General features: G+C 42.7%; 4 protein-coding genes across 7 annotated transcripts; 2 read left to right on the top strand and 2 right to left on the bottom strand.

Annotated features, from left to right (window-relative positions):
• Window positions 1-50569: 50569 nt before the first annotated feature.
• Window positions 50570-87996, bottom strand: LOC116507965 (protein spinster homolog 3-like). The gene is made up of 12 exons (XM_032216395.1): window positions 87755-87996; window positions 83059-83124; window positions 78987-79123; window positions 77087-77238; window positions 75234-75300; window positions 72988-73124; window positions 69475-69627; window positions 67025-67214; window positions 66102-66167; window positions 63453-63551; window positions 62409-62607; window positions 50570-50941 (listed from the first exon to the last, which is right to left on the bottom strand). Exons 1-12 carry the CDS (start codon window positions 87939-87941, stop codon window positions 50910-50912), a joined length of 1485 nt encoding a protein of 494 aa, XP_032072286.1. The 5' UTR covers window positions 87942-87996; the 3' UTR covers window positions 50570-50909.
• Window positions 87997-134004: 46008 nt separating this feature from the next.
• On the top strand, window positions 134005-187561 carry UBE2G1 (ubiquitin conjugating enzyme E2 G1). The gene is made up of 6 exons (XM_032215868.1): window positions 134005-134432; window positions 174202-174304; window positions 181128-181225; window positions 182943-183121; window positions 183965-184086; window positions 186498-187561. Exons 1-5 carry the CDS (start codon window positions 134387-134389, stop codon window positions 184049-184051), a joined length of 513 nt encoding a protein of 170 aa, XP_032071759.1. The 5' UTR covers window positions 134005-134386; the 3' UTR covers window positions 184052-184086; window positions 186498-187561.
• A 19294-nt stretch (window positions 187562-206855) lies between these two features.
• ANKFY1 (ankyrin repeat and FYVE domain containing 1) lies at window positions 206856-269811 on the top strand. Of its 3 annotated transcripts, none has more exons than XM_032216561.1 (25): window positions 206856-206924; window positions 216734-216926; window positions 220044-220162; window positions 227585-227720; window positions 232632-232755; window positions 234365-234514; window positions 235480-235645; window positions 241384-241588; window positions 241761-241829; window positions 242928-243127; window positions 243243-243340; window positions 247126-247351; window positions 248551-248649; window positions 249499-249652; window positions 250853-251021; window positions 252053-252171; window positions 253682-253838; window positions 254693-254893; window positions 256882-257058; window positions 260158-260305; window positions 262059-262149; window positions 262754-262878; window positions 265036-265182; window positions 266034-266124; window positions 267304-269811. In XM_032216561.1, the coding sequence occupies exons 1-25, from the start codon at window positions 206915-206917 to the stop codon at window positions 267434-267436; spliced, it is 3507 nt and encodes a 1168-aa protein (XP_032072452.1). In that variant the 5' UTR covers window positions 206856-206914; the 3' UTR covers window positions 267437-269811. The 3 variants fall into 3 exon arrangements, with proteins under 3 accessions (XP_032072452.1, XP_032072454.1, XP_032072453.1); XM_032216562.1 differs by lacking the exon at window positions 206856-206924 and adding an exon at window positions 207010-207222; XM_032216563.1 differs by lacking the exon at window positions 265036-265182.
• Window positions 269812-273694: 3883 nt separating this feature from the next.
• Window positions 273695-282684, bottom strand: LOC116508002 (neuferricin). 2 transcript variants are annotated; one of them, XM_032216440.1, is made up of 5 exons: window positions 281781-282684; window positions 277623-277763; window positions 276560-276746; window positions 274347-274483; window positions 273695-274024 (listed from the first exon to the last, which is right to left on the bottom strand). In XM_032216440.1, exons 1-5 carry the CDS (start codon window positions 282031-282033, stop codon window positions 274017-274019), a joined length of 726 nt encoding a protein of 241 aa, XP_032072331.1. In that variant the 5' UTR covers window positions 282034-282684; the 3' UTR covers window positions 273695-274016. The 2 variants fall into 2 exon arrangements, with proteins under 2 accessions (XP_032072331.1, XP_032072330.1); XM_032216439.1 differs by having other exon boundaries at window positions 273695-274483; window positions 281781-282681.
• Between the last annotated feature and the right edge of the window lie 5674 nt (window positions 282685-288358).

Raw genomic sequence — 288358 nt, 5'->3', positions numbered from 1 at the left:
TATAAACCTGACAGGATTGTCACTCACTCAGTAAAGGAAATGGAATTTGGGTAATAATGGAATTGTGACTATACGAAGAAAGAGCTTTTTTTTTACAATACATTCCCATTTCTTCTTCAATGCAAGAATTCATTAAAACACCTCCACTTCACATCTACTGAAAAAGAGTCCACTCTTTGGCTCTTTCACCCCTGCATAATTGGTTCCATTGTCAACCAGCTCTTAGAAAAAATGTTCTAGCATACAATCAAAATCTTTATTTTTCTAATTCAAACCATTATTCAACATTCTGAACTTTGGAACAATAAAAAGCAATGCGAATCTTTTCTTTTGCGGAACCCTTTCTGACATTGAAACTCTTGTTTTTCTTGCCCTTGGAAAAATAATTGTCAAGAGAGGAATGCTTAACAGGTAGTCCTTGACTTATGAGCATTTATTTAGTGGCCTTTTGAAGTTATGAGGGTGAGGGGGAAAGTGACTATATATATATATATATATTTGGGTCTTTTCCCATGTAAGATTGAGATTGTCTTGGCAACGTTTCGGCGAGCTCTCACTCGCCATCTTCAGGCTGGAGTTTTTTGTTTTTTTAATCATTTTAATTTTATTTGTATGCCGCCCTTTTCCCTGAAAGGGACTCAGGGCGGCTCACAACTCAAAGGGAGGGAAAAAAACAAACAAAGTTACAAAAAACATAGAAACCATACATAGTTAAAAAAACACAACAATCATACCATTCGAAGTGGGGCAGCGAGTCTTTAGCCCCAGGCCTGTCGGAACAGCCAAGTTTTAAGGGCTGTGCGGAAGGCCTGGAGGGTGGTGAGGGTACGAATCTCCACGGGGAGTTCGTTCCACAGGGTCGGAGCAGCCACAGAGAAGGCCCTCCTCGGGTAGTCGCCAGTCGACACTGGCCGGCTGATGGAATTCGGAGGAGGCCTAGTCTGTGAGATCTTATTGGTCTAGTGGAGGTAATTGGCAGTAGGCGGTCTCTCAAGTACCCGAATACTCTTCAAGGGCAGCCCATGTAGAGCACGTTGCAGTATTCCAGTCTGGAGGTCACAAGGGCACGAGTGACTGTTGTGAGAGCCTCCCGGTTCAGGTAGGGACGCAACTGGTGCACCAGGCGAACCTGGGCAAATGCCCCCCTGGTCACAGCTGACAAATGGTGTTCAAAGTCAGCTGTGGGTCCAGGAGGACTCCCAAGTTGCGGACCTTATCTGAGGGGCGTACTATTTGACCCCCAGCCTGAGAGGTGGAACACTTGGCCAATTAGGAGGGAAGCACAGCAGCCACTCGGTCTTATCTGAATTGAGTACAAGCTTGTTAACCCCCATCCAGTCCCTAACAGCCTCGAGGCCCTGGCACATCATGTCCATCGCTTCATTGAGTTGGCACGGGGCGGACAGATACAGCTGTGTATTGTCCGCATACTGGTGGTATTTTATCCCGTGCCGTCGAATGATCTCACCCAGCGGTTTCATGTAGATATTAAAGAGGAGGGGGGACAGGACCGAACCCTGCGGCACCCCATACGTTAGGGGCCTAGGGGTCGATCTCTGCCCTCCGACCAACACCGACTGCAACCTGTCCGAGAGGTAAGAGGAGAACCACCGTAAAACAGTGCCTCCCACCCCCACCTCCCGCAGTCGTCGCAGAAGGATACCATGGTCGATGGTATCGAAAGCCGCCGAGAGGTCAAGGAGTACCAGGATGGAGGCATGACCTCCATCCCTGGCTCTCCAGAGATCATCGATCAATGCGACCAAAGCGGTTTCCGTGCTGTAGCCAGGCCTGAAACCCGACTGGAAGGGATCTAGATAACTGGTTTCCTCCAAGGACCGCTGGAGCTGAAAGGCCACCACCTTCTCAACAACCTTCCCACAAAGGGGAGGTTGGAGACTGGACGATAGTTGTTTAGGACGGCTGGATCCAAAGATGCTTTCTTCAGGAGGGGTCTCACCACCGCCGCCTTTAATGCGGGGGAAAGACCCCTCCCGAAGGGAGGCGGTAACAACCGCCTGGATCCAGCCCCGTGTCACTTCCCTGCTGTTAACAACCAGCCAGGAGGGGCACGGGTCCAGTACACATGTGGAGGCATTTACAGCTCTCATGGCCTTGTCCACGTCCTCAGGGTAACAGCTTGAAAATCAATCCAGTGATGGTTCGGCTTAAAGCATGTCGGAGCTGCCGTCTTTCTATAAATCTTGGTGGGTGTGTATGAGTGCTAACCTGGTCCCTCAGGTTAATCTCCAAAACTGAACACTTCAACAAGAGAATAATTATGGAAGCTATCGAAATAGAGAAACAACCCCACAGCATGAATAAACGTGATGATACCTCCCGCCTACCAGACATCTGGAACCAGCCCTAGTCAACAAACGAGCCCCATCCACCACCCAGGCCGTTACAACACGAAACAACAACAGACCCACAGCCAGCACCAATCAGCACCAATCTACCAATCATGATACAGCCACACATCCAGCACAAACCCAGCACTCTATACCCCCACCCCCCCCAAGATTTATAGAAGATGGCAGCTCCGACCACACTTTAAGCCCAAACCCAGCCTGTGTGAGACCTCGCCAAAACGTTGCCAAGACAATCTCAATCTTACACGGGAAAAGGCCAAATACAAGAAGACCAACATACCTACACCTGTGAAAATCTACGAAAACACACACACACACTATATATATATAGTAATATATATATATATATACTAGTCTCCCTTTATTTATTTATCAGCACAAATGCAACATATATATATGACCAGCCCACAACCATAGAGTGGGAAGCGCTCTCCCAGAGCAGCCACTGCTGGAAGACCCTCTGCCCCGGCTCCTGGAAGACTCGGCAGCAGACCTCCAGGGTTTGGAAGCTGCAGAAGAAGCCATCCTCGGTTCTGGGACTGCGGCGCTGGCGGCATGTCGTGGTGAGGCTGGGAGGTGCACCATCAGGGGACAGAACAGGTGCTTACACAATCCCCCTCTCCAGCTGGACAGACATGGTAAAACATGGTGGTGTGACTGAAGGATGCCGCAAACAGCTGTAAACATGGCCTTGTTGTTAAGCACCCAAAATGCGGTCAATATGTGAATATGATAGGATGTAACTTTGAATGGTCACTAATTAACCAGTTATAAGCAGGGGCGGGATTCAGCCGGTTCAGGTGAACTGGTAGTTCCGGTGATCAGTTGGCTCCACCCACCCGCTCCTGCTCTATTCCGTCCTATATTTCCTTTTTTTGAAGCCCAGCTGTTCGGCACGGCAGAACGGATTGCCGTGTCTCAGCTGTTTTACTCACCGGAGGTGCAGGAAAAGGCAAGATTTAGTGCCGATTTCAAATGTAATGCACATAGCGCACATTTGGCACATGTATGCATTTGGCACATGTATATGCGAACCGAACCGGTTGTTGCACCAGTTGAATCCCACCACTGGTTATAAGTCAAGGACTACTTTATGACAGAGAAGGAAAGTTAATCTTCTTGTCTGGCTCTGAAAGAAATTGAAGGTTGCCTGACTCATACGGTTTGGTCCTCTTCTGTTATGGTCCTCTTCTGGTTTCCAGTGAATTGTAGATGTCTATACAACCCTGGGGGAAACCACAATAGTTGGAGATGTAAACATGATGCTAAACTGCATTCCAGAAATATGGAATTTGACACGTTAGGAAGAACTTGGTTCTATTGAGGTTTAGGATTGGTTAAGAGGATTATTCTAAGCCCAATGATACTTTTGGAAAGAATTATGCCCAAAGCCGGAATGGCTTTGCTGCATGCCAACTCATTGTTTAATTTTCATTATAATTTGAGATTTTTTTAAAAAACCAGTTGGGCAGAGATCCTACCTGGCAACAAAAGAACTCTCCGCAGACATGCTAATTGCCCACTCATTGTATAAAGCCTATGAAAAGAGTCATTCTATTAGTGAACAACATCCCCCAAATCTGAACATAGCTCAGAAATTAATTGGGAGTGCTAACCTCGAAAGGAATGGTGTAATAGAACTCAAACCATTTATTCCCAATTAAAGCTCTCATTGCCTCTGGGAATAATAGCTTCCAGATCATTTGCAAAAGCCGTCCCCTGCATTTGGAAACCCACATCTAGGAATTGAATTGAATTGAATTTATTGCATTTATATGCCGCCCTTTTCCCCGAAGGGGACTCAGGGCGGCTCACAATCCAAGTCAGGGAAGGGGATACAGATAAGGGATAAAAAAGACGAACAAAACATACACAATTTAAAAGCACACAACACCATACCATTCGAGAGGGGGGGCAAAAGCTCTTTAGCCCCAGGCCTGTCAGAACAGCCAGTTTTAAGGGCTTTGCGGAAGGCCTGGAGGGTGGTGAGGATTCGAATCTCCACGGGGAGCTCGTTCCAGAGGGTCAGAGCAGCCACAGAGAAGGCTCTCCTCCGGGTAGTCGCCAGCCGGCATTGGCCGGCGGATGGAATTTGGAGGAGGCCTAATCTGTGGGATTTGATCAGTCTATTGGAGGTTAATTGGCAGCAGGCGGTTCTCAAGCACCCAGGTCCAATACCATGAAGGGCTTTATAGGAGGCGACTGGGGAGGAGCAGCTTCTGATGTAGTCACCATAGGCTTGGGGGAAAAGACACGGCTGCTTTAATGATTTGGAAAGAGGTGATTGATACAACCAGGGGTGGGATTCAGCCGGTTCGCACCAGTTTGGGCGAACAGGTTGTTATGATTTTGTGCAATTTGGAGAACCAGTAAAATCGATCACTGGCTAACCCCGCCCTACCCACCTCGCCCTGCCCTATATATTAATCTTCCCTTCGCCATATGGTCCAGCTAATCTCGTGCCTCACCTGATTTTCTCACCAAAGGTAAGCATGCCACCCGCTCGCCCTTCACCACAGGTTGGGGCCCAGGGACATGCCATTTCCTGGCTCCAGCCTTGGCCCGGAGCCACCACCCACTTGCCACCCCGCCTCAGCCAGGTTGGGGAATGCGCCATTACCCGGCTCCAGCCTTGCCATGGGCCTCCGCCCACATGCCACCCTCCGTGGCCTCAAACTACTGGACGGATCTTCTCACCTAAGTGATGCAGCGCAGATCTTGCAGCCGTCCCTTGCAAAGGCTTGCTAGCTCGCAGAGACGTTCCATGTGGTCTCTGGGTCATCAGCTGCTTCTCTCTGCTGCTGCTCTTGCTTGGGGAGAGAGCGTCTCTTGTGCAATTTAGCAGCTGTGAGCCGCTACTTTCCCGCAAGTCCCATCAACATGGCTGCTGCTTCTCTGTGCTGCTTTCCTGATGGGACTTAGAGGAAAGCGGCGGCTCACAGCTGCTAATTGCACAAGAGATGTACTCTCTCGCAGCAAGAGCACCCGCGGAGAGAAGCAGCCACTGCCCCAGAGGGCAGAGATGGAGCGGAGCAGGCCCTGAAAGGCTGCTCAGTCGACCCTCAACAGGTGGCAGAAGCCACGCATGCGTGGAAATCGTGCATGTGCGCATGTATACTTGCTCACATTTTTGGCGAACCGGTTATTGGTTGAATCTCATCACTGGGTACAACTGGTTGCAAAACACCTCTTTTGAAGACTCTGTAAACACACAAACACACACACACACGCATGCACGGACGCACACACACACACAAACATACAGAGGCAATTCGTATTAACATTGGTAGCCAGGATGTGACAGCTAAAAACAAACCTTGGGTAGGAAGCATATGAACAGAAATCATAACAAATAAACTTCCTAAACTGGGGAAAAAATGGAACTTTTTTCAGTTTTATTGATGCTTGTGATTCAGCCACACCTGTTTTGCAATTTTATTCCATCCATTATATCCATTTTCCCTACCAAAATGAATTAAATGTGACCCCAATGATGACACATTTATTCCCATCTCTGACTCTAAACAGAGAAAGAAATATTTCTTCCCCTTTTTTCTTTTTAAAATCAGTTTCTGACCACTATGGAAAGGAAGATCACATTTTCTGTTCTGTTCTGTTCTATTCTATTTCTCTTCTCTTCTATTCTATTATTTTTTTATTTTATTGGAAGGTGGATGATGTCATATAGTTGAGTAATAAAAGAGCCAGTTTGGTCCAGTGGTTAAGGCCATGGGGTAGAATGCAGGAGGCCATGAGTTCAAGTTCTACCTTAGGCATGAAAGCCAGCTGGGTGACTTTGGCCTAATCACTCTCTCTTAGTCCAACCCACCTCACAGGGTTGTTGTTGAATGGAAACTAGGAGGAGGAAGTGTGTTGGATATTTTAGCAGGCTTGTTACTTGTAAAAATAATAAATGTGGGATACAAATAAATAGATAGGCAAATACATAAAAATAAATGAGTATTGTTTTGTATATGTAAAGGTAAAGGTTCCCTCACACATATGTGCTAGTTGTACCCGACTCTAGGGGGCAGTGCTCATCTCCGTTTGAAGCTGAAGAGCCAGCGCTGTCCGAAGACATCTCCGTGGCCATGTGGCTGGCGCGCGGAACACAGTTACCTTCCCACCAAAGGTGGTTCCTATTTTTCTATTTGCATTTTTACAAGCTTTCAAACTGCTAGGTTGGCGGGAAGCTGAGACAAGTAACGGAACTCACTCCATTACGCGGCGCTAGGGATTCGAACTGCTGAACTGCCGACCTTTCTGATTGACAAGCTCAGCATCTTAGTCACTGAGCCACCACCATGTAGGGAATTTTAAAGTATGAGCAATCTTAGATCCAGGGCTCTTCCAAATGCATCTGTTGATCACTGAGGTTGGATAGTAGCAGAAACTCTGCATAATACATTTTAACTATAGAGCTCTTACTTGGAGTTTCAAGTTTGACATCCAAGTGACATAATTTATTTATTTTTAAAAAAGATTATTTATATATCAGTTACTCAGTGTCATTTCCTGGTGAGACACATCTATGTTGCAATAACAGGCCTGGCTAAATTCCCTGAGAGAGAAGCAATTTACACTTCTGCCAATGAGCTTTTAGCAACTAAATTAATTAAGCTAATGGAGGCACATTTGAAAATGTCTACTTGATTAAAAGGGGGAAAAAGGCACGCATAAATAATAAAAAAATGGGAAGCTGTAAAATGACAATGTAGAGGAATGGTCATTATTCATCAAGCACATTTTCCTCCATGAAGGAGACACACCTTCTCCAACATTAAAAACTGAAGAGCCCCTTGTTCGGTGTGAAGGGAACAATGGGGCCATCTGGGCAGCAAAAACAACCTGCCACACAGGTAGTTCTCAATTTATGACTATAGTTTAGCCGATGATATCAGTTTTAAGTCATGATAGCAGTTAAGTGAGTCATCAAATGACTGCACTTGATTTTATGACCTTTTTCTGCAGTGGAGCCGGCAGCAGAGTCGGAGAGTGAGGAAGTTGGGGAGGAACATGGGCCAGTCCTGGGGGCTGAGGAAAACTCAGACAAGGACTCTGCATCGGAGACAGAGAGGAAGTTAGACAGCAGTGAGGCAGAGGAACAACAGGAGCCTGTTCCCAGTGTGCACATGTGCAGAGCTACCAGAAGACAAGAACAACTAAGAAAGCAGGGTTGACATGGGAGTAAAGCCACACCTTGGAGGTGATTGGCCCCTCCCATAGGAAATAAAAAAGGAGCGAATGGGGAGGGGGCTTTTGCAGGAAACCATTCATTTGGTCACTTCAAAAGTAGAAAGTTCTGTTTGTGACTATAAAAGACTCTGTGCCAAGTTTTGCCTTGCCCTGCATTTGGAACCTAGTCATCTGACCGCTCACCAAGCAAGATAAGGTTTGTGTTGATAAATATTCCTTTGGAAGACTGTTTGCCAAGCGTTGCTGACTGTGAATGAAAGGAATTCACAGTTGTGTAAAAATAAAAGAGGTTTCGCTTGGGACCAAGACTCTTTTGTGCTTTTTAAGAAAGCCTAGGTCAGAACAGTTGGTAAATGAATGCAGCGGTCAGTAAATGAATGTCATGTCGTTAAGTGAACCCAGTTCACTGTGGGCATTCCCCCCGCCCCCAGAAACCAGGAGTGAATGGCAGTAGGAGCTGTGGTGGCGCAGTGGCTAGAATGCAGCATTGCAGGCTAATTCTGCTGACTGCCAGCAGTTCGATCCTGATGAGCTCAAGGTTGAGTCAGTCTTCCATCCTTCCGAGGTTGGTAAAATGATGCTGACATTGTAAACTGCTTAGAAGAGTGCTGTGAAGTATTATGAAGCAGTATAGAAGTTTAAAATGCTTATTGCTGTTCTGGCAAAATATTGCAAATCTCGGTGATGTGGCTCTGGGATGCTGCAAAGGGTTGTAAATATGGGCCAATTGCCAAGCGCCATAATAATCGGTCACATGAAAAGAAGAAAGCAAAACATAGAACATGGCCTTAGGGTTGGAAGGGACCTTGGAGGTCTCCTAGTCCAACCTGCTGCCTATGGCAGGAGATCCTCTCCCCCTGATGGCGAACCTATAGCACACATCAGTGGTGGGTTTCAAATTTTTTAGAACCTCTTCTGTAGGTGTGGACTGCTTGTGGGAGTGGCTTGCCGGCCATGTGACTGGGTGGGAGTGGCTTACGAGCCATGTGACCGAGTGGGCGTGGCCAACTTGTAAAATGTGGTGAAACTCACAACTCTCTTGCTTAGCAACCAAAATGTTGGCTCAGAAACTCTGGCATTTGAAGCATGCGAGTTTTAAAGCTGTCAAGTTACAAGACCCTTGCACCCCTAACCCTTTAGAAAAAAAAAAAACCCCAGAGGTGTTCAAACTTGACAGCTTTAAGACTTGTGGACTTCAACTCCCAGAATTCCTCCTCTTGCTCTTCATCTTGATGATGTGTGGACGGGTGGGGGGAGGGAGCTGGAACCGGTTCTAAACGGCACTTAGATTTGTGGAACCTCTTCTATAGGTTAGAACTGGCAGCAGCCCACCCCTGGCACACGTGCCACAGATGGCACGAGGAGCCATTTGATGGGGCACGCAAAGCGTTGCCCTGTCAGCTCCAGCATGCATGCGCATGCTGAGTTCGGCCTTCATTTTCAGCCTTTTTTCACCCTCTGGAGGCTTCGGAGAGATCCCTGAAGTCTCCGGAGGGCGAAAAACGGCTTTACAGGCACACCGGAAATCACTTCCAGGTTTTCACCCTCCCAGGCTCCTAGAAAGCCTCTGGAGCCTGGGACGGGCAAAAAATGGGTCCATCGTGAGCCAAAAGAGAGGGTGGGTGGGCGGGGTTGCACACGCATGTGTGCAAGGGGTCACACATATAGAATTATGGGTGTGGGCATGCCTGTGCACGACCCTCCCCCCCTGCACTCCCCCTACTTTTGGCAAAAGGTTAACTATCACTGTCCTAAACCTTTCTGGACAAATGGCCGCCCAGTCTCTTCTTGAAAACTTCCAAGAGCACTCACAACAGCAGGTGGTAAACCATTCCATGAATTAATCGTTCTCACTGTCAAGAAATTACTTCTCAGTTCTGAGGTTGTATCGCTCTTTAATAATCTTCTACCTATTCATTCTTGTCCTGTCATCAGGTACTGTTATGAGTGACCCAGGTGGACAAGGCAACATTTGTTGCTGTCAATAAATGTTCAGCCAAAGGCCCTCCCGTTGACTGGCAAGGCTCCACCCAATGCTACTTTGAAGGCAGCCACACTCAGTGTGAGGGTTGGAAATTCCGCCCTGTGTTTAAAAGGAGGTTGAATCGTGGTTTTTCCTTGGAGCATACTTTATGATTAAGTAAAGTAAACCTGAGGTAGATTCTAAGAAACATATTTTTATTGTAAAATAAATAACAAACAAACTTACTGGTTAATAACTACATTCTGGTAAAGTTCCTAGCCTACCTCCTCGTGGCAAGCAAAAGTAGTAGGCTTACAGAGAAGAATCAGTCTACCGTATGTCTTAGAATATAAGCACAGCTGGCAAAACAAAAAAAACATCGTGACACTCAGTCCCCCAAAACAACAGCCCATCCCAAAGGACGTCCACGGAGTAGGAGCATGTTCATAGGGCAAGTTCCAGGGTTCCAAGCCCAGTCCTCCCAACTAAGGAAATCCATGAGGCAAACGGTAGTCCACAGGGCGAAGTTCAGGCCCAAAAGACAAATGGCTCTCCTCAGGGCAACGGCAAAGCACAAAGCAAAGGCAGTTTTAAAGGCAAGGCGAAGCAAAGGGCAAACATCAGAGCCGAGGTGGCGCAGTGGTTAGGGGTGCAGTACTACAGACCCCTTCAGCTGACTGTTATCAGCAGTTCAGCGGTTCAAATCTCACCGGCTCAAGGTTGACTCAGCCTTCCATCCTTCCGAGGTGGGTGAAATGAGGACCCAGACTGTGGGGGCGATATGCTGACTCTGTAAACCGCTTAGAGAGGGCTGAAAGCCCTATGAAGCGGTATATAAGTCTAACTGCTATTGCTATTGCTATCAGTCCATGAGGCAAAGGCAAGGCCCAAGGCAGAAGGCAGAAGGCAGTCCTCACAGCTGGGCAAAGCAAAAGATGAAAGGCAGACTTCAAGGCAAGGCAAAAGGCAAGAGTTAAAGCTGGGGAGTGTAAGCCAAAAAAAAGGGGGGGGGATTCAGGCAAACACTGTCTCCCCATTGCCTCTCCTTAACTCACTCCGCTCTAGATGTTCCTTGTGAGGAGGGTGGGGTGACCTCAGGGGTGGGTTCCTGCCAGTTCTAACCTCTTCTGTAGAAGAGGTTCCACAATCTACAGTGCCATTTAGAACCGGTTCCAGCTCCCTTCCCCCGCCCGTCCGCACATCATCAAGATGAAGAGTGAGTGGAGGAATTCTGGGAGTTGAAGTTCACAAGTCTTAAAGCTGTCAAGTTTGAACACCCCTGGGGTTTTTTTTCTAAAGGGTTAGGGGTGCAAGGGTCTTGTAACTTGACAGCTTTAAGACTTGTGTGCTTCAAATGTCAACATTTTGGTTGCTAAGCAAGAGCGTTGTTAAATGAGTTTCACCACATTTTACAAGTTGGCCATGCCCACCCAGTCACATGGTTGCCAAGCCACTCCCACTCAGTCACATGGCTCACAAGCCACTCCCACCTGGTCACATGGACAGCAAACCACTCCCACAAAGCAGGCCACACCTACAGAAGAGGTTCTAAAAAAAATGTGAAACCCACCACTGGGCGACCTTCTCCTGAATAGCTTTGCAGCTCTTCTCTAGCTTGCCTGTGATCCGCTCTCCATGCCCTTGGATCAATGGGGGAGGCAGCTGTTCCTCATCAGAAGGAATCCGCTGCCTATTAGCACCACTGCCTGTCAGCAGCCGATCCTCCCCTGTGACTGTGAAGGCAGGCAGCTCTCTGTGTGGTTTGAACACTTCCCTCAATGCCTGAGGGGCCTGGGACAGTATTGTCCTCAGCCCCTGGCCTCCTCAAACATGCCAAGATAGACATGCCATCCCTGTCGGATGGTCTTGGTTCCAATTGCCAAGGTGGCGCAGTGGTTAAATGCAGCACTGCAGGCTACTGCTAGATCAGCAGTTCAGCGGTTCAAATCTCACCGGCTCAGGGTTGACTCAGCCTTCCATCCTTCCGAGGTGGGTAAAATGAGGACCCAGATTGTTGGGGGCAATATGCTGACTCTCTGTAAACCGCTTAGAGAGGGCTGAAAGCCCTATGAAGCGGTATATAAGTCTACTGCTATTGCTCCTCCACCAAACCGGGCCGTGGCAGGTCATTTGGAGAATAAATTGACTCCTCTTCTCTATGACAGGCCCTCAACTACTGGGAGACTCCTATCATGTCACCCCTAGTCCTTCTCTTCATTAGACTAGACAAGGAGCGTCAAAATCAAAATCAAGGCCCACGGGCTGGATTCGGCCCGCAGAGCCAGTCTGGAAATAGCAAAAGACCGGCCTGCGGTGCTTCTGCTAGCAAAAATGGGGCACGGGTGGGGCACGTTTCCCCCGCACAACCAATTTTGGCCTCTGGAGGCCTCCAGGAGGGCTTCCAGGCCCAAAACAGGGCCTCCAGAATGCTCCAGGAGGCCGTCCTGGACTCAGAAAGTTATAAAAGGGAGGAAAAATAAAATATTTTACCTTTCAGGCTTGCAGGATTCTTCTACTAGCCTATGCCAACAATTTTGTAGTGCTAGTCTTCCTTTGGAATTAGTTTCTTGATCTGGTCTTTCTCTCATAAGATGATAAAATAGATCAAATAAGTATTAAAAAAACAAAATCACCGAAATGTACGCCTCCCTATTTTTATACTTTTGCAAAACCATGTCTGCGGACGTGCGGTCCCGTGTCACGCCCACCAAGGCCATGCCCACGGCCCTCCAATGTCAAACCCAATCCTTGGATCCAGCCGTTTTTAAACAACTATCGTCCAGTCTCCAACCTCCCCTTTGTGGGGAAGGTTGTTGAGAAGGTGGTAGCCTTTCAGCTCCAGCGGTCCTTGGAGGAAGCTAGTTATCTTGATCCATTCCAGTCTGGCTTCAGGCCCGGCTACAGCACAGAAACCGCTTTGGTCGCATTGACCGATGATCTCTGGAGAGCCAGGGATGGAGGCCATGCCTCCATCCTGGTACTCCTGGACCTCTCGGCGGCTTTCGATACCATCGACCATGGTATCCTTCTGCGACGACTGCGGGAGGTGGGGGTGGGAGGCACTGTTCTACGGTGGTTCTCCTCTTACCTCTCAGACAGGTCGCAGTCGGTGTTAGTCGGAGGGCAGAGATCGACCCCTAGGCCCCTAACATATGGGGTGCCGCAGGGCTCTGTCCTGTCCCCCCTACTCTTTAATAACTACATGAAACCGCTGGGCGAGATCATTCGACGGCACGGGATAAAATACCACCAGTATGCGGACGATACCCAGTTGTATCTGTCCGCCCCGTGCCAACTCAATGAAGCGATGGACGTGATGAGTCAGGGCCTTGAGGCTGTTAGAGACTGGATGGGGGTTAACAAGCTTGTGCTCAATCCGGATAAGACCGAGTGGCTGCTGTGCTTCCCTCCCACTAATTGGCCAAGTGTTCCATCTCTCAGGCTGGGGGGTCAAATACTACGCCCCTCAGACAGGGTCCGCAACTTGGGAGTCCTCCTGGACCCACAGCTGACTTTTGAACACCATTTGTCAGCTGTGACCAGGGGGGCATTTGCCCAGGTTCGCCTGGTGCACCAGTTGCGTCCCTACCTGAACCGGGAGGCTCTCACAACAGTCACTCGTGCCCTTGTGACGTCTAGGCTGGAATACTGCAATGTGCTCTACATGGGGCTGCCCTTGAAGAGTATTCGGCGACTTCAGCTAGTCCAGAATGCGGCCGCGCGAGCGATTGTGGGTGCACCTCGTTTCACCCACATAACACCTATCCTCCGCGAGCTGCACTGGCTACCTGTTGATCTCTGGATACGCTTCAAGGTGCTAGTTGTCACCTATAAAGCCCTTCATGGTATTGGATCTGGGTACTTGAGAGACCGCCTACTGCCAATCACCTCCACTCGACCAATTAGATCCCACAGGTTAGGCCTCCTCCGAGTTCCATCAGCCAGTCAATGTCGACTGGCAACTACGCGGAGGAGAGCCTTCTCTGTGGCAGCTCCGACCCTATGGAACGAACTCCCCGTGGAGATTCGTACCCTCACCACCCTCCAGACCTTCCGCATAGCACTTAAAACCTGGCTGTCCCGACAGGCCTGGGGCTAAAGACCTTCACCGTACCCAAATTGTATGAATATTGTGCTTTTTATGATGTATTGTCCTATATGTAACTTGGTTTGTCTCCCCCTCCCCTTGAATTGTGAGCCGCCCTGAGTCCCCTTGGGGAAAAGGGCGGCATACAAATATTAATAAATACGATAAAAAAAAATGAAATCCTGATGTGGCCTTCAATGAAATTGACCTTGACACCCCTGGACTAGACATACCTATTGTCAGGGTTCCAAAGAGCATCCAAAATAAAATCAGAGTCCAAGGCTTAGGATTCATCAAAGTTCCAATTTATTAAAAGAGCCATGTTGGCACATCTGGGAAAACCCAAATCTGAAAGCCTCCAGGTTTTCCCACCCAGTTGAAAGTTCAAGATCCTGCCCCAACACCCACAAGTTCATCACATGGTCCAATCTTCCACTGCCTCAACGACAGATTCCACTCATCCAGTTCTGGCCAGGTGCAGAGACAAAGATGACCTTGGCTTTCTAAGAAAAATGTTATTATGGCTACGTATCACCCAACTCCGTATAGTCCCCCCTCCCATTTTACCACAATAGAGAGTAGACAGTAGAAAGTGGGGCAGGCCTGAAGTCCAAAAGAAAAGATGGCTTGCAGGCATCATGCAGTTCTCTCAGTCATTCGTCATATGGTTTAGCCTCCAAAGCCCTTATCATCATTGTTGCTCTTCTCTGCACTCATTCTAGGATCTCAACATCTTTTCTGTATCATGGTGACCAGAAGTGGATGCAGTATTAGTGGAGTGTAAAGCAAGGCTATCACTTCATGTGATTTTGAAACTATCCCTCTGTTGATGTCCCCTAGGACTGCATTAGCTTTTTTTTTTTTTTTTTTTTTTTTTGACAACTGCAGCAAAAAGAAACCAACCCAGTGTTCTCATTCAAATGACCACCTTCAAATCATCCTATTTCCGGCACGTTATGTGAAGATCTTGCTTTTTGTAATAGTCTCTAATGTGGGGAAGGTGGAAGGAGAGAGAAGAAAGTGGATGGCATCAGCCACGGTGGCAAGGAGCGTTGGGAGAACTGGAAAAAAAATACAGGTCAGGGACAGAATGTCATGGAGAACATCCATCTGTGTGGTTGCTAGGAGTCGAAAATGACTTAATGGCGCATCATCATCAATCATTACCAAACTATGGATTTTGCAACATGTTGCTCACTGCTAGCTGTGTCAGATTGTATCTCACTCAGATGTTGTTTCTTGTGAAAAAATTTCCATTTATAGAGCCTTATGGCACAACTCTTGAAGCACTAAGGTGGAAAGCTTGCTACAGGCAATGGAATTGCAGGCCGAAATATGTGTTGACTCAGGTCCCTCTTAAAGTTTCGGGAAGAGAAGCAGAAGCAGCAGCTGTGAAAGTTAATAGTAATGATCAGGATGATATTGGTGTAACATCTATTTCTGGGTATTCAATTCAAACCTTTATTGTCAGAGTACAACATGTGTACAATGAGATTGGCTGAGCCTCCCTTCTCCCCACCCAACACAATACAACTCACAGTGAAAGACACCCCCCCAAAAAATCCCTAGCTCAGTGAATCCTACTAACGCCCAGTCCTATTGCACCATGTGAATTTATTGCATGTCACGCTGGCCTTGCAAATCAATCATACTATGTTGTTGTAGAGTTATTTTTCAGTCGGGAGTCTGACAGCCCACGGATAAAAACTGTTCTTCAACCTGTCCTGCTTTCTGTGGTGGACAGCTCCCTGGCTGTTTTCACAGCACTGCTCCATCCTGAATCTTTGTCTGTTGGACAGCTGCTCCAAAAAGATTTGAGTAAGATCTGAGACTTTCCAAGAGAAAAAGAACACAGTGGCTCAGTAGCTAAGATGCTGAGCTTGTCGATCGGAAAGGTTGGCAGTTCGGTGGTTCGAATCCCTAGTGCCTCATAACGGAGTGAGCTCCCATTACTTGTCCCAGCTTCTATCAATCTAGCAGTTCGAAAGCACGTAAAAATGCAAGTAGAAAAATAGGAACCACCTTTGGTGGGAAGGTAACAGTGTTCCGTCTGCCTTTGGGGTTTAGTCATGCCAGCCACATGATTACGGAGATGTCTTCGGACAGTACTGGCTCTTGGGCTTTGAAATGGAGAGCACTGCCCCCTAGAGTTGGGAACAATTAGCACATAGGTGCGAGGGGAACCTTTATCTTTTAAGAGAACTCTAAATGATCAAACTCACCCTTTAGTACTGATACCAAAAGCCAAGAATAGATGACTCAGTCACCCACTTAGAAAAGATGGTGTTTTTTTTTCTTTAAATGAGTCACAATACAGATTGTACCTTTATTCCAGATTAAAGAAAATACTAAAGGGAGAACTGTATTCAGATTGGGAATATATAATCCCCAGATATTGCTGAACTCCAGCTTCTGGTAGTCCCAGTCAAGATGGTTAATAATATTGGGATGCGAGGTGAGAAAAGGGGGAAATTAGTTAAGCAATATGTGGAAGATCACAGGTTTTCTTGGCTGACTGGAAGCATCTAAAATTAGCAGATTGTTAAATAAGAAGATACTAGATAGGGCACTGTTCTGTCCCAAGCCTCTAACTTATACTGACGCTGGCTTGGCTGTCTGCCATGACTAAGGAGGGAGATAGGCATCCGCTTGGCTGGGAGCCCAGAAAATTATCTCTTAGGAAAACAAGGCCTGAACTTATGGATTTCTTCAAATGTTCGCTACACCTGGATAAATAACTGTTGTTTCCTGCAAAATTCCCCTCCCATCACCCCACCTGTAAGGTCTCTGGGAGGGGCCACTCAGTAGCCACCTGTTTCCTGTTTCCTTCTATGAGCCTGTTTCCAAAGCTGCTCCCTCCTCCTATCAGCTCTACTCATCGGCACATCAGGGACAACCTCCCTCTGTTCCTCCTCACTGCTCCCTGACTCAGAGGCCACCTGGTGGCCAACAGGCCTCTCTAGTCCCTGCTCTGACTCCAAACACCCCCCAGAGTCTTCCTCAGCCTCCAAGGCAGTCCCATAGTGTTCATCACTGTCAGATTCCACCAACAGCTCAGCCGGCCACTCCTGAGCCACAACAGGGCACATATAGCCAGGCTAAGAAACAGATGGAGAAGTCTGAACTAAGAGCATGGCATAATGCAATTGTTTGAAACAAGTTAAGCACTATTGATGCTATTTCAGAGTTTTAAAAAATCTTACCAGGTTCCTTGGCTTTACGATTTGTGGACTTCAATTCCCAAAATTCCCCCACCAGCGCTCTGGATGGCATATTCTGGGAATTGAACTCCACATGTCTTAAAGTTGCCAGGTCTGAAAAACACTGGGCTACCTTTATCCAGTTCTTCAAACTATTGTACCACTCATTGGATTCAGCTGTGGTGTATTCCCTAGTTTGGCACCAGAGGTGGGTTGCTGCCGGTTCGGCGGAACTGGTAGTAGAATTCAGACCTGGGTCGCAGAACTGGCAGCGATCCAGGCCTACCATGGCCCTGAACTGGTTCCCTCACTGCCGCTTGACCAACGCCATTTTGGATTTTAGTGACTGGGTCAGTGGTGGGTTCCAGATGCCGTTCCAATCGGTACGGTTGGAACAGGCCCGGCATCACCCACATGGACACGCGCATGCATCGTACCTGCCAGAGATGCCTCCACAAGCCTCCGCGACACTCTAGCTGTTCAGCGGAGCATCACTCAGGCGCTGTACACACCATGTGCATGCACGGAAACATCGAAGTCTTTAAAGGACAAGGAGCTCGGGCGGGTGGGTGGGCCCTCTGGAGCACAGTACCGGAACGGTACCCGGTGCTCCAGGCAGGCTCCGGTACGCGTACCGCCTGCAACCCACCACTGGACTGCATATGCACAGTTCACTGTAAATTGTTGTACGCATGTGCACAGAACAATTTATATTAAACAGCGCACACGTGCGCACATTGCAAACCGGCAGTGACACTGGCAGAAACCTAACCCTGTTTGGCACTCAGACCTTGGGGCTTCACTTAAGGCTCTAGGCCTAGGCCAATGTTTCTCAACATTGGTGTGAACTTCACTCCCCAGAATGTCTTAGCCAACACTCTGGTTGGAGAATTCTGGGAGCTGATGTCCACACATCTTAAATCTGTCACAACTGAGAAACACTGCTCTAGGCACTGGGAAAGTATGTTGGCAGAGCAGGGTTAAGATATGCAACTGAGTGTTGTTAGGTAAGCTCCCCATTGGGAGAGTGAGTACGTTCAGCGAAGCGTTGTGAGAGTTGTGTTGGAGAACACACAAACCAGCATACATAGACACTGCAGTTTAAATAGACTTTTACTTTTGTGGAAATAGAGGTATCAGAGTCCATCAAACCGTCCAAGTCATACACGGATAAGACAGTCAGTCATCAATGTCTTTCAGTTAAGGGATAATCCAAATAACATAGACCAGTATCATATAATCAATTCAATACTCAAAGTTTTCTAGCAATTGCAAAACTCACAATAGTTCACGGCACTCAGATCAGATCAGCCCAGCATCTAATGAACAGAGAGCTAACAGTCATTCTGGCTCCCTCTTATGGCCGATTGAGGAAACAGCACCCAATCACATTTATAGCATGATTTAAAGAAACAGGTATAGCATTGTTACATGATTTATATATTGCCAACCCAACCGTTAGATTATATTCCTAACAAGTGTCATCAACATATTGATGATACTTAACCCCCAAGCTGACAGTGTTGGCTGGAAAATTCTGGGAATCAAAGTCCACACATCTTAAAGCCACCAAGGTTGAGAACTACTGGCCTAGCGTATATCTCAGAGGAAAGCATCTGGAATGAGCTTAAGGCAAGAGCCTTAGGCATGCTGCATTTGCATGATGCCCCACTGAGATAACAAGGCTTCCTTTGGAGTAGGACAGCAAATGCAATAAACCAAAGCAACACATTTGACAAGAGCTAAGTCAAGTCATGCTAAAATATTTATATGCAGCCTAAATAATAGATGAGTGGAACAAAAACAATCAGTTTCATGTACATCTCCACTGTCAGCCTTCATTCTGAGCGTGTGGGAAGACACAGGGCCCTTTCCCTTATTTTCATGTCCTCTGGGGGGGGGGGGGAGAGAAGCATCCACATGCCGGAGGATTTTGCTATTTGTCAGCACAAATTGCTCCTTTCTGTCTTCTTCCAAGGAGGCAAATATTCAGGTAATTCAGCTGTCAGAATCGTTTACTTCTCTCAACAACGACCAGGCTTAGCCATGGAAAATTCTGGTCTCACTTGTAGTCATGAATTGAGGATCACCTGTATGTACAACTTAATATTAATATTAATAACTTTAAAATGGTAAAAAAAAAACCACAACTCGAGCAGAATAAAAAAGGATTAGGAGATTGGCAGGAACTATCTCAATAGTTCGGTTCCACCACAAATCCGCGAAGCCCTTATCTGCAGAGACATAAGCGTGAAGACTAATTTGCGCCGTTCTAAGCGCTAAGGAAAAATACGACCCTACCGCGATGACATAATCGCGGAGGGCAAATCCGCGCATTCCCAAACACTCAGTACCCTAAACCTAACCCTAAACCTAACCCTAAATCTAACCCTAACCCTAAACCTAACCCTAACCCTAACCCTAACCCTAAACCTAACGCTAAACCTAACGCTAAATCTAACCCTAAACCTAACCCTAAAACAAACCCCTAAACCTAATCCTAACCCTTACCTTAATTGAAATCGGCTTTCTGCCGAGGCGCCGTTTTAAAGCGCCCTTCTGTTGCCGCGCTGTTGTCGCAGCGGTGATGATGCGCGGTGATGACATCGCGGCTTTAGCGCCACGATTTTATCACCGCAATTTTGACGAGCGCGGTTTTGTCGTGCCACGCAATAGTTCACAATTGACTGTGGTCCCCAAGCCCTCTCACACCACCACAACGTGAGGAACCTCTGGAAAATGAAATGGGATTCAGATTAACAGAGTTGGAAGGGACATTGTAGGTCATCTAGTCCAACCCCCGATGAGCCTTACAGTTCCATAAAGTGGGGGCCACAGCAGAAAAAGCCAGTGACCTTGGACCCACCAAGTAAAGTGTTAGATCGGGTGAATGGATGAGGCAGACTCAGGCATAACATAACAACAGTTCTTTATTAGAATGAACTATGTACAACCCAGCGCTGTTCTGTTCGACAGCAGCCCTTTTATAGGGAGCTGTCAAACAGCTCGGCCAATCACCAATCAGTATTTTCCCGCCAGATCAGAGGACCTTGGTGGAACCTACCATACTGGCTGTCAGTAGGTAACATGAAGCTTCCTAGTCATCAGGAGCCGCAAAATCAGGTGCTCTAATTGTCCTTATTTCAATAACATAAACTGGTCACTTCTCTGCAAAACTATTGCCTTCTTAAAATAGGGGTGTGCAAAATATAGAGCAGCTTCCTGAAATTGCTGCAGAATTGAAAGTGTTCACAGGGCAGAATTAACGATTATTAATCATACAGGCTCTATGAAGAAGGTTGGCAGAAGCTGGGACAAGTAACGGGAGCTCACTCTGTTACGCGGCACTAGGGATTCAAACCGACGAACTGCCAACCTTTCTGATCAACAAGCTCAGCATCTTAGCCACTGGGCCATTGCATCCCTATAATGAATATGCTAGATATTGATAAATGTCTATGTACCACTAAAACTCTCGTGTCTGTTTGTAATCTTCAATTAGCCACAATAGGACAGGAAATTTTGAAACAAGATACTTCAAATCGGCTAACTTGCAAAATGTAGCCAAAATCTGGGACCCGTTATTCTCATGGGACTCAAATTCAGAAAAATTGCGATCTCTTCAGCACTGCAACACTACCATATTGCCACACAATTGCATGATCATATTTTCTAACGTGTACTGATCGTGGCTGAGAATTCAGTGGGGAAGCCAGTAGGAAGTCTAAACTTGATCGTGATTGCTGGCACTCCCTGCCAATTTCCCACAACAAAGTCAGTGGGAAAGCTAGCAAGAGATGCAAGTCCAAGGCCAGAACTCCGGTAAATAGGTACTGCAGGATAGATAAGGGAGTGAGAGGGGTCTGTGAGAGGTATAGTTAGGGTTGGGGAGTTTGTACGAGAATATGAGGAAGTGTCCAAGAGGTGCAGTGAGTGTGCATGGGGGTATGGCATAGGTTAGAAAGGATGTCCAGAAAGCAGCACAAGTTGAGGTGGGTGCATGGGGGTGAGTGGTCAGTGTAGCACGAGTGCAGAGGAATCAGCATGAGACCACCATTCAGTAACTTCCAACCTTCCCTGCTGGTTTCCCCATTGCTTTTCTCCCTGCCAGCTTCCAATAGGCAGTCAGAAGGCAAGCCAGAAGGCAAGCCAGCAGGAAGTCAGAAATTGCTCCCAGTTCTGTTGCTTTTTTGCCTGCCCATGATCATTCTATTCATCTGTTTATGCAAATAAATCAGAGGTGGTATTCTGCCGGTTCACCCCAGTTCAGGCAAACCGGAGGAGGCTCCGCCCATCTGCTCAGAAGTCCTCCTGGACTCTCTGTGCATGCACAGAAGCGCCGTGCGCGAGCGCTCGTGGTTCCAAACTGGCAGTGAAGATAAGAGGATTTCTTACCTGAAATAAATATCTCTCAAATGATGACACAGCTGAAACGATGACCCAGCAGGTCACCAATTGTCTAATAATCCCTCCAAGCCAAAGCTTTCTTGGAGTCTTCCATAGTTTTTAAAAGCCAGAAGAAGTCCTGAAAGGAATTTCTTTTAAAGAAACACAGCCTTAAGAGTCGTCATCAATCCCATTTCAGTTCATCCTTTCTGGGATTAAACCTGTAACTCAAGAGGGAAACCTGTCAAGGGATACCTGTGCATAAGTGTTAAGCCATGTCACCTGTACGAGGACCAGGAATGCCACATAGCAGGGAAGATTGATTGTTGAATGGGTGAGGAGAAAAGTGGGGGGGAACCAGAGAGAGGAAATGGAATGAGGTATCTTGATTCAAATTCTGATCGGTGGCTTTCAATCCAACCATCTTTTATTGCAGTTCCCCTTTATGGAGGTTCACGGCAGGGATGAGCAACAATCCAGGGTGTGCAAGTAGCATTCCCAATATGGCTGATGATGAAGATTGCTGGGAGTTGTAGTTCAATAACATCAGAAGTGCCACAGGTTGGCTTCCTGGGGGCGTGGCCTGTTGCCGAGGAGGGCTCCACCGAGCTCCTCAGAGATCTGGTCTGTATATCTAAATAACATCATAGATAGCACCCCTTTTTGGCTAAGAAAGGGGCAGGGAGGGTAGCTCCGTAGACTAGGGTCTATTCGTAAGCCACAGCCTTTTTCTTTTTTTGGCTGTGGAAGAGATTAGATCCAGCCGAAGCGGAGCTTTTATCTCCGGCCATTTCTTCTCAGCTGCCTTTTTTTTTTTTGGCAGCCCCAGACAGGCTAGCCCCCCCCAGGACAAAACAAAGTTTTTTTCAAGCTAGATTTGATACGGGAGGGTACCACCCCTGTGAGATTTATGCTTTTATTACTATCTTAAATACCAGCACCATTCGTCTTAAAGACTTCTTTGTTTAAATAGACTACAAAATGGCGATTTCTCTCCGTGGATGATTACTGGATGTACTTAGCCGGGCTTATCTTCCTGCAGACCGCTCCTTAACAAAATAAACTCTTTTTCTTTGGAAATAGAGGGGAGCGAAGCGCTGCTTACTTGTTTATTTATTATGGCACCCAGATCAAAGAAGCGTCTTGCTACAAATATATCTAAAGAATTTAAAGAATCTTTTCTGGAAACACAGCCTTTGTCTCCTACGCCCTCTACTGGAGAAGTTTTAACACAGGAATATCTCTTTAAAATCTTTGATGCCTTTAAGCAAGAACTTAAGGAATTTGTATTGCAACTTTATGATGATCTAAAATCTAAAGTTAATCAAATGAAGGCGAATACGTTTGCAGCCGTGTCTGCCCTGTCGGATTACTCTGCTGAAATAGAGAACAAATTGGAAAGTCTGGAGAAGGCTAATTTTGATTTGACTACCAATATTCAAATTTTACAAGAAAAAATTAGAAATAACGAAGAACAGCTTATGATGCTAAATTTTGATAGGAAGGCATTTTCAATAAGAGTCAGGGGATTCCGTGAAAAGGAGCAAGAGAATTTGAAACAGACCTTTGCTGAAGCCTTCAGCCATGCGCTGGGAAGCCCGGGACTTAACTTTGATTGGCAGATTCGGAAAATCTATCGCCAGAACTCATTGACAGCGGAACAGCGACAGCTCCCGAGGGATATAATTATACATTTCTCTACCAAAGAATCTAGAAACGCGATTGTGCAAAAGTTTCATAATAACAGTCTCCGAGTTGATGACCAGGACGTGATTGTCTTCAAAAATATACCTTCCCAGATGTTGAAAGCAAGAAGGGACTACACCTTTTTAACTAAAGAGCTTAGGAGTCAACAGATTCGATACAGATGGGAGGCCCCTGCCGGCATCACGGTTACATTTGAGAATCAAAGATTTCGTCTTAATTCTGTTTCAGAGGCTCAAGATTTCTATTGTAGGATTCTGAAGGCGGGATTTCCTGATGCGCTTGGAAGAGAGGAGAGACAAGCGGAAGGAGAAAGCAAACGGCTGGCCATGCGGCTGCAAGATGGAGGGGGTAGCCCCTCCTCCCTCGGAGAAGCAGAAGAACGCAGATCAAGAATTTAGATACTTCAAAAGACTTCCTAAAGTTGAGGACTGAATGGGGGTTTGAGACCTCTCTCCGGTAGAAAAAGTGGACTAATTTTTATCAGAAGGGAAAGCTGGGTGAAACTACTTTGAGCTAGATTCTAAAGTAACGTTAGCATAAATTTGATAGTGGTTAAAAGAATGCGGAATGATTTATGTTGTTTAAACTTTGTTAGATGGGACTATTTTAAAATAGAAGGTTAACTGACTCCTGCTGAAAGTATTATTTGAATATGATCCATGCTATTTAACTTTTATTTGAAGGGAAAGTTGGTTGTAATAGTTTTGAGTTACATTTCAAATAAACGCTAGTATAAATTTGATAGTGGTAAATATTAGACAAGCAAGAGATGAGGGTAAAATGCATGTGGAATGAACTACGTTATTTGAGGTAAATACCAGACAAGCAAGGGAAGAGGGCAAAATTTATGTTGTTTAAAGCTTATTAGAATAAGAAGCCGCTTGGGATTATGTTAAGATAACTGTAAAAAGAATGCGGAATGATTTATGTTGTTTAAACTTTGTTAGAAGCGACTACCTTAAAATAGAAGGTTAACTGATTCTTGCTGAAAGTATTATTGGAATATGTGGAATGATTTATGCTACAAATCGCTCTGAGTTATATTTTAAACAAATGGTAGTATAAATTTGATAGTGGTAAATATCAGACAAGTGGGGGATGAGGGTAAAATACATGTGGAATGAACTAAGTTATTTAAATTCTATTAGAAGGGGAAGTCGGTTGGAATTATCTTAAGATAGAAATTGATTCCTGTGTAAAGTAATATCTGATCTACGCTGCTTAACTTTACTAAGAAGGGGAAATCTGGTTAGATTATTTTGAATTACTGTTTGAAAAAGGGGTAAAGAAAGATCACTTACGTTGTTTAAATTTTACTAGAAGGGAAAGTTTGATTACTTGTCTGTAAAGTTATATTTGAATATATGGCATGAACCACGTTGCTTAAATCTTATTGGAAGGGATCATAAGGTTTAGGAAGGGAACGGGAGAGCCTACAGAAGGTCGGGGTAAATAGCAAAGAAGTAAGAGATGAGAATAAAATATAGATAGAATGATTTATACTATTTAAGCATAGATAAAGATGGGGGGCTGAGATCAACACAAAGAGTGGTTTCTTTTTCTCTTTTTTCTCTTTTCTCTTTTCTCTTTTCTTTTTTTCCCTTTTTTTTCTTTCTCTGCTTTTTTTTTTTTTTTGATATATTACTTTTATTTTTAATCCATATGTATACAAGATATTTTAGATAGAAGGTAGTGCCAGGTGTGGGCCCTGGGAAGTCGGGAGGATTAGGGATGGGGATTGTGGGGGGTGGGGTGGGGGGTGTTAATATAGTTTTAATAAGAACAAGAATGTATTTATATACGGTGGTTCTTTTTTTTATTATTATTATTATTATTATTTTCCTTGGTTCACTTTACTTTTATCAGATCAAACAACACTCGAATAAAGGCATACACCAAGGAGGGAGGTAGAGGGAAGGAAGAGGGAGGAGTAAGGAAGGAGTAAGGGGAATGTAAGGAGGGTGTCTGGGGAGTAAGGGGAGAAGGAAGGTTTGAGGGGAAAGGGAAGTAGGAGGGGAGTGTTAGAGGGAGAAAGGAAAGTTGGAGGGGGTAGATGGGGTGTATGGAGGATGGAAGGGTTAGGTGGGGTTGTGAATGATGAGTTGTGTTTCCTTTTTATTTGTTCGTTTTATTCCCTTTTTCTTTTTTTTTCTTTTCTTATAGTAAATACCCTGTATATAAATGATTGCAAATGGAATGTGAAAATTGAATAAAATATTTTATACACAGAAGTGCCACAGGTTGCCTATGTCATTATCTGCTGCAGGTATTTCTATTCTTGAATTCGGCCGGCAGCTTTTAGCTCATCCACTTGTCACCTGGATGCATTTCCTCTCCTTTACTTCCTTTTCCCTTTCTTAAAGGTTGGGGGGTGGGATGGAAATTACACGATGTGCAGTTGGGCCATTCTTTGATCAGGACTCCAGCAGTTCCCTAAATTTATTGCAGCAACCCTCTCAGGTTAATTGTTTGTCGAGACTTGCAAGTTTAATAAAAAGCATGCCGCTCGCTGTTCTGTTCTGCGGCCTCCTGGTGTTTTCTAATAGCTGGCTCCCCCCCCCCCCACTCCAGCATTGTTCCTTTGTCCTTCCTGACTGATTACTCTGCTAAAATGTTACAGCCAATTTAAAAAGCAGTTGTGATGCCTCCTGCAAAAAAAAAAAAAAAAAAAAAAAAATACTCCAGAACACAGAACGAGCACATTTCTGAACAGTCCTTGAAGTATTGAAGGAAGGAAAAAGATGCTGTTCTTTCCAAGCATGTAATTTTCTTTAGCGAAGTGTTCCCTTCCATTTGTTCAAAGTTCCACGTTGTTCACAGCTAATCACTGGGTGGGTTGCATTTTGAAATTTGAAAAGTTGGGGTGGGTGAAAGGGTGGAGATGGAGGCTAGTAGAAAGGCCTCCAACAAGGAGCAATTCAATTCATTTTCCTGCTACGGGGGTTGAGCAACCATCACTGCCTGTATAAGAAGATTATCTGTATTTAATACACAAGCTATGAAAACCTCTCAGCTGCATGTATTGACAAAGTGTCTTTTAATAACCCATGGAACAGTTGTCACTGCTGGGCCATTGAATTGAGCAAAAGCTTCTTTCCAAGACGTCAAAATTAAATACACTTTTTGTGGGGGGGGGGTTTCCTAGTTGAAAAGCAACTGTCATTCCGGAGTGAAAAACCAACATGGAAGGACTTTCTGTCCAGCCCACATACAATTTCTGGTTTAAAAAGAAAGTCCTGAACCCATCACAACTTGCTTTTGCTTCAGGCGAGGAGCAAGGACCACCTCTTCCTGATCCTCGAGCACGGAGAGTGGAGAGAAGGTGAGAGCAGCGCAGACTGACCTGACTACTCGGGAGGAGAGCACCCTGACCCTCTTCACAAGGCACACCTGGGACTGAGACTTAAGGAGATGCTGTGGGGAGGGGCATTTGTCGGGAACAAACGCTGAATTCCTGGAATGTTGAGTGCCAACCTATGAACTTTCCTGGATTCCTTGCATTCTTTCTGGATTTCTTGCTTTGCAGCTGTAATGCTCACAGCTTTGGGCTGGACTATTTACAGCCAGAGGCTGCTTGAGGTGTGTGTGTGTGTGTGTGTTTGTGTGTCTTTGCTCTGGGACTGGCCAGAAACGTGGGAGTGTTTGGGGACATTTGGAGCAATAAAAAGGCAGTTTGAACTGCCAGATACCTGGGTTCCTCTGTGCCATGCCCCAGGTCAACAAACTTTAATCTCTGCACCCCAGAAGTGGGTTGCTAATTTTTTTACTACCAGTTTGGACGCGCTCCTATGCGTGCTCGCGCAACACTTCTGCGCATGTGCAGAAGCTTCCGGGCGGGTGGGTGGAGTCTCCCGCCACCGCTACTACCGCTTTGGCCAAATCGGGCCAAACTGGCAGCAACTCATCTCTGCTGCACCCTGAGCTTTGGAAATCTGCCTATGATTTCAGGACCACAAATTGTGTCCCTGTGATTTATGGCTTAGTAGGAGTATTAGAAAGAGAGACAGTTTGGGATACTACAGTGGTTAAGGCATCCGGCTAGAAACTAGGAGACTGTGAATTCTAGTCCCACTTTAGACCCAAAGCCAACTGGGTAATCTTGAGCCAGTCACTTTCTCTCAGCCTTAGAAAGGAGGCAATGACGAACCACTTCTGAAAAACCTTGCCACAAAATTTGGCAGTCCCAAGAATTGGACATGACTGAGCAGGAAAAAAATAAATTTTGGCTGAGATATTGCAGTTCTTTCAACAAATCATGATTTGAACTCATGTTAATTTTGAAAACCAGGCCTTATTATCAGTAAGGACAACTTTCCCCACAAATCTAGTCAACCTGAAAAAAATAAGAGGTCTAGATGGTTGATATGTGAGGTGGAAAATGAGATGGGATGTCAATGCGATAATTACATTCAGCATCATTTTTAATACCTATCTCACCATATAATCCATCTTTTTCTCCAGCCAGTCATCTCTGGCTAATATCAATTCTTGCAAAATGCTTGTTGAAATGACAAAGCAAATAAAAACCTATTCTGATTTAAAGCAACAGTCAAGTTCACAGAATACACTAAGACACACACACACACACACACAAACATACATATTGTGTTCCTATAACACATTGAGCCACAGATGCCTTAAAATCTTTTCTAATATAAGTTCTAAGATGGGCTGGGTTACACAATGTGCTTGCTGGGTCTACTTTATTCATGGTTTATGAATCAATCCAATTTTCTGTATTTGCACAACATGCTGTACCATAAATCAGAGATGGGCTTCTGTCGGTTCGGACCGGTTAACCTGTACCAGTAATTCCGATCACCATCTGGGCCCCGTACATCCACCCCATTGCTATCCCATCCTATCTATCTCACTCTCTGGCTCGCTCGCCCGGCCCATGCAGCCCAGCTGATTTCCACATCTCACCTGCTCTAATCACCATGGCTGCCCGAGAAGGTGTGCTAGAAGCCACATGCATAAAATCACTGTGTGTTTGAAACCGCACGCAAGCGTGGAAGGCAAGCAAAGTGTTCACATTTTTGGTTCTGCACTAGGCGAATCCGTTGTTAACTTATGTGCAGCCCACTTCTGCCATAAATGAACCTACGTTCACACAAAGCATGAGACTAATTATAGTTACCCAGTTTGTGGTTCAGTACAACATACAAATACAGCTATTATGTTAAACCACCATGTAATTTGTTTACTTTGGAGCTTAGTCTGTTTTGTGAACCCCAACCAATTGCAGCTTATTTAAAAAAAAAAAAAAAACCTTAATAAATAAACCCTGGTTTAGCACAATCTGTTGATAAGGTCATTGCTACGAAAGCAGATATCCAGCTGCCTTAAGAGCTGGTTGAAAAGAGTTCATTCAAGTTCAGGGATGCTTCTAAGTGGCATAAAACAGCCGTTATTACTTTACTCTAACTTTCAAATTAGCACCTACATCTATTCAGGGAGAGAGAAAACCTTACCCAGAAGCAGGGTGCTAAATTGCTGAACTAAGTGTTCCTGGATTGTTAAAGAAAAAGAATGTTTTTCTTTTCCATTCATAATTTTTTTTTACAGTGATTGACGCTAAAAAGAGAATGTTGCTCTTAAAATCAGCCATAGCAGTCTGAATTAATCCATCTTTTTGAGTTGGTTTTAAGGATAAGCATGTACTCACTGTGGGAGTGGTGCATTGGTCAAGAAGTGGAGCTCTTCGATTTGGAAAGGAGGATTAGAAAAGTCTGTTATTAAATATTATGGATGTTTAGCTAGAATAGGACATAAGGATTCAGTGTTATTGGAGGATTTTAGAAATATTAAATGAAATGCCAGTATGTGGTTATGTATTAAATTTCGGTATATTTTATGATGAAGAATGTTTAAATAATTATAGTCAAACATAAATGGAGGTATAAGAGTAACATGTATAAATATTTGAGTTAAAATACTTGAGTAAATATGAATTATGCTTGATGACTGTGGAAGAGATGCATGAAAATCTTTTGTAACCAACTGATACACTTTCTACAGTATGTATGGATGAGAATTTTTATGTTGTTTTTTATGTTTAAAAATAAAAAAAAAATTGCAAAAAAAAAAAAAAAGAAGTGGAGCTCTCGCCCCGTGATCAGGAAGCCTTGAGTTCGATCTTAGGTAGCGGCAGATATTTCTTTCTCTGGGCACAATGAGTAATTATCTGCTGCAAACTCTGCATTGGTGACAGGAAGGGCATCCAGCCAGTAAACGCTCTGCTCCATTCAGTTGGCCTGACTCCATTCTGATGGAAGGGATTGCAGGGTCATTAAAGATTGTAATTCGTCCCCACCCGAATGATGGATGTTGTTTCTATTTTTAATTATGTATTGTTTTTATATGTCACTGTCTGTATTCCCTTCCCCACAAGTTGTAAGCCGCCCTGAGTCCCCTCAGGGAAAAGGGCGGCCTATAAATAAACTTACAAATTACAAATTACAAAAGACCAAAAAAAAAAAAAGGACCTTCATTGGGCATCCAGCCATTTTAACTATCCCACCCCATTTCTTGAATATCTATAAATTTAAGAAGCAAAAGATTATTCAAGACTATCCTTTTATCTCTCTAATTTAAGGAGGAACCATGGAAGACAATTCTAAATATGATGGTAAACATTTCAGCTGAAAAGCCTAAATTTGGGCTGTTCTCACACAACATTTTCAACTTGGCTGCTAAATCAGAGTTACCTTACCAGGTTTAGGACATTATAAAAGTAAAAAATAACAAAAACAGCTTCTTCCAACATGTTAAAAACAAGAAAAAGGTTAAGGAAACAATTGGTCCATTGCTGGGAGAAAGTGGCAAGAAGGTGACAAGCAACAGGGAGAAAGCAGAACTATTTAACTCATTTTTTTGCATCTGTCTTTACACAAAGGGATAAAACAGTCCAACCTATCAAAAACAGCACCACAAGAATCAGATTAGGATCACAAGTTGAAATAGGGAAGAAAATGGTAAGTGAGCACCTGTCTACCCTAGACGAGTTCAAATCACCAGGACTGGATGGATTACACCCCAGGGTTCTGAAGGAACTGGCAGACGAGATATCAGAACCACTGAACTATATCTTTCAGAGATCCTGGAGCACCGGGGAACTACCAGAGGACTGGAAAAAAGCTGATGTGGTTCCCATCTTTAAAAAAGGGGGAAAAAACAGATCCAGGAAACTACAGACCTATCAGCCTGATCTCAATACCAAGAAAGATTCTGGAAAAGATAATCAAGCAATGAACACCTAGAAGTAAACAAAGTAACAGCCAAAAGCCAACATAGGTTTGTCAAAAAGAGATCATGTCAGACTAATCTTATTGCATTCTTTGATAATGTGACAAAATTAGTGGACCAGAGGAATGCCGTCAATATAGTTTACTTGGACTTCAGTAAGGCATTTGATAAGGTAGACCATAACCTACTACTAGATAAAGTAGAAGAATGTGGGTTAGACAGCATCACCACCAGATGGATTTATAACTGGCTGACCAACCACACTCAATGTGTAGTCCTCAATGAAACTGCATCTTCATGGAGGGAAGTATGCAGTGGAGTACCCCAAGGCTCTGTTTTGAGCCCAGTACTCTTCAACATCTTCATCAATGATTTGGATGAGGGGATAAATAGGGAACTCATCAAATTTGCAGATGACACCAAGCTGGCAGGAATAGCCAACACTCCAGAAGATAGGCTTAAGATACAGAAGGATCTTGACAAACTTGAACATTGGGCACTATCTAATAAAATGAAATTCAATGGTGAAAAGAGTAAGGTTCTACATTTAGGCAAGAAAAACGAAACACACAGGTACAGGATAAGTGGTACCTTGCTCAATAGTAGTAACTGTGAGAGGGATCTTGGAATCCTAGTGGACAACCATTTAAACATGAGCCAGCAGTGTGCAGCAGCTGCCAAAAAAAAGCCAACACAGTTCTAGGCTGTATAAACAGAGGGATAGAATCAAGATCACGTGAAGTGTTAATACCACTTTATAATGCCTTGGTAAGGCCACACTTGGAATACTGCATTCAGTTTTGGTCACCACGATGTAGAAAAGATGTTGAGACTCTAGAAAGAGTGCAGAGAAGAGCAACAAAGATGATTAGGGGACTGGAGACTAAAATATATGAAGAACGGTTGCAGGAACTGGATATGTCTAGTTTAATAAAAAGGAGGACTAGGGGAGACATGATAACAGTGTTCCAATATCTCAGGGGCTGCCACAAAGAAGAGGGAGTCAAACTATTCTCCAAAGCACCTGAAAGCAGGACAATAGGTGGAAATTAATCAAGGAGAGAAGCAACTTAGAACTGAGGAGAAATTTCCTGACAGTTATCTCAGGGGTTGCCACAAAGAAGAGGGAGTCAAACTATTCTCCAAGGCACCTGAGGGTAGAACAAGAAGCAATGGTTGGAAACTAATCAAGGAGAGAAGCAACTTAGAACTGAGGAGAAATTTCCTGACAGTTAGAACAATTAATCAGTGGAACAGCTTGCCTCCAGAAGTTGTGAATGCCCAATACTGGAAGTCTTTAAGAAGATGTTGGATAGCCATTTGTCTGAAATGGTATAGGGTTTCCTGCCTAGGCAGGGGGTTGGACTAGAAGACCTCCAAGTTCCCTCCCAACTCTGCTATTGTATTATGCCAAATGCAGACAAGTTAAAGATGTTGTGTGAAATACAGCCTTTATCCTTTTTATTCTGTCTGCATAACACACAAACCATCAAGGGCATCCACAAGATATAATTTTAAAAAAAGTCAAGATGGCAGCCAGAATTGTGCAACTAAAATACTGTTGGAAGAAATGTCCATCTGGGTTCAGTTCCAAATGGGGAGGAAGACACTGGAAACATGGAGACTGCTTGGAAAGATGGTTTTAATGATGGACAGGATCACATGCCTTGAAGATGTTTGATGAAGAAGAAAAAAGGGAAGAGATGCTGAGAGTGCCTGAGTTTTATACCCTCTCTGGGCTTTTGAATTTGAGCTTGTATTCTGATTGGTTGTCAGACTCCCATGGGTCCATGCAGGGGCAACTCTGTAGGCTATCCTGAGTCCCAGACTTGGTTGAGCCTTGCTGGGTGATGTAATCTTCCCAGGTGCCATGTGGTGAGATGAGTAGAGGGCTAATCCTATCATGTCCTGAGGGATATCATCCTGAGCTGGGGGGGCAGGGAGCTGCAGGGAGCTGCTTTGTCTTTAAAACATGTTTCTCTTTTTCTCATCCAGCGAAACATAATATTCTGCCTTTTTAATATTTCCTAAAATATTTCATTCTCCTAGGAGAGGGGATGGGTGCTAACTTCCTACAATAACGACCTATTTTTTATGCATGATCACACCATAATGGCTACCATCTTGATTTTTTTTTGACTCCTGCAAACTACATTTTGTGATTACCTGGTTTTCAGAACAACTAATTAGGAGTACAGTTGCCCCCAATCCTGAATGGAATAGCTAATAGGACTGTACAAAGAATGGGAAGAAGTGCTTCAGGAATTATGTGTTTCTCATTAGGGAAGGAGTAACGGCTGTTGGCTATTGAAAGGAATCAGAGTGGTATGACTCCAAATAAACCAGTTTTGGGCCACCACTACAGTCCATTTCCAAAATACAGGAAGTAATAGTCCACTTTCATATATACCCTGACTTTTTTATAAACTTTAAGGGATCACTCTCTACTTCTGCTTTTTCTCCCCACAAGAGCAAACCTTTGTGATAGGTTGCTCCACAATTAGTCATCTTCCATGGTTGAGGGTGGACATTATCTTGAGTCTTCACCTTAACTAATGGATTCCTCAGGAGGGCATTGAATGAAATGGTCCTTTCCAATTTTATTTTAGAACATTCCTATTTCTCTGGAGATTTTAATACTGATTGAATTTTATTCTGCTTGGGTAGGGAATAAACCTAGTTGATGTATTTCCGTTCCTTAGTTTTATTTTTAAGGATTTATGTTTTGTGTTTTAGTTCTGCCGTATGTGTACACTTATGTTTAGTTACAGGCCTGAAATTCCATTTGCTGGGTGATCTATAAAGCTTTCAAATAAATGAAAATGTTTACTTGTTCAGGGGAATATCTGGAAGGGAATTCAAAGTCCATCACCATCCAACCTTCTGAGGGAAATTTACTACAGCAGTTTCATTGACTGGTGTCATATGAAACTTGACTTCAATTTCCCAAAAGCCTCTCTGAGTGAATATGGGACAATCTTGGCCATCGTAAGCTCCTGGAGGCAGGATACAGATCTAAACAGCAAATAAATGAGGCTCTCCCCTAACCAAGATGACTTGGCAGCATTATTGTACAATAACAAAGCAAGAGTGAATGGAGTTTACTGCCTTAGGCTTCTTGAGGCATCATAAAATATTTGTTGGCTAAAGGGAAATGGATTCAGAAGAACTTTCAAAGGAATGAAATCTATCATCTTCCAATGTAGGCCACTTATGATACTCCCAGTGTTTAGAGCAACAACAACAAAGAATCTATTAATCTCACTGATCATCACCCTTTTCTGACCATCCAGCTTGCTTTTAGGTAGCAGTTTGAGGAGTGGAAAGTGCTTTATTTATTAAATTCAGCACTAAAAGCATCAAAAACATAAAAGATAATTGTTTCTAAAACAATGAAAATGGAAATAAGTAGGACCACACCTAAAGTACTGTGTCCAATTTTGGTCACCACACTATAAAAAAGATGTTGAGACTCTAGAAAGGGTACAGAGAAGGGCAACCAGGATGATTAGGGGCCTGGAGACCAAAACATATGAACGGTTGCAAGAACTGGGCATGGCTAGTCTAGTGAAGAGAAGAACCAGGGAAGACATGATAACTGTGTTCTAATATTTGAGAGGCCACCACAGAGAGGAAAGGGTCAAACTATTTTCCAAGGCACCTGAAGGAAATTGATCAAGGAAATGTTCAACCTAGAAATATGGTGAATTTTTCTGACAGTGCGAGCAATCAACCAATGGAACAGAAGTTGCCTTCAGAAGTTGTAGGAGCTTCATCACTGGAGGCTTTCAAGAAGAGACTAGGCTGCCATCTGTCAAAAATGGTTTAGGGTCTGCTTGGGGTGTGTTTGTGTGTGTGTGTGTGTGGACTAGATGACCTACAAAGTCCCTTCCAACTCTGTTAATTTGTAAAAATGAAATGGAAATGGAAATTACAAGCAGAATTGTAAGTTAAAAGGGAAGGTTAGAGGGAGTTTTGTAACTGTTTACAACTGTTAGGTTCAATTACCTGAACCAATTACTTGTAGTTGAAGCTGGAATTAATATTACACTTACTAATAAAGCTCCTTGAGGGAATTTACCAGAGGTCTCCGAGTTCAAGTGATGAGAGGCATGAGCAGATGAAGCCTATCCCAAAACTTCTTGGAACTCCAGAGTAACAAATCACAAATCCACTAGAAGGTATTGTAATTGGCTTAGCGACGCTGTGGAAAGCCAGTGGGCCGTGCCCTATCAGCACATTTGCTGCCTGGGAATGGGCTCTTGAGGAACATCTTGAAGGACCTGTTAGTTTAGCATTGCTGGAAGATGACCTGACTCCCGCACAAAATTGCTACTATGGGAACACCACCTCTTTGCAAAGCACCAATTTGCTGGAATGTCACTTACTCACTGTCAAGTTAGGCAATAAATTATAGCTTTCCAGGTGCTTAGCATCTTATTCAGCACTTGGCCTTCTCCTGGGGTGGCAGAAAACTCACACACAATTCAGATGGGTTAGAATCTTTATTGCAAACAAGAATGAGGTTTTCAAGGTAACAGCTAACTACTCGCAGCAGCATACCTAAGCCATAAAGTTAATACATTTATTTCAATGCTCCAGAGTTCAGTTTTTTTCCCCCCACTTGCTTTCCTCAGTTAACAAATACTTGATGACTTCAAGAGGCTGCGGAGGTACATTTCTATAACAATTCCCTCTAGTCTGAAAACTGCTGGTTCCTTCTCCAGTAGTCTCGACTTTAAAATTATTATGTGTGTTGGAAGAAAGATTCAACTGGTTCAGTTCCAAGCTGGGAGAAAGGCCCTGGAGGCAAAATGGAGGCTGGAGGCTGATTGGAAAGAGGTTCCATTTGTTGATGAAGCAGAACCACCAAGCACATGGGATTCTGGACAGCTGACCACATGGAGTTGAGGGGGGAGGGGTTATAACTTCTCTTGGGCTTTGCACTTGAGCTTCCTGTTCCTGTGCAAGAAAATGTATCCTATTGGCTGTTGTCAGAGTCCCATGGTGCCATGTAGGGGTCATGTAGGGGTCATAGCTGGCTCTATAGGCAAAGTACAAATCCTAGGTGTTTGTCTGAGCTAAGTTTGGTTGAAGATTCTGAGGGTGATGCAATAATTCCTATTGTGGCTTTTGGCTCTTGGGTGAGGGCTAAACTGACTTTGCTGAATCCATTACTTGGGAGCAATTGATTACCAACTCTGCATTTCTAAAGCCACCCCAGGTCATTATCTGCTTGGGGGCAGGGAGCTGGGACTCTAAGTATCTGTCTTCCTTAAGATTTTTAATTTCTCTTTTAAGGGAAATATTTTATCCTACCTCTCCCAAGGATGGTCCTGATATTCCACCTCTTAGCCTGGGGGGTGAAATTATCCACCCCTCGGAGAGGGCTCGCAATCTGGGTGTCCTCCTGGACCCACAGCTGACGTTAGAACACCATTTGTCGGCTGTGACCAGGGGGGCCTTTGCCCAGGTTCGCCTGGTGCACCAGTTGCGGCCCTATCTGGACCGGGAGGCACTTCGAATGGTCACTCACGCCCTCGTCACCTCAAGACTGGATTACTGTAACGCGCTCTACATGGGACTGCCCCTCAAGAGTGTCCGAAGACTACAGTTGGTCCAGAATGCAGCCGCGTGAGCGATAATGGGTGTACCGAGGTACACCCATGTTACACCTATCCTCCGCGAGCTGCACTGGCTTCCTATCGGTCTCTGGACCTGCTTCAAGGTGCTAGTCGTTACTTTTAAAGCCCTACATGGTATTGGACCTGGCTACCTGAGAGACTGCCTTCTGCTATTTACCTCCCAACGACCAATAAGATCACACAGGTTGGGCCTCCTCCGGGTGCCGTCGACTGGACAATGCCGGTTGGCGGCTGCCTGAGGGAGGGCTTTCTCTGTAGCTGCACCGGCCTTGTGGAACGAGCCACCTGCTGAGATCCGGACCCTCACCACTCTCCCGGCCTTCCATAAAGCAACCAAGATCTGACTGTTCCGGCAGGCCTGGGGCTGTTGATTATTCCAGCCCCATTTGATGAAATGGATATTGTGTTGATTTTAATTCTGTAATTTTAAATGTTTTAAATGTTTTTATCTGTTTTGAGCTGCCCAGAGTCCCTAGGGCGTGGGCGGCATACAAATACCATTAAAGTTTGAAAGTTGAAAGTTTTCAATATATTCCTTAAAATATTCCATTCTTCTAGGAGAGGGGTGGGTGCTAACTTTCTACATGTCTTTTAACCACTCTTCCACAGGACCTTCCCTATTATTCTTAATTAGATTTATCCTTAGATTATAAAATCATTTCCTTCTTTCCATAGTCTACCTTTCTAATCACCAAACCCACAAATCCCAATTTCATTTTTTTCTTTTTTTCAGCAAAAAAACCCATCAGCGGTTTCCAATCACTAATAATACAATTATTGTTCTTTCTGTAATCCAACAAATCAATTTTGGCATCTCTGCCAATTCTGTCCTTTTCACCAGCCATCCCTCCATTGTGAGTATTTCAGTTGTCTTTCCATTTTTGTATTACAGGAAGTTAGCACCCACCCCTCTCCTAGAAGAATGAAATATCCTTGGAAATATTGAAAAGGCAGAATATTATATTTCCCTGGATCAGAAATGGAGAAACATGTTTTTAGGCAGGAAGCAGACTCACTCTTAATATCCCCCACCTTTGTCAATGGGCCATTAAAAGGCCTGAGCCAGTCTATTCTATATAACAAAGATCTCCCCCTTCAGCTCCATGGTGATGGGATTAAGGCACAAAAGTATTAGCCCTTTACCCATCTCACCACAGGGCACCTGGGAAAAAGCAACGCTCAGCCAAACTTGGACTCAAAGCACAACCTAAAGAGTTGCCCCTGCATGGCCCCATGGGAGTCGGACAACCAATCAGAATACATTTCTTACACAGGAACAGGAAACAGAGAGGTGGGGCCGAACAGAGAGTATGGAGCTCAAACCATGTTATCCTGTCCACCATTAAACCAACTTTCAAAGCAGCCTCTATGTTTCCAGTGTCTTTTTCCCCACTTGGAGCTGAACCCAGAAGGACATTTCCCCCAACAGTGTATATAATAATCTTATAGCAATTGTATAAATAAAAGCAATCTTCCATAACTTTTTAAAATTGTCGATCCATTCGTCCCGAGAAAAGCGCCATTTCAACTGAATATTATCTTTAAAATTCCTGTATATCACTATGTGTATTTTCTGTTGTTTTGCAAGTACACCAAACATGATAAAATGACCTCTTCTTTTTCCCCACCAATTTTCTAAAAAAATCTCATGGGGCCCATCTGGGGCTGGCAGATATTCTCTTTAGTTAAAAATAATGCTGCAGGCTGGCCATTTGCTTTGAAACATGGCAGCTTCATGTGTTGTAAATTAACTTTAAGGCAAAGGTAAAAAAATGAGATGGAAAAAGGTGAGGGAACAAGAGCCCACTAGGGTATTGTGTTGGCATTTGTATTTCTTTTACTTATTAATGCAGGCATGTTGATATTTGTGATATATTATTACAGATCTTTTATTCTAGTGCAGTGTTTCTCAACTTTAGCCAGTTTAAAATATGTGGACTTCAACTCCCAGAATTCCCCAGCTAGGTCTGGGAGTTGGGCCATATATCTTAAAATGGCTAAGGTTGAGAAACACTGCTCTAGAGGCTTCTTTCTTTATATTTTACAATATATTTCTTTATATTTTATAATATATTTTATATTGTATTGCAAGTCTGCTTCAATATTATTTTTATCGGATACTTATGCTGTACTTAATTACAAGCACATGATCTGTGATGAAACGAGACCAGAATAGTATATTTGGCAACTATTTAAATTCAGAGTGACATTCTAGTTATATTACAGTCTTCTATCCCTTTCCTGGATTTCAGGTTTTATTAACTGTAAGCAGTGGTGGGATTCAAATAATTTAACAACCGGTTGTCTGCCCTAATACCTGGCTGGGTAGGCGTGTCTGGGTGATCATGTGACTGGGTGGGTGTGGCCAACTCAACATCACTCATCAACTCCCGGCTACTCCCCTAAAATGCCTCAACAAGATACAATTTCCCTCTCTATTTGTTTACTATTACTGAACTTCAAAATGCCCCAAAATGGCTGAAAATGGCCCCCAAAATGGATGGGGGTAGGGCCAGCCAGTGGTGGGATTAGCCAGTTCGCCGAACTGGGCAGAATTTTAACAATTGGTTTGCACAAACCGTTTCGAACCGGCTGAATCCCACCTCTGACTGTAAGCAAATTGGAGTTGTGCTCTGTCACTTTATGAAGTAGTCTTCAAAGTGGATGCTACAAACTTCAACTTCCATAATTCTCAGCAATGACCATGCTGGCTGGGGAATTCTGGGAACTAAAGTCTAGACATTTGGAGGACTCTCAGGTTTGTAAAAATGGCTGTAAAGTATATGGCATATGACGATGTTGACATAGATAATAGATAAGAAAAGCTTATTTTATATGGAAAGAAGGAGAAGTGGGGAAAAAACACATCCGCTTTGGAATAACAACGTACCAGCAGTCTGTTGCAATTAATTGAATTGCTAATTAGGGGCTTTCAAAAGAGGAAGAGAAATATTCAGAACTGCCAAAAATATTTATGGATTCAATTGTTCAGTTTACTCTCTAGGTCTAGGATAAAAGTGGTAAATTATATATATTTATGCAGACATACAGACTTATAATGTAGAAATGTTTAAGGATTTAAAGTCAGTCATGACCAATTCATCCTAGCCACTTCCATTTAGACCACTCTTGCTAATGGAATGGGATGATGTGCCACAGCCAACGTGTGGCCAACACAACTCGCCATGGCCAACTCGCCACGGCCAACGTGCCGCAAAACAACTCGCCACAGGACGATTTAACAATTCATTTTAATGATGGGAAAGAAATTAAAAAACTGTTCTGTTCTGTCCTTCCTTTTGCATCCTTCCTTTAATGGTTCTATTCCCCCATTTCTTTGATATTAGTGTAACTCTTGTCCCACAGCGAATTGTCCCGTGGCAAGTTGCCTGCAGCAAGTTGGCTGTGGCGAGTTGGCTGTGGTGAATTGTCATAGACCCCTTGCTAATGTGTTGATTTGTATTTCAGCATGACTGAGGGCTGGAAGTTGAAGGGACTCAGGGAGACTAGGACAGTGGTGGTTTGCTAACTGGTTTACTACCGGTTTGCTCGTGCACGCCAGAGGTGGGTTCCTACCAGTTCGCACCAGTTCGGTAGAACCAGTTCGTCAAATCTACCGAACCGGTTAGAAGAGGTTCCACCAGTGGACCCGGAAAGCAGGCCACACCTACAGAAGAGGTTCCAAAAATTTTTGAAACCCACCACTGGTCCTTGGAGATGATTATTCTACACTATCGTGCTCATATTTATAAAACTCAGTGCCTCTGTGAAAGGTAAGGATGACTACTGTGTTTGTGGTGCAATCAGAACATTGCGTGTGTTGAAGTTGTTTTAACGCAAACCAAAGATGCCTTTTAAAAAACAAGTTTACATCATATTCTTATGCATGCCAGTGCTGTGTGTGAGGTAATTTAAGGTGGTTCTGACAAGTGTCGTCAGCATCTTCATATCCGGTCATATGGGCGGCAAGCCACTCCCATCCAGTCACATGGGCAGCAAGCCACTCCCACAAAGGAGGCCACACCCACAGAGTAGGTTCGAACAATTTTTGAAACCCACCACTGGTGCACGCATGCATGCATGCAACACTTCTGCACATGGGCAGAAGCTTCTGCGCATGCACAGAAGTGTCAGGGTGGGTGGGCGGAGCCTCCTGCCACCGGCACTACCAGTTTGGCCGAACCTGGCCAAACCAGCAGCAACCCACCTCTGGACTAGAACTAAAATATATTATTGAGATAGGGTACAGCAACAGAAACTGGCAAGTCTGATTATGCCCTCCCCCCCCCCCCACACACACCTTTCTTATACTCCAGGAAGTCAGGGAAGAGCCAGTCTGAATCCCTTCCTAATATTTTTCCCTTCTCCCTCATCTAAAAGCGTATTTCTGCACATTTTATTTTTGTAATGGTTTCTAAAAAGATAATCCTAATTCATTTCCACGGTTCTCTGCCTTGCTCCTGGGCACTCTATAGGTAGTCCTTTTGTAGTCCCTTAAACGACCATTTGTTTAGTGACCATTTGAAGATACAATGAAAAAAAATCTTATCACTCTTTTTCACATTTACCGCCGCTGAAGCATCCCCGTGGTCATGTGATCAAAATTCAGACGCTTGGCAATTAGCATGTATTTATGACGGTCACAGTGTTCTGGGATCACGGGATCACCTTTTGCGACCTTCTGACAATGGAGGAACCAGGTTCACTTAACAACCAGAGGTGGGTTGCTCCCGGTTCGGGAAAATTGGTAGTGGTAATTGGGCATGAATCACTGAACCGGTAGTGATAGCTGGCTGGCCATGCCCCCTAATCAGTACGCTCATACGCTCGCCCTGCCTCGTCTTCGCCACGTGCATCCACACAACTGCCTCCTAGTGCCTGCACACAGGTAAGCAGCATGGGCTGCTCAGGAAGCCCCGAGGCTTCACAACCACCACCTCCTAAGTGGGATCAAGCCTCCCTGCCTCTTTGATGCACGGAGGCAGGAGGCGGCAGTTTCATTTGCTGCCTGTGAGCTCGGGGGGGAGGGGGGGCAAGCGAGCATGCCAGGATCTGCCGGCTGCCTCTAATCTGCAGTTTACTCATGAGCCAGTTTACTCATGAGCATGGTGCTCGACAGACTGCAGATTGCTGGATTGCTCGCTGGGCTGCTACTCACCGGCAGCAAACAAAACGGACCCTCCAACTCTCCTGCGTTCAGCTCGGTGCAGCTCAGGTTGCTCCTTTCTTTGGCCTTTTTTTATTTATAAAGTTTTACAGCATATTTTATTTCCCATCTCCAATCTGAAACATAAATTTTCCAAGCCACGTCCACAAAATAAGCCACACCCACAGAATCGGTAGCAAAACAATTTGAAACCCATGCCTGTTAAGAACTTAGTGCAGTGTTTCTCAACCTTGGCGACTTTCAGTCCTATGGACTTCAACTCCCAGAATTGCCCCAGCCAGCTATGCTGGCTGGGGGATTCTGGGAGTTGAAGTCCAAAGGACTGAAAGTCACCAAGGTTGAGAAACACTGACTTAGTGTTACCCTGTGCTAAGATGGGTGGCCATTACATTTTATGAATCAATAAACTTAGTGTCACTTAATATCTGCCATGATTCACATAACAACCGTAACAAGAAAGGTTTAAAATGGGGCAAAACTCAAAAACTGTCTTGCTTAGCCACAAAAATGTTGGTCATAAATTAAGGACAATTGTGCTCAATTGTGGTCATAAGTCAAGGACTGTCTATGTTGTGGAACTCCCAAATAGATTCTAAAATATAAGTAGCCCTCAAGCTATGAATGGTGGCTTAGCAAGCATTCAAAGTTATGACAGACCTTGATAAAGGGTGTTACAACCCAGATACAAAGTTCTGACAACTGTTCCAGTGGCTGCAGTCCAGTGGTGGATTCCTAACTGGTTTATTATCGGCTCGCTGAGAGGGTGTTTTGCGTGCTACCTTCTGCATGCGCAGAAGTGTCTGGGTGGGTGGGCGGAGCCTTCCGCCGCTGCTGCTACTGGTTCGCCCGATCTGGGCCAAACTGGGAGCAACCCACCTCTGACTTAGGGGCTAATTACCAGGTAGAGGGAACACCTCAAACTGCAATTTTGTGGCTCACTGGCTCATGATGTGTAGCAACTTTGAAGAAAATTGAGGGACTCATAGTTTGAGCCCCAACAGCTTTTTTACTGTCAAAATGTGTGCCACATTTCTTTACTGCAGATCAAGAACTTCTGACCCATAGACCAGTGGTGGTATTCAGCAGGTTCAAACCAGTTCTGGAGAACCCGTAGCAGAAATTTTGAGTAGTTCAGAGAACAGCTAAATACCACCTCTGACTGGCCCCGCCCCCATCTATTCTCTGCCTCCCGAGTCCCAACTGACTGGGAGGAAATTGGGATTTTGCAGTATCCTTCCCCTGGAGTGGGAGGGAATGGAGATTTTACATATCCTTCCCCTGCCATGCCCACCAAGCCACACCCACCAAGCCCTGCCATGCCCACCAAGCTACGCCCACAGAACCGGTAGTAAAAAAAATTGAATGCCACCACTGCCATAGACCTAACCTGGCCTGCAGAGCTTCAGTGGAGACCTGTTAGATAACCAGTCAGTTCAAGACATTGAGTTCAAGAGCTTCCATTTCACGGAAAGCCGCCACCACCACAACATTCTAGTTAAAAGACAGGAAACACATCTAGATGAGCTACATCCATTTTATTATACAGTTACATTAACAGAACATTATAAAGTCTGAGAGTAAAAAATCTCTACCACTTTGCTTGGTCCATTAGTGTGAGTCTTTTCTAGGTTTCTTTCTCTGACCATTAAGCCAGTGGGGGCTCCTACCCCTCTTACAATAACAATTCAATACAATACAATAGCAGAGCTGGAAGGGACCTTGGAGGTCTTCTAGTCCAACCACCTGCTTACGCAGGAAACCCTATACCGTTTCAGACAAATGGCTATCCAACATCTTCTTAAAGATTTCCAGTGTTGGGGCATTCACAACTTCTCGAGGCAAGTTGTTCCACTGATTAATTGTTCTAACTGTCAGGAAATTTCTCCTCAGTTCTAAGTTGCTTCCTCCTTGATTAGTTTCCATCCATTGCTTCTCGTTCTACCCTCAGGTGCCTTGGAAAATCTTATCGGATTGTTTCCTAGGAGAAACCTTTCCCCCCATTCCTCAAGGTCAGTCGGGTGTTTCATTACAGGTATGTATTAAGGGGAAGGGATTCAGAAGAAGCTTCCTTCTCCGGGAAAAAAAAAACCTGCTGTTCCCTCCCTTTATCTCTGGCATCACCTGGTTTACCAAGGGCTTGGATAAATTAGGTTTTTTTCAATGGATTAGTTCCCAGGCTGTTTTAGTCTATATGAGTTTAAGATGCTGCACAGTAGATTCTGTGGCCCTGTTAATTATACAACATAAAAAGAGGAAAAGAAGAGAAGAAGATGTAGGTCACAATAATAGAGAAGTCGCTTTTTAAACCAAGAACCTGAGGCAAGTCAGGAATTAATTAAGTGCCAGAGGCACTGGGCTATATTGTTATGGGTAGCCTCCACAAGGAGAGACCAAAATGATATGTATCAGAGGACTTACTCATCCTCTTTGATAGATGCGTTCGGCCACGCTCACATATTGCTTAATGGGAGAATGTAGCTGTACTTTTTGATGAATGGGGAATGGCATCATGATTGTTACCTTGAGACCAATTCATCAACATGTACTCATTATAGGTCAGCCTACAAAATGACCTGTACTGTCCTTGATTTATGACCACAATTGCAGCTGGAAATTCCATTGCTAAGCAAGACAGTGGTTAAATGAGTTGTGCCTGGTTTTGCATGTTTTGACGTGGCTGTTAAGTAAATCTCTGTAGTTGTTAAGTGAATTGCATGGTTGTTAAATGAATCAGGCTTCCCGCATTGACCTTGCGTGCCAGAAGGTCGCAAGTCATGATCACATGATCTCGGGGCACTGCAACCATTCTAAATACATGTCGGTTGCCCAGCTCCAGGATTTTGATCATGTGACCATGGGGATGCTGCAAAGCTTGTAAGTGCAAACACCAGTTGTAAATCACTTTTGTCAACTTGTCAAAGTTTAGGATTGCATCAAACAACTTTGAAGAATTGGTGAGCTGTTGTAGATGGAAGAAGAAAGCAGTGCTGAAGTGGTAGTGAAAAGAAAAGAAATATTTTCAGAATACACTAATCAAGGAGAGAAGCAACCTAGAACGAAGGAGGAATTTCCTGACAGTTAGAACAATTAATCAGTGGAACAACTTCCCTCCAGAACTCATAAATGCTCCAGCACCGAAAGTTTTTAAGAAGAGATTGGACAACCATTTATCTGAAGCTATGTGGGGCTTTCCTGCTTGAGCAGAGGGTTGGACCAGAATATCTCCAAGGTTCTTTCCAACTCTGTTATTCTGTTACTTAACAAAATCAGTTCTAAACTTAGTGGATGTATTCACATGCAACATGCTAAACTTTTAACTTTGTTAGTTTTAAGGAGACTTACAAGCTGTGCAAAGCTATATGGTTTAAATATATTCAGTTCATTAGCCCAAATCATGGCTTGTTTAATCATATAGAAAAAGACACTATTTAAGTTCATCCATGCTGTTCAAAAGTATGACTTTCAAACTGCAATAATGGAGTTTACAAAATAAACCAGATAGGAATGTGTGATGCTGGATTCCTATTACTCTTAGCCATGTTTGTTTTAACCATGGTTTGATGAAAAAAGACACATTGGTTGAGTCCACAAATCATGGTTTTTAGATTCACAAGACACATGAAGCTGCAAAACAACCTTAGTTATTAGATACCATGATTCAACACCGCTTGTAAACTCTGCCATTGCGATCCTACTGAAAATTGGAGCTCAGCATGGCTTTCCTTAGGATAGGCCTTGTTGTCTAAGGGCTGTGCATGAATACCATCCAGCTTATCATTTGTAGGAAGAACAATGAAATATTCTAGGAAATATTAAAAAGGCAGAATATTATGTTTCCCTGCAGGAGAAAAGGAGAAACATGTTTTAAAGACAAAGCAGCTTCCTGCAGATCCCACAGACACACACACTTCACCTCCAGGGTGATGGGATTAAGGCATGGCCCTCAGGACATGATAGGATTAGCCCTCTACCCATCTCACCACATGGCACCTGGGAAGATTACATCACCTAGCAAACCTACAAAGTTACCTCTGCATGGTCCCATGGGAGTCTGACAACCAATCAGGATACATTTCTTACACAGGAACAGGAAGCTCTAAGACAAGGCCCAAGAGAGGGTATAAATCTATCTCCCTCTCTCACCCATATGCATTTTCGTTGCCCAGGACTCAAAAACACATGAGGTCCTGTCCACCATTAAAACATCTTTCCAAGCAGTCTCCATGTTTCCAGTGTCTTTCTCCCCACTTGGAACTGAACCCAGAAGGCCGTTTCTCCCAACACATTTTTCTTCATTTTTCTTTTTCATATCATTTCTCATTATATATTTTTCTCCCCCCCCCCAACCCCTCCCCTACAGCCTTTTGAATGAGCCAAGGCTCTCTGGTTTCACTGAAGTGACCCGTTTGGGTTATTTGGGGAAAAGGAACACTTGTGTAATTGAAATCTTCACTGTTCCGGCACAACTATTAACCAATTCCGCAGGGAGCTCCCTTAATTAACCCTTCTGCAGTATTTAATTCATTGGAGACTTCTCAAAGGCTTCTTAATTAGGTCTTTAAAAATAAGGCAGGGATGTGCAGAGTGTTCTTGGAGAGTAAGTGCCAGGCTTGTTCTGCAGAAGAGGGTGGGCCTTCTTCCACCATCACCCCCAGATTCTTTGTGGCCTATTGCCCCTGTGGTCCTTTCCTATTTCACTTTGCAAAAGAACATTTCATAAAAACAACAACGCTGGGGAATTTTACAATGCAGAGCAGTTTGACTAGGAAAGGGCAGCTGGATGGAGCAGGATTTTAATAAAACTAGCAACAACAAAGTAGAGGCTGGCATATCCAAATTGCCGGGTGCACCCATGGGTAGTAATAGAAAGGTTAATTTAATGCAATGGATCTGAAATTAAAATCTGAATGGAAAAGATATCAGAATTTATGAGAGAGTCATGCACACTTATGGAGGTGCTGCAGCCTTCAGCTGCTTGTCTCCTCTACCCAAAATGACCAGAAATGAAACTGGCTTAAGAAATGTTTTTCCAGGTTTTTTTTAACCTTTCCTATGTTTTGGTTGTGGTGATGGCAATGTGGCTCTGCCTATATTGCACTTAATGCAGCTCCCAATTGGTGGGTTCCCCTGATTACTGGAAGTTCTCAAGCTTCAAGGCAACTCAGTGCCCATTCGAAGTTACAATGGTATTGGGAAAAGTGGTTCACCGACAAAAGAACGAACGACAAAAGCGTGGCCGACTAAAACGTGGTGACAAAACCGCGAGTTCTAAAGCGCACCGACAAATGAGCACAGAAGCGCAGCGACAGAAGCGCGCTGTAAACCTAACCCTAACCCTAACCCTAACCCTAACCCTAAAGCAAACCCCTAAACCTAATCCTAACCCTAACCCTAAACCTAACCCTAAACCTAACTCTAAACCTAACCCTAACCCTAACCCTAAACCTAACCCTAAACCTAACTCTAAACCTAACCCTAACCCTAACCCTAAACCTAAACCTAACCCTTACCTTAACTTAAATCGCACTTCTGTCGGCGCGCTGCTGTCGCCGCGTTGATGACGCCGTGTTATGTCACGGTTTTAGCGCCACAGTTTTGTCGGCGCGCTTTTGTCTTGCGTGCATTTGTCAGGTCATGGGGGAAGGTGACTTATGACAGTTTTTCACAACCATTGCACACTACCATTGCAGCATCCCAATGGTCACATCATCAAAATTCAGATCAGAGGTGGTATTCAGTCAGTTCTCTCCGGTTTGGGTGAACCAGTAGTGGCAGCTGCCGGAGGTTCCGCCCACCCATCCCGACATAATGCGTGAGAACTGTGCATGTGCAGAAGGCAGTGTGCATGCGCAGATGAGCACGCTCACCTTTGCGAACCGGTAGAGAAGGTAAGTGAATCTCACCTCTGATTCAGATGCTTGGCAACTTGGTTTGGTTTGGTTTTATTGGACTTATATGCCGCCCTTCTCCCAAAGGACTCAGGGCGGCGTACAACATAAAAACACATACTTCCAATATTTGTCCTCAACATATGTGTTTTTATATGACAAAAGTTAAAAAAGATTAAATAGGAAATCCAATAACCTTCAATTGACAATTTGAATCAAATTTAGGGTTAAATTAAAATTAACAATTTACAATTAATAATTTAATTTATTCTAATCAGGCCAGGCCAGGTTGCTGAAAAAGCCAACTTTTTAGGGAGCGCCGGAAGGGGATTATGCGGGAGGCCATTTTCGCCCTCCTGGAGGCTCAAGGAAAACCTCTGGAGCCCAAGGAGGGGGAAAACGCCCCCCCCCGTGCTGTGGTGCAAGAGGCCGACTAGGCCACGCCCATCATGGCCACACCCACCCAGCAACCAGGCAGAGAACCCATTGCTAAATTTTTTGAAGCCCACCCCTGGTTTAGATGTTTCAGAAAGATGCCAGGATAGCTTAGCACTAGATTTAAAAAAAAATATGTTGAGGACAAATACTGGAAGTTAGTGAGAATCCCCATAAGAAGACCAACGCCCTTCACCGCTTCATGTCAAAAGCATCTTCTATCCATCTTCATGGAGTGTAACAATAATGCATCTGGATGGCTGTTGTTTTTCTGTATTGCCTTATGGACCACAAGATATAAAACAGATTTATGGAGCCCTACGTCTGAACATAAAACCTTGCTTGTGAGTCATCATCACTCTGCAAACGCTGGAAAGATAAAACCGTGGCCTGTTCTAGGGCTGGATTTCGAGCGCACCATTTGTCCACTGATTTATTTATCGTAAATGTTTTCATCCCGCCATTCTTCTACTGTAAGTCTGGATGATATAAATATTTCTGTGCAGCGCCCTTGTTCCTAGTTTCCAAGATGCAAAAGTGGTGTTCAAAAATAAAATTTAAAAACTGAATACAGTATAATTAAAAGGATAAGACATTAGACGTTAAAAGATTATCATTCAGGGTAACAAACATGAGCCAATTTGCTTGTACTGACCTAAAATTCCTGAAGAAACATTAGAGAAACATAGGTGCCAAATTTGCGGGGTTACGTTGCCATGGCGAGACGTTTCACGACTTTTTTCCCCTTTGCGGAGCTGGAGTGGGCGTGGCTTGTGTGTGACACATCCAGCCCATGAGCTGCCAGTTTGAAACCCTTCCTGTCAGGTCTGGAAGCTATATTTTGCATTGGGCCATCAGGCCTGCCATATTAATGCTGTGGGAATCAGGGAGGGGGGATTATATGGTGTATGGGTGGTATATAGTCAAAATAACGTTCTTTCTCAGAGAGTCAAGGACATCTTGCCCTGCACCTGGAGGGGTGTGACTGGGAGGCCTCTGCAGTTGTCATGGTGCTTGATTGGACCATGTGATGGACATATGGGTGATGAGCAGGGACTTGGGTAGGGAAAAGCCGAGGTGGCGCAGTGGTTAAATGCAGCACTGCAAGCTACTTCAGCTGACTGCAGTTCTGCAGTTCGGCTGTTCAAATCTCACCGGCTCAGGGTTGACTCAGCCTTCCATCCTTCCGAGGTGGGTAAAATGAGGACCCGGATTGTTGGGGGCAATATGCTGACTCTGTAAACCGCTTAGAGAGGGCTGAAAGCCCTATGAAGCGGTATATAAGTCTAACTGCTATTGCTATTGCTAAAACCTGGAAGCTTTCAGATTCGGGTTTTCCCAGATGAGCCTATATGACATCTCTAATAAAATGGAACTGTGGGGAAACTCAGGCCTCGCAGTCTTCTTTCATTAGGGGTGTTACTTGGAACCCTGACACCTGCATTAGATAATGATGTGACTTTGAAGAGAGGCTGAGATGACAAAATAACCCTTGCCCTGCTTGTAATAACAATGACAAAAGTCTACAGGTAGTCCTTAACTTACAGCCATTTGTTTAGCAACCATTCGAAGTCACAATGGCACTGAAAAAGGTGACTTACGACTGTCCCTCACACTTATGGCTGTTGCAGCTTCCTGTGGTCAAAATTTGGGCACTTGGCAACCAGCATGTATTTATAACAATTGCACCATCCCAGGGTCATGTGATCACCATTTGTGACCATTTGTGTACTACAGTTTCCTCTTTGGTCCGTTTGGCTAGGGGGGCGTGTCCTTGTTACTGATTGGTTACCTGTTTGACAGCTGGGGTATATAAAGAGCTGTCAAACAGGGCTCAGCTATTGCCAGTTAGCTAATACGCGCGAATTGTGAAGTGCCACGTTAGGCAACCTGTTAGAAATAAACTGTTAGCTGACTTGAAGTCCTGGCTCACCTCTGTTTGTCTGACCGTGTTCTCTCAGCTAGAACAGTGACCTTCCCAGCCGGCTTCCAACAAGTAAAGTCACTGGGGGAAACTGGATCTGCTTAATGACCACATGTTTCACTTAAAAGCTGTAATGATTTACTGAACAGCCGTTGCAAAAAAAAGGTTATGAAATTGAACATGACACTTAATAATTAATAATTAACGAGGGACATGGTGGCTAAGACGCTGAGCTTGTTCATCAGAAAAGTCGGCAGTTCGGTGGTTTGAATCCTTAGTGCCGCGTAACGGAATGAGCTCCAGTTACTTGTCCCAGCTTTTGCCCCCCCTAGCAATTTGAAAGGACGTAAAAAATGCAAGTAGAAAAATAGGAACCACCTTTAGTGGGAAGTTAACAGTGTTCCGTGCCCCTTCGCTGTTTAGTCCAGTGGTGGGATTCAAAATTCGTTATGTGGGCATGGCTTTGGGGGCGTGGCAGGGGAAGGATACTGCAAAATCCCCATTCCCTTCCCACTGTCAAAATTTCCGCTACTGGTTCTACAGAACCTGTCAGAACTGGCGGAATACCACCCCTGGTTTAGTCATGTTGGCCACATAACCACGGAGACATCTTTGGACAGTGCTGGCTCTTAGCTTTGAAATGGAGATGAGCACCACCCCCTAGAGTCAGGAACAACTAGCACATACCATATTTTTCAGAGAATAAGACACACCTTCCCCCCCCCCCCCCAAAATGTGAAAATCTGGGTGTGCCTTATAGACTGAATACAGCATTTTTGGCCTACCGAAATGCTGCCCCCTTCGCAAAAATGAATGTGCAGAGGGTTTGGGAGGCCTGCAAAGTGCGCCCTGGGGGCTGGGGATGGCAAAAACGAGCAAAAAACAGACTGTTTTTGCTCATTTTGCGCCCCCCCCCCCAGCCCCCAGGAGCACTCTACAAGCCTCCCAAAGCCTCTGCATGCCCTGTTTTTTTGTGTGTGGTTTTCTTTTTTCTTTTTGCAAAAAATGAGACTTGCAGAGGGTTTGGTAAGCCTGCAGAGTGCATTTTTTTAAAAAAAATTACCTCTTCAAAATCATGGTGCGTTTTATAATCTGAGAAATACGGTATGTGTGAGGGGAACCTTTACCTTTACCTTTTACACTTAATAAAACCCTTGCTTAGCAATGGAAATTCTGGTCCTAATTGTGGCCAAGGTCATAAATCAAGGACTACCTCAGTGCGTTATGTTTTTTGACAAGTAATAAGAAGGAAACATTTTGTTTGCAAAGATTGGGGAGGGGCCTGAGATGAAAGCCCAAAGGATCCATCACAAAATACACACACGTTCTCCTCTTAACTAGAGGCCCACCCAGTAAGAGGAACCTCCATTTTACTGCATTCCAAATTTCAACAGAGGAGAAATCGCCCTATTGTTTCAACTGGTTCACAATGATGGTGTGGCGTATGCAGAAAGAGCCCTTGCTTGATAGATTTGCCTTCTGCCCCCGCTAGATTCCTTAGCAGGCTCTTCCGGCGATTCTGACATGAGGAAATTGGAGCACATTTTCAATGTCAGGCTAAGGTGTTCAATCACGGAAGGGTTGCTGCTGTCACCATCGACTTAACATGGAGGATGTGTCAATTTCAGGCCTTTTCCTTCTTTGCAACAATGGAAACGGGAATAGAGGTAGAAATGTCGGATTGCCATTTCTCACTGAAAGTCGAAGCTTTTGTTCTCAATGCCTGAAACAAGAGGTTCCAAGAAGAGTGAAAAACAAGTGAAAAACAAAGAAAAGACGTAAACTGCCATTTCTTTACGTGTCTAATAGTCCCAAAAGTAGTCCAAACTTCATGGGGCCCGAAACCTCATTATAAACACAGTGACTAGAAAAGGGCTGCCATTGGAGTATGCCCAGTTTACTTTATTGTTTATATTTGTAAAAGTTTTTTTTTATTTTTCCATTTTCATAACATACAACCACATGTATATTATTACATAGCCAACATCGCATTATATTATTAAATGTTTACATCAATTCGTCTTGCCATCAACTCCCAAAATCAATTATTGGTTCTTCTGCTCTCCATACAACATATTTGTACCTTATCCATCACTTTCTTCTCCCTCTCTCCTCCTCCTCCCTACCTCCTTTCTTCTTTCTGTCGCCCTTCTCTTCTCTACTTCCCTTTCCTCTCTCCTACTCTCTCCACTTTATACCCCTTCTTTCTCTCCTCTTCTTCCCCCCCTCTCCTATCCCTCTCTTCTTCCCTTATCTCTCCGCTCTACTACACACTCTTCATCTCATTTACTTGGTGTATTTCAGCTTCTGAGTGAGCTCCATTTTATGTTGATGGTATTTATACAAGTGGAAAACAAAGAAAAGACTTAAACTGCCATTTCTTTACGTGTCTAATAGTCTCAAAAGTAGTCCCAACTTCATGGGGCCCAAAATCTCATTATAAACGTAGTCACTAGAAAAGGGCTGCCATTGGGGCATGCCCAGTTTACAAAATGGTTGCCACAGTAGAAGTGGTTGGTTACAGAAACCAACATACCGAAGAACAAATGAAGAAAGATGTTTATTATCGCTGCTCAGTAGCCAGCTTAGTATAGGTTTAGGTTTATTCAATTTATATGCTGCCCTTCTCCCAAGGACTCAGGGCGGCGTACAACATTAAAAGAAACACATAATACAAAAGTTAAAAAAAATTAAATAGAATATCCCAAACCCAATTAAAATTGACAATGCCAGTTTTTTAAAAAGAATTAAAATTAAAATTAACAGTAATCAATAATTTGTTTTGTTCAGGCCAGGCTGGCTTGCTGGAAAAGCCAACTTTTTAGGGCGCGTCGGAAGGACTGGAGGTCGGGGATTATACGAAGCTCCGAGGGCAGCTCATTCCAGAGGGAAGGCGCTCCCACAGAGAAGGCTCTCCCCCTGGGGGGTCACTAGCCGACACTGTCTGGCCGACGGCACCCTGAGGAGGCCAACTCTGTGGGATCGCACTGGACGATGGGAGGCTACCGGTGGCAGTAGGTGGTCTCGCAGGTACCCTGGGCCTAAGCCATGGAGTGCTTTAAAGGTCATAATTAGTACCTTGAATTGCACCCGGAAGACAACTGGCAACCAGTGCAGGCCGCCTAAAAGGGGTGTAACGTGGGAGTACCTGGGTGCCCTCATGACAACCCGCGCAGCCGCATTCTGGACCAGTTGAAGCTTCCGGGTGATCTTCAAGGGCAGCCCCATGTAAAGAGCATTACAGTAGTCCAGGCGAGAAAGGACGAGGGCATGAGTGACTGTGCACAGCGCATCCCGATCCAGGAAGGGGAGCAACTGACGTACCAGGTGAACCTGGTAAAAGGCTCTCCTGGTCACGGCTGTCAGGTGTTCTTCTAAACTAAGCCGCGTATCCAGGAGGACGCCCAGATTGAGGGCCCTCTCTGAGGGGGCTAAAATTTCTCCCCCTATCATCAAAGATGGAACAAGATGCACAAATCGGGATGACGGAAACCACAGCCACTCCGTCTTGGAGGGATTGAGCTTGAGCCTGTTCCTCCCCATCCAGATCCGCACAGCTTCCAGGCATCGGGACATCACGTCGAGGGCATCGTTTGGGTGGTTTGGGGTAGAGATGAAAAGTTGGGTATCATCAGCATATTGATGATACCATACCCCAAAACCACGGATGATCTCACCCAGTGGTTTCATATATATGTTGAACAGGAGGGGTGAGAGAACTGACCCCTGGGGCACCCCACAAGTGACGCGCCTCGGGGTTGATCCCTGTCCTCCAGTCAACACAAACTGCAACTGATCCGACAGGTAGGAAGAGAACCACCGTAAACGGTGCCCCCCACTCCCAACCCCTCGAGTTGTCGCAGTAGGATACCATGGTCGATGTTATCGAAAGCCGCTGAGAGGTCTAATAGGACCAGGACAGAGGAACAGCCCTTGTCCCGGGCCCGCCAGAGATCATCGACCAACGCGACCAATGCTGTCTCCGTGCTGTATCCGGGCCTGAAACCCGACTGAAATGGATCCAGGTAGACAGCTTCATCCAAGGACTGGGGGAGCTGACATACTACCGCATTCTCAACAATCTTCGCTACAAAGCGAAGGTTGGAGACTGGATGATAGTTGGCTAAAGAAGCTGGGTCCAGGGAAGGCTTCTTAAGGAGGGGCCTCACCACTGCCTCCTTCAAGGCGGTGGGAAAGAACCCCTCTCTCAACGAAGCGTTGGTAATCGCCTGGAACCAGCCTCGTGACACCTCCCGGGAAGCCGAGACCAGCCAAGAGGGACACGGGTCCAGCACACAAGTGGCAACACTGAGTCTCCCCATAATCCTATCCATGCCCTCGGGGGTCACAGGATCAAACTCATCCCAGATGGTCTCCATAAGATTCATCCCTGTCGACTAGCCCAAGTCAGAGTCCAAGCCTGTCCGGATCTGAGCGATTTTATCCTGCAGATACTGAACAAATTCTTCAGCCCTACCCTGCAAGGGGTCTTTCCCAGCTCCTTGGTTAAGTAAGGAGCGGGTCACCCTAAACAGGGCGGCTGGGCAGTTATCTGCGGACGCCCAGAGAGCGGAAAAATGTTGTCATTTTGCCGCTTTTATCGCCACTAAGTAGGATTTAATATGAATTCTTACTAGTGTTCGATCAGATTCGGACCGGCTGGCTCTCCAACTACTCTCTAGGTGCCTTTTCCGGCGTTTCATCTCCTGGAGCTCCTCGGTAAACCAGGGAGCTACCCGGGATCGACACCGGGTCAGAGGCCGCAAAGGCACAACACGATCCAAAGTCCCAGTGGCCGCCCTATCCCAGGCTTCCACTAGGGCTTCGGTACAGTTGTGAGCAAGGGATTCAGGAAAAGTCCCAAGCTCCATCAGGAACCTTTCAGGGTCCATCAGGCGCCTGGGGCGGAACCATCTAGTCAGTTCCACCTCCCTGCAGTGAGGGGTAGCAGTATGGAAGTCAAGCCTGATGAGGAAATGATCCGACCATGACAAGGGTTGGATAGAAATATCCCCTAAATCTAGATCATTCATCCACTGCCCAGAGACAAAAATCAGGTCGAGCATGTCCCCCACTATGAGTGGGGTCTTGAATTAACTGAGTTAGGCCCATAGCCGTCATGGAAGCCATGAACTCCCGAGCTGATTCAGATGTCTCGCCAATGGAAGGCAGATTGAAATCCCCCAGGATCATAAGCCTGGGGAAATCAATCAATCAAGTCTAGTGGTTAAAGCACCACCAGGCCAGTGGTGGGTTTCACATTTTGTTACCACTGGTTCGCCTTGCGCCGACCCAACCTTCCACGCATGAGCTTTGATCACACACATGCGCCCCGCTTAAAAAATGTGCCTAAAGAGGATGGCATAGAGCTGGGGCAGGTGGACGGCCCCACCTGCAATTTCCGCTACTGGTTTGGGTGAACCAGTCCAAACCGGCTGAATACCACCTCTGCACCAGGCTAGAAAGCAGGTGATCATGAGTTCAAGTCTCACCTTAGCCATGAAAGCCAGCTGGGTGACTTAGGGCCAGCCATTCTCTTTCAACCCAACTCACCTCATAGTGTTGTTGTTGTTGTTGTTGTTGTTGTTGGGAAAATAGGAGGAAGGAAGGTGTGTGGGATATGTTTGCGCCTTGAGTTATTTGGGGGGAAAAAGATGGAATACAATAATAAATAAATATCCCACAGCTTACTTTGGTTGTGTTTCTTTGGGGGAAGATGCCAAAAACTCACACATTTAATGACATCTCACAAAAGATATGGGTTATATTTTCTGCGTGATGTCATCATGGCTTGTAACAGATGCCTATAACTTCACTTTAGTCTTTTCCTTAAGTCAAGTACGCACATTTACAAAAAAACTGGACAGCATGGAATGCTCTACCTGACTCCATTGTTACATACTCAAACCCTCACAGCTTCAACCTTAAACTATCGACCGTGGACCCTACCCCATTCCTAAGAGGTCCGTAAAGGGGGCTTGCATAAGCACACCAGCATGCCTGCCATCCCTGTTCTACTATTCCCATTTATTTGTACTCATTTCCTTGTTCATGTCCATGTTCATACTTATACCTGCTATCTTGTACATGTTTGACAAACTAAATATTTAAAATAAATAAAGAGTAAGGTTTTACATTTAGGCAAGAAAAACGAAATGCACAGGTACAGTATAGGTGGTACCTTGCTTAACAGTAGTAACTGTGAAAGGGATCTTGGAGTCCTAGTGGACAACCATTTAAATATGAGCCAGCAGTGTGCAGCAGCTGCCAAAAAAGCCAACACAGTTCTAGGCTGCATAAATAGAAGGATAGAATCAAGATCACGTGAAGTGTTAATATCACTTTATAATGCCTTGGTAAGGCCACACTTGGATTACTGCATTCAGTTTTGGTCACCACGATGTCGAAAAGATGTGGAGACTCTAGAAAGAGTGCAGAGAAGAGCAACCAAGATGATTAGGGGACTGGAGACTAAAACATATAAAGAACGGTTACAGAAACTGGGTATGTCTAGTTTAATAGAAAGAAGGACGAGAGACGACATGATAGCAGTGTTCCAATATCTCAGGGGTTGCCACAAAGAAGAGGGAGTCAAACTAATCTCCAAGGCACCTGAGGGTAGAACAAGAAGCAATGGGTGGAAACTAATCAAGGAGAGAAGCAACTTCGAACTGAGGAGAAATTTCCTGACAGTTAGAGCAATTAATCAGTGAAACAGCTTGCCTCCAAGAAGTTGTGAATGCCCCAACACTGGAAGTCTTTAAGAAGAAGTTGGATAGCCATTTGTCTGAAACGGTATAGGGTTTCCTGCCTAGGCAGGGGGTTGGACTAGAAGACCTCCAAGGTCCCTTCCAACTCTGCTATTGTATTGTTAAATAAAGAAATAAATTTTCTAACAATTCTTATGGCAGTTATGTGAAATCCAAGGCCATTCTGAGAAATAAAGATGGTTTTTGGAAGGTGGTGGCTTGCAGCTTGCTGTGTAATTTGGTTTAAAGTTAAAATAAGCTTTAATTTGAAGAAGAAGAAGAAGAAAAAAGCAAACTGGAAAGAGACAGGCAGGGGGCTAGTATGTACCAATATAGACATGTGTGAGCACATGGGTGCCTCGTGGGTGCCACAATAGGGATCCCAATGGTTATTTATTTTTAAATTGTTTCTGGTTTTAATATAGTGCTAAACTAACATTCTCCATCATTTCCATTTAATAAAAGATTTGTACTCCCTCAAAATGGGGAGGGGTTTTTTCGCAGCTAATTTCTCTGAAGTGGTTTTGGAGGGCAGCTTGACTTCTTCATTTTATTTTAAATGTGGCAAGCAAAGATTTTGAAATTAATGCAATGCCCAAAATACTTTCCTACTGAAAATACCAACAATTATGACCCTTGGCAGGTCCTTCTGGCCTGTTTCCTGAGTGACAAGGCCCGTGGGAAACTATATAGCCTTAGACTCAGGGGTCTCGTTGTCTGGGAAACCTGCTGAATGTCGCACGAAGAAAGGCTTAAAACTCCTTGCCCATTTCATAAAAATAAAAGGAGCTGCAAGAAAACAGTCTCCATCCACAGCCTCCGGTACATTTGCTTCCACAGAAAAATCTGGACTGGAAAATCGGGCCTCTCTTTTGTCAGAAGACACAAAGCTGTTTATTGCTTGGGCGAAAGACCATTTCAGACACACAAAAGTGTTTTTCTACAATAGATTGCAAACAGAAGGGATTCCCTAAGCCACAGGGCATGGCTGTCCACGTCTGTGATCTTTTCCACCCAGAAACAAGAAGGGCTCCCCTGCCCATCTTCAGGTTTAACCTCTAGAGATTTTGAGGGAAGTTCAACCCAATACATTGTATTGTATTGTATTGTATTGTATTGTATTGTATTGTATTGTATTGTATTGTATTAGGTATAGTATAGTTTATATTATAATCTAGTCTAGTCTGTATCGTATTGTATTATTATGTTATGTTATGTTATAATTATATATCATATCATATCATATTATATTATGTTTTTCCATCCCTCGTTCACCTACTCTGCCATGAAGACAGCAATTTTAGCCTCAGGACTTGCCTCTGATCATGTTCTGGGAGCTTCAGACTTTTTTGACAAATGGACTGGGAGTTTGAATGCATGTTGGGGACTACAGCAATCATTCTAAAAATGCATGAAATGGAAGATTTCTAAGGAACATGAGATATGCAAATCTATTCATCCTCAAAGCAAAGTTATTATTTTCTAAATAATCTCCTTCGAGACACCCAAACAAGTTACATTTCAGGTCTTCAAATCCGCATAGTCTTTAATAGTTCCAACATCATCTGGAAGGTATCAAGATGACAGCTAAGATAGAAAAAATCCATGGGATAGTAAAATGTTAAGTCTATGATTCTCAACATTTTTGTCTTTCTTCCAGTATCTGAGATTTTATAGTTGCCATTTAATGTTTTATGAGAACTGGTTCTAGGATTGATAAGAAATCTAATATCTGCTTCCAAAACAATTAAAAAAGATAAAGGTTCTCCTCGCACATATGTGCTAGTCATTCCCAACTTATAGGGGGTGGTGCTCATCTCTGTTTCAAAGCCAAAGAGCCAGCGCTGTCCGAAGACGTCTCCATGGTCATGTGGCTGGCATGACTAAATGCCAAAGGAGCAACGAACACTGTTACCTTCCCATCAAAGTGGTTCCTATTTTTCTACTTGCATTTTTACATGTTTTTGAATTGCTAGGTTGACAGAAGCTGGGACAAGTAACGGGAGCTCACTACGTTATGTGGTGCTTGGGATTCGAACCGCCAAACTGCCAACCTTTCTGATCGACAAGCTCAGCATCTTAGTCACTGAGCCACCACGTCCCATTTCCAAATTAGCATGTAAGCTCCACAAAAAAGAGGCAACCCTCCTGTTTTTTACATGGAAAGTTGAAAGAAAATCAGAAATCTCCATTAATTTACCTACATGCAGATTTCTCAATTGAAATCAGAGTGGCCATCTCTCCATCTTTCCCAGTTTTATCCAGAGATGCTAAAAAGTGAATTTTAATCAATCTCCGGTGCATCCGAGCTACTGTATGATATTTCTCGGCCCAGATTTACGGAAAGAAATCTTGGAGTGTAGGATAAAAGTCTTTAGAGAGCAAGAGGTTCTGATTGCAGACCTTCCTCTGAAAAGCTCTGCAGATAATGTCATCAGCCCAACGGGCTCCAATCCACATCAACAACATTTTAAATGCCACAAGATACTTTATTGCATTCACTGCAGCAGCTGAATGCAGTCAGCCCTCCAGGAAAAAAAATAGCTGTGTTCAGAAAAGACAGAATCAGGTTATTGAGCTGACCTGTTTTCTGGACTCCCACAATACATTAAACAATAACTCGACCATAATGACAGTTTGCACAGGGCTCTAAACTCCCACACCAACCCAATATTAAATGCACATTGTAAAAATGTTGCGTCTATATCTATCTTGTTTAATTGTTGGTGAAAACAATAATAAGTGGAAGTTCTGATGCTGCCTCTCCTCCTGAATGTCAACAGATTAACAGAGTTGGAAGGACCTTGTAGGTCATCTAGTCCAACACACACACACCCCAAAAGCAGGAGACCCTACACTGTTTCTGACAAATGGCAGTCCAATCTTTTCTTGAAAGCCTCCAGTGATGAAGCTCCCACAACTTCTGAATGCAACTTCTGTTCCACTGGTTGATTGTTCTCACTGTCAGAAAATTTCTCCTTATTTCTAGGTTGAATCTCTCATTGATCAGTTTCCATCCATTATTCCTTGTCTGGCCTTCAAGTGCTTTGGAAAATAGCTTGACCCCCTCCTCTCTGTGGCAGCCCCTCAAATATTGGAACACTGCTATCATGTCTCCCCTGGTTCTTCACTTCACTAGACTAACCATGCCCAGTTCCTGTAACCATTGTTCATATGTTTAGCCTCCAGTCCTCTGATGATCTTGTTTGCTCTTCTCTACACTTTTTCTAGAGTCTCAACATCTTTTTTATAGTGTGGTGACCAAAGCTGCATGCAGTACTCAAGGTGTGGTCTTACTAGGGCTTTATAAAATAGTATTAGTACATTATTTGATCTTTATTGAATCCCTCTCTTAAAGCAATTTTGGATTGCATTGGCTTTTTTGGCTGCCACTGCACACTGTTGGCTCATATTTAGCTGGTTGTCCACTAAGACTCCAAGATCCCTCTCACAGGGACTGCTATTAAGCCTAGTTTCACACAGTTTATCTAAGACTATGCCTAGTAAGAGGAAGCATCAAAGTCATTTGAAAGTGGATTTATATGTTGTTTTAACTTTCCTGACTTTACTCCTGGAAAGTGCAAGGCAGCTAAACCATCTCAAAAGGTTTTGGCTGGATTGGACAAATGCAGTCCACTTTCTACTTTATCCAGTTTAAAGAATATTTTTAAGATGGTGGCAGGCTGACAGCTCCAAAGGTTTCTGGAGGAAGCAGATGATTTACAGTCAGGGTTCAGGCCAGGACATACCACTGAGACAGCAATGAACAATTGCAGGAACTGGGCATGGCTAGTCTAGTGAAGAGAAGGACCAGGGGAGACATGATAGCAATGTTCCAATATTTGAGGGGCTGCCACAGAGAGGAAGGGGTCAAGCTATTTTCCAAAGCACCCAAAGGCCAGACAAGGGATAATGGATGGAAACAGATCAAGGAGAGATTCAACCTAGAAATAAGGAGAAATTTTCTGACAGCGAGAACAATCAACCAATGGAACACAAATTGCCTTCAAGAAGTTGTGGGAGCTTCATCACTGGAAGCTTTCAAGAAACTGGACTGCCATCTGTCAGAAATGGTGTAGGGCCTGCTTGGGTGGGGAAGTTGGACTAGAGGACCTACAAGGTCCCTTCCAACTCTGTTAATCAGTATCTTTGGTAGGATTTCTGGTAGACTCAGGATGGGAGTGGTGCATCCATTCTAGTCCTACCTCATCTATTAATAGCTTTTGATAGAATTGATCATAGTATCTTTCTGGACCAGTGGAGAAGGTTGGGAGTGGGAGACAGGTACTCCTCTTCCCTACATTCCAGTTGGTGTTCAGTGAGGGGTGGGGAGAAAATTGGAGAGAGAAGATCTAGCTCTAGAGTTCTGCTATGTGGGGTTATGCAGAATCCGTTGGTGAGCTCTCTGGTCTTATTTAACATCAAACCTCTGAGTGAGATAATCTGTCAACACACAGGATTAAGTATCGTGAATATGCTGATGATATTCAGTTGGACATCTCAACCCCACACTGCCCAGATGCTTTCCTATGCCTAGGGCCGTGGTTCTCAACCGTGGCAACGTTAAGATGTGTGGACTTCAAATTCCAGAATGGGAAAAATTGCCAAGGTTGAGAAACAATGACCTGGATAGAGAAAAACTGACCAGCTCAACTCTGAAAAAGACTGAATGAATGTGAGTTATAGGGATCCTCAGATCTAGTAGCTTTCTACTGTTCAATCTGAATGAGTGATCAATCTGGAGGTTCTCTTGGACTCAAGACCAGGGGGGAAATTCAGCAGGTTCTGAAAGGTTCTAGAGAACCGGTAGCAGAAATTTTGAGTAGTTTGGAAAAACGGCAAATACCTCCTCTGGCTGGCCCCAGAGTAGGGTGGGAATGGAGATTTTGCAATATCCTTCCCGCTGGAGGGGGAGGGAATGGGGATTTTGCAGTATCCTTCCCCTGCCATGCCCACCAAGCCACACGCACAGAACCAGCAGTAAAAAAATTGAATTTCACCACCACTCAAGGCTCCTGCTCAAGGCAGCCATGGCCAGGAGAATTACTGTACAAATAGGTTTTGTCCTCCAGATCTGCCCATTCTTGGATCAGGAAGCTCTACTCGTGATCACTCGTGCCTTAGCAATCCCCCATTTGGATTGTTGCAATGCACTCTACATGGGGCAGCCCTTGAAGAATAGTCAGCTGGTCCAGAATGCAGTGGCCGCGCCATATAACTCGGGATGCTATCTGAGTTGCCCTGGTTTCCCAGCACAATTCAGGGTTCTAGTTGTCATCTTTAAAACTCTGCATGGCGTAGTACAAATTTACTTGCACGATGGTCTCTCCCCAGTGATTTTCACCTGCCCCATCAGTTCTGACAGACTGGGGGTGCTCCAGATGCCATCAATAAAATAAAGTCATCTGGCAGCTCCCAAAAGAACTGTATACTCTTTCTATTATGGCACTTGTCCTATGGAACAGCCCTCCCCATAAGTACAACCTTTACTCTATTGGTCTTTCCCAAGGACATGAAGATGTGGTTCTTTCTCCAGACATTGGGTCTGGATCAGTGGTGGGATTCAAATTATTTTACTACAGGTTCTCTATGGGCGTGGCTTGGTGGGTGTTGCATGGCTTGGTGGGTGTGGCAGGGGAAGGTTACTGCAAAATCCCCATTTCCTCCTGATCAGCTGGGACTCGGGAGGCAGAGAATAGATGGGGGTGGGGCCAGTCAGAGGTTGCATTTACCGATTTTTCAAACTACTCAAAATTTCTGCTACCGGTTCTCCAGAAATGGTCAAAACCTGCTCAATACCACCTCTGGTTTTGGCTGGCTGATTTAGCATGGAAGCTCTAGTATGGATGTATGGATGTATATGCTCTGTGATTTTGTGGAAGCTCTAGTATGGATGTATATGCCCAGTGGTTTTGTGCTTTTATTGAGCTTCAGTTATAGTTAGTTTTTGTTTTAATGAAAGTGTCTGTTTTTATTTTATTTATGGCCCCGAGTTTCTTGGATAGATGGGAGGCCATATAAACTGGATCAATGGAAGGAAGGAAGGAAGGAAGGAAGGAAGGATGATAGCTAGGTAGGTAGGTAGATATAGACAGACAGATAGATGATAGAAACAGACAGATAGACAGACAGACAGATAGATATACACAGATAGATGATAACAGACAGACAAGATAGATAATAGACAGACAGACAGTTAGATGGTAGATAGAAAATAGATAGATAGATAGATAGATAGATAGATAGATAGATAGATAGATAGATAGATAGATAGAGACAGACAGACAGACAGACAGACAGACAGACAGACAGACAGAGCAAAGTAGTGTTTATTTTTTTCATGGTATTCCTGGGGAGCCCCATTAGGTAAATTAAGGCAACAGCAACATCACATTCAAAACACCATGTTCTGATTCTAAGAATTAAAAGAAAAAGACTGACCTTGCACTGGTGTCACTGGTGCTGGTGTGGCTGGTGCTGCTGCTTTCTTCGAATCTTCTTCAATATGAACAGCAGTCAGGAGGAAACAGCCTCCTCCAATGACACCAATAAAAATGCAAACCACAAAACTGTATTTAAGACTCTGGAAATTCCAGAGACTGGAATCATCTCCTTGGTGCCTCTTGATTGTATTTGCAATCTATAGGTTGAAAGGGTTTATGTCACCATCAGGTACAAGCTGCAAGTGGTCTCATTCCAAGTCAGATCTCTGGAATATCTAAACAGGCAACCCATCCATGGCAGGAGTCACACTGACAATATTTTGGAAAATAAGGACTATATGCGACAGAGGATAATGCAGACTGGGCAGAGTTCGGTTATGAAAATAGACAGAAGCGGAAATGGGGGTAGAAATAGTCCTACGTTAAGGGTATCAGAGTTTGTGGCAGAAAAATCAAATCCAGAAAGCACACACAGATAACTGATTCAGCTGGATTCATTACCTCCTTTATATACATAATAACCGATGAAAAATGTACAGTGCCAATAGTAGATAATTTCAACGTGGTAGAAGTTGCAAGCAGAACACAAACAGGAGTACAGCAGAGAGGAGTTTTCAGTTCTGAGCAGACAGAGATCAGTTTCAGTTTTGATTCTCAGCACAGACTCTGATCTGTTTAAGCTCCCATTGGCTGACTTAGTTGCTATGCCTATTCATTGGCTGACCTTGTTACCATGGGTCTCCCAGTCATGAATATTCTAGCCCTGGGAAGCTTTCTTTCAATTATATGCCTCTATTTACATTCTCCAATTCTTCACGTTTTGAAATATTATATAGAATTATAGGAAACTGTACAGGCAAAATCCCAAAAACTCTATAGATTATTGCAAAGCTAATCCATCAATAGGAAGGGCCTCTAAAACCCAAACAAAATGAGTTTATGTTGCACTATTTCCAATTCATCCCATCAAAAAAAAATGCTTTCTTGTCACCCTTCCATCCAGCCCTGCCCCATCTAGGCCACCAATCCTGCCATAACTTACAATTCCAATGAAGTAGGGACTGCCAGCATCACCCAGCAAATGGCTCATAAAAATTTGAAGAGAAAGTGCAGTTGACTGACATGCAGGTTTCACTACATACTGGGGAAAAAAATCAAAGAAATTGTGTCAACATTTGGCAGAAATGCATTACAGGTAGTTCTCGACTTAACAACCACAATTCAACCTCTGTTGCTAAGCACAACAGTTGTTAAGTGGGCTTCAACTCATTTTACAACCTTTCTTGCTACGGTTGTTCAGCGAATTGCTCCAGGTATTAAGTTACCAGTTAAGTGAGCTTTCCCCATCGACTTTGCTTATCACAAGCTTGAAAAAGGTGATCACATGACCCTGGGACACTGCAAGCATCCAAATTTTCATCACACGGCCACGGGGATGCTGCAACGGTCATAAGTGTGAGGAACGGTCATAAGTCACTTTTTCAGTGCCATTGTAACTTTGAATAGTCGCTAAAGGAAAGGTTGTAAGTCGAGGATTACCTGCCTAAGGGAAGAACAGATATCACAGGTAGACTTGGTTGGCATTGTTACAAGTTGAGTGGCTAGGGGTATGCATATTGATGCTTTAACTTTGTAAATGGCAAAGTTTGTAAATAGCAAAGTTTCAAAAAAGATATGTACATAAAAGCTGGTCAGGATAAAGATTTAAGAGCTGGCCAGCTGCTACAATGATGCAATGCTGGCAATGAAACAGCAAGGTTTTGGGGCTGCTATCACTTTAAGAGCCTGTAATAAGAAGAGGCCCTGTTCGGGCATAACTTTCTCATTGTGTGTGTTTCCGTGCTGTAAATTTGCTGATTGCTGTTTGTTTGAGGTCTAACTAAAGAACATGTATATATTCTTTGTACATAAAACCACTATTTAAATACAAACTATTTTCATTATACCTGTAACCATTGGCATGAGAGCCGAAGTGGCGCAGTGGTTAAATGCAGCACTGCAGGCTACTTCAGCAGACTGCAGTTCTGCAGTTCGGCTGTTCAAATCTCACCGGCTCAGGGTTGACTCAGCCTTCCATCCTTCCGAGGTGGGTAAAATGAGGACCCGGATCGTTGTTGGGGGCAATATGCTGACTCTGTAAACCGCTTAGAGAGGGCTGAAAGCCCTATGAAGCGGTATATAAGTCTAACTGCTATTGCTATTGATTAAGAGATTATATTTATGCACACATGTCATTAGATCAGCAGATTTTGTGAACTCTTCTGCTTCAGAGAAGAGAATGATATTTTCTGAGGGGTACTCCATGATTGTGTGGTTATACTGCAATTTTGGACTTTGGGCTCCCTCCCCAGTGGCAGGGGTGGGTTCCTGCCAGTTCTAACATCTTCTATAGAAGAGGTTCCACAAATCTACCATGCCATTTAGAACTGGTTCCAGCTCCCTCCCCCTGCCCATCTGCACCACGCTTGCCCCGCCCGCTGCTCACTGATTGGCTGGCTCACCAATAGCCCCGCCCACCTCTAAGAGTCCTATTTAAACCTTAAAGTTTTAAAGCTATCAAGTTTGAACACCCTGGGGGTTTTTTTTCTAAAGGGTTAGGGTAACTTGACAGCTTTAAGACTTGCACACCTCAATGCCAGAGTTCCTGAGCCAACATGACTGGAGGAGGAATTCTGGGAGTTGAAGTCCACAAGTCTTAAAGCTGTCAAGTTTGAACACCCCTGGGTTTTTTTTTCCTAAGGGGTTAGGGGTGCAAAGGTCTTGTAACTTGACAGCTTTAAGACTTGCGTGCTTCAAATGTCAGAGTTCCTGAGCCAATATGACTGGAAGAGGAATTCTGGGAGTTGAAGTCCACAAGTCTTAAAGCTGTCAAGTTTGAAAACCCCTGGAGATTTTTTTTGCTAAAGGGTTAGGGGTGCAAGTGTCTTGTAACTTGACAGCTTTAAGACTTGCATGCATCAAATGCCAGAGTTTCTGAGCCAACATTTTGGTTGCTAAACGAGCGTCGTTAAGTGAGTTTCACCACATTTTACAAGTTGGCCACCCCCACCCAGTCACATGATTGCCAAGCCACTCCCACTTGGTCACATGGCCAGCAAGCCACTCCCACCCAGTCACATGGCCAGCAAGCCACTCCCACAAAGCAGGCCACACTTACAGAAGAGGTTCTAAAAATTTTTTGAAGCCCACCACTGCCCAGTGGGTACCCTGAACTTAAAGCCAGCTTAGCCAAACGTGTTATGCTGCTACAGATGTATTAATATGGTTTTTATAGTTCTTCTGTGTTTTCAATTTAACATCAAGGGACATTGAATGGGTTGTTCATATGTAAACCTACGTAAATGCAAAGAGCTTTTGTATGCCTGGTACACACCAGGTCAGTAGGGTGCTTTCTGTAACAACATGTAACAGAATTTCAGCAAATGGCTTAATTTAATGATGCAAATCAGTCCATGCTTCCCTCGGACTGATGCCCTGAGAGATCCATCAAGACTGCCTTTGAGTGAACACATATCAAAGTGCATGTTAGGCCATTCCATGCTCTTTCACCATGCCTCCCCCGCGCCCCCAAGTGCTTGCTGACGTGAAGCCTGATGGGAGGTGAAAACAGAGAGCATGGAGAACTAAGAATAGAAGTATTGGATTATCAACAAAATCAATATGACAGTAATGACAGTTGAACTGAACTCACCAAGAGGATGTCAGTCACAATGGCCCAGTTTAAAGATAAAAAAAATCCCGCAAGGGCAATAAAAATCTGAAATATTAAAGAAGACAGAGAAAGAGAGACTCAGAACATCATGAGTTGATTGGAAGGGCAATCCAATGCCCCACTAGAAGTATACACTGATACTACAGACAGATAATTGATGCCATATTTATCCGTTCCAAGCTGTCATATCCCCTGGCCATACTTTTACTGAATGTATACCAAATGAATGTATACTTTTAGCTGAATGCATAAGGGCTAAGGGTGGCTCAGTGGCTAAGACGCCAAGCTTGATGATCAGAAAGGGCGGCAGTTCGGTGGTTCGAATCCCTAGCGTCGTGTAACAGAGTGAGCTCCCGTTACTTGCCCAGCTTCTGCCAACCTAGCAGTTTGAAAGCACGGAAAAAATGCAAGTACAAAAATAGGGACCACCTTTGGTGGGAAGGTAACAGCATTCCGTGCGCCTTCGGAGTTTAGTCATGCCGGCCACATGACCACGGAGACATCTTTGGACAGTGCTGGCTCTTCGGCTTTGAAATGGAGATGAGCACCACGCCCTATGTGTGAGGGGAACCTTTACCTTATACCAATGCTGAAATCATAACATTTCATTTTTGTCTAGCAATCTTCCTGTCCTTTCCCTCACAACCTTGAGGGCTCAAATCATTAAATCCTAAATATTTCAAGGTGCCCATCACAGCACTAAATTCTCCATGGTCAATGACTGAAGTTTAACATGGTTTGTCAACTAGCTGACATACTCTAGAAGTGTGAGACTCTTGAGTCCATAATTCCCAGCCTTTCCTGGGGAGTAACATGAGTAGTAAATACAGTATATCAATTGGGGCTTCTTTAAAATGAAAACAAAAGTATCCATTAAATATATGAATTATTTGGTCACTTACATATGCAGCTACAATACTTTTCTCAGCCAGCATAATCGCCAAATACATACACGGAGATGCAGTGAGCAAGCCCACTGCACAGATAAGAGGGTCAGCCCTGGTGTTAACCTTCTTGTATCTTCGGGCAGCTTCTGCTCCAATGACGACCCCAAAAATGCCAGTTACTATGGTGATCCCTCCAAATATCAAACTGATGACCAAGCAAAAATGCAACATTTTTTATCAAAAGCATTCATTGAATAGTGCCTTTTGGCATAGAAATCTAATAAATTACTAAATGAGACCGGGGGAGAGGGAGGGAGGGAAAGAGAGAGAGAGGGAGGGAGTAGGAGAGGGAGAGAGAGGGAGGAAGAAGAAAAGAGAGAGATGATAGATAAATTTTAGGGTGCAACTCTTTTCAGCCCAGATAAATTGGAGGGAGGGAGAGAGAGAGGGAAGGAGGGAAGGAGAGAGAGGGAGGGAGGGAGAGAGAGATAGATAAAGCGTGACCCATCAAAACTGCGGTCCACTAAAGCGCGCCCGATTAAAGCACGTACGTGATGTCATCAGCAGCGCGACAAATATGACCACGGAGAAAAAAGGGCGCTTTAAAAAGCGCTTTTAAAGCAAGCCGATTCACGTAAAGGTAAGGGTTAGGTTTAGGGTTACGGTTAGGGTTAGGTTAAGGGTTAGGGTTAGGTTTAGGGTTACGTTAAGCATTAGGGTTAGGTTTAGGGTTAGATTAAGGTTTAGCGTTAGGTTTAGCGTTAGGTTAAGGGTTAGGTTTAGGGTTAGGTTAAGGGTTAGGTTTAGGGTTAGGTTTAGGGTTAGGTTTGGGGGGGTTAGGGTAAGGTTTTCACATTAATTTTAAGTTTACCGCTCACAGCGTGCTGTTTTCGTCGTGCTGTGATGACGTCACGTACGCGCTTTCGTCGAGCGCGCTTTAGTCTACCTCGTTTTTGTGGTGGAACCAGATAAATTTTAGGGTGCAACTCCCTTCAGCCCAGATAAATTGGAGAGAGGGAGAGAGAGAGGGAGGGAGGCAGAGAGAGGGAGGGAGGGAGAGAAAGAGAGATAGATAAATTTTAGGGTGCAACTCCCTTCAGCCCAGATAAATTGGAGGGAGGGAGAGAGTGAAGGAGGGAGGGAGGGAGGGAGAGAGGAAGAGAAAGAGAGGGAGAGATGATAGATAAATTTTAGGGTGCAATTCCCTTCAGCCCTGCCAGCTAGGGTGGTTGAGAACTGACATCCAAACTACATAAAGGCATGTCATATTTGGGAAGGCTGCCATAAAACAAGGAAGACCATATCATTTTTTTCAGGGCCTTATCGTAGCCATTCCTTTTTTTTCCTTTTCCTTCTTTTATTTGAAAGAAATCGTAGTGATTCATTCAGGGTTACGGTTTCTTTGCACCCCCTCCAGCCCCCATGCTAGACGAGTGTTGCAGAGGTAACATCTTGTCAATGGCAATATGCATACTAAAATGTACCCAGTTCCATTTTGCTCCTGCTGCAGAAGTTTCCTTGAGCAGGTTTCTGGTTTATTCTGTCATTTGAACTTGAAGCAGCAGCTTATTAGTTAATCTGAAGTCCACTATCCTAATCAACAATAAACTTATCAGTATTTAGCAGAGTAACAGGGTTGGAAGGGACTTTAGAGATCTTCTAGTCCATCCCCCTGCTCAAGCAGGAAACCCTATACCATTCCAGACAAACTATCCAGTCTCTTCTTAAAAGCCTTCCATGATGGAGCATCCACAACTTCTGAAGGCAAGTCATTCAACTGGTTAATAGTTCTCACTTAAATCAGCTCACTTAAAATACTCTAATCTGGCAACCATTTTTAGATTTGAACAATATGCTAAAGTTCTAATTTCATTTAAATACTGAAATTGATGAGGATAAAAAGGCTCAATGTATATTGCATTGACTAACCAAGATTTCTGGATAATTGTGCCCAGCAAACCCAGCCAATAATTTTAACAGAGAAAAATCTCAGCAGAATGTATCTGGAGCTATCCAAGGTCCTGTTTCTTGCCTCGTCTTGCATTCTCGTCACTTGGACTTTGCCAAAAAGTCTTGCTTTCCTTTGACTTCCTTGCTATGCTTAGGACTTTTTCTATCAGTCCAAAGAGCCAGCAGAACTAGAGAAATCCCACAAATCTTTCCAGGCATCTCCTACAATCTCCATTAGCTTTTCAAGGTTTTTCGAGAGGTGGGGTGTGGTGGCTAAAGGCTGGGATGGAAACTGAGAGACTGTGAATTCTAGTGTCCGTCTGCCCCTTAAGCATAACAACCCTCTGCATGACTTTGAGCCACTCCTCCTCTCCCAACCCAACTGACCTCACAAGGTGTTGCTATGGGGAAACAAGAAGAGGGAAACCTCATGTATGTGTGCCATCTTGTTGGCCAAAAATAAAGGCAGGATAAAAATCAAACAAGTAAGCATTTAAGACAAGTGTTTGCCTTACCTATTGTGGCTTTCACATGGTTCTTTGCTGCATGGTTGTCTAATACCCAAAACAACCTCAGCTCTGTAAAGGAACAGAGGCATCCAGAAACCGAGAGCGCCAGTGATGAAACCCATGCAAGTTACACCCAGCGAAGATCCTACAAAGCTCCAGCTGGGAGACAGAGAAAGGTTGGCATGGATGAAGAAGTGATGGAGATAGAAGAGGTACCATCTCAAGACTGGATTACTGTAATGCGCTCTACTTGGGGCTGCTCCTGAAAAGTGTTCGGAGACTACAGTTAGTCCAAAATGCAGCCGCGTGAGCGATATTGGGTGTACCAAGGTACACCCATACTACACCTATCCTCTGCGAGCTGCACTGGCTTCCCATTGGTCTCTGAGCACGATTCAAGGTGCTGGTTATCACCTTTAAAGCCCTACATGGCCTAGGACCCGGATACCTGCGACATACCTCCCTTAGACCAATAAGATCGCACAGGATGGGCCTTCTCCAGGTGCCTTCAGTGGGACAATGCCGGCTGGCGACGCCTAGGAGTAGGGCCTTCTCTGTTGCCGCTCCGGCCCTATGGAATGAGCTGCCCCCAGAGATCCGGGCCCTACCCACTCTCATGGCCTTCCACAAAGCTATTAAAACCTGGCTTTTCCGGCAAGCCTGGGGCTGTTGACCTCTTGACTGAGGTCCAGCCCCCCTCTGATTGGGTGTATGTTGTGCTTCTTCTTAACTTTGTTGTGTCTTATTGTTTTTAACTCTTTTTTAATATTTTCATTTCTGTAAGCCGCCCGGAATCCTTCGGGATTGGGCGGCCTAGAAATTCAATAAATGAAATGAAATGAAATGAATGAAATGAAGTTGGTCAAGATGTAAGAGGGTTGAGACAAAAAGTTATTCTATGTCTCCCCCAAGTGGCCACCTGTTAAAATATCTGCACAGGTACCCAGTATGCTTCTAGTTCAGATTTAAGCTATTGGTATGAAGGCCACCAAGAACTTGGGACAGGATTCCTGAGAGATGTTCATTTGTGACAATGAATCGCAGCATTTACTTTGGTTTTTTTTTTCTAAAGCTATAATTGGCTGGGTTCAATTTTAAATAAGAAAGAGGAAGGCCTTTCTTGGCCTCAGTGGAATAATTATTTTTCCAAAGTGTTTTGGCCTCCAGGACATGCAAGAAGATGTTTGTTGATGTAGTGGCATCACTAGGGGTTTAGGCTGAATATTTTCAGCCTTTGGATTGGTTTTCTTCGGGGGAGAATGGTTTACAATTTTGGCTTGCAGAGTCTTAATATTCTATTTCCCTCTTTTTTAGCAAAGTTTTTAGGAAAATCATATTGCCAAAACTTTGTCAAGTGTTGATCAGTCTTGCTGATACAAATTGTATGAATTGCAAATTGCCAATTGGGGGTACAGGGACTATATATTGCAAATGGGGGGGGGGCAGGGACTCCATACAGCGCAGTGACTGCACCATAAAAATGGTTTGCAAATCATAAATGCACATCATGCTAAGGAAATCATGTTAAGGCCTATCAAATCAGTTGCAGTCTTCTTTTACATAAATATAGCTACTGTTGTGGCCCACCAGCGGCCAGTGGGGGCTGGTATAAGACTCAGATAGTGAGGAGGTTGGGGAGGAACATGGGCCAGTCCTGGAGCCTGGGGAAGGCTCTGATGAGGGCTCTGCGTCGGAGGCAGAGAGGGGGCCAGGTCCGTCTGACACTTATCAGCTGGCTTGGAGTTCAGTGGGGCAGAAGAGCAGCTGGAGCCTGTTCCCGATGTGTGCATGCACAGAGGTGCCAGGAGAAGGGAACAGTTAAGGATCAAGGGCCGACTAGGGAATTAAAGGCACAGGTTGATGGTGAATGGCCCCTCCCATAGGGAATAAAGAGGAGTGAAAGGGGAGTGGAGTTTGTAGGAGACCATTTGTTCGTTTAATTAGTGTGAAGATTTGTTCGTGACTGTCACAGACTCCTGGCCAAGTATTTTCTTGTACAGTGTTATATTTGGAAGATATTGGCCTGGCAGCTCTCCAAGCCTGATAAGGTCTGTGGTTGTAAATTCGCCCTTGAAAGATTGTTTGCCTGGACTTTGCTGGATGTGAATGAGAGGAAATCACATTAGCTTAATAAAAAGAAGTTCTGTCGGGACAAGGAGTCTGCTTCGTGATTTTGCTCGGCTTCTATAGGGTAATGTGTGCTGTGCAGACTCGGCCTATTAGGAGTCTGGGAAAAGCATAGGGGGACGACTGATGTTGCCATGATGTGACTTACATATTTGTGCAACACATTGTGACACAAGTACTAAATTGTGGCCTTTGCATAATGATATCGTGATGGACATGACATTTTGAAGTCCCCGAAGCTGCTGCATTAAATTATCATCTGATAAATAGTGCAAGGTCAGAAAAATTAGTTAAATTAGTCATCATCTGAAGCGTGTTCCATGGATAAATTCAGTAAGGATTTTAGAGCATTTTGAGTTCAGACTTTCTGAAGATAACAATTTCAAACGTTAAATATCTGTGAAGCTGCAGAACAAATACTATAGACTTAAAGCACTATAACAGAATTGTGACGATAGGTTTACCTTTTCCAGAGCATTACCGTCTTTTCAGAGTATAAGGCACACCTTTTTCTCTCAAAAAAGAGGCTGAAAATCTGGGTGGGTCTTATGCACTGAATACAGAATTTTTTTTGCCTCCTGAACCCCCCACCCCACTTTTCACCAAAATGGCAGTGCGGACCTTTAGGAGCCTTGCAGAGTGCTCCTGGGGGCTGGGGAGGGCAGAAATTAGTGAAAACAGGGCCATTTTTGCTCAATTATGCCTCAGCCCCCAGGAGCACTCTATAAGCCTCCTAAAAGCTATGCATGAATTTTTTTGTCAAAAAATGGGCCCATTTTCATGAAAAACAGGCCATTTTTTGCTCATTTTTGCCTCCCCAGGAGCACTCTACAAGCCTCCTAAAGGCTATTCATGCCTCTTTTTGGGGGTGGGGGGGAAACGAGGCCATTTTCATGAAAAATGGACCGTTTTGGGGTCTGTTTTTTTCCAGAGTGCAAAAAAAATTTTTTTATTTGCCTTTTCAAAACCTTGGTGTGTTTTATACTCCAAAAAATATGGCATTTTTTTCAGATTTAGCTATTGCCTTGCTGGTTAAGAATCCTCAGAGTTGCAGTCCTAACATATTGGAAAGACCCCAATTGAGAAAAAGGTGTCTAAATATTTACTTGCAGGATAAAAGCATGCTTACAAGGAAAATAAAAAAAAAGATTTCTACAAGCCAACATCCCCCTCTAGTGTCTGCAAATATTTACTGGCCCTACTGTTGAAAAGACAGATTCGTGGTGCCTTAGTAATTAGCAGATATGTGCTACTGTACATGCATGCATGTTCTGCTACATAGGAGGAAATAAAAGTGTAAGCAATAGAGCCACAGGTACTGCAACGAACAATAACATAATGGCTAGAAACGTGAAGGGCTGTTATGCAAGAACAGGAAAAGAAATACCTTACTTTTTGCAAAGAGAAGAAATGTCTTTGAACCAGGCTGAGTTTCTGGTACGCCTGCCAGCTCTGAGCGTCTTGTTCGTTGGTTTAGGGACTAAAATAATGAGGAGAATCAAGCCTGTAATTCCCATAATAGGAGTAACCTGTGGAGACAGAAGCAACAGTGATGTCAGCAAGGACCATTACAAGAAGCTGAAGGATCATTACTTGTTTATTTAGCATATGATGGGCACATGACAAAGAGAAGCAAACATTTGCACAGAATCCACGTAATTCTATACAAAACTGGTATGGAGCTTTGGCAGTCACTTCATAGCTGGACGCCCCATTTAGCTATCCGGGCAAGCACTTCTGGTGTTGCTTCATGCAAATCTTCTAGGAAACCAGAGAACGCTTGCCGTGGACAATTTTGCACAGTATGTTTAATAGTTTGCACATCAGCATCACAGTCGCAACAAGGGGAATCTTTCTATTCCCACTGATACAGAATAAAGGCACTTCTTCCAGTATTGAATCTAATTCTGTTCCTAATGACAAGAAGCTTACGCAGTGAAGAAACTGCTTTATGTGGCATGCTGAACAGCATGGCAGACTGGGGCTGAACCTCACTTACTATATGTTCCCCTGACCTGTTCTCCAGAGAAATTCTCCATTCCGGCCATCATTCAAAGAAAGCCTTCAGATGCCATGCAGAGTGAAATGCTGGTGATAAAGCCTGCCCACAATTCTCTGTCATGGCCACTTCATTATTTTGAGGAGGGGGGGAGCGGGGACAGAGACAGAGAGACAGAGACAGAAAGACAGACAGACAGACACAGACAGACAGACAGACTTGATAAATAGGAGATGATAGAGATAAAAGATAGATAGATAGATAGATAGATAGATAGATAGATAGATAGATAGATAGATAGATAGATAGATAGATGGATGATATAAATAGATGATAGATAGATGGGAGAGAGAAATAAATAGAAGATAATAGGTAGGTCGATAGGCAGGAAGGAAGGAAGGCAGACAACAGACCTAGATGATAGATGATGGATGGATGGATGGATGGATGGATGGATGGATGGATGGATAGATAGAAGAGAGAGATGAATAGGAGAAGATAGGTAGGTAGGTAGGTAGGTAGGTAGGTAGGTAGGTAGGTAGGCAGGCAGGCAGGCAGGCAGGCAGGCAGGCAGGCAGGCAGGCAGGCAGGCAGGAAGGAAGGAAGGCAGGAAGGAAGGAAGGCAGACAACAGACATAGATGATGGATGGATGGATGGATGGATGGATGGATGGATGGGTGGGTGGGTGGGTGGGTGGGTGGGTGGGTGGGTGGGTAGGTAGATAGATAGATAGATAGATAGATAGATAGATAGATAGATAGATAGATAGATAGATAGATAGATAGATAGATAGATGAGAGAGAGATAAATAGAAGATGATAGGTAGGTCGATAGGCAGGAAGGCAGGAAGACAGACAACAGACCTAGATGATAGAGGATGGATGGATGGATGGATAGATAGATAAATAGGTAGATAGAAGAGAGAGAGATGAATAGGAGAAAATAGGTAGGCAGGCAGGCAGGAAGGAACAAAGGAAGGCAGACAACAGACATAGATGATGGATGGATGGATGGATGGATGGATGGATGGATGGATGGATGGATGGATGGATGGATAGATAGATAGATAGATAGATAGATAGATAGATAGATAGATAGATAGATAGATGAGAGAGAGATAAATAGAAGATGATAGGTAGGTCGATAGGCAGGAAGGCAGGAAGACAGACAACAGACCTAGATGATAGATGATGGATGGATGGATGGATGGATGGATGGATGGATGGATGGATGGATGGATGGATAGATAGATAAATAGGTAGATAGAAGAGAGAGAGATGAATAGGAAAAAATAGGTAGGCAGGCAGGCAGGAAGGAACAAAGGAAGGCAGACAACAGACATAGATGATGGATGGATGGATGGATGGATGGATGGATGGATGGATGGATGGATGGATAGATAGATAGATAGATATAAAAGAGAGATGAGAGAAAGAGGGAGAGATCACACACATAGACAAAAATTCTAACTTTGAAGAACTATGTCAGTGCCTTTCCGTACATGATTTCTTTTTCAACGTTGTCTTAAAACCAGCTGAAAGAGAAAGCAGAAGTTACACTACTAACAGATTGACAGAACCTCACCGTTTTAAACCAGGGGGATTCTCTTAAAGATAGACCTGACCAACCAAGACTCACCCTGAAGCCCCAGCCCCAAAAACCGCTTGCACGCGTCACTCCAGATGACAGGATATAACCGAGTCCACTGCAAGAGAGGGGAAAAATCCAAGTTGAAAGAGGCCCTTAAAGCCACAGAGTTCGGCCTCCTGCGTTGTGCAGGTATCTCCTTCCCATCCTTTCAACCCCTTATTCTTCACGCTACATTCTGGAGGGAGCTAGAAATGATTTTGACTGAGATCTCTGAACTGATACATACTGGTAGTTCTTGACTTATGGCCACAACCGAGCCCCATATTTCTGTTGTTAAAGAAGGTGATTGTTAAGTGAATTCCCCCACCCCCATGTTATCACAGTTGAATCCCTGCAGTGGTGAAGTTAGTAACACGGTCATTAAGTGAAATGGGCTTCCCCACCAACCTCATTTGTCAGAAGGTCGCAAAATATGATGACCCCAGGACAGTACAACCATCAGAAATACAGTACGAACCGGTTGCTAAGCATCTAAATTTTGATTACATGACCATGGAGATGCTGCAACGGTTGTAAGCGTGTGTTGGGGATGGGGGAATTCAGTGCCATTGTAACTTTGAATGGTCACTAAATGAATGGTTGTAACTTGAGGACTACCTGTATTGAGAGAAAGACTGCATATCCCTTAAGTCACCCCCACAAGATCCTTCCACCACAGGAATCAAGTTTCAATGATGGAGGACAGATTTTTAGCTCAATACCTAATGACAGCCTATCCATTTTCACCATCCCCTCCCCACCCCATCAATTTTGAACCCAAGAACCCATAATTCAACCCACTCCCCCAAGAAATCCTATTGTTCTGACTTAGGCTTCCCAAGATCATGAAGCAGATTCCTCGTCCTGATAAAAGTTATTTTATTTAGGTTAAAGGGAATTCCTCTCCAGCAAAGTCCCGGCAAATAGTCTTTCATGGGATTTCACAACTACAGACCTTTATCAGGCTTGGAGAGTTGCCAGGCCGATATCTTCCAAACACCACTCTGTAGCAGACAGTACTTGGCAAGAAGCCAGAAACTGATCTTCACCCTAATGAATTGAACTAATTGTCTCCTGCAAACTCCCCTCCCCTTTCGCTCCTCTTTATTCCCTATGGGAGGGGCCATTCATTGTCCACCTGTGGTTTTACTCCCGAGTTGGCCCTTGCTCCTTAGCTGTTCCCTTGGTCTGGCAGCTCTGGGCATGCGAACATCAGGAACAGGCTCCAGCTGTTCCTCTGCCCCACTGATTTCCAACTCTGAAGGCAGCTGATAACTGTCGGAGGTCCCTGGCCCCATCTCTGCCTCCGACGCAGGAGCACTCAGCAGAGCCTTCCCCAGACTCCAGGAATGGCCCATGTTCCTCCCCAACCTCCTCACTGTCTGAGTCTGCCACCAGCTCCGCTGGCGGGCCACAAGACCTATATAAGAAGAGACCATGGATATGGGATTAAACTAACTGGGTGACCTTAGACTAGTTGCTATCCCTTAGTTTAGGTTGCAATGAGATAAAATAAAAGTTTGAGTAGCAATAGCATTTAGACTTATACTTCACAGTGCTTTACAGCCCTCTCTAAGCGGTTTACAGAGTCAGCCTGGTGCCCCCAACAATCTGGGTTCTCATTTTACCCACCTCAGAAGGGTGGAAGGCTGAGTCAACCTCGAGCCTTCGAACTGCCAAATTGCAGGCAGCCGGCAGTCAGCAGAAGTAGCCTGCAGTACAGCACTCTAACCACTGCACCACTGTGACTCAGTGTTAAGAATGATACCTTGAACTCCTGCATGAGAAGCAGGATATGAATATGACTCATAGCAATATATCTAGTAACTGTAGGTTCAGTCTTTGAGCATGGTTAGATCTACCTTCCAACAGGTATGAAGATGTAGAAGACTGACAACATCCACGTTCGATAGTCTTTCTCAAACAAGTCAGCAATGATGGTGGGTGCTATGGTGGAGAAGCTGGAGGTACCAGCACCCACCAGTCCCCGTGAAATAAAAAACAGCCAGGGCATCTAGATGAGAATTTGGAAAGGGCACATTCAGTCATGCCCACCAATATCTAGAATAATTTTTAAAGGTTTTAATTGCAATCATTTACGTATGGATACACATTGGTCTGTATCTATTCTCTATGTCTTCTTTTCCTATTCTATTCAATCCTGCTTCTATATTAAACTCTGGTGAATAGGTGTGGGGAAGATTGCACAAAAATCCACATAATTTTTGCATCCATTAGATTAACTTTTCCTGAAAGAAAAGGGAGAGGTTAAGTAGTAAAATGTGGTTTTCAATTCTTTCACCCTAGGAAAATTGAGCCAAAAATGTTGACTGATCCCTTAAAAATGACTGTTCCCAGGCTGAAAAAAAGTTGCCTGTTTCTAAAAAGTTAGGAAAAAAATAGAAGAGATTGAAATTAGGCAATTTATAGAATAATGAGCGTGAATGTTCTGCAAAATAAGTGGCAGTTTTTTGTTGTGAAATTACTCTCTTTCAATCATTAAGTATGGTCAGTACAAAAAGAAATATATTTATATATATTAGACACTTTGGAAAACATATAATAAAAGTTTATAATCACTGTCATATGGCTAAAAAAGCTATTCAAAAGGTGGAACGCTAAACTCATATAATTTGGGCTTGTCCTACTATTCTGATCTGAAACTGAGGTTGTTAACATGACTTGAAGCAGTTCCTGTTTGTCAGAAACGTATATGTTCCTTCCTACTTCTGACATGAATACAGTAATTTAAACCAGAAATATGTTTTATTTCTAGAGACACATGCAATAATGCATTATTTAAAAAATCCAATAGAAAATAAAAATAGAAAATTATTAGCACACTAACACCAGAATACAAAAGAGATTTAGATCTTAAATACACAAACAATTCCTAGCACCACCAAATATTATGAAAACTTAAAGCAGTACTTAAGATCCAGCTATTATATCTGCTACAATCAATGGCCTAATGCAGACGTCTTCAAACTTGGCAACTTTAAGACTTGTGGACTTCAATTCCCAGAATTCTCTAGTCAGCTATTCTAGCTGGAGAATTCTGGGAGTTGAAGTACACAAGTCTTTAGGTACCAAGTTTGGGGACCCCTGGCGTAATGCAATGTGAGAATCCAATCTATATTTATAAATAAATGGAGAGATGATACTTTTGGAAATTTAAAACAAGAAAATATCCTTGGAAATGCATATTTTAAGACCCAGCATTTTAAAAAGAATATGCATTAGGTACTATTTACATGCCCATTTTCATGATCCAATTAATGGATTTGTGTGGAAATAAAAGATAGGTTTATGGATAAATATGTGCAAATGTGACAGGGCCAAGAAACAAGGACAAAGAAGGACTGGACAGCTTATTAACCTTACTTGAACCTTCCAAAAAAGCTGCTGTGTATTTCGAATCCCATCATAATTAATTATTAATTAAATTTTTGGGGAGCATGATATACGGCGCCTTGATTTCTGCAGGAAAGACAGAATAGAAATGTAATAAATGATTATCTTCATCACCAACACGCTTCACAAGATTTTGAAAATCTTAGAGGAAGACACTGAAATATTTAATGAGATGTTGTATTCCTGTACAGGATTGGGAATGTGGTAAGAGTTTTTCAGCCCTCATATTGCTGACCTTGATACATGCACGCTATAATCTCTAAATATTTAAACAGACTGGCTGTAGGACAAAGATTTGATCTGGAATGGAGCAGAGTGGAATACACCAAAGCAAATCATCTCTCTTACCGAGGCAGGGATGAAGGAGCTACAAAAGGTAGCCGCTGACCACAAGGATATTCCAATGCTGAGTGTGATTTTCTGATTGTATCGGTCCCCAAGATATCCAAAAACAGGAGCCGAGAACAAGAAACAGAGAATGAAAACTGCCATGAAAACAAAAGAGAGTAATGATGAACAACCTCACTTGACTTTCAACACAGCTCAACTATCTTTTAATTTATTTATTAAATAAATATATATATTGCCGCCTATTCTCATATGGCGACTCGAGGCAGCTTACAGGAATATAAAATCTTCATATATAAAACAATAAAATTAATAAAAGAGAATAATCACATAATAAAATAATATAATAACCCCCCACCCCAGTTAAACACATCACATGAGCCGTTTAATGGGCTCCATCCCACTCTGGGTTCCCCAGGCCCGCTGGCAGAACCAGGTCTTCAGTGCCTTCCAGAAGAGTGTTAGAATGGGAGCATTCTAAGGAAAAATGTCCTGACAGTGGGAACAATTACCAGTGGGATGACAAGGATGACAAGAAGTCCAAGACTGTTGAGATTTGACCCTCACCAATAGGTTATTGATAGTCATAACTTTGGGGATGTGTCATACGCAGCTTTTGGGAAGTCCAACATAACTTCAAATGGTCATTAAGTGGATTATCTGTATGCATGCATTCAGTTAAGCAAATATCCTTTTTATTTTAAATCCAGTTTATCGCCATTTAAAGTATTCCATGGTCATGTGATTGTGGGTTTTTTGACATTTTTTGCCTGTTTCTTCTGTTTCCAGCAAAAAAAAAAAAAGGTCCATTGAGGAACTTGTTTAATGACTGCCATGTTCACTTAACAACTGCTGCAAAAAACGTAATAAAGTTGGGCATGGTCACGCGATGATCCACTTAATGACTGTCATGACTTACAATTATAATTCTGGTGTCTATTATTGTTGTAAGTCGAGCAATCATAGCAATCCAATATGTCAAGTGAGTTATAATCCAAGCCGTTCGTTTTTAAATGTGGGAAATAGGGAAAGCAATTGCAAAATGAAAAATAATGTAAAAAATCATTCATAATCACAAAGGCCTTAAGTTCAGAAAAGTTAGCCACCACAACTTCTCTTGAAAAGCACAGGATATGAAATTATTTCCCAAATTCAGTTTCCTGTCAACATTCAGGTTTTTTTTTTAAATTTCCTTATTTTTTATTCATAAACATTTTGAATACAGTGCATTGTCAGTAGAGGTGGGTTCCTACCGGTTCGGTCCGGTTTGGCTGAACCGGTATTAACTTGGCGGCCTGAGTCACTGGAACCGGCAGCGACCCAGGCTTGCAACGCCCCTGAACTGGTTCTCCTATGGCGGCGCCATCTTGATTTTTAATTCTGCGTATGCGCAGATCAATTTTCACTGCAGAAATGTAATTTCCCCCCCTTTCCTAACATTTTGCGCATGCGCAGATCTTTTTTATTTGAAAATGCACATGCACGCCGAAGCGGCATAAATGCCGGCAGCAACCCACCCCTGGTTGTCAGAGTATATCATTTACAAGAGAAAAGTAAAGAAAAAATAGAGAGAAATATTAACACAAGTAAGAATAGTAAAAATGTAACAGAGTTGTTTTAGCTAAATTTCTCTTTACATTGGCTTATTTATACTTCTGTTGGTTATATTAGCATATTTATAAATATGAACCTGTTGTGGCCAAGCAGGTGCCGTTGGAGCTGCCACCAGACTCCGACAGCAAGGGGCCCTCTGAGTCGGCTCTGGAGGAAGTGGAGGACCCTGGACAGGGCTCCGACTCCGAACAGGGCACAGAGAGGCTGGTTGGCCACCAGGAGGCACCTGAGCCTTGGACCAGTGTGGAGGAGACAAGGGAGGGTGAGCCGGGGGCCATTAGTGAGTTGTTCCTGGATGCACGCCATCGAAGAGCTACTAGGCGTCAGGAACAATTACACAATTACAGGAGGTGATTGCACTCAGCTAGTGGTCATTAGGCTCCTCTCCAGACTATAAAAAGCTACTTGTGCACACGCCCCTCTTTGCAGAAGTCAACGCAGGATTGAATGTCGGAGGACATTACTGTGAGCTTGGCAGGCTGGATTGCTGCCAAGCCTTATCTGTTTGTTATGCTTGGCTTTCAGCCACCGAGGTTTTGGTTTCTTGCTATTAAAGGACATTCCAGTTAAGCTTGTCTCGGCATTCATTACTGGACGGAGGAGGGGGTCAGAACAGAACCTTTATATTTAATTCATGCATAGCAGCAATCCTTCTTTGTCTAATTTCTACCTCTTGTCTCTAACCATTCATAAAATCTATTCCATATCAAGTAATAGTCTGTGTCTTCTTTATCTTTTATTTTTAAAGTTAGTCTCTCCATCTTGGCACAATTTAACATTTTCCGAATTACATCCTTATCTGATGGGGTGTTCTCGTTTTTCCAAAATTTTTGCAAGTACAATCTTTGCTGCTGTCAATGCATGCAAAACTAGATATACTGAACAGTCCTTTTGTAATAACCCTCCAGCATTATACCCACCAGAAATATTTCTGGTTTCAGGTCTATACGTTGCTTAATCATCTTTTCCAGCCATATTTTCTTCTATCGTATTTTCTTCCAATATTTTCTCACTTTCCTACAAGTCCACCACATATGATAGTAAGTGCCTGGGGTCTGATTACAATTCCAGCATTTGGGAGACATATTACTAAACTGAATTTCCAAAAGCAGAGTGGATGGGAAATTGCATTATTTGTTTTAAATATATACAGAGAGCAGGGGTGGTTTCCTGCCAGTTCTAACCTCTTCTATAGAAGAGGTTCCACAAATCTACAGTGCCATTTAGAACCGGTTCCAGCTCCCTCCCCCTGCCCGTCCTCACATCATCAAGATGAAGAGCGAGAGGAGGAATTCTGGGAGTTGAAGTCCACAAGTCTTAAAGCTGTCATGTTTCAACACCCCTGGGGGTTGTTTTTTTCTAAAGGGTTAGGGGTGCAAGGGTCTTGTAACTTGACAGCTTTAAGACTTGCATACTTCAATGCCAGAGTTCCTGAGCCAACATTTTGGTTGCTAAGCAAGAGCGTTGTTTCACCACATTTTACAAGTTGGTCACGCCCACCCAGTCACATGACTTCTAAGCCACTCCCACACAGTCACATGCCAGCAAGCCACTCCCACAAAGCAGGCCACACCCACAGAAGAGGCTCTAAAAATTCTTGAAATCCACCACTGATAGAGAGCTTCCCTATATGAATCATACCATAGAACCAGTATAGAACTTTTCTCTCTAGCTATTGACCTAGCTTTGAATTGGAAGTTGCCCTGGGTTCAAAGCACAGGGATTATGTACCACAGCACAGTCTTTCTAGAGTTTCTAGAAAGACTGTTTCTAGAAAGACACAGGTTAGGTCTCCTCCGGATTCCATCTGCCAGCCAATGTCGGCTGGCGACTCCCCAGGGGAGATCCTTCTCTGTTGCAGCTCCAGCCCTCTGGAACGATCTCCCCATGGAGATCCAGACCCTTACTACCCTCCCAGCCTTCCGCAAAGCTGTTAAGTCCTGGCTGCTCCAGCAGGCCGTGGGGGGGGGCTCGATATATCCAGTCCCCCGGAGACTGTGATTGTTGTATATTTTAATGTTGTTTGTGTATTATTCCCCGCTCCCTTGTTTTATTGTAAGCCGCCCGGAGTCCTTCGGGAGTGGGCGGCATACAAATCAATAAAACTATAAACTATAAACTATAAACTAGTTTCAACTTCTTTTTTATATCGTGGTGATCAACACCTATTTTATAAATGGGTTGAGAATTCAACTCCCAGAATTCCCATGCAGAAAAAAACATGAATTCTGGGCTTTGTCATCCTAATACATTTAGAAGACCTGCCCGAAAAAACTGTTTTAACTATTGTGTTACATGAGCTTCCATTGCCCCTACATTTAAATGCCCCTGTTGGTTTTCCTCATTATTTTGCAAATTAAAAGCACAGTTAGTAAGTAATTTACTTTCAGAATGTATGTACCAACATAACCAAAAGATTAAGAGAGGTTATCAATCCTGGAAGAGAGAATTGTTTTACCAGTGTGTAACAGGCCCGTAGTCTCGTCCGTAAGATTAAAGTATTTCTGTATGTCCAGAAGCACTCCTAAAATAAAATGATATGGAATAGATTAATTCATGATGTTGTTATCCTATCCTGACCACAGGATTTTCACAGCAAACAAGCAGTAAGAACCTGATTCTTTTCTCAGACTCTGGGTTATGATGGCTTTTTCTGTGTGTTATACGCTTCTCTGTTGTTCACTAGATTCACCAAGTTGTTTACTGCTTTTATATACATTATATATTTTTAACCTTGTTCTTATACTTTGAGCTAGCCAGAGTCAGTTTGAAGCTGGGTTTCTGGTGCACAGGGGCACACTACAATCGGCTGGCCTTTGTGCATGCAGCAGTGCCGGAAACCGAAAGAGCTGATCTTTCGTTTTCCGGCATGACTATGTGCACCAGCCAGCTGATTGCCGTGTGTGCCTGCATGCCAGTAACCGGACGACTTGCTGGCTGACATGCATGTGCACACCAGAAACCAGAAATGCATTTTCCTGCGCGGGCATGCCCCCTGGACAACACCTCTTCCTTGTCATGGCCCAGACTAGCTCACCTATGAGCGCGAAGTGCTCCTTTTTCAGTACTCAGTGCCGAAAAGATTTGCCACCACTGCCATGGGGGCATTTCATAGTAGGAAGAATGAATAGAGAGGCCACAGAGAGATGGAAGTGCTTGTTACAGCAAGAACAGCCTCAATCCAAAAACATTCCGGAGAAATTCTCAGAGATTTGGAGAGTACAGTCAGAAAAACAGAATTTTGGACAGGAAAATTGTTGTTGTTGTTGATCATCGCACAGTCAGACAGCCAGATGTTCAGACTGGGTTTGGCATTTTTGTGTACCTATCGAGTCCTTACCAAGGACCTGGCATAGGCAGATTTGGATGCTTGATGGTGTTACAGATATCGTCGCAGGATGGAAGCTGTTCCAAATAAAGCCGCCTTCTGCAATTGACTGATGGCAAATTTGTCAATGCCGATGGTGTTCAAGTGGTGCTCCAGTTGTTTTGCAATTGCACCCAAGGCACCTATTACTAGTGGTACTACCCTTGCTTGCCTTTGCCACAGTCGTTCTATTTATGTATGTAGGTCTTTGTATTGTGTTACCTTCTCCAATTCTTTCTCTTCTCTTCTGCTGTCTCCAGGCACTGCCACATCCACTATCCAGACTTTTTTGTCTTTCTTATCAACAATTGTTAAGTCTGAGGCATTATGTTATATTATTAAATACTTTATTCATTAAACATGAAACTCAGCCAACTGAACATTCAAAAATGCATTACAAATACCAGTGACTGGTGCTAATGGTTGATACAGTTTGCTGCCAGAGTCCTAGATATCAACCAAGTACCTTCTTAAAATATAAGATGTTCCAAGTAGCGCAGTTTTGTTGCAGTTCCGCTGGTGTTATTGCAAGAAGCTGCAATTTGTAGATGTATCTTGTAAAATTCTTGGCCATGGTGCCAAGTGCCCCGATGACAATGGGTATCACTGTTACATGCTTCATCCATAGCCGTGTAGTTTCGATGGCCAGGTCGCGATATTTCATGATTTTTTCTAGTTCTTTTTCTTCGACTCTCGCATCTCCAGGAACAGCAATATCAATAAACTATACACTTTGGCCCTCTACAACTGTGATATCTGGCCTGTTGTGCTCCAAATGACAATCTGTTTGTATTCGAAAGTCCCACAAGATCTTCACCTTCTCATTTTCGAAAACTTTTTCCACTTTACTTTCCCATGACTTTCTGGATACAGATAAATCATATTTTTTACATAATGACCAGTGGATTAATTTAGCAACTCAGTTGTGTCTAGCTTTGTAATCAGTTTGTGCAATTTTGCTGCATTCACATATTAAATGTGAAACAGTTTCGACTTTGTTATTACAAAGTCAGCAGTTTGGGTTGTCAGTGGATTTTTATATCTTCGCTTTCATGGCATTAGTTTGTAGTGCTTGTTCTTCAGCAGCCAGTATTAAGCCTTCCATTTCTTTCTTGATAGTTCCCATCTTGAGCCATGTCCATGTCAAGTTGTCATCATATTTTTCTTCAATGTTTACAAGTGCTGTCCATGCAAAGCTTTGGGTTTCCATCTATTTAATCTGTTATCCAGCTGTTTTTCCTTATATTCTGCCTTTGTTTCTGTTTTTATGCTGTTCTCTGTTTTCACAGCCTGCAGCAATTTTTCTGTACTTTGGTTCACATAATCATTCAAACTTCATTTTTCTTCTTCTACAGTTGATGGATTTGCAACAGCCCCCTGCCCCCTATTTTTCTTGGTAGGTACAACCTGTCGATGTCACTTCATGGATGTAAAACGTGGTACATATTCAAAAGTTTGTGTGTTTTCCGGTCCAAGTTTTTTTAGCAACTCAGTCATGGCGTTGTAGGTAGTCGGTTTGTGAAATTTTGCTGCACCCACTGATCAAATGGTCAACAGTCTCATATTATTATTATTATGTGGTTAATCTTTGATGAGATTCACAGCCTTTGGGGCTGGTTGGTAGCTGAACAGCTCGAGTCCTAACCAAGGACCTAGGAACTGTTAAGGTAACGTTGGAGGATATAAGCTGTTCCAAGTAGGGTGGTTTTTTGTAGAATCAGAATGTTCAAGTCAGGTAAATTTAGAATTTTCAAATAGTGAGGTAGCCCTTTAGGTATTGCTTCAAGGGCTCCAATTACAATTGGGACAACACATGATTTCTTTTTCCACAGTCGCTCAACTTCAATTTGCAAGTCCCGGTATTTTGTGATTTTTTCTTGTTGTTTATCTTCAATTCGTGCATCACCAGGTATTGCAATGTCAATGAACCATACTTTCTTCTTTTCAATTATTGTTATGTCAGGTGTGTTGTAGGCCAAGTGCCTGTCAGTCTGGATTCTGAAGTCCCACAAGATCTTGCCTTTCGCATTCTCTAAAACCTTCTCAACCTGATGATCCCAGTGGTTTTTACTGTACTCAAATCCAAACTTTTGGCACAATTCCCAGTGAATAATCTTAGCATGGCATTGTCATGGCATTGTAGATAGTCAGTTTGTGAAATTTTGCTGCATACACTGATCAAGTGGTCGACTGTCTCATCTTTCTCATTACAGAGGCCACATTTGCTGTTGGTGTTACATGTTGAATTTTTGTCTTCATGCAGTTTGTGGCTAAGGCTTGTTCTTGGGCTGCCAAAATAAAGCCTTCTGTTTCTTTTTTCAATACTCCTGATCTTAACCAGTTCCAAGTTACTTTTTGGTCAGCTTTGCCTTCAATACTTTTCAAGTATTGGCCATGCATAGCTTTGCTTTTCCAATTTTCATCTCGCTTCTCAATTACTTCTTTCTTATATTCAGCTTTTGACTTAGTTGTCTTCAAAAGGCCTCCTTTATTTACTTCTTTAATCATTGGTTCTTCACTTTTCTGGATGTAATCATTCAAGCTGTGTCTTTCTTCTTCCACAGTCTGCTTTACTTGTAGGAGTCCTTGACCACCCTCTGCTCTTGGTAGATATAATTGGTCAACATCACTTTTAGGGTGCAAAGCATGATTCATTGTCATAAGCTTCCTTGTTTTTCTGTCCAAATTGTCCAACTCCATCTGGGTCCAGTCAATTATTCCTGCAGAGTATCGAATTACAGGTATAGCCCAGGTATTTATGGCTTTTATGATGTTTCCTACACTCAATTTGGACTTTAATATCTTGCGAACTTATTCAATGTACTTGGCTGAGGTTAATTCCTTGTTATGCATTAAATCAAAGGCCTCTAAAATCCCCAAGTACTTGTAGCCTTCTTCTGGTTTTACCGCCTTTATCATTTCTTCATTCTCAAGTTGTATTCCATCATCTTCTAGGACCTTGCCTGCCTTGGTTTTCATTGTTCCACATTTGTCAATTCCAAACTGCATACCAATGTCTTGGCTAAATTCTTTTGTGCTTTCAATTAATAAATTCAGTTCAGCTTTTGTTTTACCAAACAGCTTCAAATCATCCATGTGCACCAAGTGTGAAATTTTCAGTCCTTTCTTTGCAAGTTCGCATCCACAGTTCACCTTCTTCAAAATGGTTGTCAGTGGTAGCATTGAGAATATAAAAAGTAGGGGTGAAAGGGAATCACCCTGGAAAATGCTTCATTTAATTTCAACTTCACCCAGTACTTCTTCATTAACTATAAGCTTCATTTTCCAGAGGTTCATTGAAGTTTCCATGAATTTTTATATGTTGCTGCTAATGCCAAAGATTTTCAGGCATTTCTTGATCCAGCTGTGGGGAACCAAATCAAACGCTTTCTTATAGTCTATCCAAGCCATGAACAGCTTGGTTCGTCTTTTCTTTGAATTCTTTAGGATTAGCTAAAATTATTAAATTGTATTAATTTTTTATTAAATTATTAAAATGCATTATTATTATTATTATTATTAAGATATTATTAATAATAATAATAATATCTTTTATTCATTAAACTCAGTTAACTGAACATTTAAAAATCTATCCACAAATATCATTGACTGGTGCTGATGGTTGATACCAGTTGCTGCCAGCATCCTAGATATCAACCAAGTTGTTGTTGTTGTTGTTGTTGTTGTTGTTGTTGTTGCCACACTGCAAGAAAGTTTTCAGCCTGTCATTAATCCCACATTCTGGGTGCTATTGCCACAAAGTAGTTGTAAATAGGATCTAACCTACCTGCTACAAGAAACCAGTCCATGTAATTCACCAGGTTCAGGTGGCAAAGCGTAACAATAGCGATGTAAGCCCTTCTGGTGGGTCGCTGTGATGATCCTTGAGGTTGCTCAGCTGATTCCATGGTTCCATAAGCCTTGATAGAGGCAGGAGATTGAGGCGGCAGGTCTGGGATCCCTCCTTCAGCCATCTTCCTGGTCAATACTGCCGATTAGTTGCATAAACCCATACCTTGGTCCGGCACTTCTCTGTTGCTCTACAAGCAGCTTCAGCTTTGCTCTTGCCTCCAACAGGAGGAACTTAGCTTTGCTCAGTCATTTCCTGTAAAAAGCCGCCTGTCTACTGGCCACAGAATTTCCAAGGTTCCCCTCCATCCAACATGTTCACACCACCAGTGAGAAAAGCAGCCCATTTCTCTCAAATGGCTGAGAAGGCAAGGTGTCCATGGGCATCTCTATTGCAAAGCTAAGCTAAGTTAGGATTATAAACCTATGGAGACAAGCAGAAGACCCTATCTTTAGATGCTGAGCAGATTTGGGTGGGGAAAGAAACATATTAAGAGAGGAACTACTAATCGGAGCAAACTGAATCTTTACCTTGTGACTCCGGATGGAAGCTGTGTCTTCACAGCCCACTAAACCCACAAACCAGCTGCTCATATATTAACATCATCTTGTGCAAACCCAACCCAGCTGATTTGTTGGGTTGTGAGAACCTTGATAATTCAGTTGATCGAATGGGCTATTGGTCAATTAGCCATGACAAAGTGTACTATGTGAGCTCAGCCACAGTCATGCCATGCTGCTTACAAAAAAACGAAAAAAGGTATGTGAGCTACTGCAACCCTCATCCAGTGGGACAGTAGGTAAGATCAATTCAAAGTATGAACATAGGAGAGCGCGCTTGATCTAGTGGTTAAGACACCAGGATGACCAGTTCCTGTCCTACCTTAGCTACTGAAGCCAGTTGGATGACTTTTGGCTAATCACTCTCTCTTAACCCTACTCACCTTGCAGTGTTGTTGTTGTGAGGGAAATTGGAGGAGGAAGGTGTGTGGATATGTTCGCTGCCTTGAGTCGTTTGTAAAAATAATAAAGGCAGAAAATACCTACCTACCTACATACATACATACACACGTACATCAGGGGTGGGTTGCTGCCAGTGTTACTGTCGGTTCACTTCGCGTGTGCACCCACCACACATTGCTTGCGCATGCGCAGTTCAAATTCAAATTCAAATTTAATAAATTTATATGCCGCCCAATCACGAAGGACTCCGGGCGGCTTACAGAAATACATCACTAAAAGGATAAAAATTAAAAATAGAGAAAGAAAAACAGATTAAAAAATCACTTCATGCACTCAATCTAGGCGGGGCTAGACCTCATTCATTTACAGCCTGTAAACTGTTCTGTGCATGCGCAGCACATTAAAAAAAATGACTGAAATACATTCTGGCAAAGGCATGGGCGACCAGGGAACTGGTTCGGGGGCTGGACCAGCCTGCCATCCCTACCAGTTCAGTGACCCATGCCCAATTTCCACTACCAGTTTGCCTAAATCAGTGCGAACCGGTACCAACCCATACATGCATACATATATACATATATGGTATGAATCTTTCCTTGCCCTGGATCTCATAGTTCAGTAAGACTGGCTCTATATATTTTATTTATGTATTCAATTTCTATAGCCACCGAGCTTAACCAGGTAACAATGGGTGGCTTGCAATTCTAAAATTCTAAAGCAATTAATTCAAAGTACTAAATAATAAAAGCATCCACAAAATAAATGTATAAACAGCAACCATGAAGGTTAATCAACTAATCAGATAAAGGTAAAGGTTCCCCTCGTCCAAGCGTGCTAGTCATTCCTGACTCTAGGGGGCGGTGCTCATCTCCGTTTCAAAGCCAAAGAGTCAGCGCTGTCCAAAGGCATCTCCGTGGTCATGTGGGCGGCATGACTAAATGCCAAAGGAGCACAGAATGCAGTTACTTTCCCACCAAAGATAGTTCCTATTTTTTCTACTTGCATTTTTACATGCTTTTGAACTGCTAGGTTGGCAGAAGCTGGGACAAGTAATCAATTAATAGTAAAGCCAAATAATGAGGCCCTTAGCACATTCTGAGTCCCAGGCCTGAGTACAAAGCCAAGTTTTTAAAACTGCAAAAAACCAACAGGGTTGAGAGGCCATTCTTATCTCGGAGGGAGGAAATATTTCACAAGACAGGGACTACAACAGAAATTGCTGTTGCTAACTGGGTCTCCTATCAGTGTGGGGATCTGTCCTTCACTGCACACAAAAGCAGATTATTAATACAGGGAGTGCAGAGTAAGATTCATAGAGTTTCCTCTTAGCTGTCTATCTCCCAGCATCTGCCATTTGATGCAGATTTCTGTTAAAAGTTAATGCTGTCCCTATTTAGTGGTCTTCTTTGAGCCAGTCTCTGGAGAGGAATGAGAATTATCTGCTCAATATACTGTATTTTTCGGAGTATAAGATACACCTTTTTCCCTCAAAAAAGAGGCTGAAAATCTGGGTGCATCTGAATACAGCATTTTTTGCCTCCCGAAACCCCACCCCATTCACCAAAATGGCCGTGCATAGCCTTTAGGAGGCTTTCAGAGAGCTCCTGGGGGCTGGGGAGGGCAGAAGTTTCCCCTCCCAGCCCCCAGGAGCACTCTATAAGCCTCCTAAAGGCTATTTATTCCCCTTTCTGGAAAAAAAATGGGCCCATTTTCGTGAAAAACTGGCCGTTTTTGGGAGGTCTGCAGAGTGCAAAAACTTCTTTTTAAAAATTTCCTCTTCAAAATTTTGATGCATCTTATACTCCGGTATATCTTATACTCCGAAAAATGTGGTAGTTGTGAACAGAGGGTTCTTGCTTGAGTTTAGCTGTTGATCAACACGGTTCCTACTTCAGGTGGGAAAGAAGGAGAGGGAGACTCACCAGAGGCCTAAGCATTAAGCAAACTTCCTGAAGTGAAGGCCAAAAAGTTAGCTAATGGTGCTTAACCCTGAACGCTGCTTCCCCTGGGCTAAGGCGCCAAACAGGAAGTCAGAAGAGAATGCAGGCAAAAGAGACACATTAGTATAGTATTTCTCAAGCTCGGCTACTTGAAGATTTGTGCCGGGGAACTTGGGGAGTTGAATTGGTTCTTGCTTCTCAAACAGCACAAAATTATCCCCAGGTGCAAAGGACAGAGCAATGTTTCTCAGCTTTGGCTACTTGAGGATGTCTGGACCTCAATTCCCAGAATTCCCTAGAAAGCATATGCATGTCCAAATCTCAAGTAACAAATGCTCTGTCTTACAGATTGGCAACAAAAATCAGAACACCAAATACAAGCTGGTCAGATACGACCTCATAGATGACCCTCATAGAGGACTTGGAGTAGTCATCTCAAACAATCTAAGCCCCAGAGCTCACTGTAACAACATTGCCAAAAACGCATTAAGAGTTGTTAACCTAATTTTGCAAAGCTCCTTCTCCGATAACACTGTACTGCTAACTAGGACATACAAAACCTTTGCCACACCAATCTTCGAATACAGCTCGTCTGCCTGGAATCCACATTGTATATGGGACATTGATATAATTGAGCGAATCCAGAGGTATTTAAGGAGAAGAATACTCCAATCCTCAGCTCGCAATAGAATGCTTTATGCCACCAAGCTTGAAATTTTGGGCTTAGACAACCTTAAACTACGCCGCCTACGGTCTGACCTAAGCATAGTACAAAGAGGTGTCTGCTACAATGTCTTACCTGTCACGACTACTTCAGCTTCAACCTCAATAGTATACAGGCAAACAATAGATACAAACTCAAGGTAAACTGCTCCAAACTCGATGGCAGAAAATAAGACTTCAGCAACAGAGTGGTCAATGCCTGGAATGCACTACCCAACTCTTGTTGTTACTTCCTCAAACCCCCATAGCTTCAACCTTAAACTGTCTACTGTGGACTCACTCCTTTCCTAAGAGGTCCGTAAAGGGGGCATGCATAAGCGCACCAGCGTGCCTAGCGTCCCCTCCTACTATCCCCATTTATTCGTGCTCATTTCCTTTGTTCACGTCCAGGTTTATACTTGTTATCTCATACATGTTTGACAAATTAAATAAATACATAAAATAAAATAAATATGCTGATGGTGGAATTCTGGGAGTCCACACATCTTCAAGCAGCCAAGACGGAGAAACACAAAAATAGTACATCCGGCATTTGTCAATTCTGTCAGCATTTGCCAAGTTTTCTTGGATATCCAGACTGCGCCAATGAGCATCTTTGGTGCTCTCTGCACTTGGTTGTTTGGTTGTTTTCTTGCAGAAGTTTCATTACCCAAACCGGATATTGTCATCAATTCTAGGACTGATGATGTTACCTAGTTTGGATAATGAAACATCTGCAAGAAAACAAATGTACTCAGAGGACCTCAAGACCCCTCATTTCAATGCTGAGTTACAAATATTCTTCTTTATCAGAATCTTTCAGATTTCTGAACTACTAATTCAATTCATTTAGCACAGCTGTCCTTTGGGAGAAACAAGGGATCTATTGAGGTCAAATTTGATTTTATTGAGAGCTATGTCAGGGTTGTGTTTTACCTTGGGGGGGAGGGGGGCATGGCCAGGTGTGTGTGGCCAGCTCGACATCAATCGTGTCAGGGGTCCCTGCGGTGGCCCGAGTGCTTTGCCAGCAAAAACAGGCTCCCAAGCTCTGTTTTTGGCTGTGGCAGCCTCCTGCAACCCTCTGCCAGCAAAAATGGAACTCAAGAGGGCTGCGGGCCTAAGCTCAATTTTCACTGGCAAAGGCACGGTGGGCCGGTCCTTCGCTGTGTAGGAAGTTATCACCCAGCCCTCTCCTAGAAAAATGAAATATCCTAGGAAATATTGAAAAGGCAGAATATTACATTTCCCTGGATATGAAAAGGGAGAAACATGTTTTAAAGACAGAGTAGCTCCCTGCAGCTTCCTGCCCCCACCCTCTTTGTCAATGGGCCATTAAGATTCCCAAGCCAGTCCCTTTATATAATAAAGAGTTATCCCCTTCAGCTCCAGGGGGATGGGATTGAGGCATGATTAGCCTTTACCCACTCACCACATGGCATCTGAGAACTCAACCAAACCTGGATTCAAAACACAGCCTAGAGAGTTGCTCCTGCATTGCCCCATGGGAGTCCGACAACCAATCAGAATACATTTCTTACACAGGAACAGGAAACCGATAGGTGGGGCTGAACATATTATAAAAAACTCTGCAAGCCCCTTTTCCTTCTGTTCTTCTCCACCCAACATTGAAGATGTGATCACCTTTTCAGTTCAGGAGTCAAGGCATATGGTCATGTCCACCATTAAATCATCTTTCCAAGCAGCCTCCATGTATCCAGTGTCTTTTTCCCCACTTGGAGCCGAACCCAGAAGGACATTTCTTTCATCAGCTGTTTCCAGGGTGGTCCCACGGGCCAGATCTAAGCCCCCCAGGGGCTGGATCTGGCCCCTGGACCTTGAGTTTGACACCCGTAATTTAGGTGAATCAGGTTGAAGCTAAATTTTTTGTTTTATCTGCCAAATGGACAAAAGATAATACTGGGATTGGTCATTTAATCATTTCATTATCAGCTCAGAAAGGATATCCTCCACCTTCCTCTTTGTAGACTGGAATGCCTTTTTTAACCAAGCAGAGAATGGGGAAATAAAAGGGGGGGGGGGGGGAAACCACACCTGGAAGCTGCGAATAGGAAAAGGCTCTTAACTACTGCAAATTGCTCATATAATTTTACTTGAAAAAGTAAAGAGTAGATTTTACAGAACAACACCTTACACAGTGCAGAAGCCAATTGGCAGCTTATTTACTAACTCAGCAATGCATCGTCCACATGAGGCTAAAATCAACCCTGGATGGCCAAAAATATTTCATTACAATATATATTAATGTTGCCCAAATCTCTTGAATTTGAGCATTCTTGCAAAAACAAAAATCTCTAAAGATTTTCTGAAAAATTTTGAGAATGAATAAATGAATGAATAAATAGCCTCAAGACAGGTCAACAATTTTAAAAAATGAGATCACCATCATCTCATAAAACTTAATCCATTAAACTTAATCCATGAAAAGACCTCCTTGGAGTAAGAACACTACTAATCTCTAGTATCTATTAATACCCCCTTATTTCTTTTATATAAATAAGTAACTGCCGGCTGCCTGCAATTTGGCAGTTCGAATCTCACCAGGCTCAAGGTTGACTCAGCCTTCCATCCTTCCGAGGTGGGTAAAATGAGGACCCAGATTGTTGGGGTCAATATGTTGACTCTGTAAACCGCTTAGAGAGGGTTGTAAAAGCACTGTGAAACAGTATATAAGTCTAAGTGCTATTGCTATTACTATATGTTCTGACTCTTCATGAACCATGGTGGCACAATGGTTAGAGTGCAGTACTGCAGTCTATTTCTGCTGATGGCTGCCTGCCTGCAATTTGGCAGTTCAAATCTCACCAGGCTTATGGTTGACTCAACCTTCCGTCCTTCCGAGGTGGACCCAGATGGTTGGGGGCAATAGGCTAACTCTGTAAAATGCTTAGAGAGGGCTGTAAAGTCTATTTCTATCTCTAATTAAGGCCACGTAGTAGCTCGGTTAAGATGCTGGGCTTGTCAGCTGGAAAGCCAGCAGCCGAGGTTTGAGACCCAAGAGCCACATGATGGAGTGAGCTCCTGACCTCACCCCAGCTCCTGACAGCCTAGCACTATGATGGCAAACCTATGGCATGCGTGGCACATGGAGGCATATTCTGGAGGGCCGGGGGAGGCCATTTTCACCCTCCCCAGACTTCAGGAAATCCTCTGAAGGCTGGGGAAGGGTCGCACGTGCATGCGCAGGTAGGTAAGGAGGATTGAACTGGTGTGGGCATGTGTGCATGCGCTATAGTGTGCACGCACACAATTGTGGCACACCATGAAAAAAAGGTTCACCATCACAGGCCTAGCAGTTCAAAAGCATGAAAATGCGAGTAAATAAATAGGTATTTCTTCAGTGTGTCAGCATTCCAAATATCATGCAGAATTAAATCAGAGTCCAAGGCAAAAGTATCCTTAAAGTTCCAATTTAATAAATCAGACATGTTGGCATCGTACTGTGGAATCCCAATTCTGAAACACTTCCTGGGATTCCACCCAGTTGAAAGTTCATGATCTTGTCCCCACACGCACAAATCCATCACATGGTCCAATCTTCTTCCACGCTGGCATCTCCGCCCAGTTGGCTCCGTTCAGGTGCAGAGGTACGGAGAAAAAGAATAACCTTGAGCTTCTAGAAAATATTTTTTTTATTTTGAAAACAACACATTCTACCCCTTGCTATTCCCCCCCTTAATGAATATGCATTAAGCTGGAAGAGAGTGTGTGGCAGGCCAAAGATTCTTAAAGGAACCGCTGCAGGCCTAACACAGTGGGAATGCAACGGTGCTTCATGACATCATGCTGGGGAGATGACCATGGAACTATCTTTGGAGAATGCTGGCTCGATGAGCACCACCCCTATGGTTGGCAACAACTAGCAGAGTAAAATCAGGGGGGTGGGGGACCATCTCTAATTGAAGTCAATCAAACCAGGAAAAATTTCAGTTACTCTACTATGTTCAATGCCCAACCCACTATAAACATCTCCATAGTCACAAAGGTGTCCATAGAAGAGAGTAAAAAGTCAAGGTGGTTTATGTGTGTGTTTGTGTCTGTGTGATTAAGTCTCTGCCTTTTTACACACAAGAACTATACAACAGGAAAGGTTATTCTTTGGCCAATTCTAATGAAAGAATTGCTCAACTCCCCAGCTCACATGAGAGCTGATAATTCAATCAACCAGCAGATGTCACCAGAATTGTGGTGTTTATATTCATTTCTTGTGAACAATCCATCTCTTATAGGTGTAAATTAGGAATGCTCAAGATTTGAAAATATTAGGGCATGGTTTATGCCCATCTCCATCTCACACAGTCTAAATTAATTTCCCAATAGGATCAGAAGCCAAAATAATGAGGAAGTCTACTTGAACTCAGAAACTGCTGACATCCTGAAGACGTGAAGGATTAATAATCCACGGTAAATCATTGACTTCTTTGGAAAAAGCCAGCAGTAAAAAGCCAGCTCTTACTTCCAAATTCCAAAATGCTGGACATTCCTCAGCTGACCAATGCTGTGTCAATATTTCCATTATAGCTTCTACTTTGGATATCCACACTAGCATTTCACAGGGCTATGGGTATGAAGGAGAGACTATATATGCTGGTCTTGTTGTATTTGGGTCTTTTCCCGTGTAAGATTGAGATTGTCTTGGCAACATTTCGGCGAGGTCTCACTCGCCATCTTCAGGCTGGGTTTTGGGCTTAAAGCGTGGTCGGAGCTGCCATCTTTCTATAAATTTTGGTGGGGTGTGTGTGGAGTGCTGGCTTTGTTTCAGTAAGTGTAATGATTGGCCGTGTGGTTGTATTATGATTGGTAGATTGGTGCTGATTGGTGCTGGCTGTGTTTCCCTTATTGTTTTGTGTTGTAATGGCTGGGTGGTGGGTGGGGATCGTTTGTTGACTAGGGCTGGTTTTCAGATGTCTGGTAGGTGGGAGGTATCGTCATGTTTATTCATGTTGTGGGGGTATTTCTCTATTTCGATAGCTTTCATAATTATTCTCTTGTTGAAGTGTTCAGTTTTGGAGATTAACCTGGTTCCTTCAAAATTAATTTCATGTCCTGTAGCATTAAGGTGCTGGAAAAGGGAGGAAGTTTTTTCTTTTTTTCTTCCTGCGTTCTTGTGTTCTGCGATGCATGCATTTACTCTCCTGTTCGTTTGTCCTATGTATGTTGCAGGGCAGGTTTTGCATGGTATTTCGTAGACTCCTTGGTTTTCTACCAGGATTTTTTCTTTGGGGTTTCTTAAGATGTTGGCTATTTTTTGGTAAGTGTTGAAGGCTGTCTTGATATTGTCTTTGTGGAGAATATATAATGTAATATAATATAATATAGTATAGTATAGTATAGTATAGTATAATATAGTATAATATAATATAATATAATATAATATAATATAATATAATATAATATAATATAATATAATATAATATAATATAATATAATATAATAACAGAGTTCCTCCCCTAATCATCTTTGTTGCTCTTCTCTGCACTCTTTCTAGAGTCTCCACATCTTTTTAAAATCGTGGCAATACTAAATGTAGTATTCCAAGTGTGGCCTTATCAAGGCATTATAAAGTGGTATTAACACTTAAGGTGATCTTGATTCTATCCCTCTGTTTATGCAGCCTAGAACTGTGTTGGCTTTTTTGGCAGCTGCTGCACACTGCTGGCTCATATTTAAATGGTTGTCCACTAGGACTCCAAGATCCCTCTCACAGTTACTACTGTTGAGCAAGGTACCACATATACTATACCTATACATTTTGTTTTTCTTGCCTAAATATAGAACCTTAATTTTTCACCATTGAATTTCATTTTGTTAGATAGTGCCCAATGTTCAGATCTCTCAAGATCCTTCTGTATCTTAAGCCTATCTTCTGGAGTGTTGGCTATTCCTGCCAGCTTGGTGTCATCTGCAAATTTGATGAGTTGTGATAGTAAGTCATAGACTACCTGTATTAACTGAAAAATATAAAGTTAGGAAAATTCACACTGAAATAATCCATGAATGCCCTATCTCGTCTACCCTTAACTGGAGTTAGAGCTAGTCTTTAGATTCCTAGCAGTGTATTTAAACCATAAAAAGTGAATCCCAGTTTTTGGACAGGAAGGAAGACTGTATTTTCTTTTCAGCTGTTGCAGAAGCAAACAGTATTTGAGGGGAAATCTTACCATCATGAGTAGATTCCAGCTGTCTTCTTCAACTTGATACCCTCCAAAACTAAATATCATGCTGGGAGGAGATTATTGGAAATGTCCTACATATCTGGAGAGGAAGGCAGCAGTAGGTCTTCCCTTGGTTACATCTTTCCCTACAAAGTAAGCACCAATTCCATACTTGGTTTCACAAGTCTTCTTCCTATTCTCACACAGAGAATCACACACAAGCACCAAGACATATATTTTGTACATTTCCGTTGTATTCTGAAATGGGGAAGTTGCAAGGTAAGGAGATATCAGCTAGAAACTATCATCGCGAGGACAGAGTGATAAAATAAATGTTAGTCATTTAAAGCTACTATCACCAGTCCATTGTTGAGCAACATCACACTCCAAAGCTCTGAGAAATAACTTTGAATGGTTACTAAACAACCAGTGACAATTTGTGGCTACTTGTGCTGTCTCTTATTGATCCTGAATCTCCCACCATTCAGTTTCAATGGGGGAACTGGAGTCCTAATAATTTCTTTCTCCCAAACTCTCCAAATTAACCACCCTCGAAGTCTTTCTTAATAAACTATTCCTTTAGTAATAACAATTGCCTTGTCCTGTACCTTTTCCCCTCTACAATATCTTCTTATGATATTGTAAACTATAAGCATTGTTACAGCAACATAGTTGGCATTTTAAAGAATATGCACCTGCTTTTTTGGAGAACCCTTTTGGATAATTTGGCAATCTCTTTCCGTTCTTTAATCTGAATAATTTGGTAGTCCAAGGTCTATAAGCACCTCTATCCCCAACACTCCTCCAATCTCTGGCAGGGTGGAATATGGAATAACATTGCAATATGCTTTTGCGTAACCTTGCTTGTCTCACATATCCAAATGTACAGGCTGAGTATTGAGAAAAATAGGACAGCGGCCAGACTAAATTTATCTCTGATGTCCTGTCAATTACCACGAAAGCAAAACAGCTTGCTTGAACAGCGGACATTTTCCTCTTCCACGAAATCTGCTTCCTGTAAGTTAACTGAAATAGAACGTTGCTCTTACCTGAACGTGTCTTTTAAGAGGAAGGGAGGGAGTGGTCACATGTGGGTATTCTCAAAGCCTGATTGGTCCAAAGACTGAGAGCAAATTCTTAACTCCTGGCTCCTTCCAGTCCTATCCCAGTTTCCTCGAAGGCGAATGGTAGAACTGAAATGACAAACAACAACAACAACAACAACAAAAAACCCCGGGAACCACCCGGGCCCTCCCCTTGGCCCCAAAGGAAAAATCACTAGGGCGGGCTGTGACCACTCCCTCCCTTCCTCTTAAAAGACACGTTCAGATAAGACCAATGTTCTTTTTCCAGAGGAAGGGAGGGAGTGGTCACATGTGGGACATACCCAAGCTACAGTCCCAGGGAGGGAAAACAGGAAACCACTAAGGCCCAAGGGGAGCATCAGCCGCCACCCACTGCAAGACCCTCTGACCAAATGACGCGTCCGCTGAAGCGAAGGCGTCCAGATGATAACGTCAGGTGAAAGACGTCAGAGAAGCCTAAGTGGCCGCACGACAAACGTCAGCAGACGGGCCCTCGTGGCCCACACCGCCAAAGTTACGGCACTCCTAGTAAAATGGGTTGTGATGCCCAATGGGGCCGGACAACCAGCTGCTCCGTAGGCCCTGCAATGGCCTGCTACAGCCAACGGCCAATGGTGGCCGAGGACACCCCAGAACCAAACGTTCCCAGCTGGAACGAAACAAACAAACAAGGCCTCTGACCTACGGACCTCCACGGTCCACCGGAGGTAAATCCGCAGAGTGCGACGCATGTCCAACCGATGCTAGAGCCTCTCCCTATCATTGGAACGGGCCCAGGCAAAAGTCGGGCGGGACAATCTCCTGAGCCCTATGAAAGGGAGTGTTCACCTTTGGGATGAAGGCAAAGCACTTCCCTGTCCTGGAGAAGATGGCAAAGGTCGACCCCAGAAGACAGGGCGCCCAACTCCAAAATACGTCGGGTGGAGGCAACCGCCACCAGGAAAACCACTTCAAAGACCAGAACCGCAGATGAACAGACCGAAGAGGTTTGAACGGGACCGCCGTCAAAGCCCTGAGAACTAGGGGAAGATCTCACGTGGGGAACCCGTGGACGGAGGGAGGCCTGAGATCAGCCACCCCCTACAGAATCAGGGAAACCTGAGAGAAAGAAGAAGACCCCACACCCCCTAGGACTGAAGACAAAGCCGCCACCTGGCGACACAACGTCCGTGAAAGCCCGTCGTCAAGGCCCTTGTGCAGGAATCCAAGATGTTAGGAATAGTGGCCCTGTCGGGAGAAATGCCAAGAGGAGAACACCACCGGACAAAGGCCACCCAGGTGGAATTGTAGATGCGGGTCGTAGAAGGGTGCCGAGACTGCTGTCCAAGAGCCAGGCGGTCAGATGGACCCACCGGCCTCTGGGCGAAGCAGGACCCCCTGCTGCAAGACCACCCCCCCCCTGAGGAATCCTCCACGGAGGGGCCACCGACAGCTGAACCAGGCCTGCGAACCAGGGCCTACTGGGCCAATAAGGGACCACGGTGATGACCAGGGCCTTCTCCGCCACCACCTTCCCGACGGTCCCCAGGATGAGGGGAATGGGAGGGAATGCATAAAGAAGGCCCAAAGGCCACCGGCTCCTGAGGGCGTCTGTGCCCTACACAGACCTGGACTGGAAATGGGTGAAAAAAACGAGGAAGCTGAGAGTTCGCGGGTGAGGCGAACAGATCCACCAGAGGAGTCCCAAACCTCTGACAGATCGTCCGAACCATGATGGGTGGAGCTGCCACTCACCATTGTCCAGAGTTGCCCTACTCAGCCACTCCACCTGGATGTTGGAGAGCCTGGAGAGTGTTTCGAAACCAGGGCAACAGGCGCCTCCCCGCCCAGGCGCCCAGTTTCAGAGCCTCCAGCCAGAGAGCCCGAGAGTGGGTCTGCCCCTGATGATTGATGTGGCCTTGGCGGCCACCTTGGCCGTCAGGAGGAACACGTGACGCCCCTCTACCGAGGCCTGAAGTGCCACAGAGCCAGGTGGGCCGCCTTCAGCTCCAACCAAGTAATGTTGTGGCAGAGAGCCAAGATCGACCACCTACCCTGAGCCATCCGGGAACCCACCAGGGCCCCCCATCCGAACAGACTCGCGTCTGTGGTGATGGTCACCCTGCCTGGCCCCCAGAAACAGCAGCCCCGCTGAATGGCCAGGGACAGCCACCACCCCAGCAAGACCAGATTCCCACTGGGAGGCAGAGGGACCGAAGAGAATAGCTCAAATGCCCCCTCCGAAAGGGGATGAGTTCCCACTGGAGAGGCCGAAGATGAAGTCCGGCCCACAGGACAATCCCGATGCAAGAAACCAACTTGCCCAATAACAGAGATAGAGAGAGGATCGAAACTAACCGACTTCCGCGAACGCTTTCTGCCAGGTGACCCAGGCTGCTCTGATGCTCCTGGGACAGACGCACTATCCCCGACATAGAGTCTACGACTGTCCCCAGGGGAAGAGTGCACATGGAAGGGGAAAGGTGGCTCTTGGAGAAGTTCACCGAGAAACCTAGGCTCTGAAGACTCCGGATGGTGAGCTGAAGATCCGAAATGGCCTGAGGAAGAGACTCCACCTGAACCAAGACATAGTTTAAATAACATTGGAGTCTCGCCGTGATGGAGCGCAGATGAGCCCCCAGGGCCACCAGAATATTCGTGAAGGCTCAGGGAGCCGAGTCCAGCCCGAAGGGAAGAGCCCTGTATTGATGGAGGCGGTTCCCGTGTGAGAACCTCAGGGACCTGCAAAGACCGGCCAGAATAGGGATGTGAAGATAGGCCTATGTGAGATCCACCGAGGCCAAGAAGTCCCCCTTACTGATGCCCTGAAAGATAGATTTGAGGGAAGACACCTAGAATCGCCTGTACACCAGAAAGGGTTCAGCCGTTTGAGGGCCAGAATTTCCCTCCAGCCCCCCCCCCCGAGCTCTTCGGGACCACCAACATGTTGGAGTAGAGGCCCAGGTCCCGTTCCTCTAGAGGAACTGCCTCCACCGCCTGAATGTCGAGAAGGCGGGCGATGGCCTGATCCAACACACCAGGCTCTGGGACAGAGGGAACGACCTGAATAGATTTGGAGGGGTGGAGAGAAATTCCAACCTGAGACCGTGATGAACTTTGGCTCGGACCCAAGCGTCCAACGTGATCTCGTCCCATTGCTCCGCATAGAGGGAAAGGCAGCCGCTGAAGGGATGACCCGGGATCGAGTCACTTCCCTCAGCGGTAGGGATGGCCACCTTCCCCACGAAAGGGCTGTCTGGACTGGCGCTGGAAATGGTTTCTGTCCTGAAAGGACGACCTGGGAAACTGCCTGTCAGAGCAGAAAGAAGAAAAACGCCAGTTATAGTCGTAATCTGATCAGATGGCAGAACCTTCTTTTTAACTTTATTCCTGACCAGAAAAGGGGTCGAGGGCCGCCCCAAAGAGACTAGGCCCCCTGAACGGAGTGGCTGCCAAATTCTACTTGGCCTGCCATTGGCGCAGCCATAAGAGCCTGCGAGACGGGACCGAAGCCGCTCGTCCTGGGTGGGAATGTGCTCCTGGAGCTGCTAAGACACATGACCGTAGCGTGGCTGAAATAAGAAGCCGAGGCTGCGGACCTGATAGCACCTGCAGTGGCATTAAAGTTTTTTCTTAAGGTAAGTGCCGCTTGCTTATCCTGCAGCTTCAACTTACCTGCCGCCTCGCCGGATACCACAGGAGCGGGAGGAGACCAGAGCAGCCACCTGATTGTCAATGGCCGGCAACTGAACGGCCTGAGCAAAGCCTGTCCCACGTTACAGTGCCCGCGGTCATTATTCCCAGGAGTCAAGAAATTGGAGGGACGTGCCCACTGGCTGGTCAGGACCTCCACAAACAAGGGAGGAGCCGGAATCTCCTCCTCGTTCGTGGCCATGGCAGAAAACACAGCCAGGTCAGAACCCCCAGGTGGGAGCACCGAAAGTCTCTGGTCCCCACCTTGATTGCCCTCCTTGCCCTGCCCAATAGAACCTTGAACATGGCTGGGACAAAGAGGCCTGCAGAAGATGGTTCATCTGAGGGGCCCGCATTCTCATCATTGAGAACTCCTGACCTGGAGGTTCTCCTCCCCCATGACCGAAGCTTCACTAATCACAGAAGGAGAGGAATCATGAGGTTGGACCCTGCCCAGGCCCCCATGCCTGGAAGGAAAGGAGCCTGTACCCCTCTGGGCAAAGCCCCGTGAAATGGCAGCAGAAATAAGCCTTTTGATACCCTCTGGTAAATGCTCCAAATCTTCCACATCCCCATAAGAGGAACTAGGCCTCAGGGGAGCCAACCTGCGAGAGGAGCAAGAGCCTCTGGAAGTACCCTCCAATGGCCTGTACCGCCCCTCCCCATGTAACCTGGAGACACTGAAGGGGAGGGAGAGGGGGACCCCTCTGCCCAGAAGAGGAGAGGGCCCTGTCAGGAGAGGCAGAAGGAGAAGAAGGGCTGAAACCCCTAGGGGAAGAAAGACCAGAAAAAGGCCTAATTGGAGACCTGGATCAGTCCCTGGAATTAGGCCCTGGGGCCTTGGCCTCCTCTCTGCTCTGGCAAAAGACTTTTCAATGGCCTTATGTCTCCTCGCCTCCTCCTTGTTGGAGGCCCTAGATGGGCGCTGAACCATGCTAGGCCTAGGAAGGGGAACCCCCTTGGAGCCCTGCACCAGAACCTCCGCCCACCCCCAACGGGCCTTCTTCTGGCCCTGGGGAAGATCCGACCCCTCCTCCATGCCCCACTCACATGTCCGACGAAGGAGAAGTCACTGGCCTCTGTAGGCCCCACCGGGACCTGGGCCTGCTGGGTGGATTGGAGGGACTAGGCCAAATTCGCCCCCAGCTGAGCCACACGTTCAGCCTTAGAACGAGGCAAGGGCCTCGCGCACGTGACGGCATCCAAAATGGCCACCGGAACTCCGTGCAGCGGCAGGGGGCCAAAACAAGCACTCACGGCTCTGCTCCTGTTCTGAGAAGCCGCCACCGCTCTAATTAAGGACGGGGGGAGCCACGCGGCCCACCGTTACGCACTCCTCGCCCCCAAACTCCCCTCGCAAAGCCAGCAAACTGCGAAGACACGCGGCAGCCGGCCAGATCAAATGGCGGCTCCGCGGCAGCTTGTGCGCGCCGAGGCATCAAAATCACCCTCTCTCGCCTGGGAAGGCAAGCTGCCTTCCCAGAAGCTGAACCTGGAGCTGGCATCCCTGCAATCCCGGGGATAGGGCTGAGGCTCCGTGCCCACGGGGGGGAGGCTGGATGCCCCACAGGGCCCTCCCCCAACCGCCCGAGGCAGAGGACTGTCCCTTGGGGCCACAGCAACGAGAGTTTAGAATTTGTAAACTTTAAAGGTGCCCAATTAAGCCAAAAAGAAAACCAGATTGCAATGAAACAAAGCCTACCTATGGAATATTCTCAAACAGTACTTGGACCAAGAAAGACTGAGAGGAAACTGGGATAGGACTGGAAGGCACCAGTATTTAAGAGTTTGCTCTCAGTCTTTGGACCAATCAGGCTTTGAGAATACCCACATGTGACCACTCCCTCTCTTCCTCTGGAAAACTTCCAGATTTCTTCCAGGGCTCTTGTTCCAGTTCCTACCAGCAACAACATGAAGGTAAACTCATTAACGGGCAGTGAAAAGTTGATCTGACGGTAATCTCCAGAGAACTATGAAGGAGCAGGGAAGAGCTACAAAATCTACTCTCTAATGATCATCCCAATTTTACTAGCTCAGAGCAGGAAGCCCTAATGGAACCTGCATATTTACCGATTAGCTAAAGTATATTAGTTTTTCTCCCTGCAGCGTATTCCAGAAGCACATTGCTTAATGCCTTAATGGGACCTATAACCTTGACAAGGTTTTTCAGGCTTGGTTGCAATCTAAAGGCAGCTCCCCCTTCCCCACCCACTCCTTGGCAAAACAGGCTTTTGTTTATTCTTCTCCACCTCTTCGTAGAACCAGAGGAAACTTACTGCTGGATCAAAAGAAAGAAACGTCCCTCTGCGTATAAATGGCAAAAGGAGCCATTATAGTTTAGGGTTGCTCTTTCCTGACTTTGGCTGGCTTGTAATAGAATAACAGAGTTGGAAGGGATCTTGGGGGTCTTCTAGTCCAACCCCCTGCTTAGGCAAGAAACCCTACATCACTTCAGACAAATGGATATCCAACATCTTCTTTAAAACTTCCAGTGTTGGAGCATTCACAACTTCTGGAGTCAAGTTGTTCCACTGATTAATTGTTCTAACTGTCAGGGAATTTCCCCTTAGTTCTAGGTTGCTTCTCTCCTTGATTAGTTTCCACCCATTGCTTCTTGTTCTACCTTCAGGTGCTTTGAAGAATAGCTTGACTCCCTCTTCTTTGGGGCAGCCCCTGAGATATTGGAACACTGCTATCATGTCTCCCCTAGTCCTTCTTTTCATTAAACTAGACATACCCAGTTCCTGCAACCGTTTTTCATATGTTTTAGTCTCCAGTCCCCTAATCATCTTTGTTGGTCTTCTCTGCACTCTTTCTAGAGTCCCCACATCTTTTTTTACATTGTGGCTTGACACGACATGTAACAGAAAAAGTGTCTGGAGGCTAAACTGTATGACAAACAGTTGAGAGAATTAGGTAGGTCCAGTCTCAAGTAGAGAAAGATGTGTGTGTGTGTGTGTGTGTGTGTGTGTGTGTGTGTGTGTGTGAGAGAGAGAGAGAGAGAGAGAGAGAGAGAGAGAGAGAGAGAGAGAGAGAGAGAAATAACTGTCTTCCAGTACTCAAGTGCCTGTCACAGGGAACAAGGGATTGACTTATTCTCAAAGCACCTCAGGGCAGGGCACGAAGTAATGAGAGGAAGCTTGCTATAGAGACATCCAACCTAGAAGTAAGGAGAAATTTTCTGAAAGTTGGAACAATTAATCAGTGGAATAGCTTGCCTTCTGGAGTTGTGGGTGCTCCATCATTGGAAATTTTCAAAAATAGACTGGAGAACCATTTCATTGGGAAGGTAGGAGGTTCCTGCCAAGAGAGGTTTCCTTTCAGCTCTATGATTCTTTGCTCTATGATTTAAGCTTAAAATGGGTTTGATTGTTCTATGATTTACTGAACACAGTCCAGGCTACCATTTTATACTTTAGTGTGACCTCATATCAGAGGTGGGTTCCTACCAGTTCGCACCTATTCAGTAGAACCGGTTCGTCAAATCTACCGCACCGGTTAGAAGAGGTTCCACCAGAGGACCCGGAAAGCAGGTCACACCTACAGAAGAGGTTCCAAACTTTTTTGAAACCCACCACTGGTCCTTGGATATGATTATTCTACACTATCATGCTCATATTTATAAAACTCAGTGCCTCTGTGAAAGGTAAGGATGACTACTGTGTTTGTGGTGCAATCAGAACATTGCATGTGTTGAAGTTGTTTTAACGCAAACCAAAGATGCCTTTTAAAAAACAAGTTTACATCATATTCTTATGCATGCCAGGGCTGTGTGTGAGGTAATTTAAGGGGGTTCTGACAAGTGTCGTCGGCATCTTCATATCCGGTCACATGGGTGGCAAACCACTCCCACAAAGGAGGCCACACCCACAGAGTAGGTTCAAACAATTTTTGAAACCCACCACTGCTTCATATGTACCACAAAAGTTAGGTAAATTGTTTGTAAGCATATATTGTGAATGCAATCAGAAAGATCTGTGGCTTTTTAAACTAGGTGTGATGACTTAGGAGTCATTTAATGTTCTTTAATGCTGGCTTCAGTCTTAAGGCTGTGTAATTTAATACATTCATTCACATATACATACATACATACATACATACATACATACATACATACAACATAAACCAAGTAGTAGATGGATAAAAATGTCAAATCCAGTCGGAACATCTGGCTGACTGTGTGACGCACCATAATAGTAAAATAAATAAATAAAAGTAATAATTAATAATGTAAAAATTAATTAATTAAAAAGAAAACAAGAACAAACAAAAAATTCAAAAGGCAGAATCTATGGACCACTGGATCTTTTTCTGCCGTCAGTTTTCCATGTTTCTGTGAACATTATCCAAAAGTTAGCCATGCAAAAAATCTGACAGATCATCATGATGAAATTAGTCACACAAAAGTTAAATAATACATAATATTGGCACTGTCAGTATGAAAAAGCTGCAAAATTGGAACAGGTGTTCCTAAAACCGAAACATTTTGCACTGCCAATACCAGACAAATTTCAGCAAAGAGATATTCTAAAAAACTGGGAACATGCATGGGCCTCCCATGTGAATATAGATTGCACGCCTTGTGATAGAGTAATACATACAAATGTGTCCTCTGAAAACCTGAAGACAATGTAAAATTTATGTAAGTCTCAAATATTGAAGCTGTAGGGAGGGACATCTGTCGAGGAAATAGAGAGACAAGTAGTGTCGCACTCAACATGATGTTATTATGAAAAGTGCATAATTTGTTTCACCAGCATGATGACATCATAGCATGGCCTCAAACCTCAAAGATGTTATCAGCAAAGAGCCCATCAGGGCAATGAAATGATGATGAAGACAATTTGGCTACAGAGTATTTATTCTAGGTTTGAATAGTCTATTACTGGCAAATATCTATTACAGACAGATAGACAGATATGAATGGGATGAAACAGGAATAATCATAGAAAAGGCAGTCTGAAGTCAGAGCTGGTTGCTAAGTGCCCAAAATGGGATCATATGACCACCTGGGGGGGGGGGGGCAACCATTGGAACTTCGGAACCGGGTCATAAACACCTTTTGGGGAGTCCGTCATAATTTCAAACAGTTGCTAAGCAACAGATCATAAGTTGAAGACAACCTATATGCAAACCCCAAACAATACATCATTTCTCTAAAAAGGGACCAACAGGTGTTCTGCCTGGACCCATTCCCACTCTAATGCACTATTGTGGCTTCATAACCCAAGGACTGCATGTACTATGAGGTACATGCATTGCAAAGGTAAAGGTTTCCCCTGTGCAGTTGTATCCAACTCTAAGGGGTGGGGGTGTTGCACATCTCCATTTCTTAGCTGAGGGAGCCAGCATGGTCCAAAAATACTTCTGTGGTCATGTGGCCAGCAGGAATATATATGGAGGAGCATGGAATGCTCTTACCTTCCTATCAAAGTGGTACCTATTTATCTACTTGCATTTGTATGCCTTCAAACTGGAGTGACGCAGTGGCCTAGAGGTGGAGCTCTCGCCTCATAATCGGAAGGATGGGAGTTCTATCCTAGGTAGAGGCAGATATTCCTCTCTCACATTGGTGACAGGAAGGGCATTCAGCCAGTAAACACTCAGCTCCAATCAGCTGCCCGGACTCCACCCCGCAAAGGATTATGGGGGTCATTAAATGAAGAGGATTTGTATGCTTTCAAACTGCTAGGTAGGCAGGAGCTGTGCCAAATAACAGGAGCTCATCCCGTCACGCCAAGCTTGGGTCTTGAGCTGCCAACCTTCCAGTCAACAAGCCCAGCATCTTAACCGCTAGGCCACCTTGATTTTTAAAAGTCCTAATCAGGGGTGGGCTGCTGAGGATTCGTAGGGGTTCGGGAGAAACTCTAGTTAAGATTCTGTGCTGTTCGGAGAACCCCCAAATCCTACTCCTGGCTCGCCCCGCCCACCCCTCCCCTTCCAGGAGTCCCCACGCAGCCCGTTTTGGATGCAGGTAAGTGCAGAGCATGTGCAGAGGCTTGGGGAGGGCAAAAAGCAGGCCTATCAGAAGTTTGTAACCTCCGGAGCCTGGGGAGGCAGTTTTCGCCCTCCCAGAGACTTGAGGAAAGCCTCCAGAGCCTCCCCTTCCGGGGAGGGCAAGAACGTTCTCCCCCAACGGCCATGGTGCAGGAGGCCAACTTAGCCACACCCACTATGGCTACACCCACCCAGCAACCGGGCAGAGAACTCCTTGCTAAAAATTTTGAAGCCCACCTCTGGCTCCTAATTCAAGCCTCCCTAGTGGGAGGAGCTGAGGGAGGCCTTAAGTTTTCAATTTCAATTTCAATTTAATAAAATTTGTATGCCGCCCACTCCCTTGGGACTCTAGGCGGCTTACAGACAGATAAAAAGCATTTAAAAATTTAAAAATAAAAAGTACAATTGTTAAAATTACACATCATCCATTCAGTGTAAGTGGGGCTGGACATTAATCAACAGCTCCAGGCCTGCTGGAACAGCCAGCTCTTAGTGGCTTTACGGAAGGCCGGGAGAGTGGTAAGGGTCCGGATCTCTACGGGTAGATCGTTCCACAGGGCTGGCGCAGCTACAGAGAAGGCCCTCTCCCGGGGGGCCGCCAGCCAGCATTGTCCGGTCAACGGCACCCGGAGGAGGCCCAACCTGTGAGATCTTGTTATAAATTTGAGCTAGCTGCGCTTTTGATAACATAGGCACATTTCTGACCAGGATCCATTTCTCCCACTCCTCATCCGTAAGTAAAAATTCCACTAGTTTCGATGGCAATAAGTTCAACATGGGGAATTCGCTTCTACGGGGAAGAGCAGGAATTGAATTCTCATATTCAAGCGGTCTGCCTTTCCATCTGTCGCAAAACGAATAACTCCAAATGTTCCGCAAGATGGAAAGTAACAAAAGAACAATAATATCAAGATGACATTGTGAAAACAGTAATGTACCTCCACTGACTTCAACAGGATAGAAGAAAATAGTTTCTCATGTTGTTGCAAGAAAAACTGGTGAAAAAGTATCATCTCCCCTGAGCTGAGAAGGCTTCTGGTTTACCAATGCCAGAGTCTTTTTAAAAAAAAAAAAACAAAACATGCCCTGGAACTTTCTGGAAGCCTTCCATCCAATACTAACCATATCTGATGCCATTTAATCATCCAAGAGCAGCCAAATTTGGCTTAAGTGCTACACCTTGCTGGACAAAGTGAAAACATGGGTGTTGCATCCTGTCAACATGACAGCTGCTTTACTTACTGATGACTTTATCTACTACCATTCTTTTAGACAAAGGTGGCTTTCCTTCTGAATATAGAGACGTGGTATATGCTGAATTATTAAGTTAATTTTGGGAATATGTAAATGTCAAAAGTAACTTCTGCGGTCTGATTATTAGTTTTAATTTTGAGACCTTTAATGGACTATAATTTTGCGCACATTCTGTCAAATTCTGTCATTCTATCATTCTGTCAAATTCAGATTTCTTTTAACATGGCTTCAAAGCCCCTTTAAACATTGACCATAACAGTACTAATTTAGAATTCTTGTTCATTCTTATGATATTTTTTCATTAATTTGACTGTTAAATCTTATCAACTGCAATTTTAGTCAGTTTTTGAAATACTAAAGTGATACATGATTTTCTTCATATTTGTTTTGGTTCAGTATTAGCCGTAAAGGAATGGCAGGCAGCTTTTCCTTTTCTTTTAATTTAAGTAACTTTTATATTTTGAACACCCTCAATGATTTCTGTTTTCTATTTCCATTATCCAGTATCTCAGCGGCTGCTGAGGGCTGAAGAGGGAGTCAAGCTATTCTCCAAAGCGCCTGAGGTTAGGACAAGAAGCAATGGGTGGAAACTAATCAAGGAGAGAAGCAACTTAGAACTAAGGAGAAATTTCCTGACAGTTAGAACAATTAATCAGTGGAACAACTTGCCTCCAGAGGTTGTGAATGCTCCAACACTGGATGTTTTTTTAAGAAGAGATTGGGTAACTCTTTGTCTGAAATAGTGTAGGGCTTCCTGCCTAAGCAGGGGGTTGGATTAGAAGGCCTCCAAGGTCCTTTCCAACTCTGTTATTCTATATTTTATATTTATTTCTTTATTACAGTTAATTTTTTAGTATTTATTTTTGTTCTGACCCAAACTATTTCTAAAAGTACAATCTATAGCACATCACTCAAAAGCCAGATGTATTGGTCTCTGCAAGGGTGACACAAGGGGCAAATGATGAAACGTGTGTTGTGACATCTCACTGCAAAGTGCAAACCAAAGGACTTACGTATTACAAGCAATGTTGCAACACAAGTTGGAAAAGCGGGGGTTTGCATTATGATGCCACAATATATGTTTTGCCACTTTTGTGTCTTGGACCGGATACCTTCAGCCAAGGGTGTCTCTTATTTGGGGGAAAAAAATGCTTTATGGACTTTCCCTAAAGGGAGGAACCTCTGGTTGGAAACTAAGATACCTTCTTCTCAAATTTGTACAGCTTAAAGATATTAAGAGTCAGGTGCAAGATTATACATTTGTATGTAGGGGTGATCTGTTACTTGGGGTTTAATGCTCTAGATCAGGGATGTCAAACTGGATTTCTTCAGGGGCCAGATCAGCATTGTAGTTCTCCCCTGAGGGAGGAACAGGACGGATGCCTCCTACAGGACCCTGCTGGCCAAAATGGGGGTGGTGGTACACGCACCCCTCCCGTACCCCATTTTCGACCTGGACAGCCTCCTGTAACATTCTGCCTCCCAAAACGGGATGCTGGGGGCCCGCGCACAGCCTCTACATGCCCCTACCCCCTATTTTGACCAGCAGATTGCTGCAGGAGACCATCCGGGCCAAAAATGGTGTCTGTGTAGGGTGGGGTGCACACTCCTCCACTGCCCTGTTTTGGTTGCCAGAGGCACCGCGGGCTAGTCCTTTGCTATTTCTAAGCCGGCCCCGTGGGCCAGATTTTAGCAGCCTGGGGTCCAGATTCGGCCCGCAGGCCTTGAGTTTGACACCCCTGCAGGTAGAGGTTTCTAAGCTAACAGTGAGTCACAGATATGTGCATCAGTGTAAAACATGTCCATAAGAATGGCAATCAGGGTTTCAATGAGCTGGCTGTGGGATCTGGCACACCAGAAGAGAGCCTGGTTGGGAATGGATTGTTTTGCTGAGAGAAACATTTTATATAGAAAACCTATAGGAAAGCAAAATATACTTTCGGATTCCTAACCTCAAAAGATAGCATGTTTCTTCCATTCCATTGGGACACCTCTGAGAACTCTTTGCATTAAGACCTGCCATGTTTATGCAATTTATTGCACAAATGTGAGAGCAGATGGCAGGGTTGCCAACATTTGCAAAAGAACCAGCGCTTCCCAAAACAGAATGTACACGGATGTGTAGTACATGAACTACCTGGAATTATATCTCTTCCTCCATCTTCCTATTTGGAAGGATTCCCCTCACCCCCCCACCCCCACCCCCAGCAATAATTGGAAAGAAAAGGGTGACTTGGCTGCAGGCCAGAAACATTGTAGATAAAATCATCCTGGTGGATTAGTCAGTGTTCCACCCTGTGCTTTGGATTGCAGAGATACCCGTGACAAGTAAAGCATGGCTCTGTGTAAACAAGCTTGTGTTGGGCTGATCCAAATGTATTTAAAAAGGATTAAGAGGCACAAAAAAGGCCTGTAGTACCATATAATGACGGTGATCAATCTGCCACCCTCCAGGTGTTGCCGATCTTCAACAGCCAAGAACTCAGCCATCTGTGCCTGGAGGACAGGCAAAAGAAAAAAGAAAAAAAAAGAGCAACATCATGTTGATCATCATGCAAATTATTATTGTGATGTCATCAAGGCTTCTACCAGATACCTATGGCTAGTATACCCAACAGTGAGGGATTTGGAGGAAAATAATTTCTCCTTCCTTGCCACACACTCCAACTGCTCCTTATGCCAGGCAACATGTTTATGTGAATTTTCTAGCGTTCTCTCATGCCTTGAAGTTTTAACACTTTCCACTCAAGTACTACAAATTACTGTATTTTTCGGACTATAAGACGCACCGGAGTATAAGACGTACCATGATTATGAAGAGGTAATTTTTTTTAAAAAAGTGTTTGCACTCTGCAGGCCTCCCAAACCCTCTGCATGCGGAGAGGAGAGCCTTTTCAGTAGTAGCTCCGACCCTTTGGAACGATCTCCCCGTGGAGATTCGTACCCTCACCACCGTCCAGACCTTCCGCACAGCCCTTAAGACCTGGCTAGCCCGTCAGGCCTGGGGACAAAGATAACTGTTCCCACCCGAATGATGAATGAATGTTGCTTACTATTTTACTTCTATGTATTGTTTGTGTCTATTGTCTGTATACCCCCCCCCTCATTTTATGTAAGCCGCCCTGAGTCCCCTCAGGGAAAAGGGCGGCCTATAAGTATTAATAAATACCTAAATACCTAAATGCATGCCTCATTTTTTTGCAAAAAAAAAAAAAAAAAGGACATGCAAAGCTTTTGGGTACGCTTGTAGAGTGCTCCTGGGGGCTGTGTGGGGCAAAAACAGCCCGGTTTGCTCTTTTAGCCCTCCCCAGCCCTCAGGAGTACTTTGCAAGCCTCCCAATCCCTCTGCACATCCATTTTTGCAAAGGGGGCAGGGTTTCAGTAGGCCAAAAATGCTATATTCAGTGTATAAGACGCACCTAGATTTTCACCCTCTTTTTGGAAGGAAAAAGGTGCGTTCTTATACTCCGAATAATACGGTAACTCTTGGAAGTGGCACACCTTATGTCTAATCCAAATGCATTTGAATAAAGTGAGGCTAAAATATTTAGCTCTCTATGGCTAAACATTTTTATTTATTTACTTGCATATTTATTGTACTTCTACACCCTCTGATATTCTGAATCTATGAACCCTTCACACAACAAAAGTTAAAACCAGAAAGAGATTGGACACCCTTTTGTCTGAAATGCTACAGGTCGCCTTTGACATATAACACTTCATTTAGTGACCATTCAAAGTTACAACGTCATTGAAAAAAAGTGACATAAGATTGTTTTTCACATGTACGACTGTTATGGCATCTCCACGGTCGCATGATTTATATTCGGATGCTTGACAACTGACTCACATTTATGTCGGTTGCAGCATCCTGGAGTCATGCCTTTTGTGACCTTTTGACAAGCAAAGTCAATGAGGGAAGCCAAATTTGCTAAAAAAAAGTGTTACTAATTTAACAGCTGTGGCAAGAAAAGTTGTAAAATGGGGCAGAACACACTTAACAAAGTTTTCACTTAACAACATAAATTTTGGGCTCCCTTGTGGTCATAAGTTGAGGACTACCTATATAGAATTGGACTGCTTGAGCAGGAGGCTGGACAAGAACTTTCAATGTCCCTTCCAACTCTGTTCTTCTGTTCTTCGATTCTGTTATGTGCATAATAAAACAAGGATACATTTCAAAGAGCTATGGAATAAAAGCAAAGGACTAAAAAAAACACTCTAGTAAATCAAGTGACATATCTTTTCAGTTTGGATACCATTAAAAAAATCTTCTCCCAAGTCTCATTAATTCTATGATGGGATGCAGAGAAGACTCTTAGAATGTGAAATTAAGGTATGGATTGATACTGTCCTTACTTGAAACAAAAACTAGGTTTTTACCCCACCCCCCAAATAATTTATTTTCAAAATAATCAAGTCTTAAGATGAGTCTTAATAAGGGCTCAGTGGCTAAGATGCTGAGCTTGTTGATCAGAAAGATTGTCAGTTCGGTGGTTCGAATCCCTAGCGCCGCGTAACAGAGTGAGCTCTCGTTACTTGCCCCAGCTTCTGCCAACCTAGCAGTTCAAAAGGATGTAAAAATGCAAGTAGAAAAATAGGAACCACCTTTGGTGGGACGGTAACAGCGTTCCATGCCCCTTCGGCGTTGAGTCATGCCGGCCACATGACCACGGAGACATCTTCGGACAGCGCTGACTCTTCGGCTTTGAAACGGAGATGAGCACCACCCCTTAGAGTCGGGAACGACTAGCACATATGTGCGAGGGGAACCTTTTCTTTTTACTGAGATGAATCACTGAAAATGGGGTAATGGGATTAGGTTTTTAAAGTCATTCTGGTGTAGGGAATCATCTTAAATTCAGGGCTGAGCAAATATGGCATACAGATAGTCTTCAACTTACAACCATTCGTTTAGTGATTGTTCAAAGTTACGATGGCACTTTTGACACTTGTGGCTGTTGCACCATCTCATGGTCATATGATCAAAATTCGGACGCTTGGCAACTGACTCATATTTACAGCGGTTGCTGGAGTCATGCAATCACCTTTTATGACCTTTTGACAAGCAAAACCAACGGGCAAGCCAGATTCACTTTACAGCTGTGTTATTAACTTAACTGCAGTGATTCACTTAACAACTGCAACAAGAACAGTCGTAAAACAGGGCAAAACTCCAACAATGGTCTCACTTAGCAACAGAAATGTGGGGCTCAATGGTTGTCATAAGTCAACGACTACTTCGACGTGAAAGGAGATATACCACCACATCACCACCATCATATGAATTTGTTGTTTCGAAACTAACTAACTAACTAAGAGCTGGAAGTTATTTTAATATTGGTGTAAAAAACAAGGGAATTGAGGAATCTGTGTGAAAATGTGTAACCACTTTATAATGCCTTGGTAAGGCCACATTTGGAATACGGCATCTAGTTTTGGTCGCCACGATGTAGAAAAGATGTTGAGACTCTAAAAAGAGTGCAGAGAAGAGCAACAAAAATGATTAGGGGACTGGAGGCTAAAACCTATGAAGAACGGTTGCAGGAACTGGGTATGTCTAGTTTAATGAAAAGAAGGGCTAGGGGAGACATGATAGCAGTATTCCAATGTCTCAGGGGCTGCCACAAAGACAAGAGAGTCAAACTATTCTCCAAAACACCCGAGAATAGGACAAGAAGCAATAGGTGGAAACTAATCAAGGAGAGAAGCAACTTAGAACTAAGGAGAAATTTCCTGACAGTTAGAACAATTAATCAGTGGAACAATTTGACTCCAAAAGTTGTGAATGCTCCAACACTGGAAGTTTTTAAGAAGATGTTGGATATCCATTTGTCTGAAATGGTGTAGGGTTTCCTGCCTAGGCAGGGGGTTGGACTAGAAGACCTCCAAGGTCCCTTCCAATTCTGTTATTCTATTTATTCATGTCATCACAGCGGCGTCACATGACCTCTTGGGACTTTTTCCCCGTTCACTAAACTGGGCGTAGGCGTGGCCAGCACATGATGCATCTGGCCTATGGGCTGGGAGTTTGACAGTCCTGGATTAAATGAAGAGAATGATACAGGTACAGACTGTCAGCTGTCCCAGAACTGAGCTAGCCAAAAATCTGAGCCCAGAAGCCATTATAAATTGAGAAGAACAAAGGAAACTTAATTGGCTAGGAGAACTTGAAACTTAATTTCCTATATTCAGAAGTTACGATCTGTCTACCTGCTAATTGTTGGCATACAACTGCAATAGATCAAACTCTCCATTTTGAAATTATCTTCTACTGACAAGATTATGTGAAACAACAATAATTGATGGAACTCCGGGGAATATGGCGAAGCAAATCCCTTATCCAAGGGACTCCTGAGAATATGCAGAAGCAAGAGAGCAAATTAATTGCTTGCAGAAATTCAGTCGCCAAATATAACTGACAAGTCATGTGTTCTTTTCCCCAAAAGGTTTCTTGGAACATATCAACGATAGAAGTAGGAGAGCGAATACACTGTGAGAACAGTTGTAGACGATATTTGAACTAGATCATGGCATCAGGCGGGATTGTTATTGGATCCTATTACACAAGTGGGACGTGGAGCAAAATTCTGTAGCACGCTCGGCTTTAGTTGAATCCTCTTTCACGGTATTTCCTCGCCAGCCAACTTTTCATCTCTCTCTCCTTTCACCAGTCAGCATTCTGTGGACACTGTTGTATATATCTAGACTACCCTGGGCAATTTGGGGGGGGGGAGGGGGACTTTCTCTATATTTTTTAATGTTCCTACTATTATAAACCTCAGATACTGGGTGATAAAATTTTGGCTTAGAAAGATTAACTCTTGAGAGTTAATAATTTATTGTGATTTTTTTTCCTGCAGAGGAAAAAACAACAACATAGTATGTAGTTATATTTTCTAATCTATTTGCTTTGATGGTGAAGGTCTTTTTTTAAAACCTTGTTTCTCATTTCATAGTTCTTTCTCTCCAAGACAGAAGACTTCAATGGATCAAATGGAAACAGAACTGATGAAAAAAATAGCAGTACCAATAACAATAGCACTTAGATGTATATGTATATCCCTTCACAGTGATATGAGCCAAGGTGGCGCAGTGGTTAAATGCAGCACTGCAGGCTACTTCAGCTGACTGTAGTTCTACAGTTCGGCTGTTCAAATCTCATCGGCTCAGGGTTCACTCAGCCTTCCATCCTTCCGAGGTGGGTAAAATGAGGACCCGGATTGTTGTTGGGGGCAATATGCTGACTCTGTAAACCGCTTAGAGAGGGCTGAAAGCCCTATCAAGTGGTATATAAGTCTAACTGCTATTGCTATTGCTATTGCTATTGCTATTCACAGTGCTTTACAGCCAGGGGTGAAATGCTACTGGTTCGGACCGGTTCGCCCGAATCGGTAGTAAAAATGCTACCAGTTCTCCCGGACTGGTAGTAAAAAAAAATAAATGCTACTGGTTTGGGCAAACTGGTATTTCCAACGATCAGCTGTGACACACGATTTATATTAGCTAGAAAGCAGGATTTCCTGCTTTCTAGCTAATCTAAATCGTGTGGCACAGTGCATTCCACCCCTTCTCGCTATTTGCTTATTTTTGCAGGTGCACTCGGTAGCTGGCTCCACCCACCCATCCAGACATCATCACATCTGTTTTTGATGCTCTGCGCATGCAGAGAAGGTCCAATGGGAGCACATGCTCCCATTGCTACCGAATCGGTAGCAAAGGTAAGTTGATTTCACCCCTGTGTACAGCCCTCTCTAGGCAGTTTACAGAGTCAGCCTATTGCCTTCAACAATCATTTTTTCCAACCTCAGAAAGATGGAAGGCTAAGTCAACCTTGAGCTGGTCATAGTCAAACTCTTGGCAGTGAGCAGAGTTAGCCTGCAATACTGCATTCCAACCATTGCGCCACCATGGCTCCTAAATTTTCTAAATAAATAAAATAATAGAAAATAAATGATGTTAATGGTTCCATTATTGCAGTCTTTCCAACAAATATGTGAAAATATAGTCTGCTCAGAGGGATCTCTATATGAGGAACACAAGAGTAAGAAATTTTAGGGTCTTGATGACTAGATTAAAAAGAAAGAACAAGAAAAATCTAGTCAAAGGTAAGAGTTTTCTGACCATGGCTAAAAAGCATAGTAGCTGGAGCTAGACTTGATACAAATCTTGGTTTGTTTATACATATCTAAAATTAAGAGTAGAAGTTAATGAAATCTCAGAACTTTATGGTGAGAAAAGAAAGGATACATCTTTCTGAAATCAGTGAATGGTGGCTGAATTATTTGAAACTTTGCATCCAAGTCCAAATTATCCGGACTGGTCCCATGGGCAGCTGGGACCCAGATAAAGATGTGAAGTTACTGCCAAATGATGACCTTATGAGATTGCACTGTATGGCTAAGATATTAGAGAACTGCGTGTAACTTTCAGTACTTAGAACTATGATCAGGCTTTCTATTAATAGACTTGTCCAAAGCGGATGTTCATAGATAGACTAATGGCTGGCTAAAGCATTTTAAGTGAATGAAATACTGACCTGTATGTCTGCTGAACTGTGTCTTTTTACAAATGTTTTGGAGAATCGATATACCAAAATGGCATAGAGGTAGAACCAGGGGTGGAATTCAGACAGTTTTGACCAGTTCGGGCAAACCAGATACTAATTTTGCATCTGGTTCGCCAAATCGGTAGTTGGAAGGACTGGCTGGCCTCACCCACCCCACCCTTCCCAGGAGTCTCCACGCAGCCCGTTCATCATGCCAGGTAAGTGCAGGGCCTGCACAGAGGCTCTGGGAGGGCAAAAAAGGGGCTTCCAGAAGTTCCGGATGTCCGGAAAAGGGCCTGTTTCCAGCCTCCAGAGGGCCTCCGGAGCCTGGGACAGGCCATTTTTGCCCTCCTGGAGGCTGAAGGAAAGTCTCTGGAGCTTGATGATGGTGGAAAACAGGCCACCCAGAAGTTCCAGAAGTCTGGAAACCGGCCTGTTTCCAGCCTCCGGAGCCCAGGGGAGGTCATTTTTGCCTTCCCAGAGGCTTGAGGAAAGCCTCTGGAGCCTGGGGAGGCTCCAGAGCCTCCCCCTGCCATGCTGCAGGAGGCTGAGTAGGCCATGCCCCCCATGGCAACGCCCACCCAACAATTGGGCAGAGAACCAGTTGCTAATTTTTTTCAATCCCACCCCTGGGTAAAACTACCAATCGGAACATTTTTCAGTTTGAATTTATAATTAGGGGTGGGGCTCAGAGGCAAATGCTTTTTTTGCATGCACATAATCTAAAGTTCAGTCTCAACATTTCCAGGTATGTCAAGGAATGTGCCTAAAATCCAGGAGAGTTGGTTCAGTCATTATCAACAGTACTGGGTTAGATATACTACAAATCATATGCACATTCCCAGAAAAGAACAACAGGATGGCAGGTTTTCCTGCTATAATCAAAACTCAACTGTTGTGAGTTTCATCTCATATTGAGAAAAAAGGTGACCAAAACAGGGACATGGAGAGTTCTGTTTTCCTAAAAGCAGCAAACTAACAGCCTCCTAAATTGTGAAAACAGGAATTATAGAATAGAGAAAGAGATCTTAGAAATCATATACTTCAAATCTTGTTTAATGCAGGATCCATTGAAGCATTTCTGACCAATGACAATTCAAACTGTTCTGACTTCCAATAAGGGAGAAAATATTTCAGATGGCAGTTTGTTCCCCTGGCTCATAGTTCATACAGTCAGAAATTCCTCTTGGTGCCTAACCTGAACCTACTATAGGGGTGTATTGTTGAAGGGTCTACTCTTGATCACAGTTACATCAGTGGTGGGATTCAAAAAAGGTTTATTGCCGGTTCTATGGGCATGGCTTGGTGGGTATGGCAGGGGACGGATATTGAAAAATCCATTTCCTCCCCATTCCTGGGGAAAGGTTACTGCAAAATCCCCATTCCCTTCCCACCCCACTAACCTGCTTTCCAGCTCCATTCTCCTGTGCAAGGCAAGAGAAGAAGACCCAGCCAATCAGCTGGGACGCCCGATCAGCTGGGACTCAGGAGGCAGTGAATAGATGGGGGTGTGGCCAACCAGTTGTGATATTTGCCAGTTCTCCGAACTACTCAAAATTTCCGCTACCAGTTTTCCAGAACCTGTCAGAGCTGGCTGAATACCACCTCCGAGTTACATGACCTGAGCACCTCATTGTGATGGCATCTAGATAGGGTGCAATTTCTCATCACATCTAAACCAGATGTGGCCGCCTTTCTATCAAGCTAATCATACTGCAGGAGGTTTTTCTGCTGATTCTGAATAAACAAAGATGACATTGTCATGACCCTTCTGGAGCTCAGGACGATAACAGTGGTGGAATCCCAGAAAGCTTTGATAGCTCATCTAGCAGTTCTATGACTGGCTTTATCAATATCTTTGTTCTTGTGATGTTTAATGGCCCTCTAAGGGAAGTCTTGCAATGTATAAGTTCCACTGCCATTCAAAAGAAGTGAATGCTGAATCTATTTCAGCTCTTCTATTGATGCGATTGAAATGGCCATAGGAAGATGATGCGATGTTAACATGACATGCAAATCATTGTTGGAGATAAAATGTGGAATGAAAGTTGTGTCAGTTATTGACCAAACAGCAATAGCACTTAGACTTATATACCGCTTCATAGTGCTTTTCAGCCCTCTCTAAGCAGTTTACAGAGTCAGCATATTGCCCCCAACAATCTGGATCCTCATTTTACCAACCCCGGAAGAATGGAAGGCTCAGTCAACCTTGAGCCTGCAAGAATCAACTGTTGAATTGCTGACAGCTGGCAGTCAGCAGAATTAGCCTGCAGTACTGCATTCTAACCACTGTGCCACACGGCTCTTCCCAGACTGTTATGCAGTGGCTGTTAAGAAACGTCTCCAATAGTTTATGTCAGGGCTATCAAATTCCCGGCCCACAGGCCGGATGTGTCACGTGCTGTAGAGGTAGTATTCTGTCGGTTCGCCATGGTTTGGATGAACCAGTAGTGGCAGTGGTGGAAGGCTCCACCCACCCGCCCACCCATCATCACAGATGCTCTGCACATGCGCAGAAGGTTCTGTACATGTGCAGAAGCACCGCACACGAGCAAAGTGAGAGCGCACAAACTCCCAGGTTCGAACCAGTAGCGAAGGTAAGAGGATTTCATGTCTGATGTGCTGGCCATGCCCACACACAGTTTAGTGAAGGGGGGGGGGGGAGTCTCAAAACATCACGTGATGCTGCCGTGATGATGTGACTTTGACACCCCTGCTTTATGTAGTCTCCATCTTTTTGTGGCAATCCTTCTAATATTGGAAGATTTTATCATATCAGTGTTCTTTCTGCAAGCAAAACACCACTGAAATCCCTTTTGTCCTTGGTTTCACCATCTTGGTAGCTTGTCTTCTAAATGTGTTCTTTTTTTAACAGTAGTGCTTGGAACCAAATAAAATATTCCAGGCAAGATCTGACCAGGACAGGGTGCAATTAAATAGTTACTTCCAGAGGTGATATTCAGCCAGTTCGGACTGGTTCAGGCGAACCGGTAGCTCTGATGATCAGCTGGTTCCGCCCACCAATCCCCGATCTATCCTTTCCTTTATTTCCTGCTTTCTATCTCATCTCAATCGTGTGGCACAGCTGATTCCCCCACCCTCGCTGTTCTACTTACCATTGCTGACTTGGAAGGTAAGCATCTGAGCTTCTAGCTTTAGGCCCGTGCGAGTGCAAAGCGCATGCTCACCAAACCGTTTGTTAAGTCGGCAGCATCCCACTACTGGTTACTCCCCATGATCTGGGCTCTTTATTCTCTCTATGCAAGATAACCTTTTCATATTCATAACATTTTAACCTCATCATATTACTGGCCTGGGTTCAACTTGCCCTCAACAAGGATATCCAGATCCCTTTTCTGCATATTATTGTCAAGCCAGTCCATCATCCCATATTTATTTTTTGCACAGCGATGAAGATCGTCACATTTATCTCACTTAGATTTTATTTTGGTTCATTTTAGCTGACTGCTCAACTTTGTCTTTTGAATCTTTTCTCGTTCATCTAAATTAACCACCTCTTCCACCTCTGCAAACTTTGTTAGTTAGTTCCCTTGATTCCTTCATCTATTTCACTAATAAACGGGGCCCAGCACAGAGCCCTATAGCACTCTACTCAATACTTCAAGGTGAAATGGAACCATTAATAAACACTCAGCCAACGGTGATCCTACCTAATAATAATAATAGTATCATCCAGCCCACGTTTTATGAATAATATTATGAGGCACTTTATCAAAGGCTTCGTTGAGGTCCAAATGCCACAGTTTCTCATAAGAAACCTATACAGGTAATCCTTGACTTACGACCACAATTGAGGCCAAAAATTCTGTGGTTCACTACTTTTCTTGTCACAGTTGTAAAGTGAATTGTTGCAGTTGTTAAGTTAGTAGCCTAGTCTTCAAAAATGTTAGCAAGGGGTTCTCTGCATTGTTGCTGGGTGGGCATGGCCATGGTGGGCGTGGCTTGGTTGGCTTTCTGCACCATGGGGGGAGGGGCATGTTTTTGCCCTCCTTGAGCTTCGGAGGTTTTCCGCAAGCCTCTGGGAGAGCGAACATGGCCTCCACAGGCTCGGAGGCCCACTTCCCGACCTTCCAGTAGGCCCCTTTTTCGCCCTCCCAAAGCCTCTGTGCATGCCCTGCACTTACCTGCATCCAAAAAGGGCCACATGGGGACTCCTGGGAGGGGAGGGGATTGGCAGGGTGGGATTTGGGGGTTCTCCGAACTGCACAGAATATTAACTAGAGTTTTTTCCTGAACCCCTGCAAACCCCCAGCAGCCCATCCCTGAACCTACCCTGTTTCCCCAAAAATAAGACCTCCCCAGATAATAAGCCCAATCGGGCTTTTGAGCGCATGTGCTAAAATAAGCCCTCCCCAAAAATGTCAGCAACCATGAGTTGACCATGTTTGCTGCCTCCTGCCACTCAAAAATAATAAGACCTCCCCAAAAATAAGGCCAAGTGCTTATTTGGAGGGGGGTCAAAAAATAAGACCCTGTCTTATTTTCAGGGAAACACGCTAGTTGTGAAGTGAATCTGGCTTCCCCAGATTCACTTCCTTTGGTAATTTCATCACATCCTATATACATAGTCACTTTGTGAATGTCTGCATACACAACAACATATCACAACTGCCTACAGTTGCTTTAGCTCCTCTTTAAGGAAATCCCTCATCATGACATACATCTTCTTTCTTAGGAAGGTTCTTGGGTTATTTTGATTCATGGGGTCTCAAGTGTCTTCTGCAATGTCCTGTGGCATAGTTTGCTTAGGGAGCTGCTGTTCACTCTCTGGCACCGGCACTGAGTGATTCCTGTTCTTCTTGCATCTTTGAGTTACATGCTTTCACATTTCTGTCAAACTCTACTGAAACTTGCTCTTTGCTCTCTCTGTTGCTTGCTCAGTGAACTTCCGTGTGTCAAATTACCTATTTATTTAATTAATTAATTAAATTTACTTTGGGGTAAACATGAATATATAAGTCTTAACTGGGCTTGTACAAAATGTTGGATTGCTTTGGAGCAAGGGTCTCCAACCTTGGCAACTTGGAGCCTGGTGGGCTTCAACTCCCAGAATTCCCCAGCCAGCTTGGCTTTGGGTTATGAATTTGTCTGTCTCTAGGTATTTGCAGATTCGTTGCTTGATTATCTTTTCCAGAATCTTCCTAGGTATTGATGTCAGGTGATAGGTGGCACACGGAGCCATATTTGCTGGCATGCCAGCCATCAGCTCCGGTGCATATGTATGTGCTGGCCACCTGAATTTTAGCCTTCCGGAGGGCTGAGGGGAAGCCATTTTCACCCTCCCCAGGCTTCAGGAAAGTCTCCAGACGCTGGGGAGGGCGAAAAACAGGCCCAGAGGGCCAACCGGAAGTTCATTCATGAACTTCTGGTTGGTTCATTGGGGCCATTTTTTCACCCTCCCCAGACTTCAGGAAAGTCTCCAGATGCTGGGGAGGGCGAGAAACAGGCCCAATGGGCCAACTGGAAGTTCATTCCCAAACTTCCATTTGGTTCATTGGGGCCATTTTCCCCTTCCTTCTGGAGGCTGGGGGGGAGGGGGGACAAAAATGGCCCCAACGAGCCAACAGGAAGACTTTCCTGAAGCCTGGGGAGAGCAAAAATGGCCTCCCCTCTTCCCCTGGAGGCCCTATGGAAGTTGGAAACAGATTGTTTCTGAACTTCTGGTTGGCCCCGTTGGGGCCATTTTTCACCCTCCCCAGCCTCTGGAGGCTTTCCTGAAGAGCAGAAATGGCCCCAACAGGCCAACCGGAACAATCCATTTCTGGCTTACGGAGGGCTTCTGAGGAGGCCGTTTTCACCCTCCCCAGGTTTCAGGAAAGCCTCCAAAGTCTGGAGAGGGGTTATGCACGCATGCACAGGGGGCGCGGAGGATTGAATTGGTGTGGACACGTAGGGGCGAACATTTTTGGCATGCCAGAAGAAAAAGGTTTGCCATCACTGGTCTATAGTTTCTTGGATCCATTTTCTTTTTGAAGATGGAAACTACATCATCTTCTCTTTTCCAGTCCTCTGGTAGATCCCAAGGGCTCCAGGATCTTTGAAAGATATGGTTTAAGCAGCTAGTAGAAAGTTATACCTAGTTCACTTACAACTGGAACATAAGTGACGGCAAGCAAAATTCCTGACAGACAAATTGCATACTATATCCCTCAATTTTCCAGCCTTTAGCTTCTGTACTTTCACCACAAATTGTTACTCCATGCCAGGGGTGGGTTTCAACCGGTTTGCGGCGGTCCCCGCGAACCGGTTGGTCGGCGAACCCGGAAGTAAGTAACTTCCGGAAACAGCGAAGGGCCCACCCGCCCGCCCGCACTCCTTACCGGTCTTTGAAGGCTTCTGCGCTTCCACGCAGGCGCATGGCACATACAGCGCCTGCGCGAGTCTCCGCTGGCAGCTGGATGGCACATACAGCGCCTGCGCGAGTCTCAGCGAGCAGCTGGAGCATCGCGCAGGCGCTAAGACGCATGCGTGAACTGCGCGCGTGCACGAGGACGCCGCCGGCCCCGTTCCAACCGAACCGGTTGGAACGGGATTAGCAACCCACCCCTGCTCCATGCACACAACATCTTATACCAGCCCCATTCCCTTTATTTGTAAGTGGAGGCAGTAAAACGAATCCACAAGTATAGAATGGGGGATATTTAGTCTGCCTGGACAAGTTTGAAATAATGAGAAACTTTGTCCTATGAAGGCCGATTGAAAAAACTGGAAATGTTTGTCTATAACAAGAGAAGCAGTGGGTTGGTATCACTATTCATTTCAAGTATGAATAATATTGCATGGAAGGAAGTGTCTATGGCAGGGGTGAAATGCTACCAGTTTGGGCCAGTTCGCCCAAAACCGGCAGTAAAAAAAGCTACTGTTTGCCTGAACTGGTAGTAAAAAAATGCTTTTTAAAAAAAGTTTCAACGATCAGCTGTGTGACATTCAGCTGTGCCTGATTGTCTGTGAGGTTCCTGCTTTTTGCAGGGGACATTTGGGTGAAGTCCATCTGCTTTTACATTGTGTGTGTCAGTTGTGCAGCCATGCCCTCCCAGTCATATGACCACCAAGCCATGCCCCTACGGTCACATGCCCAGCAAGCCACGCCCACAGAACCGGTAGGGAAAATTTTTGAATTTCACCACTGGTCTATGGAGATTCTCAGTCATCCAGGTCATGGTTGTCTCAAAAGTGCTTTTTCAAGAGACTGGACTTTCTTAGTTTTTCCTTGAAGACATCTCGCTTCTCATCCAAGAAGCTTCTTCAAGAAGTGAAGAAGCTTCTTGGATGATAAGGGAAATGTTTTCAAAGAAAAACAAGAAAGTCCAGTTGCCTCTTGAAAAAGCACCTTTGGGGCATAGAGGGAAGGTAAGCCCTGTTCTTTATAACCACAGAAGGGGGGAAATGGAATAACAGTTTTATGGTGATTTACAAACAGACATATTTCTATCAGCTTTTTTTGGGGGGGGGACTCTTAGCAGCAAGAGAAAAATTAATGGAACCAATGATTCAGAAGGATGATGACTTTCCCTTTGCTGGTTCTTTCCAGAACTAGACACCTCTCTAATGGGCATGTTTTAATTTGGATATTTGTAGGGGACAAAGAAGCTTCATAGTATAACATCTAATGGTGCCATTATGAGAGTAGGAAGCTTAAGTACATAGAAAAAGAAGCGCCAAGTACAGTTGATCTGGTTTGTATGCAAAGCCAGAGTCAACCAATATGTTTTTTTTAAAGATCAGCAGAGACGCCTCTGTGAGCATGTTGGTGGGTTCAGCTCACAGTGTGGAGAGCCAGGAAAAAGGCCTCTTAGTAGCATCATTCCACATATGTAATTTCTCCATGGGAAAATACAGCTGGTTACACTTTTAAAACAAAATGATTTATTATTGGATATTTTAATTACTCTATTGCTGTCTTGTTTTACAACAGGTGGCTTTATTTGGATCATTTATCTAATCGATTTTATTCAACATTGTTTTTAATCGTTCTTTTTGTATTCTGCTCTAATCTCCTGTGGCAAGAATTTTATTGTTTTTATTATTTTGCTTTTTAGACCTTCCTTCCTTCCTTCCTTCCTTCCTACTTCCCTTCCCTCCCTCTCTCCCTCCCTCCCTCTTTTAGAGAATAGATGAGTGCTTTATTTTGGTTCATTTTATCTAATTGATTTTATTCAACATTGTTTTTAATTGTTCTTTTTATATTCTGTTCTAGTTTTCTGCAGGAGGAAATATTATTGTTTTTATTATTTTGCTTTTTAGCCCTCCATCCCTCCCTCTTTTGGAGAATAGATGAGTGCATCGCAAAAGCATTCATAGAGGTATCTGATTTAATTCACTCACAGTGCCTTTAGGGTCTGACATAATGTTGCTCTAGGGCTCGCATCTTCAATACGATGTATATGAGCATTAGGCTCCCTGCTGTACCAAAGATGCTTTTAATGAAAATATAAATGGGAAGATGTCATGCTGTGAAGAAAAGTGCCAGCCTGAAGGATCAGATCTTGACTCAGGATAAGCAGTGAGCTTATGAGTGAATAAGGTCTTAGAGAGGATGCCAAAATATTTAGCATCATGAGGAGCTCCAGAAGAATCTCTTCAAAGTGGGTGACTGCTCAGGAAAGTGCTTAAAAAGCAGTTCAATTTAAATAAATGTAAAACAATGCACACTCAGGCAAACTGTGAATGGAAAATGTGCAGAGGCAAACATGATAACCAGGGGGTTCATGAAGAGATTAAAATGTTTGGGACACTTTAACTTAGAAAAAAAAATGAGAGGGATATAAAATAATGGAGAAAGTGAACAGGGAGAAGTTTTTCTCCCTATCTCAGAACACTAGGAACAGAGGCCAACCAGTGAAGCAGAAGGGAAGAAGATTCAAAGCAGACCAAAGAAATAACAAAGCATATAATAATTAATTTGTAGAAGTTGTCACCTCAAGTTGTGGATGAAGGCCATGTCTTGGATAGCTTTCAAAGGGCATAAGTTAATGGAGGTTGGATCTCTCAAGAGCTATTCCAGTAATTATTTCTAGATTAAAGATAGCATGCCTCTGAAATTTTGAATATATAGTACAAGGAGTTGGTTTGAGAGGGCTATTTTTTCATCTTTGGCACTCCAATCAATCAATCAATCAATCAGAATAGATCAGGAAGACCTTGGAAGTCTTTTAGTCCAGCCCTCTACTCAAACAGGAGACCCTATGCTATTTCAAACAAGTGACTGTCCAGTCTCTTCTTAAAAACCTCCAGTGATGAAGCACCCACAACTTCTGAAGGCAAGCTGTTCCACTGGTTAACTATCCTCACTTGTTAGGAAGTTTCTCCTTAATTCCAGATTGCTTCTCTCCTTAATTCGTTTCCATCCATTGTTTCTTGTCCTGCCTTCTGGTGCTTTGGAAAATAAATTGACCTCCTCCTCTTTGTGGCAGCCTCTCCAAAAGCATCTTGCTAGCCACTATAAGAAACAAAATGTTGGCTTGATCCCACACAGTTTTTTTTAACATTATTTTTATTTCCAAGAATTCTCCTGGGACTCATATATATCTATAAATATTTTTAGAAAACAAGAGTAAGTACCTTATTGCCTATTTGTCCAGAAAGAACAAATAAATATAAATGATCTGGGGAAGCAGGAAGCACCCTGAGAGCTTCTGGGAGTGAAATGCTATTTTGTTATCTGATAATGTTAGCAATGCAGAGGATGCTGCTTGCTACCTAGAGGATGTTTAAGACTAATAGTCATTGATAGATTTGCCCTCCGTGATTTTATTCAACATGCCAAGAAAATTAGTGGCCATTACTGTCTTGTGGTAATGAATTCCAGAGGTTAAGTATGAAGTACTGACTGAAAATGTATAACAATATTAGTAGTGAATGCAATTTCTGAGGAAAAAATAGCTCCAGGCATATCCATTTAGGATAGTCTTATAGTGTCAACTTACAAATTGCCAAAATGTACTTCCAACTTCTGTATTTACTCTTTAGCATTAGTCTTCCACTGTAGAAGAGAGTCTGGCCAAGCCAGGGGGAGGAGTCAAAGCGGGACTTAGTCTAGAATTCCTACATAGGCACAACAGGCTGAAATCTGACTCTCCCCCTTGAACATTGTTGAACCTTATCTAGTCTCACCTATTAGTCTGAAAAGACTCTTGTGTATAGCCTTGAACAATAAACCAGCTAATTGAATTCTTTACTTTTTTAAAAAATTCATAACCGTTTTGAAAACAGTGTATTGTCGAGGTATATCATTTACATAAGAAAAACAAAGAACAAAACAAAATATTAACACATATACTGGTAACAATAGTAAGAATATAACAGAATAATTTTGGCTCAATTTCTTCTTTATATTAGTTTATTCATAATTCTATTGATTATATTAGCAAATTTATAATTATAAACTATCTTTATATTTAATTAATACATAGCAATAATCTTTCTTCAACTAATTTCTACCTCTTATCTCTAACTATTCATAAAATCTATTCCATGTCAAGTAATATTCTGTGTCTTCTTTGTTTTTTATTTTTAAAGTCAATCTATCCATCTCTGCACAGTCTAATATTTTCCGAATTACATCCTCATCTGATGGAGTGTTCTCATTTTTCCAATATTGTGCAAATACAATTCTTGCTGCTGTAAGTACATGCAAAACTAAATATATAGTTCCTTTATCATTGTTTAAATGTATTTATTTATTTATTTATTTGTTTGTTTGTTTGTCAAGGATGTATAAGATAACAGATATAAGCATAAGCATGATCTTGAATACATGAAATGGATACGAATAAATGGGGACATTAGGACAGGGACAGTAGGCATTTTGGTGCCCTTGTGTATGCCCCTTACAGACCTCTTAGGAATGGGGCGAGGTCAACAATAGACAGCCTAAGGTTAAAGTTTTGGGGGTTTGAGGAAGAAGCCACAGAATCAGGTAGTGCATTCCGGGCATTGACCAGTCTGATGCTGAAGTTGTATTTTCTGCAATCAAAACCCTCTGGCATTATACCCAACAAAAATATTTCTGGTTTCAGATCTATTTGTTGCTTAATCATCTTTTCCAACCAAGTAAGTATTTTCTTCCAATATTTCCTTGTTTTCATGCAAATCCACCACATATGATCATAAGTACCTGGGGTCTGATTACATTTCCAACATTTGGCAGACACATTACTAAACATTTTTGCCAATCTTGTTGGTGGCAAATGCACATTTTATAAAGATTTTCTTTGAATTCTTTACATGTGGAGCCAATTGTTTGCCCCTGACACCTATTTATTTAAAAGCCAAAATCATAAGAACTTTTGTTTAAAAGCATGGTTTTTCCTGCAACATTCTTAGTTTCCTAATGTGAAATAATGTTACTGTTCATGTATTTGTTTCCACGTGCACTAAGAACAAAATTCCCTTCTCAGTCTGGCACTGCATTCATCCATGTCCGGCCAAGATTTACTTCATCAGTTTGTTAAATAAGTTATAACTGGCTGGGTGCAAGCAATACATTAAACCACATACCAGTAGAGTACAATGGTTAGGCTCAACTTGCTAAAGCAAAATGAAACAAATCACATTTATAGTTTAGCACAATAGGTGAACCTAGTCTGGAATTAATTTCAAAACACTCTGGGGTAAGCTGTGAATTATGTTTTGATATCTATGAGGTTTTCTCTCCTGCAGTGCAAATAACAACTTTCGATGAGCAATTTTCAACAAGATTACAGTATGAGAGAATAGGGTTAAATTTCCTCCCTTCTCTATTAGTTTCTAATCCCACTGCCTTCTGGACTATTTACCCTTTTAAAATGTAATGTAATTTACCTTTTATCAGGCTTAAAATGTAAAGAGGAATTTAACATTTTGACCTTCAGTAATTTATCAACTGGGTTTGTATAGCATGATGGGCTAATATGTGGCTTGTTAATTTGTGGGTTGATAATATGCACGTATTTAGGTAGAGTGGTTTATTATTTAAGTCTAATATATGCTCATGACTATAAGTAATAGAACATAGAATAATAGAGTTGAAAGAGACATTGGATATCTTCTAGTCCATTGTTTCTCAACCTTGGCAGCTTGAAGATAGGTGGACTTCAACTCCCACAATTCCCGAGCCAGCTGGCTCGGGACTTCTGGGAGTTGAAGTCCATCCATCTTCAAATTGTCAAGGTTGAGAAACAATATATCTAGTCCATCCCCCTGTCCATGGCAGAAGATCCTATACCATCCCAGACTTTCCTTGGGCTGGAGGGAATGGATACACATGGCCATAGAAAGAATAACAGAATAATAGAGCAGGAAGGAACCCCAGAGACCCTCCAGTCCATCCCTGCCCCCCCCCAAGCAGGAAACCCTGCACCATGTCAAACAATGGCTGTCCAATCTCTTCATAAAGACCTCCAGTGATAGAGTGATAGAGCACCTACAACATCTGGGGGCCAATTTCCCACTGGTTAATTGTTCTGTCAGGAAATCTCTCCTTAGTTCTACGTTGTTTCTCTTCTTGATTCATTTCCATCCATTGCTTCTTATTCTGTCTTCAGGTGCTTTGGAGAATAGGTAGACCCCCTTACATATTGGAACACTGCTATCATGTCACCCCAGTCCTTTTCTTTTCATTAGATTAGACATACCCAATTTCTGCAGCTGTTTTTCATGTTTAGCCTCTAGCCCCCTAAATCCTTTTTTTTTCTCCACACTTTCTAGAATCTCAACATCTTTTTTATACTGTGCCGATCAAAACTGGATGCAATACTCCAAGTATGGTTTTCCCAAGGCATTATAAAGTAGCAGAACACTTCATGTGATCTTGATTCTACCCCTTTGTTAATGCAGCCTAGGACTGCATTGGCTTTCTTGGCAGCTGCAACATATTCCTGTCCAGTGGTGGGTTGCATTTACCTTCACTACAGTTTTGCTGATCGCACACCCGCGTTCCGTTCACAGTCGTGCCTGACTCGCGCTGTGTCTGTGCGCAATCCACCGTCCATGACAACCAGCTGATTGTCAGGGCTTGCGCCGGTGCTGCACACTGTGCGTACATGTGCAATTTGCCTTTGGTCTTAAAAACAGGTAGAGAGCGCGGGTGGGCAGGACAAAATAGCCACCGTATCGGTTCGCTCTCAGCTGCTCTGGGCCACTATACCAGTTTGGCCAAACAGGGCCGAACCGGCAGCAACCCACCTCTGTTGTTGTCACATATTTAAGTGGTTGTCCACTAGGACTCCTTGATCCCTCTCGCAGTTACTGCTATTGAGCCAAGTTCCACCTCTCCACTCCAACCTTACTATCCTTTGGGAAGTCCATGAACACCTAGTTTCTCCCTCATGCATTGGTGATGGGCTATTGGTTTAAAAGCTCCAGCATGGATGCATGATTGAGATGCTTTGTGTTTTTAATGAGGTCTTCAACCTGGGTTTTTGTTTGTCTTATCGGTGATATTTTATATGGCATGTTCAACATCAAGAGTTTCATTGGATAGATGTAGCCTTCAAATTTGATTATTGGATTTTTATCTCACCTTTATTATCTTATAGGTAATTCAAGGCACTGAACATACTTAATAATCTTTTGTCCTCCTATTTTCTCCACAAAAATAACCTTGTGAGGTAGGCTGAGCAGAAAGTGACTGGAGGAAATTCCCCCGAGGCTTTCATGCTGCAATTAAGCCTACCTTCATCACTATAACAAGCTAGCTTTGAGAACATGAGATCGTTGTTAATATAACTCATTGGAAATGATCATATCAGAGTTGGGTTGCTGCCCGGTTCGGCTGAACCAGTAGTGGAATTCAGGCCTGGGTCACAGAACAAGCAGCGACCCAATTCTGCTATACCCCCGAACCTGTTCCCTCGCTGCCGCTTGGCGCCACCATTTTGGATTTTAGTGACTGCATGTGCGCACTTCACTGTAAATTGCTCTGCGCATGTGTGAAGAAAATTTACACTGAATAGCGCACATGGACAGTAACGTAATATACATACATACATATACGAAAGATATTCTCTTACTTTTGAAGAGAAGACCCGGAGGAGGGCCTTCTCTGTGGCTGCTCCGACCCTCTGGAACGAGCTCCCCGTGGAGATTCGTACCCTCACCACCCTCCAGGCTTTCCGCAAAGCCTTAAAAAGCTGGCTGTTCCGACACGCCTGGGGATGATGAGTTTCTGTCCCCGCTCGAATGGTGTGGCTGTTGATTGTTTTTAAAATTATGGTGTTATGTTGTCCGTTGTCTTCCCCCCCCCCCCGTTTTTACACCCCACCCACCCCCCCCCCGATTTGGTTGTGAGCCGCCCTGAGTCCCTCTGGGAAAAGGGCGGCATAGAAATACAATAAAATCGAAAATCGAAGTGCATGTTATTTGATTGATTAATTTATGGAGGTATCCATCTGACCTTTATATGACTCTGGGCAGCTTACACTAAAAAATAAGATATATGAAATATACAATCTAAAAATAAAAATATTTATTTGATTTATATAGCCTTCCATTTCACCTTTATGACTCTTGGCAGCTTACAATAAAATATATGAAATATATACAAAATCTAAAAAAAACATTTTATTTTGCAGTAACAACGTTCGCAAATTGAAGTGGATAATAAAAATAAATTAAGATTGCCAAATTAGTCATGACACTATCTTTGTCTTCACTGTACCTTTGGATAGCTGGGGACGGAGGGCTAGGCTTAGTCCTAGATTATCTGAAATATCTTTTTGGGAGGGGGTTAATTCATGGTTAATGTTAAATCTTATTACCGTACATTATTTTCACTAATGAGACAAGGCAGTACTTAATGTAGTGGCTGAGTTGAGCGGCTTTATAAATCTTTAAATCAATCAATCAGATTCAAATCACCAGAGAACCACAATGCTCCTGGGATAATCACTCTTCCTTCAACCTACCTCTTAAAATTGTTGAGGATAAAACTGGGCTGAGAATCCCATGTACCATTCAATATATAACAATTCTGAAAGACAATAAAAAATACTATAGAAAAAAACACCTATTGACTCAGTTCTGAATTTATGAAGTAAAAATACATCAAACTGCCACAAGATTATCTCTCAAATATTTTTTCACAAGCAATGTTGGTGGTGGTGGTGGTGGTGGTTACAATTGCCAAAAATGTGAGTTTGTTCAAAATTGTAGAAGGGACGGAGAGGAGGGGCTTGATATTAATTTCTGAATGGTTAATAAGTTTAGAAGGGAATGTTTTTAACAGATCTTTGATTTTGTGTATCATCCACCCATTAAAACGTTTTACGTGCAAAACTGATTTAGAAACCCCGTTCACGGAAGGCAGTTATAAAAAAATGACAGATGATTTTTATTTAAAAAAAAATGCAGCGTAACGATCTATGTGAAACCGAAAGCCTCATCATATTTGCATAACTTGGAAAGCGTAGGGGGAAGAAACGAAGAGTAACGCTGCCCGATCTTCCTTTGCCAAACTTTTAGGGTTATATTAGAAGTCTAAACCAAGATGCTTCTGCCCTTCCCAAGATGGCGCCAGGGCCGGCGAATACACAAATAAATGCCTCCAACGCACGCGCTCGTACACAGCCCCAGCTCTCGGGCGCGCGCCGGAGCGGCTCAAATCCTGCTTCCCATTACACGGCCGTGAGTTCGACCTTCCAAACATGGCGGCCACGGCATCGCTGGGCAATCCGAGCTGAGAGAAAGAAAAGAGAAGGAAGCGCAAGCGCCATCTGCGAAAGAAGCGCATGCGCCGAGAGAGTTGTGCGCCTGCGTGTCGCGGCGCCCGAGTGCAGTGAAATTCCGCGAAGGGGGAGGAGAAAGAGAGAGAGGGGAGGGTGGGGGGAGGAAAAAAGAGAAAAGAAAGCTGAGGGGAAGGTGTTGGAGCGGCAGGCGCGGGGCGAGCGGCAGCGTTGAGCGCCCTCCCGCGCGCTTTATTTCCTCCCTCCACACGCACACAGACCTGGTCCGAATCCCCTCAGAATAGTTTCTCCTCGTAGTTCCCCCTCCCCCCTTATCCCCTTCCCTCCCCCCCGCGGCGGAGGGACTCGCGGCGCTGCTGTGGCGGCGGCGCCGGCGCTGAGAGGACGGGCGGGCAGGCAGGCCCCCGGCGGCGGGGTCGGCGCGAGCGGGGAGGGACGAGGGCTCGCCGGCTGGCTGGCTCGAGCCCGGCAGTCGTAGGAGCGGGAGGATTAGCAGCAGCAGCTGCGCCGCCGCCGCCGCCCCAGACTCCCTCCCCGGGCACCGGCGGGGAGAATGACGGAGCTCCAGTCCGCGCTGCTACTGCGGAGACAGCTGGCAGGTGAGTCCGGGCGGCGGTCTTTCAGGGCCGCCCCTGAGACCCGGCTGGGCTGAAGCGTGGTGTGTGGGAGCCCCAGCCGGGAAGAAGGGGGGGGCGGCTTTGAAACGTGGTCGAGGAGGAGGAGACATGGGGAGCTCCCTGAGGCGGGCCGGTGGTGGTGGTGGTGGTGTGTGGGGGGGGGGCAGAGTTTCCAAAAGAAAAGTTGGGGGGTAACTGCGAGGTAAGACGCGGGGTAGGTTGAGAACAGGGCTTGGGGGCGGAAGGGACCAGTGTGCGGGTCCAAAGACAGCCGGGGAAAAGTCTCTTTTGTGCCTAGGGCGGAAGACTGGAAATTTCCCATAGAGAAAGCAGTAACTTCGTGTATTTCTGGGTTTGGGGGGAGGGGGGAAGAGGAGAATATGGGGCATTGAGAAACTCGGGGAGGCGATCCTGATGTATAGAGGGTGGGAAGAAAGACGGGAGACTTGGGCATGGAGGGAGGTTTAAACGTTGCCAAGGTAGGAGGGCCCCGGGGGTGGGGGGAGCGATGGCCAACTAAAGGCAGGCACAGTATGGTGGGAAGAGTTGGGAGGCGTGGTGCGACTGAAGTAGAGATAGTGGGGCCAACGTGCTTAAATGAGGGGAGGGAGCAGAGTCGCTCTTAAGTTGGAGAAAGAGGTGTGCTGCTTAGTCAAAGGAGCAAGAAAAAGGGTGAGTGATCTGGAAGGAATGAGGGAACAGGGAAAGGAAGGGGGAGGTCATTGGAGTCATAAGAGCCGCTGGGCATTGGTATGTTGCACAGTCAGAGAGAGAACAAGGCGCCAGTGAATCAGTTGGGAAGGAAGGCACGATGGATTAGGTAAGTGAAAGGTGTCACCGGTGAGCCCTTGAAGGAACCATCACAGCCTCTTCGTGGAAGTTGGAAGATTCAAAGAAAGTGCCTTGCTGGCTTTTCAAACAGTGCCTAATCTTCCTCCAGCCTTTTAGTGCAGAGGGCTGGCAAGAGGGGGTTGAATCTGGAGCTGTTAGAAAGGGGGAGTGGCTTGGAATATGCAGAGGAAAGCTGGAGGTGCAGAGGCCCGAGTCCCAGGCGGGAAATGAAAAGTGGGTAAGATTTGTGTGTGTGTGTGTGTGTGTGTATTATACCAGTCAGTTTGCTGCTACTAACCCTGTGGAAGGTCATGAGGGCAGCTGGAAAATAATAACCCAGGCAGAAATATTTTGTGAGATGCTTGAACATGTGAGGTAAAGTCAACAGTTTCAAGCAACTAAGAGTGCCAGAATGAGGGAAAGCTCGAAAGGAAGGACATGTTAAAATTTAGGATACCCCAAATAAATGAAAAGATGCCCCCTAGTCAGATTACCCAATTTCTAATGACTGAAAAATGTGTTTTCTCCAGTGGTGTGATAAAGGTGACTTATTAGCATCGTTTTCTGGGATGTTTTAATTTTGCAGGTAATCAAAACCTGTGGAATTCCCAAAGGGTCTTTGTTAGGATATCCTGGGATGCAGAAGTGAATGATACAGGTTGTTGAATGGCTGGGATGGGAAGCAAAAATGTCTTATGCAGTTAAGGTAGCGGGAATGTTTAGTGTATAAAGAGCACGTGGAAGATGAGGATATATAACACCTAAGAATGTTTGTAGAAGTTATTAGGCAGTAACTATTAAACGTAATCAAAGGTAGGAAAACCTTTGTTTCAGAAAGTAAACCTAGTGAGTTGTGTACATTGGCTGCATAAGGCAAACGACAAAACATGACTCCTGGGATCCTATGGAAGATGTTTGGCTGTTGTGTATAAGGGCTTGATTAAGAGTACACTTTAGACATTAGAAGATTCATTAATAGCTACTGGGTTCACCTATTTAATAGGCAGTCAAACAGATCTTATCTGTTTGGAGAAGATTTGTGAGCTGTTGTCTTGAATGCCTCCTCCTGTGCAGTGCAAAATGAGATTGTACATTGCCTGTTTTGAACAAAGCAGAGTAGGGCTGACATCTGTGGAGTACAGTATTGGGGTGGGTTGCAGGGGGATTAATTATCATTGTTTCAAATTCATAATAGAGGAGCTATTGCAGTCTTCAACTTTTTTTTTCTTTGCTGGGGTTACTGCCAAGTCTATTCCTGGCTGTAACTGGGAATAAAGAAGGACATAACTTATCAGAGATCTTACCTGGGAAATGGGTGACAGAACCTGAAACCTAAAAGAGGATTTGCATTATGAACTTCAGGGCATTTGTAATATATTAGTGATTTCATTTTTTATTTCCATCTACAGTTACTTTCTCTCCCTTTTTCTTTGTCCCTTGACTGACCAGTCTTCTTGCTTGACTAACATTTTAGCAAGTAATGGTGGGGGGAGGGGCACGGCTGAGCTTGGTCTGTCCTAGCAATTATATCAGACATGTAAGTATGTTGCCTGTATAGTTAGAGTGGCATTACATTTCTAGTAGCTCCATACTCTATGCTACTCACTGCGGTATTAGAAGAGAAAGAAAGCAACAGCAATGTGAAGATAACAGAATGTGTCAGTACTTTTCTCTTTCATCTCGTGAGTCCATAGGGTTTTTAAAAAACCTGCGCATCTATGGCCTCTGATTTCTCTTGTCAGGAAGTTGAAACTCCCTGTTAGCATATTTTCTTAAAATTTATTGAATCAAGTCTGAATACTTTTTTCTGGTATAGAAACTATTTTAATTTATTATAAACAAGGATAAGGAATAGTATTTTTTAAGTTACAGTGTCAGTGGGGAAAAAATTAGTTACAACTGGTCCTACCATGACTGTTGCAGCATCCACATGGTCGTGTAATCAAAGTTAAGGCGCTAGGCAACTGCTATGGTAAGACAGTTGCAGTGTCTGGGGTCATGTGATCACCACTTGTGACCTTCCTAACTGCCTTGCAACAAGCAAAGTCAGCAGGGGAAGCCAGATTTGCTTAATGATTAATAACTGTAGTGATTTGCTTAATAACCATGGCAAAAAAGATACGACTCCCTTAACAACTACCTTGCTTACCAATGGAAATTCTCATCACAGTTATGGTTGTAATTCAAGGACTATGTAAACAGCTATAATATACCTATCCTGTTTATTTAGAACAGTGGTTCCCAAACTTTTTCAGTCCACCGCCCCCTTGGTGCTACAAACTGATTCCACCCAGTGGTGGAATTCAATTTTTTTACTACCGGTTCTGTGGGTGTGGCTTGGTGGGCGTGGCTGGGGGGTCATGTGACTGGGCGGTTTGCACGACGGAAGGAAAATAGTAACAGTAAAATTCAAAACTGTAACAATTAATTGCACATTTATTCAAAATCCAATTTAAAAACCTTTTTAGTTAATGTTAATTCAATAAAATTGTTGAACATGATCCAGTGATACCAGGTTTTCAAAATCTCATAGTCATTTATCAAGAACCTTATTAACTAGTAACTTAGTAAACTCAGTAAAATTTAGTAACTACTTCACTGTTCAATAAATTCTTAATGTGATGGATGGGCTTGATGAAGTGATACCAGTTTCCCAATGTCTAGTTTTAAATCACTTTGCAGGAGTCTTAAATCACCACGTTCAGTAATCTGGAGTCGATTTCTTTGCTTGGAGAGAAGTTGGATGACCACACTGAAGCCATGTTCCACCAAATATGATGTTGGAAATGCAACAAGGAGCTTCTTAACCACTGTCCATAGTGCAGGATAGTGATCAGAAATTTCTTTCTGTAACCGAAACTCTTGGTACGATTTCTTAAACTTTGGCTTCAGCTCAATGCCATTTTGCAACTCTTTGAGTTGTTCCTCCATTACCCCATCTTCCTCAGTATCTGAAAATGGATTTATCACCCAATCTGGAATTTCCATCAAAAAAAGTTCCTGATATCACTTAGACATCTAAGTCTTAGAATGTCAGAGAAACAACTTTAGCTGCATAGTCACATCCCTGCAATAACATCATTGTAATTTTCAGTTTCATTAATTTCCACAATATCAACACTAGCTTTGCTACTAACCCCTTCCAAACCATCTGCATAGTCTTTAAGATTTGGTTGTCTAAATATCAAAAACGGTTGACACACATCTAAGCAAAACTGAAGTACAATCTATTTTTCCTTTTTTTTAAAAAAAATATCTAAATTTTAAGTTTTGTATTACTGTTTTCATCCAGTTCCCATCCAAAAATGGCAAGAAACTCTGGTGTCATTTAATATAATCTTATCTCCTTCAGATTGCCAATTATTTTGCACAACACAGACATTCTGCCTTTAAATGCTTATGTGGTTTCAATGGCTAAACTTCTGCTCGCCGAACCAATTATTCAAAACCAGTAATTCCGCAAGGAGAGAGGATGGGAATGGGGATGTTTCAAAAACTAAACACATATCCTAAAAGAAAATCCACCTGCGACCAGCATTGAGTGGAACTTTTATAAGCTTTAGAATAAATGAGCTGGAAGGGATCTTGGAGGTCTTCTGGTCCAGCCTCCTGCTCAAGCAGGAGAACCTATACCAGAGGTCTTCAAACTTGGCAACTTTAAGACTTGTAGATTTCAACTCCCAGAATTCTCCAGACAGCTATGGACTTCAACTCCCAGCTATGCTGGCTGGAGAATTGTGGGAGTTGAAGTTCACAAGTCTTAAAGTTGCCAAGTTTGGGGACGCCTGACCTATACTATAGTAGCATATACATATAGTATACTATACCTATATCAAAGAAAGCTCCCGTGAGTTTAACAACACCCATATTTCCAAGGCTAGAAATGGAAGATTGCAATGCGAGCTCCCTCCTGCTGGTAATCCAAACTTCCCTAATCAAAACCCACACCACCAAAAGGGAGCATCACACCCTCCCCCCAGTTACTTTTACCCAGCAGTTTCCCCATGCAAAGGAAAAGGATGGCACTACATATGTGACCGTTTTTTAAACCAGTGGCAAAGAGTTCTCTTGCAAACTCAACTAGAATTCGATTGGTGGGTTTCCCCCCCCCCCCAACAACACCGTGCATGATCTCCCTGCCCACCAACCATTAAAAAAAACCTTTTCACAAGCCAAGCCAGTCGGTTAAGATGCCAGCGGTGTTGGGGGAGTGGCGTGAACCCCTCTCCTGGGAGGAAGGCAGTGATTGGAGGGGAGGGTGGTGATGTTGCTTAAAGGGAAACCTGCAGTTATTTCCAGGTTTGTTTGGGTAATTTCGTCCTGTCCGCACCAATGGACTTTAAATAGTCCATCTTCTGCTCGGCAAGTTTCTCCTTTCCATCTGAGAATTAACTAAGGGGAAGCTACCAACCTAGGGGCGACGCCCTTTTCAGCCAACACAATACACGGTCTTTTTTTCCTTGCCCTCTTAGCACCCCACTGCTGCCCCCCTTGCCTCTTAGCGCCCCCCTAGGTCATTCCACCGCCCCCCAGGGTGAGGTACCGCCCACTTTGGGAACCACTGATTTAGAATAAAAATATCACAGCAAGCTAAACTGAGTTGGGACTTGTAGATATATGGATAGAAAAATACCAAACTCTGTACTGTGCTTAAATGTATGTCGTCGTCCCCCCCAATGGAGATCTTTATCAGTCTTAAGAAAATTATATGAATATTTGCTCCTGAAGCTGTCAGAAGGAAAACTTGATATGAGGAAGCTTTTATGATGAACTCTGGTGGAGCAATTCATTGGATAGCTTCAGGCATGCAGAAAAAGAGGCTAAAAGGCTACATGGCCTTTGTACTTCTGCTTCTTGTCTACCCACATTCAGCAAATCAAATATCGTGGCACAGTAGTAAATAACTACATTTTAAAATAACTACATTTTAATGTAGTACAATAAATTGCAATAACTATCAGATGATTTGTATAACTGTTAAATCTGGAGCACAGTTAACTTTGCATCCTATAAAATATCAAGCTGAACATTGAGAAACCTGAGTATCTGACCCCAAACAGTTAAATAAGAAAGGCATTTTGAGAAAAATTCTGAATTATGATTCCAGTGTTCTTAATTGTTTCACTACTGTTAATATAGAGAACTTGCTGAGAGTTGTTCCCATTATCATAATACTGATAACCTGTAGTTTGGAGATTTTTCCAGGGTACTAAAGTAAAGTAATTATGCTAGTTTTCTTAGGCGGCTGGATAAAACTTGTGGCTTCTTTCAAGGCTGGAATAAATTGAAGCAATCAGTTTACATGCCCATAAATAGGACAGTTTATCCTTTGGTCGCTACAGGATGACTAGGTGTACAAGTTCATTAAGTTATAATGTATTTGGGTTTTGCTTAGCCTTTTGTGTTTATCTAATAAGTTGTGATTAAATTATGGCTTACTGCAGTATGTGAATCAGTTTGATGACTCTTACAAGAAACACTCCATCCTTCCCAAACATATGCCAGAATCCTGGCTGATTATTTTTTATCAGAGTTGCTATTCCTTTAATGGAGACCTGCATTCAGTGGTACTAGTATGCATATGAAAAGCCACAAGGTAAATATCTTGTGTAAAACTTGTATAAAAACATTTTGTAGCCATTACTTTGGATAAATGCTATCAGTTGGATCAGTGATCAGAATTGACATTAGATAACTTCTTATGTTCATAATATCTTAAAGCTTTTGAAATTAGGAGTTATTTCTAGTATTCTCTGAAATCTAGTTTTAATTGATTACAAGATAATGTAGCAGAATCTTGTTACACCATTATAAATAGTACAGTATAGAGGCCATCTACATTTATTTTAGAAAATTTATATAGAAACCCATATTATGTATGAACTCTGGACAGCTGACAACAGTCAACAAAAACTATACTATAAAACCTCTTTCCAAAAGCAAAATAAAATAAAATATCTCCAATCATAATTTTGGGTATACCTTTGACTTCTTCACTGTATTTTCTGTTCCAGCAAGTGAAATTACATGTGTCAATATTCATTGGTTCTTTCCTGCTGATCTCCTAAACTGGTAATGGCATACATACAAAATAATGATTTATAAGTGCTTCTAGAAAAAGGCCATTATTTCTGCAGCAGTGTAAATCTGTGATCCCTCCCTCACTGCTCAATGTTTCAGGGTTAGAACTGAACCATTAAAATTGTGTTAGTAGACTAATAAACAAGACCTGCTCTTTTTTTACTGCAAACATTGAGTGACATTCTATTTGATTTTGCACACATGTATGAAATTGGTTGAAATGCAGATGCTGGTGATTCTAATTTTCAGCTTACCATAGTTTACAAGCCTAGCTAAATTTGTGAACCATCCACAATAAATGCTAAATATGGATAATAAAAGCTAAAGAGTACCGTAATACTGACTTAAAATGAATATTACAGATATGGACATTTCCAAGTGTAGATGACAATAGGAATATATGGGCCAATATTCCTTTTGAAAGTTGCAAGTACAGTAATTGTATGTGTTTATGTCGACCTGCATATCTATAACAGGGTATCATAATACCTTTATAGATGTGAATCCCTTTTCAAACCTTTACAAAACCAAAACAAACTTTGTTCGCTATAGTTTTTTTTACAGTGAGGGCCTTGATGATTCTCCCCCTTTTACAAGTACACATGCACAGACTGATCAGGAAATTCAGGCTTCCCTGTGCTAGTTTCCTATGCTTGGCTGCACTAAGAGGAACTCCCTTGTTCAGATAATGTTCCCAACCCCCTTCTGTTTGCCAGCACTTGCAGTCCAATTTCAGCTGTCCTTTGAACGCAGCATTAGAAAATTGTATTGCTTTCTAATACTTTAATATGTATAATTTTTCAGTTATAAGGTATTTTCTATCAGATATTTATTGTAGCAAAAATGAGAACATGTCATAGATTTGTTGGTCATAAGGATCGTAAGATTTACTTTTCAATTGCAATGAGGATTTGTGACAAAGTCTGGGTTCTCTCAGTTAAATTAGTGTTACAAGATACTATAAGAACTGTGTTGGATGCAGGTAGATATTTAAAGATAATATTGATCCTGAATTTGCCATGTTTTCCATAAATAGGTAAAGAGTATCCAGCTACAATTTTTTCTACAATTCTTCGAGTTAGTATAGAGGAGCCAGGGCAGCTTTCTGTTGCTTATACCTTCATTGTTGTTGCATTTGAGGCTACTTCTAGTAGCAATAGTTTGTGACAGAAGCTGTTCCTTAGATTAGTAATATGCATAGTAGAATGTTCATAGGTACTGTGTAGGCCCATGATGGCGGACCTATGGCACTTGTGCCGTAAGTGGCACACTAAGCTATCTCTCCAGGTACGTGAGCCATTGCCTGTTGCTCTTCCTCTTGCATGCACACGCTGGAAACCGGAAGAGTGTCAATGAAATGCCCTCCCTCAGCCCGCCACCAAGAACAAGCTAGCACAGCCCTCTCATCAGTTCTGCCAAGTGAGCGCAAACACTTTTTGGTGCAAAAAAGGTTTGCCAACACTGGTATAAGCTACAAACTTTTCTAAACAGTGTTTGGGTAAATAGTTTACTACCATTTATTTTTATTTTATTATACTTCTGTTTGATTTATTATTATGAATAATATTAATACTAATAAACTTGAAAAAAACATTAGTTGGAATACTACTTGATATGGATGTTTTGTAAATGATAACTGCTACCATATATAGCAGCTATTTCTGTGTGTCTATTCTATATGCTCAATAGCTTTCAAATATTTTGAATAGTTTTCAAAGGATACTAAAACCTGTGTAAATAGTACTGTTAATACTAATATAACCTGAGTGAATACTTATGCAAGTAGTCCTCGACTTACAACCATTTGTTTAACCATAGTTCAAAATTGCATCAGTCTTGGAAAAAGTGACTTACAACCTACAGAAATTTACAACCAGTAGGAACATCCTGTAGTCATATGATTGCATTTTACAGCTCTTTTGCCAATTTCTAGGAAAAATGCCCTTAGGAGAAGCTGGATTTGCTTAATGATCATGTGATTCGCTTAACAGCATTGTAAAAATTGTTATAAATTGGGTCCAAGTCAATTTATAATTGCAGTGACTTACAACAAAATATGCGGTCCCAATTGTGGTCATAAGTCAAGGACTACCTGCATCTGAAGAGCAGAATATCTTGTATTGATTTTGTTGTACAACATTTTAAATCTAACATTGAGCTAATTGTCAGCCTCTGCTTCGCTATTTGCTTTCGGCTGCCATTGAAACGGGGAGAGGGGGCTTGGTATTTGGGAGGGGAAGTTTTAGTACAGGAGAGATTGTAAAAAGGGAGTTTTATTCTCACCATCTACTGCGCATGCTGGAGATTAGTGCTTGGTGTTGGTCAAGGCCATCCGTCCTGCAACCTGATGATGCTCCTTGAAGATGAAACACATGACACCTAAGGGATTTGCAGATTGGACAGTGGGATGAGGGTTACTGGAGGGAGGGTATTGATATGTCTGATTTTGCACGCTTTTGCCCCAGATCTTGCTTTGCTTAGCTGCTATCTTTTAATAACCAGTAAAAGTACTCTTAATTCTGCAAAATTGAGTTAAGTGGTTTCTTTCTTGGTTGCTTAGGGAGGCCGGCTTGACATTAAGCAAAATCTCACTTTTGCACTCATCCCGGAGCTAACACCTTCCGAGGGGAGTGTAGATAAAACCAAAACCTTCAAAGGAATGTCCTACCCAGGTAGCGACCAGGAGGATGACATGGGGGCGGCTGGATCCTTGTGTCCCTTGGAGACGGAGTAGATGGCGGATCTGAATTTGGAGGAACAATTCGTCCTCCCGAGGTGATCGTTGGGAGTATGACAGAAGTATGACCCTGAGGAAAATCCATCTGGAGTTACCACAAGGCGACATCGACGACCGGCAGCTGCCTGGCAGGATGCTGACGAGGAGAACCTTATGATGTCCCAGGCTATGAAACTTTCAAGAGGCTTGGGAGAGGCGACGTTTGCGCGAGAATGGTCCTGAAAGAGAAGCTGATCTCCCAGACCTAGATGAGAGAACTGCAGAAGTCCTGTTCTGCCGAAGGGGGGCCCTGGGGGCAGACAGTGGAGCTGATCAGGATGGGGAAGCCCCGGCAGCAGCAGCAGCCGCAAGAGCCCTTCCAAGAGCCCCCCCCCTGCAGACGCCAGATGGCAAAAGTTCCTCCGCTGGGTGTGAAATTTAGAGGTGACCCAAAGGAACTAGGATTTTTCCTGGTCCAAGTCTGGAACTTCATGCAACAATTTGGAGAGGATCTCCCTACAGAAGAAGCCAAGGTAAGAGTTGTTACCATGGCGCTAGAGAACAAGGCAGCGGCATGGATGGTTGCTCTTGATAATGATGACTCCCCCCTGCTGAGAGACTATAATAGATTTATGGCCATCCTGAGAAAACGCTTTGATGACCCGCTCACGGAGCGGAAGGCCAGAGCCAAAATGAAAACCCTTACCCAGGGGAAGAACTCAGTGGCTGATTACATACAAGAGTTTCATGAATTGTCCCTTTATATGTGGGTCTGGTCGGAAGAAGCTTTAATGGACAGTTTTATGGATGGCTTAAATAAAGATATATACCAAAACTGTGTGAACAGGGGCGAGTGGCATAACTTGCAACGCTGGTACGAATTGGCAGCAGATGTGGAGATCGATCTAGCCAGAGACAAGTACCGCGAAGACAGTGAGAAAGAGAAAACTACCCCTCTCAACCCCACCCCCAAAGGAACTCTGAAAGGAGGAAAAAGTTGGTCTACAAGGAAACCTCAGTATACCACCTGCTTACGATGCGGAAAGGAGAGGCACCGGGCAGCAAATTGCCGCTCCAAGATTGGCCCAAGGCCCCCTGCCATGTGAGAGAGGAAGCCAGACACACAACCTGGGAAAAGCAGGGACACCACCATGAAAGGGGTGAAACTTGTTGTGCAATTCCCTCCCATCCCAAGAGAAGAACCATCTTCCTCCTCAGGGGAAAGTGAAACCGAATCCGATGACGACCGTCTGGTAAGTTCCTGATCAGGCCCCATGACCATCCCAGTAGAACTTAAAGTGCCCTCTACTGGCGCCCAAGCAAAAATGCTGGCCCTTTTAGACTTGGGATGCACACGTTACATTGTTAGCCCGGAAGTGGTGGAAAAAATGGGCTTAAAACTGAGAACTTTGAAAGTCCCCTTGCTTTTTGCCAGCTAGATGGGTCTATAGCTGCGGGGGCTCGTGCCCACTTTGTGACTGAACCTATAGACATGTGGATGGGGGATCACCAGGAAACATTAAGTTTCATTGTGGCACTGGGGATGGGCCGGCCTCTCATACTGGGCTTACCCTGGTTACGTAAATGGAACCCAGACATCAACTGGAGGAAAGGGTGGTTGCGCATCTGATCTGCTAAATCCCCTGAGGGAGAAGGGAGGGTTTCCAACATTACCAACGCTGAACCTAACCTGGCAGCCGTGGTGCAGGAAAAAATTGAGGGGGAGGAGAAAATCCCAAAGGAATATTGGGACCTTAAAAATGTTTTCAGTGAAAAATCCTCTGTAAAATTACCCACCACCACACGACGGATTGCAGCATTGAGATCCTCCCAGGAGTAAAACTTCCAAAACCCCAGATTTACTCAATGACCCCACACAAAATGGAGGAATTACGGAAGTTTATTGACAAAAATTTGAAAAGGGGGTTTATTGAACCTGCTAGGCCACATGTGGCTGCCCCTGTGTTGTTTAGAGAAAAGAAAGATGGCTCATTTCATATCTGCGTTAACTATAAAAATCTTAACTGTGTGCATGGAAAATGTATACCCTCTCCCTCTGATGAAGGATATATTGGCCCAATTGGGTAAAGGGAAGATCTTCACGAAATTGGACCTAAGAGAGGCCTACTACAGAGTCAGAATCAAAGACGAAGATGAATGGAAAACTGCTTTCAACTGCCCACTCGGATATTTTCAATTCAGAGTACTCCCATTTGGCCTACAGGGGGCGCCAGCTGTTTTCATGCAATTAATAAATGAAGTTTTACATGAACACCTGTACAAGGGCATGATGGTCTACCTTGATGACATCCTTATCTACTCGGAAATATGTGATGAACACGTGATTTTAGTGCGATCAGTACTCAAGAACCTCTGAGCCGCCGAACTTTATGCCAAATTGTCTAAATGTGAATTTCATCAAGAGAAGATTGATTACTTGAGCTACCGCATCTCCCACAACGACATCGAGATGGACCCGGCGAAAGTCCAGGCCGTAACTGAGTGGGCACCCCCTCGCACTCGCAAACAACTACAAAGTTTTTTAAGATTTGTGAATTTTTATCATCAATTTATTCCCTCGTTCGCCAGCATTGCTCTGCCCATTACAAATCTAAAGTCAAAAGGTGTTGCTCCTTGATGATGCTCCTTGAAGATGACACCTAAGGGATTTGCAGATTGGACAGTGGGATGAGGGTTACTGGAAGGAGGGGGTTGGTCACATATTGATATGTCTGATTTTGCACGCTTTTGCCCCAGATCTTGCTTTGCTTAGCTGCTATCATTTCATAACGAGTAAAAGTACTCTTAATTCTGTAAAATGGAGTTAAGTGGTTTCTTTCTTGGTTGCTGAGGGAGGCCGGCTTGACACTAATTTTTGTAAACTTGTAAATTGGTGAGCCCCAGACTTTGTCAGCATGGAAGAGAAGCATGCCCATAAATGTAAATATAAAAATAGAGGTAATCTCTGAGTCACTCTTTGGACCCTCTATCTTCATTCTAGTAGTAATTTCACAGAATAAAAATTGATGTCATATCTCATCAACTTGGATAAATAGTGTACTGTACAAAACAAATACATATTTTTGCCTTAAATAATATTTTGATAACATGTTTCTCAGAAAGCAACTTGGTGCTGTTTAGAGAAACATAAATGCAGTAGATACAGAAAACCCTGTAAAAATGCCATTTTTTTGAGATGTAAAAAAAATCAGACCACTTCAAAATTATTTCTACCTTTAACGTAACATATTAGCTGCACAATTCAGTTGAAAAACAAATCAAAACCTTTTTGGTGGGGAGGTGATAACAATAAAAAAATAGAATAATGTGACTGACTGCACCCTCTTATAAGCAGAGGTATGATGAAGTTCAGAATTAACCAGTCACATTAAAACTTGTTAGTAGTTAGTACACACCTGCTATCAATTAAAATGACTTTGTTCAAGGCCATATACAATGCAGCTGTTCAAGTTGGCTTTTTCTGACATTTGCTCAGTTGCCTCTTACAGCAAAATCTGTGGTCTGAACAGAGCTTAGAAAACATCAAAGGGATTTTGTTGTTGGAAGATATCAATCAGGAGAAGGGTACAAAAAAATTCCAAGGTATTGGCTATACCCGTGATGGCGAACCTACGACATGTATGCCATAGGTGGCACACGGAGCCATTTGTAGGGCACACGAGGTATTGCCCTGTCAGCTCCAGTGCGCATGCGTGTGCTGGCCAGCTGATTTTGGCTGCCTTTTGAGGCCATTTTTTTGCTCTCTGGAGGCTTCCTTAAGGAGGTTTCCCTGAAGGCTCCAGAGAGCAAAGAACGGTCCTACAAGTAAACCAGAAGTGACTCCGGTTTGTCCGTAGGGCCATTTTTCATCCTCCGGAACCTTCAGGGAAGCCTTCTGAAGGATCCGGAGGTAAAAATACGGCCTTACGGACAAACCAGAAGTCACCGTTCAAGAGCTTCCCTGAAGCCTCCGGAGGGCGAAAAATGGCTCTACGGGGAATCCGGAAGCCTCAGGAGGACCCCGGGGGGGGGTGGGGTAGGCAGGGGAGGCTGTTTTTGTCATCCCCAGGTTCCTAGAAAGCCTCTGGAGCTTGGGGAGGGTGAAAAAAGCACACCAAAAGCGGGGGGAGCTCTTGTTGCACACACATGCATGTGGGGGAGCGTGCACAAGCACACGGGTCGCTCGCATAACGCACACACCTCTGTGCTCCCCTCGCTTTTGGCACGGGAGCCAAAAAAGGTTAGCCCTCACTTGGCTTATACCATTGCATACAGTGAAGAAGGTCATCAACAAGTGGAGAAAATATGGTACACAAGTGACATTTGCAAGAACTGGATGCCCCTCCAATTTTGATTAAAAAAATCAAGAAAACTGGTCCAAGAGGCTGCCAAGAAACCTACAGCAATATTAAAAGAACTGCAGGAAGTTCTAACAAGTACTGGTTGTGTACTACGTGTGATAATAATCTCCCATATTCTTCATGTATCTGGGCTGTGGGGTAGTATGGCAAGACTGAAGCCTGAGCTGAGGTGCTGAGGCTGGCTACACTTTGCAAAAATCTGCATCAAGTCTGATAAAAACATGGTAGAAAATGTGTTTGGTTTGATGAGATCAAGGTTAAACTTTTTGGCCTTAATCCCAAAAGTATGTTTAGCACAAAAACAACATTGCGCATAACCAAAAGTACACCATACAGTGAAGCATAGTGGTAGCAGATTCAGAATGCTTTTGCAAAGAAAAGTGGACAGAGATTTCCAAAGCATGATGTGCCATGCTGAAGACTGCATGCTGTCATAAAATCAAAAGGTGCTTCAATAAAGTATTGGTTTAAGGATGAGCATCTTTATGCATCCACATTCTTTCACTTTTTTATTGTTATTCTGCCCCTAAAAAAATTTAGCTTGTTTTTCAATTGAATTCTACAACTTATATGTTATGTTATTTATCTTGGTTTGGTTTTTTACATGTGTGTAGACTTTCTGTATCAATTCTATACCAGAATAGACTAACTTCATGCACCAGGAAAAATATATATCTGCATAGGCAGAACATCTTGCACATTATCAGAATGTCAAGACTTTAGCTTCCCTTTAATATCTTCTAGGTGACTCATTAGGTGTGTTTTAAACTAAAGCACTGAATTATGACCATCTCTGTGAGCCTTGGTAGCATTCTTGAAAATAGAAGGGAAGCTGAAGTTTAACTCTCATAAATTAAACTCTAGAAATCTGGTCAATTCCACGGAAAGTGTCCACAAATTAAATTGTGGAGTTCATTCAACTAGCAGTTATTATTTATTTAAAATCAGGGAAACTTAGGGTTGTTTATTAAATGCAATTATGAGCGTCTGTGGAAATGTGGACTCTGATCTGCAGGGATTAGGAGCAAAGATCTTTGCCATTGCCTTGCTGTCAGATGATGCAATCAAACATTAGGAAGGTTTGTTTCTTCTAAGGTTCATTAAAGATTTGACCTTAATTCTTAGTTAACTATTCCTAATTTCAGTTCTACTGAAACTCTTTTGAAGCATCTTCCCTTCTTTGACAGTCCTCTGACCCATTCCTAGTTATTTAACATCTAAATTTTTAATAACAATGCTGGCTCTTTTTTTAACCAAATATATCCCAAAAAGTATGAGCTCTTTCCTGTGCTTGATTTTTATGGTTTTTAAATTGCCCATGATATGTTTCTTTATTAGCTGATTCAGGTGGAAGTGGATCTGTGTACTCTGCCTTCTTTTAGTGATATTATGAATATGTTTCCAACATAGATCACATATAATAATGCTACAACAAACTTCAATAATCCAATTATAAGGCATTTCTTCCAAAATGGAATGAAAAGCTAAGATTTACTATTGAAATTATTAGTTCAAGAAAGTAGTTTTATTAATTGTATTGGTGAAGCTCATTTGGGGGGGGGTGTCTCATTATCTGTAGTTTGTATATACATGATTGATAATTTAAAACCAGACCTTATATGCAAAAATATGACTATCAATAGTTTTCACCTAAATTTTATTACTTAATATTTTAATATTATTACAGCATTTTGCATGTAGATAGAGAACATTTTTAAGGGTTAAACGTAATGTGTCTACACAATGTATCTATGTTCTTTTTTCTCATGTGGTGAGAGATGTACTGATCTCTCAGTTATACTATTGGATGCTAAGGGTGGATGTTATAGCTGCCCATGGATTATACGTGCTCAGTCTAACTACAGCTGCCAGAAATGATCTGGGTAGCACTAAATGTCCAGTGATGTGATTTAATAATGATATTTTTAAACTTGTATGCCACCCAATTATTAATTATTTCGTTGTGACTCACAACAAAGAAAAGAAAAAAATGACAATAAAATCAATAACATAAAAAGCAAAGATAGAGGATAGCAAATGCAATGAAGTGAAGGGTTTCACTGTCTCTAGGCAAAGACCTGAACAACTGCAAAGTGGGGATCATCTAAAGAGCAGATGCTGCTATAGCAAAGGTGCACTTCCAGACTCCCAGCAAATGACATTGTTTAATTTGAAGGAACCCAGAGCATATCTGCAGGATATGACCGGCTGGGTAAATTTTATGGGAATTTTTATTTAAGAGAATATTTGTAGCCCCGGGTTGAAGTCGGGAATCCTTGATGCTCTCTGAGCCTGATTGTTTTTTTGCAGATGTTTTATTACCAAACTAGGTAACTTCATCAGTGCTACTAGGAGGGGGTTTGTGCTCATTTTATATATTAATAGCTTGCCCTATCAATGGTGGTGGAAGTGGTCTTGGTGATTCCTTGATAGGGCTGTTGTTTATTATTAGCTTGTTTGTATGAGTTCCTTGATTGGGGAGTATTGTTTGCTTCTTGATTGTCAAGAAGCAAGAAATGTCTGCAAGAAAACAAACAAGCTCAGACCACACGAAAGACCCCACAGATGTTATGGAATACAGGCAGTCTTTTTTAGTAAAATAAAGAGTTGCTTGGAGTGGAAAAGCCAGTGTGAGCCTGTGGTGCAAGGAAGATAATTCTTTCCATCACCAGTCAAGTGAGCCACTCTGAAAAAGGCCAGCTGCCAAGAGGAGACCACATGAAATCTAAAGACTAGGCTGACTCAGCAAGATCTATCATAACCAAGCAAGGAGGAGGAAAAACATGCAGGTACAATGCACGGGGAGGAAGGGGGAGGAAGCGCTTGTGGGCGGAAAAGGACAACTCTAGGCTCCAGAACCTAACGCCCCCTCCCCAGTTCTCATAGATTTGAGGATGCATAATTTGTGGTTTCATTATATATGATTTAAGGTTGATTCAGATATGGAAATCATTTCTTATGTATAAGGGAGTGACCCTCTTAAGTAACTAAGCATTAATCCTAGGTAAATATAGAGCACAAAGGAAAGAGTTTGCAGATGTGATCACAATTGGACCCAGCAACATTTCACGGTGCTTCAGATCCCCATCCTTAGGCTGAAGAGATGATAAATGGAGCTAAAGCTCTGAACAGATGCTTTTAAGACCTTAAATCTTGTAAATCACTTTAGTGATGAGAACAGCTTATTGTTGGGACTATTCAGCTTTTGTAAATCCACACGTACAGAACTCCAGGAGGAATCTAGTATTTGGAAGAAAATACAGATTATTTTGTAGATCTTGACTTTTACTGTTAAAAAAAAATCTGTGTGTGTGAGAGAGAGAAGGAGGGCGAGAGAGATTGAGATTAATTCCAAGGTAAAGCCTGAAAAAATGTTGATTTTTAGAATTGTTCACTGGTCTCTTGTGTTCCTTTTAATTCCCTGAAAATGATAAATGCATTTGTTTGACTTATCTGTGGATAAAGCTAAAAACTACACCGGGATTAGGCTGGGATAAGAAATAAATACACTACTTTTAAGAAATATATTAACTAAACTGTTTCAACTGCAGCAGCTCTAGGTGATATACACTGATTCAATGAATACAATAAAGACAGCATGGTCAGGCCATGCAGCCTTCTGAGGGAAGGCTCTTCTATAACACAGGGCAGCCACACAGTCCAAGACCCCTTAGGATGGTATTGCTTTAATGATAGGACTGACCTGCCAAATGTTACCAGGTGGATGGCTCTACCCAGGTCCTAAATAAAACCATGATAGAGGCTTACATTTTTATAAAGTAAAACAGATAAAAATATTGCATTTTACTGGTATCTACTGTTAATCTATGATATACTAATATCTGTTACACTTACAGAGATGGCAGAAAAATGTTTCGAAGACAAATCTGTGGTTAATAACCATTGTCAGTGAATTGCTAATATTTAAAAGTGTTTTATCACATGATAAATAGGAAAAAAATCTTATTTTCTATGGAAATGAGAATTATTTTGCCTCTCAAACACCTCACACTTTTTTTTTCTCTCCCCAGCCCCTAGGAACATTCTGCAGGCCTCTCAAACCCTCTGTATACCCCGTTCTTGCAAAAAACAAGCCTGGTTTTGGCAAAAATGGGACGCATGGGGTGAGGTTTCCGGAGGCCAAAAGTGGCTGTATTTGGTATATAAGATGTATCAACATTTCCACCCTCTTTTAGTGCGGGTACGTCTTATATTCCGAAAAGTATGGTAGTTATTATTGTTAACTTGACAAAGTATTGGAGAGTCTGTCCCAGGAAATTCTGGTAGAAAAGATTACAAAATGTGAATCGTTCTGTGCTCTCATTAGATAGGTACTGAATTGGTTGAACAATTATATTTTCCTGGGCACTGCTTGGAGAGTCCAAGCAATGGGTTAAATTAGTCTGGTTGCCCTAGGACTGAGGAATCTTTTTTTCCTTGGCCACGCCTCCTGGTGCTGCTCAACCCCAGAGTTTTTCCTCAGTCTGGCCCATTCGGACTAGTTTTGTTGAACTCCAGCTTCTAATTTCCCAATTGCTTGGACTCTCCCTTCTATATTTTTTGTGTGTGTTTTTTCTCTTGGATTTTTATTTAATACTCTTCCCCCTTTTTTTTTTGCTCTATTTTGTTTTATTCCTTTACCCTGTGTTTCTTCTCTTCAAAATTGATTGTCAGCCTTCTAATTGAGGTAGGAGCAGGCATGGGAGGTGCTCTGTCTGCCTTGTCGCTTGCGGACGGCAGCAGAGCTGCATGGATGTTTTTCAGCCCCAAATGCTGCGAGATCGCTCTTGGCGGCTGCCAAGAGCCGTCAGCTGTTCCATTTGAAGTTTTTTTTGTCTTTTCAACTTGCCGACAAGCCGTAGAGAGTTTCTGGCCGCCCTTTCTCAGCATGGGCGCCATTTTCTCCTTCCTTCACTTCCACAAAGTGGCGGCCATTTTCCGGGCTGTTTTTTTGCATGCCTTTTTCATTTGGCTTTTGCTACTTGCCTGTCTCTGTGCAGATCGCTGCCCAGTGGTCAGCTGGTCCAGTCCAGGGCTCTGGCTGGGTCTCTACCGCTCCTCTCACTTTCCTTTGGTATTTTAATTTTTTTCTCTTCGTTGTCACTGGCGGAGCTGGGGTTTTTGGCGCTCCCGCTGTCATACCCCGGCACAGAGGAGGTTGATTGATTTTTTGCCCTCCTCTGAGCAATCTACAAACTGCGCAACCTTACAGGTTTGTGGTTCCTTAATTATATTACCAACTCAATTGGCCTTGCAATTTCCTTTGGCTTACTCGATCCCTGCCTACTTCCTGCCCTGCTCGATCGTCCTGCCAAAGCATCAGATGCTCAGAAAGATGGCGGACGTTCCTAATTCAGCGGTGCAGCAACCTGGACCATCCTCAGCCAGCAACGCTAGACCGGGTCCTTCCCATGACCCTAATCAGTCCAAGGCTACTGGAAAGGGTAAAAGAGCTAGACAGGGCAAAGTGGCAAGACAGAATAGCCGTCCCTATCAGGGCTCAACAGCAGCGGGTAGGGAAGCAGAACGTAGGCAGCAGGCCCTTGAAAAGCAGTTTGAGAAGGCCCTCTGGCCCCAGCACAGACCAAGCTTTTTTGCCACCTCCCCCCCTCCAAGGGATCCTAGGGGGATCATTGATGAAGAGTTTGAATCCCAGGACCTTTCCCCTGATGTTTCCAGGGCGGATCCTGGTTCTCCTGCCCCCTCCTGTTTTTCTGAGCCTGTCCAGGAAGACATAACTCCAATCCAGGGGGAGTCTGAGCTTTACCAAGAGCCAAGGTGGCGCAGTGGTTAAATGCAGCACTGCAGGCTACTGCTAGATCAGCAGGTCAGCGGTTCAAATCTCACCGGCTCAGGGTTGACTCAGCCTTCCATCCTTCCGAGGTGGGTAAAATGAGGACCCAGATTGTTGGGGGCAATATGCTGACTCTCTGTAAACCGCTTAGAGAGGCCTGAAAGGCCTATGAAGCGGTATATAAGTCTACTGCTATTTACCCCTCAGCTGTCCCAGGGGGGATCAGGAGCCGGAACTGTCTCCTCATATGCAGGCAGTTGTCGCCCGTGCCATCTCCCAGGGTATAGCAGAAGAGCTGCAAAAGAGGACCAGGCCTCTGTTCAGCCTGCTCCCACTGTCCCCAGAAAGGAACCGCTCAGCGCTTCTTGCTGAGTGCGTCACCCTTCGGTAACATCCTCTGTTGTTAGCGAGGTTTCTGCCTTGGAGGACCTGAATCAGGAGGAGCAAGAGCTGTCAGAGGACGAGGACCTCCCTCCAGATGTTCCTGCCTTTTTCGGTCTCTTCAAGCCCTCATTGTTCAAATCTATTCTACACAAGGGCAAGGCCATTAACCAGCTGGGTGCCAAAGCGCCAGCTGCTTCTGGGTCCACCGAAACCATGGTTGCCAACCCTAATGATAAAATGTTTAAGGTTCGGGCTCCTCAGGAGCTTGTCCGGGTTCCCAGTCTCTTTATGGATATAATTCAGAGGCAATGGGTCCAGCCTGGCACCCTGGCTTCCCCCAGTGGCAGGGACAAAAAAATTGTACTCTGTAGAACCTACCTTGGAGGAGGCCTTGCCCTTACCTTCAGTAGACCCCGATTGCAGCCCTCACTTCCAACTCTCTTCTTCCAGCCGATCTCATGGAAGGCCTTAAGGCAGAGGACAAGAGGGCAGAAAAGGCCTGGCACAAGACCTATCAGACAGCAGCCTGGGCCATTAAGGCGTCCTCCTTTGTCTTGTTCTTTAATCGGGCTTCCATCATCTGGCTCAGAGAGCTCCAGGCCAAGCTTCCGGCAGGAGACACGCGTCTCTGCCAGAATGTTTCCAAAATCATTGCGGCCTCTCAGTATGCGCCAATGCCTCACTCAATGTGGCCAAATTTGTCTCTAGGGCCCTGGCCTCTAATACATTCAGGCGTCTCCTGTGGCTTTGCCATTGGCAGACCAATCTCAAAAACAAATGGAAGCTTGCTTCTGCTCCCTTCAAGGGATCAAAACGAAAGACAAGCGTAAGGTCCTCCCTATGCTTACAAAAAAGCAGGAACGAAAGTCCACTCCCTACTATAGGAGGCAGTCCTTTCATGCCAATGAATCCTCCCCTCAACCATCCTCCAGTAATAGGTCCTTCAATCAGACCTCCACAGATAGGGTCCAGGACAGGCAGTCCTTTCGGGACAGGAGTAGGCAGCAATTCTCCTTCCGCAGTCGTGGAGATGCCTCCAATAGGCCCTTCCGCAAATCCAAGTGACAACCAAGGGCCACCTCCCATAGGGGGACAACTCCAGTTGTTCGTCCAACAATGGGAGCTAACCACATAGGATGCATGGATCCTTTAGACCAGTGGTCCCCAACCCCCGGTCCGCGGACCGGTGCCGGGCCGTGGAGTACCTGGCACCGGGCCGCGCAGCGGCCGGGGACCATGATCGCTGCAGCGGCCGGGGGCCATATTTGCAACTTTGTAGTCCTCATGAACGCGCCCTTTCTCTGCCCCCCCCACCCCAGATGTGCGGGGCTGGGGGGGCGAGGGGAGGCCCGATCTCCCCCCCGCCCTCTTGCTCTGCTCGCCCCGGGAGGGAGGGGGCGGCGGCGGCCTCGGCCCGAACTTGGGATGCTGCTGGCGGAGGCTGCCTGGGAGGCGAAACTTTGTCCGCGGACTCGCCCGGCCCGCCTGCCCCGTGGAATGACGAGGGGGGGCAGGAGGGGGGCAGCATTTCCTCCCAAGGAGAAACTAAGGTTGCGGGGGGGAGGGGCGCAGCGCGGCCGTTTCGGGGGAACTTGGGGAGCTTCGCCGTTCCGAGAGGCGCTTCGCGCGCAGCCCCACCCAGGTGGGAGATGTTTTCCTCCGCCGAGGCGGGGAGGGGGGGCTTTACGTAAGACTCGCGGCGCAGCTCTGCCCCCCGTCCTGGAGTGTCACCTGCCTCCCGCCCCTCCCCCCCGCCGAAGCGCTTTTTGCGTCAGGCCGGCGGGGCTCTTGGGGGCCCTTCGGCCGCAGCCCGCCTTCTCCCCCTCTTCCCTTCATGGAGCGCGGCGCGGAGGCCCACCCCCTCGGAAGCAGCCGGCCTCCGCTGCGCCAGCCGCCCCCCCGCCCGAAGTAGGACACGGTGCCATCTTTTTCCCCCGCCGAACTGCAGCGAGGAAAAAGGGCTGCCCGAGCGAGCGGATCGCGGGGTCGGTTCCCCCTCCCTTCCCCCGGCGGCCGAGGAGGAGGAGGCGGGGCGGCCTCACAGGCTGTCGGCCTTGGCGTGAAGGAAGGCCCCCCCCCCGCCCTGCGGAACGCGCGCCCAGGATGGCCGCCTTCCCACCCGCCGGTCCGGAAGGCCGAGGGAGGCTCGTCTAACTGGTCCGCGGCGATAAAAAGGTTGGGGACCACTGCTTTAGACCATCACGTCCCCCAAGAACCTTCATAAAATGCCCCACCTCCTCTTGTCCCTCAAGAAGGAGCTCATGACCCAGGAGATAAATCACCTCCTGGAGATCAATGCTGTAGAGCAAGTTCCATCGGACCAGGAAAGGAGGGGATTTTACTCCATCCTCTTCCTGGTCCCCAAAAGCTCGGGGGTGGGTGGGGGACAATCTTGGACCTCAAGAACCTCATCCATCACATCGCTTACAGGAGGTTCAAGATGCAATCCCTGCAAAACACCCTCTCAGGGATTCGCCAAGGGGACCTCCTAACATCCATCGACTTAAAGGAGGCGTACTTACACATCCCAATTCGGCAACCCTGCGATCGACCTGTTTGCCACCCACAAGAACACACAGCTTCAGCAGTTCCTCTCCTGCTTCCCATCTCAGGGGGTGGAGGGGACAGATGCCCTCCGCTGCAGGTGGCCTCAGGAACTGTTATACGCCTTTCCACCACTCCCGCTTCTGCCTCAGGTCATCGGCAAAATCATTGTGGAGAGAGCAAAGGTCCTATTGGTGGCTCCTCATTGGCCTCAGAGGTCCTGGTATGCTGACCTCGTCAGCCTATCGGTGACCAGCCAGTGGTGAATACATCAGGGCCAGGTCTCCCTCAGCCAGGGGGCCATTGTCCATCCGGACCCCCAGTGGCTCCAATTGGCCGTCTGGCACTTGAGGGGGACCTCCTGAGAAGGGACGGCCTGTCAGAAGATGTGATACGTACCATCCAGGCGTCTAGACAGCCATCAACCACAAGAATTTATGACTCTACCTGGGCCTCCTTCGCGAAATGGTGTAATAATCTCCAAATCGATCTGGTCACAGCACCTGTGCCCCATGTTCTGGACTTTCTGCAGGGAGGCCTCGACAAGGGTCTCGCTCCTAATACTCTTCAGCGCCAGGTGGCCACCTTGTCCACCGTTTGGTCTGGGGTTTTGGCCCAACCTCTCACCAAGGTGCTGAAGATTCGGTGTTTTCTCAAGGGCACCTCTAACTTGCGTCCACTGGTGGTTCACCGATACCCCTGGCAGTTGTCAATAGTACTACAGGCTCTAACATCAGCTCCATTCAAGCCTCTTCGCACAGCTTCATTTCGACAACTAACTAAAGACTGTGTTTCTTGTTGCAATAATATCTGCACAGCGCATATCAGGACTAGCGGCACTTTCGGTCCAGGGGGGACCTCTGTATCATCCACCTGGACAGGGTTGTGCTGCGCCTGGACCCTGCCTTCATCCCAAAAATTAACACCTGGTTCCATAGGACACAAGAGATCATCCTATCTGACTTTTGCCCGCACCCCAGACACCTGAGGGAACGGGTTTGACACACTCTGGATGTTAGACGGGCCCTGTGGATATACATCAAACGAACAGCAGAATTCCGCAGGTCAGAGGCCCTCTTTGTGTCATTCCAGCCAGGGTCCATGGGCAAGAAGGTCTGTTCTTCCACTATAGGCAGGTGGCTAAGAGCATGCATTGCAGCAGCCTACGAACACCTGTCCACAACAGTACCTCGCCGCATCACTGCACACTCGACTCGGAGCACTGCTACCATTGCGGCCTGGGCTACTCAGGCTACCATAGATGACATCTGCAGAGCGGCTACGTGGTCATCTCCATCACCCTTTGTTAGAAACTATAGACTGGACATGTTTGCCTCTGCTGAGGCATTGTTTGGCAGGCGGGTTCTCCAGGGTTTTTTTTTTTACCACTGAATCCCAGGACTGACCTTTCTCACCCTAGTGACATGTAACTTGGGTATGTCCCATTGTTTGGACTCTCCAAGCAGTGCACAGGAAAATGACCATTGGCTTACCTGAACGGTTCTTTTCTATTCACTGCAGGAGAGTCCAACCGACCCTGGTTCTTCAGGTCTAGGGATTCAACGTCATCATGTCAACTTGGACTTCTACCCCATCATCATACTCCAGCCTTCATTGGTTCCAGACCTCATCAAAAATCTGGGGTTGAGCAGCACCAGGAGGCCAAGGAAAAAAGATTCCTCTGTCCTAGGGCAACCAGACTAATTTAACCCATTGCTTGGACTCTCCCGCAGGGCACAGAAAAGGACCTTTCAGGTAAGCCAATGATCATTCATCAGTTCTCCCATGTCAAGTGGAAGGTGATGTTAAATGATGTACATAGAACATAGAATAATAGGGCTAGAAGGGATCTTAGAGGTCTTCTAGTTCAAACCCCTGCTCAAGGCAGGATAACTTATACCACATTGATCAACTGCTTGTCCAGCCTGTTTTTGAAAATCTCCAGTGATAGAGTACCCACAACTCTGGGAGGCAAACTATTTCATTGATTAATTGTTCTCACTGTTAGAAAATTTCTCCTTACTTCTAGTTTGGATCTCTCTTTGACACCCAATACTTCCTTGTCCTGCTCTCAGGTTCTTTGGAGAATAAGTCAGTACCCTCTTCTCTGTGACAGCCCTCAAGACAATTATGTCTGGAATAATCTGGGAGACAATTATTTCCCAAGAGGCGCAAGTTTTACATCTGGGCTGGAGACACCTCCCTCCCTCAACCATTCATCATACAGTTTCGTTTCCTGGCCCATTATCATCTTTCTTATCTTCTCTGCACATTTTCTAGAGTCTTGACATCGTTTTGTATTGTGTCTATAACTGTATTCAGTATTTCAAGTGCAGTCTCGCTATTTTGATATAGAGCGGTATTACCACTTGTAATCATGATACTATCCCCGTGATAGTGAACCTAGGACACGTGTGCTACAGGTGGCACCAGAGCCCTCTCTGCAGGCACATGTGCCTCCCGCCAGCCAGCTGATTTTCACATCTCTGCTATGCATTGGGGGGCATGCGGGAGATGTGTGTACATGCACGGGGGGGGCATGAGGGGGTGCGGCACTCCCCCCGCAGTCCATTTTTGGTCCCAGGAAGCTGCAGGGAGGCCCAAAATTGGGCATGGGGGAGGAGCACGCACATGCACAGGGGGCGGGGGAAGGGTCACACACATGTGCAGGGGGTGTGGCACACGTGGAGTGTCACATGCGCATTGCAATATGGGTGTGGGCATGCATGTGTGATGACAAAAAAGTTAGGCATCACTGTACTATCCTATTGATTTAGCCCTGAACTGTGTTGGCTTTTTTGGCAGCTGCATCACATTACTGGCTCCTATGTAAGTGGTGGTCCACTAGACACCTAGATCCCTCTTACAATTACTGCTGTTGAGCCAAGTATTGCCTATTTTATGCATTTGTTTTTTCCGGCCTAAGCACAGGGCCTTACTTTTCTCACTCTGAACTGCATCTTGTTGGACAGGCCCCAATACTCAGATCTGTCACGATCCTTCAGAATAGTCTATCTTCCAGAGTGTTGACAATCCCCCCCCCCAGCTTGGTGTTTATTTTTTTATCTAGATCCGGGGTGTCAAACTCATAGCCATGGGCCAGATGTGTCACACACTGGCCACGCCCACCCACCCCCCAGTTTAGCGAAGTGTGGGAAGTTATGATGCATCACGTGACGACGTGAGTTTGACACCCCTGGTCTAGATCATTTATGAATATGTTGAAGAATACTGGACCCAACTACTGAGGCAGAACCTTGAGGGACATCACTGCATGCTTCCCTCCATATAAATGTAGTTCCATTGAGGATTACACACTGGGTGAAGTTGGTCAGTGAACTGCAAATCCATCTGGTGGTGGTACTGTCTGTCCCACATCTTACCAAGATACAGGCTGTGGTCTATTTTGTCAAATTGTATAACATATTTGCAAATTACTTGAATGTGAGTTTATAAAATATACAAATTTGTAGAGGATACAAAGATAAAGACAGCAAACATCCTTAGAGGATTATATAAATTCAGCAAAACTTGACAAGCTGGGCAAAAAACAGCAAGGATTTTAGCAAAAATAAATGCAATGTCTTTCATCTGGTTAAGTAGAACAAAAAGCAATGGGTGGAAACTAATCAAGGAGAGAAGCAACTTAGAACTGAGGAGAAATTTCCTGACAGTTAGAACAATTAATCAGTGGAACAGCTTGCCTCCAGAAGTTGTGAATGCCCCAACACTGGAAGTCTTTAAGATGTTGGATAGCCATTTGTCTGAAATGGTATAGGGTTTCCTGCCTAGGCAGGGCGTTGGACTAGAAGACCTCTAAGGTCCCTTCCAACTCTGCTATTGTATTATTGTGTTAAGTATAAGTATGGTGGGGGAGGAGGAAACGATACTGGATATCATGTGCAAAATAGTTTGGGTATGTTAGACATAGCTGCAAAGTAAATGTAGTCCTGGGCTGTGTCAGACTCAAGAAAAATAACCATTCTATTCTACATTGGTCAGAGCAGACATAGAGTATTGGATCCAGGACTGTGCACTGCTTTTTGGAAAAACGCAGATAAAATTGTAGAGAAAGATGGTAAAAGGAATTGGAGCCACTTTAAGGCCTGAGAAGACTGCTGAAGATAAGATTACTGTCTTCAAATAACAAGAAGAAAGTGACAAGAAACAATGGATTTAAATTACAAGGAAGCAGATTTTGCTTAGATATTAGGAAAGACTTCCTAATGATAAAAGAATTGGGAAAAGAATTGGGAATTATAAGGTGGTATATTTTCTTTATTGGAAGTTTTAAAAGAGAGACTGCATTGTTAACTATTAGGGATGCTGTTGTGGTTTCCTGCATGGGGAAGGAATTGGGTTAAATTTCCAAAGTATCTTCCAATCCCATTCTACAGTTGCATGATGGAATGTTTCCAATGGAAGACAGTATATGTAGCTTAGGGTTGGACTGTGGAGTCCTTGGTGGTCTCTCACTTTGGTTCTTAGCTTCCAGATGTTTTACTGCTCAACTAGATAAGATTATCAGTGCTAGCAAGTGTGGGATTTGCTCTCTGTATAAAATAACTTGCCCTATCACAATTGAGGGGAATGTAGCTTTTCCCTCAGCAGTTCCTTGCTTACGGTATTGTCTTCTGCTTGATTGTGGCAAGTCCTAAGGTTTTAAATGTTTAAATATGTGAAATGTTTCCTGTGTCCGTTGTACTGGGAGTTAGGGTGAGTTACAAACACCTGTTTTATGAACCAAGCTTCTGTATATATATTTTTGTCACATGTCTTATGCTTGTGCACATATCCATTGTTTAAACTCAGAGTCCTATCTATCAAATTGGGTGAGGACATCTGTTAATTTGAGGTGAGCTATCTATCGCCAGCGTGCTGATAATGCTCAGAATTACATCTCCACTTCAGGCTGCCTATGGAACACCCCATCATGGGGGCTGGAAATTTTGGGGGCCTAGGTGGTTTCAGCAGGCTTCAGCTCAACTTACATAAGACTGGGTGGCTTTGGGTAGTTCGGACGTTCTAGTGCCAGAGATCTTCTATCCTTAGTTCTGAAAAGTGGTGGCACTGCTTTGATGAATGCCCTTGAAGAGCATTTGGAAGCTTAACGAGTGCAGAATGTTGCTGCAATATGGGTAATAAATAGTGCTGGCCACAAATGGTATGTGATACCATTTCTTTGTGTGCTGCGTTGATTGTCATTGTGCTTCTGGGTGTAATTCAGGGTGCTGGCTGTCACCTTTAAAGCCCTTCATGGCTTGGAACTGGATTACTTAAGGAACTGCCTCTGCCCAATTGTTTCTGCCTGTCTGATCCAGTCCAACAGGAAGGGCATGCTCCAGGTTCCATTAGCTAAGGAATGTCAGCTGGTGTCAGCCCTTTGAAGATCAAGCTAAGAAGCCAAAGTTATGAATATGAATACGGCTTTTATTATAGGGTTATAGTAACAGAATATTGCAAAGTCTGAATAAGCCTCCCCACTTATCCCTTTATCTGCAAGAGAACTAGGGAGGATCAAATCTGAGACATATTCTTAAATTAAATTTCTCCTCCTTCACATTTTGTTTTTCTGACTGTTGTCTTGGTTGCAGCTTATCTTCCTATTTCTCAAGGTTAGTTTTATAGCCCATTACATCTGGTGGGGCCAGATACAGCCTTTTTTTACTGTAGGACCTGCCCTTTGGACTATTCTCCCTCTAGAGATCAGGTTGGTCCTGACCCTACTAGCCTTTCACAATGTCTAAGAATTCTGTGCCTGGGCTTCAGGCCTTCAAAGCGTAAAAGGTCCCATCTCTTAGTTGCGTTAATGATTAATGACTGTTGTGTTTCTCTCAGCTGCTGTGTATTTTAATTTTTGTAGCTATCATTGTAATTATTTTCACCTGCAGTTGTTTTACTTTTAACACTGTTTGCTCTCCAGAATCACTTGTTGAGATGGATGGCATATAAACTGATTAAAAAAAATAAACTTACAATCAGCAAGATAAATTATAAATTGTATTTAATAGAACTTTCTATGCAGGTACTCCTCAACTTACAGCCATTTGGTTAGTGACCATTCAAAGTTACAATGGTCATGTGATTACTTTTTGGGACCTTCCAAGGTTGGTAAAATGAGGACCCAGATTGTTGGGGGCAATATGATGCCCCCAACAGATTAGCGCAGGGGTGTCATATTCACGGCATGGCATCATGTGATGTATCATAACTTTCCCCCCATTTACTAAACTGGGGATGGGCATGGCCAGCATTTGATGCATCTGGCCCAGGGGCCGCAAATTTGGCACCTCTGGCTTAGAGAGTGCTATAAAGCACTATTAAGCGTTATCTAAGTCTTAAGTGTTGTTGTTATTGCTATGACCTGCTTTATGACTGTCACGACAGCCCACTGTTTTTTTTGTAAAAGTTTTTTTTTATTTTTTCCTTTAAAACAAACATTTCATTATTCATTAATCAGTGTGTCATCTGAGTACAATTTTTTGTGTCGTACTAGTTATAGCTTACCACCAAATTCTTTATATACATCTATTCTTATTTTAATATTACAACTTAACATATCTCCTGTTATAACATTTATGTTCCTAAATTATTTAATTTTATACTTTTTATCCATATTCATTTTCTGACCAATGATAAAATAACCCCCATATATTATAATAATCAGATTCTTCCTTTCCTTTAATTGCTAGTGTTAATCTATTCATTTCTGCACATTCTAATATTTTCTTAATCACCTTTTCAACTTTAAGGATTTCTTCAGCTTTCCATCAGTCACTGTTTTTGGAACAACCCACATTTTGATCCATTGGTTACAACAGAAATTGCCTGATAAGGTTGTCATCCAAATCTGACATCATGGGCTATGTGAGAGTGATTGGCCCAAAGTCACTCAGCCGGCTTTCATGCCTAGAACTAAAATCTTAGTCTCTAGGGGTCTCGTCTGGAGACCAAACCACTAAACAACCAAACCTAACCACTAGACCAAACTAGCTCTTTGATGAACTGGAAGGATTTCATTGGTAATACAACCAGGAATAAAATTAATACAACAAGAAATTTGATAAGTTTCAATTCTTCAGTGGCAGATATGAAAATCAAATAAACTATTAAAAGCATCCTATAGTCCAATTATATTCTTTAGGAGAGTTCCATGTAATCAGCTGTATGGAATTTTTAATTATGAATTGCCACCATGTGGGTGATTAAAAGCATGACTATATGTTAAGATGTTCAGTAGAGGCCTTTGCATTGGACCTTGCTATTTGCAGTATAATTGTGAAGGTTTCTCAGAAGGCCACTTTAATGTTAGTTCTCAAAAAGGCTAATCTTTTTTGGGCTTTGTCAATATGTACTCTACTTTTGTGAGAAGAGAAGGCTAGACTAAGATATTTTGACTTTCACATAATTAGTTTAGAGGGACTGAAGGCTAAAATACACAAAAAATAGTTGCAACCTAGGAATTGGGTATGTCTAGTTTAATGAAAAGAGGAAGGGATGACATGATAGCAATATCTCAGAGGCTGCCACAAAGAAAAGGGAGTCAACCTATTCTCCAAAACACCTGAAGGCAGGACAAGAAGCAATGGATGGAAACTAATCAAGGAGAGAAGCAACCTAGAACTAAGGAGAAATTCCCTGACGGAACAATAAACCCAGTGGAATGATTGTGGGTCCTCCAGAAGTTGTGGGTGCTCCAACACTGGATGTTTTAAGAAGAGATTGGACCACAATTTGTTTGAAATGGTATAGTTTTTTCTGCTTGTGCGGGGTGTTGGACTAGAAGATCTCAAAAGTCCCTTCCAATTCTGTTATTCTGTTAGTGTAGCTCAATGGCAGATTTTCACCATTTTCTATATTGACAGGAATTTAAATGTCTCAATAAAGGGGAATATTTGTAGTTCAGGGTAGAAATGAGGGGTCTACCCTCATTTCTACCCTGAGCTTGGTTGGTGCACTCTGAGCTTGGTTGTTCTCTTGTAGACCTTTCATCATAGGTACCTAGGTACCATCATGAGTCCTAGCAGAAAGCAGAAAGGAGCCCTCATTTACATGTCTGTAAATTCCTGCCAATATATTCTGAGAGATACAAGAGGCTTGTCTAAATCATGGACTTTCAAAAGTGGGAAGAGAAATGAGGGAAGGGGGGAGAAAGAAATAAAAAAAGAAAAAGCACTGATTTACAGCTTTTTTCCTCTTGTGCATAAGATACATAATAAAGTTATAGTATCAATTTTTAGTTATGCCAAGTAATAACTGCTAGTCATTTCTATAACAATAGCCCATTTAAGTGTCAAAGCCCAAGCTCCAAATTTCTTATTTTTTCCTCTTTCATGCAGATTAGTTAATTCCTCATTAATATGTGCATATTGGGATGTATCAATTGAAATAGTAACTTGAATAAATTGCTCTCCAAAGTCCGTTTCCTCTAAAAGTCTGTAAAAGTTCCTTTAATGTTTAATACGACAAAAGAAGAAAATAACTGGAGAATTGCTGATTAGAGAAAAATCATAAATTTTAATTACATTAATTCAATATTACTGACATTTCAAGTGGTGCTCTTGGCCTGTGCACCTTTTAGAGTTTCACAAATTGGTAACACACTCCAACTTGCTGTCTTCATATCTTTAAATTAGAAGATAGTGGAATAGAAATGGCAGAGATGGCAAGCACTGAAAGACACGCAGTACTAAGGGTAGCTGTGAGAAAGATAAACAAGTGGGTCTCTGCTGAGGCAAGTGTAAAATAAAACTGCAAGTGCATGAAAGCATGGAGTCTTGGCAGGCCCATCGCAGGTGCTACAACTATTCTACAGTGCTATGGCTGGTTATACTTTACTGATAAACAGGAGAGAGAAGCTAAGTTAGTGAGTATGGTAGATATGTTAATTGACCTGCATTATTCTTCCTGCCAGGTACCGTATTTTTCAGACTGTAAGGCACAACTATATATCGAATACAGCATTTTTGCCTCCCGAAGCTCCGCCCCTTCACTAAAATCGCCGTGCATACCCTTATGAAGGCTTTCAGAGAGGTCCTGGAGGCTGAGGAGGGCAGAAATGGGCAAAAATGGGCCATTCCCCCCCCCACCCCCAGCAGCACTCTATAAGCCTCCATAAGGCTATGCATGCAATTTGTTTGACAAAAAATGGGCCAGTTTTTGCGAAAAATGGGTCGTTTCTTACTCATTTTTGCCCCCATCCCCCAGGACACTCTACAAGCTCCCCCTGTTTTCGTGAGGTTTGCAGAGTGCAAAAACTTTTTTTTTCCTTTTGGAAAGCTCTTTAACTAATTGATGAGAATTAGATTGACCAAGTGCTGTGCCAGCAGAAACGAAGTCTTAGGTGCTGCAGATTGTCAGCGATTTCCTTCTCCAGCACATGGATAAATACACCTAGAAACATCTACCTACCTACCTACTCTCTCTCCCTACCTACTGTATTTCTCTCTCCCTCCCTCTCTCTCCTTCTATCTACCTATTCTCTCTCCTTACCTATCTACTGTATTTCTCCCTCTATCCCTCTACCTATCAACCTACCTACTCTATCTCTACCTATCTACTGTATTTCTCTCTCTCTCTCTCTCTCTCTCTCTCTCTCTCTCTCTCTCTCTCCCTCTACCTACCTACCTATCACACCCACATTCCCTCTCCCTACCTACCTACTGTATTTCTCTCGCTTTCTCTCCTTCTCTATCCCTTTATCTACCTACCCACTTTTTTTTTAATTGCCTCTTCAAAACCTTGGTGCGTCTTATACTCCGGTGTGTCTTATACTCCGAAAAATATGGTAAATCACTTTTGTTTTGAAAGCAATTACTTAACATCCATCATACTGTTTTCACTCTGCTCAAGGGCCAGATTTTAGTCCAGTGCTTCCCAATTTTTTTCCTTCATTATCCAGAACTGCTTATCAGAAATTTTTTTATCTAACTATCCCTGTTGTGATTGGGTAATGAGTTTCTGGGTCTCTTTCCAGAGAGGGAAAAATATATATTTTTACACAATTTTGGATGATTGACCCAGCTTTGGAAAACATTGCTTTAGTGCCAACCACTTAGATGATTTGCTACACTATTTGAAATTGTTGAGTTATTTTGCTAACTAAATAATGTTACTATCAAATGAGCTTGCTTCCTCCCACAAACCTTTCAGTTAGTCTGATGAATTATGAATCTAGAATATGATCAGTTTTGGATTTCTAAACAAATGTACTGTTGGTTTAGTAAGTAGAATGAGAAAAAAATGGATACTTCCATATGCTAGTTAGTATTTGGTTTCTCTGCGTATGTAAAATACATAAGCCACTATAAAGTACTGTTAAAAATACTTCAAAGGTTCCAATCCACAGCAGTGATTTAGAGGGATCTCTTAATAGGTTCCCTGTAGGAACACGTACATGATTAAACCAATATATCCATGCTGCTCTTTCATACTTGAAATGACATTGCTGTTGCTTCTGGCGACAGGAGTATACAGTACATGAACCATGACAGCATGGGAATTACCCTACCTTTACAAGCACAGTTTCTGTTTGATACAGAAAAGTCATCCCAATAATGGTTCTGGATCTTTCATACTGAAGTGTTTAATATCAGTTTGCTAAGATGATTAGATTAGCTGAATCTGATCTAAATTCATGGGAAGCGTGGGTATGTTCAGCAGCAATTTTTTATGCAAAATATGTATAGTCTTTTTTTTAAAAAAAAAACCCCAATTTTATTAAATTTCAAGGAAAGCTAAAATACAATATTAAAAAAATTAAAAAGATCAAAGGATGAAAAAGTTAAAAAGTGACAAAAAGGGGAAGGTTATAAAAATGATTTCCAAGTTTCTTCAGTACAGATAAAAATATATAATAAAATACTTCTAATTTAGAGTCAGTATTTTATTATATGTTTTATCTGTACTGAAAAAACTAGGAAATCATGTTTTGTTTTAATTTAAACAAAAACATATAAACAATGTACAAACTAAATCCAAAACACTAAAATTATATTAAAAATATCTATTTACTCTTAGCAAAATAAGTATAGCCTGAATCTGGGTTTATATCTGATTCTGTTTAATCTTTGGCATAAGGATTGGGAAAGATCTTTGCCTTAAATCCTGGTGACTCATGGGTTGGGTTCAGAATTCAGTTGTAATTTTAAGCAACCCTTTTCGAAATTCGTTTTCTTCGTGTATATTTAGATTATAACTACTGTTTGATTAAAACTTATTTGATTCATGATCATTCATATTATATGCTGTGAAAATTTTGATCAAACTAGCAGTGCTACAAAATATTTCATTGTTTTTACCAGAACAAACAACCGGGCTAGGTAGAACAAATCCTGCAATAATTTGAATAACAAACTTTAAAGTGTCAGTCAAGTCTCTAACTTGGTCACCTCCAGCATGGATTACTATCATTCACGCTAAATGGAGCTGCTCTTGAAGAATATTTGGACTCTACATGGGGCTGCCCTTGAAGAATATCCAGATGCTTTACTTGGTACAAAATACAGCAGTGTGAACAGTTGTGTGACACTTATTACATACATATTTGTGTGCATACCTGCACATATTGCACCTCCACTCCATGAGCTGCACTGATCACCCTGAATCCAATTCAAGTTGCTATTGATAACCTAATAAAGCCTTACATGACATGGAACCAGGTTATTTGAGGGACTGCCAGTCCCCAATGACATCCACCAGTGTCAAATGGTCCAGCAGAAAAAACTTGTGGGTTCCACCCACTAGGAACCCAGGGAAGGGCCTTAGCTACTGTGGCACCCACCCAATGGATTCCCCCCAAGGCCATGCTGGCTGCCACCTTAATGGCCTTTCAGAAGTACCTGAAGGCCTGGCTTTGCCATCTAATCTTGGATTAGAAAGTGTTGTGGAGCTTATAACATGGTTGTACTGTTCTTGAATGTATGTGCTCTCCCAAGAATTGTATTGTATGGCTTTTAATTGTTCAGTTGTTTTTTAAAATTAGTATTGTTTATATCAGCGGTCCCCAAGCCCCAGTCCATGCACCGACACCGGTCCACAGCATTCCAGAAACACGGCCACGCAAAAAAAGGAAGACCCATCCATGGGATAGCAATAGCAATAGCAGTAGACTTATATACCGCTTCATAGGCCTTTCAGGCCTCTCTAAGCGGTTTACAGAGAATCAGCATATTGCCCCCAACAATCTGGGTCCTCATTTTACCCACCTCGGAAGGATGGAAGGCTGAGTCAACCCTGAGCCGGTGAGATTTGAACCGCTGACCTGCTGATCTAGCTGATCTAGCAGTAGCCTGCAGTGCTGCATTTAACCACTGCGCCACCTTGGCTCAGGGATGCAGGGAGCATGTGAAACTGTTGCCCCTTCTGCTCCATGGAAAAAACACTCCAGTCTGGTGCCCAAAGGGGGGGGGGGGGGGCTTTTTTATACGGCTGTTTTTTTTTGTTTGTTTTTTTGTACTGTTTATGTTTTTATTGTAATTTATCATGAATGTGGGCTAGGCAGCTTTATAAATCAAATAATAAATAAAATCTTGTAGAATGCTTCTTTTCTTCGTATAGCAGTGCTTTAGGATCTGTGAAAGAGTCATCATAATGATCACCACTTTTATTTTTTTGCTGTTCATCCATTAGTGACTGAAAATCTTATTCTCTGTGTCTCTTAAACAAATGACATTCACTTCTTTAAGAGCCAGAATTTTGAACAGGATCTTAAACATGAACAGTAGATGGCTTTAAGTTTTTTGTGTTGGAGTTCTTGTTGGCTGGGGGGGGTGGGTGTCTCAGCATTTTTTTGATATTTTACTGTTGCAAAATAAATACACAAATACCAACATATGTAACAAAAGTGACAAATACTGTAAATATTTCTCCATTTAATTATTGCTAAATAAAATAGGACAAGATTTTAGAATTATTTTACATTTGAGTATTCTGGACAATTAGCTATCAGTTCAAAAGAATGTAGCTGGTCTGCAGGTAGTCCTTGAAGTATTAGCCCTGGAGTGTTGTGGTTGAAATGTAATTGGAAGACATTTCTGGTTTTGACAAGTTTTCAGCTCCCTCTGCCTTGTTAACTTTGCAATTGTTCCTTTTAACTTCCTTTTAATCTGGTTTTTAACTATATCTTTTATATCATTTTACTGATTTATCTTTAAACTACCCATAAGCACATGAATGTCATAGGTGGTATAGAAATTTCATGAACAAAATACATTTTTTAGCGGGTTTTTTTTTCTTCAATAAACAATATTTATCCTAGGTTTGGTTTGTTTGTTTTTTAATGTTCTTTGCAGAAAGTTAGCTAATGAGAAATTTACTTCTGTTGAAACATGCATTAGATAGTGGTTGGTAGTTGGAACGTTGTTTCTTTCCTTAGCACAATATACTAGCAAAAGCATTTATATGAAATGGAAGGTTACAGCTGTCACAGCAAGTTAGAAAGTTGAGATACCATGCATTGCTGCTCCTTTAACCATAAGATTTTTCCTGCTTAGTCATTTTCATTGACTATACTGCTTTGACTGACTTGGATTTATATTGTCAGCTTGATCATCATTAAATAAAATCAACAAAGGCCACACTGCTTGCCTGGCATATTGCTAAATTACAGATGTAACCCAAACACTATTTATTTGTTTATGTAATAAAGCAACCTTTTTGTTTCCCATCTCAGATTGATTAAAACATTCATTATAATTGCCCACCTGTTGTGAGTAGATAGCCAGTTTATGCACAGTCAAAATTATTTTGTTTTGTTCTTAATTAATAGCAGTGCTACCTTGACAGCAAATGTTAAGTGCTATTGGAAGAATCACTTTTGCATTTTCTGAAATCTCTGTATTTTAAACATTTATATACTGCTGCCATTTGTTTGTATTTTTTTTAAAAGAAGACAATTTGAGACCACGCAGAAGCAAAATCTTGAGATATACAATATTTTATATTGGAATTTCAGTTGCAGTAATTGAAATATATATTTTGCTTAGTTTAAGAGCTTTTCTTGAAGGAGAGTGTATGCCATTTGAAAATAACATAATTTCAAATGATTCTAAGCTCCGAAGTTTATAGCTTCCTTGTAGAAAACTGTCAAGGATAGAGCCAAGGATTAAGCTGAATTCAAGGGTGTTGTCTCCCTCTGTAGGTTAAGCAGACTTTTTTTTTAAGCAAAACAATTTCTCAGAATTTAAATGCCTTAAACAGACTAAAATGTGTTTTTGGTATTGTTGACCTTAGTGGAGAGGCAGAACTTAGGCATATATACAGCTTCAATTACATAGCTGCTAAATTTTGCAAACCTGAAACATAGCTGTGGCATCTATGTGCGTCAGTGCCTTGTTTTGCGTTTGTCCTTTAATGCAACTGTTACTCTCCCATCCAGCAAATCTTAGTTCATGCTATTTGCACAATCCTAATGAAACACTGTCAAGAAAAAAGATGTTCATACTATCTGTGCATGTTGTGTAGGCTGCTGGGTGACTGTTTAAATTTGGGAGTGGGGTAGATCTGAGGCTTTTAGTTGGATTTTCAAAACTTTGGTTCACATCTTAAAAATAATGATAGTTTCTTATTCTGGTCTTTATGTACAAATGCAGATCAGTTGTTGATTTATCTAGAAATACAGTGAGTAGTATCGTATTCACTTATAACCATAGTTGGAACTTGAACCTGAGTAACTGAGTTGTGCCCAGTGACCATTTTTGCTGTGACCATTAAGCAAAACATAGTTGTTAAGTGAATCCGGCTCCCCTCAATTACTTTCCTTGTCAGAAGCTTTCTGGGAAGATGGCAGATGGCAATTATGTGACTCTGGGATGCTGCAACCATCGTAAATATATGGCCAGTTGCCAAGCACCCAAATTTTGATCATGTGACCATAGGAATGCTGCAATCGTTATAAGTACAAGGATTAGTGAAAAACCACTTTTTTCAGCACCATCATAATTTCGAACAGTCATTAAACAAATGGTTGTAAGCTGAAGACTAAAACCTGTCAGTTTCTAACCTTTTGTCAACAAGATCAAGAGAAATTTATTAAATGCTTCACTGAACTCAGGATACATTAATGGCATTATTACAGTCTATAGATAAACGATCCTATTTAAAAAGGCAATAAAACTTGTATGGTATGATTTTATCTTGATAGATATGTATTGATTTCTAATAATCAGTACATGTTGCTCACAAGTCTATTTTAAAATAGAATTTGGCATAGAATTGCTGGACTGATGTGTAGATCCCTGGATCCTTCTTTATTTTCTCCATAGAGCAGTGTTTCTCAACCTCCACTCCATGAATGCTGGCTGGGGAATTCTGGGACTTGAAGTCCAGACATCTTCAAGTTGCCAAAGTTGAGAAACACTGCCATAGAGGCTTGATACTGCCTAGATTCTTGAAAATATATACCCAACTATGGTTTTATAAACCATCAAGGGGGTTAAGGTAGAAATACAGGTTCTAGCTCAGTTGCCCCTTTCCCAGTCCCTGAATACCAATGTCTTGGCCTCAGTTATTCTTAATTATTGCTTGAGAGTAAAAAGAATTTGCCTAAAAAATAATGGGCCAATATGGCATGCATGGTTGAGACATGGCACAGCAACTCCCAGTGGAGTTGGGGGATAATGCTGAACCTTTGTGGAGAATTTTGCTGTGACCAGAGGCTCAGCTCAGCTCTACTGAAATAAGATGCAAATATCTTTTCTATTTGGCCCTTGCATTGAACAAAAGGGGGCTATGTAACCTCTAGATACCTTTTAATCAGGAGTATCTATAGTGACAGTCATTGATTTCAAAAGAGCATGTTCATCTGAGCAATTAAAACTGATCTGTTGTGTGCTTGCAGTGCATGTAATGTGTTAAAAAGTGTGGGATTTTGCCCACCATTTTGAAGCCAGTGAGCATCATTGAGGAAGCTCCTGCTTCCACTATTTCTACAATTTCTAATGGTGGATTGTAGAAACAAGCTAAGATACTGCTAATACACTGCCTGTCATACTGCCCAACAGGTTCACTGCCTCAGTTCCTAGATCTCACTATGTGGAATGGGACAACTCATCACAGTCAACTTGTTGAGGGACAATTTAACAAATACAAAAGTTAAATTAATTTCAGCGGAGCCATGGCCAACAACAATAATAAAACAAAGTCAATCTAGAAAGAAAAGTTACAATAATTTCACCAAAAACATTATCACAGTTATAGAAGTAATTGATTAATGCACTGAGTTGTTCCGCGATGAGTTGGCCATGGCAAGTTGTCCTAGAAACCAACCCCCCCACACTGTGAACCAGTCACTCACCCACCCACCCCCTAATTCTGGACTCAGTAATATGTTAGAGGTGGAATCTTTAGTAATTCAGGAATTCATGGACATTGTGATAGTATTTTGTCACTCACTTTATGACTAGTTTGCAACTCATCAGTAACACTGATACAAGGGGGGTGGGGAGTACCGTTTTTATGCCAGATGAACAATTTATTTGGAAGTTTATCATTGTTGCATATGCATAGAAGTTGTCATCCCTCAGTAGTTTTTACCTAAGCACAATAAAGAATGCTCTCTCAAGATTCTCTCACTGTGCAAAATCTAATGGAACAGGTATTCTTCACATTCCCAGTTCATTTAGAGCTTTTTCTTGGCTCTAAGTAAAATCCTTAACGTTGAAGTGATTTGAAGGATCTGTATGCATTTTAAAATTAAATGTTAGTGTTTATTTTATTTAACAATAGCTTACTCTTTAAAGGGCAGATGGAATTTGATTAGTACTACTTGGGCTATTAAATAGTTTTAAAGTGCATTATAAAAGACAGCAAACCAAAAAACAATACAGTAACTTGCTGGGAAAAAGTCAGGCAGCTGATTAAAATTTCCTTGAGTTACTTTTTTGTCATTGGTGAGTTTTTGATTCTCGGAAAATCAATAAAAAATCATGAGAATGTGGCAGCAAAAAGGAGTATTTCAAAATATTCTGAAAATTATCTTATATGCATGTCATTAATGAAGCACGAATATGAGTTATATTATAACAATTTTTGTTTCAACAGAGCTCAACAAAAACCCAGTGGAAGGCTTCTCAGCAGGTTTAATAGATGACAATGATCTCTATCGATGGGAAGTTCTTATTATTGGGCCTCCAGATACACTCTAGTAAGTATTTCTAATAATACAGCTAATAGCTTGTGATGTTAGCATTTAATTTCTTGTAAATTAGCTTCAGGCTTTGATTGAAAGCCTGAAACTGGTAGCATAGCTTTTGGTCTCATTTTAAGATTTAATATAAGACTTGAATATGCATCTTAAGTGTGTCAGTGCTCTCTGCATACCTCTTAGGGGAGCAGAGTATTGGCTTGCAAGATAGTCTCTAGATTGGAAATCCTAACTTGCACAGAGTAGCATTTTATGATCATGTATGTAAGAAAGTTATTGCGTGTTTGCTGATTTCGGAGAGGTGTTATCAAGGGAATAGGAATGCTGTGGATGAATATAAAAGTTCATTACTGAATGCAATAACCTGTGTATGATAGAAGTAAAGCATGCATGTGGTTAAATAGAATGGTTAACATAAGTACCTCTTGGAGGAGGGACTAAAGCAAGGATGTGTAATAGTTTCTTGATCATTTAATGTACTTAGGGATAACTGTATCAGGAATGTTTGTGATGCTTGCGGTGTGTCAATTTGGAACATGAATGCTGTTGTTGGCTGAAAACCTGAATAATATTCAGGAAAAGTTAGATTGTGTGATGCAATGGGACATCTACTACTACTAAAACTGTTGTATTTGTAACCTTTAACTGGGTGAAACAGATGCATCAGAGGGCAAAACTTTTTCATGGAAGGTAGCTAAAATGGGTTAACTCACCAAATGTAGCCAAAATCCAGGGCCCATGAAGGTTGTGTGCATGTGTGCAAACACAGGGAAGTCAGTGAAAGGAGGCATAGAGCGCATGTGAGCAAAGAAGAAAGGAAGGCATAGTCCATGCAAGGAAAGAAAAGCTGGGGGTGGGGAAGACTTACCCAAGTGACTTGCAATCTTTCCTGCCAGCTTCCCCATTAACCATGTTTTTAGGAAATCATCATGAAAGATCACAAATGGTGATCATGTGACTGCAGCACATTTGCAGGTGGTCATATGTATGAGCTATCTGCCAAGCATTCAAATTCTATTCATATGACTACGGGAGCCTTGTGGCAGCCAGAACTTTGAGAACCAGTCGCAAGTTCCTTCATTCAGCACTGTTACTGAATGTGCAGCCGTAACTCGAGGGCTACCTATAAGTTGAACAGAAGGAAAACACCAATTAAATTTTAGTTAGATGGAGCTTATGAAAGTCTCAAAAAGAAAGTTACAAAAAGGTTAAACAACCAAAGACCAAATATGACGCTGTGTATGAATATTGTAGAAGCAAATACAGTTTTATAAGGATTGAAGGAGGAATATAAATATATTGAATGAAACCAGTTTGGTATAATGGTTAAGGCACCATGCTGGAGACCATGAGTTGTAATCTAACTTAAGCACAAACCAGTTGAGTTGCCTATGGGCCAATCACTCTCTCTCAGCCCTAGGAAGGAGGCAATAGCAAACAGCTTTCAAAAATATTGGCAAGAAAACAGCAGAGACCTGTCTAGGCAGTTGCAGAAGCCAATACAAAAAAAGAATGAATTACGTTTACTTATATTTCCTTTTCTTTTGCTTACCTCATGTATGGTTTGATTTTATTCTTTTCAGTGGTTTGCATAATATTGCTTTATCCCTTGTAAGTGGATATAATGGGCATGTATATATGTAGAATGATATTATGCAAATCTAAGCTAACCTTGGCTAAGCCATTATTTTCTTCAGCTCCCTTCTCTCTGAAACCTAATGGGATCCACATGCTGAAACAAAGTTGCATATGAAATGTAACATTTCTTACACATTTGAGAAATATTTGTTTCCAACTCAATGGAATGTTGGAAAGAAATTGTGGAAAGTTGCTTGGAACTGTGTCTGGCTGTAGACAGGATAACTCTAAAGAAACTGAAAAGAAAGGGAGCAAGTTTGGTGTGAGAGGATAAACTGATTTAAAAAAATGAATTTGAAAATGAGCCATGTAGAAAAAAAAATCACTAAAAAAGCCAAGTGTATCCCTATGGGAAAGACAATTGGCAGCCATTCAGAATATTGCTGACTATTCCACTCTAAGCCATCTTCCTTTTCCCTCCTGGTCATATGGCCCAGAGCAGAGCATGTAGCCAACCTTGTGCTTCCCCAGTGCATATATATACAAATAAAACCCAGATAGGTATAACGTTAGAGAAGAGCAGAAACATGTACACACACAACACACACACCATCTTACTTTCCAACATATAAGTAGAACTAATTTACTAACCACAGTAGGGACTGGCGACTTCATTGCTAAGCAGCATGATTGTTAAGCACAAATACACATGACTATGACTTGTGACGTCCTGTCTGCTTCCCCATTGACTGTTGGAATCTGGCTGTGAGGTTGTAAATGGTGATTCTGATCACAGGAGGGCAGGATGGTGCAACTGTTATAAACGCATGCCAGTCGCTGAGCACCCATATCACAATCACATAACTTCGGCAACTTTGAGGATTAATCCTAAATCTTGTTTTTCAGTGCTGTCATAATGTTGAATGGTTGCTGAACAAGTGGTCAGTAAGCAAGGACTACCTGTAGTAACGTCTTCTATGGTTTGCTGGTCAAAGAATAGAAAAAAAATTCAGAAGCAATGCTTTGTGTGGTTTCTATATTCAAAATAAAAAGATAATTTAAAAAAATAATATGTTATAATTCTTACAATTAGTTCTCCTTTAACAACCACTTATAACTGAACAGTACGAATGGCCATTAGACCAACCTCATACTTATAGCCATTGCTGCATCATCCACAATCACATAATAGCAATTTGTGACTTTTCCTGCTGATTTCCCAGAAGCAAAGTCAGTGGGGATGCCAGCAGGAAGTCAGATGTCGCAGTCACATGAGCTGCTCACTTAATAACCTGTACAGTCCTTGTTTAATGAAAACAACAGAACTGCTGTCACTAAGCAGCATAGCCATGTGGGTTTTCTATAGAGTTTCAGGTCACAATTAGTGTTGTTAATGTGTAAAACACAACATATTTATAATACTTAATATACAAAATTATCTTCTCTGGTAATTATTTAAGGTGTTTAAGAATATATTTCTACAGAATAAAAAATATTTAAAAATGGTTTATATAACTCCTGTCCACCTTTTTCTGAAAATAAGCTACATTCTGTTTAGTGAATGTAATATTAGTTGTAATATGGTTATGGATATAAGTGCTGTTCTCTGCTCCTGATATACATATACTCCTATTTAGCCCTTTATCATGTCCCCCCCCCCAAGTAATTAAATAATGGATTGTAGGATCTGTGAATACGAATTATGAGCAAGAGTGTAAGAATGCCAGATAATACACTTTCCCTAAAAGATTTGAAAGGAGCAAAAATTTCAAGCACAGACAGTTATGATGAAGATGTTGCATAAGGATCAAGCTATAAAAAAATTAAACCTCAAGCTAAACCATGCTTAAAATTTAAAATTACCGTATTGTCCAGCATATAAGACGCCTTTTTAACCCCAAAAAATTATTTCAAAAATCGGGGGTTGTCTTACACGCCAGGTATACCAGAAAACCCCCCAAAAAAGGCAACGCTGCCAAGCAAAAAGCTGCGCTGCCACCAGCACAGATGCTGGCCTTTCAATTGATAACCTCGGTGCTCCTCACCTGGGCATGTGGATGGATGAGCGCTGGGATGGCTTAGTAAGGTCTGGCTGGCGATCTGGAGGAGGAAGGCGCTGAGCTCAAACTACAAAAGCCCAGCAGTGTGGAGGCCTTCAGCCAGCTCACGAGCGCCTGAAAGTAGGGGGTCATCTTATACGCCCAATCGCCTTATACAGCAGAATATACAGTAATTTTAAAAACCGCTAAGGAGCAAATCCCATTAAACACAAGCCATACATTTAACTAAACTCCAAAGGCTCTCTGCTCAGTCTTCATAGCATCTGTTATCTATTACATTTTAATGTAAGGCATAAAATATAAGAATACCATTTTTAAAAAAATCTATTCACAGAAACTCTGCTCATAATTTCAGTGGACTCCTTAACTATAAATTAATAATGGTTCAGCAGCTTAAAGGTTGAGCAGAACCTGAGTCTGAATTACATAAAAGTAAAGTGATACATAAAGATAATGCAAAGATTCATATAAGCAAGCTAGCAGCCAAAATGAACCTTGCAACCCAGGGTTTTGTATGTGGTTTTTTTCTCTTCTGATTTTCATCATCTAGCATATTTAGCACGCTCTTGGTGTCATCCTAGGCTTTAAAAGTTGAGATCTGGATGTCTAAATGTGGTTTCAGTAACACAGATTATCCATTTTATGACTGTTTCCAAAACAGGAAATGACAGCTCAATCTTTTTGTCTGTATGATTACATATTAATCATGATAAATAACGGTAGTGCAGATGATAAGGATCTGATGGAAAAATGTCCCATATTGAGAATATCACTTTCTGAAAATGCATGTCTTGTTAAAATTACTACTTGACAAGAACAAGTTCAGGCATTTGTCATAATGCTAATTCATTTAATACCCCCCTACATACCAAATGCTATCTTAGGCACTCTGCCAGTAAGTTTGTAGTTTCATTTAACAGATGACGAGAGTGCAAATGCAGGTGGCCCTACAACATCTTTTACGCAACAAATGTTTCCTAGACTGCACCATAGAAACCCCACTATTCTTTTATTCCAAATGCAAGGAAGCTTTTCCTTTATTTAATCTGTATTGCTGTAGGCAATGTTCTTCAAATATTTAAGTCTTGCTTTTAATCCTTATCCACAAGTTTAGACTTAACCTACACATCTTTATTTTACTTTTCCTTTGTTTGGGTCTGGATTTCATTATATCACTGTAAGAAGAAGTTTGGTAGAAGTAGAGATTTCTGGAAGATAATTCCTCTATTTGTACTCAGCTACAGTTCTGGGAATTTAGACAGAAGGCAAAAAGGTCTCGAGTATTTTTCCTTGCATGGTTGTCTCTCGGCTTTTAGAACCTTGTAGATCTGTTCTGAGCCCAATACTTTTGGAAATATATTTGATGGGAAAGTCACAAGTGAACCTTTTCTGAACCTGATATCAAAGGTTGGCATACACCCCACCCCACCCCCCAAAGAAAGAAAGCCTACCGGCTTCTTTTTCTGCATTCTTCCTGACAGTCAAAATATTTTTATCCAGGCAGGCAGTTGATGTATAAGCTTGTTTAATTCTTTAATTATGTAGGTTTGTTTAGTGTTCTACATTAGCACACAGCTGTCTTTCAAAAGACACAGTGCTTATTTGTTTGTGATCTATACTATAGCTCTTCAGTCCCTGTCTAGAGATTTATTTGTGATGTTATCATTTATACTAAGATACAGTACACATTTGTTAGTACTTTCCCCTTCAGTGAGTTATCAGTCAACCTGGACCATGATGGTATCTGGTTTTCTTAAATGGGCGTTTCTCTCTGGCCTCTGTTGCCTGTCTGCCTGCCTGATTGCAGCCTTCACCATATGTGTGTAACAGCTGCCTAGATTTAAGCCAAAGCTCATATGATTTTAAGGGAGGCATTATCATTCCATTCACTGTATAGGATTTCCTTTCTACAGTAAATGGGCTTCCTGTTCACTCTTGTGTGATACTTAACGACTATGAAGAAGAATGACAAACTGCTCGTGATTTTCATTCTTCAAATGTTTATCTGGGCATTTAACACAAACTACTATTTTCCTTTTCTTTAAATTTGGAGAGATGCTCCCTTAAACAGAAACATTGTGGAGGAGGGTATGATTTTTTTAAAAAACAAACAAACATTTTGTTTGTAGAATAGCTTTCCCCAGCTTGGGTGCCCTTCAGTTGTTTGAATTTCATATTGGGCAAATATGGCCATTGCTAAGAATTTTGGTAATTGAATTTTGATGCTTGGATTGTGGAAGTCTGCTTTATATCATACTAAATGAGTTTCTGCACCTGCTCAAAACCTCATATGCAAATTCAGAAATGACTGGCCAAAGTTGCAAGTTAAACAACCTACTGTTTTCAATTTGTTGTAGGACTTATGGGGCCATTTATATTTTTCATGGGTTTTTAATCTTCATGTTAGCTGTGGTTCCTCATCTATTGGTTAGACTAGCAATTTGGTTTAGTATATCTTTGCCAAGATAATTAGATGGAAAGCAAAAAAGGAAGTGAACAATTGAAACTGTGCAGTATATAGCATAGTATAACCTTTATTATCATTGAACAAAATAAATACAATGAAATTGATTTTAGCCCACTGGTGCAATTCATGACAACAAATACAAACAACATAAATAGTATAAAAAATAATCCCAATGCAAGTAATTAGGGGGAAATAAAAACAAAAAAGAAAGAAAAGAAAAAACTAGTCATATGTGCGTGTGCATGGAGTGATTGTGGTTGTGTTTAAGAGCCTGACTTAAACATGCGTTTTTATAATAATCAAGAGACTGCATTTTATGTACATATCACTTTGGTAATACATACTATTGATAAGAAATGCTACATAAATTTGGTTTGAGAATAGTGGATTAAAGATCAGAATCTTTTCACATTTATACTTTGATATAAATCCCATTTAAAATCAGTGGACGTTTGCAATACAGAGAGAATGGTTTAATTATGAAATAATGAATTTAGATTACAGTAAATACTTCACGGTTCTGGCTTATGAAATTTCAGTATTAATTCCCACTGAGGAAGTATTGAATGTATAGGAAGCAATTTAAATGATTAAAAACATCTGTTTAATCAATAATCAGTCTTTTGAATGTTATAGCTACTGTTTTCAAGCCAACAAATAACTTGAGGCTTTGCCATTTTAAAAAGTCAATTACTGAAAATATTCTTAATTTCTTTAGTGAAGGCGGTGTCTTCAAGGCTCATCTTACTTTCCCAAAAGACTATCCTCTCAGGCCGCCAAAAATGAAATTTATCACAGAAATATGGCATCCAAATGGTAAGAATCTATGTCTCATAAAATGTTTTTTGTCTTATATGTGGAATGAATGTGAACTACATTAGGAATCACTGTGGGAAATCACTAGAAAGGAATGTCATATTTGGTCCAGAAGAATCTCGTCACTAAAATCAGGATGGACCAGAAATGTTTTCCTGAAATGAAGACTGTAAAAGAAATTGGATTGCTTTTCTACACTGTTTTCTCCTTAATATCCACAATTCCCCTAGAATGATCCCCTGAAAATTATGAAATCCATCTTAGTGCTGTCATTGTGGTGCTAAAGAAAAGGAGATTTCATAGAAATTTAAAATGAATTTTTGAAATGTCAAGCCCAGTACATTGTTTTACTGTCTTGCACTGTACGCAATCTGTTGAACTTAAGACTTGTGACCTTAGAAATTGTATTACAGTATTATAATAACTTACTCCATGGGCATATGGGTTTTGATGGCTGTGATCTAGCTGTGGTAAGGGCCAGCAGATCCATCGTTCCTGCCTGGTATATAAGCATTGGGGATTAGAACTCGGGGCATGGGGGGGATACCCATCTCTTCAGTTACTGGGGACATGCTGGCAGTCTAACCCAAAAGTTGGGCAGAGATAGAAGGAAAGTAATGAAGTTGAATAGAATGGCCTTAGAGAAAAGTGGGAGAAGTGTGAAGAGTCTTGTTCTCAGTTGGGAAGGGAGAAGAAAAGTCCAGAGATGGCTTCCTTGGAAGAAATGAAGTGAAGACCTAGAGCAGGGGTGTCAAACTCAAGGCCCGCAGGCTAGATCTAGCCCATGGGGTGCTTATATCTGGCCCATGGGGTTGCCCTGGAAACAGCAAAGAACCGGCCCACGATGCCTCTGCCACAAAAAATGGAACTGGTGAGGACCGTGCCCTCCTCCCCCAAGCTCCATTTTCACTGGCAGAGTGTTGCAGGAGGCCATCCCAGCCAAAAATAGAGCTTGGGAGGCTGTTTTTGCTGGCAGATCACTCGGGCCCCCACAGGTTCCCACACGAGCGACATGCTGGCCACGCCCACCCCCTGAAGTCAAACACAACCCTGTTGCAGCCCTTCGTGAAATCGAGTTTGACACCCCTGACCTAAAGGGATGAGAACTCAACCCAAGAACAAAATAGAAGGAATTGGTTAGCTACAAGAGGCAGCATCACCCACCACCCAAGAGGGAAGGCTTGAGATTCGCTTTTGGCAAAGAAACCCTGATTGATGGGAAAGAACTGAGCAAAAGACCGAAGAGAGAAGCAGTAGGTGTTAGGCTGAGCAATTCCAGGTACAGGTAATATTACCTGAGCATGTTATAACAAATTTTAGCCTTTTCTCTTGTCAAATCTATACATGAGAGATAAAGAGGGAGAGAAAGGGGGAGGAAGCAAAAGAGATAGAGGGGGAAAGTCTCTTGGAGGAAGACTTGAGAGGAAACATGACATTGGGTATTGTGTTGTATATACCTGCTGTATAATGCCTGCTGTATATAACATCACCGTAAAAAGCATAAAAGCCTTCTCTGTCAGTTGCCACCCTTGCAAAACAATACACCTCCAATTAAAAAAAAGAAAGAACTGAGCCACTCTGTGATACTCCATAATATTAGCATGATGGATTGAGGATCATGACTGAGAATTGACTCATTGCTGATTTTTGCAGTTATCTGAAATATCTTCGTTGCTACACTATGCCTCTGAATGATCTTCCCCTTCTTTCTTTGCAGTTGACAAAAATGGTGATGTCTGTATTTCTATCCTTCATGAACCTGGTGAAGACAAGTATGGCTATGAGAAACCTGAAGAACGCTGGCTTCCCATTCATACAGTGGAAACCATAATGATTAGTGTAATTTCTATGCTGGCAGATCCCAACGGCGATTCTCCTGCTAATGTTGATGCAGCGGTATGACTCTTCTAAATAAAAATGTTCCTACCATTGCTAAAAGAAATTAGGAATTAGTTTGAGTCCTCGACTAACGGATTTCTTCTCTAATAAATATTTTCTTAAGAGAAACAGGGCTTGGACTAAAAAAAAAAAGTGTGTTTAATAGTGTTAATCTTCTGATTTTGGATGGCAGCAAACCACTTGATAGGTTCCAGGAAATCTTTTGACCTTTTAAGGACCCATATTGTTTGGTGCCATATTCTCTGAGGGACCACCTTGCTCCGTTTATATCTATCCATTCAATCATGTCCAGCAGGAGAGGCATGTTGTGGGTCCTGTTGACCAAGGAGCATTGTTTGGTGGGGCTTGAAAAGAGAGCCGTATTGCTGCAGTACCCACCCTCTGGAATACTTTTCTCCTGAAGTGAGATTGGCCCCCAACTCTATTAGCCTTCTAAAAGGTTCTTAAAACTTGCTTCTACCATTAGATCTGTGGATCCCAGAGAAACATGAACCATGTAAAATGGCTGTATTGTATGCACATTTGGAATGCGCTCTCCCCACCTCTTGTTTTTACAGGTTTTTTTAATAGTTTTAACTGTTATTTAACTATACTAATGGTTTTGTTTTTATTTTTGTTTGATTAGTTCAGGATGGAATTGAAAATTATACTTACGATGAAGTTACTCAACAAGCTACAATTTATAAATGTATGCTTAATTCATTGAATACATTAGTTGAAACAGCACATGCTATTTTTTTCTCTTAAACAGTATAAGAAAATAATGGGTATTTTTCCCAGGGGGTTGGAGAGACAATGCATGTTTTAAACAGTTTTCAAAATCTGTATTTTAATTTACAGAAAGAATGGAGGGAAGATAGAAATGGAGAATTCAAAAGAAAAGTTGCCCGCTGTGTAAGAAAAAGCCAAGAAACTGCTTTTGAGTGACACTTAATTTAGTTAGTTGCTTCACTTTTTTCAGGGTAAGTAATTTAACTAACAGAGAATTCTAGTTTTAACAGGAAATACTGCAAGTTAGCATCATAAATATTACCTTTATATGCTGAGTGTTCCCTAAATGGTAAGGAAAGATTGATCTCATACTTATATGGGAAACTAGCCTATGAGGACCAGTACTTCACTGGGTAGTTAAGCATTGGAAACAAGTGGCTTATTGAAATCTATAGCTTAAGGTCACTCTGAGCATTTTGAAACTGTTCTCAGAAAGTTTGCTTTCTTCCTGCCTTTCATTTGAAGTGGAAATAATTTGAAGCAGTGAGTCTCTTGGGCTGCATAACAGTGGATGGATCTTTATCCTACTAAAGGTTTTCTGCCTCTTCTGTAAAGGGCTTGATTTTCTATCCACATACTACTAAGGTAGAATCTACTAACAGTTGATACTATGTTATATATACATTCAGCTTGCTATGGTCTAAGAATCCGAGTTAAAATAGAATTTTAAGAAGAATCAAGGTGGCATGTTAGAGTTCGTGTTACAACCTATACAGCTGTTATATAAAAGCTCCTTGAGGCCGTGGGTTTTGAGTATTTATTTTTTAATTAGAGAAAATCCAAACTACAAAAATGTATATTAAAACATCTGAGGATAATCATCTTTTGGTTTCATATTTGGGAGAAAAGTGATATTGGAATGCTCAAGAATAGAGTAAAAGCATTGGTGCTTAAGCAGATGTGGAACTAACCAATCTAATGGATTGGATTCCACTGTTATTCCATATAAGAGCTGATTATAATAGTACTTATACAAAACTATAATATTTAGAGTGTTAACTTTTCTGTAGAAACATTTTTGTCTAATATATCTCCAGTGTTGTAGCAGCATTTGCTTTATCTACCATAAGTCTCAGAGAATAGTTACATTTGTTTATAAGTGTCTTCATGGCAAAAGTTATAAGTGCTAATGCTAATCTTGCAGCTGATTTTTTTAAAATCAAGATATTGGCATTTACCTCTGAAAACTAAACATGCAAATTTAGATTTACATATATAAATATGTGTGTGTGTATTAATAGTATTTGGGAATGACCTTGGGAGATAGGATGAAGAGGTACAGTCTAGATACTGCAAAAAGTGTCTCAGCCCACAGAAGGAAAAGAAGCATGGGAAACATCTCAGAAGAGACATTCCCCAGTTTTCTGGAAAGTAGAAAGTGGGGAAAAATTATTTCATACTTGCATGATTCTGTTACTATAACCTTACAATAAAGGTAATGTTAGTACTCATGGTTTGTGCTTCTTGTCTGGACTACTTCAAAGTACTGACAGTATGAGAACAAGTTCTTCACTTGGGGGTTTGGGTTTTTTTGGGGGGGCACATCAGTCTCTCAACCTGATGGGTAAACTTTCCGGCTTTAGCAGATTATCTCAATTGGTTTAAGATTTTCCATACAATACAGATTATGGGATTCTTAATATCTTGTATGTGAGAGAACAGTTTAAACCATGGCAAAACCACCAATGGGTGGAAACTAATCACTACCATTCAGAAAGGCTGCCTTGCATTGTTCCCCAAGATGTGCAAATCTTAGGGAATGGCATGATTGCCTCACAGCCCAGCGCTTCCCAGGATCTGCTGCACATCACTTAACATGAGTTGATGTTCTCTTTCTGCTGACTGATTCCTATGGCCTACCTGAGGCTGCGGCAGGTACACAAGGCCTTCAAGAACAAAGTGGCTTCAGAGAATGCTCTTCCGTAGCCTCTGCAGTGTTGAAAAACCACTGAAAACACACCCTGTTTGAAAGGACAACCTGTTCTCATAGGAATATTGGTGGTCCAGAGAGTTCATCCCATTCCCACATGGCCTCCACAGCTCCCAAAAATTGCATAAGAACAAAATCCACCTTCAAGAATAATTGGGGGTTGGTGAATGTTGGTTTATCACCCAAAATATTGTGGCATGTCATCTTTGACATTCATGTTATAGGTTCACCATCCTGGTTTAAACATATGGCCTTTCACTTAGCCAATCAAGATAGTCTTATACTTAATACCTTTTCCTGCGCAATTTGGGCATTAATACGTTTTACTAGTGCAATATTTCAGCTTTATTTCATGAATAGTCCAAGTCAGTAAAAGTGCTTTTAATTGGGTGTTTTAAATGGAGCTAGTCAATGGGCATTTATAGCAGTGCAACACTATAATTTTACAAATTAGTAGTTAAAATCGTACATGCCCTAAATATTTAACTGCCTAGAGGTAAATGAATTAGAACTCTGAACAGCAGTTCAGTTGCTGATGATAGAAGTTAACTGTCTAATAAAAATACTCTGGGGATTCTCATATTAATATATGTTGGAAGTACTAAAGATATATGAAGATTCATATGAAATCTAGGTACCATGGCTGATGGTTCTCTCTTCTTTTGTCTGTAGGTTTCCAATTGAGGAATATGGCACTGTTTTTCCTGCACTCTACCCACCTATTGCTGGACTTCTGTTTATACCAAGTTGGCAGACACTTGCAGGAACTGGGCTGCAATAAAACATGGCAGTTATTAATGCTGACAAGGAGTCTAACAAGTGCCAACAAAGATTTGTGCATTTTGAAAACTAATGGAACTGCTTTAACCTTCAGGAAGAATTGTAAAGATGTGTACATAGCACAACATGATCCGGATAATATATATACTGTTCATGTACATCCACAAATACACATTGTACCAAATAATGCTGTCTTGTAGTTAGAATAAGAATCGTGTAAATTCTAAAGATTTTTAGCAGGTTCTTTTTTTCTCCACTCCAATTCATGGGGTTCTTTTCTTATGAGCCTTTTCTCAAATTTTCTCATGAAGCATGTTGGGCTAAAACAAATTAGGATTAAAAAAAATTCCATTTTAACTTTTCTTTTCAGCCATTAAAGTTTCGTTAAAAATCTCACTTTAATAAAAATTTAATACCTTTGTAACTTCCTTCCCCTCAACATTTTTTGGGAGTACATTAATAAAACATTGAGATCTGTCATTTGATTCCGACGATGACTTGAGCATTGTCATCAGGTGATGCATTTATTCCCCTTATGTTTTTATCTAGCTGTGCTCATCTTTTGGCTTGGATGCAGCAATAAGATTTACAGCCATGAATTACGCTTGAGCCTACTAGTTGTTCCCAAAAGGGCTGAGAGCATTTGCTTTGAAAGTGGTCAGCTATGTAAGTTAGCCCAATATAGGTTGAACCACTTTTTTTATTTCTTGCCTGATTTGAAGTTGGATAAATAAAAGCATGCAGAGCTATAGGCTTCAAGTGAGTTCTGGTTTTGTTATCATATACTCTCCCCTATCTTACCTCTTCTTTTTCCTCTTTTTTGCATTCTGATCCCATACAGATTTTCCTCACTTAATGTATAAAGAGAAATTGCAATGTATATTTTCATGTAACTTGATTTTGGAATTCTGTCACCTTCTGTAGTGAGTTCTTCCAAAATATAAATTTTTCCAATAGTTCTGTGTCAAGTGGCTGTCTGCACTTTAAAAAATGAGAACACATTTTCAGAGAGCCTTAACAGATTTAGACTGCAAATCCATGTCAGTGAGCACTGACAAATCCTATGTATTCCATGCACTATACTTGGACTGATGATTGGTTCAAAGACTTGTTAATGAGAGTTCTGTAAACCTATGGATACTTTATAGCATAGCCTTAACAACTGCATTAGATGATGAAGCATCATATTTGAGGATAATAAAGCTGAATGCTCTTTGATAAGATTCCCCATCAATGAATCAGAAATGGAAAAGTTCCCATTTCCATGCAGATTTTTCATTTCCTTAAAATTTGCTCAAGAGTTCTAGGTGACTAAAGCAAATTAGCAGGTGACAGGAAGATTAGAGATTCTTGTATGAGAGGATATATCTGTATAATATATTCCTTGGATTTTCCTGCAGATGATATAAATTTAATGCCCATTTAGGGGGAAAAATCAATTACATCAGCCACCATCTGGAAACTGTCCAGATCTTGCTAGGCTATTATTCCTAGCATTCTTCATTATCAGGCGTGTTGATTGAGGGCTGCTGAATATACAGCCTAGGAAGTAGAAGTCAATTGTAGTCTTTTAACTTATTGATGAGTAAATATCCTGATAAAAGATTGAGAGAGGAATGGACGGCAAAGCTCCATATTTGCAAATTGTCAAAAAAAGTGTATGAACTCTTTATTAGAAGCACAACCATTCCTACGTTGTCTTATAATGCTCTTCCTGGCCTCCTTATTAGAGTTTATGTACATTCATCCGTTAGCTTCTGCATCAACTCTCATTACTTCCTACTTCATGTTGGCATGTGAATTAGAAATGGTACTTCATAAATTCACTGATTAAAAAGATACGTCTTGCTGTTTCTGAACCACTAGCAAGACATAGTAATTTGGTTTAGACCAGGGCTGTCAAAACTCAGTTTCATAGTGGGCCGCATTAGGGTTTTGTTTGACCTCACAGGGCTGGTGTGGGCATGGTTAGCTTGAAGTTGTGTCAGGGGTGCCTTTGGTGGTCCAAGCACTTTGCCAGTGAAAACAGGTTCCCAAGCTCCGTTTTCAGCTGTGATGGCTTCCTGCAACCCTGTGCCAATGAAAATGGAGCTTGGGAGAGCCGCACACAGCCCCCCCGAACTCCTTTTTCACTAGCAGTGGCACCACGGGCCGGTCCTTCACTGTTTCTAGGGCAGGCCCGTGGGCCAGATCTAAGTACCCCATGGGTCGGATCTGGCTCATGGGCCTTGAGTTTGACACCCCTGGTTTAGACAGTTGATCAAGGACCAGATTTGCTTGACTTTTGCTAAGGGAGCTGGGGGTGGGGTATTGAAGGAGAGAAGAGATTCCTTGCCAACCAGCTGACTATCATTTGCGTTCTTTTTTTTGAGTAAAATATTACGAGGGAATTTTATTGTATCCTCCTGACCACCTCTTCCATAATTAAAACATGAAGGGAAGTATCCCCAATCTGTATTGTATATTTCTGTAAAACAAAAGAAAGCAGATTGAAGTTAAATTTGTCCCACGTTAAGAGAAAGCTTTGTTATGTTGTAGTCAAGCTGTTTTTGCTAGGTTTTATTCCTAACTTTGCCTGATCTTGAAACACTCAAATGTTGTATTTGGAGAGAAGAGCAACAGGAAATCCTATGTAGACAAAAGTGGGAAGCAAAAGAATTCCAGAAGGCAATGGCATACCATTTCTGTATTGCACCAAGAGGAAATTGAATGCAACCCGGGAGATTTTACTGCTCATGTTATACGTATTCTTGTGTTCTAAGCAAGCCTGCATAAATTTCTAGCTCTTGTTTTAAAGTATTACATTTTACTATTTAAAATCTATTATAGTTGATTTTCCAGTGGTGATCAACTAATAGCAAACTCTGATTTGTGAACTGTTTCCTCTGTTTAATTATTTGTTTTAAAAGCAAGTACCTTAGAACAGCGGTCCCCAAACTTTCTAGCTTTGGAGACCAGTGGCAGTGACAGCAAGGGGGGGGGATGGTTTCACACACAGAGACACACACACACACACACCGCTTGCACAAATGCAGCTTCCTTTGCTTTCACAGCCTGATGCGTTGCCAACAGGCCACAGACTGAGACAGTAGAATCTCCGGTCACGACCATAATCCATAATTGTGACCGGAAGCGAGACTTGACTGCACATGAGCATACCAAAACAAAAAAAACCAAAAAAAACTGCAGAAGGGGAAATAGTCATGGCTGTGTTTGATCACCACCTGAGTATTTGTTTGCAACCAGATGCAAAAATTATGTGAAATTTTTGGTCGTGATCAGAAGCATTCGTGACCAGAGGTTCTACTGTTCCAGTCTGCGGACTGGCAGTTGGGGACATACTTTTTAAAACTGCATATAGATGATAAAATCTTGTCCTGCAGTGTTGCCTCAACCTTGGGCAAAGTTGGTGTTCTTTGGAAAGATAGTGAAGAATGTCAGGAGTGTATATCAGTCACCCACATTGGGCAGCAGTGATCTAGGAAGGAAGATGCAGGAGGTAGAATTATCATTTTAGTGACAATGGTAAAGGCACCATGCCATGCAGCACAGAAGGCACCGGTTAATTGTGATTTAGGCTTATAAAGTGGCTGATGATGCAGTGCTGAATGATGGGCCCTTCAGTTTGGACGTCATTCAATATGCTTTTGTGGATGAGCTAATCTTTTGGAACACTAATGGTGTTTATAACATACACTATATTGCCAAAAGTATTCGCTCACAACTGAGTCTGATTATGTGGATGGGTGAGCAAACACTTTTGGCAATATAATGTAGCTACAATCAACTACACTTTATTTTTTTCAGTATCAAATAGACCAAAATTAGACACTTTCACTCGGAGAGTCATACTGTTTACTACTCGGGACATAAAGGAACCATTCTGATTTCATAATCGGAAAGTATACTGCAAGAAGAATACATGGGTACAATGCAGTATAGTGAGTAATGACAATCCCACCCACATAATCATCCTTTAATATGATTATCCAAAATCTATGTTCCAACCATTGATGCAGAAGAAGAGACTGATCAGTTTATTGTAAAGTTTTATCTAAAATTCACAGAAAATAACAAGTGAGACATTGCCTTCCTATGGAATCTATACTGTACTGGGCTGCACTGGATGGATCATGGCAAAACAAGAGTTCAGGACAGTAAAAGTGAGCTTCATGTTCTTTTATTCCATTTATATGTTGAATATATACAGGGAAACAACTGTAAAATGGTGAGTTTAGTTTGAAAACTGGAGGAAGAAACGTCAAACCACGCTATGCTATTCTGATAATGAAAATGATTTGCAAGTTCTAGTTGTGAAAGTCAAGGAGCACAAGTGGGGGAAAGAGATCACATATAAAGTTCAAACTCATGAAAATGGTACAAAAAGCATCCTTAGGAAGCAATAGTCAAGGAACAGGGCACTGACTAGTACTTCACAGGGTAGCTGTGAAGGCCTTGAACAAGACATTCAGATGTCAGGATGTGTCTATACTTACAAAGATCAGAATCATGAAGACAATGAGTTCCTCTACAATACTTGGTAAAAAGATAAATTGGACTTTGAAGAAGCAGGATAGGAAGTATTGGCACAGATTAAGAAAACAAGTAGAACACAGACAATCTTTTTTTATTAGAGCCACGAATGACCAGAATTAAATTGTATCCTGGACCTGTTATTTATTACCTAGTTCTCTTGCATTCTCTTAAGAAGTCTGAGGCTGTGAAAGGTGGAAAAAAGAAGGAATGGGGAGAAGGCAACAAGCAGCAAGACTTAGTTATAGTAGTGATGGGTGTATTATTCAGGAAGACCTGAAAGACCAAGTTGGGGACCGATAATCCTGGTGGGGGGGACGATATAATGGGGATTGGTTAGAGCTGACACTGATTTCATGACATGTACAAAAGATGGTGGGACATAAATTTGTTCAAAAGTCCCTTATTTGAGGAAAAGAACTTTGACAATCAAGAAATACTCCCTTATTCTACAGCTAATCTTCAATTTACAACTACAAGGGAAGCTGGACAGTGCAGTCATATATACCATGACTGTCGTAAAGCAGGCCATCACATGCCTGGAGCCAATTTTATAATCCTTTTGAAGACCAGTTGTTAACTGAACACAAAACTCATTGTTCGCTATGGAGCATTTTTGCCAAACATCAGAAGATGGGTTTGGGCAAAAATGAAAACCGTGCTCGCATGATTTCAGAATGCTGCCAAAGGCTGTAAATGCGAGCCAGTTGCTGGGCACCTGAAATGCAATAATGTGACCATGGGTGGGAGGGCCTGGGGTCAGAATGGGTCGCAAGTACCTTTTGGGTGATCCTTTGAACAGTTGCTAAGTGACCAACTGGAGTTTGTCCATAGACTTTGGAGATCTAGTGAAACATTTCTGAGTGATTTATAATAGAGTGACAAGGGTTTCTGAAGGGCCAGTTTAATTAAACTGGGTGAGTATTTTTAATACTCTTTTGTTTTATCATCCACTTGTACAGAACCTGCAAGGGACAATAGTGGTATGCAAAATACTGTATTGCAGAGCGGAAACATCTGTGCATTCTTCTCAATATCCTCAGGTAGCTGAGCTCTCAGTTTTCAGTGCTCAGAGCAATTAGAAAGAAGATCAGAGAAATTAAAGAAGGCTTGTCTTATCATACTTACTAATAAGGCTAAAGTGCCTATATTTACTTGCCAAGACTTTGTAACATACATTCCTTTTCTCTCAATAGGGAGGCTGAGAATCTAGTTCTTGAGTGGGAGCGACTGTTAGAAGTTTGATAAAGGAATTCCCAACTTAGGTCTGAGAAGCTGAATTTTGGGGCACTTTGATCCTGGGTTACTGTTCATAAATGTCAGAATAATGACTCCATGATCTAGTGAAGAAACAATACCTGAACTTGGCCTTATATTATTAAAATCTGGTTGGCTGATGATGGGAATGTATTTCTCAGATTTTCCCCTCAGGTCTTGCATCTACCATAAGGCCAATGACAGACCAATTGAGTGATCTTTGTTGTTATTATTTGCCAAGTCGTGTCCGACCCATCGTGACCCCATGGACAACGTTTCTCCAGGCCTTCCTGTCCTCTACCATCCTCAGGAGTCCATTTAAGCTCACACCTACTGCTTCAGTGACTCCATCCAGCCACCTCATTCTCTGTCGTCCCCTTCTTCTTTTGCCCTCAGTCTTTCCCAGCATTAGGCTCTTCTCCAGTGAGTCCTTCCTTCTCATTAGGTGGCCAGAGTATTTGAGTTTCATTGAGTGATTTTAGTAGTGAACAATGTTGTTTTAAAGATAACCAGGTGTGTCATTAATTAAGTCTGGATTGTAGGGACAGGTTATAACTGTTGTTGATCCATCTTCCTGGATCTCATTGCTGGTGTGGTCGTAGAATCTCCTACGGTATGTTTATAGGTCCACCTGCCCCAGGTTGGGATCCTCTGTAGAGGTCAGGTCTAGTGCCCATTTGTGTTTTATTTGGCAATGGACTTTTTCCAGTAAAAAAAACTCTTTGCTTTACATTGTGGGACAAGGAACTCTGACAGGAGCTCCAGGCAAGGATGTGAGAACAGGTAGTCCTTGATTTACAACAGTTTGCTTAGTGACAGTTCAAAGTTACAACAGCACTAAAAAGTGACATATAAAAGGGATGTTTTTCACACTTATGACCGTTACAGTATCCCCATGTTTCTATGCTCAAAATTCCAATGCTTGGCATTGATTCACATTTATGACAGTTGCAGTGTCCCGGAGTCATGTGATCACCTTTTATTACCTTCTGACAGGCAAAGTCAATGGGGAAGCCAGATTCACTTAACAACCCTGTTACTAACTTAACAACTGAATTGGTTTACTTAACTGTGACAAGAAAAGTCGTAAAATGGGGCAAAACTCAATAAATGCCTCACTTAGCAACATAAATTTTGGGCTCAGTTGTGATTGCACATTGAGGACTACCCGTAATGGGACATCTGGGGTGACTTTGACAGAAAACCAAGAGCGATTAGAGTAGGTCTTTAGGATTTCATCCATTGGCACTGCTAGTCACTTTCCTATAAAAAGGTTGCCTAGACATTGTTAGGAAAACTTGAACAGGCTTTTGTGATGCGTTTGGAAGATTCTTTGTAGATAAAGGAGTTATCTAATGAGGTGACTGGGGCATCTTGAAATGTGATGGTTTGTTTCGTGAAGTTTGGCTTTTTCAGCCAGGACATGTGCAGCTGGATTCCAGAAGTAAATAATGCCCATTTGAGGGTGGACATAGTGCCTCCAATCCCAAAGGAAGTAAAAACTTCTCTTAAATCATCTGATTTTGAAAACTTCCTAGTTTCCAATTTTCAACTTGGGGGCAGTTCCAAGCACCCTGCATGCAAGGTGGCTAAAGTGTGGTTAATGAAATTGAAGCACCTGTATGAATAATTTGTGATCTTTGAACGACACAATTAAATATCCTTATAGATATTAAAATATTTTGTAGCTCACAACCCACCCACCCCAAAGTTGCACATTCACTCTAGGAGTATCTTTCCTCTAGAAAGAAAAGTGAACAACTAAGTATACACAACCAACTTACCTGACCCATCTTTCTGAGTCTATATAAGACAATACCAAATTCTACAAAACTGGCATCAGTCACCACAAAAGTTGGTGCATTCAAATAATAAGCCTTATAAAGATAAGGCTTTTTTTTAGCTAACTCATGCTTCTGCAGCTGAAATGCAGAGTTATCTGCTACAGACAAGAGCCAAAGGGCTCCTGTTATACTTCACAAGCATAATGCTTCCAAAATAACTGCATAAATAATTTAATTAATAAATTTCATGCTGTAATATGGCTACAGGTGGCTTAAACATGTAGCAAATCAGATTCTAATCAGATTCTATGATTTCAGCCTTATAAAATAACTCCCATCATTTTTGGATCAGCTTTAACTGCTTCAGCTGAGATGATGTGTCCCAACATAACAATCCAATCAAGACAAAAATGGCATTTGTTTAGTTAAATAAAGTCCTGTTTTATAGAATTTCTCAAAATTTGCTGTCAGTTGAACACAGAGCTTCCAACAGTTCCTGTGTAGACAAAACCAGGAAATATTTGCAAGACAGAATCTAGAGATACTCCAGATACATGAGTGCCTAAATGTTACAGAATTTGTAACAACTATGATACCTTACAGAGGTTGTCAAATGGTGAGATTCTAGTGTCAATTCAGTTTGCCACAAACTTTTTATGGCATCTAATTTAACAAAAATCAAACACCTTGCATGGATGCAAAATAATGCTGAGATAAAATGGTACTTCTGTACCACAGCTTGGTTTGCCATCAGATCTTTAAACAAGACCAGTGAGCCACACTTACATAATTGTCATAACATGATTTCTGTTGCCAATGGCTGTGTTCTTCCTTAATGGACTCTTAATACAGACTCCAGAGTCAATTACAACGTACAATTCTTTAACTATAAATATACACACACTATTTAAATATAAACACACACATACACCCAACATTGGAATACCTGAAGGATCAGGTTAGGGCAGGGATGGGTTCCGGCTGCTGCTATTGCCAGTTTGTTCAGGGATGCGCTGCGTGCATGTGCAGTGCAACAAAAATTGCTCTCCGCATGCACAGAAGGCAAAACCAAAATGGCGGCGCCTACGGCACCACTGAGAGAACCAGTTTGGGGGCATGGCAGGCTTGGGTTGCTGCCAGTTCCAACAACCCAGGCCAAGTTACTACAGGTTCGGTCAAACCGGCCTGAACCGGTAGGAACTCACTTCTAAGTTGGGGACAGATTACTATGGAGAAAATCTATATAGTCATAGATCTATATAGGATAGACATTAAGAGTCACGGTGGTGCTGCGGTTAGAATGCAGTACTGCACGTTACTTCTATTGCCTGCCGGCTGCCTACAATTTGGCAGTTGGAATCTCATCATGCTCAAGGTTGACTCAGCCTTCCATCTTTCCGAGGTCAATAAAATGAGGATCCAGATTGTTTGGGACAATATGCTGATTCTTTAAATTGCTTAAAGAGGCCTGTAAAGTACTGTGAAGCGATATATAAGTCTAAATGCTATTGCTATTGACTTGATGGCGCATTGCGATTTCTCCGTGGGTGGTTCATGAAGCCAATGAGGAAAGAAGACTCGGACACGAATTTCCTTCGGGACGAAACCGACCCGGAACAGAGTCCGGAGGCTTCTTTTATTGAGCATACACAAGGAAGGGGTGGATTCACATAGCCAATGCGGACCAATCATGATTGTACAAGTCCATGGTATATGGTAACTCATTTACTCTCAAGTAGACTCGAAGAACACTCATAGTCAATAAACCTTTTATCATCATGCAAACATCCAATGCTTAATTAATGTTTGAGAGTTAAACAGTTGTAACCCCTGATTTAATCAACGCTTAGTTACAAGTCTGTGGTTGCTGATCTGCTTAGTGTTAAAGGTACTGATTTAATCAACGCTTGGAGTTGGACAGTTTGTCTTACTGGTCTAATCATATGGCCAATTATTGCTTTTAGTTTACTGATTTAATCATATGGTTAATTATTGCTTCTGTTCTATACGTGTTACAGTATGGCAGATGCATACCTGCACGTATATCGCAACATCTCCTACTTTTGTTTTAAATTTTGAGGAGTAGGAAGGGAGTATCGTTTTTCTCTGGGTCTTCATCAGAGAATGCCGTTAGCAGGGCTTTGTGTTGCGAATCAAAGATTGCTGTGTTAATGTTTTTGCCCTGTGTCATACTTTCAATTGTGGATTGAATGATGATTCGGATCACTGGGATTAAACAGGGTAAAAGGAGAAACCCTAGGAGCGCCATGCCTGCCATGAAGGCGGCTTGTTTCCAATTGCGAAAAATTCCTCCCAGGAAGCCTGCATCATCCATTAATCCTGTCCATTTTTGCACGGGTACGTGAACCAATTTCCGCAAATCCGCGGTGAGATCGGCCACTACCTTGCCAGTTTCATCAATTTGAAGACAGCAATTTGTCAGATTAAACTTTCCACATACTCCCCCTTCCTTAGCTAGTAAATAGTCTAAAGCCAAGCGATTCTGGTAAACCGCTGTACGTAACTTATCTTGTGCTGTGGCTATGGCGTTGAGTGCCCTATCAATGCGATTCCCGGCTAATTCTAAAACAGCTTGTAACCGTATAATCCGATTGAGCATATAAATCGGCGTACGATACCCCCATGACCCATCTTCTGCCCATGTCGCGGGGTCATAATAAGCAATAATACGTTCAGGGGGCCATTCATCATCCTTCCAATTGCCAACCTGAATCCCCCCAAAACCTTCCCCCCGGTCTAGGGCTCTTTTCCTTCTCCAATTATCATACACAGGAATTCCTAGGTTTTGTCTAGCAGTGAGGGGTAGTAAGAAAAAGGAGGGTTTAATCCATGCCAAAATGCAAGACCCCCCCCCAGTTGTGAGGGAGGTACTCATAAGCAAGATTTCCACATACCCAATACATTCCCACCGGGGCAGTCCAGTTCCGTGTTGAAGAGGAAAAATAGGAAAAAATCATGGTGTTCAACTGCTCAGGCTGGGAGATGTTGGCAGCCGAGGTCCATGAGGAGTTGGCCCACTGGCCTTTGCAGAGGAGGGTGCCTACTGCAAGGGAGCCATTGCGGAAATAGCAGTGGGTACCTACTATGTTGGTAGTCAATGTCCAGGCGGCATCGGAAGCGTGGGGTCGTAGCGTGAGATTCCCAGCCCGGGAGAGATTATTCAGTAATCCTGGGTCAGCTTCTAAAGCTTCCCAGGGCCATTGCTCGCCCATGTTTGTGCCCCCACATACAAAACAATTTGTCACCCCCAGGGTTTGAGCGATTTCAGTGGCAAACTCTAGGAACAGGTTGCGAGCTTTCTCAGAAACAATTGATTTCACGTTGGTTTCAAGTCTCTCAATGGTGTCATAAACAGACCACTGTATGCTTCTGGATTCTTTAAGACTAGCAATTGTGATGGTAATATAGGTAAGTGGATCATTGCCCGTTCCATCAATCCCCAAGCCATAGGCTTCAATTTTAGGATGGTCTTTTGAGAGGGTGAAAGAGACCCTGTTGCTGTCAGGCAATCGACGGAAGGATTCAATAGTCCGTTTAGCCGCATTCAGGGGGTTGTAGCATCCTCGGTAGCCGCCACCAGTGTGGTCACAAATTCCGCGCCAGACAGTTTTCTTTGGGTCCCCCCATGATGCGCAGGGGTGAAGAAAGTATTCAGGGGGGTTTGGCTTGTTACGGGTGCAAAGATATTTGTGGTCGTGTTTGTAGGTTTCTCGCCAGGCGTGGGAGCCACAGGAGCGAAAAGCTATTTTGTCCATGGCCAGGCAGACATCAATGCCAATAGTCCATTGTTCAGCTTTTGAGCGGATGGTATGATTAAGGTATGCAAGGTAGGCTGGCCCTGCGCTCCCAGCAACAATGCCAAGACCGGCCCATATGGTAATGTTGTACTTGGTAAGCATTGCTGGGCTGTGGCAAGTCACGGCATTGCCTTGTTTGCAGACACTGAATTCAGTCCTGTTAAAAATGCATTTGGGAAGATCTTGAGTACATCCCTCAGGGGGGATATTAGAGTAGATCAGCGTGCTGGTAGTTGCTGATCCTTTGGATACTTTAATGATACATTGGCTACAGTTGAAGTTGCTTGTAGGGGGGGCGTCTCTGCGGGATACATGGTGTGGAGCGGGGACGTCGGTGTTACAGTGACTTAACAGGAGCAGGAGGAGGAAGACAGCAAACGCGAGGATCACCAGGGGAAGAATCCGGGCGCATCGCAGCATGATGCCAGGTTTAGGGGGTGAGGCTGTTGGTTTCTTGCAGCAGCGAATCCGGCGGGGTGGCAGTTGGCACGGCAGAGATGAATCCGGCAGCAAGAGGGTGGTACGGGCGGATCCCTCGACCTGGAACCCATATGGTGGTGTCATCATGTTGCACTGCTGCGTAGCCTCTCCCCCAAGCAAGGAGCTTCGCGGGTCCTTTCCAGTCGGGTTCAGGGGGCTGACGGAAGTAAACAAGAGGTCTCATTGGATCCGTCGTTGGTGTGGTGAAATGCCGCTCCGCCGCCGTCGTGGGAGGGACTCCCGTCACGTTTAGGAAGTTAATGGTGTGAAGGCATAAATTGAGAAAATTTTGGATGGCCGGTAAATTTGGAGGATTTAAAGAGCCTTCGCCGGCGAGATGACGGTTCAGGGCATTTTTTAAGGTCTGATTAGCCCGTTCAATCACTGCCTGTCCTTGACTATTATAGGGTATGCCGAATTTGTGGATTGTGCCCCATTTCTTAAGGAAAGCAGCAAAAGCCGAGCTTGTGTAAGCCGGTCCATTATCGGTTTTTAATTCCTCAGGGCAACCAAGTACCGAGAAGGTACGAAGGCAGTGATTAATGACATGTTTAACAGTCTCTCCTCTCTGGGGAGAAGCCATGATAAAGCCTGAATAGGTGTCAACGGTAACATGCAAGCAAAACCAGGGTTTGAATGGTTCAAATCGGGTGACATCCATTTGCCATAACTTGCATGCCTCCGTTCCTCTGGGATTTACTCCCAGGGGGAGGCTATGACCTTGTTGGCTGCATGTGGGGCACTGTTGGAGAATCGCGGCAGCTTCAGCTGCGGAGAGTCCGAATTGTTTCATTAGTGCCTTTTTATTTTGGTGAAAGTATGCATGGCTCTCCCATGGAGTGGAATGAGAAAGGGTAAAAGCCTCCATTGATAGAGAGAGAGCGGAGGCTGCAGCATCAGCCCGTTCGTTGCCCAATGTAAGAGGCCCAGGGAATGGCTGATGGCTGCGAATATGTGCCACGAAAAAGGAGTGGTGGCGAGCAGCTATAAGCTGTTGCAGCGCTAAGAAAAGACTCAACAGAGCAGGGTCAGTGGAGGGGGAAATATAGGCTTCATGGATAGTTTTTACGATCTGAGTAACGTAGAGACTATCCAGTATGAGGTTGAAAGGCATAGAGGAGAAGTTTTGAAAGGCAAGAATAGCGGCTGAGAGTTCCGAGCGTTGTGCACTGGTTTGGGGACCAGTTGTTCTGGTAACCCAAGAACCATTTAGCAGCCAGGCGCAAGCTCCGTGAGTTTTTCCCCCATCCGCAAAGACAGTGGGGGCAGAAGGCAATGGGGCGGATGAGCAAGGTCGCGAGATAGAAATCGGAAGCTGAGCTAAGAGTTTTAAGCGAAAATCACTCGGGGGGTGGCAGGAGACCGCCCCACACCACTCATTGGTTGCCCATTGCAAAGACTCTGAGGTGGTCAGATATTGCTCCCATGCGTGGAGTGGGAGAGGAACATATATCACAGTTGGCTCTTTTCCAATCATCAATTTAGAGCGGAGACGGCCCTTTATTATCAATTGAGCAATCTGATTAATTTTTGGCACTATAGTGTTTCTTGGAGTATGAGCTAGATGTAGCCATTCCATTATTAGCACCTTAGTATCAATTTTTTGGATGAGCGCTCCCGTGGGCAGCAATGGGGTATTTAAAACAACCAATTCGAGCGGTGTGTTATCCATGCAGCGGTCCACCCAATTTTTATTAAACGCTTCCTGCACTAACTGTAAGGATGCAAGTTGGTCTTTTCCCAGCTCAATTTTGTCAGCGGGGTGTTTTCCCCCACTGAGCGCAGCGAATAAGGGTGTCAGCTGGCTCGTGGTGAGCCCCATATAGGGGCGTGCCCAATTGATTGTCCCCAGATATTGTTGTAATTGTACCAGGGTGGTAACCCTGGGGAGAATTATCCTGGGTAACGTGGGAACCGACCTGGCCAGTGACAAGCGGTGACCTAAGTATGAGAAGGGTGGAATAGTTTGCATTTTTTCGGGGGCGACTGTCAATCCCCCCCGCTCGAGAATGCTGGTGAGTTCTGGGAATACGGCCTCGACTGAGCCCTTTGGGCCGGGGGCTGCTACCAAGATGTCATCCATGTAGTGGTACACTAACAATTGGGGGTGCAATTTACGAAAGGGTAACAGGATTTGATGCACGTAATGCTGGCACATAGTGGGGCTGTTAAGCATTCCCTGAGGGAGAACCGTCCACTGGAAACGAGTATTAGGCATGGAATTATTTGGCTCAAGAAGAGTAAATGCAAAGAGTTGCCTATCTTCAGGATATAGAGGGATAGAGAAAAAACAATCCTTAAGATCAATGACCATGAGATCATAATTTTGGGGTATTAGATTAGGGTTGGGTAGTCCACACTGCAGGGGGCCCATGGGCTGTATGATCTTATTGATAGCCCGCAGGTCTTGTAACAAGCGCCATTTGCCAGATTTTTTCTTTAGCACAAATACCGGAGTGTTATACGGACTAATAGAGGGCTCTAAATGCCCTGCCTGCAATTGTTCTTGAATGAGGATTTTTAAGGCTTGTGATTTTTCTATGGGCATTGGCCATTGATCTACCCAGACTGCTGTTGGAGAGACGAGGGTAAGGCGTAGAGGAGAAGGCAAAGTCATTCAATAGTGAGGGTGGTAGTCAACCGAGACATCAGGTCTCGTCCCCACAAGTTGACATGGAGAGGCAGAACAACAGGTTTAAGATAGACCACAGAGGAGGTATTAGCAGAGGACACGGTGAGCCAATGGCGACTGGTGCGGGCGGGCTGGGATCCCCCCACCCCTCTAACAGGGGGGGAAGGTTCGGTATCCCAATCCGCAGGCCAATCATCCGAGCGGATGACGGTAACATCCGCTCCTGTGTCAAGCAGTCCCGTAAAAGGTCTCCCATTAAGCAAGAAGGTAGCATATGGCTTAGCTGCTTTTACGGTCTGCTCAATAGCAAAAAACTCCGGGTTAGGGTATTGCATAGCTGGGGTGATAGGGATAGCGTGAGCAATCAATTGGCCCGCTGAGATAGTCAAAGGAGTGTTAATATTAAAGATTAACCCGATGGAGGTAAGATCCTTTGGATTGGTTAGAAAAGGGGAAGCCAGAATGCCCTGGGTAACAAAATCCCTATCGGGGAAAACCAAAAGCGGCAGCAAAGGCAGCGAAGAATCAGAGCGTAGCGGAAGAAGATAATTATGGCCCGGCAGACTGACAGAGATCGTTTCCGAGGCTCTTAGAGGGATTCGCTGTGGAGTGGGTTCAGCCTTTGTAGTGGGGCTAGCTGGGGGCCCCACACCTAGTTTCCCTGGTCTGCTTTTGATATTGGGTTGGATCTGCACTGATTCGCCCAATGGAATCCCTTTCTGCATCGGGGGCAGATCGTTCTAGGTTTAGTTCCTTCGTCAGGGCGAGCGCCCTTTCCCCTGGCCGCAGGGTTTTGTGGCGCTTGACACTGACTACGGAAGTGACCGGGCTTCCCACAATTAAAGCAGTTACCATTCCTGCCTGTTGTTCGCAATGCCACTGCAAGAGCCTCCATCTGGAATGCCTGGGTTCCAACCACCCGGCACGCTTTGATAAAATCGGCCAGGGCAGAAGCAGGATTGGCAGCAATGGGTCGGAGGACTCTTTGACAGTCACAATTAGCATTTTCCATGGCCAATTTCAACATCAACTCAGCTCGGGCTTCTACATTATCAATCTGTCGGATCAACGCTTTTTGCAATCTGTCAATGAACTCCGGGTACGGCTCATTTGAACCTTGCATTATTTTTGAAAAGGACTCTATGGGGCTGCCTGCATCGTCCACCTTCTCGAAGGCAGCCGCTGCAGCCTGCCCCACCAAGTCCAGAGCTTCACGAGGGGCGGTGGCTTGTAAGGGACCGGTATCAAAGCCGTCGCCCGCTCTGAGATGCCCAGCGGTCACATGTTGTGGGAGAGCGTCTCTTGCTACAATTTTGTTAACCTCCCTATAATATTCAGAATTCCATATAGCGTACTGAGAGGGAGTAAGTATCATGCCAAATAGTAATTGCCAGTCTGCCAGCACCATGGGGGAGCCCGTTAACAGGCTCCTAATTAATCCCCTGGTGTAAGGGGATTGCACACCATAGAGAGAAACAGCGTTTTTAAGCGTCTTGACAGTTTTAAAGGAAATGGATTTGTAAACCGGGACCTGAGGCCCCTGTGGATTAGCCTGATTGGGTGTGTATTCAACAGGGAAGCAGTGCTGAGCCAGCTCCATTTCCCCCTCTTCTTGCGCCGTTTTTAAAGCGGCGGCAAAAGCGCTCCGCCAAGGCACAGGGCAACCTAGCGATGGCGGAAAAGGAGAGGGATTTTCTGGGGTGGTTGGCACAAAATGAATTTCAGGGCCCTCGTATGGTGGTGGGGCTGCGGGCGGTAAGGGGAGCGGCAAAGGCTTCGCAGCCTCTGCGCTTTTGACCAGACCTTCCTCGTGGATTTGGAGGCATTTGACCAGCAAACGCCAGGTTGTTAAAATGCCCGGAGGGGCTCGGGGATCCTCATGGAAGTAGGTGCCTAATTTCATCCATAAGGAGGGTTTTAAAGACCCCTTTTCCGGGTATATTGGGCAATGTTCTTTGACATAAATCAATAATTCAATTAAATGCTTTTTAGGGGGAATGGGAAGCGACTTTTCCTTCGCCTGAGTAATTACTCTAGAAGATTTGCAGATATCCCGAAGCTCATGAAGGTGCGCTTCCTGCTCTTTCGAGAAACCCGATCCCATACTCACGAATTGAGAGGGTGCTCCGTTCGCAGACGGCCGGCCCTGGGTGCGAGGCTTTTCCCGGCCGAGGGTGAGAGGAGATGGGCAACACGGATCACGTCGGGGTCACCAGATGCGATTTCTCCGTGGGTGGTTCATGAAGCCAATGAGGAAAGAAGACTCGGACACGAATTTCCTTCGGGACGAAACCGACCCGGAACAGAGTCCGGAGGCTTCTTTTATTGAGCATACACAAGGAAGGGGTGGATTCACATAGCCAATGCGGACCAATCATGATTGTACAAGTCCATGGTATATGGTAACTCATTTACTCTCAAGTAGACTCGAAGAACACTCATAGTCAATAAACCTTTTATCATCATGCAAACATCCAATGCTTAATTAATGTTTGAGAGTTAAACAGTTGTAACCCCTGATTTAATCAACGCTTAGTTACAAGTCTGTGGTTGCTGATCTGCTTAGTGTTAAAGGTACTGATTTAATCAACGCTTGGAGTTGGACAGTTTGTCTTACTGGTCTAATCATATGGCCAATTATTGCTTTTAGTTTACTGATTTAATCATATGGTTAATTATTGCTTCTGTTCTATACGTGTTACAGTATGGCAGATGCATACCTGCACGTATATCGCAACAGCGCATAATCAAGATATATATCACAAATGACCATGACAGCAATAGCACTTAGACTTATATACCGCTTCACAGTTCTTTACAGCCAATCACAGTTCTCAGTGTTTCTTCCTGTTCTCCCAGGACTTCCTCTTAGTTGCAGGGTCTTCTGGAACTTACAGTACTACACAAGGGGACTATCACCCTGAAGTCCAGATCTCTGAATTTCCAAACTGCTCTCAGCTGGCTACATAAAATTTGGACAAAATCAGCCAATAGGTTTGATTCTGTTGGGCTCTTATGTTTTATGCATGCTCACAAATTGAATTGTGGTTATCTACAGTTTAAAGGGTCTCAATTTAGGAGAGCTGTGAAAAAACTACTCAATTAGAACAGAGAAGATACCAGGCTAGACTGACTGTGTTGATCCAGGACCTTGGCCACCAAAACGCTGTATCAAAATTAACTTGATTGGTATGTTAAGTGAACCCTCTATGAGGAATTGTAACGTATTTATTACACAATGATTAAATAAACCACGTGGTCCATAATATAATACAATATATAAACCAGGCCAGTGTCTTAATTCACACATTGCATTCAATTCAGAGCAGAGAAAGGCCATACTTATTACTATTATTATTTTTGACCTTCAAAGAGAAAAGTGGTTGGTGAAATCAGTGATTTATAGAAAGAACTCAAGGTGGCATAAATAGCACTCCCTCCTCCTATTTTTTCCAACAGTAACAGCTTAACGCACTCAATTTGTTCCAGAAACACAAAGGTACACTTCTGAAAATGGTGACTTTTGCAAAATTTAAGTACTATGATACGGAAATGTTACTTTAAAAAAAAGCCGAGAGTCATTTATACCTGCACCAAACAATTATTTCTTTAACTATGCTTGTTGAATAAATCATAACTGGCTGAGATCTCACATCACATAAAGCCATAACCAGTTTGACATATGATAACAACTGAGTTTGTATGAGTTAAGCCAAATAATTGTAAGCTATCCAAAGTCAGTTTGGAGTTAAGTAGCATAAACCCTTGTCAAATTAATAATAAAATTAAAAACTATGAATTGATATGGTATATGAACACATGAAATATAAAGGGAGCCTTTAATATTCATTTAGAAGAGTAGTATTACCACAAATAGAATATGCTTCCTCCATTTTATTTCTACACTTCCTTCATCCTTTACTGTCTTAAAATATTCCAGTCTTACTAAAGTTGATATTTACTTTTTTTGTTAGATTTATAGCCCACCTTTTCCTCTCCATTTTCCCCAGTAAGAGTTCTGTGATACACAATTCATTTTAATTTGATTATTGGAGGGGGGGACTTGTAAATTTCAGAAGAATCCCACACTACATGGTAAGCACTTGATTGAGGCTGTACTAAACCAATTAGCGACAGAACTATACATCACTTATTAGCTTTGTATATGAGAATAACTAGATGTGTTGGGAGTAGTATCTTAACCCATTCAGTGCTAAACTATGTTATGGTGATGAAAGAAATGTCCTTCTGGGTTCAGCTCCAAGTGGGGAAAAAGACACTGGAGACATGGAGGCTGCTTAGAAAGACGGTTTATTGTTGGACAGGACCACATGGCTTGAGCCCTGAACAGAAAAGGTGATCACATGCTTCAATGTTGGTGGAGAAGAAGAGAAGGGCTGAGGGAGGGGCTTGCTAGGCTTTTTATAACCTGTTCAGTCCCACCTCTCGTTTCCTGTTCCTGTGTAAGAAATGTATTCTGATTGGTTGTCAGACTCCCATAGGGCCATGCAGGGGCAACTCTCTGGGCTGTGTTTTGAATCCAGGTTTAATTGAGTTCTCAGATGCCATGTGGTCAGTTGAGTAAAGGGCCAATATTATCATGCCTTTACTCCCATCCCCCGTGAGGCTGCAGTGGAAGAGTCTTTATTATGTAAAAGGGACTAGCTTGGCCTTCTTAATGGCCCATTAACAGTGGGAATGGGCAGGAAGCTACAGGCAACTATTCTGTCTTTTAAAACATGTTTGTTTCTTCTCATATCCAGAGAAATATTCTGCTTTTTCAATATTTCCTAGGATATTTCATTTTTCTGGGAGAGGGCTGGATAACTTCCCACAATGGCTTAATATGTTGTAACATGGCCTGAGTCTGAGTTATAGTTATGAGTGGCTGAAAATTTTCTTGGCATAATTGAAATAGGATTTTAACTACTTATAGTTATTACTCTAGAAATAGTAAACTCCCTATACTATCAATCTTTATGTTCTGCACAGGCTCATAAAGTTTTGCAAGTTTGTATAGTTTTTTCCCCAAGTTGCTTTCTGTCAAAAAGCAAGTATTTTAATATTTGGATATTTATAGTATTTTATTTATATCTACAGGTTTTATCTTTGTGGTTAAGACGGGCAGCCAATGTTTTAAACTAAATTAAATAAAAAATATTGTATTATTATTCATCAGAAAAATGATAAAGGTAGAAAATGGGAGGAAAACCCATTTGTTCAAAGATGCTTTGCACTCTTTTACAAAAACCCTCAGTAGGGAAAACAAAGTTGAACCGTTGCAGTTGTCTTATAGTCCTTAAAAATATAAAAATAAAACATAACGGTGAAAAACAAAAATGCCACAAATGCTAAGAGGAGCTTTAAATTACGTTGATCTTAGAAAAAGTCTCAGAAGCACTATCACTAAGGTTCTCGAGTCTTCGTTCTGCTTCAGAAAAAAAGAGAAAAGGGAATACAGCACGTGCTCAACCAATTTATTTTGTCCTAGGAAAAATTATCCCGTTTCATTTAGCAAGCTGAACTCCATGTATGCTTAAAAAATTCTGAGCCTTCGGCTTCTAACAGTTATAACAATTAGAAAACGGCGTTAGAGCCATTCAAAAGAAAATAAAAATAAAAAGGGAAACCTAAAGAGCGGCCCTGCTAAATACTATTTTCCACGGCTTCTGGAGTCGGCAGTCAGTTCACTCTCAACGCGCTTGCGCACTCGATCGCTTGCTTCCTCCGCTCCTTGGCCGCCGCCACTCCGCCCTCAAGCTCAGATCTCGCGAGAGCTTTGTCCGGGAAACGGCGGAGGCCAACATGGCGGAAGGTAAGCGAGATGGGGGTGGCGGCAGGAGCTGCAACTTGAGCGGGAGAGTGGATTCGCCCTGAGGCGGTTTTATATGGGGTGGAGCGTTTCCTTCGGGGTCTGTTCGAGAAAAGGCCGAAAAGGAAGGGGAGGGGCTGAAAAGCGCCTTATCGACAGGGGTCATCTGTATTTTTGTGTGAACTAGGGGGCGTTACCTGGCAGGGAAAGAGAATCGAATCCCCTTTCTCAGCCTGACTACAACTCCCATCGCTCGTAACCAAAGTGATCCTTCGGCTTTCCCGGCGGAGGAAGATGAGAGGTGTAGTATAACGCCGGCAGGCTAGAAAAACCTGGACTAAAGAGGGAGGGTCTCTGTCTGGGATTGGATAGTGGGGAGGAGGAAGGGTGGGAGAGAGGAGGCGTTTTAAAAAACCGGTCTTTTCTGAAATACGATGCTTTAGCACACCTTGCTTCTCCTGGTGATGCTCTCTGGTTGGATTATAGCTCTTCTGCTTTATCTGGGGGTGGGCTGTGCCTACATTGTACTGAAAGACCTAATGTTTTGCAGCCCATTGAAGTCACTTAAATATGCTTTATTTCACTACAGGTATTGATTAGTAAAGCTGAGTGTTGGCTGGCAATTATCTGTTGAATTTTAGACTTTCTATCTGAGAGAGGGTTTTTTTGTTTTTGGGTTGGATGCCTTAGAGCAGGGGTCACCAACCTTTCAGACCTCAAGGACCACTAAATTCATAATTTTAAATCCCATGGGCCACTAACATGATTTTTAATAAAGATAAATATTATGTAGTGCAATATAAAAAATGCAAATATTTTTTCTGCGGACCAGTTGGTGACCACTGCCTTAGAGTCAGTTTTCCACTCCTAATTACGATTTCTTTGGCAAGGTTTCTTTCAGAAGTGGTTTGGCATTGCCTGTTTCCTAGAGCTAAGAGTGAGTAACTAGCCCAAGGTCACTTGGTTGGCTTTGTATCTAGGTGGGATTTGAACTTAGGGTCCTCTAGTTTCTAACCCAATACCTTAACCACGGCACCAAACTGGCTCTGATATTGAGAGAATGAATAATTAATTTTTTTGCAAGGAGAACCCTTCCCTAAGAAACTGTTTAACAGTAATCCAGACTGTTAGTATGTTTACCTCAGGTTTGTTTGAATTGACTGACAGAAATGCCCTTAAGTTTTTTCTGCTTTCTTCCCCATTATCTTTGACCTAATTATTAAAGTGGCACTGCCAGGAATTTTATCTAAACCCAGGAGCTTCCTCTGAGTTATATGGAAGGAATAGCAGTCGGAGATTAATCCAACAATATCTGGGAACCCATAGATTTCTCACTCCTAATTTTCAATGGTGGACTATTGGTCACCAATGTCCCAAACAGGTCTTTCCTGGTTTTGCCTGAAATTGTTGGGGATTAAATATGAACTTTCTACTTATAAAATGATGACCTTTCTGTTTGGCCCTCCCTGTTAGTTATGTGGATCCTCTATAGCTGCAGGCAAAAATTGTTCCCTTTATCTGAACCATCATATCAGTGATCTCACATATTCCATCCTTTTATAGTGCTTGTTGTATTATTATTGTTTCTTCTTTGAAGTCCCCAAAAGGATAGGCTAATGATGGAATTTCAAGACCCAACATTATTTTAAATGGCTATATATAGTATTCACAGTAGGCTCACATATCACATTATGTGATGGTTCCTATGTTATGCTATACCACAGTTTTAATTAAAGTTTGTTGAACAAGTAGTGGCCAGATTCAGCTGAATAAGCCTAAATCACAATTTAAAAGCCACATTGTAAGCTAAAATCAAACTAACCAGGTGTGAATCTAGTTAGTGTATAATACCTATGAAAAAAAGCAGTAAGGGGTTGTTGGCCTAAAGGAACCTATGATTATTATAAAAAGACAAAGTTTTCCCTTTCAGTCATGTCCAACTTCAGGGCATGGTGCTCATTTCCATTTCTTGGGCAAGGGAGCCAGCCAAGATGCTTAAACCTAAATCCAGGTTAATAAAATACAGTTATTAAATTCACATAACATGAATGCCCAGTCCAATAAAGTATTTAGCTTAATGTGATTGCTTGATACTTCCTACTATAATACAGAAAATACACATTTGTGCCTATCTCCTGTTGGTTAATTCGAGCTGAAAGAAAATGTTTTGGGCAAGATAAGTGAAAAGGTTTCCTAAATGAATAAGAATCTGAATTAATTTTCCTACCTTGGTTCTTGCCCTAATTCTAAATAAGACGGGATACTGAAAAGTAATTGGATACTGAAAAGTACCGGTAATTGGTCTCTTTAAAATATATATTCTTAATGGATTCAGCTCTGAGATAAAATTATTGTGATGCTGAGCTATTTGAAAACCAGATGATCTCATGCTTTAATTCTCAATAAATTTTGACTCATTGCTCATTTTTCCCACTTCACAGTTATAAGTGTAACTTCCATGTTGACAGAACATACAGAAATAAACACAAGATAGTTTAGAATAGAATGAATTTATTTTATAACCTTTAAAGTGGAGATAAAATATTATTCTAGTTCTTTATGTTTTTATATACGAAACTTACTAATTTAAAATACTTATGGTCCATTTTCAAACATTTTTGGAAAGCAAATGTGAAAACAGTACAGAAACAGTTGTCAGTAGATTGATGATTTTGCAGATTTTGACTTCCTCCTCTTGCCAGAAGTCTGTGTCCTCTGTTTTTCTTTTTAAGAAAGCATTCCAGAATTTAACTGGAAGATGACCAATTTGTTCAGATTCTTTTCCTCTTTTGTATTACTTTGTAGTGTGTTTGTTTCCTGTGCAGAAGTTTGGTAGATAGACAGCACAGCACAAATGTTACTCTAGGGGAGGTTTTGCAAACTTAATTCTTCTAAGGCATGGTTTTTCAACAACTGAAGATCTGTTATATTTTCTTAAATTATTTGTGTTTATTTTATCAGATCTAAATAAAATGGCAGTGAATAAACAATTATGAAGTAAAAGTATGTGCAGCTTATCTTTAAATAATATGCAGTATACATGCCATCATCTTAGAAAAGGCATTTCCTATTATGCAATTAAGGGCAATGCCTGTTTAAAAAATAAGCTGCTGGCAGTTCTTCAAATAGGTTATGAGAAAAATAAGGCTTCAGAGTTCAGACAATTAAACACATATTTGATTAACAATTAGAAGAATAGTAGTATATAATTGTGTAGAACTACTTGTGCTTTCCAAACAGTAGCTGTTGAATATTGAATATGTCTCTGTGGCTGAAGAATAGTTAAATTCTGTCATTTTTGGCAGATAAATTATGTTTGGAAAATCGCAGCTTCCTGGGCATCTAGAAATGATATACTGGAAAACTTAAAACAAATACAGTGCAGTGTACAAATACAGTGTATAAAACTATCTAATAATTGCCATCAACTTGATGCCTTACTTTAAAAGGTATTATTGAGATTTTAAAATCTGATTTAGCTTGTTTTTCCTAAGAAATAGCTTGTGTCTATCTGCAGATGTCCATAAAAGTATGTATACAAGCCTTTAAAAAAATCAAAGTGTATGTGGCAAACAATAAGTAGAATACAGCGGTGGAATTCACTTACTTTCCCTACCGGTTCGCAAATGTGAGTGTGTGCTTGCTTTGCTCACACACGCTGCATCTGCGCATGTGCACCGCTTTCTGCGCATGCACAGTGCTCGCACATTATGTCAGGGCAGATGGGCAGAGTGCATCGCCCGAACCAGAGAGAACTGGGTGAATACCACCTCTGATAGAATACCTGAAAGTGTTTAAAAATGATAAAAAGGAAGTTAATTATATTCCTAAATAATAAGGGGTTCTGAAGGTGGGAATTTCTAAAGTAAGAGGCTAACATAGAAAAATGTTGCATTACCACAGTATAATATCAAATACAGTAAGCAGGGCAGCAGCTAAACTATTTAGTTTTATATGCTAATCATACAGGCCAAAATCTTTATAAGTCTTTATAAATCAAAATACACATATACTCTTGCAACAATTAACTTTAATAAAACATGTACAGTATATTTTGAGCAAATATATGCGTTAGTAAAGTTTAATAAAACACTCACATCTGTTTTTAACTAAGCGTTTTAGACAATCCTGGGTTAAATGTAGGACAAGCTGTATTGGGACTGCAGCTTGAGAAATTCTCAGCTAACAGGGCCAAAGGTTGGGGATGGTCTCAAAGTGTAGTTTAAACACATCTGGAAGATACCAAATTGGTAAAGATGACTTTACATAAATGAAAACTCATTTTCTGAAAATCCACAGGCTTTTTTTGTATTTTATAGTTGTAATTTATTTTAGTAGTAGTTTATGTAAATAAGTAATAACTGACAAATTTCTCCTACCCTTTCGCCAATGAATTTGGCTCTTTGTGTAGCTATAATGTTTTTTCAGCTTGTTAATGAACAATGTCCAGAGGAACAGAGAAATATTGTTTTGTAGGACTATTCCAAACCACTGCACTTTCCTTTCCTCTACCTCATTAGGAAGCCATTCAGTTTGTAATTTGAATAAACTGCTTTAATTTTAATTGCTTGTTCTATAAAAATTATATTTATATTATTGTGATTTTTATCTTGCACATAAATTTTCTGTTGTGTGGTAAATTGGAAAGTTTTTTTTTTTTGCAAGACCATTTGAAACTCCTAGAGATAAGGTACAGTATAAACCTTTAAAAATAAATAAGTGTAAGATTGCCTTTTTAGTATTTTTTTCAGGACAGGGTGGGAATTTAGGGGATGCTTACCCAATACAATAAATGCAACTGATTTGGGGAAAAGCCAGAAAGCTTAAAATATGGAATTGCAGTTAGTTGAATTAACGTTATTTGTTCCTTAAAAGCTTGAATAAGCAGACTGAATCTCCTTTGTAGCTGGATCAAGAGATTGTGCAGATAAAAGTATTAAATGTAAAGCTAACTCATTATTCAATAAAAGTTATCTGATCAATACTGTAACCTTTAGTATCTGAAGGAAGGAAACTTGATTTTTCCACAGAGTACCTGGCTGTGTTAGCAACATATCAGTCTGAAAATTTTGGCAATTAATAATATTTTGCTTCAGAGCATAATTGATTTTTCCACCCCCTTCTGTCACCCAGATAGGAATTTGGTTCTTGTTGCATTTGTAACAATGCGGTATCAGTTTAAGCTGAAATGTTTGTAAGAATCATATAGTTGAAGTCCATCCAGCCTTGCTAAAAGAAAAATGTTTCTGCTTGATATTTTTATTGTCTCTTGATCTAATCTCATGTTGAGTATTACGTTAAGAAGGATTCAGGCAAACTGGAGCAGATGCAAAGAAAGACACAGAAATGATAATCGGGGAACTGGGAACCAGAAAACATTGATACAATTCGGCATATTTAACTTTGAGGAAAATGATAAGAGTTGTTTTTCCTCACCGTAGCATTCTTCAAGTACCTAAACAAATGTTAGATAGAAAAAGACTAAGTTCTATTATCTATTATTTTTGAGTGCTGAATATAAATGATGCAGGCACATTCCAGGTGAATATTAGGAAAACAACTCTAACAAAAAAGGCAGTTACGGCTATTATCAAAGGAGAAAGGAAGCTTTTCTAGACTTGATGTGTTAGGCAGATATTAAAATTTGAGGATGCTTTAAATTGAGTATGGAGCTGAACTCAATGACTTATCTGGACTCTTCTAACTCATAAACTACTGTTGAACATATATACCATTCAGAGACCACTAATGAAAAAAGCTTACTAAAATAATGTTTATTTTTTTAATTAATTGCCCTCCTTTATTATTTTTATGGATAACTCAAAGGCAGCAAACAATATCCTTTCTCCTCCTATTTTCCCCACAGCAACAACCCTGTGAGATGAGATGGACTGAGAGAGAGTAAGTGGCCCAAAGTCACCAGCCAGCTTTGATGTCTTAAGACAGGACTAGAAGTTATCCTCTCCTGGCTTCTAGTCTAGTGCCTTAATCCATTTAACCTTTTCTTCACCATGGACCTCCTTTAAATTTCTTTTGTGGCCACAAACCATAGCCATGGACCCCCAAGACTTAAAATTTAAATCATTTTCAGGCCTTTTATGGAACCCCATGACATCCTCCTGACATCCCCCTCCCCCCCGGGGTCCACAGACCACAGGTTGAGAATCACTAGATCGAACTGATTTACCTGCTGTCATTTATTTTTATTTATTACATTTTTATTCTATTCATCTCCTCTACAAGATGACTCTGGGCGACTCACCATTTTAAAGGATATGTTAGGACAAAGTTAGTTTTCAAACTTTTGTTTTCTGCCCCCATAAATTCTGCTTACCACTTTGATATTTCATAGAAGCAAAGCCAGGGAAGGAAAAATCTTGTATTGACTGGCTTCAAATGACACGCTGAACCTGTGGTTTATTGAATATGTCAATATTTAAGCTTTGTTTGTGCAATAACTTATAGCAATCTCCTGTAAATATTGCTGATCCCTTATATAAATTTCAGTAAAGAATTTACTCAAAACACAGAACTAAGACTAATTCACATTGTGACTTAATATGATAGGTACAATCCTTTGAGATGGATACGTTTGGGTATGGTTTGGTTACAATTTAAACTGGGATTGCAGTTATTGCAAAATATTTTATTTAACGTGAAATAAAGTTGATGTTGAATGTTGAACATAAAATCCACTAAGTGTGAAATTCTTATTTATTAAGTTTTATTGTAGCGTTTTTTCTTTGGAGCTGGTCCTTTTTATCAAAGGTCTTATTGTATTCCCACCCCCCCTTCTTGGAAATTTAATCTCAAATTTGAGTAACAATGCTAGACCACATATTCAGATTGTTTCCAACTTGGAAATAAGTTACTACTATGTAACAACCCCCACTAAACTTTGCAACAAGTTAGTGTACTATACATTATCCTCATTGTACTGATTGACCTTGATCTTTACCCTACTGAGTAATTCAGAAATAACATTTAAAAATGAAAGAATTGGCCTAAAGAAGTTTTGGAGCTATTATATAGATTTTCTAATACTAGAGGTTTTTGGTTTTTTTGTTAATGTGATAGTACAATTTGTCTTTTTTTTTTTTTACATAAAAGGATTTTATATATATTGATAGTTTTTATATTACTGATGTAAAAACCATAAAAGAAAAGAACATTTCCCAATCTTTGGTGCATTACATCAAAACACAGTTAATGTTATATCTGTGATTTTTTTAAAAAGAAAATAGAGCTTGATAGAAAATAAATGGTTATTGCTGTTGGGTTTTATAAGAGAAAAAATGTTTTACCATCATAGCATACTGCAAATGGATTCAGTAACTGGGCAGCCTGACTGCCCTCACACATGGCTGGTGTGCTAAACAATTGGCTGAAATTGTATGCAGAACTCTGTATTTTCCCAGGTTTTCTGCGAGCAATAAGAGCATTACAGAATCAGGCCAAAGACCAATTGAGTCCAACATTCTCTGTCAAAATCAGGTTCATTCTGAAAATTCACAGGCACGGATATGGGAAAGATAACCACCCTTCTCTGTCACTTTACATAAACTATTTAAGAGATGAAGTTTAAGAGGTAGTATATAGTATATACCCATTCAGATTAGTTATTGTTACTAAACTGAACCTTACATGAATTTGCCTTAGTCCTCCTTTATAACTTTCTAAATTGCAGGCCATCATTACATTGAATAGCACAAGATTGGGGGTTTTTTATATTATGAAGGGAAAATTCCCTTTATTGGTCTAACAATAAATAAATCCTAACACATTTAATTTCAGTGAGTAATCCTGAATTTGAACATGAGGGGGGGGGTTAAAAAAAATCTGCTCATATCTTCATTTTCATGACATGTTGTAGCTTGTAACATAAAAACTCCAAATAATGTACTCTTCTCACAGGGAAGGTGATTGGTTTATAAGGGATATTTAAAAAAAAAATAGTACTGGATGTACATATAAAATTTGCTGAATTGGAATTGTAGGAATTACACTGTTAACATATTCAGATACTCCCAGATTGGGAGAAATTGCAGTAGAAATTCAGTCCTGCTTTTTACTTCTATAACTAGCAATGTTCTTCCATGGAACTATGAGTCTTCTACAAGTATAGTACATATGGAAAGTCTTAATTTAAGTCTTGTCATTGATCTGACAGGAAGTGGGTTTCCTGATTATTAGGTGTCTCTAGAAACCTTAAATTATCCTTACTTGGTTTCTTGATTTCAAAATTCTTAATTTTGAGGGTTGATTGATAATTTGGAGATGTGATACTAGTTAGGAAAAGGAGGAGAGATTACGTTATGAAATATTTTAACAGTGTAATCCTTTGGATGCTTATTGATAGGAAAATCCAACTGTATTCAATAGAATTTACTCAAAGTAGGAATGATTAGAAGTACAATGAAATGTTGCAAATTAATAACAGCCCTAAATCCATAGGAACAGACCTATAGAATTCACTCAATTTTGTCTATTTAGGCAGTTGATGGTGCTACTTTGCAACAAGCTATCTGATTCATCTGTCTTTGGATCATGCATTTTGCTGATGGTGTAGAATTAACAATCTTTATGTTTTCAGAATTGGTTAAGAATGAGGATCAGCCCTTTCTCTTTATCACTAATGCTAGGTATATTGTAAGTATAATAAAAGGCCTGTCTATTGTAATAGTTAATGTGCTTGTCAAGGAACTGCACAGCAGCTGTCCAAACAAAGTCAGAGACACTTGATACAAACTAGTAGTTTTATATAAATAAATATATTTTACATTTATATTTACAGCAGACAACATAGTCAGGAACATCATGAGGTAAATCAAACAGCAAATACAGCACAAAGAAGAAAAAGGCGGGGAAAGGGGAAAACTCTTCCTGTTCACCCACAGCATAGATTGCCTCATGCATGAGCTAGCACTCCAAACTATCAGCTCTGGCCAATTGTACAATTTACTGTTCTAGTTACGAAATTTAATATTGTAACAGTGCTGGTTTAGAAACTGGGAGATTGTGGGTTCTAGGTCTCCTTTCGGTATGAAAGCTGACTGGGTGATTTTGGACCAGTTACTTTCTTTCAGCCCAACCCAGCTCACAGGGTTGTTATTGTGGGGAAAATAGGAGGCGTTGGATATTTTTGCTGCCATGAGTTATACACAGAAAGCTGAGAAGTAACAATAATAATTGTTAAAGGGATACAATTCCAGAACATCTGAAGTATCACTTGAGCAATGTCGAAATTGATAAAACTATCTTTAGTGAATTGCAAAAGGTAGTTTTACTTGGAACAGTTTAACATCCTGCATTGACATCTTTAATATTATTAAGCACATCTGACTATCCTAGGTCCTTGGGAAGGACTCGATCCAATCTAAACATCTGGCTGACTCCGTGAACAACAATGATAATATAACCTGATACTTAGAATCACTCTCACAGACTACGCAATCTGTACAGACTAGAGAATTCATAGTTGAAAATATTGGGTTAAGTTAGAAACATTTCTTCCTCTTTTCATAACATGTCATTTGAATGTCAAAGGATTGTTGGACTTCCATGATCTTTGGAATCATTTGGGTCAGTCCTAAAAATGGCAGTGCCAAACAGCGAATGTTGATTGGGTTCCCCCCCCCCCCATGGATAATCATGACAATGTTAGTTTGTATGTGCCTTGCTAGTATTGTCTACCTTTCACTGGTCCTAGTGGAGAACAATCTAGCTATTAAACTGGGGTCTTGTTCAAGCAGGTCATGTGTTATACCATTCAGTTATTGTTTTTTGTTGTTTTTGTGTGCTTATTTTTGCAGAAGAGGTGGCAAAACTGGAAAAACACTTGATGCTTCTCCGTCAGGAATATGTCAAATTGCAGAAAAAACTGACAGAAACAGAGAGAAAATGTACCCTCCTAGCTGCTCAGTCAAACGAAGAGAATGCCAGTGACTCTTTCATCAGTCGGCTGCTTACCATTGTGGCAGAATTGTATGAGCAGGAGCAATATAGGTAAGACATTCCCCCCAAAATGGTAGAGAGTCCATGGGTGGTTCCTATGGTATAACATTTATTACTAATAGCACAATCAGGGTTTGCTACAACCAGTGCTCAAATTAGAAGGCTTGCAACCAAAGAATCAAGATGCAGATCTGATAAGATGCTTTTATTATAGGTAATAGAGAAGCGTTTAAATTAGCTTATGCACAAGGAATTTATCTCTGGAGCTTATGCATTGGAGACAAATTCTTTGTGTGTCCAATCACACCTTAGCCAATAAAGAATCCTGTCCCCATCCTACCCTATTCTATCCTCCTAATTTCTAATTCCTTATTTCTATTTCTATTTATTCTATTTCTATTCAGAAAGCCTGCTACAGCTTACCCAAGATTCAAATTTTGTATCTCAATTCTGTTACTCATATATTGTAACAGACCAAGAGCCATTTCTTTCTCAGTAGGTGAAGCAATTGTTGTTGTGATAAGCTACAGAGAGTTCTCAACCTACAACAATTCATTTAGCAACTCTTTAAAGTTTACACTGGCACTCAAAAAAGTGAGTTAGAACCAGTCCTCACACTTGTGACTATTGCAGCAGCCCATGATCAAGTCAGGTATTTGGCGGCTAGCATGCAGTTACAATTATTGTAGCATCCCAGGATCATGTGATCACCATTTGTGACTTTCCCAGCCAATCAAAGTCAACAGAGAAAGCTGGATTTGCTTAACAATTACATGATTCATATAACAACTGCAATGATTCATTTAACAACTGCCTTGCTTAGTAACAAAAATTCTGGTCCCAGTTGATGTTTCAAGTTGAGGACTCTCTGTAATCTAGTTTGAGGCTCTTTGTTTCTGGATATACCCCTCTGAATCTCAGAAGTAAATTGGCTGCATTCATACAACATGCTTAATCTATTTATGAAATTACCCCATTTTCCATGTTCACTCATTAAACTATAACCAAATGCACAAAACTTCATCCTTTTAGTTAGGATATCACTAACTAAGCTTAGCATTTTTTGTGAATTTATCTACCATGTATTTAACCATATACATGGTTTATCTGTTGATTAAATAAAAGTTTTATTGATGGATTCTGAATGTTAAATCAATGATCAAAGTAATATGATTTGGCTCCATGGTCTAAATTTTAAACTTTACCATCTCTAGTCCCCATTGACATTTAAATCTCCAGAGTTTCTTAGTTTTAGCTTTTAATTAAGCATACATTGCCAACTTTGGGCTTCTAGCTGTCTTGTTTCTTTTTACTGGGTGTGGTTAGGGAAAATAATGAATAATCATTTTTCCTCTCTATTTATGAGTGTACTCTTCTTTTAGAACACATAGATGCACTAGATTAAATACAGAGAGACCAACTAATAAAATACAAATGTGAAGGAGGATGTACATGAAAATGTATTATTTGAATAGAATTTATAAATTAGATCCAAATACGCAAGAACTAGATTGCTTTTGTGCATTAGAGTTTCAAGATGTGGAATTAAATTCAAGCTATATTTTCAAAGGACTCAGGCTTATCCTTTAGCAAGCTGTACTTAGTATTATTTTGGTGTATTTTCTTGAGGGATGCATTCTTGAAAATGAACTCCACACATGAGCAGAGTCAAGGATTAATTGGAAGGCCAGCTTGCTGTAATTCTGTTTCATAACTAGTGGGTCATGTCAAAATAATGGCTGGACGGGAAATATTTTCAGTCTGTTAGAAACACTTCATGGATTAAACTACTAAGATAAACAGTGGGTGTAACACTTTCTAATTTTCCTGTAACACTCTTTCCCCACCCCCACCCCCAAGAAACTGCAGAGTAATGATAGCTCTGAACATCTTGCATAAGACATATAAATTTTGAAGAAAATTGATTTTTGTGAAATTAGTGTGAGAGCCATAGCTCTGAGGCAATAAATGCTGTTCTTAAATTACAATTACAAACTTAATACATGAATGCAACATATATGTGTATTGTCTTAATGCTGAGCCAGGCAGACGTACTTTGTCTTGCTAGTTAAAATATTTTGAATTAAATATTTGTTGTGAGTGATTTATCCTTTTGGTGTGCAAGTTCTTTTTGCTCTTCAAAACTAGAAGTTTTCATTTCATATTGATGTGTTGTTATTGTGTAAGTTTTCAGCATTTTTATGCCATATAAAATATCTGTCCAAATTAGTGGAAGATCTTTTTTATTAATTTTAGTTTTAACAGTGGATGGTAAGTAGCCGTGGTGTCTCAGTGGTTAAAGTGCAGTATTGCAGGCTAACTCTGCCCACTGCCAGAAGTTCAATCCTGATCAGATCAGCCTTCCATCCTTTCCAGTAAAATGAGGGCTCAGATTCTTGGGGGCAATATGCTGACACTGTAAACTGCTTAGAGAGGGTTGTAAATCACTATGAAGCAATATATAAGTCTATTGCTATGATAGCAAAGTTATTGAAAATGCTTACTAGTTTTGGAGCTGTCACTTTTGGCGAGAAATGTGGAACGATTGTGCTACTGAAAAGCTTAAGACTTGCTGCTGAAATTTGATGGCATATGTTAGAGGTGCTTAGAGAACGATCTCTCTCTCTCTCTCTCCCTCTCTCCCCTCTCCCTGAATTAAGAGTATTTTTACTTTAAAAGATGTGATGACTTACAGTTACTCTCATTGTTATCATATTGTTGTTTTAAGGTTGCAAAAAAATAAAAATATCCAGAATTAGCTGAAGATGCAGCCCTTTAAAATATTTTTTCCCTGAATAGAAAAGGGGATTTTACCTGACTTTTCAATGTTTTTCTTCTGTGTGGGTGGCTTAGCACTTAATTTTGTGTTTGCAAATAATAATCAGTGAGAAGTATTATCTTAGTTACCATCCCTTTTTCTTTTTCTTTTGCTTGTCTATATTTTCTTGTCAGTCTCTGAGCAGATGTTTTCCAGAAATGCTGAAAGAAGAAATTGCTTTAGGGTTCTCAGGCATTTTAAAGACCTGAAAACTGGGTCAAAGTACATGGAAAGCACCCATGTTTTACTATGTCGCCCTGCAACTCGTCTGATTTTTTCCCAATTTTATGTTGTGGTTAGCAGAATATCAAGTCATCTAATCCAAAGTTATGTTTGTTCTGTTTCTTCAGTGACCTGAAGATCAAGGTGGGAGACAGGTACATCAGCGCTCACAAATTTGTATTGGCAGCCCGGAGTGAGGCTTGGAGTCTGGCCAACTTAGTGTCAACAGCTGAGCTAGATCTGTCAGGTTAGTGTTGTGTGTGAGTGAGAGATTGGAGAAGTATTCACTGCCTTGGGAAGATTAATAAAAACATAAAATGCCTTTGGGAGAAGAGGTTACATTTTTATCCTTCAAGAGGAGATGCACAGCTTGCAAAAATTGTATTCAATCTTCTAATGATGAAGCATTTGTCTTTCAAACATGCTGAGTGTTTAGTGCCAGTTAAATTGGAAGCTTATATCTCTTTAATTTTAATGACATGGGTGTTAGGTATCCTGATCTTTTTCATCTTATTAAATAGTCTCTGAGACAGCAAGGAAATCAAGTTGTTGAAGATAACTGATTATTCCTTTGGCTTTCACAATTGCTTTCTGAAAGTGTCAATGTCTATTCTGTAAGGCAGCTATTGCAATTCCAGGATTTTATCTTTGGAAGCGCAAGTTAAGGTACTTGGCCACTTTTCTGTTTCATTTGGTTTTTTTCCTCCCTGATTGAGAACCTTGTCAAAAATTCATGAGTCTTCCCTAAAAGCTAGATTCTGAGATGAGGCTACTGTCCAAGAGAAGTGCTCCGAACTGACATTTAAGTGAGATAAATAGAACTGCTGGGATTTATGCTATTAAATAAGTCATTTCAAAACACCTTAGGATATGTCAAGCTTCATACTGAATAGTAGTTTTATATTTTCCTAGCCAACATTAAATTATGTTATCTTTCTCCATTCAGGGCTCAAATATTTCATACTGTTTTTTCTGCCTACCTTTTTAAATTTTTGTGCTTTTATGTTTATTAATTTTGGTGAATTGTAATTTCATTTCTTCATTGATTACTGCCTTGTCGTGGCGAAGGGGCTTGCATAGCTTAATGAAGCTATGAGCTATGCTGTGCAGAGCCACCCAAGACAGACAGGTCATAGCAGAGAGCTCTGACAAAACGTGATCCACTGGAGAAGGAAATGGCAACCCACTCCAGTATCTTTGCCATGAAAACCCCATGGACAGCGTTGTCCATGGGGTCACGATGGGTCAGACACGACTTCGCAACTAACCACAAATTTTATTTCTGTAATGATTTGTTCATTACAAATTGCACTACAAATGCATTTGAAAATGAGTGCATGAGAAGCAGTATAAAGACAGGCAAAAAATAAATACACAAATAAATAAAATTATTCATTTATTATAATATGTTGAAAAGATCTTGGGAGACTGGGCAAAGAGATGCTGCAAAGGGAATGGTCAAATAAGAGACAGCATACTCTTCAGCTGGGTAGTGATTGGGGCAGGAGGCTCAGCAGAGACCCTCCCTAGTTTCTCAGGCTGTATAAGGCAGGGGTGTCAAACGCTTGGCATCATGGCGTCAGGTAATGTATTGCAACTCTATTCTCCTTTGCTAAACTGGGGTGGGGGTGGCCAGCATGTGACGCATCCAGCCGCAAGTTTGACGCCCCTGGTATAGGAGAAGGAGGAGAGAATTGTACTTTCAGACTTGCAAGAGTTTGTCAATGTAATTTAACATGAAGTAGAATTAGTAGAATCTAGTTGTGATTTCTGTCTGGTTTATTCCATGAGGCTGACATTAATGTACAGGTAGTCCCAGACTGACAACCTTTTGTTTAGTGATGGTTTGAAGTTATCATGACATTAAAAAAAGTGATTTATGACTGTTTTTCATACTTACGACTGGTATAGATCCTCATGGTCACATGATCAGAATTCGTGCCCTTGGCAACTGGCATATATTTATGGAAATTGCACTGTCCACTGGTCATGTGATCACCTTTTGTAACCTTCACATCTTCCAATAAGCAAAGTCAGTGTGGAAAGCTGGATTTGCTTAATGATTGCATGATTCATTGACTAACGCTAGTGATTTGCTTTACAACTGTAGCAAATAGGTCATAAAGTGAGGCAAAACTCACTTAATTGGCTTGCTTAGCAACAGACATTTTGGGCTCTATTATGGTCGTATGTTGAGGACTACCTGTATCAATCTTTAACATTGTATTAAAAAGAATCTTGTTACTTGAAAATAACTGATCTACAATGAGAAATTTTCCAGAATATTTTTCCATTTACTTTTTTTTTCCTCAGAGAAATAAATTTCTATATCGTAAAATGCATTGGGTTCCACAGCACTAATTTCATAAAGAATGAAAACACTACCAATCAGATTGAAATTGCCCTACGTTATTGGTAAAGATTCAGGTAGACAGTTTTATAGGTCTACACCAGAGGTGGGTTCCTACCAGTTCGCACCTATTCGGTAGAACCGGTTCATCAAATCTACCGAACCAGTTAGAAGAGGTTCCACCAGTGGACCCGGAAAGCAGGCCACACCTACAGAAGAGGTTCCAAAAATTTTTGAAACCCACCACTGGTCTACATGTAATTGCCCCCGAAAAGCACAATCATTAGCATCTGCTAAAATTAGTAATAGTGGTGTATAATTTGTGTGTCATAAAATTACTAAAACCTATGTAAAGGAAATTTGAAATTTTACACTACTCTGATCCTCTGTAACTGAATAAAGAAAGTGTATAATATTAAAATTGTTGCGTTGTGAAATGTTCACAGATATAATTGCCAAATCAGATTCTCAATTTGAGTACATCTTCTAAAGTACAGAAAGACTGCATATAGATTTATCCAAAAGTTAGTCTTGTTGATTTCTCTAGGATGTACTTCTGAATAAATAGATATGGGACTCTATTGGATTCCCTAGCCCCAGCATTTTGTAATGTATTTCAGGAAAAGCCACTGTTGTGGTTAGGGTTAGATATTCTGAAAGCTTTATACTGATTGAGTTACAGCTCTAATGCATGTGACTTGGTCTAGTATAGACTTATGTTCAAATTCCTTTTCAGCTTCATTGTTAATTGAATAGGGTAAGCCACACTTGTTCACACAACACACTAAGCTACAATCTACAGATCTCAGTGGCTTTATTCATATAGGATGCTGAGGCAAACCCAAATCCACATTTGACTCTTGTAGGCAATGATTTGTTGGACCTGATCTTTATGTAGATCAAATGGATAATGATTTGAAGATAGAGGACACTGTAATCTGTCTTTTTCAAAGTTGTTTTTCTTCATTACCATCCAATTTGTTGCTATCTACTGTATGACTTCTGAAATGGAGGCAGCAGTTAGGATCTGACTGATATACAGCATTTTGGTGTCTTCCTGATAGTTTGGAAAGCAGTTCTACCACATACCTAACCAAGCTCTGGAATTCAGTGATGATAAGGGCATTAGATATAATTGCTCCTGAGTGGCCTCTCTTGAGTGTTTATGGCTCTTTCATGATTTTGTGTGGTTTTGTGAGTTAACTGTATCCCTTTAATCCTTTTTAATCAGAGTAAACATCATTATAAATACCTATTGTGAACTGACTTCACAATACATGTTTTTCTTCCTTGAAACGATTTACTGGTAGAATTACCATATTTTTCAGAGTATAAAATGCACCGGAGTATAAGACACACCAAGATTTTGAAGAGGCATTTTTAAAAAAAAAAGTTTTTGCACTCTGCAAACCTCCCAAAAATGGGCCCATTTTTTTTTTCAAAACAAGGGCATGGATAGCCTTTAGGAGGCTTATAGAGTGCTCCTGCGGGCTGGGGGGGGGAATTGAGCAAAAAACGGCCTGTTTTTTGCTCATTTCTGCCCTCCCCAGCCCCCAAGAGTCTCTGAAAGCCTCCTAAAAGCTATGCACGACCATTTTGGTTAAAGGGTGGAGTTTCCTGAGGCAAAAAATGATGTATTCAGTGTATAAGACGCACCAAAATTTTCAGCCTCTTTTTTGAGGGAAAAGGGTGCGTCTTATGCTCTGAAAAATATGGTAATAATTTTTCCTCACCCATTTTTTTAAATAGATGCCCAAAATATATTGGGCTGAGAGCAAGTGATGTCCAAAAGGGGAGCACTAATATAGACAGCTGTGGATTTGAAGTAGGTCCTGTCCTTTTTTCTGATATGATCTGCTGCCCCAATTTGCTAGTCTAATCCCCATAAAAACAGGAATTTGAAATATTTTCACATCAATGTCACTTGCTTATAGCCTATTTTCTGATGTTGAAATATCATGAATGGAAAGAAAGTTGAAGGGGGGGACTAGTCAAATAATGACAGGGATTGTAATGCCTTTGGGGTATTAGAACAAGAACTACTTATTAAACCTCATAAAAAGATAGCACATTTTTATGGCTGTCTTGTTCCATATGCCCCTGGCTGTAAGACCTCTTCTAATATTAGTACTTCAGCCAGCCTGCTCTGCTTTTGAGAAGGTGGGCACGCAGCCAGTATTCATCTTGCAACAGTTATAAATATCAGTAATAGTATTGCTATTACTAGTTTCTGGGGTTCATGGGTTGGCCCCACCTCGTGTTAATTTCCAAAAGTTCACAGCAAACAGTGTTATCATACACTGCTTTTCACCCCTGCAAAGTAAATGCCAACAGCTCTGTCAGTTTAAATCATTACATTATTAATATCTTGGCCTTAAGAGAGTAGCTGTGGGGGTATAAGTAATGAGAATCTATCTACATAATCATTTTGGGTATTTCTAAATGTATGTTTAGTAGATATACTATGACAGTGATGGCAAATCTTTTTCACCTTGTGTGCCAAAAGCACACGCGCATATGATATCACGCTCTCTTGCGTGCCCACCCCCATAATTTAATGCCCCTGTGCGCTGTGCCCCTGCACATGCATGCATGAGCCCTCCTCACCACTGCCCCGTGCATGCGTGCATGGCTTTCTTGCAGCCCGGGGAGGGTGAAAATGGCCTTCCCCGCCATCCCAGAGGCCCTCCGGAGGTCAGAAATGGCCCGTTTTCTGACTTCCAGTGGGCCCGGTAGGTCCATTTTTCACCCTCACCAGGCTCCAGAGGCTTTTTAGGAGCCCGGGAAGGACAAAAAACAGCCCAACATGCAAACCGGAAATTCGGGAACAGACTTTCAGGTTGCCTGTTGGACCGTTTTTCTCCCTCCGGAGGCTTCAGGAAGACCTCTGGAGGGCGAAAAACAGCCGAAAATCAGCTGGCCTCAGAAGTGGCTCCGTGTGCCACAAGTTTGCCATCACAGCCTTACTGCTTTGCAGATAAACTCATTGTTTTAACAAATGTTAAACTAAAGCAATATTAAATCAGAATTTTGTCACACATTCTGTTAATGTTTATAATAGTATCCGTAGGCTCTGAGAATTTGTACAACATTGGACAAAGGGAATACCTTAAAATAATAAATCAATATTTTAAAAATAGAGCTCTCCTGACAACATTATTTTTATTTATTAATGCCCCACTCTTCAGTCTGAGAAGTCCGATTATTTATAGATCCATCAGAAAAGGGCAAACTTCATTTGAACCTGACAATTTGAAAAAAAAATGATATAACATGAAAAAAGAGATGGGAAGTAAAAAAAAGAAAAACATGTATTTTTTAATTTTGATAGCAAATATGTGTAGCATTATTGTAGCCAAAGGTTATACTTTTTTTTCGTTAGCTATAAATTGATTAATCAAATAATAATGTCATCGATAAAAGACATTGAAAAGACATTTCATAGCTGAACAGGCTATGGAATTAGATTGATGTTTAGGGTTTTTTAGTTGCATCTTAATAAGAATAGAGCATCTTTATTTTTATTTATCAATAAATCTTTTTCCTGTGGCTGAATTCCCACATCAAAATAGATTACAGATAATCCTTGATTTATGACTGATTGCTTAGCAACTCTTCAAGGTTACAACAGACCCCTCCCCCCTAAAGGTACTTGGTTTCCCTGAAAATAAGACCCTGTCTTTTTTTTTTGCTACTAAAAGCACTGGGTCTTATTTTGGGGGAGGTGTCTTCCCCAGCCTCCTATTCACTGTCAGGGGCCTTCAGGAACTTCTGCAGATGCCAGCAAGGCTTTCCTGAAAGTCTCTGCAGCCAATAACAGAGCTCCAAATCAACCCAGAGCTCTGTTATCGGCTACAGAGGCCTTCAGGAAAGCCTTGCCAGTTCCAGAAGAAATGGGCTGGCAAGGCAGGTGTCAGGCTGGGCAAGGTCTGGCTGCAGCTGTCCAAAGGTTAGTAGGGCAGCTCCACCCCCATCCCCACACTGGGTTAATTTTTACCCATGTACCTGGAGTGGGCATGGTCTTAATTAGGACTTATTTTGGGCGTAGGACTTCTATTGGGCGCACATGTAAAAATCTAGGACTTACTTTTGGAGTAGGTCATATTTTTGGGGAAACATGGTATTTACGACCTGGTTCCAAGCTTATGGCCACTGCAATACTCCTGCCGTTGTTCACCCTGACGGTCGGCCACAGGGATGCTACAATGCCCCTGATATATCTCCCCTTCCTATCCCACTGAGTCCCATAAGCCTCAGCCAGTTCTGAAGTTGGCCACACAGCCATGTAAAGTAGATCTAAAGAATCAACTGGCACATGAAGTTCAGTTCCAGTCTGTAGGCTGGGGCCTACTTTCCATCCAGCCCCCTGATGGCCTCTCAAGGCTTCCCCCTGCCTGCTGGTCTTTTCTTTAGGCTCCCTTGCATGGTTCAATGGCCAGCTTCAGAGTGGCCAAGGCCTAGGGAAATCCTGAGGGTCAGGGAGCGGAGGAGCATCAGGTGCTTCCGGGTTGGAACTGATTAACATATTTTACATAAAAATTTGAATATAAAGTGGTCCTCGGGTTATAACCACAATTGAGCCCAAAATTTATGTTGCAAAGTGAAACATTTGTTAAGTGAGTTTTGCCCCATTTTTACAACTTTTCTGGCCACAGTTGTTAAGTAAATCATTTGTTAAGTTAGTAACATGGTTGTTAAGTGAATCTGGCTTCCCCAATGACTTCACTTGTCAGAAGGTCACAAAAGGGAATTATGTGATCCCAGGACACTGCAACCATCCTAAATATGAACCAGCTGCCAAGCATCTGAATTACGATCATGTGATGTGTCAGCGGTTGTAAGTGTGAAAAACGGTCATATCACATTTTTAAATTCTGTAATTTTGAACTGTTGTAAGTTGAGGAAGTAATTCAATCACTTCTTGAGATTCATTACCTGCAATAATAGAGACCTAGCTGTAGTAGATCTTCCTCTTAAATCGCTCATCTTTCCAAATCACCTGTTGATAAGTCCATTTGTATTGATATTGCTGCTACACCTTTTTTTAACTGAAGGTTTTTCTCAGTAAGCCACAATTGCTTGGAATCATAGAGCTGCCAAAGCCAAAAAATACCATGGTTGGCTACAGTCTGATCCGTGTCTATGCCAGCATTTCCTTGGGTTGGTTGGGTGAAGACATCTGCTGATTGGCACTGATCAGAGGTCTGAATTTTACTTACTGCTTCCTTATTGAAGGAAACAGTAAGTAAAGCTGCTCTCTTGCACAGCAAAACAGTGTTTTTCCCCATAGGAATATAATAATTGATGCTCTTCCACCAGACGCTGATCCTGAGGTGGCCATGGCAATGCTGCGTTGGATTTACACAGATGAGCTGGAGCTGCGAGAAGACGATGTATTCCTGACAGAGCTGATGAAAGTAGCGAACAGGTTTCAGCTGCAACTCCTCAGGGAAAGGCAAGCTTCTGAATGAGTTGTCTCTGTTTTAATTAGCATGACATGGCTATTTTATCCAATGTCAATTATTGTTATTTTGCCGGCTCCTCTGGGAATCGACAGCAGACTAGAACTTGGGTCTCCCCATCTCTAGTTCAATATCCTCATAGCACACTGGCCTATTTTTACTAACAGGTCAGGCCCCAGGGAGTCAAAGCAAGCAAACAGGAGTTTTCCAAAGAGGCTATTGAGGTGTGGAGCTGATGTACTGATCATTTGGCTGATCGTATGAGGCCAGATTTTGTGGGTGAGGTTAAGAATGTGCCTGTGTTAAGAGGATAGTTCAGATCTCTTGAAGCTGTTAGCAGGATGAGAACTGTTGGATTAGAAGGAAAAGAAGGGCTATTCAAAATGAATATTAGAAGGGATTTTCTGATGAAAATAGCTATTATGAGCAATGGAACCATCTATCTAAACAGTGGTGGATTCTTTCTTGCTGGAGATTATTAAACAGGAACTGAATGGTTACATGTCATCAATCCTTGCAGCTCAACCCCCATCTTGGTACAATTGCCTTCCAATTTGTGCATTCTACAATTCTTGAATTTTGGATAGTATTTTTATGCTTTTCCTCAGATGTAGGTTTTTTTGGTTTGTAAAATTATCTTAAAGGATAATTTGGAGGAGTGTGTTAAATCTTTCTCAATCTTTAATAGAGTTAGACAGTGCACAGAGAGCAACAGCAATAACCCAATAAATAATTTAAAAATCTATTATTTCATTAAAAATTAATAATTGCACATCTACACATATTTTACATCTGGTGTCAATAATTCTCACCAATTGAGACCCCAAAATCTTCCACAATAACCAAATAAATCAAGAATCAAGATCACGTGAAGTGTTAATACCACCTTATAATGCCTTAGTAAGGCCACACTTGGAATACTGCATTCATTTCTGGTCGTCACGATGTAGAAAAGATGTGGAGACTCTGGAAAGAGTGCAGAGAAGAGTAACAAAGATGATTAGGGGACTGGAGACTAAAACATAAGAGGAACTGTTGCAGAAACTGGGTATGTCTAGTCTGATGAAAAGAAGGACTACGGGTGACATGATAGTGTTCCAATATCTCAGGGGTTGCCACAAAGAAGAGGGAGTCAAACTATTCTCCAAAGCATCTGAGGGTAGAACAAGAAGCAATGGGTGGAAACTAATCAAGGAGAGACGCAACTTAGAACTGAGGAGAAATTTCCTGACAGTTAGAACAATTAATCAGTGGAACAGCTTGCCTCCAGAAGTTGTGAATGGCTTAAGCAGGGGGACACGTCTGGCACTGCAGGATCTGGGTCCCTGGCGGCAAAGTGTGTTACTGATGGTAGCCTTTGTTACGTTGGTCGCAGGTCATTTACTAGTTCTGGGATTTTTGCTCACCGTTCTTGTGATCATTTTGATCCCAAGGGGTGAGATCTTGCATGGAGCCCCAGATTGAGGGAGATTATCAGTGATCTTGTATGTCTTCCATTTTCTAATTATTGCTCCCACAGTTGATTTCATCACACCAAGCTGCTTGCCTATTGCAGATTCAGTCTTCCCAGCCTGGTGCAGGTCTACAATTTTGTTTCTGGTGTCCTTCCACAGCTCTTTGGTCTTCACCATAGTGGAGTTTGGAGTGTGACTTTGAGGTTGCTCATTTGTCTCTCATAGTTGAGGTCTACCTATGATGTCAATTACAGGCCTCTCTCATCTTTTTAAGTGGGAGAACTTGCACAATTGGTGGCTGACTAAATACTTTTTTGCCCCACTGTATGTCCATGTAATGCCTCTGTTCTGGGAGCTGAACTGGTGGCCTGATGACTTCTGAATGCATTTTAAGGTGCTTGTTACCATCTATAAAAATCACCTGATTATTTGCGAGACCAACTATCTCCTACAGTTTCTTCCTGTCTAATAGAATCTGGCAGAATATATGCACTCCTTTCAATTAAAAAATGCCATCTAGTGGAATCTAGGAAATGTGCCTAATATGTTGCTGTGCCTACCCTCTGGCACTCCCCAGAGATCCATAAGAGTCTCAGCAAGATGACATTCTAGAATGCATTAAAATATATATTTTCCCAAACCTTGCAGAATGGTTACTAGCGAACTCTTCTAATATTTTTGTTCTAATTGTATGTTTTTACTTTTTCTGGACACACATTCCCTGAAGGAGTGGGTTGTTTTTTTTGTGTGTGTGTTTTTTTTTTGCTGTTCTAGCCTTGTTAGAATATAAAGTGTCCAGAATTGTTGAGAGTTAGATGTTCTTATCTTAAAGTTTAATCTTAGTGTTATCAGTGTTTTTACTTTTGCGTAAGTAATCCATATAACTTTACTATTAACTTGTCATTCTGTATCTTAAGTTCTCATTCCTCTTGATACACATAGGTATATACATGATGTATTTAATTTCATAAAATAGAATAAACCCACAAAACATATAAATGTGTAATATAAACATTATGCTTATGGTATCTATGAATTTCTTATGTCTTTATAGATAGTCTTCAGAGTGACCATAATTCAGCCCATAATTACAGCTGTACGTTGTGTTCATCATTAAGTAGGTCACCAGGTGACTTCTCCCAATTCTATTTTTTTGTGGCAGTCATAAAACAAATGCCACAGTCATTAAGTGAATCCTTCGTCCACAAATCAGAAGTAAACATCAGTTTCTGGCAGAAAAAATGTTGTAAATATGGTCCTGTGACTGCAGGATGATGCAAAAGGCAACAAATGTGGTCTTTAGCATTTTTTTAGCATTTTATTAAACATTTATAGGCCGCCCTTTTCCCTGAGGGGACTCAGGGCGGCTTACAATAATAGGGGGGGGGGGAGTGCAGGACAAAACACAAAAAGAAAATGTGAATAAAAATAATTAGCAGTAAAAACCCAACATTCATTCAGCATTCGGGAGGGGCGAGAGTAAAGTCTTATCCCCAGGCCTGACGGGATAGCCAGATCTTGAGGGCTGTGCGGAAGGCCTGGACGGTGGTGAGGGTGCGGATCTCCACGGGGAGATTGTTCCATAGCGTCGGAGCTGCAACTGAGAAGGCTCTCCTCCGCATAGTCGCCAGTCGGCACTGACTGGCGGATGGAATTCGGAGGAGGCCTACTCTATGCGATCTGATGGGACGGAGGGAGGTAATCGGCAGAAGGCGGTCTCTCAAATAGCCAGATCCACTACCATGGAGCGCTTTATGAATGGTAAGTAGGACCTTGAAGTGCACCCGGAGACCAACAGGTAGCCAACGCAGCTCACGGAGGATCGGTGTTATGTGGGCGAACCGTGGTGCGCCCACAATCACTCGCGCGGCTGCATTTTGGACTAGCTGAAGTCGCCGGATGCTCTTCAAGGGCAACCCCATGTAGAGCACATTGCAGTATTCCAGCCTAGAGATCACAAGGGCTCGAGTGACTGTTGTGAGGGCCTCCCGGTTCAGGTAGGGCCGCAACTGGCGCACCAGGCGAACCTGGGCAAATGCCCCCCTGGTCACAGCTGATAAATGATGGTCGAAACTCAGCTGTGGGTCCAGGAAGACTCCCAAGTTGCGGACCCTGTCTGAGGGGTATAAATTTTGACCCCCCAGCCTGAGTGATGGAACGTCGGCCAAATTGTTGGGAGGAAAACACAACAGCCACTCGGTCTTGTCCGGGTTGAGTACCAGTTTGTTAGCTCTCATCCAGTCTTTAACGGCCTCAAGACCCCGGTTCATCACGTCCACCGCTTCATTGAGTTGGCACGGGGCGGACAGATACAACTGTGTATCGTCCGCGTATTGATGGTATTTTATCCCGTGCCTCCGAATGATCTCGCCCAGCGGTTTCATGTATATGTTAAACAGCAGGGGGGATAAGACCGAACCCTGCGGCACCCCATAAGTTAGGGGCCTCGGGGACGATCTCTGCCCTGACACCGACTGCGACCTGTCCGAGAGGTAGGAGGAGAACCACTGCAGAACAGTGCCGCCCACCCCCACCTCCCGCAGTCGTCGCAGAAGGATACCATGGTCGATGGTATCGAAAGCCGCTGAGAGGTCAAGGAGAACCAGGATGGACGCGTGGCCTCCATCTCTGGCTCTCCAGAGATCATCGGTCAATGCGACCAAAGCGGTTTCTGTGCTGTAACCGGGCCTGAAGCCGGACTGGAAGGGGTCAAGATAGTTAGCTTCCTCCAAGGTACGCTGAAGCTGGAAGGCCACCTAGCTGCTGAGAGCCAAAATACTTCTAAGTAACTGTTTTGGGGGAGGAATGGACCATTTAACTACACAATGGAGTGAGAAATTGCTGATGTACATTAAAAAAATCGGATCATCTTTGAAGATCTCAACAAATACAAGGGTTTTTAACACATTGCATTTGTTAATTGATAAGGTGGTTTAACTCTGTCTCAAATAAAGCCTACATCTGGATAACTACCTCAATGTCCCCTACTTTTTACTTCACTCCAATTTAAATCCTATATTGGTCTAGGGCCCTAGGCATTTTTTTGCATCTGATTAAATAAGCTGCGGTTCACAAAAACATATACAGTACATATCTCTTAATAATGTCTGTTAGTCAAAAAAGTTGCTCCTGGATTCTTTGATCCTTTTCCTTCTTTGTGTGCCACAATTTAAATGTTTCTGAGTTAATTAACTACTGTTATTTTCTTGTGTTCAAAACAATTTTGAAAACATTATTTGGAGTTGGTTTTGGACTCTGATTTATTTTGAATCTGGCTTCCATAATGCCCTGGAAAAATAATAACTGATCTAAGCCAAAAAGGAATTTGGATTCAACTGTAATAATATGTGAAATTGTTCTTCCTGCTAGTTTCATACCATGATGTCCCTTCTGTTTACTTTTTTTCTGTGACTTGTGCTTGCTGATTCTCTTGTGCTTACTACTTAATAGGTGTGAAAAAGGAGTCATGTCACTTGTCAATGTAAGAAATTGTATCCGCTTCTATCAAACAGCAGAAGAGCTGAATGGCAGCACTTTAATGAATTACTGTGCTGAGATAATTGCTAATCATTGGGTAAGCGTTAAGAGAACTCTTCAAAGAGATATTTGAGGATTCGCAACTTTATTTTTTACTTCTAATCCGTAAAAGTGTAGCTGTTATCCACGTTATCTATGCAAGTTCTGTGTAAACTTTGAAATTATGCTAAGATATTGGTATGTTTTATTTGTTGTTACACATTTTTTGTGAACCTTGTTTTGTGCCAATAGTCTATTCTGTATCCCAGAAGAATTATCTTACTATGAATGCTCTTGTGGATAAAAACAAAAAGAGAGAACCTCCTTGTATGGAACAAATCAGCATGTTAGAGAGAGATTGTTTAGCTTAACCTCTTCAACGTTGTCCTAACTTTTCATATTCTGAGAAGTTTTATTTTTATATGAGGAAACCAACAGTTTTTTCCTCATACCAGTGGTGACTGGCTACTTAAAATAGGATGTCTTTGCATTAGCAGAAGTGCTGTTTGCATCGAAAACATGAAGTTCTGGCCTGTCATTACTGAATAGCAGCTTAGTTCAAAACTCTTTTCTTCTCTGAAAACGTTTTGTGGCATGGAGAAAATGCCTTATTAAAGAACATCAGCCTGCATGCTGTCTTCAGATAAATATGCTAGTAGTTTGGGATGATGAAATATGGGCAGATGTTCTTAGAACTGTGATCCAAGCCCTAGGGAAACAGTTGTGTACAGAACTACAACACTGGTATTCTTCAGGAGAGAAATTTTAATGAATCAAAGGAGGAGGTTTTTTTTCTTCCTTTCAAAGCAAGAAATTTTAGACGTTCTCCCCCCCCCCGCCCCTGCAAGGTCTGGTTCTAATGTGGAGAAACGAAAGTACAGTACTTTTTATAAATAGGATAGGATGCATAGGTAGTCTTCAAGATTTCTAATTGAAAATGGCTAGTATGTAACACTACTGTATGTAAGATACTCTCCTTAGTCTTAGTGGTCTTCTTACACCACAGCACATATTGTAACTCAGAAGTTCCTTAATTAATGTCATTACTTTGTCATGTTGGATATTTATTTTGGAATGTTTGGAATGTTTATTTAATTTGTATGCCGCCCCACTCCCGAGGGACTCCGGGCGGCTAACAACCAAAAGGGGGGAGGGGATACAAATAAGACAAAAGACAGACAAAGTAAAAACAACAGCAGTCACAACATTTCAAGTGGGGCTGGAAATTCTTCAGCCCCAGGCCTGCCGGAACAACCAGGTCTTTGTGGCTTTGCGGAAAGCCTGAAGGGTGGTGAGGGTCTGGCACAATATAATTCCTTGGATCTCTTTTTTTTTTTTTTTTTTAGTTTATAGATTGATCTATCTAGATGTCATTTGTAAAACTGAGAAACCTAGATATCCTCATCCATCTGCTTCCAGGTTGAAACATGTTTCTTAAAAGGATAGATATTTCTGTGTTCCGAGATAAACAGATTCTTAGAATGTTTCTTGCCTTTTTAGTGAATCTCGCTGAACTTTTAATCAGACTTCTGCTTAAAAAAAATATCTGAATTCACGGTCAAAATTGCTCAGTGGCCATTCTCATTTATAGCATGATTTGGAAGACTAGGCTAATTTTTGTTGAGATCGAGATAAAATTATATCTTTTTTTCCCTAATACTTTGCAGGATGATTTGAGGAAAGAAGATTTCAGCAGTATGAGTGCTCAGCTCTTGTATAAAATGATCAAATCTAAAACGGATTTCCCTTTGCACAAAGCTATTAAAGTGGAGAGAGAAGATGTTGTTTTCCTATACCTTATTGAAATGGATTCACAGGTAGGATTACTAAATTAATTAATTAATGTATGTGCTGCCCATCTTGCTTAGCGGTCCATGACAGAAGAGACTCTTCTGGACCTCATCAGACAGAATTCCTTGAATGATGGGATCTGCAGCATATCCTTTTTATGATGAGTGCCTGGGCTAATCCCATGGGGATGAGATGGTTTCTCAGATAGCCTGGATGAGGATGAGATGCCTCTACAATCTATAAGACGTTACATTTTGGAATATTTCTAGCACACATGCACTTTGTATTTTTTTAAAAAAGGAACAATTGCTAGCAACTGATACTAATTTTTTTAAAAAAGGATAAAAATGAACAGTTTTTGCTATATTTATTTGATATGCATCAAATTCAATGTTTCCTTAACCATTTTAAGATGTGTGGATTTCAGTGCTAACTGGGATGGTCTAAGAGTTGAAGTCCACTGATCTAATTGAATGTTTATCAATATCAATAGCACTTAGACTTACATACTGCTTCATAGTGTTTATACAACCCTCTCTAAGCAGTTTATAGAGTCAGCATATCACACCAAACAATCTTGGGTCCCCATTTTACCGACCTCAGAAGGATGGAAGGCTGAGACTCAAACTGCTCAACTGCTGGCAGTTAGCAGAATTAACCTGCAATACTATATTGTAACCACTGTGTCACCATGGCTTTATGTGAAGTTGTTCTGTATATTGAGGCCACTGATCTATGTAGCCAGTTTCCCTTTCCTTCTGATTGTCAGTGATTCTGAGCTCTAGCTGAATTGTAGATCTTCTGCCAAATGGAATACATTTCTCATCTCCCATATCCTAAAAATTTATTCTGCCCTTTTGGTTTCCCTTCATACTTAGCATTTCCATTGGGAACAGATATTTGAATCCTGGTTTAAAATACTGGTAACTGCTTCTCTTTCTTGTATTATCACATTGGCTGACATCTGTCCACTGTTTCTGTAATCCTGCAGCTGCCTGGAAAGTTAAATGATCTGGATCACAATGGAGACCTTGCTTTAGACTTAGCACTTTGTCGAAGGCTGGAAAGCATTGCAACTACCTTGGTGAATCACAAAGCAGATGTGGATATGATGGACAAGAAAGGCTGGAGTTTGTTGCACAAAGCAATTCAAAGGGGTAAAGATGTTTATACAGATCAGGATGGGCTGAATTTAATAGTCGCAGGCCTTTGAATTTTGCAACAGACAAATAACTAGGAATTCAGAGTAACTATTACTGCATTCAATAAAGTGACATTTTGCTTAACTATGACTTGTTGGACAAGCAGCCATTGGCTGGTTTCATATATCAAGCAAGGCCAAAGGCCATGTTAAGTTCATATGATTGCATTTTGGCTTAATATAATCTCAGGACAGAATTGGGTTTTAGTACAGGTAGTCCTCGACTTACAACCACAAGTGAGCCCAAAATTTATGTTGCTAAACAAGACAGTTTTTAAGTGACTTTTGCCCCAGTTTATACTTTTTTGACATAGTTGTTAAGAGAATCACTGCAGTTGTTAAGTTAGTAACACAGATGTAAAATCAATTGGGCTTCTGCATTGACTTTGCTTGTCAGAAAAAAAAATGATTGCAGGACCCCAGGACACTGCAGCCGTCGTAAATATGAACCAGTTGCCAAGCATCTGAATTCTGATCATGTGGCCCTGGGGATACTGCAATGGTCATAATGGTAAAAAACTGTCCTAATCATTTTTTCCAGTGCCGTTTTGTAACTTTGAATGGTCACTAAACAGATGGCTGTAAGTCAAGGACTACCTGTATCATACACAAATTCCTTTCTTCTGGTCTACAGAGATAGTGGGGTGAGCAATTTTAGAGCAGAAACAGTGGGTGATCCTGGAAGTCTTCATTTTGCCATTTTGTACCTTTTACAGATTTTAATGGCCTCTAACATGAACCAGGATTTAAAACTTTTTATTTGGCTTTCAAACAAAGCATTGGGGGCTATACACCCACACAAAAGCAGGTCCAGGATAAAAAATTGACATAATTTTATGCAATTTACATTAAATTTATTTAATATATTTAGTATATTTGCTCAGGCAGTGTGGTGGCTTAGTGTTGTATTCGCTCAGCTCACAGAAGACTTGACAGTTGAATCTGTGGTAACAACAGACGTTTCTCTATCAGGGTGCAAAGAGAAAATTACTGCGACCTCCGCAGAGGCATCAGGAAGGGCATCTGGCCAGTGAACACTCAGCCCCATTCAGTTGCCCCGACTCCACCCCGATACAAGAGATTACAGGGTCTTAAAAAGATATATGTGTCTGTGTGTGTGTGTGTGTGTTTCTGTGTGTTATATTTGTGCTGATAAATAAATAAAGGGAGACTAGTATAGATCTATTTCAAGCTATTTAGCTCTCATCAGCTAGCCATACCCTTACTGGGGTTAGAACCTGTGCTGTAATGCATCTTAGGCAGATGTGTTAACCATTAAGCCACAGAGTTCTTATCAGCTGAGTCAGGGAGAAAGGTATATATTTAAAGTCACAACCCCTGGTATGCCCAAATATGGGAGGAAATTCACTGCTTCCATTCTCTGTCCATCAGCTCGTCATAAGAGACCATCCAGACAGAAACCCAATATTTTTACTGTTGCCTTTGTTACATTTGTGTTGTATTTGTGCTGATTTGTGCTGGATGGTCTCTTATGACGAGCCGATGGACAGAGGATGGAAGCAGTGAACTTCCTCCCATATTTGGGCATACCAGGGGTTGTGACTTTAAACATGTATGTATGTATGTATGTATGTATGTATGTATGTATGTATGTATGTATATTTTCATTTCCTTCCTTGACATCAGTAAAAAATATTTATTGAATAACTTTTGTATGGCCTGTGGGATATGTGCATATGTGTCCAGGACCTCTAATATAAAGTAGCCAATCATGATTTTGATCCTGGGGCTTTGGCGATGCTTGGAAACCTTTGTAAACACAACACAGTGGCATCTGTCTTGGACTTGACTGAAGCTTGGATTGAATTGATCCAACTATCCTTACAAATATGTGAAGGATCTAGCTAACCTAGGATGGAGTATAGAGGGTTATGTTTTAGAATTGGGGGCAACGTCCGTCTCCTGGTGGGATACAGTGTAGAATGAGGGAGTTTTCATGACTGCACAAATTTTATCAACGTCACCAACACTTCTACCTCCCCAAACCTGAGGCTCATTTGTAGGGAAAATGGCCCACACAGTAGTCCTCTCTTCTTGCTGCTCTCAGGTTTCCCTCTTATTCCTGCTGTGTCTGTTCTCCAATGGACCTTCGTCCGCCATTTTTTTTTTTGCATACAGAATTGTAGTATATATTGCTGACAGTGAACTTCAACCCGGGGAGGGTCTCCATAGCTGTGCCCATTGCATAGCTGGGAAAGCTGCTGTAATTTAAGGACTCTTGTTATGACAAATCTCTGGGCTAATGCCAGATGTTATATTGCACTTTATTTTAAGGTGGTGTTTCGTAAATAGAAAAACAAACACCTCCCCGGAGCTTTGCACAATGTATGGTGTTTGTATATTCTAAGTTTTTAGCGTGCAAGAGGAAAACTGTCTTGAGAACTAGTGTGGTCAGATAGGAATTGGTTGCCATGACACTGAGAGCAAAAGAACAGAGCAGGAACATCTTGAGTTACATCGTTTTCTGACAGTGGGGAAGCATCTTCTGTTCTGCCCCTGAGCTAAATGCCTATAGAAAATGAAAAGCATCTGAATCATAGTTCTGTGTGCACACTGTGAATATACTGTCAAGCATCAGCAGCAAAGTATCTTATTGTTGGCAGTCCTTGTTTCTACTATTTTTATTCTTTTGTTGTTGTTGTTCAAGAAACTCTAAAAGAAGTATATTAGACTGCCAGTGGAATCAATTTGGTTCAGATCCTCAACCTCAAGGCCTGAACAATTTTATGGTGTCCCTTCTATTGATATAATTGCACCATTGTCATACCACCCCCATCCTGCCTTTAAAAAATAAAGCATGCTCCCTTTGGATGTAAAAAAGGAAAATTGCTGGATCCAATCTGAGTCTTGTCACCAGAACCAAAGATGTATTCTTCCAAGCTTTCAAGCTCATGCTGGAGCCAACATTAGGGAACTTCTGTCTCGCCAGAATGTGTGTTCTACACACTGTATTTGTATGGTTGCTGGTGGTGTGTAGGCTTTTAGGTGTTAATTAGTGGCTTGTGAGCGAATGGTTAGACAAGGAGACCCAAACTCATTGGTAGCCTCACATTGCAATGAAAAAGGGTATGCGTTCAATTTTGCAGCTACTATGATTGTTGGCCAAGGAGGGATAGAAACAGCCAGAGAAATGATTGAAGCCTGGGAAATGGGCCCCACGTCAGTCAATAGGAGGGCTGATTTACTAGCAGCCTATCCGGTGTTCATGGCACAACAACAACAAGGAAACAGTAATGACTTAAAAGCCATCCCTCCACACCAAGATATTGGAAGAATAAATCTTGGTGACTGGCTCAGTTTGGATCCTGCGACATTATGCTGGAACACAAATCTTTATTTACCTTCTTTGGCAGGAAAATTGCCCTGTTTTGATTTATAGTACAAAATGCTTGCACGTTAAGAGCACGCATGCATATCAGATGTAGCCCACATTGCGTGCTGTTTCATTTTGGCTTAGCAGTTCACTGAAGTTTGTGCTCCTCATCAGAGGGTTAGGATTTTGGCTGTGATATCAGTGCTGGAGTTTGAGATTGCAGAACTGGGAATAAGATCCCTTTGCTCTTCCCTCCACTGACTGCAGGGACGAGATTTTTTTTTTCTTGCTATGCTGAGGTTCCAGAAACAGCTTTTTCCCATTGTCCAGTGGAAGTCCATTGTCTCTCTTCGTGGTTCTAAAGCAGTGTTTTTCAACCACTGTGCCGCGGCACACTAGTGTGCCGTGACATAGTGTAAGGTGTGCCGTGGGAAAAACACTTTATATATAGTCAATATAGGCACAGAGTTAAATTTTTTTAACATTTTCTAATGGTGGTGTGCCTCGTGATTTTTTTCATGAAAAAAGTGTGCCTTTGCACAAAAAAGGTTGAAAAACACTGTTCTAAAGTATCAATGGGCAGCCATTTTGTCCAGAATCCACACTGAAAAGAAGGGCTGGCACGCAGGGGCAAACATGGAGTGGGTTTTCATACATAATTTGTTTTTTACAGTTCTTGGATGCAGTCAGTGGAGGGAAGAGCAAAGGGATCTTGTTCCCAGTTTATTCTTCACAGTGACAAACCTATTAGTTCAACCCTTTTGTCCTTCCTGCTTAAATAAAGGGGATCACACTGTCCGTTTCCAGTTATGGGCAGGACCACAAGAGAAAGAGTGGTTGAGGGTTTGCTTGGGAACTCAGCACATCTCACGTCCTGATTGTCTACGTGCAGCTGAAGTTCCCTTGCTCTATTTTTCCCAGTCTTTTCTTGGCCAGGCCAAGGACTGTTGCTGTTTGCAGAACTCGCACAAACTGTACCTGATTCATGGCAGAAATATGCCCTCCACCCTCCCCAAACGTCTTACTTATTCTGGATAGCCATTTCTAGTGTTGCTTTACGTACTACTTGTTCATTAAGCTGTGGATGAGTGAAAACTGGACCCCCCCCCCCCAACCCTGTTAAAACATTCTTTTGCTTCTGTTCCTGGCTCCCAGCTGTCTCCATCTAAGAGACACTCTGGTCCAGATTTTCCTAGCCTGACTTCAGTAAAATCTTTAGGAAAGCCTGTTTTGAGAGTTTGCCCGTGTTTTGTACATCACTCTGGTGTTCTGCCAGCTTGAAAGATTCTCCCTTTGGCAGGCTGAGAAAGCTATAAGAGACAGAAGAAACGGTATATACACAAACACAGGGAAATTGTCTCTGTTGGTTGCTTTGTGCCCTCTACTGTCAGTCTTACCTTGCATATCGCTGCTGTTTTGTGCTTGTGTCTAGAAAAAAATTAGTTGCCAAACGGGAAGAAAGTTAATAATGGATTCATTGATACATCCAGCAGTTCCTCTTTCTCTTGCATGTGTGATTTTGTCTCTTTCAACCTTTATAGTAGATAGAGCTGGCATCATGATCATAAAACTGTAATCAGGCTCTTGCTGAGTTGATCTGCCTTTTCTGCAAAGTTAACACATAGTCTGGATTATGGATAAACTCTAAGGCAGTTCATTGGCTTTAGTTCATTGTGTTGTAAGAGCCCCGTCAGTTGTAGAATAGTCAGAAAATCATGGCTGAAAAACTATGGCTTGCTGTAGGGGTAAATTTTCAAATATCTTCAACCACTCTCATATTTTTATAACATTGATCACTGAAAATTGGCAGTATTTTCTAAAACATGAAGTATAATCCTTAACATAAGCTTAGCATAGACATAACACGTATGATATTGAAGGCAGCTCCTGATCATTCAAATTTTGGATAGTCCTATTGTGGTGTAATGTGGGACCCAGGACATAGTTCTAAGAAACCTAAAGTATAATCTCCCTTTCTATCTAAAATATCTGCTTCAAGGGAATTCCAGTAGTCATTGCATACTCTTATTTTTTTGGTAACTCTCTTTCTCTCTCACTGGGACATGTTTATATATGGGAATATATATTTTTATTATGAGCCTTATGGAAGAGCTTTCCTTCATTAGCAAATTAGGCTATACTCTATGTGCCTAGCTAATTTCTTAGTTTGCAGAAAATTCTTCTGAATCCTTGTGTTCTTCATTTGAGAGATCAGAAAGAGAAACTGCTAAATTACTAGGTTTCAAGGCAATTAATTATTTTCAGGGCTTGGTTCTAAATGTGAGGGAAAGGTGGGCAGGGGCAGTGACTTTTACTTCACATGTTGAGATACTTGTCATCATTTCCCCTCTGCTCAACAGGAGATAAATTTGCTGCTAATTTCCTGATTAAAAACGGTGCCCGGGTGAATGCTGCAACACTAGGAGACCAAGAAACTCCCCTGCATCTTGTGGCATCCTATAACTCCAAGAAGCACAAACCAGAAGTAATGTCGGAGATGGCGCAGATTGCAGAGTCCCTCCTAAGGGCAGGAGCCAATCCCAACATGCAAGACAGTCAAGGAAGGTGACTATTGGGTAGCCTGCTGTTTCTGTACGTGCGACTGTTACTCGTGAGGTTGATGTGGACATATGAAGCTTTCCCCAGGCTGAACACCCTCCAGAAGTATCTGCTAAAGCTCAGCATTCTCAGCACTTTCCCTAACTCGGCACTAACTTTCCCTTCCTTTCTTCCTTAGAACTCCATTGCACTCATCTATTGTTGTGAGAAACGACCAAGTATTCAGTCAGCTGCTGCAGTGCAAGCAGTAAGTTTGTGGGAGCCAACAAAATATGGATAAGTTAAAGAAGGTTTAACTGGGCTGCTATTTTAAATAATGTCGTTAAAAATCATTTGTTACATTAGGTTACAGCCTGGAAGAATTACTTGCATTGATCAGAAATTGCAATAACAGTTAAACTTTTTTTTGTAAAAAGTTTTATTTTTTCCTTTTCATATACATTCACAAATATACATTTTCATGAGTACTCTTAATATTTTACCTGTTATCTTCTAGCATTTATCACAATCTGTTCAAATATATAAAAAGCATAATCGGGATCACTTTCCGCCACGTACATCCATCTTATTTTGCCACAACCCTACCCCTTCTTTCTTCCCAACCTCCCTTCTCTACCTTCTTCTTTCCTCCTCTCCATCCTCTTTTCTTCTTCCCCTCCCTCTCCCCCACTCTTCCTCTCCTCTTCTTACCCTCTCTCCTACTCTTGCTACCCCTCCCTTATTTCCTCTCCTTTTTACCCTTTCTTCTTTTGCCTCCTCTTTCTCCCTCCTACTGTTGTTGCCCTTGCTTATTTTTTTCGTCACTCTGATGGGTTTTCAGGGTGAAATTCCAGCAATCCCGGTCTTATATTTACATAGAAATAAATTTCCTCTTCCACATTTTATTTTCCCTATAATAATTCCATTTGCATTGTCTTTGTATCTTAATCCTTTTCTATTTTTCCCTTTCCCTCCCTTTGATTTGATAATGTGTTGTCTGGGTTAACACTGAGAATAAAGGACAAAGAGGAATCAGTGTACTTCAGGACTTGGGGGTGATTTTATGATTGGTTAGAAAAGGAATATAAGTAAAAAAGAAAAAAAGGTTACAGGTTAACAGTAACAGTTAAACTTATAAGTCAGTAATTTTGCCTGATGTTCTTTGGCTCTAAAAATCAAATCTATTTATTGCAATTATTTTCTCTGGGAGGCAGAAAATGCAAAATGTAGCCATTGAAAGCCCAGCCCAATAAACAGATGAGATTCAGGGACAAACATTCCCCCAATAACAGATGATTTTCAGTATGTTGGAAGAAAGGCCGTACCTCCAGCACAATGGAAAATAAGGCCCTGTGGTTCTTTTTAGACTTGATCTGGAACTGAAGGACCACGAAGGAAGTACTGCCCTATGGCTTGCGGTTCAGTATATTACCATGTCTTTTGACCCGTCTGTCAACCCCTTTGAGGATGTCCCGGTGCAGAATGGCAATTCCTTTGATGAGAACAGCTTTGCCGCTAGACTCATCCATCGAGGGAGCAATACTGATGCTCCAGATACAGTGACAGGTGAGAGAGAGGGTGAGGCTGGCAAGAAATTAAAGAGTGAGGCTTAGCTGGCAGGGCTGGCTGACTCTGTACTTACTGCTCTTAATTGTCTCTGCTTGTTGGCGGTTGCTTTTAGGAAGCTGCTTGCTACAGAGAGCTGCGGGGGCCGAAAATGAAGCTGCGGCACTCTTCCTAGCCACACATGGGGCCACAGTCAATCACAGGAATAGATGGGTAGGTCTGGAGAACGGAATATTGAATGCAAACTCTTGTGGTTGGTCTGTCCCAAAGTACTTGTCGTTGCAGTTCCTTTTGTGCCATGGGATATGGATCAATGCCATGGAATCTCTTATTGCAAAATGTAATGGTAGAAGATACAGGTAGTCCTTGACTTACAACAGTTTATTTAGTGACTGTTCGAAATCATGACACTGAAAAAAGTGACTTGTGACTGTTTTTCATACTTACGACCATTGCAGCATCCCCGTGGTCATGTAGTCAAAATGCAGGTGCTTGATCTGACTCTCATGAACTGACTCATATTGATGACGGTTGTCCTGACGTCATGCGATTCCCTTTTGTGGCTTTCTGATCAGTAAAGTCTGACTCTGGGGAAGCCAGATTCACTTAACAACCATGTTACTAACGTAACATTTGCAGTGACTCACTTAACAACTGTGGCCATGAAGGTCGTAAAATGGGGCAAACGCTACTTAACAACAGTTTCATTTAGCCACAGAAATTTTGGACTCAATTGTGGTTGTAAGTTGAGGACTACCTGTATTGTTGTTAGAGAATAAATAATACTCCTTGATTTCATCTCAGTCACACCTCGTAATCAACAATCAAAAGGCCCAAGCATTTAATTCTTCAATTGATTTAACTATAAAGCTCCTGAAAGTTCATATCTTGCCATCTGTGTAAGGCCTCTCTTGAGCCACCGGATCATATGTGAGACCATCCAGGGCAATTTTATTTATTTCCTTAGCAATATGTCTACCTGTGTATGATTTGTGTTGTTCATTCTTCAGCAAGGTTCCTTGAATGGCATCCTAATGTGAATAATAATAAAAAAAATGCCTGCCCCAAAGTTTTTACATTAAAAGATATAGTGCACAAGCTTAGATAGAAATACATAAATTACTGGGATTTTTTTAAAATTATGACCAGTTGGAATGAAAACAATTCAAGCAACCTTACAATACAATACAATAGCAGAGTTTGAAGGGACCTTGGAGGTCTTCTAGTCCAACCCCCTGCCTAGGCAGGAAACCCTATACCGTTTCAGACAAATGGCTATCCAACATCTTCTTAAAGACTTCCAGTGTTGGGGCATTCACAACTTCTGGAGGCAACTTCTGTTCCATTGATTAATTGTTTTAACTGTCAGGAAATTTCTTCTCAGTTCTAAGTTGCTTCTCTCCTTGATTAGTTTCCACCCATTGCTTCTTGTTCTACCCTCAGGTGCCTTGGAGAATAGTTTGACTCCCTCTTCTTTGTGGCAACCCCTGAGATATTGGAACACTGCTATCATATCTCTCCTAGTCCTTCTTTCTATTAAACTAGACATACCCAGTTCCTGCAACCATTCCTCTTATGTTTTAATCGCTAGACTCCCTAATCATCTTTGTTGCTCTTCTCTGCACTCTTTCTAGAGTCCCCACATCTTTTCTACATCGTGGCGACCAAAACTGAATGCTGTATTCCAAGTGTAGCCTTACCAAGGCACTATAAAGTGTTATTAACACTTCACGTGATCTTGATTCTATCCCTCTGTTTATGCAACCTAGAACTGTGTTGGCTTTTTTGGCAGCTGCTGCACATGGCTGGCTCATATTTAAATAGTTGTCCACTAGGACTCCAAGATCCCTTTCACAGTTACTACTGTTGAGCAAGGTACCACCTATACTGTACCTGTGCATTTCGTTTTCCTTGCCTAAATGTAGAACCTTATTAAATGTAGAACCTTGTTTGATTCCTTTCAATTTCTTGCACAATACAAGTAGTCCTTGACTTATGACCAGTCGCTTAGTGATCGTTCAGCATTACGATGGCCCCAAAAAGGCACATCATACTTGGCTTCAAAGTTTCAGTGATGGCTGCCTCCCCCGCAGTTACATGTTTGCATTTTGGGTGCTTAGCAACTGACCTATATTTATGCCATTTGCAGTGGTCTGCAATTATAGGACCACAATTTATGACATTTTTTTTGCCAGAAATTGCTATTTACTTCTGGTTTCCAACAAAAAATGCTCATTGCAGAAAATTGCTTACTTAACAACGTGACCCGTCAAAACCGCAGAGGACAAAATCGCGCTCGACGAAAGCGCGCATGTGATGTCATCACAGCGCAACGAAAAAAATTAAAAATTGAAATAAAATTTAAATTAAAGCAAGCCGATTCACATAAAGGTAAGGGTTAGGTTTAGGGTTAGGGTTAGGTTAAGGGTTAGGGTTAGGTTTAGAGCGTTAGGGTTACGTTTAGCGTTAGGTTAAGGGTTAGCGTTAGGTTTAGCGTTACGTTAATGGTTAGGTTTAGGATTAGATTTAGGGTTAGGTTAAGGGTTAGGTTTGGGGTTAGGTTTGGGGGGGTTAGGGTAAGGTTTTCGCTTTATTTTTACATTTTTCGATCACAGCGTGATGTTTTCGTCGCGCTGTGATGACGTCAAATGCGCGCTTTCGTCGAGCGCGATTTTGTCCTCCGCGGTTTTGTGGTGGAACCACTTAACAACTGTGGTGTTTGTTTTACAATTGTGGTGGCTGCTTAATGACTCCCAACAAAAAGTTGTAAAGTCAAATTTGTCATATGATGAGCCACCTGACAACTGGCACAATTCACGACCATAATTTCAGACTCAGTTATGGTTGTAGGTTGAGGACTGCCTGTATGATAGACTGGCTGCCTTTAACTGGCCATTGAGAATCCAAGGCTGCTGATGAATATATCATTGCTTCTCTTTCTCTGGTGTGAAACCCAGTATGGTAGGGTGGTGTTTTGGGGAGAGGGGTTTTGGGGAAGGTGATATAGAACAGCAGTCACCAACTGGTGGTCTGTGGAGCACTGGGGGTCCACAATAAATTTTTGGTGGTCCGCAGAAAAATTATTTGCATTTTTTATATTGCACTAAATTAGGGGTCCTCAAACTACGGCCCCTGGGATGGATATATGCAATAAACATTTGTGTTGCTGCAGAGAGTCTCTCCCTTCTGGGTCTTTTGTGCAGGTTGGAGGCAGGCAGAAATTCCGACATGAGGTCTGCTTCAGCCTCTTGGTGAGGGGCTTTGGGCGAAGGCTGGAGGGAAGTGCTGCTGGTAGCGAAGAGCCGGAGGGCCTTGTTCCAGTGGGACTGTATCATGGTCTGAAACTGGCTAACCATCTCAGCCCGTTGAACCTCCAGGCGCCGGTACCCGGCCTTGCACTCCCCAAAGTCTTCCCTCTGCTTGGAAAGCCTATGCTCATAGTCCTCAGTGAGGTGCTTCTGCTGAGCCTCCTTCTCCAATTTGAACTGAGCTGTTTTGCCAACTGTTCCTCTTTCTCTTGGTGGCTGCTTAGCTTCAACAACTGCTTCCTATTAGGGCCCTAAGGAACCCTGGTGGGCAGGCAAGGAGTGGCTAGGAGGGGAGGGGCGAATAGAGGCCATCGAGCTGCCCTTCAATGTAAGTTGACATCAAGTTGGCCACTGTCATCCAGTCACATGATCACCTAGCCATGCCCACCCAGCTAGTCATTAGGCAGAGCATATTCATGGTCCACGGGATTTAAAATTATGAATTAAGTGGTCCCTGAAGTCCAAATGGTTGGTGACCCCTGGTGTAGAAAGCCATACAGATGAACTCATATCTGCCTTCAGAAGCAATTCATCCCGGACTCAGATTGGATTGATGATAGCTAGGTTCATGTCAGCACGTGACACTTGAGGTGCTGGGCTGGAAAGTCTTTTTCAGGAACTCTTCCCTGCACTCCCCTCCAATTCCCCCAGCAGATGCCTTTCATTTCTCCAACTCGTCTTCTTTTAAAGGGTGAAACACCGCTGCACACAGCCTGCCAGCACGGTCTAGCCAATCTCACCGCTGAGTTGCTGCAACAAGGAGCTAACCCAAATATCCAGACGGAGAAAGCAGCACCTGCCCCAAAGGGGACTGTCATGCCTGGAACTGCGGATAGTGTTAGTTTTCAAACTCCTCTTCATATGGCAATAGCCTATAACCACCCAGACGTCGTATCGGTTATCCTGGAGCAAAAAGGTAAGATGTTCAGTTAACTTTAGGTAAGGAGTTGCTCACTCGAAAGCATCAGAGTAGAACAAATATGACCCAGGAGTAGGAAAAGGAAGAGATTCACTTGAGAATTAAAGAAAAGAACCAAGAGGAGAAATCTGAGAAAGTGGTTAAAGTAACAAGAGTTAGAAGGGACCTTGGAGGTCTTCTAGTCCAACTCCCTGCTCAAGCAGGAAACCCTATATTATTTCAGACAAATCAAATCAAAAAGGAGACTGGGAATTTATACTTGTCTCTGTAAATGAAAGAGTTTGGGGGCCCTAAAAGGAGATCTCTAACAACTTGGTCTAGAGTAGAGGTGAACAACCATTATGGTCGAGAAAGTATCCTCAATACTTTTTTGTGGAGAGAAAAAATCACAGAAGTAGTAATAGCAATAGCAGTAGCAGTTAGACTTATATACTGCTTCATAGGGCTTTCAGCCCTCTCTAAGCGGTTTACAGAGTCAGCATATCGCCCCCACAGTCTGGGTCCTCATTTCACCCACCTCGGAAGGATGGAAGGCTGAGTCAACCTTGAGCCGGTGAGATTAGAACCGCTGAACTGCAGATAACAGTCAGCTGAAGTGGCCTGCAGTACTGCACCCTAACCACTGCGCCACCTCGGCTCTGCTCTACCCTACTTATGACTGTAATTGGGACCAGAATTTCTGTTGCTAAGGAAGACAATTGTTCAGTGAGTCATACCCAGTTCTATGCTACAGCTAAGCAAATCACTGCAGTTGTTAAATGAATCATATGGCTGACTTCACCACCACCTTGCTTAGAAATGGAAATTATAGTTCCAATTGTATTTGTAAGTCAAGGACCACCTGTAAGTTCTAGAATTCCAAACTGTGAATGTAAAATGGAAGCTATTGTTCAAAAAGCAGGATGTCTCAATCTGATCATTTAAAGGAAAAGGATCTTATTTAGCCCTTCTCAGCCTGGCTCCAATCAGATAGATTGGGATTGCAAAACTCCAAATTCTCAACCAGGATGGCTTATATGATAATTGAATCGCAGAATATGAAAATTAAAGACTAATATATCTGGAGGATTCCAGGTTGAGCAAGGGTGCTATGGATTTTGGCTAAGGGTTTTGGAAATTGTAATCACAACTTACTTAGCACGTTAAATTAACATGTTTAAAGAAACTTGATTTTTACTTTTTTTTTTTTTTTTTAGCTAACGCTCTCCATGCGACCAACAACTTGCAAATAATTCCAGACTTCAGTCTCAAGGACTCTAGAGATCAAACTGTGCTAGGATTAGCATTGTGGACAGGTAGGAATTGAAGCAAGCGTGATACCAGTATGGTAGATTGAGGAGGCTTTTATTTTGCAAAAGAAAAGTTTTATAAATTAAGGATATAGTTCATGGGAGTTTAAAGCACCATCCAACTGATATTTTTAAATCCTGTTTTCAAATGCAGAAGAGGTTTAGTTATTTCATATGATTACCCACCCTTTATTCTTTACAAGTGGTGGCTCAGCAGCACATGTTTACTAGTGAGTTCTCTGAAACTTAGTTTTTGCAAGCCAAGGCACTTGTGGGCAGAGATACATCCAAAAAAGCTGATGAGGTCAGGGCCAAAAAGCTGCCAGGACAGAAAAAAAAATGGGTTCATTTAAATTTCATTAAAATTTCAATTAAATACAGTTCATGATTTTACACACAGAAAGAGAGAGAGCAGGGGAGAGAGGGCATTTTCCTCTAACACCCCCTTAAAAATTAAAATTCAGTGGCAGCTTTTAGGAGCATCTAGAGCAAGGGTTCCCAACCTTTTTTTTGGTTCCACAAACTGACAGCAGTGGTGGCTTCAGTGACGGCAGGTGGGATGGTTTTGTGTATGAAACCTAAATCCTGTGCATGTACCTTAGGTACAAAATAAACTTTGCTACCAGGTAGTTATGCTGAGCTTGAGCGCACAAAATCTCGCTATCATATATCCCTAAACATTTGGAAGGTTCTAGGCTTTCTGTTGCTGAATTTAAAATAAAATGAAAATAGTTAACAATCTTAGAACGTTATTGAAAACCTGGCTTGGGAAGCTGTCTTAAGTTGACCCGTGCTCCTTAGAAGAAAGGATCCAAATTAAAAATACCATAAATACTTTGCCCCTTTTGTCATCAGGTATGCACACAATTGCAGCTCAACTCCTGGGCTCCGGAGCCTCCATCAATGACACAATGTCAGACGGACAGACTCTGCTACACATGGCAATACAGAGACAGGATAGCAAGAGTGCCTTGTTCCTCCTAGAGCATCAAGCCGACATCAGTGTCAGGTAATAAGAGGCGTGTATTACTTCCATATTTGCAAGAAACTCCTGGCAGATTTTCAGAATTCGATTTTTAGGCTCCAAGCATCTGAGGGGAACCAACCCAAGAATCCATTTTGTTAAATTAATTGTCTGCTGGTTAGCTATCAAAACAATTCTCATAGCTGACTTGAATCCTTTGATCCTCTCCATTGAGTCCTTTTGGGAAGGGTTCATTTTTAAAATGCTCTTATAATGGTATTATTTTTTGTAGGTGTGGATGCATATTTTTGTTTTCATTTATTGAGTTTCTGTAACAGAGACAATATTACGCAAGCCCGAATTTTCCAGAAATGGCTTTTTGACAGAAAAAAATTTTTTTTTAATGTAGTTAGGTGCATTTAGGCAGATCAATGGGTTTGCTATTTCTTTTGTTTCCCATTGAAAATTGTAGGGATGTATGCATTATTGAGAGTTCGTTCTTACATGCTAAGAAATAAACAGCCACAAGGCCAGGACCAGGAATCCAGGTCTCCTGCTCAGGCAAGAGATACAAAAAAATTTAATTAGAATTTCAGTATAAAATACAGAATTATTAAAGATTAAGGTTAGCACTTGTTTTACCTAAAGAAAGTTCCACTTTTAACTTCTGGCATTGTCTGTTGAAAAAGTCTTGGGTAATAGGAGGTGGATCGGCAGGAACATGTACAAAATCTTGGAGCACAACTCATTTGTTATAGGGCAGTTAGTGTGGGCAGATGGACCTTTCATTTTCAGGAACAGCAAATGTACAATAGTTCTCCATGCATGTTCTCCAACTTATTTAGTTGAAATTATAAATATAGAAAAATACAGAGAACGTAATGTTTAGCTTTTTCAACTGCTTTTCAGACAATGGTGAGAACTCTACCACTGTTTTGAGAGCAAAATATTTACAGGGTTTTTTAAAGATTTTGAGAGTCACCACCCAATAAAAAGATATGGTCTAATGAAAGAGTTATTTAATATGATTACTCCTTGCTCCTAACCTGTAGAATAATTTCCCCCTTCTGCATCACTACAAAGTTCAGTTCTGTTGCATGTTTTGATAAACTCTTGTTTGTGATCCCAGCGAGAAAACCAATCAAGGGGTGGAATGGTGATTATATTAACCAAGTATTGAGTAGTAAGGATTCCCTGCCAGATGTAAAGGTCTAAGACATAGACTTGACCTTGTCTTTATTGCAGGACTCAAGATGGAGAGACAGCTCTTCAACTAGCAATAAAAAACCAGCTGCCCTTGGTAGTTGATGCAATCTGCACTAGGGGAGCAGACATGTCTGTGCCGGATGAGAAGGGGAACCCTCCCCTCTGGCTTGCTCTTGAAAATAATTTGGAAGATATTGCTTCAACGCTGGTAAGAGGGAATGGAACTGATAAAGTTAAGGATAAATGTTATAATCTCAAGTACTTTGAAAAACCTGCAACAATAGAGCATCCACAACTCCGGGAGACAAGCTATTCCACTGATTAATTTTTATCATTTCAGAAAATTTCTCCTTACTTCTAAGTTGGATCTCTCTTTAACAGGCTTCCACCCATTACTACTTGTCCTGCTGTCTGGTTCTTTGGAGAAGAACCTCTTCTCTGTGAAGCCTCTCGTGTACTAGAAGACCATTAACATGTTCCCTCTGATCCTTCTGATAGCCTAGACATACTTAGCTCCCTCACCTGTTCACCATATGGTTTAGCCTCCAGACCCTTTATCATCATTGTTGCTTTTCTTTGCATGCTATCTAGGCACTCAGCATCTTTACTGTATCATGACGACCAGAACTATACACAATGTTCAAAATGTAGCCTCACTAGTGAGGTATAAAGTAATATGATCATTTCTCATGATCTTGATGCAATCCCTCTGTTGATGCAGCCTATGACTGTATTGGCTTTTTTGGCAGCTGAAGCTGGTGGCTTATACACATAGACTAAAACAATTTTTCCCCTAAGGGAAAGATCAGAGACAGTATGCGAATTGTATTGAATACGCTAAGAGTACTATGAAGCCCACCAAGAGAAGCAAATGATGTTATTTCTGGACTCACAAAAGGCCTTTGACAATGTGAATTGGCAAATCACGACAATGCAATTACAAATGATGGGATTTAGTGAGGGATTTATAAATATGATTAAAACAATACTTAATAATCAGCAAAGGTAATGGTAAATGGTGACATGACTACCACCTATTCTCTACTTGTGCATTTGATTTGTTTTCCTGCCTAAGTTCAGGAAAATGCATTTTATTAGAGACCAAATAAATAAATGCAATTTTCCAGATTGACCAGCCCGTATACTTTGTCTATGTACACATAAGAAAGGCAGATTGTGATATCAAATGTCTGCTTTTCCTTTCAGGAGTCAGGCAGTCTCTTTATCTCTTGTTTGCAGGTAAGGCACGGTTGTGATGCAACTTGCTGGGGCCCAGGACCAAGTGGTTGTTTACAGACATTGCTGCACCGGGCCATTGACGAGAACAGTGAACCGATTGCCTGCTTCTTGATCCGCAGGTCAGGAAAACAAAAACCTATAGTACAAAAGTTGACAGCGTTTTGTGGCTGGGATTTATATGTTTTATCATATAAATCCAGCCATTCTTGTTTCGCTATGAGTTGGCTTTGCTGAACACCAAAGTAAGTGCTGGTTTTCAGCAAAACTCTCATAGAATACAATTGTGTGACCATGGGGCACTGCAAACTGCAGTAAATGGAGGCCAGTTGCCAAACACCCTACATGCAGTCACGTGACAGAGGGTGGCTGTTGGAACTTCAGAACTGGGTTGGTAGTCACAAGTGACAGCCACAAGTTGTAGACTACCTCTATTGGCCACTTTAGACCAATATGGTCACAGTTTTACAGGGCCATTCTGTTTGGGCAGTAAAAGGTTCCCCTTGCATATATGTGCTAGTCATTTCTGGCTCTAGGGGGCGATGCTCATTGTTTCAAAGCCGAAGAGCCAGCGCTGTCCGAAGACATCTCTGTGGTCATGTGGCCAGCATGACTAAACGCCAAAGGCACGTGGAACACTTACCTTCCCACCAAAGGTGGTCCCTATTTTTCTACTTGCATTTTTACATGCTTTCGAACTGCTAGGTTGGCAGAAGCTGGGACAGGTAACTTAAGCTCACTCCATTACGTGACACTAGGGATCTGAATCACCGACCTTTCTGATTGACAAGCTCAGGGTCTTAGCCACTGAGCCACCGTATTTGGGCAGTTTGGGCCCATCCCTGTTTGGGCAGTAGAAGAGACCAATGCTTTCAAACAGCGCTCTCTCCATGCTATCTCCCAGGGAGTTGAGTAGATCCCCAGCTTGAAAATTTGGATCAGCCTGAACAGCAGCTACATAGTAGTGCTGCAGGAGAGTAGGTTACTCAGTGTATTAGGAGAGAGAAAGCCAACTCTTTCCTGGTCCACAGCGCTCTTTCATTGCCCATCAGCTGCTACTCAGGCTATTTTTAAATACGACTTTAGTGCTTTTCTGAAATAGCATTAAACTCACGTTCCAAAGAAACATAATGATCTGTAGATCAGTTGTGTTTTTGGAAGGAGATTTAACGCTATTCCAGAACAATGGTAAACAAGCCAAAAGAGAAGCATATCACCTGATTCCCTTTGGAAACACCTGCGAAAAGCACTCAGGCTGAAGAAAATGCTCTAGCTGGGTGTCAGAATGTATGTCCTTCCCTCAGCTATGGCACTGCCCTAGTTAAGGAGAGTTATTGCTGGAAGTTCTCCTCCTAGCTAGTGAATCTTGGTTGGAAGGAGGAGAAACCAGTCTCTCTATCCTTAAAGATCCCTGTACTTTCTAAATGGGACACTATAATTTGTTGGTATGGTGCAATATGGATAGAGATCACTAGTGTGAGAATGACATTCTATGCAGCTATAGTTCTCTTCGCATTTGGGGACTGGTGGGTATCATTTTAATTTTACTCCATATGGAATAAGTTCCATTTTTCTTACGCTCTGGAATTTTGAATGCTTCTGGTTGATCTTTTAATGCTACTTTCTTCCCAGTGGCTGTGATGTGAATAGCCCAAGGCAGCCAGGTGCCAATGGAGAGGGTGATGAGGAGGCTCATGATAGACAGACACCATTGCACTTGGCAGCTTGCTGGGGACTGGAAGAAACAGTACAATGCCTTCTGGAGTTTGGTGCCAACGTAAATGCACAGGTATGTGAGAAAAAGGTTATTATAGTTCAGCTTCTGCTGGCAGCCCTTTTTTCCATTGCTGGTATGCTAATTTCTTTGCATCTGCTGTCTGAATCTTTCCTTATGGACAGTTGCTACGAATACATTCCGGTTGTGCTCAGGTTTATCATTTCTGTCAAGAACCCAGTCCTTCCCTATAAATCCATCCTAGCTTGCTTATCAAATCTGTCCTTCGATTGAAAACTACCGTAGCTAAATCCTTTCTATTCTTTAAATTAGGTGAGGCTACAGGTTAAATTGACTCATTTGTCTCACTCTCCTTGGTACGTGTTTGGATATGTGATACCCTGATGTATAATTGTAGGATAAATAACCACATTTACAGGCCACAGTTTCTGCTACTTCATTGATGCCTGCTTGTTTGTTTCAAGTTCCATAAGAAATGTAAAGTTGGGTTGATTCTGCATAGAGGCTGAACTGGGTGGAAACAGTGAGCATGGTGGTGGGAAGCTAGGATTTTCTGGTTCTTTTCTTTGGATTTTAGAAGAGAATGCGGTTTGTTTAGCCCTTTGAAAATGATGTCAAGGCTCTTTTAGAATTTACATGGCAGTTTCGATATGCCTCCCGAATGGGAGCAACCTTGTGAAGGATTGAGTACCGTAGATCTGTTTTGAAAGGGCTTTGGGGGAGTGGAGTACAAATGGGTTTACTACCTCAAGTTTCCCATCTGTCCTTTCATATTCAGAGCCTCTGTATTTAATCTATTACCCTATACATTGTCAGTATTCCTAGCAAATCTAGCCAATCTGTTCACAAGGCAGACTCTCTGGGCACTGGTTATCTGCTTTGCACCACTGACTAAACTATATTTGCAGGATGCAGAAGGAAAAACCCCAATCCACGTTGCCATTATCAATCAGCACAACACCATTATCCAGATGATGATCTCACACTCTGCCATCCAGCTCAACTTAAGGGACCGACAAGGGCTGACCCCTTTTGCCTGTGCTATGACGTATAAGAACAACAAGGCAGCAGAAGCAATTCTCAAGCGGGAGCCTGGAGCTGCTGAGCAGGTAGAGGAGAACCAAATATTATCTATTAAGCACTTTTATGCAGTCTACCTATTGCAAAGATTCATCAATATGCCAGTGTTAATTCCACACCTTGATAGCATTCAGTGTATCCATCTCCTCCCACTTATGATTGCAGGACTGTAACTTTGTTGCTTGTATCTTTAGGATTTATATTGATATGGATTGTTCCTTGATTGCTTATTTGTACCCTAGGACTATCATTAAGTGTTGTACCTTATGATTCGTGACGAATGTATCTTGTCTTTTTATGTACGCTGAGAGCATAGGCACCAAAGACAATTTCCTTGTGTGTCCAATCACACTTGGCCAATAAAGATTTCTATTCTATTCTTTGTAAGTAAGTGACTCATTTAGGAAATAGTTAGCAATAGTTAGACTTATATACCGCTTCATAGGGCTTTCAGCCCTCTCTAAGCAGTTTACAGAGTCAGCATATCGCCCCCAACAATCCGGGTCCTCATTTTACCCACCTCGGAAGGATGGAAGGCTGAGTCAACCTTGAGCCTGGTGGGATTTGAACAGCCGAACTGCTGAACTGCAGTCAGCTGAAGTAGCCTGCAGTGCTGCATTTAACCACTGCACCACCTCGGCTCATAAAATAAAACCTGAGTGAAACTATCCCAAAACTGCTTTTTCAAAAGTCAACTGGACTTCGTTTTTTTCTTGAAGATGTTTCACTTCTCTACTTAGAAGATTCTTCATCCCTGACCAAAGCTTCTTGGGTGAGAAGTGAAATGTCTTCAAGGGAAAAAAAAACAAAGTCCAGTCAACTTTTGAAAAAGCACTTTTGGGACCACCATGACCTGGCTGTCTGAGAATCTCCACAGACACTGAGTGAAACTCTTTTGTTTTCTTTGACCATAAAGCCCTCAATTGTCACTTCGGTTGTGAAATCAGCTGTTACAAGAAACAAAAATTCCATCCTTTACTCAAGTAGCAATTTTCTGTAACACCTATCCTCCGCGAGGTGCACTGGCTGCCTGTTGGTCTCCGGGTGCGCTTCAAGGTGTTAGTTGTCACCTACAAAGCCCTTCATGGTATTGGATCTGGGTACTTCAGAGACCGCCTACTGCCAATTACCTCCACTAGACCAATAAGATCCCATAGACTAGGCCTCCTCCGAATTCCATCAGCCGGCCAGTGTCGACTGGCAACTACCCGGAGGAGGGCCTTCTCTGTGGCTGCTCCGACCCTCTGGAACGAACTCCCCGTGGAGATTCGTACCCTCACCACCCTCCAGGCCTTCCGCATAGCCCTTAAAACCTGGCTGTTCCGACAGGCCTGGGGCTAAAGACTTACAGCCCCACTCGAATGGTATGACTGTTGTGCTTTTTAACTGTGTATGGTCTTTATGTTTTGTAACTTTGTCTGTTTTCCCCCTCCCTTGAATTGTGAGCCGCCCTGAGTCCCTTTCAGGGAAAAGGGCGGCATACAAATAAAGTAAAATGAAAATGAAATGAAATTCTGGGTTTGCAAAGAGATTTGGCTTATCTGTGGGAGTGTCTAAAGCAAGATGAAATACAGGATACACATCAAATGCTTCAGAAGTCTCAGCCTTTTCCCCAAGAAATGCTTAATTATTGTTTGGTAAAAGGGCTATGTTAAAAAGCAATTAGGCTTCTGCGTAAATGGTATATTATAAAAAAACATCAGAAGCCAAAAGCAAAAGAATCATAGAAGTAGATGGCACATTCCTCTATTTGCATCCCGCTTCTTTGTGTTCTTTTCCCCATCCCCTTTTAACTCTTTTGCATCTAAGAAAGCAGTCAATTTGCTCTCCAGTGCCAGAATTTCCTGCCAATTTGAATATTTGTGGACTATGAAGACTGCTTGCAGGCTAAGCTGAGTCTTACATTGAAAACACAGGGAATGGATTCTAAAGCATTAACCTTCACAGCTTGGGTAATCATGTCTGAAGAAGGATTAAATTATTTCAGTTGACTTAAAATGGCATTTTGTTTGGCTAGGTGGACAATAAAGGTCGGAATTTCCTCCATCTGGCCGTTCAGAATTCAGACATTGAAAGCGTCCTCTTCTTGATCAGTGTCCAAGCAGATGTGAATTCCAGAGTCCAGGACACCTCCAAGCTGACACCATTGCACCTGGCTGTTCAAGCTGGCTCTGAAATTATTGTGCGCAATCTGGTATGTGATGCAAACTTTATTTTCAAATTTGGGTGGGGAGCAGTGACGTGCGGTGAGCTTTATGGCTGGTGAGGCAGCAATTTTTTTAGACTTGTGGACTTCAACTCCCAGAATTCCACAGCCAGGCATGCTCAGTTCCGATTTAAAGCGACAGCATTTTTCCCCCTTGCAAAATAAGTTTTCCCATTCTTTTTCTTCTCCCTCCCCCTCCTTCCTCCCTCTCTCCCTCCCTGCCCCCTCTCTCAAACAGACACACACACAGAGAGAGAAGTTGGATCCCTCTCTCATTTACTCACTCTCAAACAAACACAAACACAGAAGTTGGACTGGATATATTTTCCAAAGGCTTGAAAGCAGCTCCTCTGCCATACCACCACCACCACCCCATTCCCCTGCTGCCTTCCGATCGGAGCCTTTGATTGCAGGTGAATCACGTTGCCTTTTCAAACTTGTAATCAGTGAAGCTGGGCTTATATACTTTTATCCAGCTGTGTGTGTGTGTGAGTGTGTGTGTTTGAAAAGGCAACATGGTTCTGCATGCAATCAAACTTTTTGAATTCCTCCCCCCTCCCCACACACGCACCTTTTCCAGCTGTTTCAGAGAGGATTTCAACTCTGCTTTTGCCTGCCCTCATGAAAGGCCAGAGCTCTGAGTCAGACTGAGCTTGTTGCTCCCAGAGAACTCTAAAAAGCCTCTAAAAATGCCCTCTACAGGAGGCGAGAGAACACGTGCCTCCTTTGCATAAGAAATTTTTCGTCTTTTAACCCTTGCTTAACTCTGCTCAAGTGATCATAAAGCTAGAGTAAAGGAGGCCCGTAGTTCTCTCGTCTCCCACTGCAGTTAAGCACTAAGCAGAGTCATCCACTGTGACTCTGTCAGCAACTACCTCAGCCTTTTTCCTTTTAATTATTCTTTTCTTTTCCTCATGACGCTGGTGAGGCCCCGCCTCCCCTGACTGCACGTCCCTGGGGAGAAAGGGTCTCTCTCTCTCTGTGTCTCTGTCTGTCTGTCTGTCTGTCTCTCTCTATCTCTCTCTCTCTCTGTGTCTCTGTCTGTCTGTCTGTCTCTCTCTCTGTCTCTGTCTCTGTGTGTCTCTCTCTGTCTTAGAGACATTTGTGAACGAGGAAGATAAATAGTAGACAAAGTAATCATTTTCTCAATGTTTACTACTACTGCAGATTAGACAGAAGAGTGGAAACATTTCTTCAGTGATTTAGGACAGTCTGTGCTTGTTGACCTGGTCCCTCTTTGTAGCTTCAAGTGAGCAAACAAAGGATGTTTGCAGGTCTTGGATTGGCTACCTCTGTCTTGCAAAAATATCTTTCCTTCTTGACTTGCTTTACAGTTCCATTCTTTAACGGTATTCGATAAATTAGGATTACTTCATCGAATACATACTTAAAATCACTGATCATTATTAATTATAAAAAGCATTTAAAAAACTATAGAAACAGAAAAGCAAGCAAGATCACAGGACAAAGGGGTGGTAATAATAATGGAGCCACTTCACAAGTTCCATGGTCTACCTGGACTTGATGCCATAACCAAGTCTTAAAGGATCATTGGAAGCTCAGAAGTGATAAGGCTTCTTCATCTCAAGGAAGGGAAGATTCCACAACGATTGCTGGGTAAGGCAAAAGTTTCTACAGCTGAGTTGGTATCTAGTGTGCCATGTTTATTCCCCCGTTCAATTTATGTACTCCATAGGATTTTACCGATGCACTTCAGAAATCTATAACTGAGCAGCTAACCAACATTAGTTGACTTCAAAATCTGGTTATTACTTGGATTTGAGAGCACCAAGAAAGGATTGAACCATAGCACCTCCCAGAGGCAGAAAAAGACAAACCATTTCTCTATTGTTGATAAGGAAGTTCTATTAATAGCAATAGCACTTAGACTTATATACCGCTTCACAGTGCTTTAAGCAGTTTACAGAATTAGCATATTGCCCCCAACAATCCGGGTCCTCATCAGCATCTTCATGAGGTCATCATCTATCTTGAAAATAATAAATGCTAGGAAAAGGATCCTCTCCAGCCTTTCCCCGCCTGTCATGCAGAAGCATCTGCTTAAGATGTGGTTTGTCAGCCTCTATATCGCTTTGCTTGCTATTGGCTGCCATAGTAACGGTGAGGGAGGGAGTTTTGATATTTGGGAGGGGAACCGTGCTGGAGGTGATATCTCAGAACGAAGAGGGAGTTTTGTTCTCACCATCTGCCTGTGCTGAATGGTCCTGTTTAGGTTTGGTCAAGTCAACAGTCTCTGCATACCAGATGGATGAGGCCTCCTGAAGATGCACCCCACATGACACTCTTGGGGGCTAGAGATTGGACATTTAGCTTGGGGTTGTTGTTGGAAGGGATTTGGGTAAACTTTTGATATGTACAATTTCGCGCCTTTTAGCCTCAGATCTTGCTTTACTTGCAATGCTATCACTTCATATTCAGTAAAAGTACCTTTTCTCTAAAACAAGGGAGTTGGGGGTTTCCTTTCTTGAATTTTGAAGGAGGCATGTCTGACATGGCTGTTGTAAAATGGAAATAGCGTTCTCCTTCAAAGTTAACTATGCAGCCTTTAATTTTAAAACCATGTCAGCAGGTTGCAGCACCTTGTTGATCTTTCCTGTACCCAGAAATGAACTAGGTCAGGCCTGGCTAATATTTGGGTGGGAGACCAAAGAAAATCCCAAAGCTGTAGAAAATTGAAATGCACCTTGGATGAATGGGATAATAAACCACTTCCTTCTATTGCCGAGAAAGCTGCTTTGACATACATATTTGAAGTGATATACAGTCAAACTTGACTGGAAAGAGGATTCTGTTTTTTAAAAAAATCAAAATCATGTAAAATTGAGTAAAGTTGTGCCAGATTGCTTCAATTTGTCATGATTTCAGAACAGTTCTTACTGTCAACTGCCATGTGAGCTTTTGATTTCTTGAATGCACTATAGCCAGCCTTGGTATCCTATTAATAGTAAACAAGAAATTGAATTATTAATAATGGAGTAGAAGGATTTTCTTCCAGATGATCTGCTACCTACATTTTATTGCTCCTGGAACAATTCCCCCTTTTCTCATGTGTTCCCTTCCTCGTAGCTGCTGGCAGGTGCCAGAGTCGATGAGTTGAACAAGCATCGCCAGACTGCCCTCCATCTTGCAGCCCAGCAAGACTTGCCCACAATATGCTCAGTCCTTCTGGAGAATGGCATTGACTTCGCTGCTGTGGATGAAAACAAAAACAATGGTATGCCTTGTGAACCCCAAAGGTTCATTCTGCATTAGCCAAGCTCACTTCCCTCTCAGTATTTCTTAAACAGCGTTTCCTTGGCTTGCGAAGCCACTTTCGTTCTCTTGTGGCACGGTTCTCCTTTTGGGCTCATGGTTATACTTCTGGGCCCCTTTTAGCAGTCTGGAAATCAGTTGGTTTGGTGGTTAAGGGATCAGGTTAGAAACCAGGAAACCGAGTTGTAATCCCGCCTTAGGTATGAAAAGGGGCTGGTCATTCACTGTCAGCCCAACCCACCTCACAGGGCGTTGTGGGAAACTAGGAAGAGGGAGGAGTATTGTTTATGTTTGCCACTTCTCAGTTGGAGTGGGTGAGTCTTAGTGCAGATTATGCTTAATAGTCCAAAGTAGTAAAAACACAATTGTTTGAATTGGCTGCCTTTTTCTAATTAGGCATTCCCAAAGTGGTATGCTGCAGACACATTTTGACTGCAGGTAGTCCTTGAGTTATGACTATAATTGAGACCACAATTTCTATTGCTAAGCAAGGCGGTTAAATGTGTTGTGCTTGATTTTAGAACATTTTTTGGCATAATTGTTAAATGAACCATACAATTGTTAAGTGAATCCCACTTCCCCCATTGACTTTGCTTGTTGGAAGCCAGCTGGGAAGGTCTCAGATGGGGAACACATAACCTCAGGATGCTACAACCTTTGTAAATACATGCTGGTTACCAAAGTGCCTAAATATTGATCACATGACCACGAGGATGCTGCAATGGTTGTAAGTTGCAAATCATTATAACTTTGAACAGTTGCTAAATGAATGGTTGTAAAACAAGGACTACCTGTACACCTTGTGGGATCCAAGTCAGTATGGCAGCTGCAATAAAACCTGTCATTTAATACTTTAAATCTGGCATTGCTTCTTACAACAATGAAGGGAATTATTTGTAGTGTATAGCTTGGTAACTCCTGAGCCATTTTTTGAAACCATAGAGCTCCCCTGAAATCTGATAACTAAAATTAATTTTACCAGCATTGTTTTATGTATTCCCCCTCAAACAACAAAAAGATTTTGATACCAGGCAGAGCAGAGACACTCCAGCATTATCACTGTGCTTCTGTAGCCCTTGCAAGTTGGGGGGAAAGCAGCTTCCCAAGGAAAAAAGGTTTCCTATCTTTGCTAGGGTTTGATATAAAAAAGATGGCCCTATAAGTTTGCATATTAAATAAATAGCAATACGGGATAAAAACTTTGTGTCAGGCCTGCAGCCATCTTTTCTTTTGGGTCTTTAGCCTGCCACACTTTCTATTATTCTACTATGCATTTTCTATGGTGGGAAAATGGGAGGGGGTATTGTAGGAGTGAGATGCGATGTAGCCATAACAAAATTCTTTCTAGAAAGCCAAGGTCATCCTTTGTCTTTGCACCTCTACACCTGACCAGAACTGGATGGGTAGAACTGCCAGTATGGCAGTGGAAGATTGGACCATGTGATGGACTTGTGGGCGTGCGGGCAACAGCTTGAACTTTCAACTAGGTGGGGAAAACCAGGAAGCTTTCAGATTCAGATTTTCCCAGATGTGCCAACGTGGCTCTCTTAATAAATTGGAACTTTGAGCAATACTTTGCCTTGGACTCTGATTTACTTTTGGATGCTATTTGGAACCCTGACACTTTGCTTTTAAGTGTCAGTGAAAAATCATGTAGAGATCTTTTTTTTTAGGGTCTGTTTAAATCCTGCCTTCTTTTTCTTGTCAAAATTTAGCTCTACACTTGGCGGTCATGCACGGACGTCTGTCAAACATTCGTGTCCTTCTGACAGAGTGTAATATAGATGCAGAAGCCATTAATGCCAGGTAAGAAGAACAGCCTTTTTTATCTTTGTATTAGCTGGTTTTTTTTTTAAAGCACTGAAAACTGTCCAAGAGCGAGTTGCTTTTCTCCTTGCTTCAAAAGCAAGGCTAAACAAATATATTTTAATGGGCGGTACTTTTTCCTCATCCAGTAAGGTTGATTAAAATTTAGGAGGGTTTCCAAATTCATGTTCTTAATAGGTCTGGGTGTATGTGTTTACACTTGCACATTATTGCCACATTTTCATGTCTATTTATCTGACCTTGGATTTTTAGACTGTTTCAAAGTGTGGGGTTATGCAATTCCACTGGGAAAAGTAGCTGTGTGTAACCAGGCTTTCTTAGTAAGGCTTCTCTGGAGGAAAGGTAGAAAGAATTGCTTCAGGGAATGAAATAGACCTTCTTTTCCTGGTTTTTAGAATTTGTTTTAGTGTGAGCACTTAGTATGCAATCATCATTGCAAAGTGATTTGTGTATAGCATCTAAACAACTGCCCTTAAAGATGTATGTGTGTAAAAAAGTGAACCCTGACTTGGAAGGGAGAAATCTTCTTGTATTGCCATTGGAATTTGCTCTGGATATAACACAATCAACATCTCATTACTAGAGGTCAGTCCCCAATGCACATCCTGGGGCAATATGGAAAAGAGAATGCAGCAACTATCTTTGATTTTTTCCGGGAATGTATGCCAGAATATCCGCTTGACAAGCCAGATACTGATGGAAATACAGGTAAGAACTTTTATTCCAGTGTTTTTGAAACTTGTCAACTTTGAAATGTGTGGACTTCAACTCCCAGAATTCCTCAATGAGCATCCTGGCTAGGGAATTTAGAAAGCTCACACATATAAAAAAAGGGCCTAGTTTTAAAAACACTGTTTTATGCTGTTGCCCAACAGTGCAGTATGCCATCATTTCCTTGATTCAGCCTCTTGTGTTTAATTGTTGCTGATGGATCCCCATTCACAAAACAGGGCAAGTTGTGCTTTAGGATACAACAGCCATTGGGTTTGGTCTGACCCTTTCATAAGATTTGTTGAAAGCAAAATTTGCCCTTCGCTCTACATGTTCTGACCATAGTTCCCAAAATTCTCCAGGATGGAGAATGTGTTTTAGCTTCAACTTAGAATTAAGGAGAAATTTCCTGACAGAATAATTAATCAGTGGAACAACTTGTCTCCAGAAGTTGTGAATGCTCCAACACTGGAAGTTTAAGAAGATGTTGGATAACCATTTGTCTGAAATGGTGTAGAATTTCCTGCCTAAGCAGGGGGTTGGACTAGAAGACCTCCAAGGTCCCTTCCAACTCTGTTATTGTATTCTTCCCAGCCCAACAGGATAACTGTCATCTTGACAAAAGGGATGAGATTATGTCAATGAGATGGTATATAATTCTCACTCCATTAAAAACATTTTTGCTTCTAGCTTTCACATACAAGATCAGGGAGCTACCAAATGTTTTCGCCTTAAACATTTTATCTCTGCTATATACGCATCTGCAGTTTTTACCCCAGTGCTACAATTTGCTTCTGCTTCTATCTCTTCTTGTAAAGATTGAAGAGCCTTCATTAGCTACATTAGCTACTAATTCAGATTTTTGACTAAACAGGTATCAGACTTCAGGTCTTCTTCCATCTCTCTAATCATACGTAATGTAGGCCACTATGAATATTCAAATTCATTCAAAATAAATATCGGACTAAGGAATTTCAATTAGCTTATGAATGAACAAGGAATGTTATAAGTTATCTAAATTTAGTCTAATAAAAGGGGAGTTAAAGTACAAGAGGGAGGGAGGATGCTATAGTTAGTTATCTTATGTTAGTGTATGACTGTTAAATGTTTATACCCTGTATTTTGCTCTGGGAAGTTGAGGGGAGGGAGGGTTGGAGGGGAGGGTTGGAGGGGGGAGAGGGAAGGGGAAATATTTGTAAATTTTATTAAAACTTTTCAATAAAAAAACATTCAAATTGAAGAATGCTATTGAGATAGCTTAATAAATAAAACTTTGTCAGTGTAACCTAGCATCTCACAGGATTCCTGTGGCTGCAGAAGATATATTCTTTTAGGTGGGGAGGACAAAAGACAAGCATGGCAGCTTATGGTATCTGTATCCTTCGTGGTCATCCTCTTTGCTAACATAATCAAAGGAATTTATTAGATTTCGTGGGGTGGAATGATGTCGCTGAACTTACCAGATTCCCTCTTCTGTTTAGTGTTTGTGGTAGTTTTATTTGGGGCAGAAGCAGAGGTGGGTTGCTACCGGTTCACACCGGTTCTGGTGAAATAGTAGTGGAAATGGCGACTAGGTCGCCGAACCGGTACGGACAGCAGGCTCGCCATGCCCCCAAACTGGTTCCCTGGTCACCACGGCATGGTTTGGGGGCATTTTTTAATGTTCAGCGCATGCGCAGACCTGTTTACAGCTACTGCACATGCACGCAGAGCGCGCATTAGGCGCACGCGCGATCACCAAACCAGCAGTAACGCCAGAAACAACCCACCCCTGGCCAGAAGTATACATTACCATAATAGTGTGCAATTGCAGGTATGCTAAGCTCTCCAGTGTCTCATGTCAAAGATCTTTTGGCAGAATAGAAAAAGTAGGCATTGATATCAACTATTGTAAGTGGTCCAGTGACTTCCAATAATACCTGCCAAAAGAGTTGGTTTGCATGTGGGGCTGGGTTCCGTGTTTTTTTTTTCTTTCTTTCTTTCTTTCTTTCTTTCTTTCTTTCTTTCTTTCTCCAATTAAGATAAATTGTTTGCTGTCATATGACTTGCTGAGGAAATCTTAACTTCCTAGAGTTAGTGAAGTACTGATGATGGTGGTTTAATTGAACTGGGTAGGGTAGGATCCAAATACCTCCTTTTTCTTTTCTTTCCAAGTGCTCCTTTTGGCCTATACGAAGGGAAATGCCAACCTGTGTCGGGCTATAGTGAGAGCTGGTGCTCGCTTGGGCATCAATAACAATCAAGGGATCAATATCTTCAACTACCAAGTAGCAACTAAACAGCTTCTCTTCCGGCTTCTGGGTAAGGATCTCAGGAAGTTGCATGTCCAAAATCTGTCTTGAGTAAACAGCTATAAATGACCAACTTTGCATGGTGAGGACTTTTTCACAAAGAGAAGGGGGCTGTTTTGACCCAAAATAATCTCCCTGGACAAGGTAGAAATAGCTACTGCTTGCCCATCAAATTTCTCCGAAATGTTTTTTTTGTTTTTGTTTTAAATGAGGTAATGGGGGAAAAAGTATAGATCTCTTGAGTCTTTCTTCCATATCATGTGGTTCGAATTTTATATTTCTTGAAAGAAAATACAGGTAAAGAAGATTGCCAAGCAGATTGAAGCATGGCAGACTGACGGATGTTATAAAAAGGCACAGCTCACAAAAACGTGCCCCTTTCAATAAAAACTTGTTAACAGGGAAAAGTGCCACCAGTCGCCTCCTGGTTTTTGTGTAGCCCAACATGGCTTTCCTCCTACAGTGTCTTCTCAGAATCAGTATGTGGTTTAATAGCTGAAAAAAGTGGGCTTAGAACTGAGAGGCTATATTTGGCTTCTGTCATACAGGTAGTCACTTTTCCCATAGTTCTCTTTACCTGTTGGTCTCCTAATGGAATGTTGATGACAATCTCCTTTATGACAGACCTTTAAGAGAGGAAGATCTTTGAGAAGATCTTTGGATAGGTACTTCTACAACTTCTGCTCCATGTGGTTTAGTCCAGCTAAAGACTCTGAGGAAGTTAGTATGGCTCCCATCAGCTAAGGCAGCCCTCAAGAGCTTCACTTAAGACTTGCTTCCTTGTGCAGCTTACCTAAATAGGGTGGGTTAGAAGGCATGGACAGTGACTGTGGGTTCCCATTGTTGCCCTTTCTTTTGCAGACATGTTGTCCAAGGAACCTCCCTGGTGTGATGGCTCCAATTGTTACGAATGCAGTGCCAAGTTTGGTGTCACTTTGAGAAAGCACCACTGGTAATCTATCCTGAGTGTCAATATTTTAAGAATATCAAATGATGGATTGTTGCATAAATGAAAGTGATTTTTTTTTTTAAATATTAAGGAATATGGTGAGGGGCTTGTAACCTGCCATTCTTAATCTTTCTCTCCCACTTTGCTTTTTTGAGATAGGCAGTGCAGCTGCCAATAGAGTTCATTGTGCTATTTATTGAAATGTGGCCCTTTCACTGTCCAGAAAACAGCTTGTGCTGTTTCGTTCATTTAGTCCAAATCCTATGATCAGAAATGAGGCCTTTCCTCTTGCCCATCTTTCAGAGATGCTAACTCTTAAGGAAGAAAGGGGGCCTTTTCTCCAGAAGCCCCACACTGATGGTTTACAAATCTCAGTTTGGGAATTCAGGTTAAAAAATGTACAATAAATGCAAAACAAAAATAACAATGTCACCCACGCAAAATAGAGATCAGTATAAAATACGTTGTCCCAGAAAAGGCAGCTGCCAGTAAATGATTCCAGTTTCTTTTCAAATGCACCTTTTTGGCTTCTGAAAGCAAGCACTGGCTTCAATTGAAGACAAAATACAAAGACCCAGATGAGATTCTCTTTGTATGAGGAGCGCTATAAGAATTCGGTAGGAAGGAAGGCAGGCAGGTAAACAGACAGACAGACAATGTGTCATGGAATCAGTGTTGATTCTTAGCAACCACATAATTTTTCTTCAATTTGACCCACGCTTTGTTTTTTTTAAATCCTTCATTTTCTTCCAGCCTCTGCTTTAACAGCGTCAACCATCCTGTTTCAAAAAAAACCCATATTAGTTATGAAACTTACATGGACATCTAGCTCTAACGATTGGCCATAAAAATTCCAACAACTTTTAGTCTTGTGGAAATCTCTTAATAGTTTTCTTTCCTTAACTATCTGTTTATTTGTTTGTTTGTTTGTTTTATTGAGCTTGTATGCTGCCCACTCCCGAAGGACTCCGGGCGGCTTACAATAAAACAAGGGAGGGGAATAATACACAAGACAACATATTAAAATATACAACAGTCACAATTTCCGAGGGGCTGGATATTTCAAAAGCCCCCCGGCCTGCTGGCCTCTCTTCCTAAATAAATCCCTTGATTTTTTTTTTCATCGTAAACAAGTGACAGGGATGAAGTAAACACCTCTTTTTCCTTCCTTGTTCCTTGCAGCCGGCACTGTGGGCGTCTGCTCTGCCATAAGTGTTCAACCAAGGAGATTCCTATCCTCAAATTTGAGTTGAACAAGCCTGTCCGCGTTTGCAACACCTGCTTTGACGTCTTGACTGTTGGGGGTGTTTCCTAGTTGGCTGTGAGGAGGGAAATGACTCCCAGGGAATGCCTCCCCTTCCACCTTGTAACAGGCGCCTATCCCAAGTCACATCTCACGGAGAAGGGGAAGCTAAGAGTTTGTCTTCCTGTTACAGTGGACTCTGACCAACTTAAGGGACCATGCAAATGCTATATTCCAGTATATATGATTTTTTGTGGGGGGTGGTGTATTAATGTTAACAATGAATAATGATAAAAAAACTGCATTGGGAGAAAACTGGGAATGCTACAGAGAATCTGTGGGAAAACCAACACGATTTGGTTGAGCTGCTCTGTTTCCAGGTCAAAGCATTGAAAACCAAGATTTTTGTACTTGCTGATCATGCAACAAAGAAGGCCTTCCTTGGTGATAAAACTGTGACTTCGCTGTTCTAAAGTCTTATCACACTTTTTTTTAAAGAAAAGAAATAATATTGTTAGTACTTACATTTCTGGGTAAGTATGAGCTGATCTGCCCCTTTTGCTACCTTTCTGGAGAGAACATTTCTGGTGTTCTCTAATATATATTTTTTTTTACAAAGGGCAGCTGTGCCAGGCACAGTGACTGCTTTTACCCAAAAAGAGGTTGACCACAAGTTAAGTTTTTGTTCAACACATTGCTGAAAATTTTTGCGTGGCCTTATAATGAAAGCTTTACCACTTCTCCCGTTGAAAAGGAGGTTGACTAAAGCTCCTGGATTTTCAGAACCCTTGTTTGCTCTCCTGCGTCAAAATCGGGGAGCGATGAGGCCAACTTTGCTAGCAAATTCAATCGGGTTTTCTTAAGAAATAATTAATAATCCAAGCTGTCTTTCGGTAATGTATCAAAAACTTTGCAAATAGTCCTATGTTTACAGTGATGTTGAAGGAAGGTGTAATGCTATGGAACGAACTCCGCATGCAATGATGATGCTACTATGGGGCATGTGAAAATGACTAAAGGCCGAGATAATGAGATAAGGATAACCAGGAGAGGTAGAATAGTGCCAGTAGAGCAACCAACAGCAAGACAGTGACCCTTGGAGCTGGTCCTCTCCTTCCATAAATCTTGACGCTTGTGATTTCTTACAAAATGCTTATGCATTAATATGATAGTTGCAGCTCACATCAAGTCCACGTGTAAAGAGAAGCCTATCTTGAGTCAGATAAAGTAGAATTGGCTTGCGGTTTTGTCTCTTGTGGGCCTCTTTCCTTGGACAAAGACATTTTATTGTTGTCAGGTGCCACAGCAGGTCTCTTCTAAAATCTTGGAATATATACAAGGGATATTTTATTGGTCATATGTTTAACACAGCAAAAAAAGGGGTTTCTTGGGTTCAAACCACCATGTACTTAAATGTAGAGGATTAGGGTGGGTTGGTGCAATCTTATAAACAGAACCAAACCCTGGAAGATAAGCAAGTCTTCCATTGCTTCATGAATGGGTTAATTAAAATATGTGTCACTCTTCCCTTCAGTAACCACTACTTTTCAGTTGTCTATATGTATGTAAGGGAAGGGAAAAATATTAACTAACTAAAAATTGCATCCTCTCTCCTTTCTAGAATACTAATGCGTCCTGTAATGTTACCACATGGGTGAGTGTATGCACATACACAAAACAGAGTGTTACTTTTTAAAATATATTTCTGTGATTTAAGGGACATAACAGCTTTACATGTTAAGCAAAATGTCTGGGGAAATTGAGTAGAAAGAGTCTTAAGGGGAAGAAGTCAATGCTACATTTCAAATTGGATCCCAGTTTGCTGCTTGGCCCTTCTGATCTGTTGGGTGAAAAACTGGAATTCTGCCTTCAGTGACATTCAGGGATGATTAGGGGATCCTTAGTAATTATTTGCCCTTTTCTAAAATTCCTGCTTGTATCCATTTGCTTCAAAAGAATGAACCTCTTGTCATTTAACCTATAATCAGTGCAATCTCTACCCGCTCAAAGAAATAAGCTACTTTGTGAGGCTGTAGGCAGGCAGCTTGTTTTGGATAACTAGATGGGAAATGCAATAGTTCACCTGCTAACTCATCACACTTCATCTGAGCAAATGGAGGTGGAAGGTGAACAAATTGCTAGTTTTTCAGTTTACCTTGGTGATTCTGGTATTTTTTAAGAGTTATTTTTTCATAGACACATTACCATATTTCTACAGTGGCATTACGGACATTATGTAACATTTCCGGGTTGTAAATTGTATATATGATAGAACATTAACATGCCAAAATTAAGCAGGCCTCTCTCAATATCAATTGAGTTATGGAATTTCCCAGTTAAAGAGATTCTCCTGGGGCAGTGTGCTTGAATTTGAAATGGACTTGGTGGATTGCACAAAAGAAATAATTGTAAAGCACTTTTAATAAAAACACTTGTATCTGAGCCTATTCTACTGACTGGCCCAAAATTAGTGTTTTGTTTTATTTTAAAGAAAAATGTTCTTATTAGTCAATGTATAAGTGTAACACTTGAGGATCTGACTGTTTCACATGTGCAATACTGTACCATGGTAGATTATAAATTGGCTGAGATGTTAATTTGTTCTAATGATCTGAACTTGTGGTCTCAAACTCATTTTCTTGGAGGAAAATTGATCGTTTGGTTGATTGTCTTGAGATCCAGCAAGTTTTATCCGTTTTTGGCTTGTATTTAGACCTAAACAATGGCAATTGCTGTTGAATGAAACACAAGGGGAAGATGGGGAGAACACTGCCTGCATTTTCTTAATTTATTAAGTGACATCTTCAATGTGGTCTTGTGAGTGGTTGCTTGATCACTTGTTACCAATGCTGAAGCATTTCCTTGGAATATTTTTATCTACAAATTACATGAAAAAGGGCTAAATGCTATGAAAAAACTTGAGAATTTGAACCACTGTAACACTATTTATTTAAAAAGATGGTTAAGGAACTGTAAATCAATTGACAGAGATAACTTTTATCTGTGTTGGCTTTGGCCATGGCATCAAACTCTCTGGGGATCTTGCTTTCCTTGTTTTAGAGCACAAGGAGGGGGATGTGCTTGATTTGTCTTCAAGGACCAATACAAAAGTGCAAGTCTTTAGAAGTTTGGAAGCAACTACCCTGTTTTCCCAAAAATAAGACCTCCCACATAATAAGCCCAATTGGGCTTTTGAGCGTATGCGCTAAAATAAGCCCTCTCCAGAAAATAAGCTCTTCCCCAAAAACATTGCAACACAGCAGCAGCCATGAGGTGACCACACTTGCCGCCTCCTGCACCTGAAAAATTATAAATTATCCCCGAAAATAAGACCAAGTGCTTATTTGGGGAGTCAAAAGAAAACAAGACCCTGTCTTATTTTCGGGAAAACAAGGTATACCTATTGCTAGTTTTCATACTGCCACATGTCCTTGGTTTTTCCCCTTCAGAGGTGATCTGATTCTTCATGGTCTTAGTTTTAACATTCTTAAACCTCAGTGACCACATTTAGATCCCTTTCTCCCATCCCTCCCTTCTGCACAACTTCTCTCATTGGTCAGTTTCCCCATACTGCTCATTCTGTACTTTCAAGCACATGAAAAGTTTTGTGCTCCAGTTTTATAATTTGTGACAGTACTTACTGTATAATCCAGCATATGAGCACAGAAATAGTTTGTATGTTTCATATGTGAATAGTTTTGGACACCAAATCTACTGTTGTTTTGTACACATTGTTCAGCAGTCCTCTGCAGCCAGTTCATCCTATCTCAGACCTCTTAAACTGCAACCTGCTCTCCATCCCCTCCCCTTGCCTTTTCTGAATGGTCACCATGTGCCATAAAAAGGTAGCTCTATCTTGAAAACATGTAAGACCAACTTGATATAATTTAAATCTGTGGAATGCAGGCATAGCCTGGAAATTTCATTTTTGTCAAATGAGTTTGCTTTTTCAGTGTTCTGAGAGCACTGACCTGCTTCTTTGATTAGCTCTCAGCCTAAGATCCTGAAAATTGATTTTTCTTTGCTCATTTCCTAGCGTGTTAAAAAAAAAAGTTGTATGAACCAACCTATAGAGGTAACTCACGATCTCTCTAGGAGTTTGTGCTTGTTTGTAATTTAAAGCCTTGTCTGAAGCTGCCTAGCCAGGAGTTTTATAGTAGGACTAAGCTGTTTACAGTGCAGATTATTAAAAGGACTAATCTGTGTTTGGGAAAGGATAACTGCTTGGCTTATGAAAGAGTGGTTGTGAAGTCTTGTATTCAAGTCAGAGGGACATTAGTGGAAGAGGAAACTTTTCTACCATTGGTTCTCCCACATAGCAACTCAGGTACTGAACCTAGATATCACAACATCAGGTAATTAAGTTTATGATGTCCAATATACAGTAGCTATTTGCAAACATGCTACTTTGTTTTAAAATTGGAGTGTCTGTATTGCATTAAATAAGTTTTGCCTATACTTTTTTTTTAAAGGCGTAGCTGTCCTTATGGATTGACAGTACAAAACTATAGTCCTTAGCCTTGTCCCTACCAGACTGGGATTACTGCATTCAACACACCGCTAATACCATTTTCATAGTAGGAAACTAAACATCTGCAAGTAATATGGCCTGTTTTTCAGCTGTTCTTAGTTTGAGAAACAAAGTCTTAATCGTTTTTTTTCCCAACTATAATCTTTCCTTCAAAAGCCCTGTAAAGCAATGTATTTTTCTAATATTTATATGCCAACTTGTAATTTCTTCTAATAAAGCAATTTAATTGAATTGGACACCAGTACGTTCATGGCTACAGAAGTCAAGCAAAAGAACTGTATATTGCTACAAACTGAATACTGACACAAGTGATGCCCAATTTCATCCAGAATTTTTTTAAAAAAATTTTTTTCACTTCACCAAACTGGTTTCTTCCAGATGTGTTGATATTACAATTTGCTCAAGATAATAAGAGGTTTATCTGATGGGTTAATACAAACCATAACCTGAAGTAGTAAATTAAGCCAGATGGGAAACAATACAACGCATCAAGTGGGCGTTCAACGGGCATGTTTACTGAAGAGCAGCAAGAACTCTTTAAAGTTATCTAACAAAGCATAATTTAGCAGGGTTAATCTAAAGATAACGCTAAATGTTTCCCCTGTCCAGTTGTGTCCAACTCTTAGCTCATGTCCATTTCTTACCAAGGGAGCCAGGGTTGTACAGAGACATTTCTGTGGTCACATGGCCAACAGTGGCTATACTGTATGCTGAGGGACATAGGATGCTGTTTATCTACTCACATTTGCATGCTTTCAAACTGTTAGGTGGGCAGGAGCTGGGACAAATAACAGGAGCTCACTTTGTTACGCAGTGAACTCAGGCCGTCAGCTTTATTTTATTTTATTTTTATTTTTTTTTGCTTTATTTGTACGCCGCCCTTTTCCCTGAGGGGACTCAGGGCGGCTCACAATTCAAGGGAGGGGGAAAAACAAACAAATTACAGAACAAAAAGACCATACACAGCTAAAAACACAACAATCATACCATTCGGAGTGGGGCTGCAAGTCTTTAGCCCCAAGCCTGTCGGAACAGCCAGGTTTTAAGGGCTGTGCAGAAGGCCTGGAGGGTGGTGAGGGTACGAATCTCCACAGGGAGTTCGTTCCACAGGGTCGGAGCAGCCACAGAGAAGGCCCTCCTCCGGGTAGTCGCCAGTCGGCACTGGGCGGCTGATGGAATTCGGAGGAGGCCTAGTCTGTGGGATCTTATTGGTCTAGTGGAGGTAATTGGCAGCAGGCGGTCTCTCAAGTATCCAGATCCAATACCATGAAGGGCTTTGTAGGTGACAACTAGCACCTTGAAGCGAATCCGGAGATCAACAGGCAGCCAGTGCAGCTCGCGGAAGATAGGTGCTTTCCAGCTAACAAGCTCAGCGCCTTTAACCACTGAGTCATCGTGGCCCCTTTAGAGTGAATCCAGTTATTTCTTAAATATGGTTTATAAAACGATCAGTTTAGAACTCATGCATTGTGCAGATCCAATATTTTAGCCTTGGACGTTGTATCAAAATAAGAGGCAGGATAACTCAGCAGTTAAAAGACTGAGCTTGTCAGTTGAAAGCCCATTCAGGAATGAACCCCATGCAGTGGGATGAGCTCCCATTACTTGCTTCAGCTCCTGTCAATCTAGCAGTTTGAAAGCATGCAAATGGAAGTAAATAAGATACCATTTTAATGGGAACATAACAGTTCCATGAGCCTCGGCATATAGTCATGCTGACCACAGAAGCATCTTCAGATAAAGCTGGCTCCCTTGGTTAAGAAATGAAGATAAGCAGCATCCCTAGAATTGGACACAACTGGATGGGAAAACCTTTATTTTTGTCTTCTTGTTATTATCAATACAGCCATTTTATATGAGTTAGAAAATCAATTACAAGTGGTCAGGTGACCATAGGACATGGCAAATGGCCATAAATATTGCCCAACTGCGGAGCGCCCAAATCTCACTTGCCATAGGCCCAAGATAGGTCTATAGTAACTGCAAGCAATCAGTCACAAATCGTGATCTACATGTATGCTTCCAGTTCATGCTGGTATCAATGACTTATGAAGCAGGTGCTGGGAGTCCATTTTACACCTCCATTCTTCAGGGCCAATGACTCTCTTTCTTCCTTCATTGCTAGAATCCTGTGTGTAGAGAAGCATGTCATCAACTTCCATGGTTTTAAACACAATGTTTAAAGCGCTCTTCCCAATTCCTATTTTTTAACCTTATGTTTTACAAACCCGTTATTTCTAAAGAGCTATTTTTAATTTCAAATTGAAATTTCAGGCAAGGACAGTGTGTCAAAATACATAGTTAAAGTTTCCTTGGCTTCCTTTAATGCCTGGATTGTGTAGAAGTGTTTAATCTCCAGTGAAAAACGGCTGAGTCATTCTTTCAAAGCACACCATTCAGAAAGTGGGTGACACCCTTCGTATTCCTGGAGGTTAGGATTGTTCAACTTTCCTTGCTTGCTTAGCTGGGTTGATTTCTCTTGCCCAGGAAACAGCTCTTCTGTCTTTATGCAAATGCAATGACTACGACTGGATCCAGGTTCGTAGAGCTTCCTAGGTACACCGGACCATTCTCGGCTGATGCCCCCACTGAAAACCACATAAAGAAGAAATGAATGAAACAGGAAGAATGGACATGTTTAACAGCAATGTTATAGCGTGTGAACACAACAGCTTCTGCAATTTTTAAAAGCTAATTGAAGACAGCTATGCAATCTTAGGGGACGCAGTGGCTCAGTGGCTAAGACGCTGAGCTTGTTGATCAGAAAGGTCGGCTGTTCGAATCCCTAGCGCCATGTAACGGAGTGAGCTCCCGTTACTTGTTCCAGCTTCTGCCAACCTAGCAGTTCGAAAGCATGTAAAAATGCAAGTAGAAAAATAGGGACCACCTTTGGTGGGAAGGTAACAGCGTTCCGTGCGCTTTTGGTATTTAGTCATGCCGGCCACACGACTACTGAGGCATCTTTGGACAGTGCTGACTCTTCGGCTTTGAAACAGAGATGAGCCCTCTAGAGTCAAGAACAACTAGCGCATATGTGCGAGGGGAACCTTTACCTTTATGCAATCTTGGAAAAAATGCAGCTGCTTTAAAAAGCTACTGATAGAGCATCTGCATCCTCCACCATTTCTGCACTGCAATGCAAAGATGTTTTAACTCACCATTAGTGGTGTGTTATTAATATTGTGGCCAGAACTCAGACTATCAATACATAGATATTATTGTGCTATAGATACTGAGCCAAATTTTTTTTTTGGGGGGGGGGGATTTTCATTTTCCCCATTCTGATTACAAATTGAGCCACTTAACTCTCTAAATTGGTGTTTCTCATCTTTGGCAGCTTTAAAACCTATGGACTTCAATTCCCAGAATTCCTCAGCCAACTGAGGGATTCCCAGGAATTCTGAGAGTTGAAGTCTTAAAGTTGCCAAAGTTGAGAAACACAGCTCTAAACATCAGTGTATAAGCAAGTATGGATAATCTACTGCCACAGGCACTCTCAAGCTTTATTTTCCAGCTCTTATTGCTGTAAATCACAGGTGTCAAACAATAGCGTCATGTGACGTATCGTGACATTGTGTTTTTTGCCTTTGTGGAGCCGAGGTGAATGGCCTATGTGAGACGCATCTGTCCCGTGGGCCACCAGTTTAACACCCCTGCTGTAGTTGATTCCCTGCTATTTTTAAACAAGTTAGGTAAGAACTGTACAGATGGTTCTCAGTTAATGAGCATTTGTTCAGTGACTACTCGAACTTGTGAGGGCACTGAAGGAAAGATGCTTATGGCTGGTCTTCAAAGTTTTAGCCGTCACAGCATCCCCTCAACCTTGTCATGGTAATATAGGCCACATTTATGGGCATTGTTGTGCAGTCACATGATTGCAATTTGCAATCTTCCCTGCTGGCTTCCCACAAGCAAAGCCAATGGGAAAACAGGAAGTTGTGATCACACGAGATCCTTGCTCAACAGCAACTGGAGACTGCCAGAAATGTTGTTGCTAATCAAGTAGTCACATGTTGTTGCACTTTACAACCACAGTTTAAAGCTCCCTATTACTGCTGTTAAATGAGGACTACATGTAATACAAGATAAAGGTTTCTCTGTCCAGTTGTGTCTGATTCTAGAGCACAGTACTCCTCTCCGTTTCTTGGCCAAGGGAGTTAGGGTTGTCCTAAGACATTTTCTTGGTCGTGTGGCCAGTATGGCTATATGCCAAAGACACATGGAACACTGTTGCCTCTCTCCAAAATGGTACCTATTAATCTAGTCACATGTGCATATTTTTGAACGGCTAGATGGGCATGATGCTGGGGCAGGAATGGGAGCTCAGCCTATTGTGCGGCTCTCGGGTCTCGAACCTGAGCTGTCAGCTTTCCAGCTGACAAATCAGCATCTTTAACCACTGAGCCACCACACCCCCACTACAGCATTAAAAAAAGCACTGCCAGTTTATTTATTTTTAAATAACTTTACTACCATAAGCGACAAGACAAATATAAAATCTTTCTCCCTGCCACCAACTGACTACTCACCTTCAGCATAACATAACAAAGAGCTACCAATGACTCAAGCGTGTGACTATGATGCATAAATCCAATATCTGCATCATACCATTACACTTGGTGGGTTCACGATCGTGTCCTCGGTGTTTTAACTCCAAATCTTACCTCTGCTTGGAGCACCAGACCCTGCTTCCTCCAGCTGAGCTCCATTCAGAGTTACAAGGTGGAAACTGGTTCTTTCGCTCAGCCTCCTGGGCCTTCAGCTTCTCCCCTTCTTCGATGAGCGCTTGGGCCTCCTTCAAAACCTTCGTAGGTTCCCCATTTTCTTGGTAAAATCGTCCAGCTACTTTGCCTTTTGAAAAATGAGGCAGTAGAGAGAGAATACACGCCACTGTACACTCATCCCTGAAATGCTGATTTCCGTGGCTGGCTTAATCATGGTTTTGCTCACAATATTTTTTGTTACACACTGAACAATAAACCAAGTTTCAATAGGAAAATGGTTAGGCCAATAGTATGAGTTTTTTGCTCTCTGCTGTTTGTTTTCTTTTCCTTTTAAAAGTATACAACTTGGGTCAAGTTTACTTAAAATTTTACATCAAATCCGGCTTCTTTGCTGAATTTTGAAAACAACTTAAAATGGAAGCAAAACTAAAAGCTTCCAGGCTACAAGTTTCTTCCAGATTGATAAAATAATAATTGATGGGTTAAGACAAATTCCATATTATTATTTTTTGGTCCTTTAATGACCCTGTAATTCCATTCATCGGGGTGGAGTTGGGGCCACTGAATGGAGCGGAGTGTTTAATGACAGATACCCTTGCAGAGTTCGCAGCTGATATTCACTCATTGTGCCCAGAGAGAGAAATATCTGCTGCTACCTAGGATCAAACTCACAACCTCCTGATTGTGAGGCAAGAGCTCCACTTCTACACCACTGCACCACTCTAAGGCAAATTCCATTAAGTGTCCTAAATTATTTAAACTCTATACATTCTCTTAATAAACCTGATATTCTTACATGCACCCAAATAGGAATTCTGCATTTTGTTCATAGGAAGATGGGCAAGTAAATATGTAAAACGTATAGGTTGCCCATTTTACACCTCAAGGTAACTTTGAGTGGCTATATCAGCTGAGTTAAGAACACGCTACGCTAAAAGTTGACTGAAAAGTTTGTGCGAATAAGATTGATTGATGTCTGTGGTTTCAACACATCTCTACATACCAATATGCACGTAATTCTTACAGTAGAAGGAAAGCCAGTTCTGGATGGCCAGCATTTGTGGTGGTAACAATCCTGAAACATCATCCACGAGGCCAGCTGGGGTGAAGTCACCTGTGGCAAAAGCTCTGGAGGCATCTTTCCCTGGACAAATAAACCAAAAACACCTGCTTTGTCACCCAATTAACCCAATTTCTGGCCTTGTATAATACTTGTACATCAACTAATAAAATGCACTAGCTCTGCAGGCATCTAAGTCAAAGTCTTTATTGTCATTGTATCTCATTTATACAACGAAATTGGTTTAGCCTCTCCTGGTGCAGTTCATATGAGAAAGCGTGAATAATATAAAGGATAATCCTTATACAAGTAGGGAAAAAACTAGTCATACGTTTCCATTATGTACAACATATTCTGTGCAACATGTATATGACTCAGGTGTATGCTCTTATCTTATGGTATATACATATTATACACTACACTGGCAGCCAGTGAAATTTGTGGTGCTATATTGTGTTTAGGAGTCTGACAGCCCATGGGTAGAAGCTGTTTTTAAATCTGTTTGGCTGTCTGGCTAAACGTCTGTGTCTTCTGCCCGATGGTGAATGTGAAAAAAGACATTGGCCAGGGTGTGAATCATCCCTAAGAGATAAAAACTAACCAAAATTAAAATTTGACTCACTAGGCCAGGGGTGTCAAACTCAATTTCATTGAGGGCCACAACAGGGTTTTGTTTGACCTCAGGGTGAGATGGGCGGGGTGGGCCTGGCCAGCTCGACACCACTTGTGTCGGGGGCGCCTGTGGCCTGAGCACTCTGCCAGCGAGAACGGGTTCCTGAGCTCTGTTTTTGGCTGGGATGGCCTCCTGCAACCCTCTGCCAGGGAAAATGGAGCTCAGGAGGGCCACGCATGCCCCTCCCAAGCTCCGCTTTCACTGGCAAAGGCACCACGGGCAGGTCCTTTGCTGCTTCCAGGGTGGCCCCGTGGATCAGATCTAAACACCTCACAGGCCGGATTGGGGCCTTGAGATTGATACCCCTGCACTAGGCAAATGAAAGAATTTCATTTTTTTAGGCAACTGGATGAAAAAGGATCAAAAAGACAAGGGTTAATCCCATCTGCCCCACCTAATGGGAGGGACAGATGTAATCAAGGCAATCCCTCAAATAACCATTTACCTGGTAGTTCTCCCAGGCCTTAGGAACAGACATTTTTGTTTTTGTGCTTTGCTCTTCTAGTGTATTGTATTTTTCCTTTAATAAGTTAGTTTTTAATTGTACGCTATCCAGAGTAATTTGGGCAGACCATAAATTAAATACATACATTTGCAAAATCTCTGCAGGCTCTTGACACCAATTTAACCAATTTATATAATTGCCCAACTCACACTTGTGACTCAGGGCAATGCACACAAAAACAAAACAAGACTATTAAAAATACAGTTAAAATGTTTAAAAGCAATAGTAAAGAAAATTAAGTTAAATGAATTCTCTTCCCAAAGCAACCACGAAGGCTTTGGAAAAGATATTCAAATACCATGATGTGTGTATCCCTACAAAGATCAGAATCATGCAAACCGTAGTATGGAAGCAAAACTTAGACTGAAGAAGTAGAGTAGAAGCACTATTGACCCCTTCGATTTTGGTGTTGGAGAAGACTCCTGAGAATACCGCGAATGGCAAGAAAACGATCCTTTGGATCATCGACCAAGTCAATCATCGACCAAGTCAATCACTCTAGGGACAAATGGAGCAGGTTCAAATTATTCTACTTCAGACACATTATGCCTTTGCCTCATAATAAACCACATTGCATATACTCAGCTCTCTGGAAAAGTCTCTAAAGCTGGGAAAGATGGAAGAAAAGAGAATGACAAGCAGCAACATAGATGGGGCTCAGTTGCAATGGTGGTGAGCCCACCCTTGAAAAGACTTAAGACTAAGAAATAGGTTAGGGATAGGTAATCATTGGGGGGGGGGATCTATTTGATTGCTAGAAATAAAAAATGATCCACTGCCACGTAATCCATAAGTGGCTGTGCTTTATATTATGAAACAAAAATGGGGCATGGTGGAAGGATACAGAAGGAGCGTTTCATTGAGAATAACTAGAGTCGGAAGGTGTCAAGGTAGATAATGGAGCTTGGAATCTCAATCCAGACCTTTCAGCTTTTAATCGGCCCCCTTGGAAAGAGGGAAATAGGAGAATCTCTCCCCCCAAAGAAGAGGGAGTCAGCTATTCTTCAAAGTACCTGAAAGCAAGGCAAGAAGCAATGGATGGAAACTAATCAAGGAGAGAAGCAACCTAGCACTAAGGAGAAATTTACAGGATGGAGGAGGGGAGGAGAGAAAAGTTGAAGGAAAAGGAGAAGGAAGGAGAAAGAAGAAGAGGGAAGTAGAGAAGAGGAAAGAGAGAAGAAAATGGACGAGAGGAGAGTAGGAGAGAGGGAAGTGGAGAAGAGGGGAGAGGAGAAGAGGAAAATGGAGGAGAAAGGAGAAGGAAGTAGAAAAGGGAAAGGAGAGATAAATATATACTGTTATTGTACAATTATGAAAATGCTTATAACTATGACGTACAACATGTATTTAAAAGACTATAAATGTATGATTAAGAGAATATTGGTTTTAATCAGGGTGTATAAAACTATGTATACTCAAAAAGGACTGAATACAGCCTAAATGTTGGAGGTGTGGTTCTCTCGATGCTACATATTATCATATATGGTGGACCTGCCAAAAGGTTAAGGCATTCTGGATAAAAATATGGTGGGTCATGCAAAATATTTTTAAAAGAAGGATAAAGTTTATTCCTCAGTTATTTTTACTAGGTATATGTACTGACTTTACAGTGGTAGAGACCAATTTGATTCTGCACCTAATAACTGCAGCAAGACTGTTGGGGGCGCAATATTGGAAGAAGGAAGACTTGCCTACAATCCAAGAATGGACATTGAAAGTGACAAACTTAGCCGAGATGGCTAAAATATCGGCATATCTTAAAGATCATTCAAATGAGAGATATAAACGAGACTGGAAAAAATATAATACGGGACCAAGAAATTCCAGTTAGCCTATGCTTAAGATCAGAAATGATTTAAACTGTTAAAAGTTAGTTCAGTAAGAAGAAGCTAAGGTCAATGTAGAATGTCATTAATTTCTTTATCTCTTTTTTCTCAATAGATTTTAGACTGTGTTAGTTAAAAATCCATACCGTGTACGGGTTCTGGGAAGTCGGGGGGGGGGGGAAGGAGGAGGGGGGTTGGGGGGGTGGAGGGAGGGAGGGGCACACACACAAAAAAAATTGTACTTCAATGTCTTAATGATTGACAAATGATGAAATATTTGTGTGTGTTTTTTTTTAAAGAAATAAAATAAATATTTGACAGGAAAAAAAAGGACTGAATACAGCCAGTACATTGCTGTTGCAAAACTGGAATTGTGATGTATTATAAAGAAAAATGTACAATAAAAATATTTATTTAAAAAAAATAGAACTAAGGAGAAATTTCCTGTCAGATCAATTAATCAGTGGAACAACTTGCCTTCAGAAGTGGTAAATGCTCCAACACTGGAAGTTTGTAAGACGATGTTGAATAGCCATTTGTCTGAAGTGGTGTAGGGTTTCCTGCCTAAGCAGGGGGTTGAGCTAGAAGACCTCCAAGGCCCCTTCCAACTCCGTTATTCTATTCTTATATTTTATTTATTCATTTAGCCACGTTTATATAGTGCACATTGGAGGTAGAGACCCTTGGAGGACTGGATGCAATGAAATTTTCATTTTAATGTATGCCGATTAGTGTACATTCAAAGTGACAATGAAGTTATTCTAAGTAAGTCTTCCAATTCTAGTGCAAGCGTGTATGTAGATCACGTCCAGGGAAGAGAAGAGCCTCGGCTGCCTGCAATTTGGCAGTTCAAATCCCATCAGGCTCAAGGCTGACTCCGCCTTCCATCCTTCCGAGGTAGATAAACTGAAGATCCAGATTGTTGGGAGGCAATAGGCTGACTCTGTAAACTGCTTAGAGAGGGCTGTAAAGCACTGTGAAGCCTAAGTGCTATTGCTACTGCTATTTGCAATGCACGCCCTGCACCGTACGCTCGCGCAGGGAGAAAGGCTCATCTCTTTAACCAGGATAGAAAAGAGGGACGAAGAGGCGGGTACCTGAGAAGAAGCCATAAGCGCCTCCTGGGCCGTAATGCCTGCGCCCTTGCTGCACGTCGAACACCTGTCCCAACACGGCCAGGTAAAGTCCCGGGCTTCCCTCGGTGCCCGTGTAGCGGCTTAGCTCGGCGGCAGTTAGGACTATCTCCCCGCTGCAATTGTGCCCCAGCCACCACCAGGGAGCGAAGCCGCGAGACGCCAGCCAGGCGACCGCCCAGCCCAGAGCCAGAACGCCCAGCGCCGGCCGCAGCATATGGCGGGCGCTGAACAGCTGGGAAAGGCAGGGGCCAGCACTCAAAATGGCCCCTGCAGAGTAACGGGACGGGGCGCACGCGTCACGATTTCCTGAAATATCATTGGCCGTCGGCTTTAGAGGTCGCTGATTGGCTTTTCTGAGCCGCTATGGTTAAGGGCTCCTATGCCTCTCTAGATAGAAAAAAAGTGTAGAGGAGCACGAATTCCGAGCTTTGGGGTTTCTAATAGTTTTCCGATTCGGTCAGAAAACATAAGCTGTGGAAAACAAGCGAAGGGACTCTGACACCAGTGAGGATTTTCGTCCTTACATATTTGGTGGGGCGCGCGCGTGTGCCGGCAGTTGAAGGTGCTTGGGCCAATTCGGAAAAGGTGCAGGAGCAGAAGATCCGATTAGTATTTGGATAGGAGACCAACAGGAAATCACAGAACTACTGTATTGTATGCACTGGAAAGTTGAAAAGATAATGCTGGAGCTTAAAAGGGCTGCTGATGCCTTTTTTGGTCTTAGAGTTGAAATGGTTTCTGTGGCATGAAACACTTTCCTCCAGCTCCATTACTTGCCAACCTCCTCCCTGCCCCTCATCCTCTCTTTCCCTCCATTACCCCTGATAATGACCTGCCTGGATGAAGTCAGAAAGGCATTAGAATCCCCCCTCCCTGTTTCTGCCTACCCTCCCTCCTCTCCTTGTCCTTTACCCTTTCCCTCCCCTCTTCTACCAGGCCCACCCCACTTCTTTGTCCCCTTCTTCCCCTCCCCTCCCCCATCTCCCCCTCTCCTCTCCTACCCATCCCCCTCCACTTTTTTATTCCCTTCTCCATCTTTCCCTTTTACCTTCCCTTCTTGCCATTCCCCATACCCATTCCTCTCCACATTTCCCACAACTTCACCCTCCCTCTCAGCATATCCCACACTTTCAGCCTTATCCTCATGTCCTCACCTTCATCCCCACCCTAACCCTAAAACTCGGTGTTGAATACTAGCGCGGGAAATACAAGCGCGCGAACAAGGACTCTTCCTGATTGGCTCCCGGGCAGAGCCGGCTCAATCCTCGCCCTGATTGGTCGGGCTACAAAGGACTCTTCCTGATTGGTTCCTGGGCAGAGCCGGTCCAATCCTCGCCCTGATTGGTCGAGCTACTCGACGCCCCATTGGTCCCTCACTCAAACCTGGGGGTATAAATGTAGGGCGCGAAATACGCCTCGTTGAATCGTTTCCACTATGAGCTGAATAAAAGTCACTTTCCTCATACTTCTTGTCGCGTCCTTCCCTTCGCTCCAAGATATAAAACTGGCGACGAGGATGGGATACCGATTCCCGCGACCACGAAGAAGAACAGCCAGCTGCCACCGCGTCTGAACCAGCCAGAACGCTATCGTCAGAGCTCCGGCAGCGAACGCGAATTTTTCTTCGTTCTTCCTCTCCCCTCTCCGGCCCCACACACCGATGGCGTCATCGCTTCCTCCTTTCGCGCCATTCGGCGGAGCCACCGGAGAATCATGGGACGGATTCATGGAGCGGTTCGAGTGTTACCTGATCGCTTCGAAGAACCAGGCTCAGACCGATGAGGAGAAATGCAGCTTCTTCCTGTCCTGCTGTGAGCCGTCCATGTTCGCCTCTGCGAGAGCCCTGGCCGCCCCGAGGCCAGCATACAAACTTGGGTGGGCCGAGCTGATGTCCAGGCTGAGGAACCACTACGCTCCCTCACCCTCCTTGTTTGCACGCCGTTTCGCTTTCCGCCGCCGAGTACAAAGGGCTAATGAATCCATTAGCCATTTCCTGGAGGCCTTGCGCACCGTGGCCGCCCAGTGCGATTTTGCAGACCTGGAGGAGAACCTTGCGGAGCAGTTTGTGTGCGGGGTCCGCGACGCACATTTACGCGGCCGATTGCTCCGGAATCACAAGATTACCCTGATGCAAGCCGTGGAAATAGCTCGAGCCACTGAACTCTCCGAGCAATCCACGGCCGACATGGAACGCCTCCAGCTAAACCCCCCCGCACAAACCGTCGCGGGGCCGCTCACCCAGACGAACCTCGTCGACGATCTCTCCCCTGCCGAAAACGAGGAGGAGGAGGAGGAGGAGGAAATCGTCGGCCAGATGAGGCTGCAGCCCAAACGGAGGCCACCCCAGCAACCACCGGCACCCGTTCAGCCGGCCTCAAACGCACCTTGCCGCGGATGCGGCGGCCGCCACAGCCGCACAGCCTGCCCGTACCGTTCTGCCGTCTGCCGCCGTTGCCAAGGAGAAGGACACCTCGCCAGAGTATGCCGGGCTCCCCTGCCAGCCCCGTCGTTTATGCAGCCCAGCGACCAGCGCCCGGCACCACCACGCCGCCAGCAGCCGCGTCCCGCGAGGCGCACTGAGGACTGCCACTCAACCTACCAGCCCCCCAGCACCGACTGCGTGGTCTACCAGGCATCCCCCGTTCCCGCCGGCCACCGGAAAATAAGCACCGCCGTCCGTCTCGAAGGTCAGCTTTGCCAAATGGAGGTGGACTCCGGTTCATCCCGTTCTCTCCTATCTTGGGCTTTGTTCTCCCGCCTTTGCCCCGGGGTCCCCCAGAGAAAGCTGCGCCCCGCCAGGGTCTCCCTCCTAGATTACCAGGGAAATGGGATTCCCACAGCTGGGTTATACCACATCCGGGTGGAATATGGAAATTTTAAAGGGAAACTCCCAGTTTTAGTCGTAAGGAACAACCTGCCCGCTCTCCTGGGGTTAGAATGGTTCTCCGCTTTGGGCCTCACCATAGAAGGGGTACACAGGGTAGTTTCCCTCCCCGTAGATAGCGTCCTAGACGAGTTCTCAGATGTGTTCGACGGGAAATTGGGTTGTTACAAGGGTACCCCCATTTCTCTCTGCCTCGATCCTCAGGTCGCCCCGGTTAGGCTAAAGGCACGCAGGGTCCCTTTCGCATTGAGAGCAAAGGTAGATGCGGAACTCGATAAGTTAATTGAACAAGGGGTACTCGAGCCCGTAGATCACGCCCGCTGGGAAACCCCCATAGTCCTCCCGGTCAAACCCGACGGATCGGTGAGAATATGTGCCGACTACAAGTCGACCATCAATTTGGCCCTACAGGCAAACCCGTATCCGGTTCCCGTAGTACAGCACCTACTCCACTCCTTAGGACAGGGCCGCATTTTCGCTAAGCTAGACATGGCACAGGCCTACCAGCAGCTTCCCGTAGACGACGATGCGGCTACAGCCCAGACTATCGTCACCCACCGCGGAGCTTTCCGTTGCCGCCGTCTGCAATTCGGCGTCTCGGTCGCCCCTGGGATTTTCCAGAGCCTCATGGAGCGATTGCTCCACGGGCTCCCAGGCGTCGTTCCCTACTTCGACGACGTCCTGGTCGCAGCCCCCAGCCACTCGGAGCTCCTGAAAACGCTGCGGGAGGTCCTCACACGTTTCAGGGAGGCGGGACTGAAATTAAAGCGCAGCAAATGCGAAATTGCAGTTCCCAAAGTTGAATTCCTGGGGTTCCTCATTGATGCCCAAGGCATCCACCCCACTCCTTCCAAAGTTGCCGCCATCAAAAATGCACCCGCACCCACCTCTAGGGCGGAGTTACAAGCATTCCTGGGGCTCTTAAATTTCTACGCCCCTTTTATCCCCCACAAGGCGTCACTAGCTGAGCCGCTACACCGTCTACTTGACCGGTCAGCAGCCTGGAAATGGGGTAGCCGTGAAGCGCACGCGTTCGCGGCTATAAAGGATATTTTAACTTCATCGGCAGTCCTAATCCAGTACAGCGATAGGATGCCTCTAATTCTGACTTGCGATGCCTCCCCCTATGGCGTAGGGGCGGTGCTGAGCCACGTCCTCCCAAACGGCTCAGAAGCCCCCATAGCCTTCTATTCCCGGACACTCTCCTCCACGGAGCGGAACTACAGCCAAATCGATAAAGAAGCCCTGGCTGCAGTGTCCGGCATTAAGCGGTTCCATGACTACCTTTATGGTAGAAAGTTCACCCTAGTCACGGATCACAAGCCCCTCCTGGGGCTACTGGCGGGTGACAAGCCGACTCCCCCCATCTTGTCCCCCCGCATGACACGCTGGACAGAGTTCCTAACGGCGTACTCGTATACGTTGTTATACCGTCCGGGCAAACAGCTAGGACACGCAGACGCCCTGAGCCGCTGCCCCCTGCCAGAGACGGACACAGCCCACGTGCCCGCGCTCTCTGTTCTGTCCATTGCCGAATCCGACCTCCCCGTTTCTGCCACGGACGTGGCAGCCTGCACAAAGGCTGACCCCGTCCTATCTCAGGTCGCTTCATGGGTTTTGAGGGGGTGGCCCACGGAAAAGGTAGCGGAACACTTCCGCCCATTCAAAGTGCGACAGGCCGAACTCGCCCTTCACGGGGGTTGCCTTGTCTGGGGGGATAGGGTAGTGATCCCTACAGCCCTACGAGCACGAATCCTGCCCGCACTCCACAAAAACCACCCAGGCATAGCACGAATGAAAGCCTTAGCCCGTAGCTACGTATGGTGGCCCTTGTTAGACACAGAAATCGCAGACTACGTAGGCCGATGCAGGATCTGCCAAAACTCTAGGCCGAATCCCCCCATAGCCGCCCCTCGAGAGTGGGAGATCCCTAGAGGCCCATGGTCCCGTTTACACATCGACTTTGCCGGCCCCTTCCACGGCCGGAACTTCATGATAGTGGTCGATGCTTACTCCAAGTGGGTGGAGCTGGTAATCATGACCTCCACCACAGCAGAGAGTACAGTAAGGGCCCTCCGTAAGATGTTCGCTACCCATGGGTTACCGGATGTGATAGTCTCCGATAACGGGCCCCAGTTTACCTCCACCACGTTCCAAGAATTCCTGGCCGAACAGGGGATCAGACACGCAGCCACAGCCCCCTATCACCCAGCTAGCAACGGCCGGGCAGAGCGCGCAGTTCGCTCAGCAAAAGAAGCCTTGGGCCGCATGGACCAGGGCGACTGGCAAGAAAGAGTAGCGGCCTATCTCTTGAGCCAGCACTCCATACCCTGCCCAACGACCAACAAAAGTCCCGCGGAGCTCTTGATGGGTAGGAGATTGCGAACCCCCCTAGACAGGCTCCATCCACTTTACGCAGGAGACCCGCCAAGCAACCTGGGGGCCCTTCCGTCCCACGCGTTTAAGTTAGGGAATCCTGTATGGGCCCGTTCCTTTTCCGGGGATCCACGGTGGGTTCCCGCAACCATCACAGCTCTGACCGGCCCCTGTTCCTTCAGGGTCGGCCTGGCCGACGGGACACAATGGAGGCGACACGTGGACCAGTTAAGGCGTCGCCTTCCTGCGGAAAGAGACGGCCCCAGCTTCCCAGAAATCTGCTCTCAACAGGAGCCACCCCCATTGACTCCTTTCCCCACGGACCGTTTCCACCCGGCGAACGGGGGTCAAGCCGTCGCGAACCTTCCGGGCAGGCGCACCCCAGCTGGTTACTCTTTTCCGCGGAGCCCTTCTCGAGACTCTGAACCTACACCCCAACCAGACTGCACGGGGCCCCTACCAGACACCCCGTTGGCCACAGAGACGCCACCCCAGGCAGACGGACATCGGGCACGGGACCCGGAGCCAGTGCCCTCTCGCGGGGCCGCGCCGTCGGCTCAAGCCCCCACAACGGACACGCCTCCGCCAGCGGTTCCCCCCCCGTCGACGACCGCCGGGGAACCACGGAGATCGGGACGAGAACGCCACCGTCCCGCCTACCTACAAGACTATGTTTGCCCCTCCTAAAGGAACTCTATGACTGGGGGGGGAGGGGTGTTGAATACTAGCGCGGGAAATACAAGCGCGCGAACAAGGACTCTTCCTGATTGGCTCCCGGGCAGAGCCGGCTCAATCCTCGCCCTGATTGGTCGGGCTACAAAGGACTCTTCCTGATTGGTTCCCGGGCAGAGCCGGTCCAATCCTCGCCCTGATTGGTCGAGCTACTCGACGCCCCATTGGTCCCTCACTCAAACCTGGGGGTATAAATGTAGGGCGCGAAATACGCCTCGTTGAATCGTTTCCACTATGAGCTGAATAAAAGTCACTTTCCTCATACTTCTTGTCGCGTCCTTCCCTTCGCTCCAAGATATAAAACTCTCACCCTCACTTACCCCTCTAAGATTTGACTACTAAAAGAGGGGAGCTTCCCCAGAGTCTAGGAGCCCCTCTGAAGAGCAACTTACCTCTGGGAAGGCATCTTCACTCTGATAACTGATAGTAACTGACACTTTAGCCTGCAGGGATGAAGTCATAAAGCCAGTAGAATCCCCAAGGAGATGACCAATTTCCCTTATCTTCCTTTCAAAGGTCACCTGCTCCTCCACCTTTGTGCCACACA

This window comes from Thamnophis elegans, chromosome 4, assembly GCF_009769535.1.
Source record: "Thamnophis elegans isolate rThaEle1 chromosome 4, rThaEle1.pri, whole genome shotgun sequence".
NCBI lineage: Eukaryota > Metazoa > Chordata > Lepidosauria > Squamata > Colubridae > Thamnophis > Thamnophis elegans.
The sequence above is the reverse complement of the archived record's forward strand: the minus strand, read 5'-3'. Positions and strand labels throughout refer to the sequence as shown.

Excerpts from the sequence above, each read along its gene's own strand:
- LOC116507965 (XM_032216395.1), bottom strand. The coding sequence starts at position 87,941 with ATGGCTGAAGGAGGGATCCCAGACCTGCCGCCTCAATCTCCTGCCTCT. Across the intron at positions 66,168-67,024 it reads AAAGTATTGTAGCTGCATAT|ATTTTTATTGCCCTTGCGGG; the intron begins GTAAGTGACCAA and ends TTAATATTTCAG. Across the intron at positions 50,942-62,408 it reads ACCAGTGACACCAGTGCAAG|GCATTGAGAACAAAAGCTTC; the intron begins GTCAGTCTTTTT and ends CTCTTGTTTCAG.
- UBE2G1 (XM_032215868.1), top strand. The coding sequence starts at position 134,387 with ATGACGGAGCTCCAGTCCGCGCTGCTACTGCGGAGACAGCTGGCAG. Across the intron at positions 134,433-174,201 it reads ACTGCGGAGACAGCTGGCAG|AGCTCAACAAAAACCCAGTG; the intron begins GTGAGTCCGGGC and ends TTGTTTCAACAG. Across the intron at positions 183,122-183,964 it reads CTGCTAATGTTGATGCAGCG|AAAGAATGGAGGGAAGATAG; the intron begins GTATGACTCTTC and ends TTTAATTTACAG.
- ANKFY1 (XM_032216561.1), top strand. Across the intron at positions 241,830-242,927 it reads CAGCTGCTGCAGTGCAAGCA|ACTTGATCTGGAACTGAAGG; the intron begins GTAAGTTTGTGG and ends GGTTCTTTTTAG. Across the intron at positions 262,150-262,753 it reads GCAGAAGCCATTAATGCCAG|AGGTCAGTCCCCAATGCACA; the intron begins GTAAGAAGAACA and ends TCTCATTACTAG.
- LOC116508002 (XM_032216439.1), bottom strand. The coding sequence starts at position 282,033 with ATGCTGCGGCCGGCGCTGGGCGTTCTGGCTCTGGGCTGGGCGGTCGCC. Across the intron at positions 276,747-277,622 it reads TAAGAATTACGTGCATATTG|GCAAAGTAGCTGGACGATTT; the intron begins GTATGTAGAGAT and ends ATTTTTCAAAAG. Across the intron at positions 274,484-276,559 it reads GTCTGGTGCTCCAAGCAGAG|TGGGGGCATCAGCCGAGAAT; the intron begins GTAAGATTTGGA and ends TGTGGTTTTCAG.